This window comes from Marmota monax, unplaced genomic scaffold (genome assembly GCF_021218885.2).
Source record: "Marmota monax isolate L192 unplaced genomic scaffold, Marmota_monax_Labrador192_F-V1.1 WCK01_AAM20220418_F8-fsc00285, whole genome shotgun sequence".
Classification (NCBI taxonomy): Eukaryota; Metazoa; Chordata; class Mammalia; order Rodentia; family Sciuridae; genus Marmota; species Marmota monax.
This window is the reverse complement of record NW_026695045.1, coordinates 427664-674222: the sequence shown is the minus strand read 5'-3', so window position 1 is coordinate 674222 and position 246559 is coordinate 427664. Positions and strand designations below refer to the sequence as shown.

At 40.2% G+C, this 246559-nt stretch overlaps 3 protein-coding genes and 2 non-coding genes across 20 annotated transcripts; 2 read left to right on the top strand and 3 right to left on the bottom strand.

Moving 5' to 3' along the window:
* Positions 1 to 57863: 57863 nt before the first annotated feature.
* On the bottom strand, positions 57864 to 68492 carry Kpna2 (karyopherin subunit alpha 2). 2 transcript variants are annotated; one of them, XM_046427778.2, is made up of 11 exons: positions 68354 to 68492; positions 66961 to 67057; positions 66669 to 66806; positions 63128 to 63216; positions 62149 to 62417; positions 61798 to 61892; positions 61439 to 61702; positions 60838 to 61071; positions 59944 to 60126; positions 58481 to 58630; positions 57864 to 58212 (listed from the first exon to the last, which is right to left on the bottom strand). In XM_046427778.2, the coding sequence occupies exons 2-11, from the start codon at positions 67033 to 67035 to the stop codon at positions 58120 to 58122; spliced, it is 1590 nt and encodes a 529-aa protein (XP_046283734.1). In that variant the 5' UTR covers positions 67036 to 67057; positions 68354 to 68492; the 3' UTR covers positions 57864 to 58119. The 2 variants fall into 2 exon arrangements, with proteins under 2 accessions (XP_046283734.1, XP_046283735.1); XM_046427779.2 differs by lacking the exon at positions 68354 to 68492 and adding an exon at positions 67601 to 68237.
* Positions 68493 to 80611: 12119 nt separating this feature from the next.
* Positions 80612 to 80684, top strand: Trnar-ccg (transfer RNA arginine (anticodon CCG)). The gene has a single exon. It is a non-coding gene; the product is annotated as a tRNA-Arg (tRNA).
* Positions 80685 to 96948: 16264 nt separating this feature from the next.
* Positions 96949 to 101490, top strand: CUNH17orf58 (chromosome unknown C17orf58 homolog). 3 transcript variants are annotated; one of them, XM_046427775.2, is made up of 4 exons: positions 96949 to 97086; positions 99182 to 99697; positions 99860 to 99959; positions 100534 to 101490. In XM_046427775.2, exons 1-4 carry the CDS (start codon positions 97011 to 97013, stop codon positions 100670 to 100672), a joined length of 831 nt encoding a protein of 276 aa, XP_046283731.1. In that variant the 5' UTR covers positions 96949 to 97010; the 3' UTR covers positions 100673 to 101490. The 3 variants fall into 3 exon arrangements, with proteins under 3 accessions (XP_046283731.1, XP_046283729.1, XP_046283730.1); XM_046427773.2 differs by having other exon boundaries at positions 99860 to 100051; XM_046427774.2 differs by having other exon boundaries at positions 99857 to 100051.
* Positions 101491 to 106198: 4708 nt separating this feature from the next.
* Positions 106199 to 235857, bottom strand: Bptf (bromodomain PHD finger transcription factor). 13 transcript variants are annotated; one of them, XM_046427690.2, is made up of 32 exons: positions 235193 to 235857; positions 203288 to 204110; positions 192293 to 192516; positions 186553 to 186759; positions 185834 to 186022; positions 175632 to 175820; positions 170969 to 171156; positions 168929 to 169284; positions 168335 to 168466; positions 156441 to 156570; positions 155915 to 156053; positions 153185 to 153364; positions 149783 to 152093; positions 145066 to 145190; positions 144434 to 144562; positions 141962 to 142112; positions 141547 to 141589; positions 138938 to 139184; positions 138435 to 138596; positions 138066 to 138217; positions 137073 to 137181; positions 130532 to 130737; positions 127566 to 127788; positions 126136 to 127058; positions 124755 to 124837; positions 124258 to 124483; positions 119478 to 119815; positions 116246 to 116419; positions 115320 to 115512; positions 114221 to 114305; positions 111126 to 111312; positions 106199 to 107911 (listed from the first exon to the last, which is right to left on the bottom strand). In XM_046427690.2, the coding sequence occupies exons 1-32, from the start codon at positions 235830 to 235832 to the stop codon at positions 107905 to 107907; spliced, it is 9471 nt and encodes a 3156-aa protein (XP_046283646.1). In that variant the 5' UTR covers positions 235833 to 235857; the 3' UTR covers positions 106199 to 107904. The 13 variants fall into 13 exon arrangements, with proteins under 13 accessions (XP_046283646.1, XP_046283644.1, XP_046283654.1 ...); XM_046427688.2 differs by having other exon boundaries at positions 106199 to 107117; XM_046427698.2 differs by having other exon boundaries at positions 106199 to 107117; positions 126565 to 127058.
* Positions 206065 to 206190, bottom strand: LOC124081555 (small Cajal body-specific RNA 23). The gene has a single exon (XR_006848077.1). It is a non-coding gene; the product is annotated as a small Cajal body-specific RNA 23 (non-coding RNA).
* Positions 235858 to 246559: the final 10702 nt, after the last annotated feature.

Below are 246559 nucleotides of genomic sequence, written 5' to 3'. Positions count from 1 at the left end.
ATATATAAAATGTCAGTTCTTTTCGTTGTTTGCAGTGCTGGGGATGAAATCCAGGGCCTCAAGCATGCTAGGCAAATGCTCTACCACTGATGGCTACACCATAGCTCCCATACTTTTAGACTCCATAATCCCACTTCTCAGAATCTGACTCAAATAAATAAATAACATACAATGTAGGAAAACATTAAGCAGAAAGTTGCTAACCATGGCTGGGCACAGTGACACACACTTGTAATCCCAGCAACCTGGGTGGCTGAGGCCTGGGGATCCAAGTTCCAGGCCAGCCTCAGCAATTTAGTGAGGTCCTAAGCAATTTAGCAAGACTCTGTCTCAAAATAAAATATAGAAAGGGCTAGGGATGTGGTTCAGTGGTTGAGCACTCCTGGGTTTAGTCCCTGGTACAAAGAAAAGAAAAAAAGTTCAAGACCAGCCTCAGCAACTTATGAGATCCTGTCTCAAAATTTTAAAAGGGGCTAGGGATGTGACTAGGTGGTAGAGCACCCCTGGGTTCAATCCCCCGTACTGGAGGTGAGGGGGGGAAATGTTGCTAATTATGATATTATTTAAGTATAACTGATTTTTCTTGTCCCTCCCTCAAAAGGTACACAAATAAGAACCCACCTTCCTAATCACTGGATTTTGTTTGTTTATCCCAAGAGGTTTTTCCAAAGGGGAAATCCTTCAGTCTGTAAAAGGCCCACCTGAGAGACAGTGGCCAGGCAGCTTACCCATGGGTCACTCTGGAAAGAGGCTGTCAGGCCCTTGGCCATAGGCTGGCCATTCCGGCTCATTTCCCCAGGAGGGTAGGTCTGAGGAGTTCCAACCTCAACCCTTCCCAAGCTCACCCCTTAAGTCCCCTCTCCAGGCTCCCGGTCCTTCAGGTGACAGGGAGGATCAGCTCAGTCAGCCAGGAACACTATAAACCATTAAGCCTCATAGAGCAAAATTTTCCACCCCTTCCCCAACAATTATGGTGCTTTACCCTCCAGGGTGTATGGGTGGGGTGGCCTCACTCTCTCCCTAGGGCAGAGGTGCTCCTTCCCTTCTACCTACCTAACAACAAGAAGCCACCGATGGGGACTTCTTAAAGAACAGTCCTGTGGCTGACAGCTTCTACTTTTAAATTTGTTGAATTTGTCTGTTGCCTTCAACACAACAACTTCTATTTACTTATTTATTTATTTGTATGTGGTGCTGAGGATCCAATCAGGGCCTCATGTGTGCTAGGCAAGCGCACTACCACTGAGCTACAGCCCCAGCCCTCTACTTTTAATTTTTAAAATGTAAATAAATCATTTAGGGCTGGGGATGCGGCTCAAGTGGTAGCGCGCTCGCCTGGCATGCGTGCGGCCCGGGTTCGATCCTCAGCACCACATACAAACAAAGATGTTGTGTCCGCCGATAACTAAAAAATAAATATTAAAAAATTCTCTCTCTCTCTCCCTCTCTCATTCTCTCTCTAAAAAAAAATATGTAAATAAATCATTTACTTCTCCAGCAGCGATTTCACTCAAAAATTGAAAAAACACAAAGATGAATACCTCCAAGAGGCATTCTCCAACCTGCCCCAGCCCTCTCCCAGAGAGTAGCTGGTTATCAGATAAGGAAATTGACAATACATATCTTTTCTGAAAGTTGCATTCTTTACTTATCATTCCATATCAGTGCGTAATCAGATATTGTTTGGATATATTTTAACTTACTTAACCACTCCTTTATTAGGTTATTTCTGATCTTTTGCTAACTAATTCACAGTGCAACAAATACACTTAAGAAGTTACTGCATGGGTTGGGGCTGTGGCTCAGAGGTAGAGTGCTGCCCTACCATACATGAGGCACTGGGTTTGTTACCCGGCACCACATACAAATATGTGTACACCTATAACTAAAAAATAAATATTGAAAAAAAAAAAAAGAAGTCACTGCACAAGACAAATTGAATTCAACGTGGTGTAATTTTTTTTGGACCAGGGATTGAACTCAGGGACACTTAACCACTGAGCCACATCCCCACCCCTTTTTATTTTTTATTGAGACAGAGTCTCCCTAAGTTGCTTAAGGCCTTACTAAGTTGTTGAGGCTGATCTTGAATTTGCAATCCTCCTGCCTCAACCTCTCAAGTAACTTGGATGATAGACATGTGTCACCACACCCGGCCACTGTAGAGTACTTTAAATTTGGGTAGATAGCATCAGTTTGGTCTCCACAGAGATTAAGAGACAATTTATAGGAAGTGAAGTTGGAATTCAAACCCAAGTCCTGAAAGTCCAATTTCAGGCCCTTAACCACTAAGCAAACTGCCTTTTTGATGTTATCAATGTAATCTATAAAGACTGGTCCTGACCAGTAGTTTTCACCTGAATTTCTCTTGAGGATGAACATGTTTCTTGTGTTTAAAGATAGCATGTGTAGCCAGGCACAGTGGCGCATGCCTGTGATCCCAGCAGCTAGGGAGGCTGAGGCAGGAAGATCAAGAGTTGAAAGCCAGCCTCAGCAAAAGTGAGGCACATGGCAACTCAGTGAGACCCTGGCTCTAAATAAAATACAAAATAGGGCTGCGGATGTGGCTCAGTGGTTGAGTGTCCCTGAGTTCAATCCCTGGTCCCCCACCCCCCCCAAGTATAGTTATATATGGTATGTTTCCTTCTCTGTGAATGGTCTATACATAGTCTGTGCCCATTTTCCCACTAAGCTGTTGGGTTGTTTTCTTACCAGTTTGTAGAACTCTTTGTATAATAGGGAAATTAGTCCTTTCTGTATGCATAATTAAAAATACATTTCCTCATTTGTCTTTTGACCACTTTTGGTGGTTTCTACCATGAAGAAAATATATTTTGGGGGCTGGGGTTGTGGCTCAGCGGTAGAGCGCTCACCTAGCAAGTGCAAGGCCATGGGTTCAATCCTCAGCACCACATAAAAAATAAATTTAAAAAAAAGGTATTGTGTCCAACTACAACTAAAAAATAATTATTAAAAAAAAGAAAGAAAAAAATATATTTTTATATAATCATATCTATGCTTTTTTTTAATTCTATGAATTCTGGGCCTAGTTTCAGACTTGGATGAAATTTCCTTTTATTAAATAGCAAAATATTCTCCAATGAATTTTTCAAGTATTTTTAGTTTCTCTCTCTCTCTGATTTTTCTACGTCTAAATATTTGGCACATTTGGAATTTATTCCAGTGAAAGATAAGTGTCCAAGTTTATTCTCCTCAGCAGGCTACCCATTTGTCCTCACACTATTTTTTTTAATTATCAATATTTCCTCAATAATTTATACTAGTCTTATCATATATTAAGTTCCACTGGCAACATTCAAATGATACTTTGTATGTGTGTTTGATACTTGGGATTAGATCTAGGGATGCTGAACCACATCCCTAGCCCTTTTTATTTTTTATTTTGAGACAGGGTCTTGCTAAGTTGCTGAGGGTCTTACTAGGTTGAGAGGCTGGCCTTGAACTTGTGATCCTCCTGCCTCTGCCTTTTGGGTTGCTGGATTACAGACCATGTCCTGCCAGTTTCAAATGATACTTCTTTACAAAGAAACAAAATAAAGCAGAATACTTTGGGTGTAACCTTCTTCATTCCCTTTACATACTACATTTATGAACCCATGCCAGGAACACCTTGAATACTTAACAAGAGACCAACAATAGAGTCTGGTTAAAATGTATCCTTGTAAATCTCCTTGATGGAATATTACACAACCTTTTAAGCAATGATGATAAAATAAAATTTGTCAAAACATGAGGAAAATACTTCCAATGAAGATGTCAAGTGAAAAAAGAAGGATATAAGCTTTATGCAAACCAAGAAGATGACCACACTCTGAAAACATTCGCAGAAAAGAATCATATGAGCAATACCCCAGAAGGAGGAGAGTGATTTGGTTGGAATGTGGGATGAGTGATTCCTCCCACTCCTTCCCATCCCCAAACTTTCTATGAAGTGATGATATCAGCATCATTTTCAAATGTTCACTTTTTAATATGGCGTTTGTCCATATATATTTTTCTCCTTTGCCTTAAGACTGCATGAAAATGATAGTTAATAAATAAAAAGATTAGAAACTCACAAGTACCAAAAAAAAGGGGGGGGGGGGGAGAAAAAGATCTCATAGTTGGAAAATTCCAGTGTGTTTTCAGGAGACAGCAAACTGGTAGAGGAGTGGTAACAGACACCACAGAACTGTGAAAGAAGTGACCAGAAGGATTGGGCGGGGTGGTGATTAAAGTCAAGCATGTCACTTGTGGACAGGACTCCAGACTCCTCCTGGGCGACAAGGCTGACTCACTGTGTGTGCCCTTGGGCCAAGATGCATAGAGTGTTCTTGCCTCTTTTCTCCCAACTGAACAAGAGACTCTGTGTTCAACTTCTCTAGCTTCCACTTGGAGCCGCAGGAGAGTTAATTACTGTTTGAGAAGGTATGTGAGCTGGTGGAACAAAAGACCCAACAGGCTAGAGGAGGGTTTTTACCAGCTAAGTAACCCTTTAAGCCCTGGCTCTCCTGAACCCGCAGATCAGCTTTCAGGTGCAGGGCTGGGCAGCTACAGGTGCAGCCTGAGGCAGGCTTTGGCCAGATGCTAGGGTCCCGGTGAGAACCCAAATGGGGGTGAGAAGACCCGCCAAGATACCAGCCCAGGTACTTTCTTGGGCAGCTACTTCTCCGAGAGCTGGTGACCTAGCCTCCTTTGTCCCCTACCCAGGAACCCATTCCTCTGCAGATCTGGAGCTGTCTTTAGCTCTCATCTAGTGTCCCTCGCATACCGGGAGCGGTAGTGCCCTAGAGTTGCTGCTCAGAATACATTGATGGTGTTGGCAGATACATTGACTCAGAAGGGACACACAATCTCTCCCACATGCCACAATCTGGTTTTCAAGAACTTGGTGGTAAGCTTGGATCCAGTGTTTTTTCTATGGATGGGAAACCAAATCGAGTTATAAAACATTCATTCCTTCAATTGATTGTATTCATTCCTTCTTTGAGAGAATGAATTTCTAAGCCTAGAAATAAATGCAGCTTTCCAGATCACAAGAATCATGTATTGAAAATCCACTGTAGGGGCTGGGGCTGGGGCTCAGTGGCAGAGCGCTTGCTTCACATGTGTGAGGCACTAGGTTTGATCCTCAGCACTGCAAAAAAATAAAGTAAATAAAATAAAGATATTGTGTACATCTACAACTAAAAAACTATTTAAAAGAAAAGAAAATCCACTCTCACTCAGTTCCTGTCCAGGACCATAAGAAAATATGAAGAAATATAATCTCTAGGGCTGGGAGTTCAGCTCAGTGGTAGAGCATATTCTCAACATGCACAAAGATCTGGGGTCGATCTCTAACACCAAAGGAAAAAAAACCTCCACCTCAGAGCTAGTAGACTATTTATACTCATTTTGAAGTCTCAAGCATTCTCTTCTCCATGAGAGCAGGGGTCAAATCTATCTTATTTACTGCTATTTATTTCATTCTTTCATCCAGGAACTATTTAGTGAGCACTTATTCTGTGCCAGGCCTGATTCAGGTACTGGGCTACATCAGGGAACAAAAACAGAATAGCTATTCTCATGGACCTTAGATTCTAATAAGAGAGAGACAATAAATAAATGAATGAATAAATTTATAATATGTAAAGAGATGATAAATGCTTAGGAAAAATAAAGAAGGGCCCTTCCACCATGTGGCAAGAAGGTTCCATCTAGGAAGAAGAAAGCTGCCATCCCAAATCAGCTGGCACCCTATTCTTGGGTTTTCCAGCCTCCAGAACCGTGAGCTATAAATTTCTGTTGTGCTATGGTTTGAATATGGTTGGAGTGTGTCCCCCCAAATTTCATGTGTTAGGAGCTTGTTTCCCAGTGTGACAATAATAAGAAGTTGTAGGATCTTCAAGGGGTGGAGCTTAGGCTGGGGATATGGCTCCGCCTAGCAGGCAGGAGGCTCTGGGTTCAATCCCCAGAACCACCACCAAAAAAAAAAAAAATTAAGAAGCAGGACATAGTGGGAGGTGGTTGTTGTTGGTCTAGTTTCCTGCCTCATGCCATGTGATCTCTCCCTCTGGCACATGATCCTGCCATGATGCCATCCACTGTCTGGTCCTTGCCAGAGACTAAACCAATGGGGCTTTATAATCTTGATCTTTCAGATAAAACTGTGAACCAGCACCTCTTTTCTTCATATCCAACTCCAGGTCTTTTATTATAGTAATGGAAAACTGACTAACTGTAAACAATTAGAAGAAAAGAAAGAAAGAATAAGGAGATAATAGTGAAGGAGGATGTCATTTCACATAGGTTAGTTGGGGATACTTCCCTAATACAAGGAATGTCAAGGAGAGACTTGAATAAGGCGAGGGAGTGGACATCTGGAATAAGATAGAACTGTAAGTGCAGAATCCTCAGGGGAGGAACAACCAAGAAGGGAGAAGTTGGAGAACAGCAATGAGAAAAGTGTCACAAGAGCAGAGTGAGAAAAGTTGGGGTGCAACCAGAAATGGGGGTTGGAAAGAGGGGGTGGCATTAATGCAGGGCCTTTCAGATAAGGGCTGTGTGTAAGCCGGTTATACAACACATGTAGAGAAAAGTCCACAAAGTATAAGTGTGGAATTCACAAATTCTCACCAACTGGACCCACCCATTTAAACCACCTTCTACACCACATTATAGAACCTTCCCAGTGACCCTGAAGCCTCTCCCTTCCCTCCTCTCTCATCACCACCTACCCAACCAAGGAGAGCCACCATTACAACTTCTATCACCACAGATGAGCTTTGCCTGCCCTGAACTTTGAACAGACAGAATCACACAGCTTTATCCTTTATGTCTGGCTTTCTTTGCTCAATGATAAGTTCATGAAATTTGTCTCTGTTGCGAATAGCCATGGTTTATTTTTTTCATTGTCATGTAGTACTATATTGTATAAATACAACACAATTTATCCATTCTTCCATTGAACAGCAGTTAGATTCTTTCCAATTTGGGGACTATTTTGAATAATGCCACTGTGAGCAATGTCAATTGGGTCTCCTGTGACACATGAGTGTGAATTGTGGCTGAACAGACATTCAGGAGTGGGATTATGAGATTTATGTTTTGCTTCAGTAGACACTACCAAACTGTCTTCAGACTTTGTTTTTTTTTAACTTGAATGAAAAGAGCAATAATTTAAAGGTTTGAAATGGAGAAATCACATCATTTGACTTACCTCATTAAAAAAATCACATACTGGAAATTTGAAAAGATACATTTTCAAAATGCTTACCATAGGAAATAAGATCCACACTGAAGCTGCAATGGTGCCACATGTCTGTAATTCCAGAGTCTCAGAGGGCTGAGGTAGGAGGATCACAAGTTCAAAGCCGGACTCCACAACTTAGCAAGGCCCTAAACAACTTAGTGATATCCTGTCTCAAAATAAAAAATAAGAAAAAGGCTGGAGGTGTGGCTGGTGGTTAAGCACCCCTGAGTTCAATTCCTGGTACCAATAAATAAATAAATAAATATTTAATCTGAATAGAAAGGATAATTCCAAATTTATATCTCCAGCCAGGACCTCTCTTCTGAACTCAGACCTGTGTCTCCAAAGTCTACTTGATAATCCAGAGGTTACATAATGAACCTCTCTAACTTTCAAAGGCCAAAGCTTCTAACATTCTGCCCTGGTTCAGTTCTTCTTATAGAATTTCTCATCTTGGGAGCCGGGAGGGGGGCAGGAAAGATGGTGGAATGAGATGGACATCATTACCCTAGGTACATGTATGACTGCACATATGGTGCAACTCTACATCTTGTACAACCAGAGAAATGAAAAGTTGTGCTCCATTTGTGTACGATGAATCGAAATGCATTCTGCTGTCATGTATAACTAGTTAGAACAAATAAAATTATATATGTATATTTTTTTAGTTGTTGATGGACCTTTATTTTATTTATTTGTATCAGTGCTGAGAATCGAACCCAGTGCCTCACACATGCTAGGCAAGTGCTGTACCATTGAGCCCCAGCCCCAGCCCTAGAACAAACAAACAAACAAATAAATAAGAGTTTCTCATCTTGACTATTGGCAGCTCCCTTCCTTCATTTACTTGAGCTGCAGACCCAGGTGTTTTCTTTGTCTCCTTGCATTTTCTCACACCCCACACTTGGTCTACCAGCAGATGCTGGGATCCCTGTCTTCAGAATACTCCAGAACCACTGCTCATCAATGCCCCTGCCTCACCTGTCCACGCTTCCATCCTCTCTCCCTTAGACTATGGTGAACCCCTCCTAAGTGGTTTCCCTGCTTGCACAGCCTGCCCTCACGCTCTTGAGACTATCGTTGCTGTAGTTTCCCAGAGATCCTGTTAAAAACATAAGTTGATCTTGTCACTTCTCTGTTAAAACCTAGTAGCCTCCTGTATCATGGCGTGGTGGTCATGGCAGGAAGCGGCTTCTTTGAACCTCTCACTTGAACTCCTCTGACTCTCCTGCCTCACTGCCCTCCAGTTACCTGGCCTCTCATCAGACTGTCCTGGCATCAACCTTCCAAGACCTTGGTACCTGCTCTTCCCTTCGCCTAGAAGCCTCTAGCCCCTAGCTAACTGCCAGCTCCATCCCTCACCTCCTGAAAGCCTTTACTCAAAATCCCTTTCCCGGCCACCTTGTTTAATAATTCACCCTCCCCCAGGACCCAACACTTGTGTTTGCTTTCCCAGCTTTGTTCTCTCTGCTTAGCATTTATCACTCGCTTACATGCTATAATTTTTCACATTTTTATCTTGTTTATCAACTGTCCACCCCAGTGGAACATAGTTGCCATGAGGACATTGATTTCTATGTCTTGTTTACCACTGTAGCTCGGCATCTAGAACAGGGCTTGGCACACAGTAGGCACTCAATAAATATTTATTGAATGAATGGATTCTTGCCCTAGATCTTTTTCTGATTACCTGTGCCTGAGAAGCCGGTGACAAATCAGCGGTGGTTTCTAAGCACCTCTAATAAGTTGGAGTTGCCAATGGAAACAAGCTCCTTCTATACTCTGCTTCCTGGCATGCAGGGACCTGGGAAAAGCAGAGATGCTGATCAGTATCTCTGGCTGGGAAGGAAGATGGGATTAGGTACTAGAAATAAGAGGAAGGATGTCTCCGCCCGTCTGTTCGGAGACTGCGATCTGCCTGGCACGACGCCTGCTCCCAGAAACAGGATGTGTCCAGAGAGGAAGTGACTGCAGACGTGGAGCAGGATAAAATGCCCCATGCCTGAGACAGAACACTTGAGGCTAGTCATTCTGGAGCCTTCCAGGGTCCATTCCTGGGGGATGAGTAAAATCCGCTCCATGGTGCTGCGGTGACTCATTCTCTATGGCAGAGAACCGCAGCCCCAAGTCAGGGAACAGGTGCTTCCTTCTCTGGGACGCCCAGCTGAGCAGACGGGATGCTGAAGGGGAGAAGGTGCCCATGCCAACCCCATGACAGCGAGATGGGTGGTACCCACAGGCTGGCTCCCAGGCCAGCACCTTCCCAGGGACATAAGGGTGAGGAAGCGTAGCCTTGGCAAAGCCACAGTAGGGAGCAATAACTGAGTCCCGCGTGAGAAAGGAACACCTGCATTTAAGGTCCGAGGATACATGGAAGGAAGTAGCTACGAGGCAAGACGTCTTCCCCTATCTAGTCTTCCTCTATTTGAGGTCAGAGGTAGACAGTCTAGAAAGCCATTGTCTGGGAGTCGCTTAGGAAACTGCTTTCTGCACTCTCCCAGGAGTGGAAAAGGAGCTAGCTTGTCCCTACCCAGCCCTGCAACTGGGAGCTCAGGCATCCCCGCAGAGGTCACCGCCCCAACCTTATTGAGATGGACCAGGCTCAAGACCACAGAGGCTGTGGCCTGAAGTCTTGCTTTGCAGCCCAAAGAGAGAAAAATCTATAGACATTTCATAGTAGTTCTGACTTGGCAGGCTCTAAAATTTGGGCTCTGCTTGTTGGCCAAAGGGCACTAATGTCACAAAACCCATACCAGAAAACTTGATGAAAAAACAATTTGACCATTTAAGCGAAGACCCCCAAACACAGTGCTCAGGATGGAAACAGGCAGCGACATCAATTCAAGTTTCCAAAAGAGCAGAAAAACCACTCTGCATAAACCACAGAGATCTACAGACAAGGCTTGGCTGGGCCTTGAGTTTATGGTAAAATGGAGTGGGCAGCTCAAAGTTTGGAATGTTATTATGAGTGTTAAAATTATCCTAATAAAAGCCGCAGTATTTTTTTTCTCCCTCTCTGAAAATCAAAACAAGCATCTTTAAGCTTGTTCTCTGATAAAAGTTTAAAGACAGTAGGAGGTGTCATTCTGGCATGTGGCTTCTAACTTATTTATTTACTGAACAGCTCAGACGTTAATAATTGCAAAGCATTCTACACTCTGCTTGTTTTGCATGAGCAATTGATCGTGAGCATCTTTTCATGTCAGGATACATCTGCACCCTTCTGTGTGTTTCCTGTAAATGAAGAAACTAGGGTAGTTTTCCTCCGTGGAAGAGCTGGAGCGATCCTAGGAGATGGCCCATAGAGATCTCTGGGCCCCAAAGCACACATCCATTCTTTCTCCAGCCTCCGATAAACAATCCCATGAAAAGGAGCTCATCGCTTGAGTCCTTTCTCATCTTCAGCACAAACTGGCCCACCTTCTGTGTGACAGCCAGAGAGTGGGGAGGCTGCCACCCCTCAGCTCTCTTGAGTTCCTTCTCTCCCTACAATTTCATCATGTTGCCCCAACCTCAGGTCTTCCTTTCTAGATCCTGGAGCTGAAAGCAAAGCAGCTACCAGTATGCCTGAGACGCAGGGTTTTCTCAGGGTGTGGTACTTTGAGTTGGAAAACCAGGATAGTTCCAGGAAATGCAGAGCAACTGGTCACTCCAGCCCCCAAATTGGGGTGCATGGTCAATCCTGAAAGAATTGCTGGAGATCCCCTCTTCACAGCTCTACCAAGGTCAGGTTGGAAGTTTCTAGAAAGTACACTTTCTGAGCTTCTCATTGACCGGTCCTACTTAGGTTCCGTACCCACTCCAGAAACAATGGCCAGGACAGGGTATGGATCTGAGGGAGGCAGACAAGAACTATCAAACATGTTAGAGTCAGCTGAGGACATTGACCACTTCCATTCCACAAAGGCTTCACGTTCCCCAAACCAGCCTTCACCTGTCCCTTAAGTTTTTCCAATTTGTCATCACATTAAGGGCTTCCCAGACCTTTCTCCTGTGGGGTCAGGGAGAGGATCACCCTGGGAGGAGACCTGAGGCTTTACTTCCACCTGAGCACCAATATCCTTGAAGAAGTGGATCTGGGAACAAGATGGTCACCCAGAGAGGAGCTGTGAATGACAGACAGTCCTGTGAGGGCAAAAGTCATAGTCCCCGCTCCACTACTGTGGGAGACACTCACTGCCCAGTGAACAGCAAAGACAGACAACCAGGGTCACCTCACGTTGAAATAATACATCAGTAATAGTTTCCAAGAATCAGACCCATTTATTTTAATTCGGCCTTCCAACACACAGTTTTCCTTGTATTCCTGGATGATCTTTGGCACATTTGTTGTACTTGATTTTTCATTTGACACCCATTAATTTCAATGCAAGGTACTTCCCCTGAAAATATAATGAGCATATTATTTGAAAGTGTCAGTAACATATGCTTAAAAAAATACATAATTGAGGGCCTAGGAATGTAGTGCAGTGATAGAGGGTGTACTTAGAATGTGTGAGGCGCTGGTTCAATCTCCAGTACCAAAAAAAAAAAAGGTGAATAAATAAATGAAGGACAAACTCCCCATGCAGAAGAATTCCAGATAATTTCCATAGATGATCCACTCTCAAGGAGGTTGATCTTAACTCTGCACTCCTGAAGTGTGGGTTGTACGTAGTGACTTTCATCCAAAGGGTACAGGTTGGAAAGGGGCAGGAGGAAGTGTCTTCACAGTGGAGAGACCCGATAAACCCTACCTCGGCCAGGTAACTAAAAATGATCTTGTCCTATGGCTCCTGACTTTGCTGATGCTCCCAATCTGGTGCAAGAGAAAGGTCTCTCTTAGCTCTGCAGTTAACCAGCTCTGAGTTCCAGTCCTACCTGGGTACGCTTTTGGGTTGTCACAACCTCCCTGAGCCTCAGTGCCTCCATGTGTAAGCGAGAAGAGGATCAGAATACAGTGCCCTACGTGTGACTCTCAGCAATAGCGAGTGCTTGAGAAATTTCTGATTACGTTTAAAGGTAGCTCTGAGGTGCTGGAACAGGGGGCAGGGGCAGCTTAGCCAGAGAGTCCTGTTGTCACCAACCCCTCACCTGGGCAGCTCCCCTTGTCCTCCCACATCCATCCATTCATTCATTCTTTGCTAAAGACAGCAAGGTCAAGGGTCTTTTGGAGCCTGTAGGTCAGTTTGGTTAGGGGCTATTTTGCACAAAGCTTGGCCTGCTAACTTTAGGGGACCCAAAGGGCACACTTTATAGAACACAGTGTTCCTACCAGCGTCTCTAACCACAAACCCCAAGAGTCTGAATGTTGAGACACTCAGGAAGTCTAAAGGATCATCTCATCTTCAGAAGCCCAGCCCAGCTCACGGGAATGGCATGCATCAAAGGCAGGAAGTCCCTGACAAGTCTGTCACAAAAGCCACCAGACACTGGTTACCTTTATGTGGCTGCACAAGAGGTCGCGCTCTCAGGGAGGGGTGAGGTGGTCTGGGGCCTTCACAGTCAGGGTGGAACCCAAGCCTGAGAAGGGAGGCCTGAGAAGGCAGCCCAAGCTCCCCGCCACAGGAAGCCTGGCTCCCCACTACCCAAAGAGGGACTCCAAGTTGGGGCCTCAGCTCCCTTGTGGGATAAGTGGCATTTGAGACCAGTTTCCTTCCTTCTCTGTTTTTCTTTTCTTTTCTTTTCTTTTCTCTCCCCCCACAGATTCCCTAAGGTAATATTAAGCATGCACTGCAAATCCTAGGGATAAGACCACAGGGAAACATGGAGCCGAGCGGGCAGCCTTCTTCCAAGATCTGACTCATCAGAGGTCTGTGACAGTCCTGACTGGCTTGGTGGCCCAGGGTGCCAGCTCCCTGTCCTGGGCCTCCTGGTGGGAAGGAGGACTGTACAAGAAAGAGGGGATGGCTGCATGGGCGGGCTGGCAGGTCACAGGAGTTTGACTTGGTCACGATTGTCTGTAGGGATGTCCCTTCAGCCAATGGGAGAAAAAAGGTCTCAGGATCTCTTGATTGACTGAAGCAGCATCTTTGGAGAAGGAGGGAGATTAAATAACAGGCTGATCCTGAAACCCTGCTGGCTGCCTAAAGGCCCTTTATGCTTCACCCACCTTGGTTTCAGGAATCCAGAAGCAAACCAGAAAATGCAAGTAAAGGAGAACAGAGAGCAAGAGATGGAAACTGAGGCAGGGAGACAAAAGGCATCCTGGGACAGAGGGCAGCTCCTATTTGCAAAGCCCCACTCTGGGTTGCTAAGCCCTGCTAGGACATTTAACTAGCATCCTCACAGTGTCTTACAGAGAAGGAAATCCACCCTAGGACCACAGCTAAGGATAAGCTAAATCAGGATTTGGACACAGGGCTGCCTGATCCAGTTCCAGGTTTTCAGTACAACTCTGTGCTTCATCAGCCATGGCCTTGGAGCTGCGGGCTGCCTACCTTGGAGCTGCACTTGACCATGGCTGCTTTTCTTTGCTTATAACTTTCAAAATAATCACCATGTAAAATAAAATCTTAAATGATACAGTTAAGATTAGTACTAGTACTAGTACTGCAACATTGATAATAGGACAATAATAAGAATATAACGATAGAGTTAAACCATTAAGTGCTGACATGGTAGAGGAAGTGGGTTTGGCTGCTAGAGAATCAAGATCAAGAAGTCTTAAAGCTCCATGTCTGTCTATGTGATAGCAATTCTTAGCTGCTGGGGATCCAGGTTCTTTTTATCTTATTACCTGTCCTTCAAGAGGGGTCACCCCAGCATGGGCACATTCCAGCCAGCAGAAAGGGGAGCAGAGTCGACCGTCATTCCTTCTCACATGTTACAGAGTAGAACGTGGTCATGGTGACTACATTCAGGGGCCAATGGATTACAGGTGAGCCTGAGAGGGGCTCCCCTCGCCCTCAGAGGCCAGCCTCTTCATGACCCCAGCATGCCCTTCACAAGGATGGCCTGCTTCATATGCACCATGAAGTGCCAAAGTTGGGTTCTACTGACTTGTAACACTATAACCAGGTGACCTACAGGTCTGGAAAAGAAAGGGCAACATCCTCCTGGTGCTGGGGGGGCGGCGGTAATGGCTTTCAAGGACGAGAGTGTTAGGACAGACCCCATCAGCCTTCAGAGAAAGAAGAATCGTTCATGTAAGGACATTTCTCCCCAAACTCATTGTATCTGGGGAAAAAACTTTCTTTCGGTGGCTAGAAAATAATAGAGATTCTTAAATCCTAAACAATATATTATAAACGTAAACAATCCTAACGAGCATATGTAAAGTGAATTCATGAGGCAATAAAAATGATCCAGTAATATTTATCTCAGAAAGCCAAGGATTGTTAAACATTAAAAATTATAATAATAATAGCTTGTCTAGCTGGGCATGGTGGTGCACACCTGTAACCCCAGCAACGTGGGAGGTTGAGGCAGGAGTGTTGCAAGCTCAAGTTTAACTTCAGCAGCTTAGTGAGATCTGGCTCAAAATAAAAATGGGTGGGAAAATGGCTGGGTGGGGGAGCCCTTGCTTAGCATGTACAAGACCCTGGGCTCAATACCCAGACCTGCAAAATAGTGACAATCATAATAATTGCTTCACAAGACAGCTTGGCCAGCAATTTTCAAGTTGAGATGTTAAGAATTCCCTGGAACACTGAGTACTAGAGGAAGGAGTCTAAAGCTCAAAGACACGGGGATATTTAAATGATCAACTATATATCTACCTTGGCCACCCCTACCCATCTCTCCCTTTCTCTACTGTCAAGGCATGAAGGACATTCCCTTTACCAAGACTTTGAGAAACACATTGTGACAAGGACACCAATAACTTTCATCTCTGTGGCAATTGTCACTGTGAACTGGAGATGAAGCTGGGGGGTGCTGCAAAGAAATTGGCATCCTTGGTCTCAGTAAGAATATCCAAATTCCAGAAGGGTAGACACCAGGTGGGTGCTAGTCAGACACCGTGTGGCACAGTTAATAAACGACAGGGAGCATGTGCAGACTTTTTTGTGTCACAGGGATCAGTGGTGATGATCAGTTGATCACAGGGATCCTAGGAAGTGCCTTCTAAGATGCAACTTAAGGGGCTGGGGTGGTGGCTCAGTGGTAGAGCACTTGCTTAGCATATGTGAGGCTCTGGATTCGATTCCCAGCAGCACATATAAATAAATAAAGTTCCATTAATAACTAAAAAAAAAACAGTATAAAAAATGAGAGATGTGACTTAACAATTAAGGAGGAAACACTCCAGGTCTGCTGGGCAGAAATCAAACTTGATGCCACATGGGGATTACGGCCTCCTCTGCAGCTCTCAGACCTACCAGCTCAGAAGCCCAGGACCCACTGACTGAGGGGGAGGCCAAGAGCCTCTGAGGAGGGGTCTGCAATGCTCATAGATATAACTGTAAATCTCACCCAAGCCTCAGTCCTGAATAGCTGTATGCTGGAGAAAAGAAACAGCCAGACTTTCTGGGGGTTCTTAGATATTAACTCTGAACTGACATTTCCTGTGACTCAAAACACCTTTGTAGTCTACTGATAGGAACTTGATTTTATGCAGAAGAGGAGTAAGGAGAATCTTGAGACAAGGCAACACTCCATGGTTGTTTCAAAAAAAGACAGGCACCTAGTATGTAGTGCAGTGGGCAGAAGAATGCCACCCGCAAGACGTCCACCTCTAATCCCAGGACCTGTGAATATGCTGCATTGGTGACGAAGGGGAATTAAGGTTGCAGATGGAATTCAGCTGGCTAATCAGATTATCTTAAAATAGGGAGATTATCTTGAATCATGTGGTCCACTCTGATCACAAGTGTCCTAAAATGTGGAAGAGAGAGACGGGAGCAGTCTCAGGGTGGTACAATGGGAGGGACCCAAACAAACAAGGCTGGCTTTGAAGATGGAGGAAGGATCCATGAGCCAAGAAACATGTGCGGCCCCTGGGAGCTGGAGAGGGCGAGAAGACGCTGCCTCCCCTAGAGCCTCCAAAATCATGATTTTGGCTTAATGAGGACAACTTCAGGCCTCCGACCTCCTTAACTGTAAGATAATGTGTTGTTTGAAGCCACTAAGTCTAGGGACTGAACCTGGGGCCTCGTGCATGCTGGGCAAGTGCTCTCTCACTGAGCTACCTCCCCAGCCCTAGAATATTGACACACTTAGTAAAGGGCGGAATCCCCAGGATGGTGTTCCGAGTGAGGATATGATGGCAGGAATGCTAAATAGAAGGCCTGGATCTCCCTGCATCCCAAATGTCCTGCCATGACAGCAAGCCAAAAATAGCTCCAGACCCGTAGGAAAAGGGACAGCTGTTCCCATCTCTTGCCCATATAACACAATGTAAGCCCCAGGTGGTCACAGAAAGTGATCGCCCCAATCAAGTGTTGGCTATGCCAATAATAGCTGTGACTCTAGGGACTAATGTACAACTACTCACCCAAAAACACGTTTTGGCCTATGTCCATCAGTATAGAAAATCAGAAGTAGGAGCCCATACAGATGGTCTTTGCTGTTTTTTTTTTTTTTTAAAGAGAGAGAGAGAGAGTGAGAGAGAATTTTAACATTTATTTTTTAGTTTTCGGCAGACACAACATCTCTGTTTGTATGTGGTGCTGAGGATCAAACCCGGGCCGCATGCATGCCAGGCGAGCGCGCTACCGCTTGAGCCACATCCCCAGCCCGGTCTTTGCTGTTTTGCCTGAGGGATCTGTCCACTTCCGTTTCCTCCATCACATTCTAGTCCAGAAGGTTTTGATCATCCCAGCAGCCCACAGAACACCATGTTGGTCCATTTCATGGATGAGCTGTAAATAACAATTGCCTCACACACTTCAGTAAGCCACTCATGTGCTAGACGGTGGGTGACAAAGCCTGCCACCTTGTGAAGTTTTATGGTCCAGCAGTCTGGGGCACATCAGAACATTCCTTCTAAGGTAAAAGACAAATTCTTGCCCCTTGTACTGCTAAGTCCACCCTGATGGACCCCTGAATTTTGGAAATGCCTATCACATATGGGCATGCTACTCTAGGGGACCTGCAAGTCTGCCAGTGTTCACAAAGGAAGAGAGTTCTGTCACAGTCCAGATCACTGTCCTGCCATTGGGCCTTATGATCCCCGCACACTCAATGCAACCAGAAGCATCTCTGGCCTACAGAGAGGCTCTATGAAATATTGCCAAGCCCTCCCAGAATGACAGACTGGGGAAAGGCCAGGCCCCCCTCTTTTTTTTTTTTAACCAATAACTACTCTCCATTTGAAAAGCAGCCCCTGACTTGCTACTGAGCCCAGGTATCATGATCAGGTGAGAAGCGTAGCAGAATTCCATCATAAAGTGCCATTGGCATATCACATAAACCGTGAGCAGGTAACGAGGAGCTCCTGTTGCTTCATCACCTCTCCCTCAACCCACATTATGGACTCATGGAAATTTCCTTATGAGCAGTTTGCAGAGGAGGAAGAAGAACTGGCAGGCTTGCCTTCTGGAAAAATCAGTGTTATAGGATGACATCAACTGGAAACAGATGACCACGACACTACATCCCACTCAGGCCTGGCCCTGAACGACACTCGTGAAAGGGAATCTTCCCAGGGGGCAGAACTTGAGACCAAACAGCTGGCTGTCCACTTCCACCCTGACTCATTGGCAGCTAACAGGTTGGCGGACTGATTCGGGGCTTAGGAAGAACAAGACTGGAAACCTGGTAGCAGGGAGAGTCTGGAGGTGGGACATATGGATGGGTCCCTTGGACTGGGCCCAGGGTGTGAAGACGTTTGTGTCCCCCAAAAAAATGCCCAACCAAGAACATCCATGGCAGAGGAGGCTTTCTGTCATCAGGTGGCCAGATGCCCCATCTCTGGATATCAGTTGAGTCCTTTCCCCAGGAACCCCAGTGCTTCCTCAATGGGCCACAATACAAAGTGGCCAAGGCCGCTGGGAGGGAGTCTATGCATGGACCAGACCACATAGACTTCTCCTTGCCTAGGGGCTACAGACACCACTAAAGGGCCTTTCTGCAAGCAGAGGTCAACACTGCGACCTCAGTCTGGCATTATTCCTGGGGCCTGGGGGGGTGGGATGGGACTCTCCAGCCACCTGGTATCAAGTCGTTTGGTCACAGTGATGAAAAAGCTTACTAAAGCAGGTTTGATTTTTTTCTACCAAGAATAGTCACAGTTCAGATGAATTGGAAGCTTGGGATTCCCCTGGGCCATTTGAGGATCCTCATGCCACTAACCAGGAGGCAGAGGAGGGGATTCCTGAACTGGCTGGGGTGGTCAATACTTGTTCTAAGAGAAAATTCTACTACATAATAAAGGGAAAAAAGGACCACGTCTGAAACCCAGGAGATAAACTGAGGTGATTCTCAGTTCTTCCATCCTCAAAAATACTGTCAATGAAAGACAGAACCAAGGACTGCAATTTCCTCAGGCAAAGACCATCCCACCAAGGCAGGAGAAGGTGAGTGTTGAGAGCCACAGCCAAAGCGGCCCCAGCAAACTTCCAGCTGATTGGCTCACAGCGGCCCCAGCAAACTTCCAGCTGATTGGCTCCTCTATGGTGACGCTCATTGGGCTGTTTCCCCACCCTTTCAGACCACAGAGCTGCTCATTGGGGGACTCTTTTGGCTCCGCCCATGCAACCCAGCCAATCGGCCTCAAGGACGGGAAGAGTTGGGGTTGAGAGGCTCCTCGGAAGAGCCAGTGGTGGCAGTTGGGCTCTGAGGGAATTCCTAGAGAGCTCTGGTGCAGCGTGCTTCTAAAAAATAAAGCTCAGTTCCTGCTTGACAAGTGGCTCGTGAATTGTGCCCAGCCAGACTGCGGCAGGTGAGGGGAACATGGAATGAGCGGCAGATGGATGCAACTTTGACAGCAACTCGGGCCTCATGACCTGTTACCAAGTATCCTGGTTTGGGTACGTGGTGTCCCCCAAAAGTTCATGTGTGAGACAATCTAAGAGCACTCAGAGGTGAAATGATTAATTATGAGAGTTGTAACCTAATCAGTGGATTAATCCCTGAACCTAATGTCCTGTCAAGGAGCCCTGTCCACACAGCCTTCTCTGTGTCCAGATTCCAGGAACCACCCCTCTCCTTGCCTCTTCCAGTCTGAAGATACTAGAAACTCCACACCTGGTCTCCTCTATAATAAAACTGCACCTTCATAAACAATCTCTTTATAAACAAAAATCACCCAATTTGAGTGTCATCTGTTTCCTGGTGGGTATCAGAATTTTATATATAGCATCTCATTCCATCATCCCAAGAAGCCCACAAGGTATCTACTGTTATTATCTATAATTTGCTTATGGGGAACAGAAGTACAGAACAGTGAAGTGACTTCCTCAAGATCACACAGCTACTGGGGCTGGGGTTGTGGCTCAGTGGTAGAGCACTTGCCTAGAATGTGTGAGGCACTGGGTTCGATTCTCAGCACCACATATAAGTAAATAAATGAAATAAAGGCCTATCAACAACTAAAAAAATGTATTAAAAATTAGTATCTTAAAAAAAAATCACACAGCTACTGATCCATGAAATAATGAATCCAGAATCTATGCTTGTAACTAATGCACTAAACTGCCTTCCTTCCTGATCACACTACTTGCTGAGTACATAGGTGTTAGTGAGTATTTTCTTTTTCTTTGGGTTGCTCAATGTCTGAATTGTCTTCCTGTGTGTCCAGGGTATAAGCCTAGGACCTGGGTGTGGCCATTAAGAATCAGTCCTAGGGGCTGGGGATGTGGCTCAAGCGGTAGCGCGCCCTCCTGGCATGCGTGCAGGCCGGGTTCAATCCTCAGCACCACATACAAAGAAAGATGTTGTGTCCGCCGAAAACTAAAAATAAATATTAAAAAAATTCTCTCTCTCTCAAAAAAAAAAAAAAAAAAAAAAAGAATCAGTCCTGTGCTGTGTGGGCCACGAGAAACTCCACCTCTGGAAGCTCAGGGAGCAGTATCTTGGGGTAGTGGCCCCTGTATTATGGTGGAGTCTCCAGGGTTGAGTGATGGAGGAATTGGCTGTGGGAGCTGCAGCATTTTGAGGTCAAAGGACCAGTGTTCCCTGCAATTCTGAGAGGTGCCACTCTCCTCCTCAGAAACCAACTGAAGTTGACTCCTGTGGCCTGTAACTTATTGATGTACCTATATTGTTCCTCTCTCTCTCTCTCTCTCTCTCTCTCTCTCTCTCTCTCTGTGTGTGTGTGTGTGTGTGTGTCTGGGGATTGAAACCAGGGCTACACCCTGAGCCCTTTTTATTTTATTTTGAGATAAGGTTTTGCTAAGTTGCTGAGGCTGGCCTTGAATTTGCAATCCTCCTGACTCAGCCTCTGGAGTCACTGGGATTACAGGCATGTAGCACATGATTTCCATTTCTCTATTTTTAAGGTATTTCATAATAAAGAAAATTAAGGGTTAAAGATAAAAGATATATGATCTTCTTTTTAAATTTTTTTTTAGTTGTTGATAGACCTTTAATTTATTTATGTATTTATATGTGGTGCTAAGAATCGAGCCCAGTGCCTCACCCATGCCAGGCAAATGCGCTACCGCTGAGCCCCAGCCCCAGTCCCAATGATCTTCTTGATAAAAACAACAAAAGTATGCAAGAATCATCCACATTTGTAAATAATAGTGATAATAAACTCAGGAAACTAGACTGGGGTCAGCTTCCTTAACCTGGTGAAAAGTTTTATGAAAACATGCAAGAATACAATGAAAATGTGGAAGCCCTCTCTTTAAGATCCGAAAAAAGAAATGAAAACCCCCTGTTGCTATTTCTATTTAATATTGTATTGGACAGCCTAAGCCATGCAATAAAGACAAGAAAAATAAATTAAGTGGTATTAAAAATTAGGGAGGCAAACTCCAAGAAAATCCTTGGACAAAATATTAGGTTTAAAAGAGTTCAGAAGAGTTCTGAATATAATATTGGCATACAAAAACCTGATAGCATTCCTAAAAAAAGTCCCATTTAAGCCAGGCACAGTGGCATGTGCCTGTAATCCCAGCAACTCAGAAGCCTGAGGCAGGAGAATCACAAGTTTGAGGCCAGTCTGGGCAATGTAGTGAGACCCTGTCTCAAAATTAAAAAAGGTCTGGGCATGTAGCTAAGTAGTAGAGCATCCTGGGTTCAATCTCCTGTATCACACACATACACAAAAAATCCCATTACAACAGCAACAAGCATTTTATGATATTTAAGAATAAATCTTAACAAAATACATATAAAACCTCTATGGAAAAAGTTCCAGAATTAGTGAAAGACATAGAACTATATACAGCTAATGGAGAAATAAAACCTGCTCATAGATGGGAGGCTGAATATTGTAAAGATGTCATTTTCCATCCAAATTAACTATATTATAATTTATAATCAATAATGTGTCTTCAATAAAAATCCAAACAGGTTTTCTTGTGGAATTTGATAAAGAAGAACAAAAACTAAGAGAGTTTTGAAGAAGAACATACCCTTCTGAATGCTCTAATAATATATATATATATATATATATATTATATATATATATATATATATTTTTTTTTTAAATGTTTATTTAGTTGTAGGTGAATACACTGTATCTTTATTTATTTTTATGTGGTGCTGAGGATCGAACCCAGAGCCGCACACATGTGAGGTCTGAGCGCCCTACCGCTGAGCCACAACCCCAGCCCTCTAATGATATTATAATTGAGACAGTGTGATATTTTTGCAGGGAGAAATAAATATAGAGACCAGTGGAAGAGAACATAGAGGCCAGAAAATTACCCTCGCCATGTGAAGACAAATCTAACTAAGAGGACACCCCACTCTCTCTGAGAAGATGCTGGGATACTCCAAATAGTGGCACTGGCACAATTAGTAACCCACATGGAAGGAGATAATTGGATCATCTATACCTCAAACACACACAAACATAAATGCAAGGTGGATTGACACTTCAATGTGAAAACAAATCTTTAACACATTTAGAAAGAGCTGGGGGCTTAGCTCAGTGGTAGAGCATTTGCCCAGCAGGCCCAAGGCCCAGAGTTCCATCCCCAGATGGAATAAATAATTTAAAATAACATAATACAATAATTAGGAAGAAAATCATAGGGGATTTCTTCATAACATTGGGTAGAAAAAGATTTCTCAAGTAAAACCTAAGACATAAACTTAATTTTTTTTTTAAAGAAAAACTTGTGTTCCAAAAAGAAAGAAAGACAGACGAAAAGAAGAAAATATACCATAACCAATGCTGAAAATAAAGTGACAGACTTTAGGGTTTATTTTTAGAAAAGATAAATAATTTCTGTAAAATCCAGAAAATAACAAATAGCCCAAGTGGAAAATGGGCAAAGGATATTAAGAGAAAACTCACACAAAGCCAGACACGGTGTTTCTTGCCTGTAATCTCAGCTACTCAGGAGGCTGAGGCAGAAAGATCACAAGTTCAAGGCCAGCCTGGGCAATTTAGTCAAGACCCCATCTCAAAATAAATTCTAAAAAAGGATGTTGCTAGGGCTGGGGTTGTGGCTCAGTGGTAGAGCACTCACCTAACACATGCGAGGCACTGGGTTCCATCCTCAGCACCACATAAAAGTAAGTAAATAAAATAAAAGTATTGGGTCCAACTAGAACTAAAAGGATGTTGCTGACTATTTGGCTGGCCTGGTGAGACCTTGGGGATCTGTCACTAGCACTGAAGGGAAAAAGAAACAGACAAAATGGTCAAGAGAGCCAGGTGCAGTGGCACACGCCTTTAACCCCAGCAGCTCAGAAGGCTGAGGCAGGAAGATCTCATGTTCAAAGTCAGTCTCAGCAAGAGCAAGGCACTAGGCAACTCAGCGAGACACTGTCTCTAAATAAAATACAAAATGGGGCTGGGAAGGTGGCTCAGTGGTTGAGTGCCCCTGAGTTCAATCCCTCATACCTTCCCGCCCCCCCAAAATGGTCAAGAACATGTGAAAAGAGGCCCCTGATTCTTTAACAGGGAAACAAAAACTAAAACAACCAAAAGACCACTTTATATCCTTTAGGACTGACAATGTCAAGTGTTGCTAAGGACATGCAAAAATGGAAACCCCCAGTCAGTACTAATGAGAGTGTGAAACCAGCACAACCACTTTGAAGAACAGTTTGGCCCAAACTGACAAAAATCAGTGGTGAACAAATTCTTCCATTCATCAGTCCTGCTTCTGAGTAGGCACCATATGTAAGCTCTCATACACTTGCCAAAAGGAGATAAACATAAGTGGTGCAATTCTGTCATGCCAAAAAAACTGCAAGCAACTCAGATACCCATTAATGGAAGCCTGAATAAATAAATTGCATGGAGTTGTACAAGGGAATACCACTAGGGAGCTAAGAAATACTCACAAATGAACCAGAGCTATATAGATGGCCATGGATAAATTTCAAAAATGTAAATTTTAAAGCATGTTGAAATATAATATACACATGATATAATTTATAATTAATAATTTATAATTAATAAGTAACCCCCAAAATAATCAATGTATAAATAAACATTTGAAAATTATAATGATTTGCATAGAAGTTCAGGAGAGTAGTTACCGCTGGAGAAGTTTGAGAAGGGTACAAGTTTGGTGAGGAGTAATGATAGGGAACTCTTCTTCGATGTTTGATTTCTTAAAAAGAAATGAAAATTATGAAGTAATCATGGCAAAATATTAAAAGTCATTCAAAAAGATGGTAGGTGGGGCCGGGGCTGTGGCTCAGTGGTATGGCGCTTGCCTAACATGCGTGAGGCACTGGGTTCAGTCCCTGACACCACGTAAAAATAAAATAAAGGTATTATATCCACCTACAACTAAAAAGTATTTTTAAATTTATTATTTATTTATTTTTTATTTATTTTTAATTTTTTATTGTTGGTTGTTCAAAACATTACATAGTTCTTGATATATCATATTTCACACTTTGCTTCAAGTGGGTTATGAACTCCCATTTTTACCCCGTATACAGATTGCAGAATCACATCAGTTACACATCCATTGATTTACATATTGCCATACTAGTGTCTGTTGTATTCTGCTGCCTTTCCTATTCTGCTGGCTGATGATTGGCTCACAGCGGCCCCAGCAACATCTAGCTGATTGGCTCCTCGGCCCCAGCAACATCTAGCTGATTGGCTCCTCTGCGGTGATGCTCATTGGGCTGTTTCCCTGCCCTTTCAGACCACGGAGCTGCTCATTGGGGGACTTTTTTGGCTCCGCCCACATGACCCAGCCAATCGGCCTCAAGAACAGGAGGATTGTGGGAGGTGGAGAGAAGCTTGTGTGGGAGAGAGAGGCTTGTGGAAAGCCGGTGGTGGCAGTTGAGGCTCTGAGGGTTTTTCCTGAGAGGCTGTTTTGTTTGGCGTGTGTGGTTCTAAAAATAAAGTTAGTTTCTTTTGACAAGTGGCTCCTGATTGTGCCCAGCCAGACTGCGGCATTCTACTATCCCCCCTCCCCTCCCCTCCCCTCTTCTCTCTCTACCCCCTCTACTGTCATTCATTTCTCCCCCTTGTATTATTTTCCCCTTTCCCCTCACTTCCTCTTGTATGTAATTTTGTATAACCCTGAGGGTCTCCTTCCATTTCCATGCAATTTCCCTTCTCTCTCCCTTTTCCTCCATAAATTTATTTTTTAAACACTTATTTTTTAGTTGTAGTTGGACACAATACCTTTTCTCTGTTTATTTATTTTTATGTGGTGCTGAGGATTGAACCCAGGGCCTTACACATGTTGGGAAAGTGCTATACCACTGAGCCACAACCCCAGCCCCTAAAAAAGATTTTTAAAAAAAGATGGTAGGTGTAGAGGGTACTATACTAAACTCTGAACTTTCGTTAAAACATTTTAATTTTTAATTTTTGTTTTTGTAACTGGGGATTGAACCCAGGGGCACTTTGCCACTGAAGTATATTCCAAGTTTAAAAAATTTTTTGAACTCTTCTTCATAGAAATTGACAAGCTGATCCTAAGATTCACATAGAAATGCAAGGGGCCAAAATAGGCAAAATAATATTTGGAGAACAAAGTTGGAGAAACTCACACTTCTCAGTTTCAAAAGTTCCAACAAAGTTACAGTGATCAAGACGGTGTGCTGCTGGCATAGGATGTTCATACAGATCAATGGAATCCATTTGGGAGTCAGAAATAAACCCTTGTTTATCCAAAGATGGGATCAAACATAAGTTGGTTTAAACACTACAAATAAGTGTAAGTGGCTTTACATTCAATTGATTCTGATAGGTGGTATCAGAGCAAACAATAGAGGAAGATTAATAAATTCCCAAAGCATTGATGAATTATTAATTAAATAACAATCAGTGTCAATTTATTATTAATAATTAATGTCTCTGTAAATATTGTTGAGACAACTAGATATCTTCATGCAAAAGAATGAGGTGGAACCCCCTGCCTTACATCATACACAAAAATTAACTGAAAAATGGATCACAAACCTAACTAACCAAAATGACTCAATTTGGATTAGACAATGATTTCGTAGGTGTGACACCAAAAGCAAAAGCAACAAAAGACAAAATAGATAAGTTGGACTTCATCATCATTTAAAACTTTTGTGCTCCCATGGACACTATCAAGAAATTGAACCAGGAGCAGTGGTGCATGCCTATAATCCAAGCAACCTGGGAGGCTGAGGCAGGAGAATTGCAAGTTCAAGGTCAGCCTCAGCAACTTAGCAAGACTGTAAACAAATCCTGCCTCAAAATAAAAAATAAGGGCTAGGGTTATGGCTCAGTGGTAGAGTGTTTGCCGAGCATGTGTGAGGCACTGGGTTCAATCCTCAACACCAATACAAATACATGAAATAAAGCTATTGTGCCCATCTACAACTAAAAATATTTTTAAAAAATAAATAAAATAAATAAGTGAATAAATAAAAATAAAAAGGACTGGGGATGTGACTCAGTGGTACAGCACCTCTGGGTTCAATCACCAGTACCAAAAAAAAAAAAAAAGAAGGAAAAAAGCATTTACAAATCACATATCTGATAAGGGCCTACTATCCAGAATATAGAAAGACCTCTTATACCTCAATAAATTATTGTCAACAAAATGACAACTAATCTAAAAATGGGCAAAGGACCTGTGCAGACATTTCTCCAAAAAAGATAGACAAGCAAACAATAAGCACATGAAAAGATGCTCAGCATCAGTAGTCATTAGGGAAATGCAAATCGGATCCATAGCAAGACTCCACAGCACATCCACTAGCATGGCTACAATTAAAAAATATGGATAACAGGAAGGGTTAGTGGGGATTTGGAAAAATTGGAACCTTCACATATTCCCAGTGGGAATATAAAATATCATAGTCACTTTGGAAAGTGGTCAACCCTTTCTCAAAATATTAAACATAGTGTTGCTCTATATTGCTCAAGAACCCAGCAATTCTACTCCTGGCTCTCTACCCAAAGAACCGGAAACATATCCACACAAGAATTTGCACATAAATATTTGCAGCAGCATTATTCATATAATAGCCAAAATGTGGATATAACCAAAATGCCCATCAATAATGAATGGATAAACAAAATGTGTTATTTCCACACCATGTAATATTATTTGAAAATAAGAATGCTTGAGCCGGGCACCGTGGCACAGAGAGGATCACAAGTTCAAAGCCAGTCTCAGCAATGACAAGGTGCTAAGCAACTCAGTAGACCCTGTCTCTAAATAAAATATAAAATAGGGCTGGTGATGTGGCTTAGTGGTTGAATACCCCTGAGTTCAATCCCTAGTACCCCCCCTAAAAAATGAATGAAGTAATGATTTATTCTATAGCATTTATGAACCTTGAAAATATCATGCTAAAAATCAAAGGACCATATATTGTGTGATCCATATACATATATGTAATGTACAGAATAAGAAAATTCATAGAAACAGAAAATAGATGCTTGCTATGACTGGAAGATGGTAAGTGGGAAATGATAAGAGTTTCATCTGGAGGTTATGAAATGTTCTAAAATTAGATGGTGGTAAGGGCTGCCTAACTCAATTTACTAAAAGTATCTAATTGTACATTTTAAAGGAATCAGCTTTTTGGTCCATGAATGATAACTCAGTTTTAAAAAGTGGAAGACACTATATCACTACCTCGCAGTCTGTGGCCTCTTCTGTTCATCCCCACCCACCTCCATCCCTCACCTGCAAGAGGCGGTTCAGGGCAGCTAAAGGGAGAGTGACTTGCCCCCTCCTTTGAAGACCTGAGAAAGTGAACTGGAGCCCAGCGACAGAAAACCAGATTTATAGGCTGCAGTGTGTCACTGAGGGTGATGCTTTATCCAATAGCCAGGCAAAACACACCTTTCATGTTAGGAAAGGAGTGAGCTATGAGGTGAATGAGATGCTTTACAGTGTCACTTCATACCTTAGACCTGCATGATTGCCTAGATGGTACTTATAAGATTGTGACAGTCATGTCACAAAAGCACGGCAGTCCCTTGATGAGCAGTCACTTTCACTCATGCTGCAAGCAGATCTGAATACAGTCATATTTCAGATGTGTAAAACATTTGCAAATAAAAACGTGTGTGCTTTACGAATGTATTAATTCAGGCATCCACCCATCTAACACACAGATGCAGCTAAGGAATGAGCACCTTTTGCTAGCCGCTGTTCTGGGCCTGGGTGAGGGAGACAAGATGAACAAGATAGGGAAAGTCTTACTCCAAAGGAGTCAGGGAGACGGAAAACAAACAGGCAGCAAACAGGACAGGGGATGATAAACGCTGTATTGACAAAGCAAGCAGGGTGAGGGGATTAAGGATCTGGACAGAAATAGGCCATTCCTGGGAGTCTTCTCTGAGAAGACCCCATTGGTCCAGGGATCTGAAAGTGGGAAGGGAGGGCAGGAGGTAGCAGTCACCAGCTCTGCACACACCTGAGAAGCAGGGCCATGCCAAGACTGGCCTGAACTACAGCAGGCAAGCCAGCAGGGCGGCAAAAGAGAAAACGAGGGTTTCCCTGTGATGTGGGAGGATCAGGCAGGAGGGTCACAAGTTCGAGGCCAGTCTGGGCAATTTAGCAGGTCTCCAGAGAAAATGAAAATGACTGGGGATGTAGCTCAGGGGTCAAGTGCCCCGGGTTCAATTCCCAGAACCACAAAAAAAAAAAAAAAAAACAAGAAGAGAGGAAAGTCCGAAGATGCTGCTGAGCAAGGAGCTGGGGGGCGCCGTGTCTATGTCCAGACCTGGCTTTACCTCAAGGAGAGCTGGAGGTGCACGGAAGGTTCCAGGGAAGGTTCCAGGCAGGGCAGTGATGTGTTCTCTTTGTTGATTGTGCAGAGAATGAGGTATGAGCGGCAGAAAGGGAGGCAGAGAGACACAGCAGGCATCGATAAAGATCAGGCGGAGACGCAGCCAACTCAGCGGAGTTACCTCGACGTGACTCCTACCTTGACGTCCATCTGAACAGTTCGGGTTTGTTCTAACAGGTAGGCATTCTCTTTGGACTTAGAACATCGATGTTCCGGGGAGATAACCACTCATCTGGAACACATGTGCACTGCCAGTGGGGATGTAAAGTGGCTTAGCCACCACGGAAAATAATTGGTCAGCTCCTAGAATTGCCATGTGATCCAGCAATTCACCACTAGATACGGACCCCAAAGAACTGAAAGTGAGGAGTCAAAGAGACATCTGTGCACCCGCATTCCTAGCAGCATTATTCCCAATAGCCAAAAGGTGGATCAACCCCAATGTCCTTCCACATGAAGGACAAATGAGTGAATAAACAAAGTGCGGTGTACACATACAGTGGAATATTACTTAACCTTGAAAAGGAATGAAGGGCTGGGGTTGTGGCTCAGTGGTACAGTGTTTGCCCAGCATGTGTGAGGCCCTGGGTTCAATGCCCACCACCACTAAATTAATTATTAATTAATTAATTAAAGGATTGAAATTCTGATACATGGTGCAATATGGAGGAATCCAAAAAGCATTATTCTAAGTGAAATAAATCAGATGCAAAATCCCCTTATATGGGAACCTAGAGTAGGAATGTTCATAGGACAGAAAGTATCACAGAGGCTGGCCAGGGGCAGGGGGATGGGGAGGTACAGAGTTTCTGTTTGGAAATAACAAAAAAAAAGATTCTAGAAATGGATGATGGCGATGATTGCACAAGGCCGTGAAGGTGCCCACTGCCACCGAGTTATACTCTTAAAATGGTTAAAAGACTAAATGTATGTGTATTTTAGCACAATAAAAACAGCCCAGGGGCACAGGTGTAATCCCAGTAGCTCCGGAGGCTGAGGCAGGAGGATAGCAAGTTTCAAAGCCAGCCTCAGCAAAAAGTGAGGCACTAAGCAACCTTGTCCCACGTTTCCTGTCTCTAAATAAAATTCAAAAAAGGGCTGGGGATGTGGCTCAGAGGTCAAGTGCCCCTGAGTTCAATCCTCGGTACCAAAAAAAAAAAAAAAAAAAGAGCCCAGGGGCACTTTACCACTGAGCTACATCCCCAGCCCTTTTTATTGTTTTTATTATGAGACAGGGTCTTGCTAACTTGCTGAGGCTGGACTCGAACTTGGAATACTCCTGCTTCAACCTCCCGAATCACTGGAATTACAGGTGTGGGCCACTACATCCAGCCCATTTTATATTTCTTTGGTCACATTTTAAAATGGACATAGATAAGAGTTACTTTTGATTCTATTTCCATTTTTTTTTTTTTATTTCATAGCAAGTCATCTTCATCCCACCTGAGTTCAGACTAGCCACACCTTATGTGCTCAAGGGCCACCTATGTGGCTCCTGGCTTCCCCAAGGCAAGAGTGAGGGGCAAGGCATGGGACCAGCCCCTGATGCCCTGGTCCAACCCCAGACCCACCACGTACAGCCACAGGCGCTTTGTAAAGTGTCTGAACCACGGAGAGTCTCTAGCTCCTATCATGGGAGTTTCCTAATGAAACGGAGTCAACAGTTCACCTGTGCTGTAAGGTGTATTGGGACTCAGGGGAGATGATATAAACTCATACAGGTCCACACTGTGACATCTGATTGGATCTATTTATCAACACCAGAATGCAATAAAAAAATTATAATAAAAAAATTCTGTCATTAGTTAATAATAACCAAAAGCAAGGTAAGAAATACTGAGGCACAAGTGGGTTGTGGGGAAGGATGCGGGGAAATGGGAAGAGATTCGTGTCATCAGGCATCAGTAGATAAGCCACAGTAGCCTTCTTCAGGAAGAGAAGTCCCCAAGCCACCTGCCACTGACAGGGGTGTGTGAAGCCCCAGGAACCCAGGGCTATAATTCCTCTGCACATCAACTTTGTTCCTGGCTAATACAGTGCTATCTCTAGAGATGAAGCCTGAAGCTTCCTTTTTTGTGAATTTTATTTTTTCAGGAGTGGGGTCATTTTAAGAGGCTGGGCCATTTCCTGATGGTGCACACTGAGCCAGCCTAGAGGCCTCAGGCCCAGCTGGAGTGCCCACAGCCAGAGCTGGAGTAAGCTTCGTCCCACGCTTCCTGTCGGGTCGAGGCAGCCTGAGTTTCCTGGTGACGCTTCCCTGCACCCGGCTGATTCCAAAGCCTGGCAAGACCTTTTGCCAGTCAGAAAATCTGAGGCAGCAGCTTTGTTATTTCAGATTTATAAACCTGCAGACTCTACTTGGCTTATGTATGTGAAAATTAAAACCAGGTCGGGTGTGGTAACCAAGTTGGGTGTCCACCTGTAATCCCAGCGACTCTGGAGGCTGAGGCAGGAGGACTGCAAATCCAAGGCCAACTTGTGCAACATAGTGAGGCCCTGTTTCAACATTTCAAAAAGTGCTTGAGGGAATGTAGTTCAGTGGTAGAGGAATGGGTTCAATCCCCAGTACTGAGAGGAGGCAGGTGGAGGACAAGATATGTGACAGTTGTGACAGCCCTGATTATAATACAAGTGGGCAAACTTCTCCTGAATGAGCAGCCTTCAAAATGTCAACCCATTTCAAAGTAATTTAATTAGCATAATAAAGATGATAAGCTGTGGGAATGTAAAAAAGGTTGCAGCCATTCTTGAAAATGGTTTGGCAATTTCTTATAAAGTTAAATATTAAATATACACCCGCCTTAAGACCTAGCAAAAAGTTCATACAAAATCTTGGCCGGGTGCAGTGACCCACACCCACCGTCCTAGCTATAGGACTGTAGCTACATAGGACGAGCTGGGTTGAGGGGGTGGGATCGCTTGAGCCCACAAGTTTGAGACCAGCCTCTGCAACGAGGGGAGACACTGACTCAAAAATCATAACAAGGGGCTGAACTTGTAGCTCGGCGGTAGAGCACTTGCCTTGTACACTGCATTCGATTCCCAGCACCACATATAAATAAGCAAAATAAAATAAAATAACTAAAAAAATTTTTTTAATTCTATGAAAAATTTTTAAAAATCATAACAAAACAAAATCTTATGCACAAATGTCTATAACAGCTTTATTTGTAATAGCTGTGTATTAGTCAGGGGTCTCCAAAGAAATGGAACCAAATGGATATTTGTAAGGAATTGGCTTGGGCTGAAGGGGTAACCAAGGGGTACAGTGTGTGCCTAGCAGGCACAAGACCCTGGGTTTAATCCCCATCAAGAAACAATAGTGCTGGGGCTGGGGCTCAGTGGAAGAGCACTTGTCTAGCATGTGTGAGACATTGGGTTCGATTCTCAGCACTGCATATAAATAAATAAAATAAAGGTCCATCAACAACTAAAAAAAATAGTAATAAAAAGAATTGGAGGTTGACAACTTCAGGACCTGCCATCAGTAATTTGGAGAAGTAAAGGTGTATTTCTAGCCTGAAACCTGGTAGACTGGATACCCAGGAAGGGCAGATATTTGGGTTTAAGTCCAAAGGCAGGAAAAAAAAATGTATACCCATCTCAAAGGCACTCAGGCAGAAGGAATTCTTTTTGCCCAGAGAAGGGAGATTTTTGGTTTTTTTCAGTTCTTCAAATGATTGTATGATACTCACCTGTTAGGAAGGTTGATCTGCTTTATTTAGTCTATCAATATTAGGTTCATCCAAAAGCACTCTCATAGAAATAGCCAGAATAATGTTTAACTAACAATCAGGGCATCCCATGACCCAGCTAAGTTGACACACAAAATTGACCACTGCAAGTAAAAAAACAGAAACAAGCCAGAAGTTCTTCAACAGGTGAATGGATAAACACATTGTGGTACATCCATGAAATGGAATACTACTCAGCAAGAAAGAGGAAGGAGCCATTGATACATGCAACAACTTGGATGGGTCTCAGGGCTTTCCATGGAGAGAAAAAAGCCAATCTCAAAAAAAGCCAATGTGATTCCACTTGAATACGATTCTAAAGTGACAAAATTATAGTAATGGAGAATAGAACAGGACTTAGGGGTAGGGGAATGCTGTGGCTGGCTATGGGGTAAGATGAAGGAGTTGCCTAGTGGTGATGGAACACTTCTGTGTCCTAACTGTGGTGAAGGTGACTTGAATCTATGCAGGTGATGGAATTTCATAGAACATTTTTCCCTAAAATGATGATGAGTGTCTATCAGCTGAGCCTCTGTTATGTTCCCAACACTGCCATGTGTGTGTGTGTGTGTGTGTGTGTGCATTGCTGGAGATGGAACTCAGGCAATCCAATATGCTAGTCAAGTGCTTTACCACTGAGCACACCCTCAGTCCTTTGTTTCTCTTGAAACTTTACATGCTTTCCACATAATATTGACAGTCACCTTGTGAATGCACCTATGAGTCCCATCTTAAGGGCATGGAAACATGCTCAGAGAGTGTCATAACTACCTGTGGTCCCACAGCCTATGAGGGGTAAAACCAGGACTGAAGCCAAAGCTGGCCGACTCCAAGACCCTTTCTACCCTTTCTCCTGTCATCTCTACCACAGACACAAACTCCAAGGAACGGAGCCTCCGTGATTCCCATGAGAGGTCATCCTAGCCTGATGTCATCTCACACCACAGCTGAGCCACCTCCACATGTCTTTGTGCCACTCCCTGACCACTCACAACTGTGACGGGCCCCAAGATGAACATGACAGTCTTACTCTGGAAGGAAAGAGGGGGTGAGAATCAGCAGAGCGATGGGGCCGTGGAGAGCAAACTACAAGAGATGCCCCCACAGGCAGTTGCCCAGCCCAAGGTCAGGGGGCCCCTTAAAACCTCACTTGAGCCTGGTAAGGTGGCGCAGGCCTGTAATCCCGGTGGCTAAAGAGGCTGAGGCAGGAGGATCACGAGTTCAAAGCCAGCCTCAGCCACAGCAAGGTGCTAAGCAACTCAGTGAGACTTTGTCTCTAAATAAAATACAAAATGGGGCTGGGGATGTGGCTCAGTGGTTGAGTGTCCCTGAGTTCAATCCCTGGTACCAAAAAACTAAACAAAAACCTCACTTGAATTTAGATGGCAACCCATGTTTCCCGGGCATGTGTCTCTGCAGGAAGCCTCCCTCTGTCCCTCCAGGCTGAGCTCGGGGCCCCTCCTCCATGCTCCCCCATTAGCAGGGTTTACCTATACAGTTCTGGAATCACCAACATAGATGTGGTTAATCTGGGAGCCGACTGCAGAACCTGGCCTGGGAGGAGGCTCAGTGTTTGTTGAGTGAATGAATGAGAGACCAGGAAGACAATCCCAAGGGGTGAGGCTAGGACGGTGTCAGTGACAAGGACTGGAGGAGAATGAACAGGAGCGCCACAGCCAAGCGGCAGCTGTTCTTCCGCTCTGGCCACGGGCTGCCATGCGGAACGTGGGCCACTTATTGCCACATCTGATTTTTCAAGAGAAGCCAAAATCCAGGCTTTGATGATGAGCTCCTGATTTTTTTTTTTAATGTTGCAAACTAATTTTAACTTTTTTTTTTTTTCCTAATTAAGTGAAGACCAAATGAAACACACATGCTGGTTGAATCCTTCCTTGGGGACTTGGTTTGGGACGGAGACTTTGAAACTTCAAGATGTTCCAGAGTCTCTAAAGCAGTGGTGGTGATTCTGCTGTTAACTTCTAGGCAGAGAGGCCGGGAGCAGGCAAAGCAGGGACAGCATTCCAGTGGGAGAGGCTCAAAAAGCAGAAGGCACTTGGAAGACGGTAGGGACAGAGCACGGAGGACCTCAGCACTGCAGGCTCTTTGGCGATAGGATTCTCATATAACTTGGACCCTCAAGAAAAATGCACTTCTTTTGTCGTTGTAGATGAACAGTGTGTCTTTATTTTTATTTGCTTCACTTTTATGTAGTGCTAAGGATTGAACCCAGTGCCTCACACATGCTAGACAAGCACTCTGCCGCTGAGCTACAGCCCCAGCCCCCCAAAATGCATTTTTTAAATGATCATATTAGATTATTTTTATCCCCACACTAGAGACACAAGGACCAGACAATCCCACCTAATGGACAAAAGATGGTCCTAACAGATCTATTTAAAGAGAAGCCTGCTTTGCTACTTGCACCAGAGGAATCTTTTTTGGGGGTGGGGGGAGGGGGTACCAAGGATTAACCCAGGGGTGCTTAACCACTGAGCCATAACCCCACCTCTTTTTAATTTTATTTTGAGACAGGGTTTCACTGATTTGCTTAGTGCCTCGTTAAATTGCTAAAGCTGGCTTTGAACTCATGAACCTCCTGCCTCAGCCTCGGAGGAGCCAGGATTACAGGTTTGTGTTACTACACCCCGCCAGCCAGACAGGAAAGAGGTCATGGGAGGGTGACTCAGCCTTGGCTGAAGCCCTCAGCTGTGGGCAAAATCTCTCACCTTCCGCCCTTTGCTTTATTTCTTTGACCAGCTAGCTGACCTTCTCAAACTGAAAAAATGGTACAGCCAGACATAGTGGCACACGCCTGTAATCCCAGCAACTTGGGAGGCTGAGGCAGGAGGATTGCAAAACCCAGGCCAGCCTCAGCAACTTAGTGAGACCCCGTCTCAAAATTTAAAATAATAATAATAATAAACAAGAAGGGCTGGGGACATGGTTCAATGGTAAAGCATCTCTGGGTTCAATCCCCAATAGCAAAATAAGAAAAAGAAATGGATACAAAACTCAGATGATCCAGGCTCAGATCTTCCCTGGACCGTCTCTGGCTATGTGACCTTAGGCAGATGGCAGCTTTGGAGTCCCGCTTTCTCCGTCTTTAAAACACGACTATAATATGTTGCTACAACACGTCCCTTGCTATGACGTGATGAGAAGAGCACTTCACCTCTTCCACCTTCTTCCCCCACATCTACATCCCCATCCTAATCATGAGAAGACATCAGGAAAGAACGAGATGCTGTCACCAGCCAGAGGAGACTAAGGAGACAAGACGATGTGACACAACACAGTGTCCTGGATGAGAAGCTGGAGCCGGAGAAGCCCAGCCACTGGTGAGGTCCAAACGCAGCCGGAAGTCCTGAAAAACCGTGGGACGAGGAGTCCTTCCACCATCTCGCTCCCAAGCCTCTTCCTTTCCTGAACACTCAGCCTGAAGGTTCGGGGACAGGACAAGGCGGGTGCCCAACAGTGCAAGGAGCAGGAGCCCACACCAGCACAGTCTGACTGAGGGTCCCAGCTCAGGCAGGGTGAGAAGGATGAGCAGGACACGGCCAAGAATGGGCAGTTGGAGTCCAGTCAGGGAAGGGAGGCCATTGCTGTCAAGGAGAGTTACCAATAAGGAAAGAGAGAAGTCTAGGATGACCCCTATGGCATTGGGTGACACTTGGATGTATCAGGGTGAATTTATGTTTTTTCCATAGAGATAAAAATAAATATGAAGGCTGGGGATGTAGCTCAATGGTAGAGCCCTTGCCCAGCATGCACGAGGCCCTGGCTTCTGTCCCAGCACCACAAAAAACTAAGTAAATTAGAGTTCACACAGTGGCATACACCTGTGATCCCAGCTACTCAGGAGGCTGAGGCAGGAGGATGGCCAGTTCAAGGCCAGCCTCGGCAACTTAGCAAGACCTTGTCTCAAATGAAAGTTAAAAGGGAAGGAGGGGGGCTGAGGATGGGGCTCAGGGAGAATATCCCTGGTTCAATCCTCATACTTGAAAAAAAAGTAAATTAAACAAATAAATAGGTCAATCAGTCAACCATTGATTAATAGGTAGAGAGCTTTAGTTTTGCATATAAAGTTATGTGAACAGATAGTGATGATAGTCGAACATGTGCATGTATTTAACACCACTGAACTGTACACTTAATCATGGTTAAGATGCTAAATGTTGTTATGTATATAATAAATATATGTAATATAAATATATATCACATGTACATATTTTATACACATAGCCTCAATTTTGGGGGGTGCTAGGGATGGAACCTAGCACACACTCTACCCCTGAGCTAACCACTTCCACACTCCCACAACTTTTGAAAGTAATAAATAAATACAGTTATGAATAATTGTGTGCTTACACCTACACCCCCTCACTGTCACTGAGAGGGACAGGAAATAACCTCACCGGATGACCAACAAGCACACTTAGCATCCAGATCTTGAGTTCTAAATACCATTTCACCAAAAAGAACCAGGGTCCTTGGAGAACCAGCTGACTCCAGGGCTGGGACAGGGAAGGACAGATAAGCCTGGAACAGCCTGTGTAGAAAGCTCAGAGGATGATGGCTTGTAACCAAAGAGGCACAGCAAGTAGCTTGAATGGGCCCCCACTGGCTGCCCTGGGAACAGAGTGATCATTAAAATTAATAGTGACCGTAACAGATTGCAGCCCGGTGAGCCCACTGTCCATGCAGACGTGAATTACTTGCCCCAGATCACCAGGGGTGAGGAAGCACTGAAGGGTGCCCGCCCTCAGCCTCCTTTTGCACTTTTTCTTTCTTTCTTTTTTCCTAAACTCACACTGTGAGTGGGAAGAACATGACCCATGGAGCTAGAGGCCCAGAAAGTTCCTGGAGGACCATCCAGGACTTCTGGACTTCTGAGATCTGTCCAGCCGTACCCTGCTTCACATGGTGCCGGGGAAGAGGGACGATGCAGGGGTGCCAGTGAGGGCTGGGACGAGGGGCAGGGGGAGGAGGCGGCCCACCAGCCGCCGCTTCCCGAGTACCCCCTGGCCAGGCGCTGAGAGCGGGGCCCGGGGCCTCCTGCAGCCCCAGGTGCCCACATCTGGTTCACATCGAAGGGTAGAAACAAATGGGTTTCTGAGCTGGAAGAAGCCCAGCGGACTTGGCCGAGCCATGTGGCTCGGACACCAGGGCACAGCGTCACCTCTTCCATGGGTCACCAGGCCTGGACAGCGCCCAAGGGCTTACAGAGGGGACGCCGTTGGAATGAGGCCATCTTCTCTGCTTAGAACCACATTATCTGGGCCCAGCTCCACCTAATGGACAAAACAGCCTCCTCGTGTGTCCAGGGAGGCTGGTTCCTCGACTTGCAGATGACTCAGGCTGAGGCTGTGCACACCGAGCGCAACCGCATCTGCCCGAGGAGCTTGTTTGTGCCTTGTGGGGAGCCTCCCTTGGCTGGGCAGGGACAACTGCTTGCTGTGCCATCTTCAGCAACCGTCGCACTGTCTCTGAACCACAGTTTCCCCAGGGGTAAAAATGGGAACACTTCCCTCTTCACGGGGCCACAGTTGCCCTGATGAAGTCACTAAGCACAAGACACAGCCCAGCGCCAGAAGACTGTCCATCCTGACCCCCATTCCAGTTGGTCCTGTGGACGCCTGGCTTATCTCTTCTATTATTGAAAGGGAGGGAGGGGGACTGTTGTATGCCCAGCAATCAGCACCACCCCTGGCACATGAGGCAGGGTATAGAGCGAGTAGAGCTCACTTTTCCAATCTTGCCATTTGGTGGGGGGGAAGCTTCCTTAACCTCCCTGACCTTCTGTTTCTTCTTCTGTAAAGGTGGAATCTGTGTCCCTGGCTCCCAAGAGTTCATGGGATTGAGAGGTAAGTGTGTGCCAGGGGTGGCATGTTTGTGGTAAATACGATTTTCCTTCTCAGACTCAGATTGAAGGCTCAAAGAATCGCTCTTGGGACAAAAGGAAGCACTTCGGGGAAAAATCTCTTAAAACCATCTGGCTTTGGCCCTTTTTCTGCCCAGTGTTAGTTCCTCCCTTTTCCATAAATCAGTAGCAGCCAGAAAAGAGCGGGTTCATTCTGGAGAGAAGCCTAAGGCCTGGAGTCCTATCCAATGTTCCTTAGAGGCTTCAGCTTCTCACTCCCATCTTGTCCCCTGTTATCCCCAAACACAGAAGGGACATGGCCTCATGGCCAGGTGAAACCAGTTGGCCCTCCCCTGGGGCCCGCTAGGGTGTTCTTGGGGAACCTGCTCCCCCAAGTGGGCACCCTGGTCCAGGGTCAAAGCCCCAAGGCCAGGAGCCCCTGCAGAGCAAGACACTGCCTCCCTGGTCTCTCGGAGAAGATGGTGAGATCAGAAAAGGATGGGACTCGGTGACAAGCCACTCGACCTCAGGATGCCTCCGAGTCCTCGTCTGCAGAAAGAGCTGAGGCCAGCAGTCCCTCGCAGCACGGTAACAAGGCTCCCCTGAGAGGCCTGGGTGGATGGAGCATGCGGGTGTCGGCGCCTTTAACCTAAGTGCCAGTGAACGCTCCCCGTCCTGTGGGTAGCTGCCATTTGGAATCCCCCAGGCCCTAAACCCTCCCCGCTGAGCATTTCAGAGGTCACCGGGCTTCAAGCTCACCCCCGAGGGGTGCTGCGGGTAGAGACCACCTGCCTCGTGGTTTCTCTCCCTGCTTTGGTAAAGATGAGCAGCCTGATCCTCCACCAACACCAGCCCACCCCGTCAGCCAGCTGCACCTCCTGAAGCACCACAGAATCCAGTGATTAGCTCTAAATTCCTCCCACCTGATCATCAGGGTCCGGATGCAAACATTTAACCCCTTCTCTGAAATGTGTTGCTCCCTTATTCTCTTGTTGTTTAGAGAGCTTACCCGATGAACTCTTAAAACTTCTCTAGGAATTAGGTCCTAGTTTTACATCCATTTTGTCAAGTTGGACACTCAGGCTCAGGGCAGTTAAGCAACTCACTGGTGATCACACAGCTATTCGGCGTCAGAGCCTGGATTGAAACTCCAATCTGTCTGAATCCAGAGCCAGGCTATTAGCCACTGAGCTCTACTGCCTCCCTGTGGCCGTTTTCCCAGCTCACAAACACCTCCAGGCCCAGAACAAACTCAGCCTCCCCCTCATCGCTTTTGATAGCGAACCCCCACGCCCCTGTTCCTGTTTTCAAGATGCATGAAAGATTGACCCACCATGAAAAAAAAAAAACCTCATTGAATTTATTTCATTTTACCAATAGCTTCCATCTTCTGTCCCCAGACCATCACTGTAAGGAAAACGTTGTTTCTCACCTTCTTCTGTAAAACCAAAAGAATCCGCTCACTCACTTTAGGATTTACCAGTAAGCGACCAAATCAGCCTCCACATCACAGAAGCAGCCACAGGAAAGGCAAGGGGGAGACGCGGGAGTGGCCCACGGACAAGATCCTGGGCCCCGAGGTATTAGGGTCAATGGATGTGAACTTGCAAACAATAACATTTTTAATAAAAAGGAGGCTGTGTTTCCTTTCACTTGGTGCAGACAGCTCAGCCTCCAAACTGAGGCTGAAAGTGTTTGCTGAGAACAAGTCCAAGTCCCGAGGCAGGGCCCCCCTGGTGACCACTGTCTGCCGCTTCCTGGCTGCGGGGCACTGTGTTGATCATTTTATCTGGGGAAGCCAGGTAACCCCCACTACAACCCGGGAGGGGAGGGGGAGGGATAGTCCCATGTTCAGAAATGAGGAACTGAGATACAGAAAAGTGAAATAACTTACCTAAGATCTTAGCAAGTAGGTGGCTACGGTGGAGCCCCACATGGACGGACACTCCCAGCCCCTGCCCAGACGCCCCTGAGGGGAATTTCTCCTTTGAAGAGGAAAATTAAAAACCAAGGTCTAGCCAGCGCAGTGGTGCAGGTCTGTGATCTCAGCGGCTCAGGGAGGCTGAGGCAGGAAGATGGCAATTTGGAGGCCAGCCTCAGCAACTTAGTGAGGCCCTGAGCAATTTAGTGAGATCCTGTCTTAAAAAATAAAAGGGGTTGGAGGGGTAGCTCTGTGGTTAGGTGCCTCTGGGTTCAATCCCCAATACCATTAAAAAAGGAAAAAGCCTCTTGGCTTGTTGTGTGGGCTGGAGGAAGAGCAGCGGTAAGACCAGAGCCTCCTGCTATATTGTCCGCGTTTCCTCATCTACGAGACAGAAAGGGGGAAGCCCAGGGAGCAGTCCTCCCTCCCTCCCTCCTCCCTTCCTCCCTTCCGTGGTGTGGACTCGCCCCTGCTAGGCAAGCGCTCTAGCCCTGAGCCCCGTCCCCAGCCCCACTCATGCTTTTTAGAGGCAACCGGGTTTCGTGTTCTTCTTTCTCCCAGACCCATCTCAGGATGACTGCTTCTCCTTTCCACATCCTGGTCCATCTCTGGTCTCCCTCACCCTTGGCCTCAGTCGTATGCCCTAGAGGCATCATTGATCCCGGGGACCAGGACCAGGAGAGATGACCAGGGTGGCCCTGATGGGAGTCTGCAGGGAGGGCTGAGCCTGAGGTGCTGAGTAGGGTTGAGGGCAGGAGGGGAGGGGAGGGGGCTGCCCACACATCCCTGTAGCTTCCAGAGACTTCCCCAGGGCCCTCGGCTCACTCCGCAGCAGCTATCTGGCAAATAAACAACCGTGTGTCCACCCACCAGGAGTGGCCCCTTCTGATGGCCCAGACCCTCTTGACTCGGTTACAGCCAGGCGTGCCAGGCAGCGGCCCCTGGCTGTGACCGACACCTGGGGTAAGTCAACTGAAAGGGAGGAAAGGCTTATTTTGGCTCACAGTCTGGAGGTCTCAGTCACCGTGGGCTGGCTCCGCTGCTCCGGGACCTGTGGTGGCCCAGCGTCATGGTGGGGAGCAGGGACAGAGCAAGCTGCCCCCTGAGGGCAGAGAAGCAGAGGGCAGGGGCACACCCATGACCTAACTTCCTCCAGGGAGGCCACCTCTTAAAGCTTCCACCACCTCCCGATGACGCCACAGGCTGGCCACTAGGCCTTGAGCACATGGGCCTTTAGGGGACATTTAAGATCCACACCACAAGACCAGAACCTTCGTCCCTAGGAAGTTCACCCAAGGAATGACGGTCAGTCTCCACTGCCTATCGCCCTGACAGAGAAGCTTGCTGTGCAGGTCACTGTCACCTGCATGTAGGTTGGGAGGGTCACACTGACCCAGCTATGTCCTGACTGGTCAGGAGCCCAGGCTGTGGGTGGCAACTGTCTTCCCCGAGGAAGACGCCCCGGGCACATCCCTCACCTCCCAGCCAAAGCAGGTGGTGTGAGGGCACCACCTGAGCCCAGGCGGCCTGTGCTGTGTGCACACCTCACGATGGACTAGTAAAACCAAGGCGACATGAGGTCCTCCCCTCCAGAAGCAAAGCTGTGGACAGTCTCTTCCTAAAATCCTCCCTGCAGAGAACAGGGAGTGATCTGGAGAAAAGGTCTAACTTCCATAAAGTCTATCAACTGTGTTAGCTTTTTAAAATTTAATCTTGAAATCATTTTAAACTTCAAAGAATCATACAAAGAACATCTTGCCACACCAGCTCTTCAGCTCTGTCCCTCCTCTATATTTTTATTTTTAATTTTTGCAGTACTGGGCATTGACCCCCAGGGACTGAACTCTACCACTGAGGCACATCCCCAGCCCTTTTTATTTTTTTATTTTGAGACAGGGCCCTGCTAAGTGGCTTAGAGACTCACTAAATTGCTGAGGCTGTCCTCGAACTTGTGATCCTCCTGCCTCAGTCTCCTGAGTTGCTGGGATTACAGGCGTGCACCACCGTGCCTGGCATGCCCTTTACATTTTTAATCTTTGCTGAACTATGAGTGTGAGTTCTATGCCCCTTTATACCTGAATACTTTGTTATTTTTGTTAAAGGATAAGACTTTTCTGTGTAACCATAGTATAATTTTCACATTCAATTCCCATTGAATTCATATTTCATATTGCTATCTTATTATTTATTTATGCATTATTTACAGTGCATACGTGAATATTGCCAATAGCTCAAGTAATCTCTTAATGTAATTTTTTGCCCAAAGATCCAATTCCAGGGCAGGCACTGTGATACATGCCTAGAGTCCCAGCCACTTTGAAAGCCAAGTTAGGAGGATATCTCGAGCCTGGGAGTTTGAGACCAGCTTGGGCAACGTAGCAAGAGCCCACCTCAAAAAAAAAAAAAGATGCAATCTTGGATTATGAATTGAATTTGGTTGTTACAGTTTGCATTGCTTTTCCCCAAAAAAAGATACGTGGTCCTAGTAACCCCTGCTACTTACCATGTGACCTTATCTCAAAACAGGATCTTAACAGAGACAATCAAGTTAAAATGAGGCCATTTGAAGTGGGCACTAGTCCAATATGATTGGCGTCCTTATAGGAAGGGAAATGTGGACAGTGGGAAGTAATGTGAAGAGACACGGGGCAGAGATGGCCATGACAAGCCAAGGACAGAGGCCTGGGAGGGACCTGTCCCTCATGGCCCTCAGACGTCTGGCACCTTGAGTCCAGACCCGTGAGACAGCATGTTCCTGCAGTTTCGTGTGCCCTGCTTGTTGCTGTCAGCCCTTCTGATTTGATTAACAAATAACCCATGGCCACAGCCCAGCCACCCAGGGAAAGAGCTCAGCCTGCTGCCCTGAGAGTGGACTCTAGGCCTCTCTGGCTTTCCAAGTGGCCCAGCTCCAGTTAAATGAGATCTGGTAGACTTTCTCCTTTTTTTCTTTTCTTTTCTTTCCATTCTCTGGTGCCAGGGATGAACCCAGAGCCTCACACACACTAGGTGAGTGCTCCCCACTGAGCCAGCCCAAACCCCTACTTTCTCTTTTTAAACGCCTGCCAGGGGGATGGGGTAGGCCCGTGCCCAGTGCTGGGCCCAGAGTGAACAAGATGTGGATCAAGGGAGGACAGATGGACATCTTCCCCTCAGGGAAGAAGTGGACACAGTGTGGGGACAGCAGCAGCAGGAGGAGGTCAGAGGGAGAGGAGGGAGGGGCTCCATGGGGTGTCCAGGAGGCTTCCTCTGTGAGTTGAAGGAGTCCCAGGTCTTCTCAAGAGAATACCATTTTTAAGTTTGCAAAAGGAAAGGTTGGAATTAAACCTTTCAGCCTCTTTCCATGAGCAGCACGTCCCCCAGGCTGCCTCTGGCTCAAGCCCTGGCAGTTGGGCCTCAAGGAGGCTGGAAATAAAGAGCCTCTCTGAATAAGCGCTGTCAGAGGAGCAGGACTGCCTCCTCGAGGTCACTTCAGGACAATCAGGACCTCCGAGCTCTGGGGCGCTGCAAGTGGTTCCCTCTCTGGAGACGTAGGGGCACCCGACTGCCTGGAGCCCATGATGCAGGGAGAGGTGTGTCTTCATCAGGGGCCTCAGGAGAGTGTCACCAGCCCAGAGGCATCCAAGGGTACTGACCCTGGAACCCCACGAGGCTCAGCCTGCTGCCCTGAGAGTCGGTTCTAGAGCTGAATGGGCCAGACAGTCATGAATAGAAGACCCAAGACTAATCGTGGACACTGGTCAACCCTGAATCCCTTGGGACCTTTAAACCAGGGTTTTCAACCTCCACGCTGTTGACGTTTTGGACCAGATAGGTCTCTCTATGCACTACGAGATGTTTAGCAGCTGTCCCTGACCCACTAGTAGACAGTAATGTCCCCCTTCCTGGATGTGACAACCAAAAATGTCTCCACATTTTATCCAATGTTCCATTGGGAGGCAGGGTGTGAGCAAACTTTGCCTTGCTTTAGATAAAAGATTTTTATTTATTAACGATTACCTGAAATCTAACCAAAGGCCTAAATGACCCAGATAAAAATGCCAGTAGCTGAGGCCCCCCGAAGCAAACCACGGAGGCAATTAATTACGTCTTGCTTAGCCTGCTCCTTCCTTGCAGTTTTGATTGCATTAGGCAGTTCGTTTCCCTTCCTCTCCACTGCTTGAATTGTTGCTGTGCAGGGCAAAAACAGCGGCTGGTCCACCTCAGAGCTGGCTGCATTTCAATAACGGCCCAGAGGATTCTCATGGGGCTTTCCAGGCTTAATGAGCTCCGATTTGTAAAGTTCCTTAGGAAGCGCAGGCCAGGATGCGATGGGAAGCCCAAGTTGCCAGGATTCTCGCCACACTCTTAAAAAAAACATTCCCGCATTTAAAAAAAGGCTGGTGGGGCCAGAAAGGAGCTGAAGGAGTGGGTCTGTGAATGGCAGAGGTTCTTGTGAACTGCATTTGAGACCGTAAAGAAAGAGAGGAATGCTTTCCAACTTTCTGGCCCTCCTCCTATTCTCTAGAGCAGGAAATTATTTAAAGTATTTCCTGAACAGCTGAAGTATGTCAGAAACCTGCTTGCATTTTCTACATTATCTCCAGGAAATGGACACTGAAGAATTTCTTTGCAACAAGAAACTATTTGAGCTCTGTCGCCCATTTTTACCTGAAAGGCACAGTCACCGGCAAACTGTGGGAACTGGAGAGCCATTCTCGGATCATTTTGATGGCAAACTCCGTGTTGTAAATGACACACCATGGAAGAGAAGAGAATTCTTCTTGAATATACGTATATAAAAAATATACTTATACTCTTTTTTAATCTGTAAATGCACACTAGCATATATTTAGAGAGAGGAAGAGACAGAGACAGAGAAACAGAAAATGAAGAACTCTCTTTGCTAGGTCATTTAGCAATGTCAGTAAGAGCTTGCGAGTTATCTAGTTACTCTCACTTAATCTTTGGGTGGGGTAAAAATGAGGTCAACCTCTTCTGTGTTAGGCAGAATTCTAGAACATGCTACAAAAGTAAACTGCTTGGCCACCTCCCACCTCTAGAGATCTGTTTTCTCCACAGCCTGCCCATAAATCTCCCGGTGTGAGAATTGGGAAGCATCATGCCCCAGCGAGCCAAGTTTGAACCTCCCAAGCCAATCTGGGTTGGGGTGTTGGTGAGGTCACAGGACTGAGAACCACCTGGGAGCCAGCTGTGACTTGGGCTGGCAAATTCCTCAGGTCTTCTATGAGAAGAGCAAGTAAGATCACCACTGCAGAAATACCAAAAAAAGACAATCGTTACCTCTGGAGGAAAAGAACCAGGCCCACAGAGGGGCCAGTTCCTGAAGAGAATGACACACCTGACTGTGCTGGTGAAGGCCAGGCCTGCTCCGAGCTGCCTAACCACAGTTATGAACCATTTCTTCTGCAGCAGCAGAGCGTGGATCAGCACTTGGGAAGTGTGTGACTTCCCTCTTTGAGACCTGGCTGTCAGGAGTCAGATGAGCACAGTTGTTACTGCCCACTCGCTAGGGCCCGAGGGAAACCAAACTGGAAGCCAAGAACTCGAGGCCAGTGGAGAAGTGCAAATCCCTGTTGTATGCTCTTCCTGGGGACAAAGGCACCCCAGGGTTTTCCGTGTTTCCTCATGATTTTGGAATGAATGTCTGTGTTGGTCAGCTTTCCACCACCGTAAGAACATACCTGAGATAATTATAAAGAGAAAAGCTTGGTGTGGGATGTGGCTCAGGGGTAGAGCAATTACTCAGCATGTGTGAGGTTCTGGGTTCTATCCCCAGCACTGGGGGGTGGGGGGGCAGCTTTATTTTGGATCACAGTTTTAGAGTTTCCAGTCCATAATCAGGGACTTTTAGGCCTCTTTTAGGCAATGGCAGGGAACGTGTGACAGAGAAAACTGCTCAGCTCATGGGCAGAAAGCAAAAGGTGAAGGAGCCAAAGTTCAACAATTCCCTTTGAGGACATGCTCCCAATGACTTGTTAGGCCCACTTCCTAAGGGTTCCACTATCTCCCAGTGGTACTACCCTGGGGACCAAGAATAGTTCTTTAACTTCAACATGTGGACCTCCAGGGGACATTCAAGGTCCAAACTACAAGAATGTTGACAAAACGCCATCTTTCTTGCGTGCGTGCGTGCGTGTGTGCGTGTGTGTGTGTGTGTGTGTGTGTGTGTATTGTAGGGATTGAACTCAGGCTTCACACATGCTAGGAAAGCACTCTAGCACTGAGCTATACCTCATCCCCACAAATCCCATCACACACACACACACACACACACACACACACACACACATGTAATCCCAGGGGCTTGGAAGGCAGAGGCAGGAGGATCATGAGTTCAAAGCCAGCCTCAGTAAAAGCAAGGCACTAAGCAACTCAGTGAGACCCTGTCTCTAAATAAATTACCAAATAGGGCTGGGGATGTGGCTCAGTGGCTGAGTGGCTCTGAATTCAATCCCTGGTACTCCCACTAAAACCCAAAAGCTACATTGGGCTGGGGATGTGACTTAGTGTGAGGCCCTGGGTACTAAAGAAAAAAAAAAAAAGTTACAAGGAAGAAAAAGGAGGGGGAGGGGAGGCACAGGGGAGAGGTGGAAAAGGGAGAAGGGAAGGGAGGGGAAAACTTCAAGTTTACTAAATTAATGTCTGCTCCAAGTGATCGAGACATAACTTGAGAGGATGGACAGGAAAGGGGGGGTGAATGTCATTGATCCCCTTAAACTTTGGTGTAAGGCAAAGGGTTAAAAAAAGTTCTCTATTTCTACATGTTTTTCTACATTTTTGGGGCTGCCTTCTGTATACACCTTGACTCTTTATTAATTTTAAATTAAATCAAAGTCTTTGTACTCATCCACTCCTTCCTCATAATCCCCCTTTTTATGGACAAACTTCCAATATTTCTGCCTAATCTGTTCAAGTTCCAAACATTAAAACTTCTTCAGACTAGAAAATATGGCTTTGTTGTTGCCACCTCAAAAGTGCAACTCATCCACAAAGCTTCGTAACACTAGAAGAGGCTTCTGATTTATTCTGACAGATCTCAATCATCATCAGTTGGACTTGGGCGGTGCAGGTGACTGTTCTCATGGCCAATGAGGAGTCAGGTGAGGAAGTGCTCCAATTACTCTGCCCAATAGAATTTCAAGAAAGGGAAACAGTGGATTCAGAAAGAACAAGGAGCTGTCACTGGGATATCTGGATCTTTTTTGGTGGGGTGGGTACCAGGGATTGAACTCAGGGGCCCTTAAGCACTGAGCCACATCCCCAGCCCTATTTTGTATTTTATTTAGAGACAGGGTCTTAGCACCTTACTGTTGCTGAGGCTGGCTTTGAATTCACCATCCTCCTGCACCACTGGGATTACAGGCATGTACCACCATTTGACTGTCACTGGGATATCTGTAAAAGATTAAAACTGATTCTTGGATTTGGGGGGCCTTCTTTGGGCTGGTTCTGTTGTTCAGAAAACCATGTCAAGCTTAATGCCTAAAGGCTGAAAAACATTCAACGTTTGGGTAGAGTCCTAGCATTGAGTATACTCAACAGGCCATCATGATGATAGTGTGAGTTTTTTGTTTGTTTGTTTGTTTTGCATTGCTGGAAATCAAACACAGGGCCTCAAGCATGTTAGGGCAAGTGTTTTATATCTGAGCAGAACACTAGCCCCTTGTATTGATTTTAACATGTGATTGACAAACTAGTAATAAACTCAGCCTAGTGGATAAATACATGAAAATAGGGGTCTATGGAAGAACTAAATATTTTCTGATAAAGGACTGGGAATATCGGTAGCACTTATCTGGGATATTTATATCATGTAGTCATTCGTATCTGCTCCGTTTACACCAGGAGTTGTGTCCTTTAACAGCCTAAATGTGACCCATGGACCTACGGAAGAAACAGAATTTTGGGCTGGGGATGTGGCTCAAGCAGTAGCGCGCTTGCCTGGCATGCGTGCGGCTGGGGTTCGATCCTCAGCACCACATACAAAGATGTTGTGTCCGCCGAAAAACTAAAAAATAAATATTAAAATTCTCTCTCTCTTTAAAAAAAAAACAAACAGAATTTGAACTCGGGCAGACATGGCTCCTTCATTTCTTGTTTTTGCTGTTCCAGCGATGGTTGGCAGGCAAACACTCTACCACTAAGATACAGCCTCCTGGCTTCTAAATACTAGTCCATTCCAAGGCACCACACCACCTCCCAGGACTCGGATGGGGAAAGACATTTATGACCGTGTGAAGCCTGGGAGGAATGCATGAACAGATCGGTTTAAGAGGGTTTGGTGTGCACAACTCCTACACAGTGTTATGAAACTCTCCCAAATATTTAGGAGGAACTGGGTGTGGAGAGACACCAGAATTATGCTTTCAAACTATGCCAACAACATGCCATTTAACATACAAATGCTCAAAATTAAATTATACTTCTGCCCTCATTGGATCCTACTTGATAGCTTGGGTGTTTTTTGTCATCTTTATGAGCTGAGGTTATGAAACTAAAATCAGTGATGTTGCTAAAACACTTCACTCACACTGCCCTTTGGTGGGAGGGGGTTGCTGCATGATTTGGCCAGGTTTTGTCCATCACAATTAGGTCAACAGCCCAATTTCAAAAGAAAGCACCATTAATGACATGTTTCAAGGGCTTTCCAAATTCAGTCAGCAGGGTTTTGGCCAACTCCTCCCAGGGTGGACGGAGGTAAGTAGCCAGCTACACTTCCCTTAATGGCCTTCTGAACGTGGTCCTCCATCTCACAAGGTTTCCAACTGCCCATACAAACAAAATTGGAGGTTTTGCTCCTACTGCTAATAGCAGGATGGAAAGGAACACATCCCTTGGTGAATAATATTTTGATTTGAGTTAACTTGGTTCTATTTAGAGAGAGAGAGAGAGAGAGAGAGAGAGAGAGCTGAAGCAAATAGCCTTTTGACAATGAAGATTTACAATTACAAGAAAGTATCCCAAGTTTTCAACTCATTCAAGTAATGATGCAGTTACAGAAATGTTGAGGGTAAAGGGGGAAAATCAACGTTAGGAAAGTTTATTTCACTTTGTCCAAAAACTAGTCATGGAGCTTGATACTAAAACAAAGACGCAAAAGTTCTTTAACAACTTAAAGAACCAATACTTTCTAAAATGTTTAACTCTGATATTCCATTTTTTTCTTTCTCTTTTCTTTTCTTTCTTTTATTTATTTATTTTTATTTATTTATTTATTTGCAGTGTGAATGATTAAACCCAGGGCCTTGGGCATGCTAAGAAAGCATTGAACCACTAGCTACACCCGCAGCCCAATAGCTAATCTTTTTGTAATAGTTACCCTTCAAAGATTATTGCAACACCCAAAGTAAGTGTTAGCAATTTGAACAGTGATAGGCGCTTCATACAATTAGAAGTGTTACTTCTCAAACTTACCTACTATAGTGCAGAAATGAAAGTTATAGGCAAAGATCTATCATTTATTCAAGTACTCAATGAGATTTGAAACTGCTAGGGGAAAAAAAAAAGATTTGGTGCATCAATAAATTAGCCATGAAAAACGGAAAAGTCGGTGGCTATCTAGTACATTGTCACTCTATAAAATGAAGTTGTGCAGATGCCGCAGATGCCACTGCCATGCCCTGTGGTCTCTTATCTGGGCACAGCCTCTGCTATCTCGGTTGCGAATTCCAACGCTACCTCCCTCTGTGGTCACCACCACTGAACTGGAAGTCTCCTGTTAACCAACCTCTGCCTCCAGGGCTACCGCCATTGCTGCTGCCTCTGATTCCACCGCTGCCAGCCTGAGGTTGCCAGGAGGTCTTCTTTCTGGGCGCTGCTGCCACAGAAGAAACCCCTGCCCCAGATGCAACTGAAGCCTCACTGCTGCTGACCTGCCTCCTGCGCCAACAACCACCGCCACTACCGCTGCTATGAAGGCCTATAGGGCTGCTTCAGGGGAGACTCCAGGTTTGGTTGTATGTGGCTGCATCCATTTTGGGACATCAGCCAGGGTCTGGGGCCTGGGTGCCAGCAGGTTTACTACCACGGAGCCTCTGTCTGGGGACTCCAGCTGGGACCTGCAGGTGCAGTGTGGGGGTGCCTGCAGGTTTGGAGGAGCCTGGGGTCTTCCTGCTGAGAGTGCTGGTGACCCTTGTCTTGCTACATCTCAGGGTTATTCCTTTGCATGAGTGGGTCCCTGGTGGTCTCTCTGCAAGTAGGAGCAGCATTGAAACCTTGGGACTGCAGCGTGGCTGACCCTGAGGTAACTGAGGCCCAGATCAGTGGGATAGAGATTGGGTTTGCGAGGGCTGATCTGGGTTTGGTGATCCTGAGAGATGTCAGAGTCAGGGCTAAGAATCTGTTGAAAACTGATAGACAATTCGACTTTGCAGCAAGATTTTTTTTTTAATTTATTTTTAGGTATAGGTGGACACAATATCTTTATTTTATTTTTATGTGGTGCTGAAGATCAAAACCAGGGCCTTACACATGCTAGGTAAGCGCTCTACCTCTGAGCCACAACCCCAGCCCGGCAAGATTTATTCTATTTTTTGATTCACTAATCTCTCTACCATATTTGGAACAGGATGTTTTTCAAGCATCAGTGGGTAGAGGACAATGATATATGAATGGTGCTTTGCATTTTTGTTGTATTCTTATGTCTTTAATTTTTTCTCTTTCTTCATATCCTTCCTCTCTTCTATTTTCTTTCCAACTCTTCTCCAACCAACAGCCAATCTCTGTCGGCTCCTCTTCCACTCTTCCTGTGAATTTTTACATCTAGCTTTTCTCTTCCTCCCTCGCAAATATTGCGTACTATACTACCTCTGTTCTCTCATCCACCATTTGAAATTGTAAATCGTTTTAACAAATTGTTTGTACTATAGATAGTTATTGAACTCATCATTTTGGTTTAATGTGAGAAAGCAGTAGACACCATAGTGGGAGCTATTAGGTTGGAGGCTATATATTGTATACACTGGGTGCTGTTGATATTAGTCTTACCAGTAAAGTAGAAGTGCTGGAAACCTTCAGGGACACTATAGGTCTACAGGGTAGAATTTATCCTGCCTTAGATCCATACTTTTAGATGGGAAAACACACTAACAACATGAAAAAACAAGGGAATAAAGTGCCCCAAACAAACCAAGACGCTTCACCAACAGAAACCACTGATAACACAGTAGAAAATGTCCAAGAGGGGCTTGGGATGTGGCTCAAGTGGTAACGTGCTCGCCTGGCATGTGTGAGGCACTGGGTTCGATCCTCAGCACCACATAAAAATAAAATAAAGATATTGTGTTCACCTAAAAAACTAAACATTAAAAAAAATGTCCAACAAGGAGTTCAGATTGTATATAGCTAAATTGATATGAAAAATAAAGGATAGTATAAGGAGTGAAATCAAAGAAAAAATACAGGAAATGAAAGACCATTTCAGTAGAGTTAGAGATTGTGAAAAAAAAAAAAATCCTTGAAATGAAGGAATCAGTAAACCAAATTATAAATTCAATAGAAAGCATCACCAACAGACTAGACCAATTGGAAGACAGAACCTCAGACAATGAAGACAAAATATATAATCTTGAAAGTAGAGTTGAACATGCAGAGAAGATGGTAACAAACCATGAACAGAACATCCAAGAATTATGGAATAACATGAAAAGATCAAATTTAAGAGTTATCGGAAGAGATAAAGGAGCAGAGATACAAACCAAAGGAATGCACAATCTTTTCAATGATATCATAGCAGAAAAATTCCCAAACCTAGAGAATGGAATGGAAAATCAAATACAAGAGGCTTACAGGACCCCAAATGTACAAAATTATGGCAGACCCACACCAAGACACATTATAATTGAAAGAACGATCAAGGCTTGCCGTCGGAGAAAATGCGCGTTTATTGAGGAACAGCTCTGCATATTTATAGAGCCAGGGGTGGTTTAACAGTTATGACAGTTTAATTGTTGAAGGGTTTGACAGTTGGCATGGGGTGCTTTCTGATTGGTGGGTAAGGATCATGTGAGCCAGCAGGGCTAGTCTGATTGGTGGGTAAGGATCATGTGAGCCAGCAGGACGATTGGACGGCTCTTCTTGGGGGATGGGGAAATTAGTCTTTGGAGCCGGGGCAACTCCCAACAATAATGAGAATGACTAACACAGAGAATAAAGGTAAAATCTTAAAGACTGTGAGAGAAAAAAATCAAATTATGTATAAGGGGTAACCAGTTTGGATCTAAACTGATTTCTCAACAAAGCTAGGATGTTCTGAAATAATATATTTCAAGCTCTGAAAGAAAACAGATGCCAACCAAGAATTTTATATCCAGCAAAATTAAGTTTCATATTTGAGATGAAATTAAAACATTCTTTGAGAAAAAAAAATTAAAAGAATTCACAACTAGAAAACCTACACTACAGAGCATTCTCAATAAAATATTCCATGACGATGAAATGAAAACCAGCAAAGAGAGGATCTACACTAAAGGGACATTCAACCAAATGATAAAACTAAGACAAATTAAAAAAACAGAAATAAATCAAAATGACAGGGAATACAAGTCATATCTCAATAATAACCTTGAATGTTAATGGCCTAAACTCATCAATCAAAAGACAGATTGGAAGATTGGATTAAAAAGCAAGACCCAACAATATGCTGTCTTGAAGAGACTCACCTCATGAGCAAAGACATCCACAGGCTGAAGGTGAAAGGATGGGGAAAAACTTATCACTCATATGGACTACGCAAACAAGCAGGGGTTTCCATCCTCATCTCAGATAAAGTAGACTTCAAACCAAATTTAACCAGAAGAGACAAAGAAGGATATTTCAGACTTCTAAAGTAGATATAAGCAGGACATAACAATTATAAATATTTATGCCCCAAACAATTGAGCATCTATGTACATCAAAAAAATCCTTCTCAATTTCAAGAGTCAGGGCTGGGGATGTGGCTCAAGCAGTAGCGCGCTCGCCTGGCATGCATGCGGCCCGGGTTCGATCCTCAGCACCACATACAAACAAAGATGTTGTCCACCGAAAACTAAAAAAATAAATAAATAAATAAATAAATAAATAAAATTCTCTCTCTCTCTCTCTCTCTTTGAAAAAAAATTTTTTTTCAAGAGTCAAATAGGCCACAATATAATAATACTAGGTGACTTTAACACACCTCTCTCACTATGGACAGATCTTCCAAACAAAAACTAAATAAGGAAACTATAGAACTAAATAATACAATCAATAATTTAGACTTAACAGACATATATAGAATATTTCATCCATCCACAAGCACATATACTTTCTTCTCAGCAGCACATGGATCCTTCTCTAAAATAGACCATATCTTATGCCACAAAGCAACTCTATACAAAAAAACAGAGATAATACCTTGCATTCTATCAGACCTCAATAAAATAAAATTAGGAATCAATGATAAAATAAAAAAGAAGCTATTGTAACAAATAGAGACTAAAAAAATACATGACTGAATGATGAATGGATAGTAGAAAAATTAAGGATGAAATAAAAAAAATTGTTAGAGGTAAATGAGAACACTGATACAACATGTCAAAATCTCTAGGACACTATGAAGGCAGTACCAAGAGGAAAGATTACTGTGTTGAGTGCATTCATTAAAAAAATTAAAAGTCAACAAATAAATGACCTAACACTACATCTCAAAGTCCTAGTAAAAGAAGAACAAATCAACACCAAAAGCAGTAGAAGACAGGAAATAATTAAAATCAGAGCTGAAATCAAAGAAATCGAAACAAAAGAAAAAATGACAAAACAGAAAGTTGGTTTTTGAAAAAATATATAAAATAGGTAAACCCCTGGCATGCTAACGAAGAGAAAAAACTCAAATTACTAAAATACAAGATGAAGAAGGAAATATCACAATGGAAAAAACTGAAATAAAGAAGATAATTAGAAACTATTTTGAAAATTTATTCTCTAATAAAATAGAAAATAACGAAGACATTGATAAATTTCTAGAGACATATGACCTACCCAAACTGAATGAGGAGGTCATACATGATTTAAACAGATCAATTTTAAGTAATGAAATGGAAGACACCATAAAAAGCCTACTAACCAAGAAAAGGCCAGGACCAGATAGATTCTCAGTCAAGTTCTACAAGACTTTCAAAGAAGAATTAACACAAATACTCTTCAAAGTATTCCATGAAATAGAAAAGAAGGGAAACCTTCCAAACTCATTTTCTATGAGGATATTACCCTGATACCAAAACCAGACAAAGACACATCAAGGAAAGAAAACCAATATCCCTGATGAACATAGATGTAAAAATTCTCAATAAAATTCTGGCAAATCACATAAAAAAATTATTAAAAAGATAGTGCACCATGATCAAGTGGGTTCATACCAGGGATGCAGGGTTGGTTCAACATACAGAAATCAACAAATGTTAATTCATCATATTAATAGAATTAAAAACAAGAATCTTATGATCATCTCAATAGATGTAGAAAAGGGGCTGGGGTTGTGGCTTAGCAGTAGAGTGCTCACCTAGCACCGGCGAGGCCCTGGGTTCAATCCACAGCATCACATAAAAATAAATGAATAGATGTAGAAAAAGCATTTGGCAAAATATAGCACCCTTCATGTTCAAAACACTAGAAAACCTAAGGATAGTAGGAACATACCTCAATATTGTAAAAGCTATATATGCTAAATCCAAGGCCAGCATAATTCTAAATGGAGAAAAATTGAAAACATTCCCACTAAAAACTGGAGCAAGACAAGGAAGTCTTCTTTCACCACTTCTATTCAACATCATCCTTGAAAATCTAGCCAGATCAATTAGACAAAAGAAAGAAATTAAAGGGAAACAGATAGATAAAGAAGAACTCATACTATCACTATTTGCTAAGGACATGATTCTGTATCTAGAAGATCCAAAAAATTCCACCAGAAGATACCTATAAATCAAATGCATTCCTATACATCAGCAATGAATCCACTGAAAGAGAAATTAGGAAAACTACTCCATTCACAATAGCCTCAAAAAAAAAAAAAAAAAAAAACCTTAGGAATCAATCTAACAAAATAGATAAAAGACCTCTACAATGAAAACCACAGAAAAAAACCCTCAGAAGATAGAAAGATATCCCATGCTCCTGGATAGGCAGAATTAATATTGTCAATGGGCATACTACCAAAAGCATTATACAGATTTAATGCAATTTCTATTAAAATCCCAATAACATTTTTCATAGAAATAGAAAAAGCAGTTGTGAAGTTTATTTGGAAAAATCAGACCCAGAATAGATAAAGCAATCCTTAGCAAGAAAAATGAAGCAGGAGGCACAACAATACCAGACCTTAAAGTATACTACAGAGCTATAGTAACAAAAATAGCATGGTATTGGCACCAAAATAGACTTGTAGACTAATGGTACAGAATAGACACACAGAGACAAACCCACATAAATACGATTATCTCATACTAGATAAGGGTGCCAAAAACATTCACAAATGGTGCTGGCAAAACTGGAAATCCATATGTAGCAAAAAAGAAATTAAACATCTCTCTCTCACCCTGCACAAAAAAATCAACTCAAAGTGGATCAAAGACACTAGAACAGAGACCCTGCACCTAATAGAAGAAAAAAATAGGCCCAAATCTTCACCACGCTGGCCTAGGATCTGACTTCCTTAACAAGATTCCTAAAGCACAAGAAGTAAAATCAAGAATCAATAAATGGGATGGATTCAAATTAAAAAGCTTCTACCCAGCAAAGGAAACAATCAATAACATGAGGAGAGAGCCTATAGATTGGGAGAAAATCTTTACCACATGCACCTGTGATAAAGCATAAAGAACTCAAAAAACTTAACACCAAAAAAACAAATAACCCAATCAATAAATGGGCTAAGGAACTGAACAGACACTTCTCAAAAGAAGAAATACAATTGATCAACAATTAGAGAAATGCAAATCAAAACTACTCACTTTAGTCAGAATGGCAATCAAGAATACAGGCAATGTTGGGAAGGATGTAGGGAAAATGGTACAAATAGATTGCTGGTGGGACTGCAAATTGGTGCAACCACTATGGGAAACAGTATGGAGATTTCTCAGAAAACTTGGAATGGAACCACCATTTGACCCAGCTACCCCACTCCTTGGTTTATACCCAAAGGACTTAAAATCAATGTTTATAGAAGCTCAATTCACAATAGCTAGACTATGGAACCAACCTAGGTGTCCCTCAATAGATGAATTGATAAAGAAAATGTGGTATATATGCTCAATGGAATATTACTCATAGTGAAATTATGCATTTGCCAGTAAATGGTTGGAGTTGGAGAATATCATGCTAAGTGAAACAAGCCAATCCCACAAAACCAAAGGCCAAATGTCTTCTGTAATGTGGATGCTAATTCACAATAAAGCAGGGGGCACTAGGGAAGGATAGCGTTACCTTAGATTAGGTAGAGGGAAGTGATGGGAGGAGAGGGAAGAGGATGTGGGCATAGGAAAGAGAGTAGAATGAAACAGACATTATTATTGTATGTATCTATGTGACTACATGACCAATATCATTCTGTAACATGTACACTTGGAAAAATGAGAAATTCTATCCCATTTGTATATATCAAAGTGCATAAATGCATTCTGCTGTCATCTATAACTAATTAAAACAAATTATTTTAAATTCCTAAAAAAAAAATTGTTATGTAGTCATTCTCAAAGATACAAAACTTGGCCCACAGATGAGTTAAATGAAAACATCCCTGCTTCTATGGATTTCAAACAACTCCAAGGAAACTAATATGTTAAGAATTTTATCTAAAATATGGAATGTATTTTTGGAAATTAGCTATCTCCTGTCCATGACCTCACCATTAAGTCATGCGTTTAACAAATCCAGACCTTACACTTATCAGTGTGTCTACTAGACTAGTCCTCCTGAAGTTATTAAGCTCCTCTGTCTTAAAGCAGAAACCTGGAGTGTCCTAGTTTACATTACCTTTTCTCAAGTTGAAGATCCAGCTTCTAGGAAAGGACTCAGGTTGGGGAAAGGAAGGAGGGAAGTGAGTAGTAGGTAGGAAGGTAGAGCCAAGGTTTCTCCTCCCTTTGGGAATCTTCGTACAGAAAAACCTGAAAATGACCCAGGGCTCCAAACGTGTAACATGGAGGTTTAGTGTTCCTTGTTGGGAACTTGGCTGTGTAAAGTATTTTAAATACGCATTAGCCAGTGTCCTTTAGCTTTGTACCCTAACAAGATAAGTCTTAAACATTCTGTTCCATTGAAAGACTTTAAAAAACCCTGTTATCTGAAAAAGGCAAAATGATATTTATGTGTGTATCAGTGAACTAGGGGGGGAAATATTCTCGCGTAGTCAAGAGAAGGTATATGGAAATCTGTTGCAGTGTACTAGTAGCAACAAAAATACTATATTCAGTTCTTTACTGACTACAGTAGCCCTACAGGTCATAAATCACTTTTTGTTACACTCACATCCCCACCTCCACCACCATGGGTTCCATGGGAAAAGCAGTTGTCAGTGCTTCACATTTCAGCAGTGGAGACTTGGCTTATCTTGGCCACCAATCTAATGAGCAGAAAACTGATCACAGTACTTAAAAACTGGGAGGCCAAGGAAGGAAGATCACAAGTTCTAGACTAGCCTTAGGAACCATTAAGACCAAAAGGGGAAGAATCCTAGACCAAAGCCAGGAGGCTCAAAATCTGGCAGGAACAATCGGGTATATCTTTGATGACATCACAAACCTGACATCAAGTGATGCCTGCAACCAGGAATCACCTCTGGTTAGTTACATCGGTTAGCTTAGGTTACTCTTCATTTACAATTAAGAGTCTAAACTTATAAAGCACACACAGGCATGGTGAAGTAAAGAAAAGGGTGGAATTTAATCTTTATTTACAGGACACTGTAAGATATGAAATTCCACATAGAAATAAGAAACCCATTTAGAGGACAAGTTTCATACAGTATGTACAGTTTGGAACTGTTCAAGTATAGTTTTGTTGTAAAAAGTGCTACAATAACAAACCACATTTAAAAAGAGCTCTTAGTAGAGAAACAGTAAGACAAACTTATACCGAACATAGTACACAACAAACTATGCCTCAGCTGTACAGCCTAGAAGTTAAAGGTCCCTGGAGTCCCATCCTGAACTTGAAAGGTATAGCCTTCAGAGGTAGTTTCTGGCACAACATTTTGATCTTCTTCTTCCTGAAAATGTTAAAAAAACAACAATACTATAAACAACAAACATGGCACACTTCTAAGCAATAGCTTGTCTAAAAGTCTGCACTTATTCTTTTGTTTGTTTTTGTGGTGCTGGGGATTGAACCCAGGGGTGCTCTGCCACTGAGCTACATCCCCAGCCCTTTTCATTTGTATTTTGAGGCAGGGTTTCACTAAGTTGCCCAGGCTTGCCTTGAACTTGTAATCCTTCTGCCTCAGCCTCCTAAGGATCCTCCTAAGGATCAGTACTTACCTCTACTGAAAAATACTTCTCAATCAAGTTTAAGGAGGCCTTGTACACAGACTCATTTTCATGGTTCTGTAGAGCTTCAATTTTGTCCAAGCCTCCACATTCTTCAATCATTATACTCAATTTCTCAGTTTCACCTAGTTTCTCAGCAGCCTAAAAAAAATTCAAAGTTTACTGGCCTATACTCTTGAATGTTGTTTCAATGCCAAAAACAATATCCATATTTTCATACTAATATGTAGCAGACAGAAATAACCCCTTAACAGTTGCTTCAACAACACTGTGATAGTTTTATGTCCATTTTACGCTTTCTGGAAATTTTCAAGGTGATCAGATCTCTTAGCCTACTAATGATTGTAGCTGTCAGCCACAGAGATCTTAGAGATCTTAGATTGCAACTTTTTCCGTACATCAAAATCACATGGGCAATTACTAAAGCAATACCACATTCGAGTTCAATCAGTCTGCACTGGAAACAGAAATATTCCTCTGTAAAAACACCCTAGATAATCTCAAAGTGTAGTGAAGGTAAAAAATCACTGTCTATGGACAAACATGGCTTATCATGGATGTGCTAAAAACAGATTTCTCTGATAGGAATATTTGTGGTATGGAGTTTAGGGTGGTTACTAGGGATTGAACTCAGGGGTGCTCTACTAGTGAGCTATAATCCTGGCCCCTTTTTAAAATTTGAGTGTCTCATCAAGTTGTCCAAGCTGGCCTCAAACTTGCGATCCTCCTGCCTCAGCCTCCCAAGTAGCTGGGATTATGGGTAGGGCATATCACATCAGGCAAAGTTAAATTTCTTTCAAAAGTCCTCAATTTTAGGAGATAAATAAATATACACATGACATAACTGATTTGCTTCAAAATAATTTTGGAATTTTAGATGAGTGATTAGGAACACTGGCCACATACTGATGAATTGTTTACATGCAGAGACTGGAACACTAGCATTCCTTGTTCCAGACTTCACTCTATATGTAAAAATATCCAGAATCAGAAGTATAGAAGTTAATGAGTAGCACTTAACTACCATCAATTACTATGACAAAGTGCCAGCTGCTGGAATGCTTGGTTGAATTAGAGATGGAATCAAAAGAAAAATATTAGATAAATAAATCATTTAAATTTGATTTCACCAAAATGTGGTATGGATAATCTCCCCCGAAGAACCTGACTTTAAGACAAATACATCATCCTTTTCCCATCTCCTTGTTCTATGGTGGTGCACATGTATAGTATAGTCCCAGCTACTCAAAGGATAAAGCAGGAGAATGGCTTAAGCCTAGGAATTCAAGAGTAGCATTGGCTAGACACCCCATCTCTTCAAAAAAGAGAATGTGGCTCCACATCAGCAGGCTTTCTGTGGCCTACTGAGTATACTTAGCTGCCCCCACCAAGTCTAAAAGTAAAATGATCATGACAAAACAAACTCAAACAAATACCACCTTGTTAGAACTTACCTGAAAGATATTTGAAATGGCATCCAGAATAACCAGAATAATTTTGCTATCTTTCGCAGTTAAGAGGTTCATCAATGGTTCTATTATGCCACAATGAACAAGATATACGATCTGTTCAACTGTCCCACCGCTTGTATAATTGGTCACAGCCCATACAGCTTCCTTCTGTGTCTTAAAATCTGCCTGATAAACATAAAAAAACAGTTTTGCTTCAGAAAAGTCAAAAGAAATAAGATATCACAAAAACAATGCCTAAAACTACCCAACTGGTTCTATCCAACCTTGAGTGAAAAGGGTTAATGGCTATTGCTGTGGGGCTGGGGTTGTAGCTCAGTGGTAGAGCATTTGCCTAGCATGTGTGAGGTGCTGGGTTCAATCCTTACCACTACATAAAAATATATAAGTAAAATTAAAGGTATTACATCCTCATCCACAACTAAAAAATAAATTAAAAAAAAAAAAAAAAAAAAAGAGAGAGAGAGAGAATCTTGCTGGGCCTCGTGGTACAGGCCTGGGATTCCAGTAACTTGAGAGACTGAGGCAGGAGGATCACAAGTTAAAGGCCAGCCTCAGCAACTTAATAGAGCCAGGAAAAAAAAAAAAAGAAACAAAAATAAAGGAGCTGGGGCAAAGCATCTCTGGGTTCAAATCCTAGTACTGGAAAGAAAAAAAATCTTACCAAGCAAGCCTGCCTATAAATACCAACAGTTATCTGATTAAATCCTAAGATTTTGGAGCTTAGGTTGTGGCTCAATGGTAGAGCACTTGCCTAGCATGTGTGAGGCACCGGATGGATTCTCAGCACCACATATAAATAAATGAACAAAATAAAGATCCATCAATATCCAAAAGTATATAAAATAAATAAATAAAGAAATCCTAAGATTTTGCTACCTTAGAGAGAACACCAACAAGGAATGGGACTAATCCATGATTGACGACTTGCTGTATCTGGTCCTGCCGGCCAGCTGTGATGTTTGACATTGTCCACGTAGCTTCCTTCTGAATATTAGTTTTGGGGTTAGTCAGCAGGCTGGGAAAGACAGCAAGTGCACCTGCATCTATCACAACCTGAGTTTGTTCATCTGTTCCAGTCACAATATTCCCTATGGCTCGGAGAGCGGGAGTCTGAAAAGAAAGAAAAAAAAGAAAAAAAAAGAAAAAAAAGAAAGAAAAAAATTCCGATGGTTAACTTTTAGTTTTTCCAATATTGTTCAAAAGTTCTCTATCCTGGGGCTGGGGTTTGGCTCAAAGGTAGAGTGCTCACCTAGCATACACGAGGCACTGGGTTCGATCCTCAGCACCACATAAATGTAAAATAAAGATACTGTGTCCATCTAAAACTTAAGAATAAATATTAAAAAAAAAAAAAGTTCTCTATCCTAAAAGTTTTGACAAGCAAGAGTCCCATCATTGCCTGAAAATAAATAATATTTCAATATTATCAATCAGTTATCCTCCTTACTTATATGCTCTAATCTAATGATTAACTTACCACAATTGGCAATTCAGAAGCTCCCAGAAGCTTCACAAGTTGGGGCACAACTCCTGTTTTCACAACCATTTCAATGCGTTCATTTGGACCATCAGTAAGGTAGGAAATAGCCCAGCAGGTATCTGCTAATACTTCTGGATCATCATGATGCAGAAGGCGAACTAAAGTGGGAAGAATTTGCTCAACAGCATCTAATGGGGGTGCAGGATTCTTGTTGCGACAAAGATTTGAAAGTGTCCAGGTAAGATTACGTAAGTAACCACACTGAGGGAAAAGAAAAAAGTAATAAGGGCCTGTCTTGAAAGGCAGGAGAAATCAGAATAAAATGCAAGTAGCTTTACTTAATGTTAGTAACTTACTGCTAAAGTTGACATATCAGGAACTGCAAGAAGAGCCAACAGTGGGTCCACTGCACCATATTTAATAACCAAGTCTCGGAAAACTGAACCATCACCTGAAACGAAAGCAAGATTAATCACATCTGCAGGTCCAGCACCATCAACACTCAGTGACTGAATACATCCTCAGAAACTCCCTAACTTACTTAGATGCCTCTCTGGTGCCTTTTTTAGATGCCTCTCTCATCCCTAATAAGGGCCAGAAGCAAGATCAAAACTTGACACACAAGTCACTATAACTTGTAACACAGCCCTTCTCCCACCTCATTATGATTAGATATATTCAGTCAAAAAAATTTTAAGTGGAAGTACCTGCAATGTTTCCTAGAGCCCATACAGCTTGTTCACTGATGTGAGCATGGGGAGATGCCAAGAGAGAAATAAACGCTGGGATAGCACCTCCATCCACCACTGCCTTGGTCTGTTCTGATGTCCCAGAAGCAATGTTAGTGAGTGCCCAAGCAGACTCAAACTGAATAGGACTACAATCAGTTCTGCCTAAGAAGGACACAAATTTTGGAATCAAACCAGCCCGAATTATGTTATCTATGGGGGGCTGTTTTTCCCGAGAAAGCAATTTCCTAAGAGAAAAGAAAAAGAGAAACAAAAGTTAAAGGTGATTAACAGAAGACATTTGTGTGAAAAAACAATTTAAAATGGAATTTGAGCATTTAGAACTTTAGACAATCTTTTAAACAAGCACTACCTGCTGAGCACTACATACTGAAGACAACCAGGAACATAACAAGCTGAAGAGATGACATATGGTGCTACATATGTGGTACAGCTAAATACCTTTATTCCAAAAATAAAAATATTTTTGCATCCTTGCAAAAAATTTGACTTGAAATGCTACTTAGACAGAATTTTTATATTTTTAAAGTACACCAAAAAGTTAACAGTAATTAATCACTGAAGGTGGAATTTTAAGGAATATAGAAAATTATAGTTAAAAGTATCACATACAGAAAAAAATAATTTTTCCAGTACTGGGGCTTGAACCCAGAGTGCTGTACCTCTGAGCTATAACTGCCCCCCCACAGTTCTTTTATTATTATTTTTTTTACTTGAGACAGGGTCTCCAAGTTGCTGGGCTGGCCTAGAATTTGTGATTCTCCTGCCTCAGTCTCCTGAGGTGCTGGGATTATAGATGTGTGCCACCATACCTGGTTTTACCTTAGGAAAAATTTGAAAAATTTGAAATAAGCCTAAAGCTGTCCCCTTCCTGCCAAAAAATTCTAACAATTCTTAATATCTTAAGGTTGCCCGTACTAGAGAACATAAGACTTACCTAGCAGCTTGAGTAGCTTGGAGTTGGCTTTCCAAATTGTTGCTATTTATGCCTTTGACAATGTCATCAACAGACCAATTCACAGTGCCCTGAAAGAAAAAGGGAAATTTACAGATTATTTTAAGGCCAAATTTAAAAAATATAATCCATGCTTGCCATTGTTTATAGACACTTAGATTTATAGTAAGTTACTAAAAGTTTGGCCCTACATTTAACCTTACCTGCTAAATATTAATTTTATATGTAAAACAGTTCTGAAATTTGTTGTTTCATTGGAGTCTCAAGTTATTTAAGCATTCTGTCAACAGTGTTGGCTGGGTGCCACTGCTGTCACTGGTAATCCCAGCGGCTCAGGAGGCTGAGGTCCTAAACAATTTAGTAAATCTCAAAATAAAAATTTAAAAAAAGGGTTGGGGATGTGGCTCAGCATCCCTGGATTCAATCCCAGGTACTAAAATCAAAAGTGCCCCTTTCTCTAGGAACTCATAACTTAACAGTAAAAATGTGACAAGAAGACAAATAAAATAAATGTTATAGGCCAGGCACAGTGGCACAGGCTCAGGAAGCTGAGACACGATGATCACAAGTTCAAAGCCAGTCTGAGCAACTTAGCAAGGACCTATGTCTAACTAAAATACAAAAAAAAAAAAAAAAAAAAGGCAGGGGTGGGGTAGGGAGGTGGCTCAGTGGTGAAATGCTCCTGAGTTCAAAATCTGATACCAAAAACTTAAATATTCCTAGACAGCATTCACTCAGTACTTTCTGCCAGTGCCTTAGGTTATTATAAGATGAAGGGATTTGAGTAATAGAATCCTAGAAAAGGCAGGCAGGAGTCAGGCATGGTGTTGCATGCCTATAACTGCAACTACTCAGCAGACTGAGGCAAGAGGATCACAAAGTGGAGACCAGCCTCAGCAACTTAGTGAGACCCTCAAAAATTTAAAAGGAGCAGGGCTGGGGCTGTAGCTCAGCCGCAGAGCACTTGCCTAGCATGCATGAGGCACTGGGTTTGATCCTCAGTACCACATACAAAGAAAACAAAGGCATGCTGTCCACCTAAAACTACAAAAAATAATTTTTTTTTTTTAATTTAAAAGCGGGGCTTGGGTTGTAGCTTAGTGGTAAAGCGCTTGCTTCTCATGAGTGAGGCCCTGGGCTCGATCTTAGTACCACATAAAAATAAATATATTGTGTCCATCTACAACTAGAAAAGAAGAATTAAAAAATAATTTAAAAGGAGCAGGGCGTGGTGGCACACGCCTATAATAATAGCAGCTCAGGAGGCTGATGCAGGAGGATCCAGAGTTCAAAGCCAGCCTTAGCAAAAGTGAGGCACTAAGCAACTCAGTGAGACCCTGTCTCTAATGGGATGTGGGTCAGTGGTCCTGAGTTCAAGTGTAGGACAGTGTCCAGTATTTTTTAAGATGAAAGGGATATATCTGAAGATCTAACTGGATCTAATTTATTGAGGGCCTTTATAGAATATTGATTTTTAGCAGAGAGAGAACATGCCTAAAACAGTAACAGGCATCACTCAATGCTGGGGATAGTCTGAGAAATGTGTTGTTTGGTGATTTTTATCCATATACAAACATCATAGGGTGTACTTACACAAACCTGGAACGTACAGCCTACTATACTCTAGGCTGTATGGTACATAACTACTGCTCCTGGGCTATAAACCCATATAGCATGTTATTGTACTGAATACAACAGGCAATTCTAGCACAATGCCAAATATTTGTGCATCCAGACATATTTAAATGTAAAAAAGGTACAAGAGAAAAGATTTTAAAAAGGTACAAGGCTCTTGACATGATGGAGCTTGCAGGACTAGAAGTTGTACTGGCTGAGCCAATGAGTGAATTCAAAGGTCTGACATTAAACTATATACTTCTGTACACTTAGGCTACTCTAAATTTATAAAAAATGTTTCTTCAATAAATTAATAAATAATTAAACTTAGCTTCCTATAATTTATGAACATTTTGATTTTGTAAAATTTATCTTAAAATACAAAACACATTAGATATGCAATGCTTTTTATTTATCCTCATTTTATTAGCTTTTTTCAATTTTGAACTTTACGTACTTTTTTAAATTAAAAACTAAGATATGAGTATACACATCAGCCTAGGCCTGTACAGGGTCAGCACTACATGTATTACTGTCTTCCACCTCCCCATCTCAGCCCACATAGGTCCACTGGAGCGGTATTGTACATGAAGCTGGCATTTCCTACGGTAACAGTGCCTTCTGGAACACTTCATGAAAGACCTGCCTCAAGTTTTTTTTTTTTTTTTTGTACCAGGGATTGAACTCAGGGGCACTCGACCACTGAGCCACATCCCCAGCCCTATTTTGTATTTTATTTAGAGACAGGATCCCACCAAGTTGCTTAGTGCCTCAATTTTGCTGAGGCTGGCTTTGAACTTGATTCTCCTTCCTTAGCCTTGGGAGTTGCTGGGATCACAAGCGAGCACCACCATGCACAGCTCAAGCTCTTTTTAAGGAGGAGTCATTCTTTTCAGAAATGTGCCCATGTTGTTTTGCTTTTGATGTTTTTCATAAGAGGTTTACTTATAAGGAGAAAATGTACCATGAACATTCTCTAGTCATTTTCAGTAGTGGAGTCCATCTTTTTGATCCCCTCTCATACTGAGGACTGAACCCAGGGGCATTGAACTACATCCCCACACCCTTTTTTTTTGAGATAGGTTCGATAGGTTCTGGATAAGTTGGTTGCTCAAACCATCCCTGAACTTATAATCCTCCTGCTCAGACTCTCAAATAGCTGGGATTATAGGCAGGAACTCCAATGCTCAGCTTAAACATTTTAAGAAGCTTGTTGAGGTCTGCAAAAACTTCTGTTAAATCCTTCACTTCCTTAGAATTCTTTTTCTTTTCCTGCAGTTTTTCTTTTCTCTTATCTCTTCTTTAGCTATGCATTCCTGTTCCAGTTCCACATAATCCTATAGAAATACCATCATATTTGCAGTCTAGTTAAAGGAAACAGTGTGGCACACAACTGTAGTGTTGGAAAAATTTTAAGAAAAGAGTATATGACACAAAATAAAGGGAATAAGATAAATTTGGAAGTTACCATAAATATTTCAGGAAGAAAAAGATTTGAACACTGGTAATAAAGAAAACCAAAAAAAAAAAAAAAAAACAAAAAAGAATAAAAATAGAAAACATAAAAAAATTCTGAATTAAGTTGCAAAGTGGTTAGTTCTGAACACAGTTAACACTAACACACCTAACACAGTTAGGTCAAGGTACCCAGCTAGTAGCCAGAAATGCAGGGAAACTGCAGGAAGGTCAGAATTCAAAAGAATTTGGAATTAGCTTTAGTAGATTATAGAGGATGAGTAGGAAAGAAGATATTCATAAGAATTGCTGATTGGGAGCAGAAAAAAATCTTCACTGATTTGATAGTAAAAACCATAATACTATGGAATATTACTACGTAAATTTCAAAGAAACATCCATATTGATTTTCTGGATTATGGTAATAATTCATGAACTATATTATATTTACCTGATTGTTGCGGTTTTCCTGTAGTGGTGAAGTCGCATCATCAGGAAAGGAGCTTACATTTCTCCTTTTCAGCATCTGGTCATCCTTCTTAGCTTTCCTCAGCTCCACATTAACTTCTATTCGGCGCCGCCTCATTTCCTTGAGAAAAGATAAGAGATCGGTTCACCTATCACATCAATTTTTGTTGCCAAGTGAGGGCATTAAAAAAAAAAAAATCCTTCTAAGTCTTAACCCCTTCTCAAGTATATTCTCATTTGACAAATACTACAGAAAAACAACAGAAGAGACTCACTGTACTGTCTTTTCCCTTGTTCTTGAATCTGTTAAGCCGGGCAGCTGGTGAATTAGCATTCTCATTGGTGGACATGGTATGAGGCAAAGGGAGAAAGCTAAAAAAATGGGAGGAAAAAAAATTCTGTTATTATTTTGCTTTGTCAATAAGAAAATCAAATAAGAATTATCAAGCAAAAATTGAATCCACCTCTACTCTAAGAAGGCACTTCAAGTTTCCAGCACTATGGATGTGGTTTTAATCAAGAGAATTATCCCTGCCTCTCTAAAAGGAAACTATGCATCAGAAATATAATCCACGCCATATAAATTTAAAATTTCCAGTAAGCACATAAAAACAAAAAGAAACAAGCAAAATTAATTTTAATATTTTAACAACATATCCAAAATATTACTTAACATGGAATCAATATTAAAAATTGAGATATTTTACTTTTTTTTACACATTTTGGAAATCCTATATGTATTTCACATAGCACACAGTGTGTCTTACACAGCATACCGCATATTTCAATTCTAACTATCACTTTTTAAGTGCTCAGTAGCCACAAGTTCTGCTCGCCACCTCATTGGACAGTGTAGATATACTCTAAAGTCCATTAGTTAATGGAACACAAAGTAGGGGAACACAGTTGACTTACAGTAAAAACCTATGTCCTTGGAAGGCCTCTGAAGGCGCTCCCTGCCCTACTGTCTTCTAAAATGATCAAAGTAAGCCCAGTGTCCACACTAGTTAAATAAAAATCGCTTCATCTTGCCAACACTGGAAACTTGTGACATTGGGCTGCAGCATCTTCAGCATCTTGCACGCATTTTCATTTCCAAAGATTTCCAGTGAATGTATCCAATCAGGATGACATCAATTGTGCGTCAGACTCAAGACACCTAAAACCATACTCCAAAAGATGACAAGTCAAAGCCCTCCTTACAATCTGCTGTCTTTAATTCCATGGTGCTGTGACACTGTGACACAGCCTACCTAGGGCCTATGTGTTGGAGAGATCTCTCCCCAACTGCCACCTTCATCCTCATCTTTAGCCTCTGAGCCCTGTGTCTTCAACCCCTTCAAGGGGAACCTACAGCGGGGAATGGGTGAGAGGCCAGGGCCACCTTGACACCCCGGGACATTCGCCCTCGGTCCTGTCTCCTGGATTCCCTGGGCCGCGACGCGCTAGGGCTTCCGCTGCGGTTTGCAGCGCCTAGATCCCTAGAGCCCCAACCCCGCATTGCGAAATTAACCCGCCTGATCAACGACCGACGCCCCAAGGCAGCGTCAACCTGGGAGGCCAAGGCCAGGCCCAGATAAAACCCCGGGCCTCCCTTCCGCCATCCGCAAGGCCAGGGTGGCCCGCTGGCAGCCGTTCGCTCGACCCGGCTGTGGCCTGAGTCTGTACCTGCACAGCGGGCTCAGGCTTCCACAAGAGGCGGTGCAGGGCTTACAGGTTGCGGATCAGCTGCCCTCCAAACGTCCACCGCGGCTCAGCCCAGAGACGGTGTGCCTCGTGCAGCCGGCCGGCGCGATTTAAATTTCCCGGTGACTCCGCACTCCGATTGGCTGGTTCGAGCCTAAGCTATGCACCCATTGGTGGATTTGAAAAACACGTTAGGCGGGGAGGTGGGGGGGGGAAACAGACGGCTAAAAAGAAGGGGAGGACAACCTCGCGAGATGAGGGAGTGGCCGGGCGATCCCAGAGCGCTTTGCAGGCTGGAGTGGGCAAACTCCAGGTCCCGGCGTGCAGCGCGAAGGGGCGGTTCCCCGCTGCTGCCGGCCCCAGTTTGGGGGTGTTCCGCGTTTCTGCAGTGTGTGGACCCGTGACTTTTTCCTGTGCTGCTGCCTTAAATGCTACAAAATTATTCTAAAACTCATCATGTTAAAAAAAAAAGTCTTTATATAAAAATATTGATTTGCATTTTTTTCCTCATAGGAAGGGTCTTGGCAAGGGTTTCTGGACATGGTGGAAGGGAGGCATAGAGCAGATTTGTGTTGCATTTTTCAGGTTCGATATTTACATATATTTTTAATTGTGTCATGAGACCATGTAGAAGCCACACATATGTTCACAAAATTTTTATTATGCCGCTTCAACTTCTTTTTTAACTTATCAGTTTTAAATAATTTCAAATACAGAGTGGCAAAACCTGACCTAGATCTGCCAAATATTAATGTTGCCACATTTTCTATGTAGACATGTGTATACATGCATACATATAACTGATTTTTATATATCGTTGAGCCTTTTGATTGTTTCATGTCCCTTTACCCCTTAAATATTTCCAAATGTATCTCAACGGGGCGGGGAGACATTCTCTTACATAATCACACAGCAAATCATCAAACTGTTGCCATGTATTTCATTAAAAAATACTTAAAAGATGGTTATAAGCATCCAAATCGTGGACCATTTTGGGTTTTTTTCCTGCAGTTTTTCTGTGTCTTAAAAAGAGTAATTGTAGGAAAGTTATATTGGTTTATTTATTTATTTATTTATTTTACTACAAGTAAATTCAAACAGTGAACTTTTTCCTCTCTTGCAGGCATTCATGCCAGCCTCATTTGGTGTGTCCCTGCCAAGGAGTTCATGATGGGTTGCTCTTACTAGCAGTCAACATAATCCCATCCCTCTAAGTGCAAGAATGTGGAAGGAAACCAATCACTGCAAGGCATTTTCTTGGCTACTGTGAATGGTTCAGGGGCAGGCACATGACCTAAATTCGTTCACTTGGGAAGCCTATTTCTTTTGTTTAATGCTTGAAGATAGGAAAACAGGCACTCTTCTTCTAAATAGGAATGAGAGTCCATAGAAATTTGAGTAAGAACATTTGTAGAAAAATCTTGCAAGCTCTGATCAACAATCTGCCCTATGTTTGAGGGTTGCGGTGATACTTCGGAAGGTTTGCACACTTATGTGATCCAGTGTTTCCTGTACTGTTAAACTGGTTTCTCTTTTGCTTGAAAATAGTAGATGTTCCCAGAAGTGTTCTGAGCTGGGTGTGGTGGCACATGCCTATAATCCCAGCGGCTCAGGAGCCTGAGGCAGGAGGATTGCAAGTTCAAAGCCAGCCTCAGAAATTTAGTGAGACCCTGTGTCAAAAAAAAAAGAAAAAAAATTTTTAATTAAAAAAAGGAGGTGGGGGTGGGGTTGTGGCTCAGTGGTAGAGTGCTCGCCTCCAATGTGCAAGGCCCTAAGTTCAATCCTCAGCACCACATAAACATAAATAAATAAAATAAAGATGTTGTGGGGGAAAACAAAAAGGAGCTGGGGTTGGAGCTTAGTAATAAAGCACCCCAGTACCAAAAAAGTGTTCTGAGTGTAGTACATTAATTAATATATTTGTCACACCTTTCTGAGGTAGAACTATTATCTCAACAGATGTGAAAACTGAATCTTGAGTGCTTAATTTGTCGAGGTTTACATGGCCAACAAATGACAAAAACAGGATTCAGGAAAAGTGAGATCCTTGCTCTCATTAACTATTCTGTACCAGTGCTTGAAAATGACCTGAAACACAAGTAAAATGTAAATGTTGCAATTGAAAGAAAGATAGTTGTCCTGAGGAACCACACTCTACCAACTCTCAGCCATTGTAGTTTAGATGGGGATGCAGGAAGGACTTCATCTGGCCTAAACCAATGGGAACATTCCATTTCCCAAACACAAAAATTGGTGTGGTGATTGTGATGGTGTGGTTTGACTATGGCTTGAGGGTATCCCCGATGGAAGCTTAATCCCAGTGTGGTGATATTTGAGAAGTGGTGGAATCTTCAAGATATGTGGCCTACTTAGAGGTAGTTAGGTCATTGGAGGCTTGACTCAGAAGGAATTAATGTCATTCACAGGGGACTTTGGTCAGAGGCTGAGGTAGGAGGATTGCAAGTTTGAGGCCAGCCTAGGCCATTTAGCAAGATCCTACCTCAAAAATAAAAAGATATGGGCTAGGGCTATGGCTCAGTGGCAGAGCACTTGCCTAGCATGTGTGAGGCACTGGGTTCTATCCTTAGCACCACATAAAAATAAATTTTTAAAAATAAAGATATTGTGTCCATATATAACTAAAAAAAAAGGTAACTCAGTGGGAAAGGACCCCTGGGTTCAATCCCCCAAACCACTAAATAAATTAATTAAATTAAATAAGCCTGGCCCTGAATGTGTCTTTGCTTCCTATCTCACCTTGTGATCTTTCTATTGTTCCTTCTCAAAAGTACTTCTGCCATGATGCCATGTGCCAAGTTGTGAGGTAGACAAGAAGGCCCTTGCAAAGCTGAACAGATGCTCTCAACCATTGTAGTTTAGATGGGGATGCACTTTGAATCTCCAAATCTATTAGCTAAATAAACCTCTTTTCTTTGTACATTAGCTAATACCTTGTGTTTTGTTATAGCAGCACAAGGCTAAAACAGTGATAAAGATGTAACAAGGAGATCAAATGTCCACTGAAACCTTTGAGAGTAAGATGTTCCCTCTCTTCTACTGGACTGTGTGCTGTGATGATGGGAATCTGAGTACAGAATTCCTCCAGAGAAGCAAATCCAAAATGTAGATCCTTGAAACAAAGCTGAGTCAGCTCAAGCCTGAGGCCGGTTGTATTCATAGACTCTGATTATATTGGAAAGATTTTTAAAAATAGGATTTTGACACCACCACCCCCAATTCCAACTCCACTAGAATGGAAGTTCAATGAGAGTGAGAGTTGGAGATACACACACACACACACACACACACACACACACACACACACTAGTTGTAGATGGGCACAATACCTCTATTTCATTTTTTTTTTTTTAATGTGGTGCTGAGGAGCAAACCTAGTGCCTCACATATTCGGCAAGTGCTGTACCACTGATACACAACCCCAGCCCAAGAGCAAGAGTTTTGATCTATTTTGTCCCCTGCTGAATTGCCAACACCTGGAACAGTGTCTTACATGGGGGTAGATGGGGGTCAGGGTTTCCACTTACAAGCTGGGGTGGGAGAGACAAACATTCAGTCCATAACCATTCAGATTGTCAGAAAGCAGCAGCCCAGAGAGGGAGACAGGGACCACCCGCTGCTGAGGTGGACATCCTTTGGTTTCTGCCTTCCTTCCAGGCCTCCTTGTTAACTCATCTTTCAGTTCTGTGAACTGCGCATCCCTCAAACAACCCCCTTTCTGAGTTATGTGAGCACAGCAGCAATGGCTGATTCTCCACCAAAGCTCTCGTTCCTCTCTCTCCATTTAGAATAATTATTGTGGGAAAGTGGCCACCCAGCCAATGACTCTATTTCTCAGTCTCAGATTTGGTGGAACCATCCATCTCGTTCACATGAACGTGATATGTTTGTCTTCTGAATCCGAGTTGAGGAAATGAGTGTGTGTTTTTTCTGCCTCCTTTTTGTTGGTTTGAAGCAGAGAAGCAGAACCACGTTGGGGCCATATCTGGAAGATGTTGAGACTGGAAGGATTCTGGGTCCCTGTATCACCTGCCACTCAGAAACTCCCATCTTAAGTTTTACGTGAAAGAGGGGGGAAAAGAGTCTTTTGTGAAAAGTCACAGATATTATAGGGTTGATCTTTTACAACAGCTAGAGTGAGTCTAATTAATACAGTTCAAAGTAGACTTCTGTTGCTAGCAGCCCAAATTCCCGAACGGAATGAACAATTGGCACTAGGATTAAGAAGTTGGCAATAGACTCACAGAGAAACAAGAGGCATTTTGAGCTATTTAAATCAGAGACTGAGATAGAATGAAAGGTGGGGATTTCATCAATATTCTGATATGGGAGATGGCAGTCCACAGAATGCATTATTGCAAATGACCTACTTGAGTTATCACCCACTGAAAGGGAATCATTAGGGACAAAACAGCTGTAGCAATAAACACATTTAAAGGAGCTGAGGAAAGTTGAGGTAGGCTCAGTGGACAAGCTCATGTTGAATGGTTTCCAGTGACTTTTAGGGAACCTATGGCAATGTCTAGGGACATTTTTGGTTGTAACTTGGGAGGTAGATGCCGCTGGTATCCAGTGACGAGAAGCCAATGGTTTTTGCTTAACACACTGAACAAACCCTGACAAAAGAATTGTTCAGATTGAGGTTAAGAAAACCTTGGATTAGCCAATATGAACTAAGAAAACGACAAGCTCAAATTCAGAATTTTTGCCTCAAGGAATGGATTAATGAAGCTTGCTGCCTGCTGTGGGTAGGCTGGCAGACTCTTTATGGTTTGCACGAATTGGGAGAGATTTCTGAAACCACACCAGAGATTAACTTTTGTGACTGATGAAATGCATGGCCAGTGGGTTTCCAACCTGCCAGGGTCTGTAGGTGACAGGGTACAGGGAGCTCCTGGCTATTCAACGCATGGTCCATGGCCCTGAAACATCAGCATCAAGTTAAAACACTCGGGCCTCTCCCAAGTACCCTCAGTCAGAATCTGCCCTCAACAGCATCCCTAGGTGTCCTGGTGAACATTAAAATAAACACTTCAGTAAAGGATCTGGAGAACTATGTGCCCCAGTTACCAATCTCCATGTATGAGCTATATCACAAACCCACAGTCCTTAAAGGGTAGGCACTCTTTAGGAAAGAACTGTTATAACACATTTGCATACTAGGTACCTCCATCCTATTTTTCCTAAAGGGATCCACGGTCCGTTCAACAATAACTGTGTTTAGGGGGAAGGGAAATATGACTGATTCTGAGGACTTGGAACAGCACTACAGTCAGGGTAGAACCTGTAGGGTCATACGATAAAAGTGGTTTTTAACCTCAAGTCACTGATTTGGGTCTGGGGCTGTTTGTTCCTGAGTCTGTGGTTGAAATGGACATTCTCAATTGCTGGTGGGACCCTTGCTAGTTTCCTCACCCTACTGTAAGAAGCATGGCCACTGGACGTGGGAAAGCCACTGGTAGAGCTCCCGTGGGTTCAATCTCCAGTTCCAATAAGCAAATAAATAAGAACTAAGTTAAGGGCTGGATCTGGGGCTCAGTGGAGTGCACTTGCCTGTCATGGGTTGATAAAGGTCTATCAACAACTGAAAAAAAAAAAGAACTAAATTAATAAAAAAGGAACTCAGGAGCAAAACTGCATCTGGGGGAACTACAGAGATTAGTGCCCTTTTTTGGGATTCTTCAGCCGGTAACTCCCCTCTTTCCGGCAAACAGCTCTTAAGTAACTGCTGAACACTGAAAAGCCAGGTAGCACAAGCTGCCAAGGGTGAGCTGGGGGTCATTTGATCCCCAGCCATAAAGTTGGGTGGACACAGCAGTGCTCCAGGGTGAGGCAGAAACCAGGAAGGAGGGAGCAGGAGCAAGCAGACCCAGGAGGGAGAAGAAAACTGTATGAGCAAGAGATTGACATTTTCAGCTGCTGATTTCTTGCCTCAGGAGACATTTGTATCATCCAATGACCACTTCAGTGGGCAAAACGAAGACACATCTGCATCACGTGGCATTGGCCAAAGTAGACTGCTCCTAGTTGATGGCTCATGTGGAGGTGGCCTTGAAGGAGAATAAACACTAAAACTCCCACAGGCAGAACTCTGAGCAGCTTGCTTTTCTTTTCTTTTTTTTTGGTACCAGGGATGGAACCCCAGGGGCACTCAACCACTGAGCCACATCCCCAGCCCTATTTTGTATTTTATTTAGAGACCGGGTCTCACTCAGTTGCTTAGCACCTCGCTGTTGCTGAGGCTGGTTTTGAACTCTCAATCTTCCTGCCTCAGCCTCCCAAGCAGCTGGGATTACAGGTGTTCGCCACTGGCGCCCAGCTGAGCAGCACTCTTTCTGATACACCATTTTCCTAAAAGGACAGATAGCTTGAGGTGAGGATCTATACACTAGAACACTAAAAACCAGTTTGGCTAGCTGGTTGGCATGATGGGTGTTAACTATTTACACTGCCCAGCAGATAATCACTCTTCTGCTACAAGAGTAATTCCTGAGTGTCCTGAGGGAACTGGTGCTCACTCAAACCAGATCATGTGATTGGGCAAGGCGGACTCCACCTCCAGGATGGACTCCAGCTGGCATAAACCTGGGAAAGTAATCCTTCCCTAAATCAGGGTGGTTGGTTCATGCAGTGCCCATGACTCAATGTGGATTAACAGAACTGGACGTGGGAAGCCGGGCGTGGTGGCTGGTGCATGCCTGTAATCCCAGTGGTTCACGAGTTCAGAGCCAGCCTCTAAATGCGAGGTGATAAGCAACTCAGTGAGACCCTGTCTCTGGATAAAATGCAGAATAGGACTGGAGATGTGGCTCAGTGGTCAAGTGCCCCTGAGTTCAATCCCCAGTACCCTGCTGCCAAAAAGAAAAAAAGAACTGGGAATTCTCAGACTAATAGGAGACAGGTGCACTCCCTCTACAACTGGGAATTACAGTCATGTATGCAAAATATCCCACGAAGAGGAAAGAACCTGTTTGAGAATGGAACAGTACAACAGCGTAGAATAAGAAGAGAATGACCAGATTCTGGGGACACTTTTAAACCCCCAATCCAGACACACCTAAAGGCAAACCTATCTTTAGATTTAGTTGTATAAGCCAGTGAATTTCTGTTTTAGTCAGGTTTTTCGCTGCTGTGATCAAAAAACTCGACGAGAACAATTTTATTTGGCACCCAAGGTTTCGGAGGTCTTGGTCCATACACAGCCGACTCCATTGCTCTGTGCCCTAGATGAGGCAGAACATCAAGGCAGGGGGCGTGACAGAGGGCAGAAGGGCACTATGGAGGAAAGCAGCTCAGAACATGACCATCAGGAAGTGGAAAGAGTGAGTTCCACTCACCAGGGAAAAATATAAACACCAAAGTCCCGTCCCTAGTGACCTGCTTCCTCCCACCACACCCTACCCGCCTAGTTACCACCCAGGTATTCCGTTCAAGTGGACACATGCACTGAATTAGGTTAAGTGTCTCCTAACCCAGTCATTCCACCTCTAAACTTTCTTGCACTGCCTCATACAGGAGCTTTGGGGGGACACTTCATATTTAAGCCACAACAATGCCTTATTGCTGAAGCCAATTTTGGATTGGCTTTTCTGCCTCTGGCAACTGAAAGATGGTCCCAGATGTACAACAGTTCACTTTATGATTTTGTGGTTTTATGATGGTACCAAAACCAAAACACATTCAGTAGAAACTTTTAAATTTGAATTTTGATCTTTTCCTGGTGTGAGGTCAACTTTCCATTAAGGAACAAATATCTGATAATCAATTTACCAGGGAAAAAGGTTGACTTGACTCAGTTTCAGGCCATGTGTTGGCCCCATCACCTTTAGGCAGGGACAGTTTGTCATGACAGGAGCACATGTTGGAGGAAATCACTTACTTCATGGTGGTTGGGTATCAAAATGAGAGAGGAAGGGGCAGGGTCCCATGACCCCCTTTGGGGGATGCCCCCAGCAACCTAACCTCCTCCCATGAGGCCAAGTCTTTAACACATGGGCCTTTGGGAGACATTTCAGTTCCAAACTGTAGCTTCTGGGGTATCCACAGGATATTCCCCCTCAATGCTGGGCAGTGCAGGAAGCTGTAGCTTCCAGTCAGCCATGCGACCCTGAACAACAGAGGGCCTATAATGTACTGTTGGCAACATGGTGTTGGTTACCGTGTTTTGTGGCTTTGCATCCATCATGGCTTCAAATGCCCATGTGTGTGGGTACCTGAGATATTTAACACTCTCTCATAAAATGGGCTTTGCATTGGATGATTTCACCCAACTTTGTAATGAGCAAGTTTAAGGTATGTTAGGCATATTAAATTCATTTTCCACTTGAAATATCTTCAATTTACAATGGGTTTATCAGGCTATAACCTCATCATAAGTCTGAGGATCATCTACAGCGGTGGATTCAGAAAAGTAAGAGGGGAGGATTGATGACATAGGTGGTTTAGGGAAGAGGCACATGTATGGGTCTCTTGGAATGAATTTAGAAGGCATAGGCATTTGAGTTATATGAAGAGTGACTCAAAAGCCTCCACCGTGGGACAGGATCTTAATATCCAGGTGGCCATGATGATTTCTTTTGGGGATGTCTCTCAGTGTTTTTCTCTAGCCAGAACAGAACTTGATTAATAAGATCATAAAATACCTGGCCAAGGCAGCAGAGACAAAGGCTCAGGAACATGCCCTTCCTGACACTGAGGGTACCTCTCTGCTGGGTGTCCAACCAGTCCTGTTGTTGACTTCACACCCTGAAAGGATGACTCAATTACTTAGTGGTCAGGACACTAAAAATGGATGAGGCAGTAGAGACACTGAAATTGGACTGGATCTTTTTACTTTCTGGTGTGTCATTCTGCTGACAGCACCAACTTTCATTCACTTTCTGCAAGTCCTGTGTGTGTGTGTGTGTGTGTGTAACCGGGGATTGAACTCAAGGGCATTTTACCACATCCTCAGCCCTTCACAATTTTTATTTTGAGAAAGGGTCTCCCTAAGTTGCCCAGGCTGGCTTTGAACTTGCTGTCCTCCTGGGGATTTTAAGTATGTGCCACCAAAACCAGCTTCTGCAAGTGTTGCTGGCATGGATCCTCACATAACATTGCTCCAACAAGACACTGCACAGTGAAATTAGGGAATTTCCAATTAAAATAATGGGATACCAGCCAGACACAGTGGTGCATGTCAGTAATCCCAGCTACTCAGGAGGCTGAGGCAAGAGGATTGTAAATTTGAGGCCAGCCTTGGCAAATTAGCAAGACTGTATCTCAAAACAAACAAGATAAAAGAGTTGGGGATATAGCTCAGTGGTAGAACACCTATCTAGCATGTATGAGGCCCTGGGTGCAATCTCCAGTACCACAAAAAATCATCATCATCATCATCATCAAAATAATGAGATATGATTACATACCATGAGAAACTATTAATATGGATAAAATCCAAAACACTAATAATGCACCAATGATGGTAAGTATGTTGACCAACAGGAACTCTCATTCATTGCTAGTGAGAATGAATCATGATGTTTGTTATTTGGCAAAAATGAGCCGAAAACTTATGTCTACCCCAAAGTTGCATACAAATGTTTATAGCAGCTTAATTGCCAAAATTTGGAAACAATCAAGATGTTCTTCAGTAGATGAATAGATACACTGTAGTATATCCATACAATGGAATATTATTCAATGATAAAAATAAATGAGCTATGAAGCCACAAAAAGACTTGAAGGAAACTTAAATTCATATAGCTGTGTTAAAGAAGCCAATCTGCAGAAGCCATATACTTATGATTACAACTACAGTATGTGACAATCTAGAAAAAGCAAAACTATGGAGACGAACAGGAGGCTGAGGCAGGAGGATCACAAGTTCAAAGCCAATCTCATCATACCTAGGTCCTAAGCAATTTAGTGAGACCCTGTCTCAAAATAAAAAGGATTAGGGATGTGGCTCAGTGGTTGAATGCTCCCGGGGTTCAACCCCTGGTACCAAAGGGGGAAAAAAAACCGACAAAAATCAAACCCTGGACACTGTAAAAAGATTAGTGTGGTTGGAAGGGATTCTTGGGGGGAGGGAGAGAGGGAGGGAGGAATGAATAGATAGAACACAGAGCATCCTTTTTAAAAATTTTTTAGTTATAGATGGATACAATATTTTTTATTTTGTTTATTTATCGTTATGTGGTGCTGAGGATAGAACCCAGTGCCTCACATGCGCTAGGCAAGTGTTCTACCACTGAGCCACAACTGCAGCCCACACAACATTTTTAAGGCAGTGAAACTATTCTATATGGTACTGTACCCCTGCATTATTTAACTCAAGCATTATTTTCTAATATACATTTTGAATATACTGGACTATGAGTTATGCAGATCTTCCAAGTGTTCACAAACCACACTGTACATAAAAAAAAAAAAAATCACACTCATGATCTGGGGCTGTAGTTGAGTGGTAGACTCTTGCCTAGCATGTATGAGGCACTGGATTTGAGCCTCAACACCACATAAAAATAAATACACAAATAAATAAGAAAGAAAGATATTGTGTCCATCTACAACTTTAAAAATTTTTTTTAAATCATACTCATAACACTACCTATGTCATCAGGAAAATGTTTATTTGAAAACTACTAAGTTTATGGTAGTAGACACAAAATATCAATGTTTAAAATGTTTTCTTGAAAGTTTGTTTCATTACCAACAAATAGTGTCCATTATTTTCTTGGAGTGCCATGCTTACTCTGTTCACTTTCTAAAAAATACCTGCAGCATGCCCAAGTCCAAACAATCATAGTTTGTCTGTCACTAAAAGCTTTTTTACTTCCCATTAACAAATCAGCTAGTCCCGCCTACTCTCAAACATCTTTTTTCAAAAGACAACCATCATATTTTGGTATGGGGCAGAAATGCAGACATGACTTATGAATACTTTCTAGACTGTCAAAGTTAAAGATGTATGCTTGAGAATGGAGCCTTAATACAATTATTTATTCTTACAGCTTTACCTGCCACGTTGCTAAGTAAAGCTGTTTTTTTTCCTCCTACCATGTGCAGAAAGTGAAGAGTTTGACTACCAGTACAGCCTCAATTTGCTAAGGTGCCAGTTTTACCCATCATTGCTTCTGCAACACCATCAGTACAAATGTCAATCAATGAATACTTTCTTAGCTTTGATGAAAAGCAATTCCTGGATGTCTCATAGTTCAAAGGCCAGAGGTAACGAAAGTGATATACCATACCCCAAAAATTAAAAATATACACAAAAATGTTAATAGTGGTTAATTCCAAATGATAGAACTAGGGCCACTTTCAATTTCCTTTGCATTTACGTTATTTTTGGAAGTTGCAAAGAACAAATACTACATTTGCAAGAAGAAAACAAGTATTTTTAAATCCTACAAATGCAGCATCTTCATGCAGCGAGCATAGAGATATTGTGCATAGAACCAGGAAGTCTCTAAATTCTTATCCAAGATTTTTAAATGAAGAGAAAAACCTTTAATCCGGAGGCAAAGAGAAGACGTGAGGAAAATGGATCTAGGTGAGTGGTGCTTGGGAGAAAGGGCAGGTTGATTTGAAGTTCTGTTGGGGTGAAAAAGCCTGCTCACCCTGGCATCGGCCAACAGTCCCCAGCACACAGATTAACAAACTCATCTTTGTTGAGTAAAAGCAAGAGAGAAAGGGAGGGAGGGGGCGGCGAGGCTCAGGAAGTTTAGGGCTGGGGTTCCTGTAAAGCGGAGGCCCTGATCTGCGAGTGCTTCCGCGCCCTTCAGTGCACAGTCCCCGGGGCATGCTGGAAAATGCAAACGCCTACTCGGGACGAATGAATGCGAGTACAGGAGAGAAAGGCAGGCACTGGGATTTTGCTTAAAGTTCACTTGTGGCGCCAACTCTACAGCCAGTATTCACAACCTTTCACGAAGAACTCAACGGAAAGGAGACCGCTCAGCTGCGGTCCGCGTGCAGCACACTAAGTTCCCGAGAATCCGGGACTCAAGTGCCGGCGCGCGGGACAGTGAGTGACAGCCACAGGCCGAGAGCGGCCGCTAAGGACCGACTGCGCGCCCAGCGGCAGGCCAGGCGCCGGAGGGCGCAGGCGCCCGTTGCTGCCGCTGGGGGCAGCCTCCAAATCACACGCCACCCTTACGCGAGACGTTGGTGCGCGGGGGCGGTGCCGCGATGATGGCATCACGTAAGGAGAAGGTGTGAGAGCCCCGATCCTGTGGTGACCCAGTGGCCTAATGGATAAGGCATCAGCCTCCGGAGCTGGGGATTGTGGGTTCGAGTCCCATCTGGGTCGCACGGAGATTAGTTTTGGTGGAGAGAAAGGTGATCATAAACAAAAAAGTCGACTTTACAATAGTCATTTCGTTTCTCTGCAGAGATTGAGATCGATTGTAATACAAAGTTAGAGAGCGTTTTAAACCACTGTAACAAATCTTTCAGGTGGACACTAAATCTGCCCCCCAAAAGAGGAATTTTACTCTCATTTTAAAAGCATTTCCCCCAACGTTAAACTTTTTTTTTTCCATTTGTACAGGGGTTACACTGCAATATGTAAGATCTTATCTACGTGAGCTTGATTGTAAACATTAATAAAATTTTCTCTAAATAATAAAAATTACTTCTCCCAGCTTTATTCAGGCATAATTGCGTATATTATATACACAATTATATACTTTTTAATATATGCAATTATTATATACTTTTATAATATACACAATTATATTATATTGTGTATATTTACAGAGAGGAATTTACTCTTGCTTAATTTATACAGATTTATTTGTTTCTTATCCACACGGATTTTTTCTTTCTTTTTTTTTTTCTTTTTTGCGTTGCTGGGGATCAAACCCAGGGTCTGTGACTTTGAAAGAAAAAATTCTTACAAAACTGATAACTGGACAAACGGTATCACCTCTTTTACTGTCTAGCTTTTCTGGCTGAGCTTCACACTGGGCAGCTAGCTACCTTTGCAAAACTTTCTCCTCATCCTAATCCCAAGGATGTGTGAGCGGATCCAACTGGGCTGCCTCCAGATTGCCAGTGCTAAACAGATTTTATAGAAAAGCAGCTCTGCTGTTACAACATTCAAGCATAATAAACATAATTTATGGGTTCTTTTCCTCAAGTATTATGAATGAAAATATTGTAATTAGAACATAAGGGGTTTTGGTGCGTGTTCGAGTGTGTTTTCTACAAATTATTGATATAAAAGAAATACAGAGTTCAAACTGTTAAAGATCAGTTCACTAACATGAAAAGTTTAAACTCTTGCAAATTTGTACAGAAAGAATGTCACCGAGTTAATTTCTACTCCTTGAAAACAACTAAACACTAAAGCCACTGTGGTAAACTGGATTTGAGTCTCAAACAGGAAGAAAAAAGGGGTTTTGGTGGAAAAAAATCAGTAGGATCTATAGTAATATGCAATGTTGATTCCTTTTTTTTTTTTTAATGTTTTTTTAGTTGTTGATGGACTTTGTCTTTATTTTTATGTGGTGCTCAGAATTGAACCCAGTGCCTCATGCATGCTAGGCGAGCACACTACCACTGAGCCACAACCCCAGCCCCGCAATGTTGATTTCTTAGTTTTGTTTTTTTTTTTATGTATTTATTTTTTAGTTGCAGTTGGACACAATACCTTTATTTTATTTATTTATTGTTACATGGCGCTGAGGATCGAACCCAAGGTCTTGCACGTGCTAGGCAAGTGTTGTACTGCTGAGCCACAATCCCAGCCCAGTTTTTTTTTTTTTTTAACATTTTTTTTAGTTGTTGGTGGACCTTTATTTTACTTGTATGTGGTGCTGAGAATCGAACCCACTGCCTCAGGCATGCTAGGTAAGTGTGTTACCACTGAGCCACAACCCCAACCCTCTTAGTTTTGACAAATGATCATGATAAGATAACATGTTAAATCCAGGGAAACTGGATATATGAGAATTCTTTGTACCATCTTGCAACTTTTCCATAAGTCTGAAATTATTCCAAAATAAAAACTGTATTAAAACAACAATAACAACTGAACAACCAAGGGAGAGGTTTAACTGACACCCTGTCCCCCTTTTTAAGTTTAGGAACTTAGCGCTGAGTTTTTAAACCAGAAAGCATCAACAAATGAAAAGACCAGAGGATACATTTCATCCCAGTCCTGGTGTCTCAGGGTTGGGAGTTGGTGACCACATTAGGACTATACATGCAGTAGGCGATTCAAAAAGTCTGAACTGCATGAACTCCTGCCTGTCATCTGTAGACAGCATCTGGGGGGGGGGGGAAATGGTGACAGTGTGACCCTGGTTCCCTAAATGCACGATTGCTCATGGATATGAAATGTGCAGATCCACCAGGCCCTGGGTGGCTCAGTCCTCCTCCATGGTGCCCTCCTGGCCTACCTCAGTCTTCCGTGGCTCCCCTTAGCCCAGCAACTCTCTGGCAGAAGTTTCTCTCTCCCTCTCCATGGCTTGTTCAGCTGAAGTCAACAAACACTGAGGAGTGGCTCCTGAATACCCCAGATTCAGATCACTCAGTGCAAATTCCACGTTTTCCTCTTCCCTCCATCTCTGGTGTGTACCTGAGTCCTTCCCTCTCCTGTCTCTTCCCTCCCACTGCCCCCGCTCTGAACCCTCTCTCTGGGAAACTTAGCTGGCACTTAGTGATCTCTGGAAAGCGCACTGCGTTCACTCCCCCCGCTGTGGGTCTTCAGCTGGCCCCTCTCAGGCTCTTCCTTCTGAGCCCCAAGGCATTCTGCAGCCCTGCAGGCCCTCTCTCCACCCAGCCAGGAGGCCTCCAGGATGCTCTCCACCTGATCAGCGGCCTCTCCACTCTCTGTCCTTACTCCCCTGCCACCTAGCCTGCTCCTGTTGTGACCTGTTAGTTGGAAAACTGAAGAAATACCTTTCAGTCCTCGTCTTGCTTTTATCTTCGATCTTTGCCCCAAAGTTTCAAATTCTTGGCCAATCCTTCCTTCTTGAAGCACTCTTCCCCAGGCTTCCAGGGATCTCTTTTTCTTGTTTCTGCAAACAACTGATCAGTGGCTCCAGTTTCCTCTCGTTGCCAACAGTGGCAGCAAACCAGCCCCAGGCAGAGTACCCACAACTCCCTGGAAAGGCAAGAGGGAGGGGCACCCATCAGGAGAAGGGGAAGTAGAGCCGGAGGGCCAGATTTGGGGACCCCAGCAGGAATCAAGGATACACCAGAGGACCCCAAAGTGCAAGAAGCTGGAAGCGCACTGTTTCTCAGAGCCCGAGGGCCACCACTGATCGTTTTCTCCATCCCAGAGAGATGCCACTCTGTCCAGAATCAAGGTTCCAGGGGAAAGTTACAATTGTTCTAGCCTGGGTCAGCTTGGGTCATAGATGTTTCATCTGTTGATTCATGAGGCCACCAAGGAATTACTCTCCTACCCGCCCTTTGTACAAATAGGAAAAGCTAATTTCTTAAACAGAAATTTAAGTCAAGAGTGGCATCAATGCTTGCCATGTTGAACACCCTTGCTGTTCCTTTGCATACATCTTGTACATTTTCATATTCCATAGTTATTCCATCACCACTGTGGATTTCAGGCGATGTAAACTGTAAAAGATTCACAGGCTCACATTTAATTTTGCAATATAAAGTTTATGCCCTTTGACTAGGAGACAAGAGCGTGCAACATTGAAGTTAACAACTTTTTTTCCCTAATATTTAGTTTTTAGTTGTAGTTGGATACAGTATCTTTATTTTATTTAGATATTTTTATGTGGTTCTGAGGATTGAACCCAGGACCTCGCAGGTGCTAGGACAGCGCTCTACAGCTGAGCCCCAGCCCCAGCCCAAGATAACAACAACTTTTAACTAACAGCAGCTGTGTCACATTTATTATATCAAGACTGAGAAGAAAGATAAAACTAAGATATATTACATAATATTTGTTAAAAGTGGTTTAAAATCAACTTGAAGATTTAAAAATGCTCTGCTATGATAAAGGTCAATCATCTCTTTTATCCAAATAGTTTGGTTAACTTTTTTTTTTTTTTAGTTGTAGATAGTCACAATACCTTTATTTTATTTACTTATTCGTTTTATGCAGTACTGAGGATCGAACCCAGTACTTCCCACGTGTTAGACAAGTGCTCAACCACTGAGCTACAGCACCAGTCCAGTTTGGTTTACTTTATAGACAGCCAGTTTTACTCCCCAGGGGACATTTGGCCATGTCTGGACACATTTATAATTATCACAAGTGGGAGGAGGGGGCTCACCTGGCATTACTGGGTACACGTCATGGATGTTCTTCAACATCTTATAACACACAGAATGGTCCAGCCCAAAATGTCCAAATGCCAAGGTTAAGAAGCTGCCTGAGAGGTGTGGCAAGCAGGAATTGTATGGCTGTATTACTGATGGGCCATGTTAAAATATGTTAGGGCCTCATCAATTGCCCCCGTTTTTGAGATTTCTTCTTGGTTCCCCACACAGGCTCAGGAGTAAATTGAGAGAGGAAGTCAAAGATGGCCTCTAGAGACCCTTAGGTGAGCAAGGTGTAGACCTGCCTCCTTTCTTGAGCCTCAGGCCTAATTCTGAAATCCTAATATTGCAGAGCAAGACAGACTGGCCTGTGAAGAGATACATGGTGGAATATACTGGAATTCATTTGATAACATAGAGAATGGGGTGACTGTGCCCATTAGCATTATATGACTATGGATCCAATTGTTTGGAGAAAATAAATTATTTGAATTTTTCACAAAAAATATTATATTTTATTGAGTCAGATAAATATCAAGTATTTATTAGGGTCATGATTTATTTATTTATTTTTAAAAATATTTATTTATCTCTCTGTTTTTCTATTTATTTATTTATTTACTTATTTATTTGTATGCGGTGCTGAGGATTGAACCCAGTGCCTCACACTTGCAAGGCAAGCGCTATGCCACTGAGTTACAGCCCCAGCCCTTATTTTTTAATTATAGGCTGTTCTACTTATGAATTTTTAAAAAAATAATTGTTGTCAACATGAAAGATACATTCAGAAAAACTCACCCATGTGAGCACTTCAGGGTTCACAAACTAAACAACTGCACTCAGACCATGAAACCACTCCAGGCTGGTAGCAGTGTCCTAAGCCTATAATCCTAGCAACTGGGGAGGCTGAGGCAGGAGGATTCCAAGTTGGAGGCCAGCCTGGGCAATTTAGTGAGACCCTGTCTCAGAATAAAAATTTAAAAATGGAGGGTTGGCGTTGTAGCATAGAGGTAGAGAGCGCATGAGTTCAATCCCCACATCACAGAACAAAAGACCGGAAGGACGTGGCTCACCCGGGAGGCCTCCATTGACTCCCCTTCAGTTACTGCCTCTTCTAACAGCATTTATCAGTTTGGCCTATTTTTAAGACTTGGTTCCGTTGGAATTTTAATGTTTAAACATGTGGATAAATACAAATCTTTATTAGTATCGCATTAGGGCAGCTTTTCAAAACTCATTTAGGAATGCTGGAAAAATAACAGCCGAATCCATATTAAAATACAAGGCAATAACATTAATATTCAAAATTTTGTTTTTAAGTTTTACCAGGTTCCAGCATTAAAAAAAAAAGAGTAATGATGCCAGTTTTTCCTATTCTCCTTGGGAATTCCAACAAAGGGGCTGAGAGTCAGAGCCGCAGGCCCCATCTTCAGGGGAGCGAGGTGGAGAACTCCAACCCTGGGAAGAAAAGGGTTAGCGGAGGCTCCTGGCCGCGCGTCGCAGGAGCGGCCAGCAGAGGGCGCCTCTCCAAGGTGAGGGTCGCACCCTGCGAGGCTGAACAATAATAATCCCCTGTTCGCAGGGACCTGCTGGGGCGTGAGCACAGCGCCTCTTTCTCGGCGTCTGGATTTGCCTCCGTTGCCTGCAAGGCTTCGGCTAACGCCGCGGTCCCTGGATCTAGACAAGGGCAGAATGCGCGGGTCCAGAGCACGGACGCGAGGCGGTGGGCGTGGCCGCTCCCCAGCCACTCGCAGATGGCTGGCCCCCCAGAGAGGGCGGAGTGACAAAGGTTTATTGTTTCAAGCTGCTGAGTGACGGGGTGATTTGTTATGCAGTAATAGATAACCAATACACAGTGGAAGGCCTCTGATCATTAAATAACAAATCGCATGAAGAAACGTTTGCTTCTCTTGCCAGAGATCTGGAAAACAGTGGGTGCTGAGGTCCCAGGGTCCAAGGGGAAAAACACGGTGCGGGTTGCATTCGGGTGAAGCTGAGGCTGCCCAGCCTGGCTCTTCAGGGTTCTTCCCGCTGCTGAATCCACAGGCAAAGTAGGGACCACTGAAGAGGGCCTAAATGTGTGACCCCCTCCAGCTCAGCCTCACCAATTCACCCTCACGGTGATGGTATCAGGAGAACCGGCCTCTGAAGGGTGCTTAAGTTCGGATGAGGGTAGAGTCCCTCAACTATCAGTGTCTTTATAAGAAGAGATGTGTACAAGAAATATTCATTGATTGCAGAATAATAATTGGATATTACAGATAAGCGAAAAGAAAACCTCAACTATAATCCTGTTTAGAAATAACGACTGTAAATATTTTCACATATCAATTTCTAAGCTTTTTCTGTGCATTTATGTACATGTAAATATATTACATGATTTCTGGATATAAGCGTGGGATGATGGAATAGAGATAATTTTTGTTGTTGTTTACAGATAAATTTATGACATGGTTTTTAAAACTTTAATACCTATCAACATCTATATAATTCAATAATTATTAGGATCCCATGATCATTTTAAATGACTGAATTCCTATATACTGTATTGTTGAGTCAAAGGCTATGATCATTTGATCATTTCCATATTTTTGCTACATAGTACTGACTGAACCCCTAGATGTATCATATTAGTTTACACAGAGCAGTTAGTATAGCAATGTTAGAACATTTCCCCACTGTTTTTCCCCACACTGTTCTAAAATGTTTGCTTTTTTTTTTTTTTTTTAATTTTTTTAAAGAGTTCCCTTTGTTTTCTGTGGCTTTTCTTTGATTGCTGATAATATTGCACATTTCCCCCACATGTGTATTGTCTATTTGTATATCTTCTTTTGTTAATTGCCTGTTCATATGATTTTTCTCTATATGTTGTAAATATTTCAACATAACATTTTGTTTAATTTTTAACTTTTTAATTTTTTTTTTTTTTTTTTGCCATAGAACTTTTAAATTTTGTACACTAAAATCCATCCGTCTTTTGTTTAACAGTGTCCCTGGTGTCTTTTGGGATATCCTTAAAAGACTTTCTCCAATTAAAAAAAAAATCACACACACATATACACATATGTGTGTGTATATATGTATGTATGTATATGTATATATATGGAGAGAGAGAGAGAGAGAGAGAGAGAGAGAGAGATGGGGTGGGGGAGTTCCCCCATGTAGCAAGGACTGAAGTCTTTTGAAAGAACCAGCAGGAGCCTACAGCTGCCAGTCAATGAATGAACCTGAAAGCAGGCCCTCCCCCAGTGGAGCCTGCAGATCACACCGCAGCCCCAGCCCACGGCCGGCCTAACTGAATCCTCCTGAGCAGAACACTAGCGAAGCCAGGGCCGTTGCCAGCCTACAGAAAGTATGAAATAACATGTTTGTTGTTTTAATCTGCAAAATGTTGGGATACTTTGTTCCGTAGCAATAAATGACTAATACGGAGCGGGAGGCTCTCAAGTCCTTCCTTCTCCAATTTCCTTTCCTTCCAGAGGACCACCTCGTTATCCTGAACCTGGAGCTGCGACCATTCTCTTGGGCAGTTTTTCCTCTTGTGACTATTCCAACTACTATTTTAACAATATCTTAGAAATGATTTTTGAAGATTTTTTGTTTGTTTTTATTTGTGGTACTGGAGATGGAAACTGGGGGTGCTTTACCACTGAGTTATATCCCCAGTCTTTTTTATTTTTATTTTTTAATTTCAAGATAGGGGTCTCACTAAGTTGCTGAGGCTGGCCTCAGACTTATGATCCTCCTGCTTCAGCCTCCCAAATAACTGGGATTACAGGCATGTGCCACTGTGCTTGGTTTGAAAGTTTTGTTGAAAACTCTAATTCCAAATTTTGGAATATTCAATAAAAATCAGTGTCATTTTCCCTCAACATCATTAGGATTGGTTCCAGGATGCCCTCAGATTCCAAAATCTGTAGACACTCAAGTGCCTCATATAAAGTGGAGTAGTATTTGCAAGCAACCTACACACATTATCTTGTGGACTTTACATCATCTCCATGCCAGGCATGGTGGTGTATGCCTGTCATCCCAGCAGCTTGGGAGGCTGAGGCAGGAGGATGGCAAGTTCAAAGCCAGCCTCAGCAACTTAGCGAGACCCTAAGCAACTCAGTGTCTCAAAATAAAAGATAAAAAGGGCTGGGGATGTGGTTCAGTGGTTAGGTGCCCCTGCGGTAAATTCTCAGTACCAAAAGAAAAAAACAAAAATCACCTCCAGCTTACTTGTAATATGGAACACAATGTAAATCTTATGTAAACAGTTGCTCTACTGTATTGTAGGGAATAATGAATGACAAGAAAAAGTCTGTGTATGTTCAGTACAGACAATTTAAAATATGTATTTTTCTATCAGAGGTTGCTTGAGTCCACAGATGCTGCACCTGTGGATATGGATGGCCAACCCAAATAAAAGGTGTCTCCCAGCAACCTTTAGTTGGCCTCCACCTCCTCTGAACCACTCCTTTCTCTCTAGCAGGTACTATAATGTTGCATTTCACGTAATGTATTAATGTTATTTCCCATAATAGTCTGTGAGCCACTTGGGTGAGGATTTATGTCTTCATAATCCAGGACTTAGCCTAGTGCTTGTGGGAACAAGTTCAGGGGTTGTCTGTGAAAGTCTGAAGAATTTTGGGACACCCTGGCCCCAATCAAGAATGTTCCTGAAAGAGAACTAAAATGAGATTATAATTTACTTAATGGAAATCAAAGCAATGGTATTATATTCTTTTTGAAAAACAGTGTGATTAGTATTTCTGGCTTCTGAAACATGCCTAGAACATTGGATTATATGATACCAACTTGTATATTGTAATTCAGTTCTAGCACTGACACCCAGAGTTAGCACCGACTATTGATTAAGTGGAGTGTGGGCCATAACAAGATTGCCCTTATTTCAGACCAACTGGTTACAAATCTGGGGGATCCTTGTGATCCTGCTCAGGTTTCATAATTCTCTAGATTGACTCGAAGAACCAGGGAAGGTGCTATGCTTGAGATTACAGTTTAATGTAAAGGATGCAAATTAGGACCAGCCAAATTAAGAAGCACATAGGGCAAGATCTGATTGGGTCCCAAATGTGTCCTCTCTCTGTACAACAAGCATATCGGCTTGTAAATCAATCAAGAAGTTTCAAAGTCCAGAGTTTCCAGTTGGAGTTTCATTGGGAAGATGTGATTGATTAAATAATTGACCATGGAATTGAACTCAATCTCTAGAGTCTCTCTTTCCTAAAAATTGTTGGATTGGCTTTAAAGTCTCAACCCTCTGATCATATCATGGACCTACTGGTACCTATCCTCATTCTGAAGCTATCAGGAGACCCTTCAAGAGCCACCTATTAGCATAAACTCAGTTATGATTCAGGAAGCTCATGAATAATAAAAACATTGCTATCACTTGGAAAATTCCAACATATACATAGTAGATGCTCAATAAGTGTTTGCTAAGCAGAAAGATACACTCAAAATACCAGAAATGGTCAAAGAAAGGGATGCCAATTAGGCTCTTGGATTCTTCCACCTGATAGGAATACACACATATTGTGCACATGAACACATGAGGCTACGATAAACCAAGGCCTTAAACATCATAATCACATGACAAATTCCCTGCACTTTGGCTTCTATTAGAAAGCACCCTGATGATAATTTGGTTTCCCATGTGGCTTGTTTGTAGAAGGGTGCTCAGCAGGTTGACATGAGCATGCACATCTGCCTGAGTCAATTTTCCATTGTACATTCATAAGTACACATTCCGGCTACATAGAAAAATCTCTTTGAACGCTTTGTGCTTTCCACCCTAGTTTGGTTTCTGAACCTGCAAGGCAGATGCTGCTGCTCAAGACCTAGTCCTAAATCCTGGAAAGTTCTTCCAACTGCTGCCCTGGGAGCTATGCTGCTCTTTGTTGCTATATTTCAGGGAGTGGCTTCGGGGCATTCAGAACATGCCTGCCACAGAAGAGTTTCAGGAACACCCCAAATTGGATCTGGGTGACTTGAACATCATCTCATAAAAGTATGTGTGAGATGTGGTTGTCATCGAGAAAGTTGAAACCTAATTACTTGTATTCCATTTGGCTTAAAAAGGAAGAAAGAAAGAAAGCATTTGGAAGAATACAATGTGAGAATATTGATAATCTGGGCCCCAAGAGCCCGAAGCTGCCTGTGTATATTTTGTCCTCATGGAGTGTGAACACAGACTCTGGTGTACACAGGACTTGCAGTAATGACATTCTTCTGGAAGAAATAGAAAAAATTTGCTCCTTTGCACTTGAGTGAGAGATTAGTTGATTCCTCCTTCAGGTGTGATCTGATTTAGTGCTTTAGAGGCAAGTTTCTGATTCATAATTATACCTGTGACTCACTTTGACAGCAAACTTTCCATGCCAAATTAATAAATGATAGTCTAGTTTATGCATCTGTTTTTTTTTTTTAAGAGTTTGGGCCCTTGATCAGTCAGTCCATTAACAAAATTGAGTTGAGCTGCAGAAAGCAGCCAGCTCTTCCATTTTTTACTTTATCATTAATTTATTTGTGCTGGAGATTGAACCCAGGGCCTTGTGCATGCCAGGCAAGGGCTCTACCACTGAGCTCCACCCCCAGCACCCGAGCCTCCTTCTAGATGACCATTCTGAACACACTATACCCTCAAACCTCAAACACCCATTAGGAACCTGCTTGCTCTGCATTATCCCTGACATTCTCCTCTTTGGAGTTCCCGAGCAGTGGGTAGTTCATTGCCACAAACCCTTTAAGCCATCTGCTTTGTTGGAGACCTTGATGGTAAGATTTTTTTTTTCTTTTCTTTTGTTGTTGTTGTTGTTGTATGGAGGATTAAATCCAGGCCCTTGCTCAGGCTAAGCAAGTGCCTACCACTGAGCTACATCTCCAGTTCAAGAATATTCTTTCTTAAGCTAAAGTTAAGCCAGTGACTTCATAACTCCTTCATTCTGGTACATTCACAGGACAAAACCAGTGCTTTTGTGTACCCCGGCTGCCTATCCTGAGTCCCTCCACAAGAACTTGAACATGAATGAGATCCTGTCCTCTCACCACCCTCTGGCTCTCCTCTAGCGTCCCAGTGTCTTTTTTGAGAACATGGTCCTCAGAATCTGTTCGGTCCACTAGCACTATTCTTCTGAGACAAAAGCTCTTGGTGCAGCAAGTTTGTTTTCTGTTTTAGCAGCTGCGCCTCTCTGTTGGCTCTTGCACTTCAGATAAAGTTCCTGCATCTCTTTCTATTGCAATTTGAAGCTGTGGACAACCCCAGTGAGGCTGGGGTGCCGCAGTCTGGCTGGGCACAAATGCCGCAGTCTGGCTGGGCACACAATCACGAGCCACCACACAGCTTGTAGATTCAAACAGCAACTCTTTATTCCCGAACTCACACCAGCCGTCTACAATCACGTTCTGGGGAAATCCACGTTCTCTTCCCAAATCCACCTTCTCTCCCAAATTCACCTCCACTGGGCTTCTATCTCCAAAATATACTGTCTGAATCCCGTGAGAACTCAAGGGGAACTCAGGCAGCAGGATACGCCCTATTCCCAGCAGGAATAATCTTAAACCTTAAACCTGGAACCTAAACTGGGAACGCCCTAAACAAGATTATCTTAAAACCGGGAACACCCTAATCTGCCTTGGTCCTTGAGCAAGGTTAAGTACATTCAAATGTCACTGCAACATGTCAGCAACATGGGGTACGCTGGCAAGGAAATTGTCATACCTACTTGGCTAATGGCTCCCAGCATCTCCCCCCTTCTGATTAATTAAACAACAAGCAATGTGGCTTAAGGACCGTGCCTGGTAGGTTGTCCAATTCAACATATGGTTCTTACCCGTCATCGGAAAACTGACCTTTAGGCGTCAGCCTCCTGTCTTAGGTTGATACCACTGCAATTGAATCATACCCGTCACTGACTACCGGTCCAGCATACAGCCATACTTGTGGATAGGTCTATGCACCAGTAGGGGGGTGAGGTTCTTTGCCTCACCTCTGTTGGCCCCCAAATTTGGCCTTGGTGCCAGTGGGGGAGTGAGGTTAATGTGGCTTATGGACCGTGCCTGGTAGGTTGTCCAATTCAACATATGGTTCTTACCCGTCATCGGAAAACTGACCTTTAGGCGTCAGCCTCCTGTCTTAGGTTGATACCACTGCAATTGGATCATACCCGTCACTGACTACCGGTCCAGCATAAGCCATTGGCCCCCAAATTTTAGACCATCACTAGCAGAAGGGAGGAGGATACAGAAATGCCACGACACCAAGCCAATTGACGGCTCCTTGGGAAAAATTGCATCACTGGTGACACCATCAGCAAAGATATGCCACCATTACCACAATTCGCTGCACCAAACGATAGTTACATAGTCCAGGCAAGTTCTGCAAGCAGTTCAAAGCAGAGGAATCTATCAATATGTCCATTTCCTCCCAAAATCCGTTTCCTCCCAAAGTAAGTTGACTCTTTGATTGAGCATTACTTGTTGAGTTCTTCACTGGCACTGGGATGGAGATAGGAATTCTGGCAATGATGCTAAAGAGACATTATCCTGAAAAGAATTATTAAATATAATGAAAAGGAAAGGTGAAAGTAAACAAACAGATCTGTTAACCTACTTTAAAAACAATCCTTAACAGCTTTTTACCTAATTTAAATTAGTAAACAAACATCTGTTAACCACCTTTAAAAACAATCCTTAACAGCTGTTTACATAATTTAAATTAAACGATTTAAATCACGTGAATAAAAAAATAATAATAATTCGGATCCATTTTTTCATGAGCGCTCCTCATATAAGAAATATGGACATACGCACATACAGACATACAACACAAAACACAAGAGTGTACACAAACGTACAACACATAAGAAAATAGTAAAGGCCTTGTAGCTTTACCTAGGTGAAATCTCCATTGCAATGTTTAAAAACTCCACAGTTAAAAAATAAAACTGATCAGAAAAACATTAACCTAGGTTTGTATGAGCTCAAAAAATAAAAATAGAACCTTATGATGTGGAAAAATGCAATAATAAAATAAGAATGGCCAAGCTGGAGTTCTGGATATCAGCTGTTATGGATTTGAGTCAAATCATCTTCTTTTCGATCTGTAGAAACTGTTTTAGTTAATCTCTCTGGAATCCAAATGGGCTGCTGTTCTCCCTGTGGAAAAACACAAACAGACCCCCGACTCCAGACAATCACTGGGTCAGGACCTTTCCATTGTCCTGTTAGAATATCTTTCCAAAGTACTTTAGGCTTATGTACATTTTTTGGATACATATGCCTTTCTGCAGCACTAAGTCCTGATGAATCCAAATTTAAAAAGTTTAGAGTAAAAAGCGTTATTTTAAGTTTATCTTTGGGAGATATATACCCCTTCCCAATTCCCTCTTTTTGCTTTAATAAGTATGTCTGTATCTAATAGTTGTCATAGCTTTTTGCATTTTCTATCTGAAATACCTTACTTGACATTTTCAACCATTTTCTATCTTATTTCTATCTTCTAGTTTTTTTTTTTCTAAGGTTTGTATTTTTACCCTTAGTTGCTTATTTTCCTCCTAGTTTTTTTTTTTCTTCCTATTTTGTGGGTTTAAAATTCTTGTCTTCCTACATTTTTTATCTTCCTATATCTTTTTTTCTTTCTACATCTTCTCTCTTTTTTTAACCTTTCTGTACTTTTGTCTTTAAAGTTTTTCACTTTAAATTTTTAATCTTCTTTATCTAAATATCTTTTATCCTATTATCTTCCCATTTTTTAAGTAATGCCTTTAAGATTAACTAGGCTTCGAATGATGCAATAAAGCAATCTTTTTTCCGCCATGAAGGTATCTTGACCACCTTCAATTTAACCTTTTAAAGCCTTTTAATTATCATCTATACTGTACTTTTAAATGTACTTTTTCACCACCTACAGCTTCACTCTTTTAAACGAGGCTTAGATTTTGTTTAAATCACTTCAATGTTAATTTACATGGCTGCCTTTCAACCAAAGGCCTTTTTTTTTTAACTCCATTGAGAAGCTTTGTCTCAATCTGCCATGTACAAATCTTTTTTTTATTTCTTCTTTTCTCAAGCTTTTAAAGTAAGTCTAGTTTCCTCAAAATTTTTTTAAATGGCATTTTACAACTTTTTACTTTACCACACAGAGATTATCTCATCTAGAAACATTTCTTTTAACCTTCCATATTAAAATATATTTCCACATCTTGAATCTTTTTCTATCTCTTTTTTAACCGTTAACCCTTTTTATAAATTCACATTGTGAAACAACTCTTATAAAATTTCTGATTTAGACAAATTACTCCACTTTAATAAGATGAAAGACTTTCATGTTTTTTATGATACTATAATACTATAATTGAAACCCAACTGAAAATTTTTCTACTCTTTGTATATAAATTACACATGATAGAATCTAAACACTTAGTAACCTTGTTTCAGCAAAGACACAGACACAAAGCAATATTAAACCTTTTTCCATTTACCAATTTATGAAAACACACATAATGTTTAAATATATTACCTTATGGGACTTAATAAGTAAAGAGTGGTTGTTGTTTCAATATTTTAGCTTTGTAAATTAATCAGAACTTTGTAGAAACCAAGATCTTAGACAAGTGTAGTAAACAGAACTAGCCATCTCTTTCTTGTTGAAGAAAAATCCTTCTACAGGATACCATGATGGTCCCATTGATATACTTAATAACTCGTCTTTAAAAAGCCATGAGCTACATTTTTGTATTGTATCAACATATGCCTTAACTGTTCTTGGTCTTACTGGGGTGCCTCTTTCCTCTAACAATTTCTCTTCCTCGGAGGCGAACAACTTCAAACCTTGAGTCAACCGTTTTCCCCAGTTTGCCTGAGAAAGTTCTAGGAACAGGCAACTTGAAATAATAACAAAATAAATCAAAACAAGAACACATTGTTTTTTGAATTGATCACCCATTCTTTCACTCTTCCTCAGGGGCGAGCAATTTCACTTACCTCTAAGCTTCAGAAGTCCCCCGTACGGGCCACCAAATGCCGCAGTCTGGCTGGGCACAAATGCCGCAGTCTGGCTGGGCACACAATCACGAGCCACCACACAGCTTGTAGATTCAAACAGCAACTCTTTATTCCCAAACTCACACCAGCCGTCTACAATCACGTTCTGGGGAAATCCACGTTCTCTTCCCAAATCCACCTTCTCTCCCAAATTCACCTCCACTGGGCTTCTATCTCCAAAATATACTGTCTGAATCCCGTGAGAACTCAAGGGGAACTCAGGCAGCAGGATACGCCCTATTCCCAGCAGGAATAATCTTAAACCTTAAACCTGGAACCTAAACTGGGAACGCCCTAAACAAGATTATCTTAAAACCAGGAACACCCTAATCTGCCTTGGTCCTTGAGCAAGGTTAAGTACATTCAAATGTCACTGCAACATGTCAGCAACATGGGGTACGCTGGCAAGGAAATTGTCATACCTACTTGGCTAATGGCTCCCAGCACTGGGGATTTACTCTGATGACCTTGTTTTCCCTTTGGGTTTCTGTCCAATCCAAGGGAAAGTCCAACTTAGCTCAGGACCAACTTACAGTAGTGCTGTGTCATTTAATCAGACCTAAGCAGTGAATAAGGGTTTTCCTTAGAAAGAATACAAATTTCTACCTTTCTCCAGGGTGCAGGGAAGGTGTTTTTCTCAGCTTTGTCTCCTACTACTGAGCAGGTAAAAGCCACTCAGGAAGCACTTGATAAATCTGAAATACCAATTTCAATCAAGGGAAGAAGGAAGAGAGGGCGGGAGGGGGAGAGAGAGGGGGAACTATTTTGTGGAGGGCTTTCCCCCTCCAGTTCTGAAATAGTGATATTGCATATCAGCAGACCTGGGAGGCAGGGACTTGGTTTCTCTGGGAATCGCCTCACACATTCTGGAATGTATTTTCTGTCCTCTGGCATCTCTTTCCTTCCACAAGCCAGAGCTGTCTCAAGCACTGATTTTCTATTAGTTGTTGACTTAAATCTAGAAAAACGTTCCCATCACTCATTCTCCCCCGCCTTGTCCCTCAGCCCCCTCAGTACCTTTATCCTCTTCCCCTGTCACCCCATCAGCCTGCAACCCACCCGGGTTCAAAGTTCTGGATATGATGTTATCTTTGCCCACAGATCCCAGGACAGACCTTGCCAGGGACAACTTCGAAAGGCCATGTGCTCGTCCCCCTTAGGAAGAGGGAGAGATCCCTGCTGCTCGGTTTTGTTCCAATGGTCTGTTCAGCCGGCGATGCCCGTTTCCCCAAAGGCTGCCCCTCATTAGCATGAACGGGGGTGGGGGTGTGGAGCAGGGGTGGGGGGAGAGAAAGCAAGCCAAAGCCCTGGCTCATGTTAGAGCCTGGGAACCCTGTCTACAAAAATGACAGCTAGAGCCCTCTGGCTTCTCTGTTTGATCGTGGGATCATCCCCCGAAGCCCCGGTGGCGGAGAGAAAAGGTAAGATCGCTGAAATGCAGAGCGCTGGGGATCCGGCGGGGACTGGCGAGAGGACTGGACCAAGGGCGGGACGAGGAAGGGGTCGGAGCCTGCAAGAGGGGGAGACTCCGGATCTGTGTGCGTGTTAGAAAGCGGGTAAAATGGGTCCCCAAGACTGTGTCTCTTGGCGGCCTTTTTGGAGAGAAGCCGGTTCAACTACTGAAACGATCCCGGGCGAGCCAGGCAGGCTGGAGAAAACTTTGCATGTTAAGTAGTTGCTCCGTCCCAGAGGAGGGAAAGTGTCAAAAGGGGTCGTGGCGCGCCTTTTGGGAGCCGTGCCCGGGCCGGGCTTGCAGGGCGCCCAAGAGCGCAGGGTCCGCCTTGCCGGCGCCGGGGTGCCGCGGGTGGGCACCACGCCGGGTGCGCGCAGGAGGGCTGGGGCGAAGGTGAAGGCGAGCGGAGGTCCGACAGCCCCGGGCACTTGTCCCCTCTCCCCGCAGCCCCGGCGAGTAGCCTTGGGACACCTGAGCCAGGGTTTGTTTTTAAGACACAATACGCACATTTCATGCATGACATGAAATTGTTACTGAGGGAAATGAAGAAACCAGGCGTTCTCTGAAGAATCGTGTTTTTGTTTTGCTTTTATCTGGATGCTCTATTCGCTTCTTTATCTCTGGGAAAAAATACCTTCCGTACCTCACAGGGCAATTTACTTTGGGTTATTTTTCCAATGGAGATGAATGACTTCAGTGGCATTTAACCCAAATATCAGATCATCTTTCCCATGACAACAGATGGTGATATCAACGGGGAAGTAGTTGTGAGGTCAACAGTTGACAGTCAGGAACTGGACATCCACCAGAACTTTATTCAGCTGTGCAGGATACACCCTTCCAATATAGTGAGTCAGAATCAACCTCTTTGCAGAAACATGAACTGTAACCAGCCATTATTGTTGGGCAAAACCTGATTTTAAAGGAGATTATCAATTTGGCAAGATAAATCACTTTAAATGAAGTATTGCCAGAGCTCCAAAAAGGCAGATCAAGCTCTTTAATGCAAAGGGAGGGGAAAATTAAGACTGATTCCCAGTTCTTGTGTCTGATTGGAGGGTACTGGGACCTAGGCAAAGGGCGGGGGTGGGGGGTTGATGTTGTGTAACTGGGCATGGAACGTTGCCCAGCTTCCAAGCTGGTTGAGGTTTGCTCACTGACCTGTCTGTAGAGCTGGAGAAAAATCATTAATAATCTAAAAAGTGTATCTTCATATCATACCATTTAGGAGATTTTCTCCACCATCTAATGGGGAGAAAATTGGAAGCAATGTGTGCTTTTACACTTAACTAAGGTCCTCTGCCTCCCAGTCAAGCTTTTAAAACCCTTTCTAAGCTGTGGTTTACCAGTAAGTAGTGTCCAAGAAGCCAGATAAAAATCCACTCACAAATGCTTGATTCTGCAGAGACCCAGAGGATAGTGTAAATACGGGATGGGAAAACCAAATAGTTCTGTTGTCAGGGGCGCTTAAACAATTAGGAGAACCTGTAACATGAGACTTTTCCCCCTGGGGCTTGCTCTTGGTACTTTCTCAACAAACTGTAAATAGAAAAAGCCGGATGTTTTCATACACACATACACACACACACACACACATATGGGTAAAAAATTTGCTATTTAACTAATGCTATAAAAAATGTTGAGTTCTAGAATAGAAAGCTGTAATTTGAAAAACTATAGATTTGAAAAGGTTCCTTAACAGAAGAGAACATTGCAATCAGGCCTCCGATTCCCCAGACGGTGCTTGCAAAATTTTCTTAGTTGGCCCCATTCTTAGACGGCAAGACCCCTCTTTCCTTCCTTTGAGGGTTAGGAAACGTGTCCCTCTTCTTACCACAGGGGCGTCCTCCTGGTTCTCTTTCCATCACTCCAGGTCTCTGGGCCTCCCCACCTCTGCTCTTACAGGTGCTTGTGAACTCTCCCTCGTCCCCAGTCTCCTCCTCTCCCAGAGCCCTTCCTTGGGTTGCCCCCAGGGATCCTCCTTCCGCTCCAGGCCCGTCTTCTCTCCTCCCGGCCCACGGCCCCCGGCTTCCCCTCACTACTTCTCTCCCCGCACCCCGCAGCCTCGCCGCCACACAACAGAAAGCCCGACCCCAGCGGCGGCGCGAGCACGGAGGAGACACCCAGATCCCAGGTGCAGCAGGTCCCGGAGGCCCCGCGACGGCCGCGCGCGGCGGACGACACTCCGCGCGCCTGGCCGGATCCCCGCCGCCGGAAGCCCCCGCCACCCGCCGAGAACCGGGCCGGCTTCCGGGAGGCGGCGCGCGCGCCTGCCGGGCCGCCGGGGCTGCGCCTCGGGCAGGCCGAGAACCGCGCGTCGCCGCGCCGCGCGCCCGCGCCGGAGGACTCCCCGCGCGCCCGCACCCGGACCTTGCGCTTACCGGCCGCGCGGTCGCCCGCGCGCGCCGCCGAGGCCCTCGCCGGCTCCACCCACCCCAACCGGCCGCGCGCCCCCCCGCCCCCGGGGCCCGCGCCCGCGCCGCCGCCGCCGAGGGAAGCGGAGCCCGGCGCCGAGCCCTGCGCGCGCGCCTGCAGGGCGGACCTGGACGAGCGCGAGTCGTACTGCGAGAGCGAATTCGGTGAGCGGGTCCCAGGCCGAGGCGAGCCTTTCCGAGCCCAGAGACACCCACCCGCACGTTCTAGAGGCCCTTTGGGCTATTTCGTGATTTGTTAAAGTCGCGCGGGGCAATGAGAGAGGAAGTCGCTGTAATGCTTTTCTCCAAACTCTGTTTTGAAAGCAGCCGTGAACGGAATCGTGCATGATGTGGACGTGCTCGGCACGGGGATCCGGCTGGTGACTCTGCTGGTGGACCAGGACGGGCTGTACAAGATGAACCGCCTGTACATCACTCCGGACGGGTTTTTCTTCAGGGTCCACGTATTAGCCCTAGATTCCTCCAGTTGCAATAAGCCATGTCCAGAATTTAAACCTGGTATTGAAACTGACCTAAATGACCGCTTCATAGACGTACTCTATTCTGCCATTTGTACCTTCTTTTGGGGATACTGTAACTAATAGAATTTGGATGACAGGTTATAATTTCGACCCCTTGTGATTTAAGACCCCCATGCCCCGCAAAGGGATTAAATTCAAGTAGGGATTGGCACGAAGCAAGCCCTTAAATACATCAACAGGTGGAGTGAATAACACTGTTCCCAGAAGGGATAAGCAGTTCTGTACAGAACTGCTTCTTTTGGCCCATGCATTTGGATTAGGACCTCTGTTCTGAAATGTCCGCTGTTTACAGGTTACCTGGCTATTTGCTAAAGGTCACTAGACTGTCCCCACGTGTGGCCGGTAGGTTACATGAGTTCAACATGTGCAGCAAGATAATAAAATTCAAACTCAGGCATTTCTTGTCTTTCTATGGCACTTAAAGCCACCATTAACTGATGTTCTGATTGTTTTGTTCAGGCAGCAGGTATATTGTGATGGGCCACATCTACCACAAGAGACGGCAGCTCCCTACAGCTCTGCTCCAGGTTCTCAGAGGGCGGCTGCGGCCAGGAGATGGACTGCTCAGGAGCAGCAGCAGCTATGTGAAAAGGTTTAACCGGAAAAGGGATCGGCAAGTTCAAAGTGCAGTTCACACCCAGTGCATTTGAAACCACCCATCCCGGCATTGATGGAGGGCAACGGAGACTTGAAAAAGACATCAAAGGTCTATCTTTATGCAATGGGGCCTTCCTTTACAATTTGGGCCTACGGCTACTTTATGAACTATTTGTACAGTTCCAGCTCTAATCTTCACATTGTCACTTTGTTATTTACAAAATGCCTCTTATGGTATACTCAAGGGCAGTTATTCAAATGTAGTCCCTGACAGTGATTCACCTAGCTCAGATACCTGACCTGTCCAGTTAACAGATGACTGCTTCATGTTAGGTTTTTAAATTATTTTAATTTAATACATTCTTCAGTAGAAATAGTTCACAAAAAAAAACATTTCTTAAATTTAAATATACACTTTCAATAGTTTATATCATGTATCAAACCAAATTTTATACTCAAATCATCACATTTATAACTGTACATAACAGTAAGCACACGAGTCAAAAGACATTTATGTATGAAATGTCATTTAGATCAAACACTAGGTCAGCGCTCAGGACAAGTTTAAAATTTTACATATGCAGAGTACTAAAGGGCTTAATTCAAGCAAAATAGTATTCAAAGCAAGTGTTCCTGATGTACCAAAATGTAAGATATAGTATATTTTCATGCCTCCCTGTTCCCAATAATTTATGTTGTGTGCCAAACTGGCAGTTATTCCACTGCTAAATGTATTCTGGATGTATCTGATGTCATTTTTCTATTAAGACCAAGTATCATGTTTGTGTTTGTAAAGCAGTAAATCTTGCCTTGAAATCAGATCTTGGATGCACCTGGGTTTTTTAGCCTGCATAAGCCAAAAGGTTTGAGAAAAAGATTTGTTTCAAACTTGGTCCCCAAACCCTGAAACCAGTTTTTATCAATGACAGCTCACAAGCAAGTGAATAACATTTTCTGGATGGTTTGAAAAAGGCTAAGTTTAATAATGATATTTATATTTGAGTCCAATAGCAATTTCTTTCAGAAGATTGAGCTGTCCTTCAGTTAACTCAAAGCATTGTGAACACAGACAACAATATGCATGAAGTTTCCTGCCAAAAGAGAGAACTGCACTGCAGAGAAAGGCAGACTGTTTGGTCTCAAGGTGACTTGCTCAGGGAGCTCACAATGTTAATGGCCCGAGAAGCACTATATATCTAAAGGATGTCCAAGATGGGGCACTAGAGAATTGACAAGGAAGCAAGTAGCAATCGCATAAAACAAAATATCTCATACTTGTGCCTCAAACATGGCCTTAGAGGTGAAAACAGAGGTTCTGATATTACTGAGGGACTTTTAGATAATTTCTCCAAAATGAGTCTTGCCCAAATGTATTAAAAAAATTTACTAGAATTTCTTGGGAACAGCTTCCTTATTACATAACTATTGGCATTAGAGTAAACAGCTAACAAATTAAGTTTTAAGATAAAATTAACTCAGTCATAAAATACTGTCAGTCAAGTCAAATTTTTAATTGTCAGAGACTAAGTGGTGATTTAAGGAACATGATAGGAAGATTCCAATATAGCCAGATAGATAAACTATTAGTTATCTAATAGTGAGGCACTTCTAAATACTTAGAATAATATACCGAATGGTCAGACTTAAGACAAAACTTATAAGTGGTCCTAGTTTAAGAGAAAAAAAGCCTAGTATGGCGGCTCACCCTGTAATCCCAGCTGCTCATGTGGCTGAGGTGGAAGGATCACAAATTGGAGGCCTGTCTAAGCAACTTAGACCCTGTCTCAAAACCAAACCAAACACAATAGTAAATAAAAGAGATAAAAATCACTCTTACATAAACCTTAGTTAGGTTTTGACTTAGTTTGATTTGATAACACTATTTATGAAATATTTTGGAAATACAAAAAAAAAAAAAAATGCAAGAGCCCTGATATTTGTGACATTTGGAGGTCACACAGCTAATAATGTACATCCCAGAAAAACATGCAGGCCAGATTTTAAGACTGCCTGGATAAAAACTAAGGCCATCATTCATGGAGTAGTGAGGCACAGCTGAGGTAGAATGGCAGTGGGCTGGGGACATGAACAGGAGACAGTGGAGAACAGACTGGGAATTCCAGGTTGGGCAAAATACAAAGTAGAATCTCTTTTTCAATATTCAGTCAGGACCTTGAATACAATCTTTTAATTTGATGGAAAATTTTAATGAATTCATTGTAGTTTCTAATCCTCTTATCCCATTGATAGATTTTTCTTAGAACATGGCTTTGTGCTCCAAAGACTGAAGAGCCCTTTGTGCCTATGTGCACACATAATAGTCCCTCATCAATAAAATACTCAGTTGCCTTCAAGAGTAATTCAATGGTGACCCTCCTCCAAATTAAACTGTTACTTTAGAATTCAAGGGGGAAAAAGTACTTGTTTTTTCCTTTAGTAGGGAAAGGTCTACAAGACATGAATTTTTTTCTTTTTTGGGTACTAATTTTTAAAAACTGTCCTTTGAAGGTATTATTTGGCACTGTTCATCTTAAACTTTTTTTTTAAATATTGATTTTTTAGTTGTGGTTGGACACAATATTTAAAAAAAATTTTTTTTAGTTGTTGATGAACGTTTATTTTATTTATTTTGTATGTGGTGCTGAGAATCGAACCCAGTGCCTCATGCATGCTAGGCAAGCGCTCTACTACTGAGCCACAACCCCAGCCCCACAATATTTTATTTTTATGTGGTGCTAAGGATAGAACCCAGGGCCTCACACATGCTAGGCAAGTGCTCTACTGCTGAGTCACAATCCCTGTCCCTCATCTTAAACTTTTTTTTTTCCAGGTTTACCAAGGACACATATATGCAAACATTTAAAAACTGATGTGCCACCTACAGTGCAAAACCTCGATTTCAGAACATATTTGAGCAAACAAGAAGTATGTTAGATAAAGCAGGCCTTTATCATTTGAAAAATATGGCATATTTCTTTAGTAGAATTTGGTCCAAACTGGATCAAGTGGTGTGATCTTCTGAGAAATGTCTTTTTCGGTATATTTTTCTAAGTATTTAGAAGTGCCTCACTCTATTTCAAATTATTAAAAATACTTCAGCTGGCCCTTTCCCCCTAAATACTTAGAAGTCATTACTTTGCCCATGATGTATTACCATTCACAATTTAAGGACTAGAGATCTGAGACTTCTGGGGAACAGCTTTGATCAGAGAAGAGTGACTTGTAACAACAGGTAGCTCTGTCAAACTCCATCACGTGTAGACATTTTAAAAGGTCACAGAGTTGGCTTCAATTTTTTTTTCTTGCGGGGGGGGGGGCAGTACGGGGAATTAAACCCAGGGGTGCTCTACTACTGAGCTATACCCACAGCCCTTTTTATTTTGAGATAGGGTCTTGCTGAGTTGCTGAGGCTGCCCTTGATCTTGTGATCTTCCTGCCTTGGTCTCCCAAGTCTCTGGGATCACAGGGGTGTGCCAATGCACCTGGCATCAATGCACTTGGCTCTTTAATATGGGAAACACAACAAAGAAGCCAGGATTTGGCCTGCCAGGAATGAACAGGAATTGGGGAAAGAACTTTTATTTCCAGATTCTAGGAAGGTAGGTTACAAATAATGGCATGTCTCAGGGTCTCTACATAACACTCCAGGCCACTTGAAATACAAAAAAACTGTTCTACTTTAGAAAGTAGCTCCAAAAGTTCACAGTTTTTTTAAACCTACTGTAGGACATTATATACAAATCCCACATAATTTGGATAGGAAAAAAAAGCATTACCAATATTATGAAAATACATTTTGTGAAATGGTTTCCAGGATTGTAAACTTGGCAGATAGAGCATAACATTGAAAATACTTTTAGCCAAAGAAATCTGTTGATGCAAATTAAGTATATTTACAGGCCTAAAGACTGGGATAGAAACATCCTAACAGTATCACAAATATGCATTATACTACTTTGATTACTGAAAGCAAAATAGTTTAATATCTTATTGAGTAGTAGAAGCTTGTCAAAGAATACTCATAGAAAAGCAGCTTTTGAAATAAGAATGTATGTTTTTCAAAAATTACTTTGGAAAGACTAAAGCTCTATAGTTGGTAAAACTATAAAATGTCTTCATGTATTTATATGGTGATAGAAATTGCAAAAGGCTTTATATCATTATACACATATGAAATTAACATCTTCCTGGTCTCAGGATTTTCATAAAATTTACCCTTTTTTGTACAATATGGCAATGCCAACAGCTTTAGAAAATATCTCAACCAACCAATCAACCAACCAACCAAACATTGTTTCATTAGAAACTGCACCAAATCCAATGTCAAAAACATTACTTTATTTTTCTAGGATGAAATGTCCTATTACGTACAAAAAGAATTGCTGTTTAGAATTTGCCACAATTTGTTAAAAACATAGCAATCTATTGCCTACAGGTAGGAAAGTTCTTGCCGTAACAAGTTTTAAATGATTAAGCTCATATCTATTTATATATATATATATGTATATGAATAAATATTACAGAAATACTGTGACATGATGAGATGCAGAATAACTTTATAGTTCATTAAAATGTAGAATTCTTGCATCAGCACAGTACATACATATGTAACATTTTTTAAAAACTAAAAGGACAAAGTAACTTGTATTTAATTACTTCCATCTTAATATTTTAAGCAAAAAACTTTTGTTTTCATGTTTCCATATTGAGCAGTTAGTCTCTTTAGTTTGTAAGGATAGGTTTAAGTGATGTCTTTATGCACAAAAAGGAATGGGCTTCATCAGACAAAATTAACCCAGAACAGCCTGTCCACCTGAGCATGTAATAAGAAAGAACTGGGAACTCTATAGCAATGTCTTTCTTGTAAGAAATTGGTCTGGGAAAGATTTTGCATAGCAGGGCAACATTAAACAGAAGGAAACTTTTAACTAACAATAACTAGGTAAGTTCCAGAACTCGGTAGGACAAAGCTAATATGAATTAGTGCAAAATTAGAAAAATTTTGCAAAGCTGCATAACCCAACTCTGGCAGACATTAGAGAAGCCATTGTTACAATGCAGTAATATCATGTGTAAGGTTAGAACACTGAAAGGAACAACATGCAAAATACACCTAAATTCCAGGGTTCCATTTTCTCCCTACTCCTCACGCTTCTTTTCCTTACAAGGAACAAACAAACTCAACCAACAAACAAAAAATACAGAGGATGGGGTCATCTAAAAATGTCCTTCATATAATATAAGTAGCTATGTGTAAAGGGTCATTTGCCTGGAATCATACCAAGTACAGAGGAAAGGCAACGTGTACTGTCATATCACTCTTATCATTGGTGCAATACAACAGGATTAGCACCCTGGAGATTTTCTGACAGGGCGACAACAAACTGGGAATTATAAAACAAAGGGCCACTGCTGTCCTGGAGAAATCCATCTGATTAGAGCCTTCTGTCTTTCTCAACTGGCAGCCCCCCCACTTCCCACAGAGGATTACAGATAATCATTGCGCACATTCAAAGACACCTTCGTCTGTGGGAGAAAAATTATCTCCATTTATTTTGTTTCATATACATCCATAGTTGAATTTTAATACAAAAAGAAAAAATTAGAATCTGACAAATGTTTACAAACAAGATACCTTCAAATAGATTTTGCTCATTTTAGCCTGGTGCAGAGTAAATGACAAACTGTACTGGTATATCAAGGCAACAGAGTCTGTAGTCCAGGACCACTCAGTCCAACCTTTCTGCAAGCTTAATTTTTGTCTACCATGAATAATAAACTCATTGTTGATTCCCAGTTGTGTGTGTGTGCACATGTGTACATAGCAGCTCCTTTCATAGAAAGAAAAGACATCCAGAGGTCGTCTTGTACTTTTACCTTCAGGAATCATGATAAGATACAGGATGGATTACATGTAACCGGGGCTGGATTTTATAAGAAAAAATAATTAGCTGACAAATGAGGGCAGCAATAAAAAAGCGTCTTTTTTTTTTTTTTTTTTGCAACAATAAATAAATACAGTCAAAAGTTTTCTGTGAGACTCTAAACCAGCTTCTTCACTGAAGAGCAGACGTGGCATTTCCATGGAGTTACACTTGACCCCATAGTATCTTTTTTTTTCTTGCTTTCTTTTTCTTTTTTTTTTTTTCAATAAACAGTTTTCCCGCTTCTGCCACAATAGTAAAACCATTTGATCTTGACAAGATAATGGTGTCGTTGACTTTGCTTTTCCCTTGACCGTTGGACAAAATTGGCCAAGAATATAATTGGACTGTTATGACCAATAAAAATGAAGTTTAGGTCAAGTCTTGTCAGGATAACCTGACTAAAAACATCTGGCTCCTTAATTTAAAATAGTTCAGACAACCAGATTCTTGCTGTGTTTTATGTTAGGTTAACACGCTGAACTTTAAGAAGCTGTAGACTGCAGTTTGTTGTTATGAGACCTACAGAATACAGAGAAAAGGGAACAATTAAGCACCCTTCATTTTTGGAAACAATGATGTTCTATGTGAATGCCAAGGCAGTCAGTCTGGGGGAAGCAGCCATGTTCTTTCACTCATCCTTGGCAAGCAAATAGAAGAGAACAATTAAATTTTTAACCTATAATATTAAAACTTTTCATTGTACACTAAACATGATAGCTCACTGGAAAAAGCCAATATTTTAAAAATATATATATATATATATATATGTATTTGTCTAATAAAGATTACAACATTTTTAGCCAATGGGACAAATATAGAGACATTTACAGAAGCATATCATTGTAGTAAAAGGAGTGTGTGTGTGTGTGTGTGTATGTGTCTATTTACATTGATTTGGGAAATATAAAGGGAAAATTATATTAAAAGAAGAGAAATAGAAATATTAAAATCACATTTTTTTCTATTAAAGTCCAGAAAGTCTTCTTTCTAGTTTCACAGTTTTATTCACAACTTTCATTAGTAAACCAAATTACTGTACAGTTACCAGGACTAATTCAAAGTACTTTATATTGCAATAGCAGATAAATACAGTATTCCAAGAGTTTACAATTTTAAATACATTGTTCAACATGGCTGCTAGAATAAATTTTTTAACCACTATACATCTTTTTTTAACATTAAAAAATTATATTAACTAATCTCAACTTTTGGGGGGACAATTTTGAATTATGTAATCACGTGGTACAATAAAACAGTGACCCCAACATCCAGTTCTGATTCCAGTTAAAAATTCAGACTAAAGATATCACAATCTGTAAGAAAAGAAAGAACATGGATGGTATAAATGATGAATTATATAACAAAGTGCAGTAATGAAAATGATGTGCAAACTATACTGGAGATCATAAATTGAAAATGGGGACATATGACAAAGGAAATATTGGAAATACATGATTGGCAAGTTTACTTATGTTTCATTCAGCTGTAAACCTTGAAATAACACAGACTCCCTAATAAGGCAGTAGTGAGTTGCCTTCACACAGCTCTTGACATGGCAATTTATTTAAGAGGAATTGAGCAAACATCAATTTAGTTTCCATACCTTTTAATGAAAATTATATAAATTTGAGTATATAAAAAGCTACATTAAATAACTAGGTGAGAAGACTTCCCAAGTGGCCCCTTTGGGCTGGGGGTGTAGCCTAATGGTGCTGTAGGTGCTCAGGGCAAAGCCCTGGGTTTGAGCCCCAGCACAACAAAAGAAAGAAAGTACTAAGTGGCCCACTTGTTGCACAGACTCAGCTACTAAGCCTCCTCTCCTTCCTCAGATTTCTGTTTTGCCACTCGCTCTAGGAATACTAGGCACTATCCTCTCCTTCATCAGCAGCTGCAACCCCTCATCCTCAGGGTTCTTCCTTCAAACTTGGCAGTAAGAGTGGGATTCAAACATCCCAGCTTCTGCCTTCCAGTTACTTCCAAAGGCCTTTTCAATTTCAAAACACAATTTTTGAGAAATTTAATCAGAGGAATAACTCACTGCATGAGGTACAAATCAGAAAGCACAAGAGCAGAGGGCTTGTGATGAGAAGTCGCACTCCTCTGCCCTATCTTCATTCAACCTGAAGTCCAGGCTCCCTGAGGCCAAGTCCTTCCATCTTTTAGCTCTTTGTAGTTAGATTTCTTATACTGCTATTTCTTTTTTTTTTTTTTTAATATTTATTTTTTAGTTTTAGGTGGAAACAACATCTTTATTTTATTTTTATGTGGTGCTGAGAATCGAACCCAGTGCCTCATGCATGCTAGGTGAGCACACTACCACTTGAGCCACATCCCCAGCCCCTATACTGCTATTTCTTGATTTTTCAACTTTATATTGTTTAAACCCTACTATGACAAAAGAGAACTGAGCTCTCTTACCCATTTTCTCACCCTACTTTTTGAGATCAAGTTTTTTTTTTTTTTTAAGAGAGAGAGGGAGACAGAGAGAGAGAGAGAAAATTTTTTTTTAATATTTATTTATTTTTTTAGTTTTCGGCGGACACAACATCTTTGTTTGTATGTGGTGCTGAGGATCGAACCTGGGCCGCATGCATGCCAGGCGAGCGCGCTACCGCTTGAGCCACATCCCCAGCCCGAGATCAAGTTTTATTTCCCTGTAATTATTGTATCTTTCTTTCTGTGTTTTGTCTATAGGCTGAATCTAAAAGCTGAAAATCAATGCAACGGTTTTATTATTGTCTGTGAATATCTTTCTCTGTAGCATCTAGTTTTTGCTAAGGAGGCATTCTTCTATAGCTTTTTGTTTTTCATGGAGTTTCTAATAGACTTTCTTTTTATTCCTTACATTTTTTATCTTTTAATTTTTAATTTGATCTAATTAGTACAAAATTTAACATATGAATCATTTCTTTCCCTTGACACCTCTGTCTTGGGAGAGGTCCATTCTCCTTCTCTAATTAGATGCTTGCTATATAGGCCTGCTGTACAACTGTCACCCGAGTTAGAATTCTTATACCTCTGCTTTCTTGATTTGCTCCCTTATTTTTGCTAATGCACATATATTAAAATAACATGTTATGAAAGGGTGCTCTATAATAACATAATCAAAAAAATGTATTTATTCTGCCTCTGAAAAGATTTTTTCCTCAAATTTTTGGATGTATTCCTTCATAACTTTTAAAGTCCCATACTATAGTAGAAATGTCTGATGTCGTTCTAGTTATTATTTTTGTATACTGTCTTCTGTAGAAGACCTTCTTTCATCCTAGGCATTTGGAAATTTTACAGTGAGGATAGATCTTTTTCCATTTGTCCATCTGTTTTATGTTTACAAACTGTTCTCCACTAATTCCAAGAATGTAATTTCCATAGAGGAACTGGGTTACTATCGGGTTCTCAATAATTATTTGCTGAATGGATCTGCTTGGATTTAAAGTACTGTATCTCTCATTAGCTCAGGAAACTTGTATTAAATTTTTTTTTAAAATAAGAAATTTTATATTAATCTTTTTCCTTTTTTTTTTTTTTTTTTTGTGGATACTGGAGATTGAACCTAGGGGTGTGCCATGACTGAACTAAATTCCCAGACCTTTTCATATTTTTGTTTGAGACAGGATCTTACTAAGTTGCCCAGGCTGTCTTTGAGCTTGAGATCCTCTTGCCTTGGCCTCCTAAGTAGCTGGGATTTTAGGCACCCAGGTTCAGAATGTTGATTTTTACGCTTGGTATGGAATCACTCAGGAGTTCCATTAGATAATATATAGATGTCTAGGCCCCAACCCAGCCAATCTGAAATGTCCAGGGATGATCAAGCTGGCAGCTTGGTGAATGCGGTACAAGTAAGTAATGAATCTCAAGGCTACAGAATGGTGGCAGTTATCATAAGAAAGGAAACCAGGCCTCCATGGGAAGGAAGAAGATCATGGGCTGAGAAAGGGGTTGAGGTTCAGAAATAGATGAGCATGAAGGTAAAGTTAAGTGACTTTCATACAAAGTTGCTCAATGATTTTATGTCATCCGAGGTTTGAGGAAAGGCCCATGGATTTAAAGTCTAGTTTTACCTACAGAACACACATCCAGAGAAACAGAACATTTTATGATTTCAAAGACAGAGCACACATAAATCAAGGAGAAAGTGCTTAAATCCCCCCTCTGGTCTTCCCTTAGAAGGGTCAATCCCATATAGGATAAAAACTTAGGGAAAGCAAGAGCTCTGCCTGCCTATGCACATCCCCATGGCTCTTAGGATGGCATCTTGCATTTTGGGAGCATGAAGTAAATACTTTTGAATTTAAAAAGACTCAATTTTTAAGCATATCAAAAACAGACCCAGAAATTTCTCACAGCGGAGCCTGTCCACTTGTCCCTAAGAGTATATCATAATGTGAAGTCTTGCTTTTTTTTTTTTTTTTAATTTTGACTTTCAGGTTCAAATTTCCCATAAACTGTATTAGCCATATTTATTAGATGGGACAGTGTAGAGTTTGAGGAGGTAAATTAATTCAGAAACTGAACATATGTGCTTACCTGCTAGCCTTGAATCCTTTCAATTTCTGTACAAAGAATGATTCAAGAACTTCTGCACACTGGTAAAAAGGGGAGTCACTTGGATTGTAGTAACGACAGTTATCAAAAATTTTGGTCATATCTGCCACAAATTCCGTCAGCTTTTCATAATATCGTCTTTGTACTCTTTCCTCCATGGTGGCAAGGTCTTCAAAACATAAAATGGAAACAAGTTTCAAAGCTTTAAGGTTCTTTCCAATATGAATACATCCTGCAGTTCTGACCAATTAGAATGTATATCTACTGTTCAAACAGTCCTGGAAAAAACTGCTTTATCACTGGAGATTATTTTGTAATTCATGAAAAATGTACCAGCACCTTTTCAAAAATTTTTTTCTTTTATTTATTTAATGTGGTGCTGAGGATCAAATCCAGTGCCTCAGGCATGCGAGGCAAGCACTCAGCCACTGAAGTACAACTCTAGCCCCCTAAAATTTTGTTTTTGATTGAGGTTCTAAAATAGAAATCCTGGTTGTTGTTAAGAAGGTTCCTGTGCTTTTAATTAACTATATAGAACAGCTCTTCATTTAATTGGTTTAAGGTAAAGGAAGCCACACAAACAAGGATCTATGCACATTTAAGTATAATAAAGTCTCACATGCAAACAAGTACAGTGTCTACACAAAGAGAAGTGGGAATCTAGAATTATGAGTAAAATCTCTGTACTAGTGGTTTTATGATTCTGTATTAGACAAATAATATCATTCTTTATGCAATTTCATTGCTGCCTTATAACAAGTGATACTAACTTACCATTCATATCAGTATTAATATAAACGTATCTACTAAAAATAAATGCAAGGGAAAATATTAGCTGATATGAATAATCCTATCAGCTTATAATTAATAGTTCGGGCAGAATGCAGCAATAAGTGTCATCGAAGTGGTAGACAGGTATGACGTTTAGTTTCAGGATGGGAGCTGGTTACCAGACTTTCAGTTGCACCTGCGACCTCCAGGGAGGAGAAAGGAGTTGAAGGTTAAGCTGATCACTGATGGTCAGTGATGCCTATGCAGTGAAGCACTCATAAAAATCCCAAAGGACTAGGTTTCAGGAGAATCCAGATAGCTGAGGATGGGCAGGTTCCTCGAGATGGTGCCCCAGAGGCAACACGGAAATCTGTGTCCCTTCCCTATACTTTGTCCTGTCTAGTGTTCATCTCTATCCTTTAAAACAAACTAGTAGACATAAATGTTTCCTGAGTACTAAGAATCACTGTAGCAAAGTAAGGGAACTGAGGAAGGTGTGGTGGGAACCCCAATTTACAGTCTGAAATGTAACATCCTGAATGACCTCTGGTAATGAGCCAATGTTACAATTTTTAATTTCTGCTATTAGGACAATGAAAGTGTTTCTGTAGCTCTTCATGTCTTTACTACCAGTCTCAATTTTTTTTCTGTGTTTGTTTTGCCTATTTTTTGAGACATTTATATTATTGTCATTATTACTGAAAGAGTTATTTTTTATAGCTGGGCATAGTGGCACACACCTGTAATCTCAGCAACTTTGGAGGCTGAGGCAGGAGCATTGCATGTTCAAGACCAGCCTCAACAACTTGGTAAGATCCTGCCTCAAAATAAATAAAAAATAAATAAAAAGCTGGCTCAGTGGTAAAACACTTCTGGGTTTGATTCCCAGTGCCAACCCATAAACCAAAAGCTACTGCTGATTTTTCCTGTTGGTTCCTGCACACTCCAGAGGAAACTACTACTTTCAATTTAGTTTGTATCAGTCCAGACATTTCTAAACACATTCATGTACTTTTAACACACAATTGTTTACTGCTTAAAACCTAGGTACTGTTTGATAATGTTCTCTTCCTCTAACAACATGTCTTAGAGAGCTATATTGTCTTCATGTACCTACAGAAGAGATGATATTATGAAGCATATATATAACAAAACTGAGAGAGGAAAAGAACAGAAAAACAACCTAGTTCTTCAAGAAAAGAATTCTGATTAAAAAGTTAAGGTATATTTAATTAAATACTAAACTACTGCTCTGAAAATGACTGACTCAGGAATACATTTGCATTTACTCTTGGATTCCCTGTCTCTTTTTCTATTTCCTAAATTTTTTACAATTAGTATGTATTATTTTTATTAGAATTTATTAATGTATTTTAGCAAACAATCCCGGATTTCTTCTCAAAGACTACATGAACCCAAAGTATGTTCAGTGTTTAACCCCTTTAATCTGACATTCAAGAGCATGGAGGTAACCGGCAAAGAATTCCCAGTGGTGTCGGTCCTCTCAGTTTGTGTGATCTGATGTTCACACCGTGGTGAAACTGCCTAATGCATCCTCCTCATCAAGCAACAGGCAACTGTGCTCATCTTATCAGAGACAGTTCTAACCAAGTCCCACTGCTTCTTCTTGACTTTCCCTCTTTTAAGTGGCCACCAAACACAAACCCTTCCCATTTAGAAAATGCTTCAATGGCTTTGGAGCACAATTCTTCCATCAGCTGAAACTAATCCTTTGGCAGCTTTTTATCTATTATAATTTTTGTAATCTCTTTTAGAAATTCATTACTTTTTAATAATCACTTGTAGCTGTTCGTCTTAATACAGTCAGTTATAGCTACTATTTATTGTCATTTTTTATGGGAAATTAATCTATATTCTCTTGCATCTCTATTGCAGGTCTATCAACTTTGCTCTCCTTCAGGAAAATGTGAGGAAGAGGTGACAGCAAAGGAGGAGAAGGTTAGACATTTATTCTTTCATACAGCTGCATAATACTCCACTCACATCATTGAATTTTGTTACTCCTCTGCTGATGGTCATTCATTTCATTTCCAGTGCTTTCACAATTGTAAGCACTGTTGTAATGAATAAGCATTTGTGCATACATAAATCCTAAGAAATGAAATTGCTGGGTTCAAGGGCAAACACGTTTAAGCTTGCCAATTTACCCTTTAGAGTGACCATACCAATTTATACTCCCACCACCCTTGCTCAAGATATCCTCATGATGTACGAACTTTATATGGATATTAAAACTATTTATTGAGATTTCCAGAAAAAACTTCATATCCTACTCAGGTACTTACCCATAGGTTCCTTAATAACACCATAATAATCTGGTGCATCATTAGGGTCTACTGGTTCAAGGAAAGGCCAGGCCATCTTATGAGCCTATAATAAAAAATAGGTTATCATTACTGTCAGGTAGGAATACTAATTTTATTTCAGTTTCTCAGGTGAATTACCATACCAAAAAATCCTTAAATTGTAAAAGTCAGTTTTGAATCTGAGATGAAATTATTGAGATCAGATGATTTCCACTCTAGTCACAAGTTACCTAAGATGAGCACACTCTATAATAATGGCTCTCAAAGCTGGTGGGAGGACCTTGGTGGTGCGTGTGGGGAGACCACTAGCTTGGGAGTCATGACATCTGTGCTCTGGCTTCTGCATGATGACCTGCCAGTGGAGTGATGCTGGCACGCAATCACTTGCGTAAAGCTGGGGTGGATGGGTTCAAAGTGTTGAATGGTTACCACTGCTGGGTAATGAGGTGGTAAAGATGTGACGTTAAACAACATTCAACCACATATCGAGTCTCTGATTCTCCTTTCAGCTCTTCCAATTTCTGTGATTCTGATTACAACAGAAGAAAAGTTTCAATCTGATGCTCTGTATATGCATACTTCTCCAGTACTCCCTAATCTTGTAAACCATGGAGATCTCCCCCTACTTTTTTTTTTTTAAACAAGGGAATGGGGGATAACTAGAATTTAACCAAATTCTTCCCAACCTATGGCCATGACATAAAACTTTGTTGAAGAACTGAATTTAAGGGGCTGAGGTTGTGGCTCAGAGGTAGAGTGCTTGCCTGGCATGTGTGGGGCGCTGGGTTAGATCCTCAGCAGAATATAAAAAGAATAGAATTTAAGTTAAAAACAAGTTAGCTGTTTTAACTAAGAGTGTTAGCTAAACATCAGCTGAGATGGGATGCAGATACGGGAACCGTGGGGAAGCTCATGCCACTGACATGTGGAAGACCGACATCCATCAGGCTCTTCACTCCAAGAGCTGGGAGTCAGCAAACAGTCACAAACCAGAAGATCAAAAGTTCAAACCCTAGAAATTTTCCAAAGTCATGCAGGTTGGTTCCATTTTCCAACGCTGGGCGCAGGGGCTTCTCACCTGTAAGGAACGCAGCACCCTCTTCAAGCCCTCATAATCTTTCTCGGTGAGTGGCGTGAGCACTGTCATGGCATCCTCTGTCGACTGGCACTGTGGACAGACATACTCATCAATGAGCTCTGCCTCACTTTGCAAGATGCCAACACAGCGCCCATGGTACCAATTCTGACACCGATCACAGCCAATATAAAATCTGTAAGATCCGAAATGGAAATGTGAGACCAAAACACATGGGATAACATTGGTTCTAATTTATTTTTAAAAACAATAAAACATGCAAGCGAAAATGTGCTAAACCCTGGGGTATAAAATAATTTTAGTATTATGGTTGTTTTAAAACTCTTGAGATTGACATTCCAATGTGTTAATTTAGTATTTCTGATGTTAAGAACAAGCAGTAAAAGTTTATTAAGAGAACTGTGTAATATTGAAGAACCAATTTGAAGAAAAATATAAAACATTTAATTGATTTTAAATCTCAAAACAAAATAAAACACAAAATCTTTCAACTAGTACCATATCAAATGGGTGTTCAAAATCCTATAAGCTAATAACAGAGTCTCAGAGCTTGTACCCAAATTAGCATTTCTAACCTACAATAAACCACCATATCAAACACTGATAAAGTCCAAACAAATCAGGCTATTTTAATCTCATTAATTTCTATGTTAAATATTGAAGAATCAAATCTGCCATTAAACCACATTTTCCCCAATGCATCTCAAGCATTCACTATGAAGCAACATAAATTTCAAAGGGGAGGTAAAGAGGGAAAAATAGAAAAAAAAATTGGAAAGGAATTTGTATTGTAAGTGTATAATATATGCAGCAAAATATCTTGCTTTTTATTTTAAAATAAATAAATAACCAGTCAGAGCAATTTGGCTTCCTAAGTTATTAAATATGATGGTCTTATCAGAACTCACTGTGACTCATCATAAGGTGTTCTGCAGATACAGTACAATTCCTCACTGCTGCCCTCTTGTGCCCGTTTACAATCATTACAGATGTACACATCCATTTTCTTAGCCTCCTTTTCTGTGATGCCAACACATTCTCCATGATACCAGTTAGTACAAAGATCACAGCCAATATAGAACCTAAAAGTATTCACAATGAAAATGACAATGTAATTGTCATTTTGAGCTGCATGGTACTTAAATCTGTCTTCCCGGCCCTGATTCACTTTTCTTACAGGATAACTTTCTGCAATGAGTCAGCTAAACACCCTAAATCCAACCATGCTAACCCTGGCAAGCTACAGCATCTGACACTGTATCAAGTGTGAAAACATAACACTCACATCAATTTCAACAAGCACACTGTTTAGTGAAATATGGATCTTTAAAAACATACTGGAATTTGAAAAAATAAACAACACACTGATGGTAATGTCTTCCTCTTAATGAATGTGTGTAAAACTAAAACAGGCACAAAAACCAAAGCCAAAGAATCGAAGACTTACATCTGTCAAACCTATTCCACAGAAGCCATTTCAATATCAGGGCTATTTCTTAGATAGGTTTGAAAATGTATCTCACAATTTAAATTTGAAAACAAAGCAAAGCGCAAACACCAAGTAAAAGTTACACTACAAGGAACATGCAAGGTCAGCCAGGTGCAGAAGATAAATGGTCAAAACATGATATGAAGAAGAAAACTAAAAAGGTACATGTAGTAATTCACTTTCTGCCAAGTTTCCTAAATAAATGTTGGCATTAATCTAATTAAAAGTCACCTTTCATAAAAGATGACCTGGGCCAGTTCTGCAGTTAATACAATGTATGTGACTATGTGGAGAGCGCCTGGTTAGTTAACTGGTAAGGAGTGCTGAAGGAACTGCTTGCTTCAACTCAAAACCAGGGACACACAGCAGGGAGAATGATGTAGAACAGTTATGTGGAAGCTGAGGAGGCCCTACGGTATCTGGCAAGCTGAGGCTGTATGGGTATGTAATGGTAGGCAACCTCAAGGTTTTGTAATTACGCACCCTAATGACAAACATCAAAGTGTCTCTAACAAAGTGTTGATAGGCACTCTGCTGCAACGCCATGCCAAAGTCAGTTAATGTGAGTCACAGAGAACCAGACTGGCCGTGCTGACACCACTGACAACCCTTCTTTCTACCAAGACATTTCTTGGTAAATTCACCTAGAAGAGTGGAAATGGGTCTTCAAGTTTCAAACTGACCTGCTTCACAAATACGAGGGAATAACACACAGCTGTGTGGCTTATCCTATTACCAGAAATACCTTCTGAGGCATTTCTCTATGTTGTCTCTTCAATGTGGTAGGCTATCTGTTCTCCAAGTAAGATCAGGACTTGAATTTCAACTTTCTTTTCAGTAATAGGGAATGTACCTAGGGGTACTTTACCACTGAGCTACATCCCCAACCCTTTTAATTTTTTGAGACAAGGTCTGGCTAAATTGCCCAGACTGGTCTCAAACTGCCACACTTGCCTTAGACTCCTGAGTAGCTGGGATTACAGGCTATGCATGAATTTCAATTTTTAGTTACTTTCACTAGATTCTCAAACCAGGGAGGTTTGAGAAATTAGGAAATACTCCTTAAAAAAAAAAAAAAAAAACTTATTCCAACTAGAACAGGGAATGAACAAACCAGGTATACTGAAATGTTAATGATGACAAACTAAAAAATATGAAATATCCACAAAATAATGAGGCAATCTCAGTAGAATGAGCACACGTACATGTGCACCTCATTTTATGCAACTCAGTTATCCCCCAAAAATTGTGTATGAAATTAATTTCTATGATTTGAATATTTTAAACAGGCCAAAGAACCCTTATTATTTAAAGAAATTCCATAAGCAGATCTTTTTATAAAGAAAGTAACTCATGTTCTGTTTTGTTGAGGGAATCATTTAGTAGGTTTTGCTTAAAGTGAGGCACACTTATACCAAACGGAGGGAAAAATCAGTTAATAGTGTTCCACTTTATAGACTACGTATAATTTCTAATGAGGTACGACAATGAAAAGTGAAGATGCCTAAACTGAACTGTATTTAACTCAACACAAAAGTGTTCATCTGGTGTTGGTGGACAGATGACAACGCAGCCCAGCAGCACTGCAGCAGCCACAGTGCTGTCACCCAGTCATCATTAAGAGACCACTGTCTATCCTACATATTGGTCAGACACCCACTTAAGGTAGACATTATTAAACAATTCTAATTCTAAATGATCATTTTTTTTTAAAAGCATAATCAAACTTTTTGGCACTGTAAAAAAAAATACTGTGGTTAATTGTTGCTTTAAAAACTGGCTTATGTTTTAATGTTCAAAATAAAAACTAAATATTTAATGATAGTAATGACAAAAAAAGAAAAACTAAATTTATAGATTTCTGTCTCTAAAGTCTTGCTTATATTATCAAATACAAGTCACCCTACTGTCAAAAACAGCTTCCAGCTGCCATGGTTATCAAATTTTTGAGTCTTATGCTTGAAGAATGGGTAAAAGAAACTTTTTTTTTTTTTTTTTAGACGGGGTCTCTACTGCCCAGGCTGGTCTTGAGCTCCTGGACTCAAGGGATCTTCCCAGCTCAGCCTCCTGAGTCTTGGGTGCAGGCAAGTGCCACCATACTCAGCTTTAAAAGGAACTTTTCTTTTATAAAATTTTCTGACTTTTGTTCTCAATAAGGTGTTTGAAACTTTGACAAAAATTTTATGTTGTAGAATTCCAATATTTAAAAAAAAGGAGAATTGCTTAAAAGAAAAAAATTAAAAAAAGGGAACCACTCAAATTTGAAGCCTCTTGAACCAGTCATATTCAGACTCCAGAAAGGACCTTCTTGGTTCTGGGCATTGATAGTAATACACTTCCTCCAAAAGATTACTGATGGATTTGGAGTTAATTCAGAGCAAACAGGAGGAAGCAAAGGAGCAACAAAAAGCTCGTTTTTGACAGAAAAGAATATAACGAAGGACACAAGACTCATAAACGTGAAATAGCAAATTTTACTTTACTAGTGTCAGAGTTAAAATATCATATGTAAGATCAGAGAGGAAACATTATTATCCTTACAATCGATTATTTTCACTTATAGTGTTACCAATACACACATTGTCTTCAAAACTGTCAATTTAACAGCTAAACTTTAAAGAATAGAAACTAGAGTTCAAAAATCTACTCACTTAGATTCATCATAAGGCGTTTTACAGATACAGTAAAGCTTTGTGTCCTTCTTCGTTTCCTTTGAGGTAGTAGAAATCATTTTCTTCTTCTTGGACTTTGAGCTGGAGTCTCTCTCCTCTTCCCGCTTCCTTTTCTGGGAAGCTGTAGGCAGTGGGGGCGTGGGGAGCAAGGCCGAGTGCTGCTGCTGCGGAGGGGGCGCTGCAGGAGGTGAGGGTGGAGGGGCTGGGGGTGCTGTGGCCACTGATGCTGGCGGAGAGGGTGCTGCCACTGCACTGGTCTGCACAGCCTGCATCATTTCCTTCTCCTTCTTCATTTTCAGATCTCTCCTCAGCTCTTCCTGTTGTCAATTAAAGACAACGTAAGAGGATCGTCAGAATTATGTATAGGCATGACCTAGCCAGGTGGTGATACATGACCCCACTTCCTGCAATAGCTCAAGTTCAGTCTGATGTGACAGTTTCAGTAATTCTAAGAGTCTTCTTGCTATATCTTAAGCCCAGAAATACAAAACAAAGAAAGCTACTAGGAGGGAAATCAGAAAGATAAGCAAATGCCTAGAAAGAATGCCCCCACCAGCCAGCCCTTGTCCTGTCCAGGTACTCAGTGGTTGCTTAAGGTATTGTGTTTTTTATCTGTACGCATTCTTGTCCTTACAGGGAGACAGAATGTGGACAGAACATGAGACTCAAATGCACTCTGATCAGCACAAAGTGAATGAGATTGAATGAGCTCACTTAAGATCCAGGGAAGCTAAAAACAAAAGATGCTGTTTTTGCAGTATGAGTTTTGCCATGAATTAAAATCTTGACTTTTTCACATGAAACATTACTCCCTGCACACAACTCTGCTGTCCAGGATGATGAGTAAAGCAAATTATGTTACCCAGAGAAAAGACTACTGCAATCAGCAACTACAAAAACACAGCGCAAATAACCACAGCCATGAACAAGAAAATCCTTTAAAATCTGAGACATTTATAAATTTCCACAATAATTTAAAATATCAAAAACACTCTGAACACATTTTTGTTGTTTTCCTTTTAAAAACTTTTAGGCTTTCAGGTCAACAACTTAGATAGCTCACATTTCTTTTTTCTTTCTTTCTTTTTTTAAAAATATTTTTTAGTTGTAGATGGACACGATACCTTTATTTTATTTATTTTTATGTGGTGCTGAGGATGGAACCCAGAGCCTCACATGTCCCAGACAAATGCTCTGCCACTGAGTCACACCCCCAGTCCTAAATAACTCATATTTACTTTGAAAATTTTTCTACAGAAGCCTGAATGACTTTTTCCCTCCTTAAAAAAAAAAAAAAAAAACAACTATCCCATTGATCTTAGAGCTATACTGAGATGAATTATTCTTTTAAAAATACTAATAAATGTTTGAGGTTATTCTAGGTATTAAAGGTTTACAGAGTGGGAGACTCTTGAATCTCTTATTCATGATGGAATAGTTGAGAAGCGCAGAAAGCCCAACACTGACTCTCCGTGGCTGTATGTTGTTCATTACTTCTTCTGTTCCCATTTTTTGCTATTATAGTAATTTTGCTTAAATTCTAAAGACACAGACTAGCTTCCCCAGAGCAAAATGAACAAAAGAAGGTGCTCTAACTGGTAATTTAAATGAATTCCTGGACTTACAGAAGTTTTATAGATTTTAAAACAAACACTTTGCCATGTACGGTTGTGCACACCTGCAATCCTAGCTACTCAGGAGGCTGAGGTGGGAGAATTCAAGTTTGAGGCCAGCCTCAGCAACTTAAGAGAGATCATGTCTCAAAAGTAAAAAATAAAAAGGGCTGGGGAGTAATCAGTTGTGTAAGTGTCCCTGGGTTAAACCCCCAGTACTATTCAAATAAAAAACAAATAAGTAAGAAAAAATAAAGCAGAGACATCATGAAAAGAGAGGTCTATAAGAAAGGAAGGAAGGGAGGGAGGGAGTAAGAGAGGGAGGGAGGAAAAGGAAAGAGGGAGGGAGGGAGTTAGTTTCAAGGATTTCCCTGAAGAAAAGGTCCGTGAGTCTGGGAAAAACAACACAGCAATCTACCCTGTACTTTTTACCTCTGCGCACCACCTGCCTCCATGCCCTAAGGTACATTAGTAACAATCATGATGTTAGTACCTTGGGAAGCTAAAATACACAGGAAAACTCCATCAAATAAAACTGCATGGTTTATGTAATGAATCCATTTTCTCTGGAGAGTCTAGAGACAGTCTGGAAGTGAGAACATAAGTGGTGTGGCTAACTCAACAGACCTTCTGTATTTAAAAAGACAGAAAAAATGTACTTGAGATTAATTGTCTAAACTTACATAAACTCGGCAACAAAATATTAAGAAGAGCAAATACTTATGCCTGAATAAAACAGAGACAACTCGCTGGACAGGGACACAAAACTAAGCAGGGATAAAACTGCAGGCCTGTTGGGCTCCAGGTTCAGAACCAGGAAGTGGCACCCAATCCACAGCAGGGAACAGGCCCTAAAAATGCCTTCTGGGACTGGATGCTGTGAGCAGGCTTCCTGCTGGAAGCCAAAGTTGGCAGAGTGAGCCTGGGCTTCAAGGGAGGAAGCAAAAGCCCAACTCCTCTGACTCAGGATGAGTCTGCAACACTCAAATATTTGCCAAAAAATGAAAACAGGTTACCTATGAAAAAAGGCAACCAACAAAATCAATAGCAGAACCTAAATTTACTTTACTGCAAATAAAATTAATTTTATAAAACAAACTGACAAAAATTTACATGTGGCCAGGCGCGGTGGCCACATGCCTGCTATCCCAGGGACTTGGGAGGCTAAGGTAGGAGAATCACGAGTTCAAAGCCAGCCTCAGCAACGTTGAGGCACTAAGCAACTCAGTGAGACCCTGTCTCTAAATAAAGTACAAAATAGGGCTGGGGATGTGGTTCAGTGGTTGAGAGCCCGAGTTGAATCCCTGGTATCAGGAAAAAAAAAAAAAAATTACATGTGTCTACCACATTTGAAGAGCTAAATAAAGATCTGAGTTTTGTCAAAGATAAACAATAAATATTTTATCAAAAACACAAGTAGGGGCTGGGGTTGTAGCTCAGTGGTAGAGCACTTGCCTAGCAGGTGGGAGGCACTGGGGTTCGATCCTCAGCATCACATAAAAATAAATAAATAAAATAAAGGAATTGTTATCCACCTACAGCTAAAGGGAAAAAAATAAAAAAAAAAAAAGAAAGAAAGAAAGAAAAAAGAAAAACACAAGCAGGGGGAAAGGCAGAGGAATAAAAAAGACAAAGCACGGGATTTGTTGGATGGCAAGAACTATTCTCTTTGATACCTATAATGGGGGACATGAAACATGCATTTTTCTAAGCCTTTTTTAAAACTTTGAGACAGGGTCTCCCTAAGTTGTTTAGGACCTTGCTAAGTTGCTGAGGCTGGCTCTGAACTTGCAATCCTCCTGCCTCAGCTACTGAGTTGCTGGGATTATAGGTGTAGTCCACCAACCCAGCTGCACCTTAAATTTTAATACTAGTTGTATGAATCAACATCACACTAATTACACTGTTTTGTAACGTACTTTTTTTTTTTTTTTTGATACTGGGGATTGAACTCAGAGGCACTCAACCATTGAGCCTCATCCCCAGCCCTATTTTGTATTTTATTTAGAGACACGGTCTCACTGAGTGGCTTAGTGCCTCAAAGTTGCTAAGGCTGGCTTTGAACTCACAATCCTCCTGTGTCAGCCTCCAGGGCCACTGGGATTACAGGCGTGTGCCACCGCACCCAGCAGGATCTTAAGTTCAACACTAACCTAGGTAATTCAGTGAGATTCTTCCTCAAAAAAAAAAAGGGGGGGGGATGGGGGCTGTGAGCATGGCTCAGTGGTTGAGAGCCCTGGGTTCAACTGCCAGTATGAAAAAGGAAAAAAAAATTAAGAAACTTGGGGTTTCAATGTAATACTCAAGTCACACATAATAACAAACGTTGTCCACTTTCTTCCAATCTTTGCCTCTTGTTTCTTTCTCTTGACCTAACACATTAGCCAGAACTTCCAGAGATGTTAACTAATAATGCTGGCTGCTGGCACCATTGCCTGGTTTCTGACTTTAGAGGGAAGATGTCTAACATCACAGTTATGTAATGTTGCCCACTGGTCTGGTGGATATTTTCCTTGTATTTCTCACCCAAAACTATACATTTTATGAGATGTTTTAGATCGCCTACTTGTCTTTTAAAAAGCTGTGCATGACTGTTCCCCTGTCATGAGAGTGCAACAAAAAGGAGGAAATAGATGTGTCCGTATGCATAAATATTCAAATGCCCTCTTCCATTTTTCAATAAATTCCCCAAGAAAACAGTAGATCAGCAACACTTTCAGAATTAGTTAACAAGTTAGGGGAAAATTATCTTTTTAATTTAAATGGTCACAGTTTGTTTTTCATACTTATCATTATTTTGCAGTACTGTCAGATCTTTCTTGTGGGACTTGGGTCCCAATAACTTTTGGCAGGATGATGTTATAGATTATAAAAGCTATTCTCAACAGAGATCTAAAATATTTTAATCAGTGAATTAATCTCTCAGAGTGCCTAGTCAGAGAATATGATATAAAAATACACTTAGAAAAGCTCTATTGTTTCAAAAGATACGTATGCCTTTTTTACTTGATGTACTCCAAATACATGAATGTAAATTCAAGAAAGTAAGTGGAAATTTTAGGCTTAATCAGAAATTCAAGGCAAAAAGAATAGCATGAGACACTAAATACTGAACATAAAGGTAAAGGATACATACACCCTCTTACCTGCACTTCAATTTGCAGATCTTTGTCTAGGAGTGCTCTCTTTTTCAGGATTTCGGCTTTGAGTTGCTCTTTGTGTTTGAAGAGCAGAGCAGAGAGCTTGGTAGCATTCTGCTTGCTCCGTTTCTGTTCCACACTCTCCTCACGCTTCCGTTTTTTGGCTGCCTGTTTTTCTTCTTTATCTATCTTATCCAAAATATACTTCATCACCTGGTTACAGACAATCATTCTAGAGAAAAATATACAACCTATGTAATGCTGGGCGTTTTAACCTGCAAGGTTTAAGACATGAGTCTTCTATGTCCCTACAGGTGATACGCAAACTTTCTGTGACTGCAAAGCTTCAAAGAGTGACTCAAACCCATTATGCACAACTATTAGTGCCAAGTGTTCTCAGTTAATGAACTTCAATCAAGACAAATACAAAATAAGAACGCTTGCGTGTATACAGGCTAAAGAGAAGAGACCAACACAGAAGGAGGCCCTGTGTTTCTCCCTACCTTTGATTCTCTTCTCTTTCAGCTGGAGTCATGGTCTTTTTCTGTTTTAAATGTTCTATTACAGCATTATGCTTCATCACCACCTTTAGAACAGAACAAATCCAAAAGTGCACATTTTATAATGACCACAGGTTAGTTAGCACACAGATGACAACAGTAGAAATCAGAGCACATGTGCTTTTCAAAGAAATGGTAAGAATTTTATATCATTAATACAAATAAAATTAGCAGCTACTAGAAGGTCTACACGTTGGGTATCATGTTAAGATAGGCACTTAACAATACTTTATTCTTTACAACAACACTGACCATAGATATAATTTTATAAGTAAATTTATAAATTCTGAAACATAAATTAACCAACTTGCTTGAGATCAAATAATAAATAATAAAGCCAGAATTTTCACCCAACTCTCATGCCCCAAAGGCCATGTTTTTAACATTATGCTTATTTCCCAGGCATATATTTTAAAGAACTGTGTTCCCATCTCCGCTTATATAAAGATTATAAAGAAAGATATTGGAAAAACTTTCAATTCATAGATTATACAGTACTGAAAGCTAGATAAGAATAGGCATATAAACAAATTACATAATTTAATTTTATAGGAATATTACCTTACATGTTAAAATCACAAACATGATCTCATTTAATCATTTTAATAATCCTGTGTGGCTGGAAAGAAAGGAGTTTTAATGAGATAGTTCAGGGTTAAGAGAGTTTCGTGACTTGGTAACACCTGGAATCCACACTCAAATTCCTGCCTCATGCGAAATGGAGTGCACTGTAGACGAAAAGCAAAGCTTTCTCCGGTAATGGGAGAGGATGTAATGTGCGACTGCAGTGTAGTGGAATAATTCTCAATCATCTAAATTGCCTTGCTTTACTAAAATGCTATTGCAAGATGTCCTTACATGGTGCCACTTTTTATTGAAGCTATGGAACAGTATTTAAAACATTTTTACAAGGTGTGGCTAGAAATGCAAATGAGTTAATCTCTCTACAATTTGTGTAGTCTCTATGCATACTAAGGAATGACAACTGCAAATAACTTCAAATGAATTGCTATAATGCCTGAAGTAGCTTTAAGGCTAAAATCTTCAAATTTTGTATTAACGATATTTAAATTCAAAATTCTTCCCCCCCCATCTTAGTTCTGAAATATAGGAAGTTATTCATAAGCACTGACTCTCTAGAGCCAAAAAAAGAGTTCCAAACCATTGCAGTCATTTGCTGCCTTTGGTCCACCCAGTGCTGCTTCTATTTGAACATCAATGATTTTGTCTCATTTAGGAAACCTAACACAACCAAACACTAAGTCTACTGCACAGCACAATATTTCAAGCTACTGAACATGCTGCTTTGACTTAATAACTTTACCTGTTTCTGAATGATTTCACTTTGGTTAGAAGCTTGGAGGGTGTGTTCACGCTTAATTTCTATCTGTTGCTGCTTCTTCTTTTGCTGCTGATCCCTGAGTTGCTGAACCCTTTGCAACTGCTCTTGCACACTGGCTGCCTGCACTGTAACCACATTCTGAATCTGGTGAGTCTGCACAGCACTGCTTTGCTGAATTTGAATAGGTAACTGGAGTTTGATTTGCTGGGGCACACCACCTTGCTGAGCCTGTATCTGAGCCACAACTTGTGACTGGATCTGAGAGAGAACCTGGACTTGTTGTTGCAGCTGAGGCACAGCAATGACTTGGGGCTGTGGCTGCTGTATTTGTAGCTGAGGACGGGATGGGGATGAAACAGTAACTTGATTTAACGTTTGTCCTGACGAAAGAGTTTGAGTTGAAGACTGTACCTGGGGTTGTGATTGTGGCTGGCCTTGGGAAGGAATCTGAAGAGATGTATGTGGCTGAATTGGAATCGGTTGTGAGGTTGTAGTCTGAACCTGGGATTGCTGTCCAGGAGACACTTGGGATGGAGTTGATGGACGTATTCGAGTCTGTGGTGGACTTTGGACACGAACAGGAGACTGTCCTTGGGCATTACTTTGAGGCTGGCACTGTGATGCAACTTGGGGTTTAGATAACTGTGCTTGGGTGGGTTGTGCTTCAGAAGGGACATGGGATGCGACAGTTGTTTGGGTCTGAACTTCAGGCTGAGTCTGAACTTCAGGCTGAGTTGGGGACTGGGGATGGGGCTGGGGCTGGGGCTGGGGCTGCGCTGAAGGCTGAGCAGTCTGTGGCTGGGCTTCTGCAGGACTCACACTGGATGACTGAGCTGGTGGCAGGGTTTTGGCTTGTTGCACCTGTGTCTGGGGTGATGATTTATTCTGTTTTTGTTCACCTGAACCTGTGAAAAAGAAAGACAAAGCATTTCTATTATTCTAGAACATATGGTTGTGGTTAAAGAAGAATGTGAAAGGGATTTCCTAAAGCTGATAATTCTAGATTTTGGGATAAAAGATTACAATCTTTGAAGAGGTCCACTTAGATATGCCTGGGTTAGGACTCTCCTGAACTGGGGAGAGGGAGACCTGCTTCTTGGCTGGCCTCTGTATATTTTTCTAACTCTCCAGAGAACTGGCTTCCAAAGCAAGATGCAGCCTCTGGAAATGAACAAGGTCTTCTGAGCCAGGGTAATATCAAGCCTCTCTTTTCTCTTATGGGTGCTGGCAGTTAATAACAGGACCCTGTAATCACAGAATCTGAGCTGGAGTAGGTACCCTCCCTGAGATTTCGTCTGTGACAACCCTCAGCACCTATGAGGCTCGGCAAGGAGGAAGTGCGACATAGTTCTCATGATGCCCAGCAACAAGTGGTAATAACATGTGGCCCTCTCAGGAAGCCCAGAGTCTACCTGCTGCCGCACTGGACACCGTGGTAGTGGTAGTACTGGCTGCCGTGGCTGTTGTTGCCAATGGGGTAAAGAGGAACCTCTGAACGGTGCCATTTGGCATTGCAGCTTGCATGAGCTGCTGTCCTGGACCTGGGAGTATAGTCACCCCTTGAGGTATTAACTGCAACTGTCCAGTAGTTTGACCTTGTCCTTGAATTACTACTGTCAAACCTTGATTGCCACCCTGTGGAAAAAAACACACAGCAGGTAAACAGTGTTCAAAACACCAGTCTGTAAAGCATTTTACTACATCATTTCTATGTTGTAAAGATCCCTCACCATAATGAAAAAAATATATTTGAATATCTAAGGAATGCTATCAGTAAGAATTTAGATAAGCTACAATAAGGATATGTGGAGTGTTTGGTGGAAAACAACAACAACAATCTGGAGTTCCAGATCAAGCTCTTCAAATGGACAGTCAGATATCTATCTATGAGCAACATCAATCCTCCAGATCCAAGTTTCCTGATCTAAAATAAGACACTGGAGTGAATAAGTATGGGCTCAACAAAATTCTGAATTTAAATAACCTGATATTTTCAAAGTACATTGATATATACTGCCTCATATACTCATAATGGACTTGGGAAAAGTCCGGTTAGAAAGGTCAAGTCCCCTGCCCAAGATAAAGATGAGCTAAAATAAGGAACCCATGAGCATCAAATTTTGTGTGTGTGTGTGTGTGTGTGTGTGACCTGAAGTAAAAAAAGCTTAGGGTTCCAGGTATCAAATGCAAACCCCAATACAGGAGGGTCACAAAGGTCTGAGCAATTATCAAAATGAGGACAAGGGGGCTGGGGATTATAGCTGGGTTGGTACAGTGCTTGCCTTGCATGCACAAGGCCCTGGATTCACTCACCAGCACTACAAAAAAAAAAAATGAGGACAAGAACCTAGCAACCTTAACCTAGTAATCTTTGACTGCCAGGAACATGGCAAAGAATTAGAAAGCAAAAGTGAAACATAATCCCACAAATTCCCAATTGCCAAAACTGATGCCACAAAGTCTATGTACTGAGCTCACTATACTCATGAATCTCTCAAAGCTTATTTACTCTTGCTTTTCAAGAAAAAGAAAAAAGTATATGTTCCTTCTCCCTTGGTGTTGGGGATTGAACATAGAGGTGCTCAACCACTGAGCCACATCCATAGCACTTTTATTTTTTATTTAGAGACAAGGTCTTGCTAAGTTGCTTAGGGCCTTGCTAAGTTGCTGAGGCTGGCCTCAAACTTTTAATCTGCCTGCCTCAGCTTCCCAATCCTAGCCACTGGGATTAGAGGCATGTGCTACTGTGCCCAGCTTGAGATTTACACTTTTTGTGCAAGCTCAAAAATTCACAAAACACCAAGAATAATTTAAAGAACAATTATAAAGTGATTATCTATAAAACCACCACTCTGGTCATTGTTGCCAATACCCATGAAGCCCCCATGTAATGTGCCTTGATCTTGATTCTCTTCCTTTCCCCTAGAAGTAACCACTACCATTATTAAAAAAAAAAAAAACTATATATATATATATATATATATATATATATATAATTTGTAGTTGTACACAATAACTTTATTTTATTTAATTTTATGTGGTGCTGAGGATCGAACCCAGGGCCTTGCACGTGTGAAGCAAGCGCTCTACTGCTGAGCCATAACCCCAGCTCCACTACCCTTATTTTAAAATATATATATATTTTTAGTTATACATGAACACAATACCTCTACTTTGTTTACTTTTATGTGGTGTCACCTGTCATATAACAAGTGTCCACGTAAGTGGAGTTCACATTCTGCATTCTACTGCTCTGTTAGTCTGTCTATTCCTGCCTTAGTAACTCACTTTATGAACTGGTGAAGGGTGATAGTTAATATGTATATAAGGTTATCACACAGGACAAACCCTCCCATTCTTCAACAGTACCTTAGCTATTTTTGATCCTTTGTACTTTCATTTAAGTCTTATTCTTTAAAAAAACAAACAAACAACAACAACAACAACAACAAAAACACGTCTTGGGATTTTGATGGAACTGCATTCAATCTATTAATCAATAATGGATGACAATATTGGAAGACAATATTGCATTTTCGAGGGAACCAGTTTAATGTAGTCAAAATTTGGTTTTCCCATGGAAACTGGCTAACTAATAAACCTTTGGTAGTTGGGACTCCAGAGTGGGATTTACTCTATATCTTGCATTATAAGAAGTACACTTGTTTTTTTTTTCTTGTTACAGAACTGGGGACTAAACCCAATAGTGCTCTAAAACTGAGTTACATGCCCATCCTTTATTTTATTTTATTTTTTTTGTAAATTTAGAGGTAAGTTCTGGCTAAATTGCTAAGGTCTGGCTTTGAACTTGTGATCTTCCTGCCTTACCCTCCCAAGAAGCTGTGATTACAGGTGTGCACCATGGCACCTGGTTAAGTAATCTTCTTGGACTCCAGGAAGCAGCCTTCTTAAAATAAGTACATTTTAAAACCTATCAAAAAATCAGGACGTGGTTTTTTTTTGTTGTTGTTCTTTCACATTCCTGCCCTTTTTTTTTTTTTTAAGAGAGAGAGAGAGAGAATTTTAATATTTATTTTTTAGTTTTTCAGCGGCGGACACAACATCTTTGTTTGTATGTGGTGCTGAGCATAGAACCCGGGCCACACGCATGCCAGGAGAGTGCGCTACCGCTTGAGCCACATCCCCAGCCCCAGGACATGTTTTTAAACTTACAGCAAGAATGAGTAAGACCACCTCTAAAGTTAAAGTTAATGTATGTATATACGTGGCTGTATAACCAATGTGATCCTGCAATCTGTACACGTGGAAAAATGAGAATTCATACCCCATTTGAATCAAATGTATATGTCAAGATCATTGTATTGTCTCGAGCAACTAATAAAAAATAAAAATAAAAAAATAAAGTTGAATTACTTACGTGGCCCTGAGTTAACTGAGTAAGCTGAGCCATGGTAAGCTTCACCTGTCCTTGTTGGGGGCGAGGGGACTGTGGAGTTGGAGACTGTAGACTTGCAGTTGATGCTCCTTTCTGTCCAGGTGTTGAGGAAGCTGGGCTTGGGGCAGAGATGGCAGTGGAAACAGGCTGACCTCTGATGATCTGAGTCACCACTTGCTGGGGAGTGCCTGTACAAACAGCAAAATATCCTAAATACTCATGTGCCCTTAGCCTTATTTTGAATTCTAATAACTCAAGCACTTCAGAGAAATGTACTCTTTTCAATTTTCAAAGACACTGAGATGCCAACAGCCCAAGGATGCATTCACAGACATAGTCCCACACCCAAAGGACCCACTTGGGTGTCAATGAGTCTATTTGGGTGGCAACCATTATATAGTTCCTGCTATCTCTAGTAGAGTGCAAAAAAAATATTTTTTGATAAAAGCCAAAATGACAACAGGGAAGACAAAAGAGAACATGTAAAAATAAGGCACTTATAAGGTTGCCTTTTCTTATATTTCTAAATATAAGCTTCTTACTTTTTTCTTTTCTGCTGATAGTACTGTTGGGGCATTCTATCACTGAGCTACAACAACAGACCTTTTTGTTTCTTTTTATTTGTAGACAGGGTCTTGTTCAGTTGCCTGGGCTAGTGTGACCTTTCTCCTGCCTCTGCTTCCAGAGTAACTGGAATTACAGGTGTGCACTTGGCTCTAACAGGTATTTTTGGAGAACCAAGAGGGCAAGTACCATTATATCCTCAAAACTAGGGCAAAGTACTTAAAGAATGCTTTCATTGTAATTATTCAATAAATGTCCATTGAATGCATTTTAACTGAAATGGCTCTATAGTTTTCTAAAATTTTCTTGTTTAACCTGGTGAGACTAAAAGAAAAGGGCAATTGGAATCCCCGCCCACCCCCCCCCCCCGCTGTTAAAGGTAATTATGTGGTAGCTAATGACATTTATAGATTCATTACTAACTAGTGAATGACATCAGATTTAAAAAATTTTTATATTTACTTCCTATCTTTTTTCCATACACACACACACACACACACACTTTAATAGCTAAATGACATTTTGTGTTACTGGATAAACTATACATGAATCTATTTGGAATTTCAGAATATTTCTCATTTTTCTTTGTTAAAACAGAGTAAAAAGCCAGGGGTGGTGGTGCATGTCTATAATCTTAGCAGCTGGGGAGGCTGAGGCAGGAGGATCATGAATTCAAAGCCAGGCTCAGCAACTTAGCAAGGCCCTAAGTAACTCAGTGAGACTCTGTCTCAAAATAAAAAACAAAAAGGGCTGGGGATGTGGCTCAGTGACTTAAGTGCCCCTGGATTCAATTCCTGGTATAAAAAAAAAGGGAGGGGGGGAGGGGTTTAAAACCCTTCATTACAAATTTTTGTGTGTTTCTGGTGATTTCCTCAGAATAAACTCCAATATATTACTGGGTTCACAGTAGGAATATAACACTGAGTTTTAAGAAAGCATATGCAATTTGATAAAATGTGGTATAAAGGTGTATTAAGAACTGTAATGCAAAAAAATTATGAATGTAATGCACTCCACTATTGTCACATATGTAAGAAATAATTTAAAAAAGAAAGTATATGCAAATTTAAACTCCCACTCCATCTCTGAGTGCTTATCTCTTCAAACCCTAAAATACTTTAGTAATCAGAAGTCTCACAGTGTCTGAATTTCCTCATTACCACAGACATTCAGCATTTTAAACTGTTTCAGGTCATTATGCTTCATTTGTGAACTCTTCTTCTCATTACTCTGTCCATTTCTCTACTTTCCCCACTTATTTAAATATACATTTTAAAATAATATATTTTTCCCACTTTGCCTTCAATTTTATTTATTTCTAAACCTATAAAAAATTTTAATGTAGTCAAGTAGACTAGGCTTTTTAATTTAGGTGTTTTGCTATTTATTTTTTTTCTTTAATTATTACTCTTGAAGTTTTCCTCCATCATGCAGTCTCTCTCACTAGACACATATTCAACGTGTTCTTGGTCACGGTGTTATGTTGTGAGACAGAAGTCTATTTCCCACACCCAAAATATAAGTCAATTATTCTGGCATAATCCACTGACTCAAAAATGACACTTTTGTCATACAGCAAATGTTCATATACAACAACTTTTAAATTATACCTCACTGTGTAGTTTCCTTTAGTATCATGCCACCAATTCTGGTGAACTTATGTTTTAACAACTGGCAATTCAAGTTTTCTTTTATTACTCCTTCTAGACTTTTCTTAGTTGTTCTCATCTATTTATTCCAGAAGAATCAAAAGACACAGTGGTCAAGTGCTTTAAATCTGAGAGCTTTTGGACCTCAACACTATGTCCTTGTGCACTGCTGCTTAAGGAACAATACATGAAAAGTTATCACTTAAGGTAATTACCTGGAACTAATAAATTGTCATCATAAACACAGATAAAAGGATTGGTACTGATGAATTCTATGAAGCTCATTAATAATCCAATATGTATTCAAAATTGAATAATTATAATTAGAACTTGGGAGACTGTGAATCCCATTTTAAGAAAGGCTGGTGTGGTGGTGGGAAGACGGATGGTTAAGTTCCAGTGTAATGGAACTTAATTCCTTCTCAGCCTTGCCCAGCGTCTGTCCTCTCTAGGCCTCATCACTTGCCTTCCCTGAATGAATCAGGCCCACTTCCACTCCAAGGCCTTCACATTTGCTGTTCCTTCTGCATGAAACTCTTTACTGAGACATGTTCTCAGCTCTCTTACTTCTTCAGGTCTTTATTAGAATTTCACCTTCTCAATGAATTCTAATTTTTACCTTTCTCTGGCTGTCTTTTCTAAAATTCAACCCTCCCTAAAAATCACACCCAACCCCAGCTCTTCAAAATTCCTATCATCCCCCTTTTCATTTTCCAAGGTACTGATCATTTTATTGTTTGTAAAACTTTGTTTATTATTATATACAATAATATTTTAAACATATATATAACATTATGTAATATAATTTATCTGGTTATTATCTACTTTATATTTTCAATTTCATGAGGACAGTAATTTTAGCTAATTAGTTCGTCTGGGTCTGGAATGGTGTCTGACACATAAGTAGTACTAAATATTTGTTGAATGAATAAATTAATATATGGACTTAGAAATCAGAAAAATCCAAACTAAGTCCCATCCAGCTTAATAATTTGAGAAATTATTCAACATTCTCCTGAGCTTGTTTCTTTGTGTACAAAATGGGGATAATATCAGTACCTATTTTATATAAAGATTAAATGAGAATTTAAGAATGAAGAAGATATATTCTGGCACAGAAGTAATCAGTACATAAGAGTTGTTATTATTGTCACTACTACTAAGAACCAATTATGGGGCTGGGGTTGTAGCTCAGTGGTAGAGCGATTGCTAGCACGTGTGAGGCACTAGGTTCGATCCTCAGCACCAGATAAAAATAAATAAATAAAATAAAGGTACTGTGTCCATCTACAACTAAAAAAAGAAACAATTATGTCAAGGCAAACTTTGTTAAGGACATTAAATGAGCACTGCACAGCTGGAGAGCAAGGTTGGGCAGTTCATCAAACTCCACCCTCACTGGGCATTTAAGATGTAAAGGAAGAAAAATGGTAAAACCCCAGGTATGGGCTGTTTGGAAGGTCTAGATTCACATGTGTGTGTCAGACAAACATGACTGCATCTACAGACGACATCAAGGAGAAACAGTTCATCTGGAAATTTACCAAAATTTTCAGTTTCCTAAGAATTTTACCCTTTAATATCAATTTTATTTTCTTCTTAATTTTTTTCTTTTAGTTACCTGCCTGATAGCTATGTTTTAAATCAGAATAGCATTGAATTTCATCAACTATCCCTGAAGCATTAACTGAAATAACAAATTATCCTTTCTTTTCTAGGGTAAATGCTGCTTAAGTGTAGAAGATGGTGTTTTGGGGGGCAGAGTCGGGGGATGCTGGGGAAGAGAAGGTGGCCCATGCCAGGCACACCCTCTACTACTAAGCTATATTTTACTTCTTATTTTGAGACAGTGTCTTGCTAAAACTCCCAGGCTGGGCTTTGAAGTAGCTGGGATTACAGGGATACAACATTATGCTTGGCAGAAGATTGCTTTTTATTTAAAAAACAAAAATAAAAAAACTCTGATCTGTTTAACATTAGAATTGCGCTAAATCTGCAAAACAAATATAAAATATTTTGTGAATCTTTTCTTCTATGCCCTGTTATGTTTTATAATAAGAAAATTATTTCCCAACCATTTAAAAGAATTTTTCTCATGAAACCGTGTTGTCTAGAATTCCTTTTTGTAGGTAAAATGTAGCAATTTTCAAAATTTCTTCCTTGGACAAAAGATTTTTATTTAATAAGCACAATATTTAATTATACCATATTATTCAAATAGATATGGTTCCTAAGTTTGGAGACTGAGAATTCCAGAAGTCTTAACATAAAGATGCCTATTCAGAATTCCCTTTTGATTTAAAAAAGTTTACTTTCATTACACCTTCTCAAACTTCCAAATTCTGTGAACTGGCACTTTCCTTCCATTTATCAAGACTTCCAACAGATCTGTCTGATTTAAATTTTTTTTTCCGTTTTTGTTTCTTAATTGTTGGTACTTGTGCTTTTATTTCCTCCCTTTTGTTCTCTTTTAATACTTGCTTAGTACATTTTCTTAACTTCAGGTTAAGACTTAAGGGGGTGGTGTGGGGGTGTGTGGTAGTGGTGGTGCTGGGGTTGAGGCTCAGTGGTAGAGCACTCACCTTGCACGAGTGAGGCACTGGGTTCAATCTTCAGCACCACATAAAAATGAATAAATAAAAAAACATAGATGTGCTGTGTCCATCTACAACTAAAATTTAAAAAAAAAAGACTTAAGATGAATTTCAACTGCCTAGAGTAGGTGCTCAAACACTTAATGAATAAATTAAATATGTCTCTGAGTTCAGCTTTGGCATCAAGGCTTAAAGTTGCTTTTGATAAGTTATAATTACATAATTGTTATTTCTACAACTTGTTCAGAAAATTTGTTTAGAAACACATTGTTTAGAAACAAAAGTTACTTACAGGTTTTGAAAATTTTCTAAACAAATAAAGGTTAGTAGATCTTATTATTAACTTCTAGCTTTATTACCAAGACCATGGTCTATACACATTTTACTTTTGGGGATTTATTTGTAACTTAAAATGATTTTTTTTCTACCAAGTAGCCAATAAATATTTAGGAATGCTTTGTACATTCCTGAAAGCACAAAGGCGGGTGCACATTTGTGGTCTCTTGCTGGTGCCTCCTTGATTTTGAGTCGTTTTGATGTATATCCTTCTTTATTCATAAGGACTCAGGTTACAGTTTGTTGCAATTTTTATCTTTAAGCCAACATAAATTCTTTTGTCTTAATTGGTGTTGTTGTTGTGCTCTTTGTAAACACCGAATATTATGTAGGGCTCTCCTTGTTCATTCCTTCTTTCTTTCCGTGGTCTTTATATGTCTTTGCAAATCTTTTTATTTTGTAGCTTTTCTGGAAATTTGATTTTAGGTAGTATTTCTCATAAATGTTTAGGTGTGTGTTTTAGTTGTTTTTTACTCCATCTTTATAGACTTCAACTTTTTTTTGTTAAAATATTTATTTAATTATAGATTTTTAAAAACTATTTTTTAGTTGTAGTTAGAGACAATACCTTTATTTATGTATTTTTATGTGGTGCTGAGGATTGAACCCACGGCCTCGAATGTGCTAGGTGACCGCTCCATCGCTAAACCCCTGCCCCAGCCCCCTATTTAGTTATAGACTAACACACAGTATCTTTATTTATTTTTATGTGATGCTGAGGATCGAACCCAGTACCTCACACATGCAAGGCAAGCTCTTTACCAGTGAGCTACAGCCCCAGCCTCAGACTTCAACTTTTAATATGGTAGTTTTAAGCCACTGACATTAACTGTGATAAATGAAGGTCTAGCACTACCTTTATAATTTGGATTTATGCTGTTTTATGTTTCTTAGCTATTTTCTAGATTGTCTTTTGCCATACAAACTTTAGTGCGTTTTTTTTTTTTTACTTCAATGATATTTAACCTACACAATTACATTCGTTAAAGTTTCTTTAAGGGCTGGGGATGAGGCTCAAGCGGTAGCGCGCTCGCCTGGCATGCGTGCGGCCCGGGTTTGATCCTCAGTATCACATACAAAGATGCTGTGTCCGCCAAAAACTAAAAAACAAATATTAAAAAATTCTCTCTCTCTCTCTCAAAAAAAGTTTCTGTAACATTTTTATTGCTTGACAAAGCCCACTTTTTCCTTAACGGCAAGGCCAAGACTGAAATAATACCCATGATAAATGTATCCCATAATGGATTTGAAATTTAGTATGCTCTGAAGTATTAATTCAAGTTGGTATTTTCTAATATGCAGAGTGCCCAATGAAGAGTATTACAGACTTCCTGGACTGGCTGCTTAGATGTAAAATGATAATACCAGATGGATGAATACCTGGCTGTACCATCACAGGTGTTCGAATAATTGCCTTTCCTAGTGTTGACTGTTGGAGTGGTGTTCTAATCACCGTCATACCAGGGCGGATCTGAGGCCCTGTGATTACCTATAAATGACACAAAGGGCAATTAATTAAAAATGTTTTTAAGTTACTAAAGCAGGATGGACTTAGAACATAAGATCTTTAAACACTCTATATTGATAAACATGCCTACAGAAATGAACAGAGGCTCTTGGGACACTGCATTTTCATTACATTAAGCAATGGAACAAAGACAAAATTTTAAGGAGAAAATTCAATTTAATCCAAATAAGATAACATGAAATCCCTTGCCACTGATACCAAGAACAATCAGCAGACTGAAAGGAGGAAAAGAACCAGCAAGACTCTGCTCTGTAACTACTTCTCACAGGAAAACGCCGAGTCCTATTTATCTAAGCTCCAATCTATAGCTACAACCCAGACAATATAAGAGTAAGATGAGAAACTAAGGGAGATTAGATTCCAGTTTTACTTATAGACAGAACATTTTCATGTCTGCAAAACTTCAAACCTTTGCTTTACTACTAGAAATAACGTTTCCTATATGTTTTACATAATAGCTGATAACAGAGTACTTAGAGTGCCACGGACTATCTGACTACCTTTCTTCCTAGCTCTTAGCTAGGCTGCACGGCACATTTTTTTGACGAGGGGAGGGGAGGTCCAGTTGCTAACTGCTGATTTATGCAGTTTTCTTTATAAAATCCTAGAAGTAATTCCTATTTTTATCAACTATACTAATGCGCTACTAACAAATACTAAATAGTAACACTTCAAGTATCAGCTTTACTTAAATTCCATACATGGAATTTTTACAAAAAGTACTTTGTGACAGATGAAAGACAAAGAAAAATCAGCTAGACTCATGTGGGAAGAGGCCACTCTACACCCTTTAACCTGAAACACCTGATGCTTCCAAAGAGAACCATCCCAGGAAGAACTCTTACTTGTGACGTGCTGGTGGTTCCTCCAGAGCCTGAGGTATTAGGCCTAATTGTGACTGTTGCTGTCCTGGGCTGGAATGAAGTAAAGGTTTGCTGACTTGTACCTGTACTTGATGGAATGATACCCAGTACTTTCTGCTGTACTTGAACAACACCTTAAAAAAAGATGAAGAAGTTATTAAGGACTTCCCCTTTACAGAAAAGCATTAAGTGCTGGTTGTTTCTGAGGAGAAACTATGTGTGGCAGGGTTTTATAGTGGGCTACATAAAATGTGAGATCTGAGGACTGAAATCAGTGAAAAGGAAATGAAAAAATAATGGCAACAGTATGATCTGGCAAATGTGAATTAAAACTCTTCACATTTCCCTTACCTCCTTGTGTTGCTGGCACATTTACAGCGACAATCTTGCTGTTTGCAGGAAGTGGCAGTTTGGTAATTACTTTTCCTGCCATAGTGACTGGATTGCCTGTAATTTGGAACGTCTGACCTGTGCTGGCAATGGTTGTAGCAGATGTGGCAGCTGTGCTGGTGGCTAATGGGGTATAAGACATTTAATAAGCTTTAGATTTAAAATAACCAGCAACGTAGTGACTTCTAGGAAGGGTACCAATGCATGAAATGTGGCTCATCTTGTATTTTTAATAAAACATTCCTCTCAAGGTGAACAATGTAGATGTTGCAAGTGAAATAATGTAAGAGAGGAATTTTGCTGATGTAATATTATCTGTAACAAACCCACTGTTACAGCTTGTTTTTTTAACCAGCCAAAGAAGAAAACAATTTTCTAAAGAAATGTTTCATTTTAGTAGGCAAAGGACTGAAAATGCTTTTTCCTGAATGAAAGCAAAGTTTCATTTCACTGTAGCTGCGTACCTGAATTTGACTGGCCTTGCTTAACCCATGTAGCAAAGGTTTGATGGAAATTCTTGTTTTGCTGGAATGTAACTGTAGCTGGAGATCCAACTTTAGTAGTTAATACCATTTTGGTTCCAGTGGTAACTGAGCCACTTATGGGGGCCACCATCACTTTCTGAGCAGGAGAGATGGTGCTGGTAGTACTATTTGTTGGGGAAGTAGTAGAAGCTGCAATGACTGTAGGCTTCTGCTGCTCCAATCGTTTCTAAGAGTCAGGAAGAGAAAACATGAACCAAAATCGTTCTAAATAAAAATTCCACTCTGCAAGAAGTTCAGCCACAATGTTTCTTACGCTAAGAAACTGCACTAAATTTCTAAGATATTTTATTTCTGAAAATATGCCCATGTAAATTTAGCCTTGAATTTAATTTCTGGAAGACAGTATTTTCATGTCTCTACATCACATATATTTCAAGTACTAAGGAGTTCGTAACAGAAAATAACACATCTTCCAATTTTTCTGGCCTGCACAAATATCCAAATTTTTAGAATAAAAATAAAGGCGATATGATTAATTTTATTGGAGAAAGGAATACCTTGATACTTAGCAGTGAAATTTGGAGCAAAGAACAAATGATGGGAACTGCAAAAGGTTTCGGTTTTACTATGGTACATTAATTTATCCAATCATACAGAGCATGTTAATATTTAAGATTATTATTCCATTGACAAACCTGTAATTCAGCAAGCTGAACACTATAAAACAATATTTTCTAAACTTCCTGTACTATTCAGTTTAAACAACTTCACATAAAAATATTTTATACTATATACAATATTATATTCTGGTCTTTAAAAAAACAGGATTGAAGATAAACTGTATTACAGATTGCTGACATTTTCCAATAGCGTAAGTGTACATATGTAAAAATAAGGGATGGAATTTACTGCCAATTTATGACAGATGTTTTACCTTCATTAACTTATTTAATGCTCCTATCAACCAATAAGGTTGCTCATATTGTGACTTTAAAGATAAGGAAACTGAGACGCAGAGAGGTTGTGTAATTAGTCCAAGGCCACAGAGCTAGTTCCTGATGGAGCTGGGGTGTCAGGCAAGATCAAATTTCAATGACGCACTATATCCTGCTATTGCAAATTGCTCACCTATGACATCACATCCACTCCCGAATCTATTTTGTACACACTCTATACACCTGAATATAACGTGAGATACTTTGCATAGTTTTTCATTCCTTAGAACAAAAGTTTAATTTTGGATACTGAGGAAGTTTTGTCTGTCTGAACCAGTCGGTATAAGAAAAAAAAGAAGGCAAAGAAAGTGAATATTTAATAGTTATTTACTGGAGGTTATGGCCTTCAAAACTGGAAGTATTGGCTATTTGAAAATATGCACTTTACTAAAATTTACAAATGTAACAAAGTGTTACACTGCAGAGATAACAAAATAAATCCATAAAACAACTAGGCAGTTGCTATGTGAATAGACAACTGATTTTTGGATAAACTTCCTGTGAAAGATAACATCTACAGAAACCAAATGTGCTATTTTTTTTCAAATTTTAGGTGAAGATAAGAATATACAGTAAATTGAAAGATACATAAGAATTTGAAAAAAAAAGTTTTATAGAAAGTGAGAAAACAGGGCTGGGTTATGGCTCAGTGACAGAGCATTTGCCTCGCATGTGTGAGGCACTGGGTTTGATCCTCAGCACCACATAAAAATAAATAAACAAAATAAAAATATTAAAAAAAAAAAAAAAAAGAAAGTGAGAAAACAGGGACTGGGGTTGTGGCTCAGTGATAGAGCAATCACCTAGTACGTGCAAGGCCCTGGGTTTGATTCTCAGCACTATATAAAAATAAATAAATAAAATAAAGGTACTATGTCCATCTATAACTAAAAAAATAAATATTAAAAAAAGTGAGAAAACAGAAATTTGAAACACTGACTTATATAATAACTAATTTTAAATAGTTATGTATATTAGTAATACTATAGATATACACAGATCTACTTTATGTTCCAAAAGTTTATATATTCAATTTGGCTAAAATTTTAAAGTATCTTCTCAATAGAAATACATATTTTCTTAGGGTCTCAAATATTTAGGTGTCTACGTTACATTTACTACAGTATGGAAATGCTAAGAAACTATTAGTATAGCTTTATGATTGATAAACCCTTGTATATATAGTCTTATTACAATTTGCTTTTTCATGGACTATAGAAATTTTCCAGGAAAAATTATTTCTGAAAATATTCATGGAATTATAAAGATAATAAAAGAAATTTATTTCAATGCTCTCCAAATACATACACTATTTGCAAAACAATAGCTTGGTGTTATCACAAAGTTCTTTTTTGCAGTGTTGGGGGCTCAACCTCCTATTGTGCATGTGAGGCAAGCACCCTACTGCTGAGCTATATTCCCAACCCCACAGAGTTATTACCACATAATACATGAGGTCCACACGTATATATGGTTACTGTGCTTTTGGGGTACATGACTTTGTTGCAAAATGTAAATTTCTGTCAGGAGGCAATTTTCCTGGGTAGCCAATCGCTGCTGTCTTAGGGGAGCCTCCACCTTCTGCGTACTAACCTTAGCCTGCTGCTCGACTGCTTGTGCCTTTTCTTTCTCCACTCTGCAGGGGGCGAAAAAAAGGGGAGAAATTTAACAGAATCTATGGTATTAGACATCTGGCATCTAATGTTTATGTAATCTGGTGGACCTTCGTTTTATACAAAAGCATGGAATTTTTCCTATTTTAAAATAAGTGTTTTCCATCCCCACCAAAAATAAATAAATCAATCATTTAAAACAAACAGAAACTAACAATGAATAACACATTAAAAATTAGAAACAGGACCTTAATAAACTATTCACACCACTTGAAATCAAAAGGTAAAATAAAATTAATGAGAATATATTAAATAAGCTATTAAAATCGTGGTTCTTTAATTCTGAAGTAACAAAACCCTCAAATATCTGTGGAAGTGGTAACCATTTCTTTTACCTCTCAGCAAATGCCCTGATTTCCCATAGTTCCAACTCTTCTTCTGCAACCCAGGTTTCAATAATAACAGGGCCAGTTTGTTTGGGTGTTTCTGGTCTCTTTGGTCGCAATGCACTTGATCGAAGGCCTTTCCGCTGAGGGGTAGGTGTTTCTGTGGAAAAGAAATCAGAATATTTTCAGCTTCTAAAATTAGAGTACTTCTGGCATAACCTCTCATATCATGAAAAGCAGTGGTTGGCAAACATTTTTCTTCTTAAAGGGCCAGATGGTATAAATACTTAAGACTATGCAGGGCCAGATGGTTTCTGTTGCAATTACTCGACTTTGCCTTTGTATCATGATAGGAGCCAAAGCCAATGCATAACTAAGTATGGCTGGGCTCCAATCAAATTTCACTTCAAAAGTAGGTGGTACAACAGGCAGGTGGCACATACCTATAATTCCGGTGGCTGAGGAAGCTGAGACAGAAGGATCACAAGTTCAAGGCAAGCCTTAGCAACTTAGCAAGGCCCTAAGCAACTTAAAACTGTCTCAAAATAAAAAGTTAAAGGGGGGAAGGGGTTGGGGCTGGAAGACGTAGCTCAGCGGTAAATTGCCCCTGGATTAAATTCCCTCCCACCACCCCAAAAGTAGGCAATCCAATCTTCTTCTACCAGACCTTTTCCCTATGCTTGGAATTCCATTCTGAGTCCCCTCCCCACATCTCACTAAAACCAAATTATCTTTCAAACACCAATATGAATACAACTTCCTTCAAAAACCTAGTATGTTCCTCTCACACTTGGGGTTGGTTCCCTGGCCATAGACAACATGGCAATATGTATGTCTGTGGGTCTGCATCACAGAACTGAGAAGGGGGATTCACTATATTTACCCAACATAAAGGAGAAATCTGAATCTATTAAGAATAGATAAACCAGGGCTGGGGTTGTGGCTCAGTGGTAGAGCGCTTGCCTAGCATGCGTGAGGCACTGGGTTCAATCTCAGGACCACTGAAAAAATAAATAATAAAAAAAAAGGTATTGTGTCTAGCTACAACTAAAAAAAAAAAAAAAAAAAGATACACCAGGACATGGTGGTGCAGGCCTATAAGCTCAGCGAAGAACACGAATTCAAAGCCAGCCTCAGCAACTTAGGTGAGACACTGCCTCAAAATAAAAAATTAAGACTAGGAATGCAGTTCAGTTGTAAAGCACCCCAGGCTCAACCCCAGTACCAAAATCAAATCAGAGCTTCTAATGATAACATTTTAAACAATAAAACGGAGAAGGGGGCTGAGGTTATGGCTCAGTGGTAGAGTGCTTGTCTCGCGTGTGTGAGAAACTGGGTTTGATCCTCAGAAGCACATAAAGACAAACAAATGAAATAAAGGTGTTGTGCACGTCTACAACTAAAACATACATAAAACAGGAAGGACAACACTGAACCTTTTCACATGTTCAGAGCCAGAGAAGCAGTATAATCAATCACAGGGGAGCAACAGAAAGAAACTGAAACAGCAGGAGGTCCTAGACTATACAAAGTGATATAGGACAAAGAAAAGGGGACTGCACTGGAGGATGGGGTCTAGGCGATGGAGGCCCTGTCAGGAACGTCTCCTCCTATCTGCAGCTCTATCTGTTTCTGTGCTGGGACAATGCTGTTTTAATTATGGTAATATTTCATAATCTACCAGGACAGGTGCCACTTTGTTGGTGTTCTTTCAAAAACAGCATTCTTGTCATTTTGGTGACCAAGCTAAACTCTTCAATTTAATTTAATCAATTTTCAAAAATGTATGCACAAGAGTAGAATTAATTTTTATAAAATAAGTTTCAACCTAAAGATATTTTCTTTTCATAAATTTCTTAACAGATTTTTCCTAAATATATTTCTTGTTCATATAGAATTACTGACTTTTCTCTACTTATACATCTATAATCTGGACCATCCATTAATCTTTCTTATTTGCAGCACATTAGCACATAATGTTGACACATGATTTTTTTCTTTGCTTCCTTGAGAATAGGGGCCAGATCTCCTATTCATTTTCCACACAGTATCTCTTATGGAAGTCTGAATGAATTTCAAGTAAATAGCCTTTTAAATTATTTCTATACTGCACACTGGAATATTTTGCAATAACTAACCTCTGAACCCATAAACCTTTACATCAGACTCTGTTCAAGATGCCAAGACCCAGATGACCCAGACAGAATGGCAGCTCCCTTCCTGGAGCTAATGGTCTGACATAAAGCCACATCCCTTATCTTCATGATTAGAGGTATTATTATGGCGCTTTGAACCTTACCTGTGCCTGCACAATACCTGTAGACATGAATATGTGCCTAATGTAATTCTGATGTGTGTCTTGGGGTGGAGTGGGAGCTTTTTTGAAAGCTGAATAGTTAAGGAAATAATTACTATCAAATTTCATAAAAGATATGGTTAACTGGTCAGTAACAAATGGATGGAAGTTCTTCTATTCCTTACCTTTTGGTGCTTCTGGAACTCCAATGGGGCAAATGATTTTCCTGATACAATACTCAGAACGAATACCATAAGGACCAACATCTCGCCTCTTAATTATTTCTGTTGTTGTGATTTCCGTTTCAGATGTTTCTATGGTGATTTAATTCATACAGTATTAATAACCACCCAGAAAACTCAAGAGACCAAAAAGGTACATATGGTGCTTTTAAAAAGAGACACCTATGGAATAAACTTTCAGAAACATTTGATTAATTACTGACTACAGCATCACTCCTAGACTGCAGTAATACTAAGATTCATCTACATGGAGAATTTCTATATACTTTTGGGTATAGCTTAATGATGGGTGGTAATGCTCTGTCAGCATAATAAAAACACTAGAACCAAACCAACAAGCACAGGGTTCCAGAAGTTTCAGTTTAAATGACTTATACTCTACAATAATAAATATCATTTTGAAATTAGAATGGTTCACCTATGATGACTCACCTTATAATATGACCTTTCCTTCTGGCCCCTGGGATTTTATGACAGGTGCCATAAAATCTGTATTTTTATAAATAACAGAGATGCTTAAAATTCAGTGAATGGTCAAGTGATTTTATCTTTTGAACTTAAGTAAACCCCTTTACCTGTCCGTGTAGTCCCTCCTCCTGGAGGTGCCTTGGCTGCCATGTCATCCCATCTCAAACTGGCCCACAGTAACCGTAACATCAGGCTCACTCCTGCTAAGGACTTAACAGTCTGAAGTCTATACCTGCAAGAACAACCCAAGTAAAACTACATATATACACATACACACACCAACAACACAAACACTCCCCTCTCTCTACAAACTGAAGGATTGTGGGTTTTGTCCTTATTATGACTTTAGTATTTATAATGTGGTTTTATAAGACTGTGGCATGGGCTGGGGTTGTGGCTCAGTGGTAGAGCGCTCGTCTAGCATGCGTGAGGCCCTGGGTTCGATCCTCAACACCACATAAAAATAAATAAATAAACAAAATAAAGGTATTGTGTCTAACCAAAAAATAAATATTTAAAAAAAAAAAAAAAAGACTGTGGCATTACATGTCCCTTAAAAAAAGAACTTTTGTTCCAAGGAATAATATGTATCCAACAATTTTAAATGCCATATAAATATGTAAAGAGGGCATGGCATGTTTCATTGGAAGGTTGACATATCAATGATTTATGAAGATTTCATAAATTAATTCCAAAATGTTAGAAAAAGTATGAAGAGCAAATAGAGAAAAATCAGTAACTGTTACTAAATGTAACAGAGAAGTATTGAAGGATAAAATCATGACTAATTAGATTTTTGTTGAAACAAAAATATTGAATTTATTCACATTTTCTCAAAAAAGCAAAACAAAAGTAAAAACCCATTGAAAAATCTAGTAAGACCTTCCCAAATGGAAAGAAAATTTTGTATCCAAATAGTGATTCTTCAGAACACAAAGTACAGTATGATGAATACTCCAAATGCTAATAATATTTTAACAAAGTTAAGTGTAGTTTGGGGATCCCACACACACACAAAAAATCATTAGAAAAAGAACAAAACATATTAGTTACTAATCAGAAGAAAAAGGAATCTACATCCATACTTTCTCCTAAACATTATGTATGGTATTGTTGAAAATCTTTAACACAAAGGACGTATTTCAAAATGAAATTACAACTGCAATGAATATCATGCCCTAAAATGCAGTTTACCAAAAAATGCTTTAATGCAATCCTGCATTATCAATTCTTCATTCAATTCTCCATTGATCCCTAGATAATTAAATAGTCTTTGAACATTTTCACACTATGTAAATAAATATATTGGTTGACTGCAGTGTATAGGAAGCCTATAAAATGAAAATAATTTCCTCCCACTAACAGAGGTAGACAATAAATCTTCAGACAACTTAGCATTTGAAAAGGCAATATTTTCTACTGTTATCATTAGTTGGAAAACCAAACAATGTAAGAAAGGCAAAGTTCTACAGCTTTCTAATTTCCCATCTCTGCGTGCAGATCCCATTATTTTTTCAACTTCTTACCATTCTGTGAATCTTTTTTTTTGGTGGGGGGGGTACTATGGATTGAATCGGGGGTACTCAACCACTGAGCCACATCCCCAGCATTTTTTGTATTTTTATTTAGAGACAGGGTCTTACTGAGTTACTTAGTGCCTTGCCATTGCTGAGGTTGGCTTTGAACCTACAATCCTCCTGTCTCAGCCTTACCCTGTGAATCTTCTAAGCTGGACAGATCATCCCTTAAATCATGAGGGTAATGTTAGCTAGTGCAGGGATGTCCTGAGAGGGGGAAAGTGTCTGTCACTTTCAGACCATACCCTATAAAAATCTCTGAGGAACTATGTTCTCATGGAAGAAAGCAAATGAACACTTCTATGGGAAGAAAAGTTCACACTTATTCTCTTTCTTTCCCCACTAGCTTTCTATGGCCAAATAATAACTTCAAAGCATCCCTATTTTAAAATGGCTTTAACATCAGGAGAGAAACACACCTCGTGGATCATCAGCCTGCTTGTTCAATCGCTCATTCAAAAAATAGCTGACAGAGCTCAGCTCTGTGGCAGAGCACTTGCCTAACCCATGCCAGGGCCTGGGTTTGATGCCCAGAATGAAAAAATAAATAAAAGTAAAAAGGTTGAGTGCCTTCTAGGTGTTGGACTATGTGAAAGGAACTGGTGACACAGAAGTGAACTCTAATCTGTCCCTGTGTTCTCAGGAGCTATAGAGAGGAAGTACAAGGGAGGGACATCTGACTAGGTTCGGTCAAGTCAGCAATTTGCTGGCTTCTCCCAGGACAAGTTAAGGGTATGGGGCTGACTGAAGGCAACAGGCACACCTAATGCTAAAGAGGAAAGTGCAAGAGCACACACTTCTTCCCAGACACCACATCCAATATATTATGGCTCAGGAGGGGGTGTGGAGATGCAGAAAGAGGTGACGCTGGCATGTAAGAGGAAGGCAGAAACCAGAATGTGCTGAGCCAGACTGAAGGTTTAAGGAAGCGCATTAAAAGACAATGTTCAGGGCTCCACTACTGGACAGGTTGTAAAGGGAAGTACTCCCCACAGGTATGATCTACAGGTGACAGAGGCTTTCCCTCTTCTCCCTGCAATGGTCAGCAAGTCCCTCAGCTCACTCAGAATATTCGTGGGACAGACTGGCATTTTAAGAAGACGTATCTGGCAGCACTGTGGAGGACAACTACCAGCTCAAAAGTTTTAACAAAATACAAAGTCAGGACCTGGGGAAAAGGAAATAAGGGAATAGACAGGGTGAGGGGAAGAGGAGGCTCTATAGCATTTATGAGACAAGTTTTCCTTCTCTCATACTGTTCAGCCTTAACATTAAATAAACACAAATCATACATGCACCGTTGGCATTCTTAGCTCCTACTCTAAGCAACAAACATATTTGATTCAAGTGTTAGTATAAAAATGCATTTCACATGCATGGTTTTAAAAGTGACTTTTTAAAAATTGCATTCTAAAATCAAGAATAACTTACATATATACCCATGCCTCCATTAGACAGTAGGGATTATGTTTGTCCCAACTACAGCGAATTAAGATGTTAGCATATATTTGAAGGCAATTATTTATAAAAAATGTACAGGAAGGTATTTCCTTCTACTAAAGAAAAAGATGAGAAAATAACTACACAGATACAAATTGTGTCACAACGCATATTAAAACCCAGCCGTGCAGAGAAGGGTCCTGAGCGCCACATGATTAGGATTGGTGACTATTTCTTCTCGATAGTTCAGAGAAAAGTGCTTCCCAGTTGAGCCTACTTTCCACTTCAGAATAGAAAAGAGCAGAAAGGCCAGCCTCCACAACTGCCAGGTCATTTTAATTAAACTATTTGTACACAGTAACTTTTCCAGTGGGAAAGAAGTTACCTGCAGGACAGTCAAGGATACATTTTGGGACCGCTCTCAATGAAGAAAGCAGAAAAGTGCAGAGTAATCCTACAAATCCATGAACTGTAATGAAGAGTTCCTTGATTCCCTGCAGGATTCTGCAAATCCTTCATTGCAGGCCCTGCAGAGAAATTGTACTTTTCAGCTGTCTCTATTGAATGTGTAATGGAGTGATGATATTTTATTTCAAATCAAAAGATGAGTTATAAAAAACTTGGTCATACAAACTAAGACTGCTTGTATTAGTAAGTTAATTCCTTTATAGAGAGCACTTATTTACATTCTTTTTTGGTCTTTTCTGATACTAGCTGACTGTAAAATAAAGGACACAAAAAAGTGTAATTTTAAAGAAATTGGAAACATATAAAAAGACACAGAAATAAAATCTTAAAAGAAATGAAATCTGCTTAGTAACTTGCTGAAATAATAATTTCAGGAATCTAGCAAAATCTAATAGCTACTAAGATCAATCCTGATTTCCTCAAGTATATTTCCCACACACTTCTGTTTCCAATGTTTACGTTCCATCCTTCTCAATTATAAGAGTGAAAAGATAAGAAAAAAAAAAGACACGAAAAAGGACAAATATGTGAAGTGTGAGATAACAGGAGATAAAATACTAGAAAGGGATTTAGGAAAACCAGGCACTAATTTCTAATGCTGCCCTTCTGGAGTCAGAGACAAATCATCACATATCTATAAAAGAATTTCTAAGATCTCTTCCCAATATAAAAACTACATGACTTTATAACTGCCAATACTATATACTTATGATTTGTCCCCCATACCTGAAGTGCCCAGAAATTTTTAAATTAGAACTATTTCTGGGTTTCAAACTTTCCTAAGGAATAGCAGGATGTACCTTTTCTCATATAAATAGCAGAACTCCAAACATGTTTATCATGCAAATAAACTACATTAGGAAGATTTCCACATTATGATGAACTTTATACAATTTATAGTCATGTTTCCTTATGTCTTAGGTTTCCATGAATCACCTATACAATACAAACATTCCAGAAAGGTGGTGATTATCCAATTCTGTGGTTATCTTGTTTAAGAGTAAACAATATGGCAATAACTTGCAAAGTTAGACACAAAAACAACCAGGTTCAACGTGTTCTTTTCGTCATGTGAAAGTTAAAACTAAAAGTCGTATTAAAGAATTCCCTTACATTTTAATTTTTTAAACATGTTTTTTCCTTAGTAAAGTTATTACCTACGTAAACTGGCTGAGTTGGAAGTTTCCTATGTTTTACTTCCAGTTACTAACTTTGGTCACTAAACAGATGCTTCCCTATCTTATCTCTATTATCTCATTTTGTTAGAAAATGAGATACTTTTATGAGATAATTTTTTTAAACCTTTGTCCCTCCCCCAAATACATTCTAAAGCACATACCTCCATGTGATACCAAAGGTTGGTCTAGGAGAAGGATACGGCCATATGTCCAAGGCAGGTTTGGCATTATAATTAAAATAAGGGACTTCTCGGATTCCTCCTTTTCTTGCCAACTTTTTTAAGTCATCATTAGGCAAAACAAATATGCTCTTCTTGCTGCTCTTGGTAATAAACTTTCTATAGGATGGTAGAGCTGTACCTGAACGAGTCTTCTTCGGTCTTGAAAATTTCATCAGTTTCACCTTGTCTCTTGTGGAGTACTCTTTGCTCACAGTCATGGATGTTACCAGTGTGCCTCCTGCAGTAGTCAGTGAGTCTGTCACTGTCGTGGTGACCACAGTTTTGCTCTGCTCCTTTACAGAGATGATGTCCACACTGCTGCCAGTGGAGGGGGTGGATAGCTTTGTTACTGTCGTGGTGGTTGTGACAGTGGACTTGGCACAATTTTCTGTGGAAGAGACTACAGTTTGCTTATCACCTTTTGCTACCTTGATTACTGTTTTTGACTCTGTGGCCACTGTGGATGTCATCGTGGTAACTTCTGTGATGACTGTTTTTCTTTTAGATTCTCCATTAACGTTTTCATCTTTGTTGGAGGGCAGACCATTTTCATCAATAAAATCACTACTGAGGTTAGATTCCTCTTCAGATGTGATAGGTGATGGAGTAACCTTCTTAACTTCTGAGGCTTCGATTTCCATATCTTCTACCTGATTAAATGAACTGCTTCCAGGACAAGATGGTAGAGGTGAGGGGGGCTCTGTACTGTCAGACTCTTTGGTTGATGATGGTAGCGCCTCAAGGCTACCTTGGTAATTACCTGCACCAGCTGAAGAACTCAGTACACGTGACTTTGTATCTGAATTATTTTTTTCATTAAAATCTTCCATAATAACATCACCATTAATGAATGGCTTTACACCTGACTGTTTAACAGTTAATGACTTAATATCATTTTCAGGAACTATTTTATTTATATTATTAACCTTTGGTTCAACATTTCCACTTATGATTTTACTTTCGGAGATTTCTTTCAAACATTCACCTTTCAAACATACCTTAGGTTTATTATCTTTTCCATTTATTTGAAATGTGCTTGCTTTCTGGCTTTTCTTTTCAGACTCTCGATTTTCACTATTCCTTTTGTCAGTGATATTTTTTAGATTTATTTGATCAATACATTTATTAACTGGCCTCTCCTCTAACTTGTGCTGTTGACTTGTTTTTTTACCATTTGTTTCAGTTACCTTACCCTGTAGCCTGTCATCACAGTTTCCAGTGGACTTATCAGAAACAAACTCACATTTCAATGGCTCCAAGCTTTCATTACCTTGTTCTGGAGTTATGAACTGTTCAGAAACACCTTCATTGCTATTTTGAACAATCATATCTTCTTCACTGCTATCTTGAATAGACATAGTATCAGAACTATTTTCCAAAGTGCTATTATATTCAGAGTCACATCCTAGTTTTCCATCAAAGTCCGATGCTTTTGACAGAGATGGGGCATCTCGGTCACTAGTACTCTTAGGTACCGATGGAAGTAGAGCACTCTTGGAAGATGAAACGATGGTGTCATTATCCCCCTGTATGAGTGGTTTTTTGTTCTTATAGATCAAAGTATCAATATCATCTGTACTGGCTGGTTTAGAGTCATCAATGAAAACATCACTTCCTTTTGTTTGAATCTTACCAAGTTCCTGGACTTTACTGGCAGGTTCAGAGACATTCTCATCTATGTCATTTTCAATAGAATTTTGTTTGTGATAGTTCCTCCTGGGACTCTGATTGGAGACATCATCTAACGCCTGATCTTTTGGATGACGTTTGTCTCTGTTAAGACTAGGATCACTGATTCCAAGAACCGAGGAATCACTTTGTGAGCACCCCTGAGTCCAGTCCTCTGCTGTATCATGACCTACACCGGGGCTCTGTTCTTGTCTAAGCAACTCACTGTGACACCCTTCTTTTGCTTTTGTTATTACTGGTGACTCAGAAAGACTTTTCAAAGAACTTTGAGAAGACTTTCCTGGGCCCTTCATTCCGCCCTCCAACTTCATTTTTTCATGGCGTTGTTTTTCTTCCAGTGTAAACTGTTTAATTCTCCTTTCAAGAAGTCCATCTAGTTTGGATGATTTTATTTTCTTTTTGTAACTAGTCCTTAGATGGAAACCCTCACTGACATTGACCACATCTACTTGAGAACTTTCCTGACAATTTATTTGGGACTCTGTTTTCACATCATCATCTATTTCCATTGGTTCTTCCTTGAAGGATTTATCAATGTCAGAATATAAAAGTTCTTTAACATCTGTGAAATAAAGATATTTAATAAGTGTAATTTCTACTCTAAAACGAGGAATTTATGAGACTGTTATTTTTAAAAGGACCTGTTTTTCTTCTTTTCACATCGGGGCTTTTAAAAAGTAAATATTTCAAAGCTCTTGATACATGATTAAAATACGAAGAGGGCTAAACTTTATAAAAGGTGAAAAAAACACATAAAATATATATTTCTAAATTCACAAATTTACAATTATCCAAATATTCTGATTCTTAGTATCTAAAAGATGGAATGCTGTAATGGAAAATTACTTAGTATGTGATATGCTATTGCACAAACTAGTGGAAGATTTTGTACTTTATAGTTATGTATCTTTAGATGCATGCACTGTCTAGCTCATATAGTTTTTTAAAAACTACTTTTAACAAAAGACTAGTTTTTCAAAAGGTAAACATGAGTTACCATAGGATTCAGCAATTCCACTCCGAGGTAAACATGAGTTACCATATGATTCAATAATTCCACTCCTAGGTATTTCTACAAAAATACTTGTATATGAATTTCATTAGCAGCATTATTCATAATAGCTAAAAAGTGGAAACAGCCCAAAGTCCATCAGGCAATGACTGGATAAACAAAATGTGGCCAATCAATCCAATGTAATATTTATTTGGAAATAAAGTACTAAAATATACTATAATATGGATGAACCTTGAAAATATTTTAAGTTAAAGCAGCCAGTCATAAAGGAAAGCATATTATCTGATTCCACTTAAGTGAAATGTCCCAAACAGTCAAATCCACAGAGACAGAAATAGATTGGTGAGCTGGGGACATCTGAGAAAGGACTGGGAAGTGACTGCTGGTGATTATGAGACTTCCTTTCCAGACTTCCTTTCCAGGTGATGAAAATGTTCTAAAATTGATATGGTAATGGTTGAACTACTCTGGAAACATACTAAAACCAATGTATTTACACTTCAATAGGGGGAACTGTAAAATGTATAAATTATGTTTCAATAAAGCTGTTACCCTATCACACAGATACACTGTGGTGTGTATCTGATGCCCTGCACTCTCACCACACCGAGGCTGCCCTCTACTTGGCCTCTCTTTACCTTGATCCTTCTTTTCAGTACTCTTTGAGATCTCCATTTCACTTTGGTCTGATCCTTTTGCAGCATCTCCATCTTTTACTTCAGCTTTCTCAGAATCCGGGTCTGCTTTAATTTTTTTTGGACTTCGTGGACTTTTCCTTTTATCTGATTCATCCATATTTTCATCCATACTATTTTTGGCTAAAAAGAACCACATTTATGTCAATTACAATTATTTCCAATATTAGAAATTTACTTTAATGTATACAGTTTAATAGAAATAACCAAGTATTTTCCAGTAAGCTATATTTCACTAAAACAAAAAAGCTGAAGGTACATTATAATTTTTTACATTAAGTTGCTCAAAAAAAATTTTAACAAGCCAGTAGTAGCCCCTTCTACAAGTTGTAAGAACCTTGGTGTTTAAAGTAGACAACTATAAATGTTTGGATTTTTTTCTTGCATTGAAGATCTTCATGGGCTGGTGATGCAGTTTAGTGAGAGAGTCCCTGCCTGGCATGTGTGAGGCCCCGAGTTCCATATCCAAAATCATATTAAAAAAAAAAAAAAAAAGTCTACTTAACATAAATAGTATCTCAAATCTAATCTTTACTAAGATTAAAAAATGTTGTGCAATATAAATGCCCATTTTCAAAGTGACGCCAGAGGTCAGAGAATAACAGCTAACCAAACACATCTAACACTCTGGTCTTGAGGGGCCAAGTCAAAAGTTTCTCAAAGTGCATTTCTCTGTTTTTCAACATAAATGTGCCTCCATCACCCAATCAGACATGGTTAGCTATTACTATAGCAACAGGTAGTTCTGCCATCATTAACTGGTGGTTACTATTGCCTCCACTATAATTTCTATTTCGTAGTTAAGCCCAGAGCCAGGGGCAGTATGCACTGCTGCTTTATTCCCTGCTACCACCTGGGAAGAAAGGCTCAAAAAGACCCAACTTGCTGGGCTAGGGGTGTAGCATGCACAAGGCTCTGGGTTCAACCCCTATATGGCACACACCAAAAAAAAAAAATCAACTTGGTACCAGACTAAATAAAGTCTGGCATCTGAATATGAGAAATCTTATACTAAGTAGATATAAAGTAAATCTGCAAAAGCATAAATAATCTGTACATTGATCATCTGTATTTTACTATATATGTATCAAACCAGTTCAGACACAATTAAAGAGCTCTCTAGATTTTGAGTCCTAAGTAGATAACTAGAACAACAAAAATGGTAATAAAAGAGCCTTGCAATAATCTGCTGGAACTTATTATAATGGATATAATTTGATAATAATAGAACTGAGTATTGACTGTTGCTATTTATCAAACAGAATTTCATTGAGCAATTTCCAAGATACTACTAGACCTGACAAAATAAATTCCAATGATACTTATAAAGTATGTATTTTTCCTATTCAAAGATAAACCAATATTAACTTTTCTATATTAACAATAGCACAAATCTACCAGTCCAGGTTTCATCATAGCCATTCACAAAGAAGCCAAATTGATTAATTAGGTAAGTACATACTATTGTGCACTACATTTAGGTTTCAAAGGGAAGAACCCATCATAACGTAAATCAGCAGATTATAACATGTAGTTAGCACAGTGGTTCTTGAAAATCACTTAGGTAACAAAGGGAAGAGACTGCATGGCAGACAATAAACAGGGCTACAGAAGCCAAGAGCCACAGGATCTGGTCAGGGATTTACTACTTTCTGCCTATGTGAACACTGGTGTGTCATTTAGTCTTTGAAAAGGAAAGTCTATCTCTAATCTGTGATTCTAAATGCTAAAGTTTGTTAGCCAATAGTAAATCAAAAACAAAGCTCATTTATATGACTGTGATAGGAGACTTGATCACTTCCTTTCTAGGTTTGCTATTTACAATAATGCTGAGGTTACCAGATATGTGACTCAGTGGCTGTGGTTTCAAAAAAATAAAAAAAATAAATAATTGGGCTGGGGATGTGGCTCAAGCGGTAGCGCGCTCGCCTGGCATGCGTGCGGCCCGGGTTCGATCCTCAGCACCACATACAAAGATGTTGTGTCCGCCGAAAACTAGAAAATAAATATTAAAAAAATTCTCTCTCTCTCTCTCTTAAAAAAAAAAATAAATAAATAAAATAAACAAAGCTGAAATATACAGGGCTTCCTGACTTTAATAAATAAATAAATAAATAGATAATTGTTTGTATAGCCTTTCATCTTTTTTTTAAAATTTGTTTTAGTTGTAGTTAGCCACAATACCTTTATTTTATTTAATTTTATGTGGTGCTGAGGATCGAACTCAGTGCCTCGCACGTGTTAGGCAAACATTTACCACTGAGCTATAATCCCAGCCCCTTTGTATAGTATTTCTTTAACTGCAATTCTAGATACCAAAATCCTGTGAATATAGATAATTTTTTAAATTTAAGAGTGTATAATTAAACTTGAATCTAATGTATGAAATATGATATGTCAAGAGCTTTATAATGTTTTGAACAACCAATAAAAAAAAATTTAAAAAAAAAAAAGTGTATAATTAGTAAGCGACAACAGTAATTTTGCATATACTATCAAAAGTTTCAGAAAAATGCTTTTATCCAAAATATGGCCAATATACTATCAGTTTATAAGAAAATAATACAAATCAAATGTGGTTATTCAGACAAAAATATAATTTTTATTAGTAAAAAAACTAAGTATTTAAAATTTTCATATTAAACATAAATATTAAAAGACTCAGTTACTTACTTCCTTCTAATGACTTCCTATAATTCACATTAGTATTGCCAGGCAATTTAGGAACAAACCTATAAACATGAGTTTTACTAATCCAGCTCCAGCCACCATATCCTGTTACTCTATACTCCTCTCCTTTTTGTTTCCAAACCTGGTATAAATGAAAACAAGTTAATCAAACAACATAACATGTGTGGCATTACACATTACCAAACAAGAGTAAGATTCAGGCAAACAGAATTTATCAATCAATTTAATTTTCACTGGGAATCAGAGATTTTTATAAAAGAACTTACAATTATTTTTAAAATGCAAACTTTGAACAAAGTTTTAGTTTTTATTTTTTAATAGCAGTTTCAACAAATTGGTCTCAAACACTTTTTAGTAAGAGGAATCTATGCTTATAAAATTATCAGAAAGATGTACTTAATCGCAACTGTATTAATTAAAAGGTTTTGTGAGAAGTGAAAATTATAAGTTATTTGAAGTTGTAAAATAAAGGTCTCAAAAATGGTGGCTAACACTTTTTAAAAATTACCTGATGTTTAACTGGAAATGTATATTTTACCCATGTAGCTTGCTGCATTGTTTCTTCCTCTTCTTGTTTTTTCTCTTTTTTTTTTACTTTCTCCTTTTCTTCTCTTTCAATTGATGTCATTCTATGTAACCTAAAAACACATAGATACAAAAGCAGAAATACACTTAACTTTGAAAAAAATAAAAAAGGTAAAAAACACTATACTGAAAATTAGGCACAAAACCAAAGAGTGGTTAGTTGTAATCCCACAAACCCAATGCCAACTGACAAAAATAAATAGATGTAGAATTTTGTAACAGGAAAAGTCAGAATAGAAAATGGCAAAAATGGCTATATTTTTCATATACCTTCCTGAAAGACTTCTGTTTTATTCTTGAAAGATTTCATGCATATATCATTTATGTATCCCTTTATATAGTCCATAAGGCACACTTAGGTTTCTCTTAAGATCTTATAAATCTTTTACCTTTTACATAGTTTATTGTGCATTTACACACAGGATACTGCTAGAACACACACAACTAGTTTATAATCAGTGAATAATTATACTAGAAGATCTTTCAGAGTAAAAGATCTTTTTAAAAGAACTAAAAAATTATGCTGCTGCAAGGAGAAACTATATCTTACTGAATTAGTTCACTATGAAAGTATATTTTCAGTGTTTTTTTCCTTCCCACAAAGTCCAACAAATCCAACAAGCTTTTGTTTTTAATCAACTAGCACTGGAGATTTTAAAGTCTTCACAGGATCCACTAACAGAGAGTTCTGGTTTACTATATCCACAGAAAAAGGGGCCCATGGGGCGCCCCCTTTTGGATGACAGGAGGAATCAGGAAAGAAGGTCCACAATGAACTCAATCAATCATGAGGCAAACGGCACAGCCACCCCCTTTTATCAGGCAAGAAAACAGGCACCTATGCACCTACCAGTAACGTGCAGGCCTGTGTGGGATTCTACATTTAGGTAATTAGTCTAGATTTTCATGAGTGGGAATACTGCTTGTAAACAGACTTGAACCAAAATCTACAAAGACAGGAGCTTTTGCCTCTAAGAGCTCCAGTGGCAGAACTGCTTTTTGTCCCAATCAAACCACAGAGGAAGCAAATTTCTCATGCACACCTACATGGGAAAGAACAGAGGCCTTTTGTCAACTTGGTGTAGTGGTGCAAGAAAGAGAGGAAAACTGAATTCATTTTATCTTCATTTTACATCAAACATTCCCTATTTCTCTTCCTTTTTCTCCCTGCCCTCCTTCCTTCTCCTTTTTTTAAGAAGTCTTTGTGTTCCTCTGATCATAGGACCTCAGTACATAGTTCCCCCAGGTTGAGAGTTCATGACTATTGACTGCACACAACTACAACAGAGAATATTCTCCATAAGGCCCCTCCAGGTTCTCCTAACTAATGGCTGGAGGGGAAAGGTGGTAGTTTCTCAGTAGCAACTAACTCACCTACTCAAATACCATCTATTCACCAACACTCTCAGAACCAGGAGTGAAACAAGCTCCAGAGGCATAGCATGGTGGATGCCCTGAGTGCCAATGCCAGAACCCAATAGTAGTTTCCAGAGTTTTTGTTACCTTGGCTTCTTCCACCTCTGAAAGGCCAGGTCCACCATAATAACTGAGCCATCTTCTGAGAGAGGCCTGGAATGGAGCACTGTGTGGAAAATGCTAGCACCATGACACTTTGGGGCTCTTGGTTTCTATCCTCAAATTCAAATGATTTACACTTTACTGAGGCAAGCTGTTAAGTGTGATAGCTAAAATAGCTAATAACAAACAGCTTTATTTTATTATAGTTATTACAGCTAATCTGTGATGTTGAGTGTCTCTGAGAAAATTCTGTTCATTTTTTCAGTTAAAAAAAAAAAAAAATCACTGCTATCAAGATGATCCTTAAGGGAAGAGGCAGAAACACAGGGGAGCTTGGCAGGACTTCAGTCCTGTTTGTTAGGAAGAAATCTTTGTCACTACTGGTAGACTGGAGGCCACAGAAAGGACGTTCTATCAGACTGGTAACATGCAGGCTTCAGCAGCCACTCCACTCTGGTGGGCGCACTGGATGGCAGACTGTCCGTCCTCATCCACACAGTCATCCGAGAGCTGGAATGGACTGAGTCCAAGGAATGGACTGAGCATCAACTTCACTCCTGGTATCCATGCAGTGCCCAGGATTCTGTTCTGTTATTATACTAAAACTACTGCATACAACATTTTTTATAGCATATCTTTCATGGTAAACTTGGGGAATATCCCTCTAGGTTCATTACTGATGGGATGGCTGAAACCAAAAGTTCTTGCACTTAACATGCTGAGACAATGCCAAACTGTTCCTCAGAACTGTGCACTCCAGCCTCCCTTTCATTACAAGGACAACCTGTTGTCCCATACATCCATACGAGCTGAGTTAGTATCAACCTTCCAAATTCTTAGCCCAATTGAGTAGTAAAATATGCTATCCCATGGTTCTTTAATTATGAGAGAAGTAATCATTTTTATGTCTACTGGCCTTTCATATTTATTTTTCTGCACAATGCCTGTTCAATTCCTTTGTCTTGTCTGTACTGGACTATTAGTCCTTTTCATTTATAAAAGGTCTTTTGTCAATTAAGGACATTTTCCATTTGTGGTGCAAATATTTTTCCTCAGTTTTTCATCTGTCTTTTGAATATGATTATAATATTTTTCCACACAGAATTTTAAATACATGTATCCACTTTTCTCCTGTATGCCATCTGGGGTTTTTATCTGTTTAAAAAGAAAGTATCACAACAAAAATATAAATTAATTCATGCTTTTGTATTGCAATTTTCTTTGTTTTAGGGTTTTGATTTTTTTCTTTTTTTCTTTTCTTTTTCTTTCTTTTTTTTTTTAATCTTCATCAATCTGAACGTTTTTGCTAAGGCAGGATCTAAGTGACATTTTCCCCAAACATGCCCTCTTTGATTTCTACCACTTGCTAAATTCCCACATGCATTTAAATCTGTTTCTGAATTTCCTAATCTATTCCACTCTCCTCCTTTAGCAGGATTATTTTGATTAGTTTCAAAATATGCTCTAACACCTATTCTTAATATCCATTTCCCTAAGGCTATTCTTACACATTAATTTTTCTAGATGAACTATTAATATCATTTTGGTCAAGCCTCCCACAGTCTCAGGAGGGCAAATCCTCTTCACAAGGCAAAGTATTCTTTAAGACTTTAGTCAAGTTTTAAGGATTGTTTTATGCAAGTCCTGAGTATTTATTCCTAGGAGTTTGGCAGCTTTATTGGTTATTGCTGGCATCTTTTCACTCAAGATTTTTTAAATATATAAAATGCAACAAAGCTAAAAAATTGAACTTTACCAATAAGCAATGTATCAAAAGCTTGTGTTTCCTAACCCTTGGCAATTACTACTTCATCTTTTGTGTTAAATATTCCCTTGTTTATCTCCTCTCGGTTTTACTACCTATGTGTATATCCCAAATAGTGAAAAAGCAAGCATAAAACTAGCTGCATGAGCAAGAGAAATATTGTCACTACAAAGATTTTCCAATAAAATATGACCTTCTTCCTGTGTCACACAGTCTGTCTGTAGCTTTAACAAAAGTTTATAAGAGCCTTTTTGGTGAGTTAGTGGGCAAGGTCATGAGCATGTCCAGGAAGACACAGGGCCCACCACAATCACGGTACCTGGCCAACTACAGTGTAAAACAGGTCCATTGTCACCCCTTTGCCCGCTTTGATGGAAGTCAGCGAGGAACAAAATTAAATGTGTTTATCTAATTTGCTATTTTAACTCAGAAGTAAGGCCCCTGGTGTTTTTTACATGGTTTTTGTTTGTTTACATGAAAGCTTTTTATTTAGTATGCCACAAATCTTATTTAATTTTCATATTGTTTCTGATAGAACTTCAGCCATGGGGGGATTTCCTAAGTACATAATTAGATTATAATAACTGAGTCTATATCTTGGCAATGTTTACATATATCTCTTGGCAACTTGCACTGGCTATGTTTTTAGTTAAAGTCAAAATATAGTAAAGGGGCTGGGGATGTAGCTCAGTCGGTAGAGTGCTTGCCTTGCATGCACAAGGTCCTTGGTTCAATCCCCAGCACCGCAAAAAATAAACAAACAAACAAATAAATAAATAAGAATTGAAAGGGGGGGGGGGCTGGGGCTGTAGCTCAGTGGCAAAGCTCTTGCCTAGCACATGTGAGGCACTGGGGTCAATCCTTAGCACCACATAAAAACAAAAAAAATAAAAAGGCATGCTATCCATCTACATGAATCAAAAAATGAAAATTAAAAAAAACAAATAGTAATAGGCATCTTTGTTTTTTTCCACCATAAGGGGAATGCTTCAAAGGCTACAGAGAGAAGGAAAATGGTTTGGTTTGAAATAAATCTTTACCATTAAAAAAAAAAAAAGATTTCATATTATTATTTAAGCTTTAAAAAACAACAATAATTGATAATGAACTGACAAAACCAAACTTTTCTGGCATCTAATGAACTGATCATAAATTTCTCTTTCTTTGACTTCTCAAATATTAATCTAATATTAGACCACGTTAACCATGCCTAGAAAGAATCTAGGTTTCTTTTAATTTCTTCCTGAGTATATTTGCTAATATTTTATTTAAGATTTCCTATGTATACATCTATTTATTAGTTATTCATCACTGATAAATATTAATAAAGGAAACAGGGCCATAATTTTCTATTTGTCTTTTTTTGAATTTTATTTATTTATTTACTTATGTGGTGTGGTGCTGCAGATTGAACCCAGTGCCTCACATATGCTAAGCAAGTGTTCTACCACTGAGCTATAATCCCAGCCCCTGCCTACTTCTTTTTATCAAGTTTTTTTCCTATCTTTTTTTTGGGAGGTGAGTATTGAGTTTTGAACCTAGGGATACTTTACAACCAAGTTACATCATGAGTCCCCAACTCTTTTTATTTTGAGACAGTGTCTTAATAAATTGCAATCTGCAATTCTTCTGCCTCAGCCTCCCAAGTCACTAGGATTACAGGTATGCACCATAGTTTGTTTGTCATTTTATATGCTAATAGAAATTATGATCTATAAGATTCCCCTCATTTTCTATTTTGGTATAAAACTTTAAATTTTCTGATTCCTGAATTTCAAACAACTTAATTAAACAATCACAGATGCAGTAATATAACCAGAAATCCTTTTTCTAAGTGTGGCCCATAACCTACTGTCTAAAGACAGATCACCATAGCATCTCCTTTCCTACTCCCCCTCCAACCTCAAGTAAACCAAGGTGACTGCTTTCTCTATGAACTTAGGAAGCCTGGCTATTTTGTCAGAGGACCTGTAAGAGCTTTAAAATCCCCAGTGCTAGTACTAGAGAATCAGAAATATTGGTTAGTAAGTTCCATTCTTTATTCTTGATATCAGTCATTTGAGTTTTCTGGCTTTCCTTTTTTATTTTCCTTGATAATCTTATCAGAAGTTTGTGAATTATAATTTTACACATCTAAGGTATGTATGTTTGTTATTTCATTAAATCTGTCCTTCAACATTTCTTTCCTTTACACTGCCTCTTTGAGATGTATTCCTTGCTAACTAATTTGCAGTTTTTCTTCTTTAATACAAACACTGAGGACAACCAATTTCCTCTAGGAACTTTTTAATTGCATCCTACAAATTTCAATATATGTAGCTTTCATTAACATCCAAATCAAAATTGTTTTAGTTTTCATAATGACTTCTTGATCATATTTTACTTAAGTATTATTTCTTAAGCTTCAAGCACACAGCCCTTGAATTTCTTAAAACATTAACCATAAATATCTACATTCCCTCAATAATATTGTAATATATTAGCATACATGCTTTGAACACAAATAATATCAAACTACAATTATTTTTATTAATTTTTTTATTGTTTTAATTAGTTATACATAACATGCATTTATGCACTTTGATATATCATCACAGATAATTTTTCATTTTTCCAAGTACACGTTTTAGAATCATATTGGTCATGCAGTCACATATATACATTAAGTAATAATGTCTGTTTTATTCTACTATCTTTCCTATCCCTACATCCCCTCTCCTTCCCTCCATCTAATCTAAGGTAATGTTATTCTTCTCTAGTGCCCCACCCCAACCCTGCATGTCTTACTGTAAATTAGCATCTGCATATTAAGGAAAACATTTGGCCTTTGGTTTTTAGGGACTGGCTTATTTTCCTTAGTATGATATTCTGCAACTCCATCCATTTACTGGCAAATGCCATAATTTCACTTTTTTAAAGCTGAATAATATTCCACTGAATATTATTCCACTGAATGGATAAAGAAAATATCACATTTTCTTTATCCATTCATCTACTGAAGGACCCTAGGCTGGTTTCATAGTTTGGCTATGGTGAATTGAGTTGCTATAAACATTGAAGTAGCTGCATTACTATAGTATGCTGATTTTAAGTCCTTTGGGTATAAACCAAGGAGTGCAACAGCTGGGTCAAATGGCAGTTCCATTCCCAGTTATCTAAGGAATCTCCATACTGCTTTCCATAGTGGTTGCACAAATTTGCAGTCCCACCAGCAATGTATGAGTGCACCTTTTTCCCCATATCCTCGCCAACATTTATTGTCACCTATATTCTTGATGATTGCCATTCTAACAGGAGTGAGGTGAAATCTCATTAGATGAAATGCATTTCTCTAATTGCTAGAGATGTTGAACACTTTTTCATATATTTGTTGATCAACTGTATTTCTTCTGTGAAGTGTCTGTTCAGTTCCTTGGTCCATTTATTGATTGAGTTATTTGTTTTTTTGGTGTTAAGTATTCTGAGTTCTTTGTATATCCTAGAAATTAATGCTTTATAGGAGGTGCATGTGGTAAAGATTTTCTCCCAATCTGTTGGCTCTCACATTACTGATTATTTCCTTTGCTAAAAAGCTTTCTAATTTGAATCCATCCCATTTATTGATTCTTGATTTTACTTCATGTGCTTTAGGAATCTTGTTAAGGAAGTCAGATCCTAGACCGAAGATTTGCACTTATTTTTTCTTCTATTAGGCACAGGGTCTCTGTTCTAGTGCCTAAGTCTTTGATTTACTTTGAGTTGATTTGTTCAGGGTGAGAGATAGAGGTTTAATTTCATTTTGCTACATATTTTTAGTGAAAGAACTTTTCACTTCCTTCCATATTTACAGATCCAATTTCATTACAATTGTTGCTCTAATTTGACTTTTGCTGGTACATTATAAGACAATGTCAAAATTTAAATTTGCCTGATCATGGCTATTTGGGGATTATTTTCAAATTTTACCATTAAGTATAAAATTCTAAGGAACACTCATCTAACATGTGTCCTTGTATAAACATGTAATATAGTTCCTCCATGATATTAAATACAAGAATTGCATTAACTTTTTCACCAAACTTAAATTGTTACATCACTCATTATACTACTGATCTGTATTAGGGTTATATTAGAGTGTATTAGAGCTGTCTTCCTCTTATGTCACCTCTTTCTTAATATACTCTTTCTTTAAAAGTTTGACAATTTGATGGATGTGGAACAGTATCCTATGGTTTTGATGTGCATTTCCCAACTTACCATGAAAGTTAAGCACCTTTTCAGCCTTCTTGGCTATTTGTGTCTCTTCTTGAGTAAATTATATTTATATTTTTAGTCTTTTTCCCCCTACTAAATGGATTCACGTTTTTCATATTATTGAAGTGTAAGAGTTCTTTAATATATTGTAGATACTACCAATTACAATAAAACAACAAAAATATATTCAACCAGTCCATGACTCAGTCTTTTAGGATAATACATTATTACAAGGCAGCCCAAATTCAACAAAAAACAAGCTACTGCTATAAAGGAATCATATAATAAAACACAAACTTTAAGGTTGTGGTTATCTAGCTGGTGTGGTGGTCCAGCCTATAATCCTGCCTACTTAGGGGACTCATGCAGGAGGATCACAAGTTTGAAACCAGTGAGGGCAAGTTTGAAAAACCCTGTCTCAAAATAAAATACAAAGAACTAGGGATGTAGTTCAACAGTAGAGTGCTTGCCTAGCATATACAAGACCCTAAGTTCAATCACCCCCTCCCCCTGCCCCAAAACAATGGTTTTCTCAGGAGAAATAAGATAATGTGAGTGAAAACCAGATGCAATCATGGTAATGTCCTTATTTTTAAATTCGGTGGTTAATTCACAGATGTTCTTTTTTTTTGGGGGGGGGGGGGCTGGGAACGGCGGACATAATTGGGGATTGAACCCAAGAGCACTTAACCAGTGAGCCACATCTCCAGCCCTTTTTACTTTCTTAATAGTTATTTTTTAATATTTTTATTTTTTTGTTTTCAGCGGATACAACATCTTTGTTTGTATGTGGTGCTGAGGATCAAACCCGGGCCGCACGCATGCCAGGCGAGCGCGCTACCTCTTGAGCCACATCCCCAGCCCCCTTTTTACTTTCTAAGACAGAGTCTTGCTAAGTTGCTTAGGGCCTTACTAAGTTGCTGATGCTGGCCTTGAACTTATGATCCTCCTGCCTCAGCCTCCCAAATTTCTGGGGTTACATGTATGCACCAATGCCTGTGGCTTCACTTTTATTATTATCCATTACACCTTATATTACACAGAATCTTACAGTTGTATCACTTATTAAACATAGGAACCCACTTGTAGTGTATACAGACATACACACCCTTGCACACTCATTCTCATCTGGCAACATGCTTGTAAATTCAAGAAATGTCTGCCTTATATATATCACAGGAGACAATGAATGAGTCAGGAGAGGAAAAAAAAACATGAAAAGGAATAAGTATGGAAGGAAAGAAAGGGTATCAGGAAATAAAAACAAGGAAGGAAGGGAAAAAGAAAGAAGGGGAAAAGAAAGAGGTTGCGGGGAGAAACAAACAGGGAGTTTCTTCCAGGGTTATAACGAAAATGTTCTATAATTTCTCTTTGGAGTTTTGTTAAAGTTTTGCTTTTTCACATTTAAGATTTGCTCATCTGGAATTGACTTCTTTGTGATATGAAACACGGAACCCAATTTTCCACCAACATGGATAACTCGTTGCCCCCTCACCTTTCCCTGAACATTCATCCTCTGTAAATGCTACTTCAATCGTGTGTTACATTTCCATGTATGGGTTGGTCTGATTCTGGACTCTTTTTATGCTGTACCATTGGTCTATGTTTATCTTTGCGTCTATACCACTGCATTATTATAGCTTTAAAAGAAGTCTTGTAGGGGGCTGGAATTGTGGCTCAGTGGTAGAGCACTCAGTGGTAGAGCACTTGCCTACCATGGGTTCAATTCTCCAAACCATATACAAATAAATAAAATAAAGGTCTGTGAACAACTAAAAATATATTTTTTAAATATATTTTTAAAAAATAAAAAAGAAGTCTAGTTACCCTGCAGAACAAGTCCCTCCCACCTGGTCTTTAAAATTTGCCTTTTCACTTATTGGTTTTTTTTGTATCATCAATTCTACAGAAAACCCAACTAAAACTTTTAATGTTATTAAAATCAATTTATATATTAATAGGAGAAAACCTAAAGTTGTCAAGACACTGTACATAAACAAAAGAAAGTTTTCTACTTTTTCTGTATTATTTAATGTTTCTCAACAAAAATTTTCATAATTTTCTTCACAAAGATAATTTATTTTTATTTTTTATTTTTTTGGTGTGGTGTGTGTGTCTGTGTGGTGTTGTGGATTAGAACCCAGGGCCTTGTTGGTAGAACTCTACCAACTGAGCTATTTTCCCAACCCAATAATTTATGAATATTTTAAAAATATTATTACTGTTAGACTGCTTTCAAAGCTTTTTATTAATTATCACAATAAAAAATCTTTTTGAGCTGGGCGTAATGGCACATATCTGTAATCCCAGCGACCTGGGAGGTTGAGGCAGGAGGGCTGCAAGTTCAAAGCCAGCCTCAGCAACTCAGTGAGGCTCTTAGCAACTCAATAAGACCCTGTCTCTAAATAATATAGAAAATATGCTGAGGATGTGGCCCAGTGGTTAAGTGCCCCTGGGTTCAATCCCCAGTACCACACCTCAAAATCATTTTGAATAAAATATTAGTTTGAATTTCTTGAGGATCCAGTTTTATAAATTTGTTACCTATTTAGTTAACCATACCATTGCCAAAAGTAGAAGTCCTATTATTAATTTCTAATTTTCTTAAATCGTGGTCCCTAATTTTTAAAGAAATTTAGAGTATTCTACTTCATCTCCCCTTAACATTATATTAAATGATAATTATTAAAGACCAGTCACCTGTATTGACAAAGCAAGGAGGAAAAAAAAAAAACACCTGGATTAAAAAGTCTGAATTCCATCTTCCACTATAATGTCCAGCACTTGAAAAAAAAAAATAAGTAAAAGGTATGATTTAGTGATTTTAAACTACATCTAATAATGGAAGGTTTACTTAGTAACAATTATCATAGTTTTTGAAGCTTTGATCTGTCACTAGAGATGTGGCTTCAGGGTCCACCAACACAAGTTTCAGGATGGTCACCTTTTCTAGAGAACAGTTTAGGGAAAGGCTGAAGGTAAATGTAAGAAGGAGCAACAGAAACAGAGAGCACTGCCTCCCAGTTACTCTCTTTCCTGGCTCAACCTTGATAAAAGAGGGCTAGAAACAGTACAGCAGAAGCATGTCACCCACTCATCTCTCCTGTCCCATAGTGCACAATTCTGCAGCACCTTAGTTTAACCTTGTTTTTCAGTTGCTAGGCAAAATTGAGTCCATTCATTTGTGGAGGACGCTACAAATAGCAGCAATTATATTCCAAATGGGAAGGAAAAAGGCAGGAGGAAGACAGGAACAGCAATAAGATTATGTGGGGAAATCACTAAAGAAAACTGGAAGCAGCTTTTGACAGATGAAAATGTTCAGTAGGTATAAAATTACTTAAAAACAGATTCATTATAAAATACAACAAATGTAGAAAGTAATGCAAAACATATTTATATTTTAAAATTATAGGGTGCCGGACACAATGGAGCATACTTGTAATCCCAGCAATTTGGGACACTGAGGCAGAAGGATTAAAATTTCAAGGCCAGCCTCAACAATTTAGCAAGACTTTCTCTTAAAGTAAAATTTAAAAGGTAGGCGGGGGACTGGGGTATGGCTCAGTGTTCAATCCCCACTACCACAAAAAATAAAAATTACATGAACTCCATAGAGGAATGGGGAAGGTAGAATGATTTTTATTTTTTGATTATACTCTTGAATAATATTTGCATTTTTAATGCAAAAAATATATATTTTATATTTATATTTATAAAAAGTATATATTAAATTTGTAATAACCTTCTGAAGACTAAAGTTTTGTTCTGTGTAAGTCTATCTGTGCTAAACAGATTCAAGTTTCAGAATTTATCTATCCAAGTCACACAGTTTTGGGTCTACTTGGAAGCTATAAGATTTTCAGTCATTCAAGTCTAAAAAAGGGTGTAAGGCAGAACCTTAGCACAGTAATTGGAACATTCTAGAACAGATACTCAAAAAACATGAATGTTCTTCCTATTAAAAAAAATACTTTTTACTTAAAAAAAAATATTTATAATTTGGGCTGGGATTGTGGCTCAGTGGCACAGTGCTTGCCTTCCATGTGTGAGGCACTGGGTTCAATCTTCAGCACCACATAAAAATAAATGAATGAATGAAAGTATTCAAAAAGAATTTATAATTTCCATATGTGATCTCTTTTGATCTTTATTACAATCCTGTATCACAAATAAGAACTAACGGAGGCCAAGAAGTATGACATCTTTAGTAAGACTCTTAACCACATGAACTTTCATTCTTAATCAATAAGTACTTCCAGAACAATATCCAATATTCATCATTCACAAGGGTCACTCACCTGGTATGTCCTAAGGATTCCCGCCATATTGGTAGCATCACAACTGGTTTAACTGCACACTCCAAAATAGCTAAAGCCAATGCAAATTCTCTGGGTTTGCTACACATCTGAACTGCCTTGATCCAATTTGCCCTATATTTCAGAAGAAAAATTATTTCATTTGGTTGATCTTAAAAGCATAATTTATGGTGACTCCATCTTACAGTACCTATGAGTAAGGTTTCAAGGTGGAGATAAAAACATACTACAACTGAAGTTTCAAGCTCACAGAATCAGATTTTAAACATTAGAAGGAATTTCAGATCATTTAGTCCTCACAATTCTTTGTCCTTCTACAATGTCCTGGACTTGATGGCCTCCACCAGAAATGACTGGACTCCACTTGATTTCTAGGGATAAAGACTGGTTCCTAAAAAATCATCCAAACGCTAGTGCTGATTCAGCAAGTTACAAGTACACCCATGCCTCTAGCTTCCTTACTGTATGACCAAACCGACTTCATTTAATTCTCTGGCAATGACATTTTAAGGCATAACAATCACTTTAAAAGTGTTTTGTAATTTATAGTAAAAAATTAACCTTAGTATCCTTTACCTGTGTGAAGCCCAATTGGGATGAAGAAAAGATGAAGGGATGTTGTTTTCTAATTGGGTGATGGTCAGTCTCAGAGTAGATATGGTAAGAACTTTGGACCCATGGACAGAACCATTCCATTTGAACTCTCCTGCTGGAGTCAGACAGAACTTATGTGCAAGATGCCTTCTCTTATCATGGTCTTCCCTGTGCTGGTGCTTATTCAAAGCAAATGAATTGGTGGAGTACTGATTGTGGTAGACGCGATACTTCCCTTCTTGACCCAATTTGAAATAATTGTTGATATTTCCTTTCATGACCACTTCCTTTTTGGTGCTCAACCGTGAAATTTCTCCTTGAGAGTTAACTACTAGTACCTGACCAAGAAAATTAAAAAAACTTCGTTATTCATAGCAGAGATGCAAATTTTGTCTTGTCAACTGCCTTTTAATAAGTGTAATCAAATATTTTAATGAGTTAAGGTGCCTCTTATGATTGAACTGTTTAAGTTTAAAAGCTAAAAGTGAAACCAATAATTTACGATCAAATAACCAAGATATACCCATGAAAAGAAAACTAACATTTATTAAGTATGTGCTAGACACTAGTGAGTACTTTTGTGATCTCAAATATGCACATGAAACTGTAGGTGAAATCATTCATCTACCATAATATCAAATTTATAACATTACTTTAGAGAGGCATTACATTTATTAACATTTAAAATACATTCTCCAAAAAAATATCTTTTCTTCTGTATTTTTTTTTATCATTCCAGTCTTAATAGAAAAGGTCTATGGATAATTTAAAATAGTGTTTCAAAAAGTTGATTTCACTGCAGTAGCATATGGGAGGCCTGGGGTATGATCCCTAGCACTGAAAAAAGAAAAAAGAAAAAGCAGTTGATCCCCAGGTTGGGGTGTAGCTCAGTCGGCAGAGTGCCTAGAAGACCCAAGTTTAAGACCCAAGTTTGACTCCCAGCACCACAAGGGAAGAGGAAAAAAAAAAAAAAGGTTGATTCCAACCTTTCAGTGTATCATGAACCAAATGGTCAATCTCATTTAAATTTTAATAAAATATAATAAATGCACTAAACTACAAGAAAAAAATATCAGAGTGCTTCTGTAATAGTAAGAAAAATACTACCTCAGAAAGCTTTTAGATGTATTAAGTTGTAGGAAAAAAACATTTATGGGCTGGGGATTTAGCTCAGTTGGTAGAGTTCTTGCCTTGCATGCATGAAGCCCTGGGCTCAATCCCCAGCACCACAAAAAAAAAAAAAAAAAAAAGAGAGAGAGAAAAGAAAAGAAAAAAACATTTATTTTACTAAGGGTCAGGGTCAAAAAGAACTTTGAAACTTACTGCTTGAAAGCAACTGCTATGATGTTAAAAAAGAAAAAAAGAGGAAGAACATTTGTCTATTCTTGCTTATCTACAAATAATTCTCAAATCTAGGAGACACAGTTTGTTCCCTGTTCTGTCACCACAAGTAGGTGGGGGCAGAGATACTGAGTCCCATCTTTGATCCCATTGTTCATAACCAGAGCTGGGATGTTGTCTATCCTATGTACGCTTTTGGTTAGGTATGTCCTGTCCTGTAGCTACAGCTCACCTGAAGTTATTATAAATAATCTAAAGCTCTTCAGTAAAGCCCTCACATATCATGTGCGTAAAAGACTTTAATTTCTTTAGAATTACATACAAAAAAGTGATCATCTGGTATTGTTGAGAGCCACAGCCAAAGGGGCCCCAGCAAACTTCCAGCTGCCAGCAAACTTCCAGCTGCTGGCTGATGATTGGCTCACAGCGGCCCCAGCAAACTTCCAGCTGCCAGCATGGTATCACCCTCTTATAGCATTTTTATGTTTGAAATAAATTTGGGTGTGCAAATATACTTATCGTAATAAAATCCTAATGCTTTTATACTTGTTACCCACTACACTCTTGAAAATGGTGAAAATCTAATTCAAAAGCAGATCTATAAGCCTATATACTTTTAAGGTATAATAACTACAATTATTCATACTCCAGAGATTTTTGTTTTAAATAGAAAGAACATACCTCTTTGCCCTCCTTAAACAATTTATTTGCTTCATGTGCTGCAGCTGCCACCTGCTGGCTCTTCAGCTGACTCAGTTTGCTGTCTGGATTCCGTAATCTGGTGATAATGCGAGTGGAGCCAGATGCTCCTCTTCCAGCTCCAAGAGACTCACTCATCTCCCCATTAGATTTCTCTGATCTAAAGTCACCTGTTATCAATGAAAAAGCCACAAAGTAATTGCTGACGTAAGTATAAGAATAACGCCTCATCCAAAACTCATATGTGGTGTACATCTAAGATCCAGAAAGTAGACAGATAAAGTCCTTGACTAGTCAAAGCAAATGTCACTAATTCTTTAGTGTACTTAAAAGAAAACATGTCAGACCTTTACTGTGAATTATTTATTATTTTAAAGAAAATATAAATGTGCAAGTTTACCTGTTTGGAAACTCATCTATTAGAACACAGAAGGGGCCGCTACAAAATTTACAAGTAACAAACATAATGACACAAAATGCACACTAACAAATGTTGCCTTATATGTTCAATATGGATTCCTGTATTAAAAGGATACAATTAATTTTAGAAAGATTTTCAAGGAAATTTTATTTGAATGCCTAATAGTTTTGAGCTTAGAAATACCAAGTGACTTTTTTCTCACTGCTACATGTGTAAGCTTATTATTATAAAAATCAACTAAATTAGTTTTCTTAATATACAAAGACCTCTCAACATTTTCATAGTAAAAATTTAAAGTGATGAACTAAACTGCCCAGGAGTAATTTCTGCTTTGTGTATCTATGTAATTTCACTTTGGCTGAATATTTCTCTGTGTATTAAAATTCCTGCATCATGGTCCAACTTCCACATTAGCCAGACAACCGAATAAGATACAAATTTTCTAATTTAAAGATTTTTTTTAAATTAGGACAGTGTGGCATTGGCAATTAAAAGGACAAGAATTCACCTCATAATATACACTAAAGATGGCATTTTAAGTAAGAAGAGACAAAGATAGAATCGGAAAAATTGCTGTGCATTTGAGGGGAAAAAAAGGTTAAGACAGTTTAGCAAACTCTTGTTCATTTATTTAGTCTGTTCCACACTGCTTCTTTCCTTTGGGGGAATGCTTTCTTCCCCACTTTAATCATGATTCAGCCAGGGCTATGAATCAAGTGTCTTTCTTCTTTGGGTTGAACAACAGGCCCGGCCTGGCCAGCCAGATCACACCATTACCTGGCCACAGTGACTGTCCCAGGAACTGGCCATGTGGCCCAGTCAATCAGCGTTCTACTCCAGTTCTTTCAATCTGGAGATGGAGAAAGGTTCTCTGCTTTTTTCTTTTTGTGAGCTGGAAGGGTTTAAATTAGAGGCTAGCTAATTTTACTCTTACAACATGGAAAAAAACTGACACTGGTAGGAAACAATAAGCCCACCAGAGAAGAAATAGGAAAATATGAAAAGGGAAAACTGAGAGAAGACCATGATAATCTTATTCAGCTATATAGATCCTAACATACTTGAGGCTGCCAGCAGCCCTGGACCTACTAACTACCAAACTGTGCCAATAAAATTCCCTTCTTGTTTTAAGCAAGTTTGATGGGTTTCTGTCAAAACTAGCAAGTCCTAAATAATACAGAGGAGTATTTTAAGATTTTGGCTCCAAAATTTGGCACTGACTAAATCAAGATGGAGTGAAGAAACTGAGTTATCTTCTGCTGTAAGACTGGAAAGTTGGTAACCCTGAATGTGTGGCAGCCACGTAGCTGGTAAGACCATTAGTCTTCCCTTGGTTCTCAAATCACTACTCTAGCCCTATTGGAGTTCTACACCAAGACGCTGAGCTATGGTGGCTACTTCTGAGGACTATCTATAAAACCCTATAATAAAGGCCTTGTTCACATCATTTAGTCTGCACTGGACTTCCCAGAAAGAGAAAAGGAATGACTGGCACAGCGCTTTTGAAAGGAAGCTCCTCCTAGAGCCAATGATCCAATATTACTCAGCATCAATACTTTGCCGCTTGCTTAGGAGGAGATGACTGACCCCTAGGGGAAGACCTGAAGGAGCAAAGGGAACAAGGCTGACAGGAGAGGTCCTTACCCAACACACTGTGCCCAGGGCCATATTCTTCCTATTATAAAGGAGTGAGGCATTCCAATGAAGCTTGTGGCAAAGGACAGGTCTCCTCTCCCCCAGTCTCCAAGGTTCATTGTTTAATGATGCCAGGAGGCAAAAGCCTAGTCAGACTCTATTCACCTGAGGGCTAGGGCTATTGGCCTACCAACCAGGCAAAATAGGGAAGTGAAGGGGTTCACCTTCAGGGACCTTGACACCTTATTATTAATTATCAATAATAAGGTATCAGCAGAGTACCTATGGATCTGTAACAGAGTGCTATTGCCAGAAAAAAACTCCAAACCTGCCAAATTGAAGTATATGACTGTTGAATCCTAAAGAAATCCATTCCTAGTAAAAAAAAAAAAAAAAAAGCAGGAATTAGGCTGCTACAACAGAACGGCCTCTAGAAGGAGACTCTTCCCATAGACTTCTCACCTCTCATGCACATTCATCCTCCTAGATTTACTGAAGAGCACCCTCCACTATCAGGATAATGAATGCTAGAGGCAGATGAATTTATAATTTGACTTACAGACTGCAAAATCAAGATAAGCCATGAGAAGACCTGTCAAAATTAATGCACAGCACAGAAATCCTAGATTTGGATCAAGATACAATTACAATTGCTGAATGTAACTGCGGGACAGAGGTTTTTGGAAGTTTTCAGTTATGGGTGAGATTTTTGCATTGTGTTAGGCAGAGGTATTTTTGAACTGTATGTCTGGAATAAATGTGAGTAAACATGCATGTGCTAAGCTACCACAGGGTGGAGGTGCAGGTGTTTACTGTGTTCTATCTTTGCAGCACCCCTCTTTCTTTGGAAAACCATTTCCTACCCCACTCCAATCACATACTTTTGCTGGAGCCATCAATCATAATACCTTGCCTGCCCTGGCCACAGGGGTGGGAACAATATGATCCAAGATAGGCCACTCAAATTCCTTCCTCAAGGACTTTTGATTTGGAGCAGGAGTAGGGGCCTTGTCTTTGGGTCACAGACCTTGCTTGGAAAGATAGGAATACAAATTGCTGGTGCCATCTTCCCTGCCACTTGGAAAAAGCCTGTTTGTATTAGGAGAGAATGAAATTAACATACAAACATATGTAGATCCAAAAGGTGAGAAAGAAAGAGAGGAAGACAGAAAGAGTTATTATACCTGGGAGTCCAGTTATGCCTGATGATGGCTCAGGCATCCCAATTACATAAACTAATTAAATTTCTCTTCAAATAAGCTAGTTTAAACTGGTTTGATCATTTGCAATTGAAAATGTCTTAATTGAAACACATTTCTCACCTTCTACAATATACAAAATTATATTCTATAAAGATTAAAAACAAAGTTATAGAAGTGTCATGAGAAATTGGCTGTAAGGTACATGTATATTCTTCCTTGATAAGACATAAAATTCAGAGAAATACCAAAGACTGGTAAATTTAACAACATAAAAATGTAAAAATTCCTGGATGACCATATAGCAGAGCTTAAAATGAGAAACTACTCTATAAATATATGTAAAAATCAAAGATTAATACCCATAATATGTAAAGCATTCCTAAAACTCACTAAGGAAAAATATCAAAATTCAATAGGAAAAAGTGATCAAAAAGACTAGTCACGTCACAGAAAGTTCAACACACATGTGAAATTCAACCATATTAATAGGGAAGGATAAGCAAATTTTAAAATAAAACACATTTTACTGTTGACAAAAATATAGAATTGATGATATCAAATTTAAGGTTTAAGGATGAGGGAAAAAACAGATGTGTGAATTATAGGTATAAATTCCTTTCAATATACAATTAAGCAGTGGCTATCACTATTTTAAAAATATGCCTGCCATTTGACAAACAATTCCATTCACTGTTTCTATATTGCCAGATATACTTGCCCAAGTACACAAAGACAAAGGCTGAGAATGTTTAAAAAAAAAAAAAAAGCACCACAATTTATAATAATCAAACATCATGCAGCAGTTAAAAAGAATGCATCTAAAATGAAAAGATCCCATCATATGTGTTCCTGAGTGAAAAAAACAAGATGCAGAATGATATAAGCAGAATGATCCCATTTGTGTGAAGAAAAAAAAAAAAAAAAAAAAACTTTGTAAACATACAAATATGAATGTAACTGCAGAGAGAAAGACCTAAAATGATACATGTCAAGTTGTTGATGGTGGTTACACTTGGAAAAAGGGTTCAAAAAGGGCTTCTATTTTATCCCTTTGTGTGTTTTTTGTTTTGAGACAGGGTCTCACAACAATGCCAGGCTGGCCTTGAACTCCTGATTCTCCTGCCTCAGCCTCCTGAGTAGCTGGGATTACAGGCGTGCACCACCACACCCAGCTTGATTTCTGTTTTTTTGGTTTTTTTTTTTTTTAATAACAGGGCTATCTGTGTTTAAAATTAAAAAAAAAAAAATTAAAAAGAAAGAAAAGAAAAACAAAAAGGGTAAAGAAAAATTTTAATCTTCCCACCCCCAGTAAACTTTTATTCTAAAAAACTGAAAAATGTTTAAAAAAAAAAAAAAAGTCCCTTTAATGGATGGTGTATATTCTTACCTATCTCTTCCTGAATAGAGACAGGTGTATGGGATTCTCTTTCTCCATTTTCAGGATCATCAGCTGCCTTAGCAGATTCACTCTGGGAAGAATTTAGTTCACTGCTGCTGTTACTGTTTTCCAGATTAGGCTGGATGGAGGTAGTGGTAGCACTAGTGTTACTGCTGTCACATGTCTTGTTAGATTCTTCTAGAAAAATAGAATATCTGATTTTTAAATTGGAAATCACAAAAAATAACTAGTTGTCAGAAAAGGCATTTAACTTTTAGGATTTCATTACAAAGCTTTATATTTTTTTAAGCTGATCATGTATGAATAATTCACTGTATGAAAAGAAATTGGTAAGCACCACCCTATGAGTTATTTTTTTTTAGTCTACCAGTCTATTAACTCATGGACTCTTACCATTTCAGTCTATAGTGCAAGGCAGACAATCTGTCAGATACCCCAGAGCTGAAGGAAAAAAAACAACTGATATAACCACTCTGCATAACTTATGGTACACCAGTTACAGCAAAAGTGGTTTTGCTGAGATATTATCTCAAAATCTGAAATTTATATCCTTCTTTTCAAAAGTATTACAACATACCAGAAAGAGATTTAAACCAGATCATTTGCCTCTAAGGTTTTCTGCCTGAGCTCTACATCCCCAGGTAATGCCTATAGGTGATTCACTTTCCATAACTACTTAATCATTACCACTAAACTAAGAGTTTGATTCCTAAAAGTGCATCAAAATTAACACAACCACGAACTGAAAGCCCAAGTCTTTCCAGAGCAGTTCAGAAATTAAGAGTCTCCCTCTGCATTCACATTTGCCAATAGCTGTTCTTTAAACTAGCTAAAGTAAAAGGTGGTTGACAGGACGTCATAATGACTTTCTTGAATGTATAATGACCTCCTAAAAATTTTTTCAGGGAAAAAAACCCAACAACCTGACAGAAAAGAGAAATATCTAAGAATAATCAAAAAAGAAATGAGAACAGCCTTTAAACTTGAAGAATGCTTACTTAATTCGGGCTAAGAGAAGCGCAAAATAAAAATATATGGAGAGAGGCAGTACCCATAGGCAGGAACAAACAAACAAACTTAAGTAGTTATAAGCCTAGAAAAAAATCAACCTCTCCCGATAAACTCAGGTGAAAAGGAGCTGGGTCCCACTCACTGCCCACGATGCTGCAGGTGTAGAAAATGGGCGACAGCAGAGAAGGGAACCGACAGTATAGAGGGAAACTACACAGACATTCTCATTCTCTCTCTCTCTCACTCTCACTCTCACTCTCCACTCTTCACTCTCACTCTCTCCCCCTTTTTGGTACTGGGGGTTGAACCCAGGGGCATTCAATCACTGAGCCACATCCCCAGCCCTTTTTTGTACTTTTTTTTTTAGAGACAGGGTCTCACCGAGTTGTTCAGGGGCTTGCTAAATTGCTGAGGCTGGTTTTGAACTCACGATCCTCCTGTCTTAGTCTCCCCAGCCACTGGGATTACGGCCGTGCACCACCGTGCCCAGCTACTCTGTTTTAGCTTTGTAAGGGCTGAACCCCAGGTGTGCTGTACTGGCAACTATATCCCAGCCCTTTCTATTTTTTGAGAGAGGGTCTCACTAAGTTGTCAAGGCTAGCATGGAACTTGCTATTCTGTTTAAGCCTCAATTGCTAGGATTACAGTTGTGTGCAACCACTCCCAGCACATTTATTTACTCTTAACCTAACAATCCCATGTGCAGAAAAGTACTGCAAAAATTCTGAATTACTTAGCTGTAGAACTATTTAGTGAATCATTATTTATAATAGCAAAATGCCAAAAGCAAAATGTCCATCAGTGGTTCAATAAAAGAGTACAAAGAACTACCAAGCACCTTAGCAAAGAGCAAGGAAGATCACTATATTCACAAGTGAAATGATCTCCAAGGTTAAATGTGAAAAAGAAAGGTGCGGCATAGTATTTACAGTATGTTAACTTTTGTAAGATGGGGAAACTTTCAATGCTTGGCATAGTGGTATAGACCTGCAGTCCCAGGTATTCAGGAGGCTAAGACAGGAGAAGTACAAATTCAAGGCCGGCCTAAGCAATTTAGCAAGATGCTGTCTCAAAATAAAAAACAACTAGGTGCAGTGAAGAACGCCTGAAATCCCAGCAACTCAGGAGGCTGAGGCAGGTCACAAGTTCAAGGCCAGCCTCAGCAACTTAGCAAGGTCCTAAGCAACTTTGAGACCTTGTCTCAAAAAAGAAAAAAAAATTTAAAAGGCCTTGGGATATAGCTCAGTGGTAAAGTGCCCCTGGGTTTCATCTCTAGTACCAAAAAATTAATAAATAAATTAAAAGCCACTTGGGATATTTCCTGTCAACAGCAATATTGGTTTTATGAAAACACAGCTATATATAAAATCATTTCCCCTTACTATTATTAATGCACATTAGCATATATTCTCTATAAAAATATGTAATTGAGTTAGTAAATTTAGGAATTAAGGCTTTTCATGTAAGAGAAAAGAGCTACATGTGTAAAAACCAACTAAGTAGAAGGGGAATTTGAAATATCAATTTAGACTGATGGTCCTTTTCTTTTCAAAAATATTTTCCACTCTCAGTGCATTTCCTATTAACACTCACCAAACAAGCACAGAGCAAATGACAGCCTAATAGCAAAAAGTACCCCTCGGTCTGAACTGAGGTCATGAATATCGTTCCCCACCAAAGGAACCAAAACTTCTTGGGGCGGGGCGGGGGAGTTCCCTGGTCAAGGATAGGAACCCTGTAAGACAAGTCTCAAACATCTTACTTTACCAAAAAGTCAAGAAACCATCTAAGATGTCATGAATGGTAAAAGTCAATATGAAGAGGCTTTCACGGTTGAACAGATACAAAATGAATGACAACTGCAAGTGAATGAAACAACCTAAATATATTTAAAAAAAAAAAAAAAACTTGTAAGTTTAAACTGATACTTCAAAAAGAGAGAAGACCCTAACTCATGAATGACCATTGAAGACAAAGGAAACATCAACTCCGAATTCTGAAAACAATTTAAGAGAAACAACTAGGCAGGTGCAATGCGCTTGTAATCCCAGCAAGTCTGGAGGTTGAGGCAGGAGGATTATAAATTTGAGGCCAGCCTCAGCAACTTAGCGAGAATTAAACCAGATCATTTGCCTCCTAGGTTTTCTGCCTCAGCTAAAAAAAAAGGGGGGGGGGGGGCTGGAGATGTAGCTCAGTGGTAGAGAGACTCTAAGAACAATCCCCAGTTCCAAAAAAAACAAACAAAAAAACCTAAGCATTTATTCCACTATTCCTGTTCTAGCAATGTTTCAGTGTATTCAAACAGCCTGAATATTCTTTACAGAAAAATTATTTATGTATTCTTTATGTGAGAATTTCAGTTTTAAAAATACAGAATAAATTATAGAATTAAGATCCATATTATAGCCTCCAAATAGATAAATGATTCTGGAAAGATAACCACTGAATTAGAAGTTAACAGAGAACTTCAGAATCTCATTACATCAACTCACTGATCAATTTTACCATTTCTTAAAGCACAACCAGGCATCATGAGCCATTTGATCCGATACAAAATTCCCAACACGTTGCTTGTGAAATATGCATGCCAAGAACAGTTGAAACCAAACTGAATCAAGACTTTAGAAAAAATTAAAAACAAAATTAGAAAAGAAATAAACAAATTCTGAATGTGGAACAATCCATAGGATAGACTGGAATTCATTAACAAGTTCAATAGCATGTGGAAACAAAAAGTCAGGAAAGGAGAAAGTGCTGTACACCAAGAGACGCAGAGGAAAACCAAATGTCATGTCATGTGATGTGTGAACCACCTTATTTGCAAACACATCAAATGTTTGGGGAAAAAAATTAAGTGAAAAAATCTGAACATGGATAGGATATTAGGTGATATAAAGGAACTGTAAGCTTTATTAAAATGATAATGACACAGTAACTATGTAAGAAAATGTCCATATTCTTTAATTCTTTAGTGACATATGTAGGATTGGTATGACATGGTGGCTGGAGTTTTAAAAGCATGCCTCAGTAGAACACAACACAAATTCACAGCAACAGAAAAGAGAATAAACAAGCTGATAGTTACACTGAGGAAAACTAAAATTATAAAGCATGAAATACAAAAGAACTCCAACAATATACAAGTCAGTAATAACATTAAGTGAAAATTTTCAAGTTACATTTAACATAATATTCTTGAACCAAGAACAGAAATATATAGTTATTTGTTTTATTTTGTTTTGGTACCAGGGCTTGAACCCTACAGTGCTTTAACACTAGGCTTCATCACCAGTCCTCTACTTCAATTAAGTTTGTTTTTTTTTTTTTTTTTTTGAGGCAGAGTCTCACTAAATTGCTAAGGGTCTCACAAAGTTGCTGAGGCTGGCTTGAACCTGTGATCCTCCTGCCGTTGCCTCCTAGCTTTCTGGAATTTACAGAAGTGTACCACTGCACCCAGCCAGAAATACAGACTTTTTAGCAAATCATATAGATTAACTCAGTGAAGCAAAAGTAGGTATGTGTTGGGCTTGGATTGTGGCTCAGAGGTAGAGTGTTTGCCTACCATGCGGGAGGCACCGGGTTCGATCCTCAGCATCACATAAAAATAAAATAAAGGTATTGTGTCCACCTAAATATATTAAAAAAAAAAAAAAAGTATGTATGTGGTGGTACACACTATAATCCTGATTACTTGGGAGGCTGAACCAGGAGGATGGCAAAGTGCGAGGCCAGCCTGGGCAATTTAGAGAGACCCTGTCTCAAAATAAAATAAAAAGGACTGGGCATGTAGCCCAGTGGTAAAGCACGCCTGGATCAATCCCTAGTATCAAAAAGAAGAAGAAGAAAAAAAAAAGCCTCATAACCAATGAATTTCCTTTCTAATAAAAATTTTTTAAAAAGTAATCTTTTGAAGGTGTCCTTCTCCCACAAAATTAAGAAATAGGTTTAATCAATGTTTTTGTAGTTCAAGTTGATAGATTTGAGAGTTTCTGAATGTCCAAGAACATATTTTCAAAGCAATTAAAAATAGTTATAGAAATAAAGCCAGTTTTATTTAATATCAATACTTTCCTATTTTCAGTTTCATCTTTAATCTGAGCCACATGAAATATTTCAGATCACTGATTATACCTAAAATAATGGATGGGTATCATGAAACCCATCTGTTTCTATATTTGAGTTCATTTATTACAGTTCTACACTACAAATTTGTCATTTTTCCTTTGTATAAAATCTTCAAACTGCATGAAAATGATAGTGCTCTTTGATGAGACTTTATCTTTAGGTCAATCTTGAAATAAAGTACACATGCTTTTATTAGAACTCTTAAAGTGAACATACTTCTATGCAGATTTTAAATCTCATACTATTAAAAGAAAAAACAAATTCAGCTGTGCATGGAATTCCCATGCCTGTAATTCTACTGACTCAAAAGGCTGAGGTAAGAGGATAGCAAGTTCCAAGCCAACCTGAGCTACTTAGCATGACCCTGTTGGGGAGAAAAACAAAAATACTATTACAGAAAATATATAAAATGTAAATACTAGCTGGAAGGAAGGTGGTCTAGAAATTTTATTAAACAATAAGGACATTTCACAATAGCAAAAAGTTAATTTAATAAGAAAATATAAAAAGATAGGTGTACCTAATAACACAGCCTCAAACTATATAATACAAAAAACAAACAAACAAACAAACTTAAAAAGAGAAGGAACTGGGGGTATAGTTCAGTGGTAAAACACTTTCCTAATATGTACAAGGCCCTGAGTTCAATCCCCAGCACCACAAACAATTAAAAAAGAAAGAAGCAATTTCACAATAAATAATTGAGCAGTACTTAAAATCAATCATTGGGGACTATGGTTGTAGTTCAGTGGTGGAGTTCTTGCCTCACATGAGTGAAGCAGTGGGTTTGATCCTCAATATCACATAAAAAATAAAGAAAGTAAAGGTACTGTGTCCATCTACACACACACATACACACACACACACATATGTATGTATGTATTAAATAATTCAGTGGGGGAGAAAAACACAACAAGAGATATAGATTGGTACAACAAAATTAAAACTTTGACCTAGCTAGGTGTGGTGGTGCACACCTGTAATCTTAGCAATTCAGGAGGCTGAGGCAGGAGGATTTCAAGTTCATATCCAGCTTCAACAACTTAACAAGACCCTGTCTCAAAAAATAAAAAGGGCTGGGGATGTAACTCAGTAGTAAAGTTCCCCTGGGTTCAATTCCTAGTACCACCTCCCCCCCAAAAAAACAAAAAAAAAAAAACAAAAAAACTTTGACCTAATTGTCTTACATTGCATTCTTACTGAAAGTACATGTATGTGTTATTCAAATATACACAGGATGGAGCTGGGGTTGGGGCTCAGCAGTAGAGCGCTTGCCTCCCACGGGTGGGGCACAGGGTTCAATCCTCAGTACCAAATAAAAATAAATAAATAAAATAAAGATATTGTGTCATCTACAATTAAAAATTTAAAAGAATTTTTAAAAAATATATACAGAACATTCATCATCATTAATCAAATGTTGGACCGGAAAACAAGGAAAGGAGGGAGGCAAAGAGAAAGAGCGGATAGAGTGAGTGGAGAAGAGAGTGGGGGAGGCAGAAGGGTCATCGGCAAAGTCCTGACCTCAGAGATAAGTCTGTCTACTATCCACTAGAGTGCAGAGCTGCACATCACTTTAGTCACTGATTTATCCTCACTAGTATATTCTTAGGACAGAGACAACTTCAATGCTTATCCACTTTATAAAAATAACCAAATTCTTCTTTAAATACTGGCATGAGGGTGAGGATGTGACTCAGTGGTAGAGTGTTTGCCGTGCCTAGTGTGCCTGTGTCCCTGAACTTGGTCCCCAGCACTGGGGGAAGAATGGTGTGATATATTCAATACAAGTCTTTAAAAATATTTTTCATGTTCTGGGAACAGGCATGAGAATAGAGATACCAGGGCTGATTTCTGTTTTGTTTTAAAAGAAGTATGAGTTGATAACTGGCCAGGTTTTGAATTTATTATAGATAGCAATAATATTTCTATTACTATATAGATAGCAAAAATATAGAGATAGCAATCTTTAGCCACACTCTCATCCTGATAATGACCCCAAGTCCATTCTAATACTAGCTACTGACAACTACTGTTCATTCTCCTTCCACCTTCCTTAAAAATTCTGGTTTGGGCTTGAACATAACTAATTTTCATGACATATACATGAAAATACTATTTGAACTGCCAAGTTTAACTACAAGCCACATCACAATGAATTATGTTGATTAATAAATACTGAATCAGTAAATGTATAGTACAATTCACTCATTTCATTATTTTCTTGCTAGGATTTCTCACTCATCAAAAGAGTTGATTTGTAATAGCAGGAATAATAATAACAATACTCGACTTTTATTGAGCAGTGTGTGTCAGACACAATCCTAAGTGTTTTTTATATGTTATTCATTTTGCATTCTTCAAAAATACAAGTCAGATACTAGGATAATAGTTTTTCCAAAAAACATTCTAGTAAAAGAACAAAGTATATTACAAAGAAATAAATAAACTGAAAATAAAAAATTTAAAAAACAAATGTAGGGGCTGGGGTTGTGGCTCAGTGGTAGAGCGCTTGCCTAGCATGTGTGAGGCACTGGGTTCGATTCTCAGCACCACATAAAAATAAAAAAATAAAATAAATGTCCATCAACAACTAAAAAAAAAATTTTTTTTAAATGTAGGTGGATGTGACGGTGCATACCCATAATCCCAGGGACTTGGGAGCTACTGTCTTAAGGTAAAAAGGTCTGGGGATAGCTCAGTAGCAAAGTACTTGTCTATCATGTGTGAGGCCCTTGATTCAACACTACAAAAACAAAACAAAAAAACACAACCGCTAAATCATATATGAACTCACTAGTAAGTCTAAGATTTACATTAAGTATTCCTACTAAAAGAGCAAATCATATTTTTTAAAGTTTTTACTAAGAATTTAACTATGATTCCATTAAAAATGCAATATTTTTCCACATCATTTGGGGGGGTAGTACTCCACTATCAAACTTCTAACCCTGAGTACATCAAAGTGAAAATATTGCAATTTTTTTTTTTGAAACTGGATAGTACCTAGAGATCTAACTTAAAAATTACAGAATCAAATTACAGATCTCTCAGTTTCTGCAATCCCTTCATTAAAAGATTCACTGAAATAATCTCTAATAGGAATTTAGTGAATGTCTATATTGAAATGAACTTATTATTTCTATGCTATAAACAGCTTTTTTAAATTTATTTTTTAGTTGTAGCTAATTTTTAGTAGACACAATACCTTTGTTTTATTTATTTATTTTTATGTGGTGCTGAGGATTGAACCCAGGGCCTTGTTCATGTGAGGCAAGTGCTCTACAGCTGAGCCACAACCCCAGCCCTAAACAGCTTTAATTTTAAGAACACTGCAAATATTTAATCAAAATACTCTTCACTATAATTTCTACCCACACAACTTAACAGAACAAGTATAGTCCCTTCCCCATCCCCAGTTTTTGACCCTCAAGTATTTTAGGACAATTACATTACTTTCAATTGTCAAGACTACTGTTTTCTAGGCTAAATGAATTTTGGTTTTTTATTAATTTTACCAGAGGGCAGAATTTCCAACTTTTTTTTTTTTTTTTGTACTGGGGACTGATCCCAGAGGCACTTAATCACTGAGCCACATCCCCAGATCTCTTTTATTTTTATTTAGAGACAGGGTCTCAATGAGTTGTTTAGGGCCTCACTAAGTTGCCAAGGCTAGCTTTGAACTCAGGATTCTCCTGCTTCAGCCTCCTAAACCACTGAGATTACAGGCATGAGCTATCAAGGCCAATCAGACGTTTATCATCTTATGACCACTCTCTAAATCAGTATAATGTCCAGTGGACTTTCTGCTGTTAGCTGTGACTTAGAGTCTGTGTGTACAGCCTGACGCACAGCCTAATCTTTTTTTTCCCCCCCATGCGGGGGTGTGTACCAGGGATTGAACTCAGGGGCACTCAGCCACTAAGGCACATTCCCCAGCCCCCACCCATTTTGTATTTTACTTAAAGACAGAGTTTCACTGAGTTGCTTAGTGCCTTGCCAATGCTGAGGCTGGCTTTGAACTCGCAATCCTCCTGCCTTAGCCTCCTGAACCGCTGGGATTACAGGTGTGGGCCACGGTGCCCAGGGAATAGCCTAATCTATCACTTTCAGCAACAGCTCATTGTTGATAAGTACCCAAGTGAAAGTAGCCTCCAAAACAACTGCTATTTGTTAATATCCTTCATGTAATAAAATAGGAACACAGAAGCCTTAAAAGATTAAATGACATTAACTTAATGGCAGTAGACCCAGAATGCAGGTCTTTCAAATATTAATCTTCCAATACATCAAATTCACAACTCAGCATAAGGTGCAGTAAAATGAAATTACTAAAGTTTGAAAATAGGTGATATTCTTATATACATACAAAAAGATCTTTAAGGATTTCAACTATGATTCTTGGTATTTTTGTCAGGTTATCAGTACTAAATTTTACTCATCTGAACTTCTGAAAAACTTATACGCTACTACAATAAAAATACATTTTCATGTTTTAAAGAAGCAAAAAGAAACACATAATAACATTCTTAGAATAATATAACTTACTTTGAATATAATTTTAAACAGCTTAAAATATGAGTAACTGGTTAACATATATTACATAAAAATACACCTTACAAAAATGTTTTTTGATGATGGATTTTCTGTCATAACATTATGATTTGAAATGAGCACATGCAAACATAAAATTAATTTGTTAGTATGTACAGAGCTGAAGGGTCAAATCATTCAACACCAAGCCATTAATATGTAAGTAATTAAAACCAAAGTATCTGCCACTATGACCTGGTGATAAAATATACAAATAAGTATTAAACAAAAACAACTAATGAAGTTTTAAAAGCATGAGGATTATGATGAGTTTCAAGCACTAACTGCAAGAACATTTATCAAACTTCCAATGTTAGGTGACAATTTAGCAATCAGGGATGGCACTGTAAGCAAGCAGCATGAATGAACACATACTTTAGAGTTCTAGGTGACATTCAGCTTTTACTACAAAGGGAAGGATTCCCCCCATTACAGAGGCATTGATACACTGCCCTCTGTACCTGGCACATCCTGGGGGAGCTCAGATGCCACCTTCTTCTCTGCCATGTTGCTGCTATCATGGGTTTCTGAGAGACACCCCACGGGGCTCCTCCCTTCAGAGGGACTAGTCTCTTCTGAAGAAGCATTTGTTGTGTTGTCGCCAAGATTTGCTGACACAGAGTTACCTTTATCCCCAACTTCTGTTGGCTCTACAGTAAAATGCACAACAAAACTTTAAAGATATTCTTTAAAACTGCTTTTGGACAAATGGCCACATTCAACCAACTACTAAAAATGATCAATCACCAAAAAACCTGCTTCTATTTGATGGCCATTTTAAAGCAATTAGATTCTGGGATATTTTTGCAATGGATAATTCAAAAATTACTTAGGGTTATTTACTATATTAAGAATGTTTAGGTAATTAATATAAAAAAATAAACATTTTGTCACAAAAGTGTGTATTCTGATACAAAAACAGTAATTTTTCATCAAGAAATCTCAGGGAATGGCAACTTCCTAGGAAGTGTAGGTAGAGATATGTGTGTAACATCACGGCAAGTCCATCAACACATAAAACAACTATTATGCATGTTACAAGCGAAGAGGGTACCCTAACCTCTTTAGAAATAAAAAGGAGTTATTTTCAATAAAAAATTTCATTATCATTTTGCAAGTGAACTAGGTTTTATAAATAATACTGATAAAATATTTCTTTTTAACCAAGTAATTCTTTTACCCTCTGATTTTCCTTGCTCAGGATCATCATTTGGTGTTCTGTCGTCGTCATCTTTTTCGAGGGACTGGTCTTCAAACTCTTCTCTGCTTTTCTCAGCATCTTTAGAGCTGTTATTCTCATTCTCATTCTTCTCTTTTTCTATCTCTTCTGGGCTTTTAACATTATCAATTTCTCCCCTTTTGGCCCTTATGCATTCCAAAATTTCTTCTGTAAACAAAATCAAATTTTTAAATTTTTATTTTCATATTTAATCATATATAATTTAGTAATGCCACTTAAAGAGTTTCAATGCTACAGAGAAAATATTTTTAAAGCATGTGAACTATGAAATAAGAATCATATCTCAAACAAAGTTTTGTACACGGCACACAACCAATTCACTCTAGAAAACATATGTTCTCCTCTCTTTAAAAAAAAAAAAGAGAGTGAGAGAAAATTAGTCTACTTTTGAAATTGAGACTTCATGTAGATTACTGTGACATCCTCTGCCACAGAACAGAAACCAGAAGCTGACAAACTCATTTGAGCAGCACAATGCAAGGATCAAAACCTAGAGGCCTGGGACTCAGTACAGCCCTAACTTGAATCTGCCGTGACCCAGGCAAGCTACCTAACCTCTCTGGGCCTCTATTTTCTCTATTTTCTCAAGTGCAAAATAAGCAGCGGTCAAGGGCTGGGGTGTAACTCACTTGCCTAGGATACACAAGTGCTGGGTTCCATTGCCAGCACTGTGAAACACAAAGTAAGAGAGGCCCATCTGCAAACAACTTTCTCGCTGCTCCAGGCTACCAGGTACTTTTCCCTGCCCCAGTCCTAGAATCTGCTCTCTCTCCAAGCAGCCTTAGTTCTTTTTTTTTGGATTGGCGAATGTTTAAAAATAATCATTTGGGTGTACCTGCGCTAATGGAGTGTTGTTGCTTCCAGGTTCTTTTGTTTTCTTCCAATAATAAGTACTAAATGCAGGGGCTCTACCACTGAGTTAAATCTCTAGCCCTTTTTATTTTGAGACAGAGTCTTGCTAAATTGCTGAGGATGGTCTACGGCCATACCACCCTGAACGCTCCCGATCTCGTCTAAATTGCTGAGGATGGCCTTGAACCTGTGATCCTCCTGCCTCAGGCTCCCCAGTGGCTGAGATTACAGGTGTGCACCACTGCACCCTGCTTGTTTCTAGTCCTCTTCACCAACACAGCTAGGAAATGTATGTCTGTGTCCTAAACCATGTACAAATATATTATTTCTTTTTTTCCCCCATGTGTATTATTTTGATATTTATCTGTGTGCATTTGTGTCCACGTATGAATATGTATCTGTGATTCACTCTACACTGTCATCTTGCTTATTTGTAACTTGTCAACAGTGAGAAAACTGGCTCTCATTTTTTATAATATCTAGCTATTTATTTAATCCTGGTACACATGATAAAGTAGGTTCAGAATTGCTAAACTGTACCCCCATGAGAAATAAGCTTACCTATTAGAATATAATGTTTACCAAGAAGAAACATTTGTAATGCCATGTGTACCCATGATACTCCTTTTCAGATTTTTAGACTTCTTTTTTATCTTTCCTTAAATGTTATTTTATCTTCATTTTGGCCAATATTTCTTAAACTGTAGGTGTCTAGCCTGTTTTGCCAGGATTAGAAAAACCTTGTAGAGGAAATGAGGGTTTAGGTCACTGGGGGAGTGCTCGCCTACAATGGTGTAACACCCCAAGTCTGATTACTAGCACCTCCAAAAAAAAAAAAGACCAAGCAATCTTGTAAATAATAGTGACTTTTCCCTGTAATTCTAGTGATGCAGGAGGCTGAGGGAAGAGGGTACAAATTTGAGGCCATCCTGGGCAACCAAGAGAGATCCTGTCTCAAAAAATTAAAAAGGCTGCAGATGTAGCTCAGTGGTAAAGACTCTCGGGTTCAATTCCTAGTACCACCCCTCCCCCCAAAAAAAAGTCTTTTCTAATAAAGTGACTATATTTAAGCTGGCTGGAGTTAATTCCCCATATTCTCATCTTTTCTAATCCTAATTGCTATAAGAATTCTGAGCCAATGATTAAATGAACATCTATAACAGCTACAGGACAATAATTTCAAACTGTAGGAAACACAACTGTGTTATCGTCTTTCTCCAAGCCATCGCAGGATCCCTTTCACATTATCTTTTTGCCTACCTATATAGACTGCCTTTGAGTTCTAATTTACCCAAGTTTCATCTATTCTTGCTAAACTTACCAATCAGTAATCTCAATGATTGTTTTTTTAAAAGAACTTTTTTAAAATATTTATTTTTTTAGTTGCAGGTGGACACAATGTCTTTATTTTTTTATTTTTATGTGGTGCTGAGGATCGAACCCAGGGCCTCTCACGTGCTAAGCAAGCATTCTACCACTGAGCCACAACCCCAGCCCTTTAAAAGAACTTTTTATGTGGAAAAAGAAACTTTAGTTAGCTATAACCTCTTTTTCTTAAAGGCACATAGCTGTTTCTTGATCCTCCACTGTAATCATTTCCAAATCAAACCACTATTTCTCCCTACTTGACAAGGCACCATTTGATAAGAACAGAAAAAGAAAAACATTTTAAACGCTTACTATACTTAGACCATTTAAAATATAAAAAGTATAGGCAGAGGGCTGGGGTTGTGGCTCAGCAGAAGAGTGCTTGCCTTGCACGTGTGAGGCCCTGGGTTCAATTCTCAGCACCACATAAAAATGAGTAAAATAAAGATGATATTGTGTCCAACTAAAAAATAAATATTTAAAAAAGACACAATATCTTTTAAAAAAAAAAGTACAGGCAGACTAGTCATATTTTTCTCTGAGGTTAGGTTCTATGAACATCAAAATTGATTATCTTTTAATGACAAAGTGTTTATTCAGAGGAAGTGAATTTAAGTACCTCTTTACCCAGGCACTGTTTTTATTTAAGTCTCCAAATAGTGTTCTGTCACACGATAATCCTGTATTCAATTCCCCTACATGAGATTTTAGTTTTTTACATGCCCCCAAATCAGACCACTAACCATTTGTGATAATCCATTCTTGTTTTGGAATGGATAATTAACTAATAATGAATAATATTGCATATACCATTTTCTAAACAAATAAGTTCATTCTGAAACATTTATAATTCAACATACTTAATAAAAATACACTTTATACTGCCTGTTGGGATACTGGTTCTTTATTATTTGACTAAAGGCAAAAGACAAAGGAAAACACAAAGAGATTTGTTCATTTAAATGCCCTGATTCCTGAAAATAAATTAAGAGGGGAAGTAACCTGGCCAAAATCAATAAAACTTTCTATGCTCTAATCAATAGCATGGAAAAGGAAAGAGAAAGGAATTAAATTACTGAAGATGAAAACTTTTCTGATAAAAAACTAATAGAAAAAATGCTTCCAACTATCAGATATAAATAAATGTAATTTGTGGTAGCTGTTTCTGAAGACAGTATATTTGTGAGCAAAAGGTATTGATATGTCACAGCCTAACTGCCATTCTCTACCCAACCATGAACTGAAGAGAACACTGATGTGGAGTGGGTAAGGAAAAAACTGAAAACATTTATTAAATCTAAACATTCTATCTGTAAGCAAATGGAGAATGGGAAAAACAGGATTATACATACAGCAGAAGAACAGAATGAGACAGGTAAATGTGTACTTACAGAATCTTACCTCATTTTTATCTAAGTTAAAATTAAAAGGAACTATTAGAAAAGACAGGTGACATCTAGTAAACATACACAGAATATAGCCATCAGGATGCAAAACAGGCAGCTAGCTAGGCAAGTGGTACACACATGTAATCCCAGCAACTCAGAAGGCTGAGGCAGGTCTAAGAGCCCAAGTTCAAGGCCAGCCTGGGCAAGTTAGCAAGATCCTGTGCCAGAATATAATAAAGAAAGGGCTGCGGATGCAGTTCAATAGTAAGCCCCAGGTTCAATGCCCAGTACTGCAGGGAGGAAAAAGAAAAAAAAGGAAAAGAAAAAAGAAATACTGTCTGCCTCTGTAAAAAGAAAGTGAGACTGTGGTTACAAAGGGTATTCACTTTCCACTGCCCACTCTTTCTGTATTATTTAAACTTTTTTTTTTTTTTTTTTTTTGGTGGCAGGGTAGGGAGGGATACTAGGGATTGAACTCAGGGGCACTCCAATACTGAGCCACATCCTTAGACCAATTTTATATTTTATTTAGAGACAGGGTCTCACTGAGTTGCTTAGCCCCTCACTAAATTGTTGAGGCTGGCTTTGAACTCACAAAGTAGATCACTTTGTGAGTTCAAAGTGATAGATCACTTGCCTTGCACGTGTGAGAAACTGGGTTCTAAACTCAGCACCACTAAAGATATTGTGTCCATCTACAACAACAAAATATTAAAAAAAAAAAAAAAATCATCAGTGATAGTAAGTCATCAAGGAGAGAGCTTGGACTCTTGAATTGATGATGACAGTGGTCCTTGATTCTTTTATCTTCCTCTCCAAAATCCATAACCCCACTAACCCAGCAAAACAACATGAGAAAAACCCTCACTGAGGGCATTCTCCAAAATCCCTGATTTATACTCATAAAAAAATGTAGTCTTCAAAAAAAAGTAAAAAGTCTCAGAAACTCCAGTCTAGAAAGAAAAAGGTAACTAAATATGATGTGGTATATCCTGGATAAGGACATGAGACCAAACAAAACAAAGGACATTAAGTAAAAACTAAGGAGATTTGAATAAAAATTTTTAGTTAATAACAATGTATCAACATTGGTTCACAGCTTGAGACAAATGTATTATACTAATGGAAGACAGTAAAGGGTACATGGGAACTGTCTGTACTGTCTTTGCAACTTTCTATTTTTTGGGGGGGTGGGGATGGAAGAAAATGGGGACTGAACCCAGGGCTTTGTATATGCTAGGAAACACTCTACCACTGAGGTTTACCCCCACAAGCTCCTCTTTACAACTTTCTATAAATCTAAAACTATTCTAAAATTAGTTTTATTTTGAAAAACGAAAGCAAACAATTAATTCAAAGAGAACATAATTTATTTATTTATTTATATTTTTGTAATTGTAATTGGACACAATATCTTAATTTTATTTATTTATTTATTTGTTTGTTTGTTGGCTGAAGATCGAATCCAGGCCCCACACGTGCAAGGCGAGCGCTCTACCGCTAAGCCACAATCCCAGCCCCCAAAAATATAATTTCTTATAATTGAAAGTAGAACTGGGGTCAGGTGTGGTAGCACATGCCTGTAACCCCAGCAACAAGAGGCTAAGACACAAGAATCACAATCTCTAGACCAGTCTCAGAAACTTGCAGGACCTTGTTCTCAAAATTAAAAATACAAAGGGCTGGGGATGTGGTTCATTGGTAAAGGGTCTATGGATTCAATCTTCAGTTAAAAAAAAAAAAAATTAGGACTGGGGTATAGCTCAATGGAGATGCACCAGTACATAGGTTTCATCCCCAGAAATGAAGGTGTTTTTGTTGTTGTTGTTGTTGTTTTAAAGTGCCACAAAGTCTTACTAAGACATAAATGACTGTGGAGTATAGATATGACCAAAGCAAGAAACAAAATAGTACAATACATAGCATCTCTAATTTATGTTCGAGAAAATGAGGCAATCCTGGGAAAAGGAACTATAGATACTAAAAGTAAAATATACAGAATGTGGTTTCATAGTGATTTCAACCCAAGAACTTATCTCAAAGTTAACAAAAATGAGGAAAACCTTGCTTACCATTAGCTGCCGCTAGAAAGGATTTGTTACTGCCCCGAGCCTTATTGGTCAGGTCTTCAGTTATGTCCATGTGCCGGTGGATTTCTTCACGCATTTCTTCTAGAATTTTGCAAAGTTCTGCTTCCCAATAATCTTTGTCTAGACAGTCTATTAATTCTGCAAGCTGGATCTTCGTGCTGTAGTACCAAATTTTCTTTTCATTTTCATTTTCTGTATCTTCTTCTCTGTTGTAAAAGGGGGAGAAATATATTAGACACTTGTCACTTATTTCACAACTTAATCTATTCAATGAAAAGTTAAAATATATTAACACATAGATATGTGCTCAATATATGAGTATTATACATTCACATGTCATGAGTTCTCCAAGCACAGTGTGCACACCTGTAATCCCAATTTAGGGAACTGCAAATTCAAGGACAGCCATTGCAAGTTGGCAAGACTCTTTTCTCAAAATAAAATAAAGGATTGGGGAGGTAGTTCAGTTGTAGAACATTACCAGACTCAAATAAATATATATTTTTTAAATGTTATAAACTCATTATTTGAGCTCATGAGAGATTTCCTTGTGTCTTATTCAAATGCAATTTACTTTTATTTCATTTAATCAACCTCTACTAATTTTGATTTCCTAGCCCACAGCATCTTAGGATAAAATAATTTGGGACTAGTGGTGGAAAGAGAGATATCAGCAAAAAAGGACATCTAAGAACATGACACACAGAAAGATGAACTCATAATCTGGAGTCATGTGAGAGCACTGATGGCAGACAGTTCAGTTTTACCTTAATCAACTAAAGAGATCAGTGTAACAAACAGATGAGGCTGAACCACTGAACCCATCAGAAAATTTTAACTAGCTCAGTACATGGGAGACAGAGAACTGGTTCACATTTTAATATAGTTTAGATATATTTCCATTAGGCAGTACAAATGTTTTGCTAAGTTCTGGTCCTTGAAGGAGCCATCTCAATTGAGCAACAATGTCTCATCTCTCTTTTCTTAAGAATAATCAAAAAAGGCAGCAGAACACAACAGTCACTAGTATGGCAATATGTAAATCAATGGATGTGTAACTGATGTGATTCTGCAATCTGTATATGGGGTAAAAATGGGAGCTCATAACCCACTTGAATCAAAGTGTGAAATATGATATATCAAGAACTATGTAATGTTTTGAACAGCCAACAATAAAAAATTAAAAAAAAAAAAAAAAAAGAATAATCAAAGCTTCAGGCTGGGGTTGTGGCTCAGTAGTTCAGCACTTGCCTAGCATGTGTGAGGCACTGGGTTCAATTCTCAGCACCATATATAAATAATTAAAAACCAATCAAAGCTCCAACTGGAGAGAAGCACAACTTCCTTTCCTGACTAATCTCTCCTGAGATTCTTTTCACTTGTAAGGGCGCTGGAGACTTCAAAAAGATAGTCAGCCAGGCATGGTGGTGCATGCCAGTAATCTAGCAACTCGGGAGGATAAGGCAGGAGGATCACAAGTTTGAGGCCAACCACAGCAGCTTAGCATGACCTTGTCTCAAAATAAAAAACAAAAAGGACTGAGGATGCAGGTCAGTAGCTCCGTGATAAAGGGCCCTTGGGTTCAATTCCTAATACCAGAACAAAAAACAACAAACAAAGGCTATGTGACAACATAAAATCTGAAACTGCTTAATGAGCTCTAAGCCAAAGAATTATAAGACAGTTTGATTCTTTATTTTCTAAAATTTCCAATCTTATGAGTTTTCCTTTTTATAAAGATCTTGAATTACTTCTTTACATTTTTTCTTTTCTTTTTCCCCCAATACTGGTGATTGAACTCAGGGGCACTCAAACCACTGAACTACACCCCTACTCCTTTTTATTTTGACAATCTTGCTAAATTGCTTTGGGCCTAAGTTATTGAGAGTGGCTTTGATCTTGTGATCCTCCTGCTTCAATCTCCTGAATTGCTGGGATTACGAGTGTCATTTTTCCTTTATTCATAAATGCATCACTGTATGATGATGTTTTAATCAACAATGGACCACATGGCTGATGGCAGTCCCATACAAGCATATTGCCTAGTGACATCATACTCATTGTTCATAACAATAAGCTCACCTGATGATGCATTTCAGAGAACACATCCCAAACATATGTGGTTCTATGTGTCTACTTCTCTCTTACTTTTTTATTGTTGTTACTTTTTTCTTATACTGAAGATTTAACCCAGAGGCACTTTACCACTGGGACCCATTCCCCAGCCATTTTTATTTTTTATTTTGAGACAGATCTCACTAAATTGCTAAAAGCCTCACTGAGTTGCCCAGGCTGACCTCAAATTTGTGATCCTCCTGCCTCAGCCTCCCAAGTCACTGGAATTACAGGCGTGCGCCACTGAGCCCAGCTTCTGTTTATGTATTTCAATGGAACAAGAAAAACATTCTATATTAAATCTTTTGGGATAGAAAATGTAACTTGTGTTATGATTTCATCATAAAAATGAGATGCTATAGGAACAACCTTCACTGAAGACATTCTGTCAATTTTTTCAAGCAACTCAAGGACTACAAAAAGGGTCCCTAAGAGCTGGTGGAGTTGGTTCCATGCTGGCATCTGCAGAATTTCCTACCCACAACAGAGAACTCACTACTTCATATGGCAGTCCGTTATACACTGGAATTGTTTTTAGTAAGTTTTTTCTTTTAATGAGATGACTCAAATTCCTAGTATTTCCACCAGTTAGTCCTCTTCTGACTGCTAACAGTATATGAAATAAACCAACACCTCCTCCACACTTCATTCAGCTCTCCCAGCATCTATAATTTTACTGCTTTTCCATCTCAGGCTAAACTTGCTCAAATACTTCAATATTTCTTTTTATAGCAAATCTTCCAGACTTCACTAACCTGATATTTTCCCCCAAAAGTATAGTTTGTCAATGTCCCTCTAAAAATGTGATGCTAGTAACTGTTTTGCCTTGTGCTCAAAGATGATATTCACACTGACAAAACTTTTTTTTCTTGAGGCTGAAGGATAAATTCATTACAAGCACAAAGTAGCAAAACAAAGTAAACAATATTGCTAATGCTTTCAAAGATAAGTTGCTTGTTTATCCTTATGTTCTTGGGCGTTTGTTTGTTTATGTTTGTTTGGTGTAGTTGGGCATTATACCTTTATTTTATTTATTTATTTATTTATTTTTATGTGGTACTGAGGATCAAACCCAGGGCCTCGCACTTGCTAGGTGCGTGCTCTACTGCTGAGCCACAACCTCAAGTCCCAACTTGGGCTTATTTATACAGTTTATATAATCAAAATTATCTGTCCTAATTTTAAAGTGACAATATTAATTTTCCTTTTTTGTGTGTGTGTGTCTGTCTGTCTGTCTGGTTCTGGAGTTACAATGCGGTTTCCACGGATGCTCTGCTCCTACAGGTCTACAAAGGCTTTGAACTCACAATTCTCCTATCTCAGCCTCCCAAGCCACTGGGATTATAGGCGTGTACCACAAAATCCGGCTGGAAATAGGGTCTTTGCAGATATAATTACTTACAGGTCTTGAAATGAAATCATCCTTTAACCCAATGACTAGTGTCCTTACTCAAGAAAAACAGAGACACAGAAGCTAGGGTAGTGTGACGATGGAGGCAGAGACTGAAGAGATGCATCTGTCTACAAGCCAAGAAAGACCCAACGATTGCCAGAAGCTAGGAGAGAGGTGTGGAACAGTCTCTCCACAAGCCTCAGAAAGAATCATCCTGTTGACATGTGATTCCAGATTTCTGCCTTCAGCACTGAGGCAGTAAGTTTCCTGTTGTTTTAAACCACGAAGTTGGTGGTGCTTTGTTATAGCAAGGAAACTGCCAAAGTTTTGTACCAAGACACAGAATGCTGCTGTAACACACACCTAAAAATGGGGAATAACTTTGGAAATAGATATTGAAAAGAGGCTGGAAAAACTGACAAACATTTGATAGAAAAGGCCCAGCCTGAGTGAAGAGGTGGAGGTAGGCACGTTGGAATTATGCTGCCAACAAGCCAAGAAATACCTGGGGAACTAGAAGCTGGGAAAGGGGAGAGAGGATCCTTTTCTAGAGCCTACAGAGTGGGTGGGGCCTGGCTAGCACCTGGAGTTTTAGACTTCTAGCCTCCATAAGTATTTAACCATAAATTTCTGTTTTAAGCCACCTTGTTTGTGGAACTTTGTTACAGCAAACTAAGAAACTAATACAGCTAACTAGCAGTTCAGCAATCGAAGAAAAACCAAGTCAAGTGGCCAAGGTAGTACTAGGAGTACGTATTCTGGAATCAGACTGTCTGGGTTCAAATTCTAACTCCATCACTTACAAGTTGTGTGATCTTGTAAATAAATTACTTAAACCTTCTATTCCTTCTCCATCTGCTAAACAAAGTGACAGTTCTAGTGTCAATATGCTGGTTGTTAGGATTAAATAAGTTCAGCTATGTAAAGTGCTCAGAATAGTGTCAATACCTCATGAATAAAATATCAGTTACCATTATTTCCCTATCATTAAAACAACTACAGGTGGGTTGGGTGTTCAAAGTACTTCATGATGCAAGGAGAAGGGTTCAGGAAAAGCAAACTCTAAGAAACAGATAATCCCAGAGGCTTTTAGGTGTTTTAGTTGACTTTTATTTATTGTTTTGGATATGGAAGAGATTTAAGTGTACAAAGTTAGGGACCTGTGCTAAGAGTTTAAATCTGCTAATGGCAAATGAAAGTAACTGAAAAGTTTTTAAACTTATGAGGAAAAGGAGTCTTTACCAAACTGCTGTTTTAAAAAGCATCCAGCTGAGCATAGTGGCCCACACCTGTAATCCCAGCAACTTGGGGGGGCTGATGCAGGAGAATCTCAAGTTTGAGAGCATCATCAATTTAGTGAGATCCTGTCTCAAAAATTCAAAACTTAAAAAGAATAGGGGTGCTCAGTGTGGAGCACCCCTCAATTCAATCCTAAGTACCACGAAAAATAAATCAATAAGGATGGGGCTAGAGTTGTAGTTCAGTGGTAGAATGCTTGCCTTGTACACATGAGGCACTGCATTTGATTCCCAGCACCACATATAAATACACAAATAAAATAAAGGACCATCAACTAAAAAAATTTTTTAATAAATAAATGGATAAATAAAGAAGGACAACAATAATAATTAAAGGTATAACAAATATATCACAAAAGATTATTCCCAGGTTTCTTGCTTCTCTTGATGAGAAGACTGAATGACGAGCAGGTAATGGAGAAACTGAGAAGTTTTTATTTAGATGTGTCATCTTTGAGGTGCCTGTGATGTGGACATATCCAGAAGGTTGCTAGATATACAGAACTGGATATGGCCAGAAGGGATTCAGGCACAGGTCTGATGGCAACCAAAACTATTAAGAAAGTAGCTAGAATGGGAAGTTGTGGGTAGAAAACTGTATGATATTTTTAAATGTAATTCAGTTCATTTGGAAAATTAAAAAACAGAGTTTTAAAAGCTGTGTTCAAGATAATATCATTCAGAATGGAGAGCGAAAGAAGGTAGTAATCTAATCTGGTTCCAATAGCAGAGCAAGGGGCTGTCAGGATGAAAGCAACATTTAAGAAAGATGGGTCATCTTACACAATAAATTAAAACCAGCCTTAAAGTCATTTGCTGAAAACCTCAGCAAATAAGAATTTTTCTTTTATTATATGCAAATAACATTTTAAGGTTTATTAAATAAAAGCAATAAAAAATGGAAATTTTTCTATGACCTGTTAATATTACAATTAAAACATTGTTCACTGACAGAGACTTGTTTTGGGCAGTCACCGCTTACTTTGGTCAACAGGGCCACTGAGATTTATCATTTTAAGTTCCTGGGCTTCCAAGAAAAGCATATACTAAACCTCCACATACTGTAAACTGCCTAGCAATGTATATGGCTTTAAAACTTTCACAGGAGTTCACATATAATCTACTACAAGAGGACAAATAACTTGAAATAGTTTTAATCTGATTTTCATTAAAGATGTATAATCCGGGCTGGAGTAATGACTCGGTGGCAGAGCACTTGCCTAGCATGTGTGAGGCACTAGGTACCATCCTGAACACCAAAACTAATAAATAAAACAAAGGCATTGTGTGCATCTACAACTAAAAAAAAAAAAATTTTAATTAAAAAAAAGATGTATAATCTTCCAGGTTTACTGAAATTATTGACAGAGAACACTTAATTATCCTAACTATGTTAAAGTTTCCTATTTGACTTTACACAGAAAATATTCACTACATCACTGCATGAAAAGAGATATCCTTACTTGTCTGAAATCATCATTCAATTCTGTGCACTTCACTAGGCACCAAGAAAGGCCATTTGACTGGGGGCTCTGTGGCACACGTCTGTGACCCCAGAGACTCAGGGGGCTGAAGCAGGAGGGTCACAAGTTTGAGGCCAGCGTGGGCAACTGAAACCTTATCTCAAGAGAGGATGGGATAGGGGCACAGCTCAGCATACCTCAGGGTTCAAGCTCCAGTACTGAAAAAAGAGAAAGAAAGGCAGGCAGGTGATTTTAAGGACTAATTTTGAGTTTTTAAAACAATTTTATAATGAATAGTTTTATTAGGAAACAAATGAATAATTTTACTGTTCAATTTAGAAGAGTAGAATATTTAACTTCATTAATAATTTACCAAAAATTCATAGACAAGTGCTTAAAAATGTAACAATTTTTATTTTTAATACTAGGGATTGATAAAAAATGTGGAAAAAAGATACTGGGGATTGAACCAAAGGCATTTTACAACCAAGCTACATTCCTAGTCTTTTTATTTTTTGAGACAGGGTCTCACTAAGTTGCTTAAGGCCTTACTAAATTGCCAAGGCTGGCCTCAAACTTGCAATCCTTCTGCCTTACCCTCCTGAGACTCTGGGATTACAGGCATGGCCACCACACCCAGCAAAAGGTGACTTCTTAAGTCCTTTGTGTCACAGTATTTCAAAAGCTCACATTTACTTAACTACCTTCAAAGTAGTACATAGTTTTCTTTCCTACATACTGTTTAATACACTGACAGTGATATATCAAGAAGCAGAATTTTTCTGGAATACTTCACTTACTTTATATTTTCTAAAAGTGCCTTTATTTCTAAATTAAAAGCTCTCAGAAATACTCAGTGGACATATAACAAAAACCACTACAGTAGTCTCCCCCAAGTATAAGCTGTGATTTAAACAGTTAAAACAATGTAAGTTGCAGACTTTTCAAAGTGACCATTTGAAAACTAAATGCAGTATGAAATTAGATATTAAAAATATTCTTGGGGCTGGAGCTGTGGCTCAGTGGTAGAACATTTGCCTGGCATGTGGGAGGCATTGGGTTTGATTCTCAGCACCACATATAAATAAATAAAATAAAGGTCCACTGACAATTAAACAATATTAAAATATCAGCCCCCTCCCCTGCTTATGAACAGGCTCTGAAAAAAACGTCCCGTCCCATCTCCTAATTGCTATAGGATCTTGGACAAGTCCAAGGGCAAGTTATTTAACTCCATCTTTAAAATGCAGAATAACATAGCATCTACATTATTGGACTATGTAAAGATTAATGAAAAAAGTACATAAAATGTTTGGGTCACTGTAAGGCACACATTTACTGCCCAATAAATATTGCTTTGGGCTATTATTATTACTAAATCACCACCCACTAATTCTACTTACAGGTCTTTAAAACTAAGGAAGGCCTCACCACTGCTTACTGTGTAAAAAGCCTTAAAGATGTCAAAGCCTACAAGGACAAAGCACCTTTGGTCACTATATGGCCAAAAGGGGCACCTGTGGAAAAGAAAGAGGCAGGGCTGGGGATGTGGCTCAAGTGGTAGCGTGCTCGCCTAGCATGCGTGAGGCACTGGGTTCGATTCTCAGCACCACATACAAACAAAATGAAGATATTGTGTCCTCCTAAAAATAAATAAATAAATATTAAAAAAAAAAAAAAAGAAAGAAAGAAAGAGGCAGTAAAAATGAACATCCGCAAGGTTGAGGAAGCAGGACAAGACAGAAGAGCACGGGAGCGGAGAAACGCAGCGCAGACTCAGTGAGCACGGCTGGAGGGCTGCAGAGAGGCTGACAAGCACCAGGCTCCCTGATACACAATGTGACTGAATTTTCACTTGTAATGACAATACTGCATTAAACTTCAACCCAAAATGTGGCTCCAGTTATCTCTCCATTGGTAATCACTGTTAACAAAGATTTGTTTCTTTGCTACCATCTCTACAACAAGACACCCCCTCCTCAAAACTAGAAGAAAAACACAAAAGAAAAGGCACAATAAACATAAAACCAAAAACTTGGGCAACAAGAAGGAAAAAAAAATTACACATATTAAAAAGAAACACTAATCCAAACTGAAAGAGACAAAAATATTCATTTAAAAATTGATACATGTAATCCCAACACCTGGGGAGGCTGAGGCAGGAGGATCATCGCCAGTTCAAAGTAAGCCTCAGCAATTTATCGAGGCGCTAGGCAACTCAGTGTCACCTTGTCTCTAGTAAAATACAAAATAAGGCTAGGGATGTGGCTCAGTGAGTGAGTGCCCTTGAGTTCAATCCCTCATACCAAAATAAGAAAAAAGAAATGTTTTCAAACACATAAACTCTCTGGGTGCAATGGCACAGGACCACTATCCCAGCTACTCAGGGGCCAAGGCAGAAGTATTCTATGTTCAATGCCAGCCTGCACATATTAGCAAGAACTATCTCAAAATAAAAAAATTAAAAAGGAGCTGAGGATATAGCTGTGTGGTAGAGTGTCCCTGAGTTCAATCCCCCGGACTATGGGGGTCAGGGGAGACAAACTCCTAAGGACAGGAAAAAGAAGACAGACAACAACAACAAAAAAAAAATTGAAACAGATGGACAAGTGATTACTGCCAAAGTGAAAAGCCAAGAACGCCCAATCCCAAACTAGCCCAATTCACATTCCCAGTCCCTCAAACGGCACTGCACATGCAAAGAAAACTAGGTGAAAGTGGTTAAAGGAGCAGATCCCTAGACCATCTCTCCTTTTTAATCCACTAAAGGTCTTGTCTCCATGGGAGGTAAACATGAGGTTCTCTGGATCAGGAGACACCATACTCAGGTGAACAAAGGTACTGGTTAGAAAATTAGGCTTTAAGGGCAACAGAAAATGCTACATGCACCATAAATGCAGACTGCTTTCTTTCACCACTCAGCTACCAGAATGCCATCAGTCACACCTGCCTGCACCAACTAGCACACTGGAAGAGGCTCTCTGGGCCACCAACCAGAGAAAGCTAAGGATATAGACACCAATAAAAGGAACTGAGAAAGTCACCACATGGTTAAACCCAAAATTGTTAAGTCCCAACCACTTGTTCAGCGCTTCCCCAATTAGCTATGTAGTTCTACCATGTTAATCAGAAGGAGAAATCATCTATTTTTTATCCTTAGATATCTGAGGATGGAAGAGATACACCAAATCAACAATAGAAAGAAGCGATTTAGAAGAAATGGATTAAACAAAGGCATGCAAAGTGGTGCATGCCTGTAATCCCAGCGGCTCAGGTGGCTGTGACAGGAGGACTACAAGTTCTAAGCCAGCCTCAGCAATGGTGAGGCACTTAGCAACTCAGTGAGACCCTGTCTACATAAAATATACAATAGGGCTGGGGATGTGGCTCAGTGCCATTCATCCTCTGGCACCTCCTCAAGAGGTGGCTTCACACATTCCAAATGGTATACGGCTGAACATGTCTCGCAGCAAAGCAAATCCCCAACTCAGGTTGAGTGCCCTGAGTTCAGTCCCCAGGACAAACAGAAAAGAAAAACAGGACTGATATATTTCCAAATAGGAAGATTCTAAGAACAAAAGCGCTCTTAAAATAAAAACATGGAAAAACATGGTAGCAGAAAAGAGAAACCAAATAGTAGGACTGGGAGAACAATGTAAGAAAATCTTCTAGAAATACTGATCAACACACAAACCCCAAGGAGGGGACAGGAAAAAAAAAAAGAGAGAAACTGAAAAGAAAAAAAAATCAGAAAAGCAGTCCAACGTTCAATGCAATAATAAATCAAGGCAAACACAACAGGGAAAAGGAGAGGAAGTCATCAGGAGACCTCTCAGAACCAAGGACATCAATGTGGGTGGAAAATGCCCACAAAGCATCCACTGGATGAACACAGACCCACACAAGGGCACATCACTGCACGCCTGCAGAACTCGGGCAGAGAAGATTCCATAGCCTCCAGCTAAGTCCAAACCAGTCACCCACTAAAAGATCAAGAATCAAAATGGGTTCAGATTTTTCCACAGCAAAACTGATGGAGTTTAGGTTCTCCCCTCCATGTCCTGCTCTGACATTCATTTCATTCCATCACAGATTTTCAGATCTCACCTATTCCTGAGAACTGGAAGGCTTTGTAGACTTCACAAGCCCCAAACTCAACCACACCCAATGCCCTGAGAAAACCCACCAGTGTTTTCCTGACCTTGCCTATCAAAACCCAAAAGAGCTCTTGAACTCACAGAGACCTGAAGCCAGTTTATGACCCCGGTCTGCTGGGGTATCTCCTCCTGGGAGACTGCAACAGCAATGGCAAAGCTGACCTTTCCCTAGACAGTGAGGCTTGCTCATGCTGTTCCATTTTACACAAATATGGTAAAAATAAGAGAGAGAGAGCCAGAAAAGAATCCTACCAACAAAATTAGGGTACAAATTACTTCCAGAGGCCCCAAGGAAGGCCTACAGTGGCATTCCACCCAGGAACATTCTATTTCCAAGCCTGGGCTTCTAAAACAATGGTAAGCATTTTGTAACTTTATATACTCCTCTTTATAATTTTCAATTGTGTTAATGCACTTCAACTACAAATGAACTACAACTCACTGTTTACAAAAGTTTAGACCACATCAGCAGTATAACCCTGCTACATCAATGATGAAAGAAAATGGTTTAATTTTGAATACATATAAAAGTTACAACCAGATTTACTTACATTATGAGTCTTCGGTTTAAGAACCAGTATTTCCTCCGGCTTCTGTCATATCCAATAGGTTCGTGTCGAATATATGGTTTATTTTTTTGGATTTCAGCAACACAGTCAGTCACACCAGGCACCTTGTGTGCTACACACACTTCACACTGCCATTCATCCTCTGGCACCTCCTCAAGAGGTGGCTTCACACATTCCAAATGGTATACGGCTGAACACGTCTCGCAGCAAAGCAAATCCCCAAGTTTGTGACAAACCCTACAATGGTCATCATACTGGATCACCCCTTCAGACATCAACTCCTCACGAGCAATATTTGTCGTAAGAAACTGATCGACTAGAAACTGCAGAACTTTGATTTTATTCTCTACTGGTCCGTAAGGATAGTCCTCGGCTTCTTGGTAAGGAAGAACATGATGGTACTCCTTATCACTCTCACAGTACACACGCAGCACCTCCGGCCACGTCATCCCGTCTATGAAATACAGCGTGGAATTGACGCTATCTTTCAGATCAGCAGGTCCAAAGGTAGTATTGGAAGTGTCTTCTTCACGCAGAACGGCTTTCAAAAGCACAACGTGCATCTCTGCCATGAGTGTACACTGCTCTTGGCTCACCAGAGCAGCACAAAAGTCCTCAAAGCGAAAAGGAGATAATCTTAAAACAGTGCCAAAGTTCCGCAGTACCTCATAAATGGCAATAACATTCATTATATGCTCATTAGGCACCATTAAATCCTCAGAGGACTTGGGAAATTCAAGGGGTGGGATGTCTTTTTCTTCTAATATTGGAGAACGAGGCCGATGTACTCTTGGTTTTCGCCTACCTGTAAATAAAGAAACAGTATCATTATAAATTAGTACATCACTTCTACAAATTTTGGGTTCTCCAATTTTTCCTCTTTGAACACATACCTCAAAAAATAGATAAGTATGCTTCTATTACATCACCAATTCTCAATATACCAAGAATAGGGTTTGGGGGTGGAGCTCAGTGTCATAGAACTTGCCTAGCATCCACGAGGCCCTGGGTTCAATCCCAGCATCAACAATAATAAGAATACCAGGAAGCTCTAATTTTAGCTCTCATTCTTAAGTCTATAGAAAATCTAAATTAACTTTCTCACTACATTCCAAATCATACACAAAAAAAATATTTAATTATAGCTGGGAATCATGGCTCATGCCTATAATCCCAGAGGCTCAGGAGGCCAAGGCAGGAGAATCAAAGTTCAAAGCCAGCCTCAGAATCGGCAAGGCGCTAAGCAACTCAGCGAGACCCTGTCTCTAAAACAAATACAAAATAGGGCTGGGGATGTGGCTCAGTGGTCGAAGTGTCCCTGAGTTCAATCCCCAGTACCAAAAAATAAATAAATAAATTCAATTATAATCAGTTCTCAATTACCTAGAGGGATTAACTGGTTTATAGTAAAAATAAATGTTACTTGTGAAAGATACTTTTTACTCTTTATATGAGAGCATAAAGAAAAAACATCTACAGATAAGATGACAAGCATATGGGGCCAGGGTTGTGGCTCAGTGGTGGAGTGCTTGCCTAGCATGTGTGAGACACTGGGTTCAATTCTCAGCTCTGCATATAAATAAATGAATAAAATAAAGGTCCATCACATCTAAAAAAAAAAAAAAGATGACAAGAGTAGGGGACAATAGAGCTCACATAGCATCAGATGCAAAACAGAAACCCCCCTCAACCTGAAGCAAGTTCACTATGTAGACTGCCAGAAGTCCTTCCTGACAGGAGTCCCAAAGTGAAGCACAGCCTCAGGGCAGAGGCAGAAAGGAAAGTAGAAAGGAAGAAGCCAGAAGAGGACTTCCAATATTGGGAGGAAAAAATATCTTGTCTAGGGACAGGCAGTTAAGGAATCAGTTAACTTTTAGTCACCCAGTCCCCAATTTATGAGATGTGAGGCCCAGCCATATATAGGTATATCAATGTATCACTATATACAATGGAGAGATTAGTCTGTGACATATATATATGTATTTTATGTAAGCCTCTGAACATGTCTGTGAAATATTACAATCAGCCCTGCTTTATAAATGTGAAAACTCATTAAAAGTAACAAGTTATTCCTAAATTACTGCCTGTATTATTACAATTGTTTTATTGTTTACTTATTTATCTTAGAGTACTGGTTATTGAACCCAACACTAGTTACTGAACCCAGTGCTCCAACACTGAAATATATCCCCGTCTTTTTTTCTTTTTAAGACAAGGGTCACACTAAGTTGCTAAGGTTGGCCTCAAACTTGGGATCCTCCTGCCTCAGACTCCCAAGTCACTGGGATTACACGTGTGAGCCACCACAACTAGCTACTTCTTCTTGTTACTATACTTTCTGAGGAATGGTAAACATATTCCTAATTTTCAGGAGTAATTTTAAAGACATCAATTAACATTAAATTCATTCTTGTACAATTAAGTTTTATGGTTTATAAAACCTAAACTTTTGTGGAGTTTTTCTTTTTAACCTAAGTATGCATCAGTAAATGAATTATGATGACCTACACAAGGAAATCAAATCTAGCAGCTGAAAAACATAAGGTAAATTTCCCACATGCCAAAACAAAACGATCTTCTATTTTTTATTTTTTGGAACTGAGGATTGAAGGCAGGGCAGCTCTACAAATGAGCAACATCCTCTACCCTTTTTATTTTGAGACAGGGTCTCCCTAAATTGCCAAGACTGGCCTCAAACTCTCAAAGCCAAGTAGCTGGGATTACAGATGTGTTCCACTGCACCCAGCACTAGTTTAACTTGTTGTACTGGAAACCGTGGTGTCCTGTGCCCACTTAGACAGGATACCCCCAAACCAGTCCCATTTCTCTTGCTCAGAGGGTAGGTCAGGACCACCATATGGAGAGGACCCAGCCCTGGTGAGCAGCTGTGAATGAGTGTGAATATCTGTGAATAAATGGAAGAAACAAACAGTTACAAAAAAAATTAGTAGAACGATGTCATCTGAGTAAACAGGGACAGGGAAGAAAAGAAGATAGGAACAATGATAGAATATTTGTCTATGGAGGTCACATAAGAATCTTTTTTTTTTGGGGGGGGGGGCAATGCTGGGGATTAAACCCAGAGGCACTTTATCACTGAGCCATATCCCCAGTCCTTTTTATTTTTTATTTGGAGACAGGGTCTCACTAAGTTGCTTAGGGCCTCAAACTTGTGATCTTCCTGCCTCAGCCTCCCAAGTCACTGGGATTATGGGTATGTGCCATCATGCCCAGCAGACTCATTTAAAAGTATTTGTTTATAGGAAGAAATGTGGGACAGGAAAAGAACAAAGATTAATTTTTTAACCTTTTTATATGTTTTTAAATATCTCATGGATGTATTTTATAATAGTTTAAAAGAAAATACTGGGCAATATTTATGTAAATGACTAAGAATATTAATTTAATGTTCAGGTGCTAGAGATGTAGAGCTCATTGGTACAGTGCATGCCAACCATCCACAAGCCCTGGGTTTGATCTCCAGAACCATAAAAAAGGGAAAGGAAAAAAAAAGGAGCATTAATGTTTAAATCAATAAAATGTTCCTAATAATGACTACTGATAATCCTGTATGAATATAAATATAAGGTGGATTACATCAAATCAAAGATTCAGGCTTATAGAACTGAGCATGGATCACAGGGAATAAAAGACAGAACATAAAATTAAACCACTTAAGGCTCTCCACTCCTGATAATCAGCAAGTGAAGTCATTTTGACTACTCACAGAAGTATATTTTTTCCCCGTAGCAACACACAGAAATATATTTTTAAATATCAGTTGGGGTTGTGGCTCAGCAGTAGAGAACTCGCCCAGCATGTGCGAGGCCCTGGGTTCGATCCTCAGCACCACATAAAAATAAATAAAGGTACTGTGTCCAACTACAACTAAAATAAATAAATAAATAAATATTTTTTAAAAAAATGGGACTGGGATTGTGGCTCAGTGGCAGAGTACTTGCGTCGCATGTAAGAGGCACTGGGTTCAATCCTCAGCACCATATAAAAATAAAGAAATAAATAAATAATATTGTGTCCATCTACAACCAATATTTTTTAATTAATTAATTAACTAATACCAGTAAGTGTTAATCTAATTATATTTTTCTCTTAATTTAAAAAAAAATTGAATTCAGAGCCAGGTTCAGCAACTTAGTGAGGCCCTAAGCAACTTACTGAGACCAGACTCAAAATAAAAAATAAGTAAGGCTGGGGATGTGGTTCAGTGGTTAAAGGCACCTGGGTTCAATCCCTGGTATTTAAAAAAAAAAAAAAAAAATTACCTCCACCTCACTAGTTAACAGGAAAAGGCAAGTAAAACGCAATAAACACGAGATACGGCTTCATACTCGCCAAGGAACAAAAATTTTAAAGTAACAACCAAATAAACTATTGGGAAGGACACAGAACACCAGAAACATCAGTAAACTACCAGTTTATATTATCAAGTGGTATCACAATTCTAGCTAATCAGGTGTAAGCCTTATATATAACCCGGAGAAAACAGCCTGCAAACTTGTTTGCTCATGATCACAGTAGGAAACACATTTCACATCTTAATCCAGTGTAAATACCACTGAAAACCAAAGTTCTACAAAACACTACTTATTTATTTTTGCATTACTTGAAACCAAACCCAGGACTTCACACTTGCTAGACAAGCTTTCTACAACAGAGCTACATCCTGAGGTACTTTTTTTTTTGGCGGGGAGACAGTCTTGCAAAATTGCCCAGGCTGGCTTCCAACATGCAATCTTCCTGCCTCAGCTTCCCAAATAGTTGGTATTAGAGAGTGTGCCAGCCAGAATTACAGGCATGACACCACCCCCGGCTTCCTATATGCCTTACAATAATCTCTTCTCTCCTAGCCTACTCCTCCATTACTTTTTTTAATGTATTTTTAGTTGCAGTTGGACACAATACCTTTATTTTATTTATTTTTTATGTGGTGCTGAGAATCAAACCCAGGGTTTCGCACGTGCTAGGTGAGAGCTCTACAACTAAGCCACAGCCCTAGCCCCTCCATTACTTTTTATTTATTTATTTATTTGTTTGTTTGTTTGTTTGTTTTTCAGTTTTCGGAGGACACAACATCTTTATTTTTTATTTTATGTGTTGCTGAGGCTCGAACCCACAGCCCCGCGCATACCCGACGAGCGCGTTACCGCTTGAGCCACATCCCCAGCCCCCCTCCATTACTTTTTATTTTATTTTTTTTTTCTGTAGTTGTAGATGGGCAGCATGCCTTTATTTTACTCATTTATCTCTGTGTGATGCTAAGGATTGAACCCAGGGCCTCACACCTGCTAAGCAAGCCCTCTGCCACTGGGCTACAGCCCCAGCCCTACTTTTTTAAAAAGCTGGTTGCAGCCCACTGTTTGAAAAATACCTTTGTAGAAAGTATCCTTCCGCACGCACACGCAGAAAGTTTTGATATTTATAAACCAAAGAAACAACCAAGCTGAAAACAATCAAAATGTCCACCAGCAAGAAAATGGTTAAAATGTGGCACATTCATTTGCTAGAATACTATTGAGCAGTCCTGAGGGCTTTAGTGCTACATATATCAACATGGATCAATCTTAAAGACATTGAAACAAAAGGCGCAACAATTTAAAACCATGTAAATAGTTTTTCTACTGCTTGTGGATGAATACATAGATGACCTGGTAGCTAACAACACCACTAGAATATAATCTCCTCAAAGGTTGAGAGTTTTATGTTGTTTATATTAAAAAGTGTTGTGCCTGGCGTGACGCCACACGCCTGTAATCCCAGCTCCTCGGAGGCTGAGTCGGGAGGATCAAAGCCAGTCTCAGCAATGGCGAGGCCCTAAGCAACTCTGGGAGACCCTGTCTCTAACTAAAATACAACAAGAACAAAAAAGTGCTGGGGTATGGCTCAGTGGCTGAATGCCCCTGGGTTCAATCCCAAGTACATTAAAAAAATAAATAAAAAAAAGTGTCACATAATTTATATTACTTAATAAACATTGAAAGAATCAGTAGTTTTGAAGTGTTAGTCCATAATTATACAAAAATGGTGCCTTTACATTGCTTGCAAATGTTAGAAATGTGTTTTGACTTCTCTGTAAGGAAATAAAGGACTATGTAAGAAACCCTAGAACATGGGGACCACTGGAGGGCTGACTGATTAAAATAGATAAAAGATGGAGTCTGAGAATCTGAATCTGACAATTTTCAGGATATTAAGTGTGCTGTTCTGGGGACTACGCTTTTTTTTTTTTTAAGTGCCGAGGATGGAATCCCAGGGCCTTGGCCATGCCAGGCAAGCTATGTGCTCTACCACTGAGCCACACCCCCAGCCCAGGGGACCCCACTTTGAAAATCAACTATGACATAGAAAGTTTATTCTCCCTTGAGATCCAGATGTGTAAAAATCAATAAACATTAGCTGAAATTCCAGGAGTTCCCTTCAAGCCTTGCTACTCAAAATGATGTTGAGACAGATTCAGAATTTCAGGCCCCACACAAGTCTACTAATTGGATCTGGTTTCTCAAAATTTTCAGGTGATTCATGCACTCATTAAAGTTTGAGAAGTTGCCTTAAAACAATCCTTCCTAAGACTGCAGTAGAGATGCTGCGAAGTCATCCTTTAAGCATTCTCCGAATACAACCCAAATTTATACAACCCAGGAGCAGCTTAGCAAACTGTATTTCCATCTTTCTCCCCAGATAATTCTGATGTGCAGCCAAATTTGAAAACTGCAGCTTTAAAGAAATTGGATATTCCTCATACCAAGAAAATGTAGGGCTTTCGTGGAAACTCAAGCAAGGGAAGGAAAAAGTTGCCCCAGGAGGCAAGATTAGGAAAAGACAGATGTAAAAGGAAGTTGAAGTTTAATCAAAGACCTTAATAAGCCTACCCCAAAAAAGGAAGGAATGGGGTCTGCCTGAAAGAGAACCAAAGAGTAACAACTTATCAATGAATTTCCAGCACAGTCTTGGTTGAGGGAGTGAACCTCAGCCTGAATGGCAAGACTCTGAACCACCTACCAAGTTATTATTTTGTTGTTGTTGTTGTTGTTGTTGATGGACCTTTACTTCATTAATATATATGTGGTACTGAGAATCGAACCCAGCGCTACACACATGCTAGGCGAGTGCTTTACCACTGAGCCACAGCCCCAACCTCAGGTTATTATTTTAATAGAGGAATTCTGTTGCTATGCACAGATGCTTTAATTTAAAGGACCTAGCCGTTCTTGGGGCAAAACTGTCTGCAGTTTTGAATTCTGTAACAGAAAAGTCTCTCACTGGGATGCCCTCTTAGAACTCTAGATGAACTTGCTGTAAGTGCTCATCATGTGTTAACTGCCGCAGGGAATGTTCTACATACCTGAGTTTTTAAAATATGCACTGTTGTCACAATCTGTATTTGTTTAATTAATTTCTCAATTTTTAAAATCAAAACACCCTATGAGGTGTGTGTGTGTGTGTGTTTTGTTTTGTTTCTGGTACCAGGAATTGAACCAGGGGTGTTTAACCACCGAGCCACATTACCCCAGCCCTTTTATTTATTTTAAGACAGGGTCTCACTAAATTGCTTAGAACCTTGCTAAGCTGCTAAGGGTAGCCTCCAATTTGTGATCCGCCCACCTCAGCCTCCCAAGCTGCTGAGATTACAGTGTGACCCACCACACTCAATCTGTCTATACAGTTTAAATAGATACTGCCTTACTTTGCTAAAGTTTTGAGAAACCTAAGGCATTTTCCAAAGCCCCACTCAAATGTTACTTCCACTGAAGAAAGAGCATCATCAGTTGGAGGCCAGCCTTAGCAACTGGTGAAACCTATCTAAAAAGAAAAAACAGCTGGGTATGTGGTTCAGTGGTAGAGCTCTTCTGAGTTCAATCCCCAGTACCAAAAACAAAAGTGCGTCACCTCCATGGTCTGTGCTACCGTACACCTGCTGGCACTGTGCTTCTTTGACCAGAAGGGACAGCCCTCCATCGTGGCATCAACACATTTTATTACAATTGTTCATGTGCCCTGAGTTCATTTGTTAACTTCTTTAGAACAAAGATTGTGACTTCAGTATTGCAGAAGTAAACAATATGTGTTGAACTAGTGACACCCATGAACAAAATGCTTGCAGAGGGTGGAGATCTAGGAATGAAGTCATGCCAGGGTTAACTGCCAGAAGTTACTGATGATTCTTCAGAGTCAACACCTAAATTTTTATTTTTAATTCTGAAAGGAATAATTTTACTTCAAAACTTCATAAGAATTCTAAATGTAATGTGTGTTTCTAAAGGGGAAATAATATAATATGCTCCCCTATTTCTAACTGGTATTTACAGGTAGAGGGACAACTCAGCATTGCTAAATAGGGACGAGGAAATTGCACATTCAGCATAAATTAATGCATTACATGTAATAAAATCTAATTCTCTAGTCTACACTTATACATACATAAGCCATGATTGGCATAGCAAAATTAAATAATCTGCAAGAATTTAATAGTCATCTTTAAAATATTATGAAACCAGCCAAGCACCATGATGCATGTTTGTTGTAATCTGAGAGACTCAGGAAGCTAAGACACAAGGATCTAAAATTCAAGGCCAAACCCAGAAATTTAGCAAGATCCAGTCTCAAAATAAAAAAATAAAAAGGACTGGGGATGTAGCTCAGGGGTAAAGTGCCCCTTAATTCAATCCCTAGTACCAAAAAGTTAAAATAAAATTAAATACACACACACACACACACACAGCCAGTCCCTTGTTTCATACGCACGCATGCACACGTGTACAAGGGACTGGCAGTATAGCTCAGTGGTAAAGAGCCTTAGCATGCATGAAGCCCTGGGTTCGATCTCCAGAAGAAAGGAAAGAAGACAATGAATTGCCAAACATACCAAGACTTTACCCTTTGATCTGCAATACTGTCCCAATCCAGCATAAGGCTACTTACTCACAAGGCACATTCCATCTGCCCCCATGCCCTATCCTTTCATGCCAGTAATAACACAAAAGCTGCTAGCTTTCAGAGTGCCTTCTATATGCTAGGAATTATGCTGGGCACTTTTAAATACATTATCTCACTTTATCCTCAGATAAACTCCGTGAAGTAGGTAATATTATTACTTCCTTTCAAAGATGCTTATAGAGGCTAAATGCCTTGTCTAAGGTAAGAGCCCATACCAGAGTTATAACTAAAACACAAACCCACCTGTCTCCTATGTTTATGCTCTTTACTACATTGTCCTTTCTCTCCTAGTGTTTAAAAAAAACACTTAGCCAAGTGTGGTAGCACACATCTGCAATCCCAAATCCCAGCAACTTGGGAGGTTAAGGCAGGAGGATCACAAATTCGAGGATAGCCTTAACAACTGAGTGATACCCTATCTCAAAATTTTAAAAAGGGCTGGGGATGTAGATCAGTGGTAAAGCACCCCTGGGTTTCATCCCTAGTACCAAAAAAGGTGGGGGTAGGGGGGCTTCAAAGGAAGAAATTTGGCTGATACTATCTTTATCAAGTGACCAAACCGATCACCATCAATAACAGGACAAATTAATGGTGTGCCTCCTTATGAGGTGTGCTGGGAACACAGCACCTACAGAGTTTTCCTGCCAAAGGTATATAAACTGAATCCATGCATGTAGAAAACAACCAGACAAATCCCAATGGTCAGACATTTAATAAGACATTGGATGGACAACTAGAAAATGTCACTGTCACAAAGAAACTTGCCTGCAGAAGGTGAAAGAACTGCTTTAAATTAAAAGGCACTAAAGAGATGTCAACTATATGCAAAACATGATCCTTGAGTGAATTCTGAATGGAGGAGGGAGGTAAAATGGCAGTAAGGGCACCTAGGGAAATTTGAAATGAAATATATCATTATATAAAGTTTGAGAACATGAATTATTTGGAGGTGAAGAGTCATGATATCTGCAATTTACTATCAAATTGTTGAACAAAAAGAACATTTAAAAATTCAAGACAGCACACACACAAAGGTGACAAAAATGCTTAAAAATTGGTGAACCCAAGTGAAGGATGCACGGGGCATTTGTCGTGCTACCCTCAGTTTTTCTTCATGTTTGAAACTGTGTGTGTTATAAATAAAAATTTCAGGCCAGGCATTGTGGTGCACGCCTGTAATCCCAGCAGCTCAAGAGGCTGAGGCGGGAGGATCGTGAGATCAAAGCCACATTCAGCAAAAGTGAGGTGCTAAGCAACTCAGTGAGACCCTGTATCTAAATAAAATACAAAATAAGGCTGAGGAGGTGGCTCAGTGGTCTAGTGCCCCTGAGTTCAATTCCCAGTACAAAAAAAAAAAAAGAAAGAAAGAAAGAAAGAAATGGTGAGTAGCTGAGCTGGGGTAAATTAAAAAGCAAAACAGTAGCTGGATGCAGTGGTGCACATCTCTAATCCCAGTGACTTGGGAGGCTGAGGCAAGAGGATCACAAGTTCAAGGCCAGCCTCAGCCATTTAGCAAGCCCCTATGCAACTTAGCACGATCCCTTCTCAAAATAAAAATGGCTGAGGATAAGGCTCAATGCCCCTAGGTTCAACCTCCAGAACCAAAAAAAAAAAAAAAAAAAAAGCAAAAGACTATTTTTCCTCTTAAGCTTTTTAAAGTATGTATCATGGTTGAAAGCAAAAACTATAACACTGATTACAGGGCTTTCAATGTATAGATAGATATACAACTACTATACCATGGGGGTAGATAAAGGGGCCCTATATGGCTGTGATGTTTTTACATTTTATTTAAAGTGTTAAAATGCTAACTCTAAGTAATTAGGTATGTTCTGAAATTCCTAGAGCAATTACTAAAAAAAGCAGATATTAAGTCCAATACTAAAATCAAACATGAAAAAAATATTCAGTTAATCCAAAAATAGACATAAAAGGGAAAAAGGGGTAAGGGAAGATATATATATAAATAAATAAATAAATATATATATATATATATATATATATATATATATATATAATAACAAAATAGCAAACCTCTATCCAACCATATCATATCCATTATATTAAATGTAAATGGTCCAAACATACCAACTCAAAGAGAAATGAGAGAATGAATGAATAGTTTGGGTTTTTTTTTTTTTTTTGGGGGGGGAAGGGGGTAAGTACTGAAGACTGAACCCAGGGGCACTTTGCCACTGAGCTATATCCAAAGCCTTTTCATATTTTGAGACATGGCCTAAAATTTGGAATCCTTCTGCCTGTGCCTCCCCAGTCACTGAGATTACGGGAAGAGTGGCTTTTAAAGCAAGAAATATTGCCAGGCCTATTTCATAATGATAAAGGGATTAAATAACCATGAGGACAAAACAACTATAAATGTTCATACACCTAGAACAGAGCATCAAAATACATGTACAATAAACCTATGAAACTACAAGGAGAAAGAGAATAAAACCTAACAGTAGTTGCAGACTTCAACACCTCTCTCAGCAATCAACAGAACAAGTAGACTACAAATCAGCCCAGATTCAGAAACCTTAACACCATTATCAACCAACTTGGTATCAATGACATTTATGGAACACCCTTTCCAACAGCAACAGAATACACCTTTTTTTCCAATTGCAAATAGAACATTCACCCAAAAAGATTTCAGGACATAAAGCAAATTTCAGTTTCTTTTTTTAATTAAGCATACTAAGTTCTCTGACCATAATGGAATTAAATTATTCTGTTAAACCATTAACAAAAGGACATCTGGGAAATCCAAATGTTTGAAAGTTATTACACTTCAAAAATCCATGGCTCAGCAGTGGGGCTGGGGCAAAGTGGCAGAGCACTTGCCTAATACATGTGAGGTTCTGGGTTTGATCCACAGCACCACATAAAAATAAACAAATAACAATGTGATTCTGCAACCTGTACACTCAGAAAAATGAGAAATTATACCCCATTTGATTCAAATGTATGTCAAGATCATTGTATTGTCATGTGTAACTAATAAAAAAATAAATAAATAAACAAATAAAAATAAAGGCATGCTGTCCATCTACAACTACCAAAAAAGAAAAAAAAAATTTTCCCCCAAAAAATCCATGATTCAAGCCTGATATAGTGGAGCATGCCTGTAATCCTAGCAATTCAGATGGCTGAGGCAGGAAGATCACATATCTGAGGACAGCCTCAGCATTTAGCGAGACATATCAGAAATTGCAAAATACAACTAAAAAATTGTTTGAGGGATGTTTACAGCAATTAATGCTTATAATAGAAAATAAAGGTCTTAAATCAATAATCTTAAACTTCTTTTTCAGAAACTAGAAATAAGAAATGTTAATTAAACCCAAAGCAAGCGGGAGGAAAACAATAAAAAGCAGAAATCAACAAAAGAGAAAAACTATAGACAGTCAGGCGTGGTAGTGAATGCCTATAATCCCAGTGACTCAGGAGGCTGAGGCAGAGGACTGCAAGTTCAAGGCTAGCCTCAGCAATTTAGGGAGGCCCTAAACAACTTAGCAAGATCCTGCCTCAAAAATTTAAAAGAGCTGGGGATGTGGCTCAGCAGTTAAGCTCCCCTGAGTTCAATCCCTGGTACCAAAAAAATATATAAAAAATTTAAAAAATAAATCAATGAACTCCAAAATTGCATCTTTTGAGATCAACTAAATTGATAATTTCTGACAATTTGGCCAAAAAAGAGAGAACACAAATTTCAATGAGTACATTACTATAAATTATAGAGATATTAAAAGAATAATAAGGGATTATTATAAACTTTATGTTCACAAATAGGACCTCTCAAATAAAAGGAACCAATTGCGTGAGAGAAAAACAAAGCCCATTCAAAAGGAATTTATAACTGCAATAAACTATCAGAGGAACTGAATTCATAGTGAGAAAATTTTCTTTCCAGCAAAGAAAACTCCAAGCCCAGATGGCTTCACTAGCATATCCTACCAAACCATTAACAAATGAATCATTCCAATTCTACACAATCACCTGTAGTTACAGAAAAAGCAGCAAACTTTCCAATTCATCATGATGCCAGCAGATACCAAAATCAGAGGAAGACATTACAAGGAAACTACAGACATCTTTCATAAACACAAACATAAAAAACTAAAAATACCACTTGTGGGGCTGGGTTTGTGGCTCAGTGGTAGAACACTTGCTTCACATGTGTGAGGCACTAGGTTTGATTCTTACCGCATACAAATAAAAGAATAAAATAAAGGCCTATCAACAACTTAAAAAGAAAATGTGTGGCCAGGTGCGGTGGCGCACACCTGTAATCCTAGCAACGTAGGAGGATCATGAGTTCAAAATCAGCCTCAGCAATGGCAAGGCACTAAGCAACTTAGAGAAGACCCTGTCTCTAAATAAAATACAGAAAAGGGCTGCAGAAGAGTACTTGCCTCTCACGTGTGAGGCACTAGGTTCAATCCTCAGCACCACATAAAAATAAATGAATATTGTGTCCATCTCCAATAATAGAAAAAATTTTAAAAATAGTACCATGTGTGAGAATTCAGCAATATAAAAAGGATAATAGATCACAACCAAGTGGGATTTAACTTGTGGAATACAAACCTGGTTCAATATTTAAAAACAATCTATGTAATTTGCTACGTCAACAGATTAACAACAACAACAAAAAAAAAAAAAAAAAAAACATGAACATTTGAACAGCTCCCCAAAAAAGAATTTAACAAAATTCAGCACCTATTACTAATAAAACTCTCAGTAAAATAGAAAACGACTAAACAGGAACTATCTTCAATCTGAAAAACAGCAGCTAAATAATATGTAATGTGAAAGACTGAATGCTTTAAGCCAAATACCAGAAACAAAACAAAGACATTCACTCTCATCACTCAACATCATATTAAATGTCCTAGCCAGTACAATACAGGGAGGTGATCCATATTAGACAGGAGGAAATAAAACAATCTCTGTCATACAAGATGATTTACCTATGCAGAAAAATCCCAAGAAATCTACAAAAACACAAAGCTACAAACTTGTGAGTTTAGCAAGTTGACAAATTCAACATTTGAAAAACCAATTGCATTTTTTATTATTAATAACAAATAACTGGAAATTCAAATTTTAAAAAGTAGTACAGTGGTAGGGGGGTGTACACTCTGTGGTGGGAATGCTTGCCTGCCATGTGCAGAACCTGGACTTGATCCCCAGAACTATGTGCAAAAAAAAAGAGTACCAATGATAATGGCACCCAAAAAAATCACGAAATATTTAAGTATCAAAGTAACAACACATGAAGGACCAGTATGCTGGAAAACTAAAAAACTGATGAAAAAAGACCTGAATTAAGAGATGGCAAGATTCGGTATTATTAATATATCATTTTTCCCAAAACTGATCTAGAAAGTCAACATAATCCCAATGAAAAACATCCCAATAGGAAACTGGGAATAGTGGCTAACACAGTAATTTGGGAGGCCGAGACAAGAGGATTTGTAGATATGAATAAACTAATTAAAACACAGAGGCTAGGGCTATAGCTCAGTGGCAGAGCACTTGCCTAGCACATGTGAGGCACTGGGTTCGAGCCTTAGTACCACATAAAAATCAATAAAACAAAGGCATTCTGTCCATCTACAACTACCAAATAATAAAAAACATAAATGGAGGGGTTGGGGCTGTAGCTCAGTTGTAGAGCGCTTGCCTCACATGCGTGAGGCACTGGGTTCAATCCTCAGCACCACATAAAAATAAAGATACTGTGTCCATCTACAACTGAAAAAAAAAAAAAAAAATTTTTTAATGGAAAGTCACAAGAAGTGAAATAGCCAAAATAATTCTTTGTGAGTGTGTGTGTGGGTGGGTACCAGGGATTGAACTCAGGGGCACTCAGCCACTGAGTCACATCCCAGCCCTATTTTGTATTTTATTTAGAGATGACAAAAGATCTTAATGAGTTGCTTAGCACCTCACTAAATTACTAAGGCTGGCTTTGAACTCACAATCTTCCTGTCTCAGCCTCCCCAGCTGCTAGGATTACAGGTGTACACCACTGCATCCAGCCCAAAACGATTTTGAATAATAATAAAGTTGGATATACCTACCTTATTTCAAAATTTAACTATTAAACAAGATTACTGCTGGGCTGGAGTTGTAGCTTAGTGGCAGAGCACTTGCCTAGCATGCATGACGCACTGGGTTCAATCCTCAGCACCACATAAAAATAAATAAAATAAAATAAAGACATTCTGTCTACAACTTCAAAAAATAAAAAAAGATTATTGCAACAAAAGGACGGATAGGAGCCAGGCATGGTGGTACACACCTCCAACAGCTCAAGAGGCTAAGACAGGAGGATGGCGAGTTCAAAGCCAGCCTCAAGCAAAAGTGAGGCACTAAGCAATTCAGTGAGACCTTTTGTAGTCTCTAAATAAAATACAAAATAGAGCTGGGGATGTGGCTCAGTGGCTGAGTGTCCCTGAGTTCAATCCCCGGTACCCGAAAAAAAAAAAAAAAAAAAGGATGGAGAGGGACTGGGCCTGGTAGTGCACGATTCTGATCCCAGCTACCCAGGAGACTGAGGCAGAAGGACTGCAAGGGCAAGGGCAGCCTCAGCAACATAGGGAGACCACATCTCAAAAAAAAAAAAAAAAAGAACAGATCACTGGAACATGCTAGTTATATTTTGACACAGATGCAGTAGAAAAGGAAATGCAATGGAGGATCCATTTCAATAAATGGGCTGGGGTAGAGCACTTGTGTAGCATGCACAAGGCCCTGGGTTCAATCCTCAGTGCCACAAAAAAATAAATAAATAAACAAATATAGAATATCAGAACAACCAGGCATCTATATGTAAAAGAAAGAATCTCAAGCTTTATCTCATCTTATAGAAAAAGTAACTCCCCTAGCTCACATCTTATAAAAAACTACAAATGAATCATACATTTTTAAATATAAAACCTAAAACTATAAAACATTTGAAAGAAATCAAAGAAGAAAATCTTTGGAACTTAGGTGAGGAAGCTGCAGATAAGCAATTAGGGTCAGCCCATCACCTGTTATTCTTGGGCCCAGGAGAGCTAAATAAGTGGGAAAATAATCAACCAAATTACAGTATTTGGTAATTTGAAAATTAAGTAAAATTCAAATTGTAGTGTCCATAAAATATGATTAGAACACCACTCATTCATTTACATATTGTCTATGGCTGCTTCTGTACTACAACTGCAGAGTTGTAACAGGGACTGCAAGCCTAAAAGATTTCCTATCAGGCCCTTTACCGAAAAAAGGTTACAGAAAAGTGAAGGGAGTATAAACTGGTTTAGACTTTCAAAGGGCACACACTCCTCACAGTCTAGGAAAACACCCTACAGAAAGAAACACCAACATAAGTGACTAAAGATACATGTCTAGGGCTGGGGTTGTGGCTCAGTGGTAAAGCACTTGCCTCACTTATGTGAGCACTGGGTTTGATTCTCAGCACAACATATAAATAAATGAATAAAATAAAGGTCCATCAACAACTAAAAAATATATTTTTTTAAAAAAAAAGTTACATGTCTAACACAATTAGGACAGCAATGTCTCTAAAAGCAAAAAGGGACTGAAATTTTTCTGTTTGTTTGTTTTGAGGGAGGCGGGTGCTGGGGATGGAACCCAGGGCCTCATTTATGTGAAACAAGCACACTAGAAATGAGTTCTATCCCCAGCCCCTCAATACAACTAAATTTTTAAGCAAATTAATACAAATAACATATGTAGTTATGTGTTAATAAAGTTAAAAAAAAGGACAGTTCACATCTTGACATGCTAGGACTCTGTGAGTGTGCAAGTTTATGACCTCTACCATCAACAATCTCCTCTTCTGAGACAGAGGAACTCAACAACTCAAACTACCCAGAAGTCAGGCTTCCAAGTTTACTGAGGATCAGCAATCGAAGGCCTCTCACCTGGAAAATTCAAACTCAAAAATTTGAGTACGTATCTAAAATTACAGAAAAATCATATTAAAATGTGCACTATTTATACAATACTTTGAAAAATGAGTATGGTCATGGTTAAGGAAAAAACAAAGGTACTGGGCTGGTTGTGGCTCAGCAGTAGGGCATTTGCCTAAGATATATGAGGCACAGGGTTCAATTCTCAGCACCACATATAAATAAATAAAGATCTACTAACAGTTAAAAATTTTTTTAAATGCTCAAATTGTATGATATTACAGTGGATCAAATTAAACATAAAAAATAACAAAAGTAGGGCTGGGGTTGTGGCTCAGTGGTAGAGAGCTTGACTTGCATGTGTGAGGCACTAAGTTCAATTCTCAGCACCACATGTAAAAACAAATGAAATAAAGGTCCAGCAACAACTTAAAAAAAGGACTAAGACTTTAAGAAGTGTGTGAAATAATTTGATTTCTAGAACAGGGAAAACTGAACTGATGGGAGGGGCTAAAATTGTATTAGCTATTTTTAATGTTGAATTATCTCCTCAGACAAGTCTCAATATAGTTGTGCACACATTAGAAAGGAAAAAGGACAAGAAAAAATCCACACTGATTAATATGTGCATTTCTGAAATACTTTTTAAGTTTCATAAATAGAATATACTATAAACAGACCTCAAAGGAGGTAATGTGAACATATTGAAATTAAGCAGGAAGCCATGTTTCTAGTAAAATATAGAAACTGCACCTACTGAACAGTGCCATTCAGTATGAGTCACTTGGCCAGGCTGTCTCCAGTGTGTGAATTACAGAACATATCCATGAGGAGAGAGGAGGCTAAACACTTAACTTTCTTAGAAAACTTCAGGAGGTTCCATGGCTGCAACTTAACCTTTAAGTCAAAAAAGCATTCCAGTCAAAAAAAAAAAGGGGGATATCTTTTCCTTGAAAACCGTTAGCTAAATAATTCGGTTGTCACCATTTATTTATTTTTGTGTGGTACCAGGAACTGAACCCAAGGGCCCTTTCTTTATCACTGAGCTACATCCCAGTCCTTTTATTTTTTATTTTGAGACAGAATTTCACTAAATTGCCAAGGCTGGCCTCAAACTCATGATCCTCCTACCTCAGACTCCCAAGTGGCTTAGATTACAGGATTACATGTACCACCACACCCAATTTGGCAGTAACTCTTGAGAAAGAGGTTTTACATATTAAATAGCCCAGACATACAGACGTACCGGGAAACACTAGTATTTTACAATTCAGTACACATACTATAACTTTTAATTTTACAACATAGGAAGGATTGAATTCTCTCCCCCCTTTTTTTTCTTTTTTCGGTGCTGGGGATTGAACATAGTGGCACTGTATTACTGAGCTACATCCCCTGTCCTTTTTATTTTGAGACAGGGTCTCATTAAGTTGCTAAGGGTCTTGCTAACTTGCCAAGGCTGGCGCGAAACTTATAATCCTCTTGCTTCAGCCTCCTGGAGTCACTGGGATTAAAGACATCTACCACCATGCTGGTTTGACTTATCACATTAAATTCCTCAACCAAGTCTGAATCCTAATCCTTCCTGTTTTATCTATATATAAAATCTTAAGAAAATCTTAACACTGCCAAATTTGCCTTGATTTTGTCAGAACTGTGGCAGGCTCTGGAACATTATCAACTGCCTCTTCCCCCCCTCACCCCCACCACCAAGAACATCAAATAATGTACAGGCATCTCAAAGAAGACCCCACCACTTACCATAGAAATGCAATACTATCATATACACAAAACTGGGCCAACAATCTTGACAGAGGACCAGAGCCAGACTATTGAGGCTACCCAGGCAGCACAGGATTTGAGGCAAAGAAAGGTCCAGAGGAAAAGAGATGTCAGGTAAATTCTTATTGGACCAATAGAGGCCCAGTGACTACCACAGCACAATTATCCAAGCAAACTTTCTGCAATGATATGAAATGACTCAAATGCACTCTGTGTGTGGTGCAATACAGAAGCCACTAGCCACATGTGGCTGCTGAGCACTTGCAATGTCCATAATGCCTCTGAGGAACTAGAGGCTTAATTCATTTTAATTAACTTAAATAGTGTGGCTACCACTGCACAGCCCAGAACTAGAGGGTGAAAAGAACCCAGAAGCTTTCTTTGACCCAGTCAACAGTTACCTTGTGCTGCCTTCTGCACACTAGAGACTGAGCCAGGAACTAAAGGGGGAGCTTGGGTGAGACCCTCCAGCCCTAAAGAAGGTGCCAAGGAAGGAGGTGCCAGATAATTAACAGCTACTTCACAGTCTAATGTCTTAACAAAGAAAACAATAAAGGGGTCAAATAATCAAGAGGATGAAACAATCCTTTTTAAAGGTTTATGACCTTGATAACAGTTTCAAAATACCTGCACACTGATAGAACTCTAAGGAGAAAGAAATTCTTGACACTAGCTGTAGACCTTAACACTACTCTCTCCAGTAATCGATAAAACAAGTAGTCAGAAAATCTGCCAGACACAGAAAATCTTAACACTACCAAAGAACCTGACCTAACTAACATTAATGGACTATCCCAGCCCACAACAGAATACACTTTATTTTCAAGTGCAAATGGAGCATTCCCCTGGACAGACAATATTTCAGGGTGCAAAACAAAGCTCTAAAACTGTCAAACAAAATAAGGGCAATGAAGTATGCTATTTGAACATAATGAAATCAAACTGGAAAGCAGTCCCAGAAAGATACCTAGAAAACCCCCATATAACTGGAAACTAAACAACAGAGAGACGCACGCATGGTGCTGGGAAATGGCATAGGGGGCTGGAGAGCAACTTAGCCCCACGATGAGACAAGGGGAACCATAGAGAAGGCCCACAGAAGGTGAGGGCGTGACGGGTGACAAGGAGGCAGTCAGCACAGCAGAGAGTAACTACAGTTTGTGAGAACTACAAAGAATTCAGTCTTACTTGAAGAACAAATTCAAAGTAATAAGAAATAAAAATAAGGAAACCAACAATAAGGGAGATTTAGAAGTCCAGTCATCCTTGATCCCTTTTTCTTCTCACCACCACAACCCAGCCAAATACATCACTAGGAAGCCATTCTAACTCCTGAAATATTACCCTCCATTCCCACCAATGCCAACCCAGGATGTGTCTACTTCAACAGCCTAGCTCCCTTACTCCCTTCTTATCTGAACCACTCCAATTCAATCTCTTTCCATAGACAGACAGACTTGGGTGCCACTATCCTCCTACCCCAGTACTGAGGATTGAACCCAGGGGCACTTTTACCACTGAGCTATATCCTCACAGTCCCTTTTCAGTTCTTTTTATTTTGAGATAGGGTCTCACTCAATTGCTCAGTCTGGCCTCAACTTGCGATCCTCCTGTCTCAGCCTCCCAACTTGCTGGGAGATACGCACTACCACACCTGGCTCAGAGACACTTTTTAAAGAACACAAATCTAATCACATGATGCCTTACTTAAAAGTACTCACGCTTTTCCCTCCCATCTACTGCATGTGGTATAGAACCCTTTTTTCTCCTCCTTTTACCTGGTTACTCTAACTTTGAGCTTAACTATCACTTCTTCAGGAAAGCCTTCTCTCTGTGCCCTGCTGACGCAATTATATTTACTTGTCCCCTTTTGAAATATTTTTCTTGCTGATACACAGAATGCCTGTCCTGCTTCTGGAGAAACCTCATTAGAGCTGGGGCCATATTTGATATAATTAATCACTATTGTATCCAAGATAGCAACTGGAACACAGCATGCACTCAATAGGTATTTTTTGAATAAATGAATAAAACAAAAAAAGAAAAAGAAATGAATAAATCAATGAAGTAGTCAAAGAAATTCAGATTCTAATAGAACTTTTAACCTATGAAATGCAGAGATGGTTTTTGTTGTTCTTGTTGTTTTGGTTTTTGGTTTGGGGGGGGTTAAATATTTTTTTAGTTGTAGATGGACCCGATATCTTTCTTTTTATGTGGTGCTAAGGATTGAACCAATGCCCCACACATGCGAGGCAGGCGCTCCGCCACTCAGCTGCGGCCCCAGCCCCAGCCCTTTTTTGTTTCTAGCATACTGGGGATTGAACCCTGGAGGATTCTGAGCTACATCCCCAGCCTCACCCCCTTTTTTTCTTTTTTAATTTTCAGACAGGATTTCACTAAATAACCCAGATGGCCCTGAACTTGCAATCCTGCTGCCTCACCACCTCCTCCCTGGAGCAAGATTTACAGGCATGTGCCAACACGCTTGGCCAGAGACAGTTTTTTTTGTTTTTTTTTTTTAATTTTTAATATTTATTTTATTTTTTTTAGTATTTGGCGGACACAACATCTTCGTTTGTATGTGGTGCTGAGGATCGAACCCGGGCCGCACGCATGCCAGGCAAGCGCGCTACTGCTTGAGCCACATCCCCAGCCCCCAGAGACAGTTTTTTAACAGTCAATGCTGGGTGACATGGGCTTTGTATATTACTGGCATAAACAAAATTATTACAATGTAAAATATATAAAAATGATATTGGAAAACCATAATGAAACATAACAAGCACTACATAGCTATTAGAATGACTGGAACTCTCATGTATTGCTGTTGGGAAAATAATATGGCAACACCATTTTGGAAAACAGTTTGGCAACTGCTTTTGGGGGGATGGGATTGTAGCCCAGGGTGCTTTACTACAGAGTTACTTCCCCAACCCTTTTAATTTTGAGACAGGGTGCTTCAAGTTACCTAGAGTCTCAGAAAATTGTTGAGGTTGGCCTCCAACTTATGATCCTCCTGCCTCAGCCTCCAGGGTTGCTTAGGTTACAGTCATGCTCACCACACCCAGGAACAATTGCTTATAAAACAACTGAAATACACTCAACATATAACCCCAGTGATTCCACTCCTAGTTATTTAATGATGAGTAAGAAAAATTTATGTTCACACCAAACTATTGTTGAGCAGCTTTATTCATAATCTTCAAAACCGTGGAAACACCCAAATGTCTTAGTGGATGGATAAACCAACTGTGGTATACACACATAATGGGCTATACTACGCTGTGACAAAAACTGATGACCTATTGATATAAGCAATATCTTGACCAAATTTCTAAAGCATTATTAGGTAACAAAAAAAAATTGGACTCAAAAGCCTACAAGGTATATAATTTCATTTATAACATTCAGTAAAAGGCAAAATTAAAGAACAGAAAATAAATTAGTGGTGGCCAGAGGGCAGAAGTAGGAGTTGATCAGAAAAGCACAAGGGCAGGAATGGTAGGACATGCATGGAATTTGAGTTATCTGGAAAGTTGAGGAAGAAGGATCACAAATTTGAGGACAGCCTCAGCAACTTAGTGAGACTCTAGTGTCAAAATTTTTAAAAAGCTGGATATGATGGCACACACCTGTGATCCCAGAGGCTGGGGAGGCTGAGGCAGGAGGATCACAAGTTCAAAGCCAGCCTCGGCAAAAACAAGTTGTTAAGCAACTCAGTGAGACCCTGTCTCTAAATAAAATACAGAATAGGCTGGAATGTGGCTCAGTAGATGAGTGCCCGTGAATTCAATCTCAGGTACCAAAAAAAAGGGGGTGTGGGGGTGGCGATGTGGCTCAGTGGCTGAGTGCCCTGAGTTCAATCCCCGATATCAAAAAAATAATGATAATAAAAATAATTTTAAAAGGGTGGGGGATAGAGCTCAGTACTTGCCTAGCTTGTGTGAGGCTCTACTACAATTAAAAAAAAAAAAGAAGCACGGGGGCATTTGGGAGGAGTAGTGATGGGACCTTCTATAAAGTAGTGATTACATGGCTGTTCGGCAAAACTTAAAAATTATACACTAATAAGGATGAATTTTAATGTATATGTAAATTGAAAATCAATACTTTTTAAAAATTATTAGTATTCCCAGAGAAATATAAAATGAACAGGATGCTATAAAAAAGGAACAAAGAGGGCTGGGGATGTGGCTCAAGCGGTAGCGCGCTCGCCTGGCATGCGTGCGGCCCGGGTTCGATCCTCAGCACCACATACAAACAAAGATGTTGTGTCCGCCGAGAACTGAAAAATAAATATTAAAAAATAAAAAAATTCTCTCTCTCTCTAAAAAAAAAAAGGAACAAAGAAAATGGCTTTTGAAAATTAATATCTAGAAGCTGAAATAAAAACTGATTCCAAGCCAGGCATGGTGGCACATGCCTGTAATCCCAGCGGATCGGGAGGTGGGGGCAGGAGAACTGCAGGTTCAAACCCAGCCTCAGCAAGTTAGCAAGGCACTAAGCAACTCAGTGAGACCCTGTCTCTAATAAAATACAAAAATAGGGCTGGAATGTGGCTCAGTGGTCAAGTGCCTCTGAGTTCAATCCCTAGCACATACATACATACATACATACATAAAATTCATTTAAAACAAAAAAGAATACAGACAACAATTAAGTGTTGGCGAGGATGTGGGGAGAAAGGCACACTCATACATTGCTGGTAGGACTGCAAATTGGTGCAGCCAATACAGAAAGCAGTATGGAGATTCCTTGGAAAACTGGGAAGGGAACCACCATTTGACCCAGCTATCCCACTCCTCAGTTTATACCCAAAGGACTTAAAAACAGTGTATTAAGGGACACAGCCACATCAATGTTTGTAGCAGCACAATTCACAATAGGTAAACTGTAGAACCAACCCAGATGCCTTTCAGTAGATGAATGGATAGGGAAACTTTGGTTTCCCTATGGAAAATTACTCAGCATTAAAAGAGAATAAAAGCACGGCATTTGCAGGTAGATGGATGAAGTTGGAGAATATAGTGCTAAGTGAAGCAAGCCAATCCCAAAAAATCAAAGGCCAAATGTTTTCTTTGATATGAGGATACAGATGCATAATGGCGACGGTGGGGTGGGGCTCGGAGCATGGGAGAAATGGAGGAACTTTAGATAGGGCGAAGGGAAGGGAAGGGAGGGGACTAGGGGGTGGGAATGATGGTAGAGTGAGTTAGACATCTTCACCCTAGGTACGTGTATAAGACATGAATCACGTGAAATCATTCTGTGTACAATCAGTGTCTTGAAAAATTGTGCTCTATATGTATAATATGAAATGAATTTCATTCTGCCATCATGTATAACAAATCAGAATAAATAAATAAATAAATATTTTTTAAAAATAAAATACTTAGTAAATACTGAGGCAGGAGGACTGACTGCAAGCTCAAAACCAGCTTCAGCAATTTAACAAGGTCCTTTAAGCAATTTACCAAGACCCTATCTCAAAATAAAAACTCAAAAGAGTTGGGGATGTGGCTCAGTGGTTAAGGATCCCTGGGTTCAATCCCCAATACCAAAAAAAAAAAAAACCAAAAAACAGATTCCCCAGATTTAAACCCATGAAATGTGGTTCCAGATTCTACCCTAAATCATTATACTACAACAAATAACATGGGAGGGGGTGTGGCTCAATGGTATAACACTTGCCTTGCATATGTGTGGCACTGGGTTTGATTCTCAGCACCGCATATAAATAAATGAATAAAATAAAGGTCTGTCAACAACTAAAAAAAATTTTTTTTGAAAGAGAGAGAGAGAGAGACTTTTTAATATTTACTTTTTAGTTTTCGGTGGACACAATATCTTTATTTTATTTTATGCTGAGGATCGAACCCAGCGCCCCACGCATGCCAGGTGAGCGCGCTACCGCTTGAGCCACATCCCTAGCCCTAAAAAATTTTTTTTTTTTTAAAGAGAGAGAGCGCTCGCGAGAGAGAGAGAGAGAGAGAGAGAGAGAGAGAGAGAGAATTTTATTATTTATTCTTTAGTTTTCAGCGGACACAGCATCTTTATTTGTATGTGGTGCTGAGGATCGAACCCAGGCCGCACGCATGCCAGGCGAGCACGCTACCGCTTGAGCCACATCCCCAGCCCCCCTAAAAATTTTTTTAATGTTATTTTTCATTGTAGATGGACACGTATCTTTATTTTTATTTATTTATTTTTATGTGGTGCTGAGGATCCAACCCAGGGCCTCACGCGTACAAACAAGGCAAGCGCTCAACCACTGAGCTACAACCCCAGCCCTAAATTTTTTTTTTTTAAATCACATCTCTAGATCCGACAATCAAAGAAGACTCATCTAGAATCACCAAATTCTCACAAATTATGACAGACTAAAATTCTGTGGTATGCTTATATATTAGGTGCCCCTGACACCTGCCACAAGTCTTCACACTGCCAGTGTGGAAATCAGCAGTATGAGCCCCACTTACACTCGTCCTTATCAGGCAAATGCTTCTAGAATAAACTCCCCAAGCTGACTGAAGGCAATACAATAATCACAGACCTTTAGGAAGACTCAAAATCCAGCTGACTTTTGTCTTAAGAGAATTCTGTTTAAAAATTATTATAGGACTGGGATTGTGGCTCAACAGTAGAGCCCTCACCTAGCACGGGCTGGACTCGGGTTCGATCCTCAGCAACACATAAAAATAAAGGCATTGTGTTGTGTCCATCTACACCTAAAAAATAAAATTAAAAAAAAATATATTATAACAGAGTTGGGATTGTAGCACAGTGGTAGTGCACTTGCCTAGCAGGAATGAGGCCCTGGGTTCCATTCCCAGCACAGGAAGGAAGGAAGGAAGGAAGGAAGGAAGGAAGGAAGGAAGGAAGGAAGGAAGGAAGGAATAAACTAACTACTGTTAACCAATGAAACAAGGCTGGGTGAATTTGCAGCCAGGCATGGTGGCACAAATCTGTAATTCCAGCAACTAGGAAGGCTGAGGCAGGAGGACTTCAATTCAAAGCCAGCCTCAACAATTTACCAAGATCCTGTCTCAATAAAATGAGATGGTAAATGTAGTTCAGTGGTAGAGCACCCCTGAGTTCAATCCCCAGTACAGGGGGAAAAAAAATAATTAAAAAAAAAATTTTGTAGTTACAGATGAACAGAATGCCTTTATTTTATTTATTCATCTTTATATGGTACTAAGGATTGAACCCAGTAAGTGCCTTACACATGCTAGGCAAGCACTCTGCCACTGAGCTATAGCCCCAACCCCAATTTTTTTTTTAATTGCAATGATCCAACAATTCCACACCTAGGTATGTTTATATAAACATATACGTATACACACGCTTATGTATATGTATAGAGAAATAAAAACCTATGTCTAGAAAAAAAACTGTACATGAATGTTCACAGTGGCGTTTTTCATAATAGTCAAAATCTGAAAACAAATGACCATGAATTGATGAAATGGATAAGCAAAACATCATGTAGTCATATAAAATGAAAATACTATTTAAATATAGTACTGATACATGCTACAACATTTATCAGTTTCAACTCACAGCTTCAAAAAAAATTAAAAAATCAGTCAGCAATTTAGAAGATGGCCAATAAATGTTAGCTATTACTGTTACTGTGTTTATAATTTTTCAGCAAACTATGGGCAATCAAAAATGTTATTTAAATAATATAACAATAATAATGTAACAAAAAGACAGCCGGGTGTGGTGGAGCACACCTTTCCCAGCAGCTAGGGAGACTGAGGCAGAAGGATAGAGAGTTCAAAGTCAGCCTCAGCAACAGCGAGGTGCTTAGCAACTCAATGAGACCCTGTCACTAATAAAATACAAAACAGGGGGCTGGGGATGTGGCTCAAGCGGTAGCGCGCTCGCCTGGCATGCGTGCGGCCCGGGTTCGATACTCAGCACCACATACCAACAAAGATGTTGTGTCCGCCGAGAACTAAAAAAAAATAAATAAATTTAACAAAAAAAAAAAAAAAGGATTATATCATGCATTTAAAAAAAAAAAAAAATACAAAACAGGGTTGGGGATGTAGCTCAGTGGTTCCAGTGCCCCTGGGTTCAATCCCCAATACATTAAAGAAAAAAAAAAAGACTATATAAAAATAATCTTAGATATGTACCAGCAAACCATTGAACCATAACTCTATATAATAATGTGCATTTTAATTCTTTCTCTATAGTTTACTTTCAGTCTTTGAAGTGCATTTTGCATGTATAAGTATTTTGCTTTTTTTTTTAATTGAAAAATATTCTGCCTTCCACTGGACACAGCAGCACAGGCCTATAATTCCAGCAATTTGGGAGGCCGTGGCAGGAGGATCACAAGTGCAAGTTTGAGACCAGTCTGGGCAATTTAGTGAGACTTATCTCAAAATCAAAAAAAAAAAAAAAAAAAATGAAAAAGAATTGGGGACGTAGTTCAGTGGCAAAGCACCCCTGGGTTCAATCTCCAGTATTTAAAAAAAAAAAAAAAGCTTCCAAAAACATGACAAAAGTTAGAATGAGAGTCTCTGCTAAGATACAACTAAAGTATAAAGCTGAGATTATAATCACTTCAATAAACGGACATTCAAAGAGAAGAGACCAAGGTGAGCAAGAAGAATCCTGGATGACTTCTCATGGCAAGGGGGGTTTGAGCCTAAGCAACAGAGGGAAAAAGGACAGCAGCTAAGATTTGCTCCTGCTGTCACCTAGCTGTCACTGGCCATCACTACCCACCAACCTCTCACTCCCATACACTCACCTGGAAGGACATATAGTGACTCAGAGGACAACAGGGTCTTGAGAGGTAAGGAAAGAAAGACCTAACAGAAGAGACCAGATCTCCTGGCCTTACCTCCCCCAATCCTGCTGCACACACATTTCAATACACGGACCCATTTCCAAATATGCCTGTGGGCAAGTACCAGAAGAGCAGGCAAGCAAGCCTATTTATTATCACAAACCTAGGACACGCCTCTGTACTACTCATAGATCATGTTGCCCAACTTTTTAAAATCTCTTCTGGCTCTCATTTACTTTCTTTTAATTCTCATGTTTAACCTCTTCAGGTGCTCATACCTGAAAAGACATCGCACTCGTTTCCCTTATAATCTTTACCTACCTGTTGGTGAACACACTGTCTTCTTTCAGATGCTTCCACTCTCGCTCTACACTTCTGACAGATCAAGGCCCAAAGAATTCTGAAGTGCTTCTGGATAGATCTTCCACCCAAGGCTAAAAACCCATCCAGATCCCACCATCACATCCTCTTCCAATCCATCCTGTTGTGCAAGAAGCCATGCTATACTTTCTAGCAGACCACTGACATCCTATCCCACTGCTGCCAGATCTTCTGACTGATTCTCAGTACCCAAATTAAACATCTGAAACGGATGGGGGCGGGGGGTTGAGACCACCTCACAAGTCACTCTCTCAGTCTGGGGGAAAGGGCTACAGCAGGGGCTTAACCATATCTTTGTGAGGTGACGTCGGTGTGATGCACACTTGTGCATGACGCTGATGGGAATACAGCCCATCCCTTGGGTGTCCCAGGAGTGAAAAAAGTCTGAGGTCACCAGTCTGGCCCAAGCCTTATTCGACAAATGAGGGAGGAAATAAATGGCTCTGGCTTGTTTCTCTAGGAACTGCCCAACACAACATACAATGGAACTTTACAGTTTATTTCCTATTCACATTCTCAGGCTCTTCCAACTGCCCACTTGTTACTATCAGTGCCTGAGCTCATTTTGCTCACTCCCTCCCTCAGTCCGTCCTTACCATCCACAAACCCATCCAGGAAGCATCTGCCCACACCAACCTCCCTGAACTGGGTATGATCCTGCCTTCCTTTAAATCTCCACTGTACTTTGTACCTCACTTGTAGCAATCAGGAATTACATGTATACTGAAAAGATATTTGGCTGACACTGCTGGGAATAAATACTGCCAAACCAGTAGCAAATTCTGTTTCAGATGAATCTATAGTTTATTCATGGCATGTCTGCCACTGATCTCCACTGTGGACATAAATCTTTTAAGTCTCCCAGGATAATGCCAGGGTTTTTGCTTTCTGAAGTGATCAGAGGTTCCAAATTTCAAAATTGCAGGTAAGTATTCTTAGAAATTTCACACAAGTTAAATGCAAGAACCACTGTTTCAAGTATAATTTTTTTCAAATATAATTTTCAAATATAATTTTTTTAAATTAGTAAGTGCTTCATTTCAGAGGGCTTAGAAAACTTTACCAAATGCCTATTCAAAACAGATTTTCTATATAATCTTTCTCAATGCATTAGCAAAGTAGCCTATTAACCAAAATAATTCTAAATTTTATAAATAAAAATAATAAAGGTTTTATTCATTTAAATGTCTCTAGTGTAAGCCGAACAAGATGATTTCAAAGTTGACATTCCTACGTAACATTTGTCATGGGAATATCTTAGGTATCCACTTAAATTTTTCCTTCTTTAAGGAAAACATTTCATCTCCAATGAATAAACTTCTTTAAATCTATGGCTTTAGCAATATAAGCCAATGTCTTTGTATCAACAATTATACAAAGTACTCCATACATAGTACTACAAAGTACCCAATAGATAAATAGATGAATGAGCTATTTTTAATACTAGCAATTTAATTAGTGCTTATGCCAACATTCTAAAATACAAAAACTAACCCACTTATTGTAAATTATCAATAAAGTAAACTCCTCTTTTAGCCTTGACACTACATAGAATTCATATCCACCAACTCTATTTTTTTATTGCTCTTGGGATATCTTCCACACATATACACAAATACCTGACAGCCTTCCTTTCAGGAAGTACAGATAATGAAACTAATCTGTAGCCTGAACAACCCACTGCCATGCTTTGTTACTCATTTTAGGCCAGTGCACATATACTAAAAGTTCAGAACACAAAATGTAACATTCAAAAGGCAAAACATTCAAATTAACACCACATCCAATAAAAGGAGAATGCCTGGCAAGCCTATGAAACAGCAGCTCAAAACAGTTAACTCTGCTATTAGAAACATTCACTAGTCAAACTGTCTATCAAAATCTAATGAGACCAACTGTTAAGTTTCCTAAACCCAAAGTATTTAAGTTATGGTATCCACTACAGAATTATCAAAACTTCACTTATTACAAATTCTCAGCTACTAACAATGATTTGTCCAACCAATCTTTGATGAGTACCGGCTATGTGTAAAACACACTGTTAGGAGACGCTGAGTGTATACAAACACTTACCCCTAAGGAGTTAATAATTTCATATAAACATACGGCAAGTATATACAAGATAGGTTACAAGTGTCACTAAGAACAAAAAATCACAGAAGTATCAGAAATATACAAGTTTTGTTTTGTTTTTTTAAGGACAACTACCCACAATAATGGAACTCAGCATATACACAGCCATCAATCCTAAATATTATTGGCTGGGCCTTCAGGTAGGAATTAAAGTTAGCTGAACTGCTCTGCCAAAATGCCTCAATCCTATCTTTAAAAAAACTTCTTCCCTAGTGTCTGTAATTCAGTCTCCATGTTTGAATTCCAGGTTCTTGGTACAATGAGGATCAACATGTGATTTCTTAAAGTAAAACCTATTACTATAAAAGATACACTAAAACTAACTTGGCAAGAAATGAAAAGTTGCAAACAGTCCCTTCTACACACAAGACATAAACCCTTGACACTCATTCATTCCCTTCCTTCTCCCTGCCAGCATCTCCCCACCACAAGACAGGTAACTATTCTTTTCAGAAAAAAATTACCTTGTCTCATTTGATGTTATGACTACCTAAATGGGTTTAATCTGGCCTAATACCCGCACTTAACCCAGTAAGAATTTAAACATTCATAAAAATATTTCAAAGTAACCATTCCTACTACTCTATATAGTCTCTCAGAAAGTGACAGGACACACATTAATTGCCTCCCATTTCCTCAAAAACTTTACTTTTGTAAACTAAATGAATTACAACTGGATTCTAATTTAGTTAATCCAGGTAAACAAAAATATAAAGGAAAAGCCTGTTAAGCTGTTGCTATAGGTTGTTTTGTTCACAATGTAGTAAACCACAACTATGCATTCACTACAAATCAGTAATTGTGCGTGGCTTTTTTTTTTTTTAACAAAATACATCTCAGCACCAGCCTGGAGAAACTTTTCTGTGAGAAAACAGGTGAGACTTCACCATGGAGAAATTCATTACAGTTCCAGGGAGGACTTTTTCCTCAAAAATAAAATGAAAAGAAAAAGTCATTTTGTAATCAATCTGACACTGCTGCTGTGACTTCAAAAGTTCATCTCCAGCAATTATGTCTGGATGATCAACCGCACATCCTCTGCAACAGGTGCCACAGAACTTGCATTTCGCAAACAAAGCAAAGGGATCACAAGAGGATCCACGTTCCTGAGGCTTTGCATTTTACTTCAGATTTAACCAAAACGATTCTGAATCGGATGGATTACTAAATTAGGCTTGGTTTGGTTTGGTTTCTGACTTTGTTTTTTAACCAGCCATTGACTAACAACTGTTGCACGCGCCCATTAGCACTTGAATACAAACACACACACACACACACACACACACACACACGACCAGATAAGGTTCCCCTACCATCTCAACTGATCATTTCCTTAACATAATTTTTAAACCGCATAGCTAGGGGTGAGAAGGGAAGCATGTATTGTGTGTATTTGGATCCCACAAACCGTCTCAATCCTTAATACCCTTTTAAGGAACAGACAGACAATAAAAATCTACAAGAAACCACATTAGAAATGCAAAGAGGTTTGCAAAACAAGAGGCTTCCTTCATTCTAAAAAGCCCACACCAAAACAAGGGGAGAAAAATGAACGCAATGGGTGTGTGTGTGCCAAAGTTTCAATCCTGCCGGTGGAGACACTGCACTGGCACAAATTTTGAAGAGGAAAAGGGGGGGGCTGGGGGGTGAGGAAGAAAGCGAGCGAGTGTGTGGCCTGCAAACTGCAACAATGCAATCTCCATTTTGAACAATGCGCCTCTTTCCTCTTGTAAATCTAGTTTTTTGCCACTTGATGTGTCGTCGCATTTCCCCTCCGTTTGGGGGGCGGGCGGGGATGGGGGGAGACCGGAGCAGGATGCACTCACTGCACACGAGAGGGAGTGAGCGAGGGGGGAGGGGGAGGAGGTGGGGAAGGAGGCTGCAGCGACCGGCCTGGGTGGGTACCTGGAGTGCTGCTGTAGGTGCTGTGGCTCCTGAAGCTGCTTTCCGTGCAGTAACTGGCGTCGTCGTCATCATCTTCCATCTCCTCCGGATAATCCGAGTCATCCTCGTCTTCCTCCATCTCATCTTCCTCTTCCTCCTCGGAATCCTGGGTCTCCTCGGCGTCGCCGTCCTCCTCCTCCTCTTCCTCCTCCTCCTCGGAGACCATGTCCTCCTCCTCCTCCTCCTCCTCGCTCTCGTGGTCATCGTACACCACTTTGTTGACGGCCCTGCGGGCCGGGGTGGTCCGGGCCAGGTGGCCGCCGCCGCCCCCGCCCCCCGTCCTGCCGCCCCCGCCTCCTCGCCCCCCCCGGCCCGGGGCGCTGGTGCTGGGGGGGGCCGGCGGCGGCGGCGGCGGCGGCGGCGGCGGCGGCTTCCTCCGGCTACTGCTGCCCCCCCTGGGCGAGCTCAGCCGCGTCTTGGGCGCCACCTCAGCCTGGGCGGCGGCCCACCTGCCCCGGCTGCTGCCGCGGTGCCGCGAGCGGAGCCCCCCGATGGGTCCGGACGTGGGCGGCGGCGGCGGTGGCGGTGGCGGGGCTGGGGCGCAGCGCTCCGCAGCGGGAGCCGCGGGCTGCTTGGGCGGCCTGCCCCGCCGGCCCCTCATGTCGGAGCCGCGGCGGGGGGAGAAGGGAAAGCGGAGGGGGGAGGGGCGGGCGCAGGGGGCGGTGGGGGGCGCCGGGGCCGGGTGGGGAGGCCTGCGGGGCCGGGCGGGAGGGGCCCGGCCGGCGGAAGCGGGTGGAGGGAGAAGGCTCAGTCCGAATTGCTGGGGCCCCACTCCGGATCGCCTTCAGCCGCCATCTTGTTTCTTCCCTCTCGCTCGGTGACTGGGGGAACCGACAGCGGCCGCAGGCCCGGAGAGCGGTCACGTGAGCTGCGCCGCCGACGAGCCTGGGACGGAGCGAGGGCGCGCGGCGGCCGCTAGGGGGAGCGCGGGAGCGACGCGTCGGGGGCGGGGAGCCCTGGAGCCCGGGCTCGGCTCGGAACGGAGAGAGGGGCGCGCCGCTCGCGAAATGCCCCAGCCGGAAGCCTCGGGGGGGCGGGGGGGATCAAAGTCCCCGCCCGGTCCCGGCTGGAGCCCGAAAGCGGCACAGCCACCTCCGCGACTCGTACACGAGGTTAGGAGAGGCCCCAGGTAGTCGTGCCCCTCGCGCCCCCGTGGGGAAACCGAGGCGCTTTCGGAGCCCTAGAGGGTGTCGAGGGGGAAGACCCCAGCGACCTAGGGTGCCAGGCAGCTCCAGCGACGGAGGGAAATTGGGGGCCGGGGAGGAGAGCCCCCAGAATGTGAAACTGCGAAGGCTTGGTTGTAGAGTCCTGAAATTGATCCCAATGACCACTGCTGGGGAACTGCCAGGAACCACACCCGGGGCTGCGGGACCCGGAGGGAGGGTCACTCTGGATCGTGGCATAGGGTCCCCATCCGGAAAGCCTCTGATGACCTTCAGAACGCAGCCACTTTCCGGCATCTCCTCCCCTTTCCCGAAGACCCAGCTAGGAACTCTGCCACCTCTGCCAGAACTTGCCTCGCTCCCCTTTGCGGTGGAAGGTGGCATCTCGCCTGAAGTCTACTTCAAGATGTTATGTTTGTATTAATTGGGAAACAGCTTTAGTTTCTTTACTTGACAAGCTACTAGGTCTTAGCTCGGCCCCTAGAACGAACCATGATGACGAAATTTCAGGCACACACCCCAAATCAGGAGGACTCCTGGGGCCAAGGTTAGCTCTGGGGATGAGAGAGGTTTTACAAACCTATATTAATATCTATTGAAATATGAGACAACCAAAGAGCAAATTAAAGAAAAATAGTTAATAGGGTTCTGCCCACTAATTGCCTTACTACAGTCTGGTTAGGAAAATAAAACACATATATGAAGTGAAAGTTAAGCCGGGTGTGGTAGCGCCTGCCCATAATCCGAGCTGCTAGGGAGGCTGAGGCAGGAGGATCCCGAGTTCAAAGGCAGTCTCAGCAATTAATCGAGGCTCTAAGCCACTCTGACTGTGTCTTTAAATAAAATACAAAAAGGACTGAGGTTGTGACTCAGGGGTTTAAACGCCCCTGGGTTTAATCCCTGGTAACAAAATACAAGCAGTAGCCAAACCGTGGTCCATACCTATAATTCTAGAGACTCAGCGATTGGAAAGGATTAGACAGGAGGATTGCAAATTGTTCAGACCAGCCTCAGCCACTTGGATCCTGGATTCTGTCTCAAAAAGGACTGAGTATGTAGCTTAGTGGTAAAGCATCCTAGATTCAATTCCCACTACCAATAAATAAATAAACTACAAGGACTGATTGCCAAATGTATTCACTATAATTCAGTTGCACATCAAGGATAACAAACATACCTACAGGGACCAGATAAGTAATGAAAAGTGGGCAAGGTGATGGATTTGGCAAACAGAAGTGCTCATGTTTTGTTTAATGAAAGCAGCTATGGGAATGCAGCCCTAAAATGGCTAGAGAATTTTCAAGAGAATATGAAAATGTGGTTTTCACATGAACTCTTGATTTTTAAATGTTGGCAAAAGTCAACGTCTTTAAAACCCTTCAGATTCGTTAAAATATATGTGGTACAGGCTGGGTGCAGTGGCACATGCTGGTAATCCCAGAAGTTTGGGAGCCTGAGGCAGGAGGATCACAAGTTAAAAGCCTCAGCAACTTAGTGAGGCCCTAAGTTAACTTAGCAAGACCCTGTCTCAAAATAAAATATGAAAAGGGCTGGGGATGTGACTCAGTAGCATCCCTGGGTTCAACTCCTGGTATCAAAAGGAAAAAGAAAAAAAAAGATATATATATATGGGGGGGGGGGATAGATACAGCCCAAAGTCCACAGAGTCTATAAGTTTACTTATAGACTTATAAATGGAATTTAAGCTCTCAAGCTGTTACCTTCTACCTGGCTGAAATTCCTGATGATTCGTAGGCTGTTCCACTGTTCTAAGAAGCTACCTACTTCTGGTTGTTGGTGTGTACAATAAGGTTAGTGAATCTCATAGGACAGTCTTCTTTCACTGTGAAGTTGATTCATTAAGCAATGAATGCAACTCATGTTATTGAGTTAGCTATTCAGTAAACCCACATCGGGTGATGCTGGTAAAAGCGCAGCTAGCAGGAAAAGCAGATCCAAATTCAGTGTAAACACTTTCCCATGATACTGACTCACCATCCCTCCATGATAGAGTCCATTATAATGATTCCTTTTTAAATGGGCACTCCACAGTGGCAACAGCCAGGTTAGCCTGGGGGAGAAACCTATGATGAGCCTGTCATAACCTCTGTACCAGACTCATTGCCATTTTGTTCAGGTCCTCAGTAGGCAGGCACTGGCTTGACTAGGGGAGGAGCTTGATTTATGTCCACAGGTGGCTCTGTCCATCCACTTGCTCCTTATAGTTTTTTTAGCAATGAGAATATTTTGATAAGCATTCAATATGAGACACAAATACTCTCTAAGTCTAATCCGAGATGTTCTACATCCTCACCCCCAAACCTCCTTGTCACCAATCTGGGTTCATTACCACCTGGTCCCTGGGTTGAATAGTCTTTCTTATGGCAAAGAGAATCATAAGAGTACAACTCAAGTTGCCGAGTGATGGCGCACACCTGTAATCCCAGCTGCTTGGGGGGAAGAGACAGGAGTATCGCAAGTTCAAAGCCAGCCTTAGCAAAAGCAGGATGCTAAGCAATTCAGTGAGACCCTGTCTCTAAATAAAATATATAATAGGGCTGGGGATGTGGCTCAGTGGTTGAATGCCCCTGAGTTCAATCCCAGATACCAAAAAAAAAAAAAAAATTGTACAACTCAAACCTCCATCCACTAGGAAGGTTTCTTCTTGCCCCTGTCTTTCAAGAACACAAAGTGTAGTTCTGCCATTTCCAGCTATGTCATCCATAGGTCCCCTGGTCATGGGGAGTTCTCCAGAAGGGCATGGTTGTGAATTGAGGGAGTGGTGGCAATGAGATAATGAGATGAGAACAAATACGCTTGGCGTTGCACTACATCTGTGCTTCACCGGAACTTGTTCAGACCTGCTCATATATACCATGCTTCCTGGGGAAAGGAGTACTGCTGGGCACTTTATGGCTAAGTGGAACAGACACTCAGTTCACAGTAAGCTACACAGGTATGTGGTCATCTGGCTTTTCATCTTTGTCAGGACCCAGGGGCAAACTAAAAGCAATTTCCAAAGAGAAGAATAGTTATTAGCCAAAGAGAGCAAGACTTGGTTTCAAACTCTAAGCAGATCCATAGTGATGTTCCTTTGGGGGTTTGTCATAAGCTCTGTACAGCATCCCAGAGTGTGACTGTGAATGGAGGATCACTGAATACCCTGGATCAGGAGGCCCAATTGCACTGCAGTCTGGATCTGCTGAAGAACCTCCTGCTCTGCCTTGTAGCTCAACATTAGCAAGCTTCAGGTCACTTTGAAAAATGGCATAAAGGAGCACATGCAGATGTGGTATATATAAATCCAAAGACAGCTGCCCAGCACCCAGTACTGTCAAAAGAAACCACACCGCCCACAGTCCTTGAATTCTTCACATCCATTACATGGCTACAAGCACTCCTCTAGACACTTGCCTTTAATTCCAAGTGACATGGGTGATTTTGTTGAATTGTGTTTCCACTGTTTGCCAACAGTGGGGTGTGAATGGCACTCATTAGAATCACATACCTAAATAATAGATGCATTATCTTTACCTCAGCCCCAAAGACGAGACTAAGGATCACAGACCACCCCAGCCATTTCTCTGAGAACTATGCTCTACAGCCACTCTGATACCCATTTGTCAGTAAGGTCCTTGATGGCAAGCAACAGATACCAGCCCTGCCTACTTCCATGCATAGAATCACTGCATTGTGAGCGTCCAAGAACTAGGCTCTGAGGCTTTGAAGCCAGGAAGGGTTCAAAATCAGGCTACAGATTTTTTTTTTTTTTTTTTTTTTTTTAAAGAGAGAGTGAGAGAGATAGAGGTAGAGAGAGAGAGAATTTTTTAATATTTATTTTTTAGTATTTGGCGGACACAACATCTTTGTTTGTATGTGGTGCTGAGGATCGAACCCGGGCCGCACGCATGCCAGGCGAGCGCGCTACCGCTTGAGCCACATCCCAGCCCCCAGGCTACAGATTTGAACCAAGAAGACAGCAAGACTGCTGCCACCTGGCACAAGGCCCAGCTTCCCTGGTAATAGTGCCAAGGCTCCACGCTGGCCACTGATTCTTAGCCGTGCTCACCTCCAGTTAAAAGGTTGAGGTAGAGGGCTAGGAGAGCTCAGTGGTAGAACGTGTGCTTAGCATGTATGGGGCCTGGGTTCAATGCCCAGCACCACAAAAATACAAAAATAAAAATAGAAAAAGGCTGAGGCATGTGTGCTTGAGTCCAGGGTCTAGCCACGGAGAGTCCAAACCCAGCATCTCTGCTCCCTTAACTGGCTGCAGGCTACACCTCCTAATGGAGGGATGCCTTAAACCTGGGAGGAGGTTCAGACTGGATGGAAAATTAGAAGATGATTAGTACTGTGACCTTAAGTCATTCAATGCTGAGCCCTGAGATCCTCACAAATCAAGAGCCTGGGTTAGAATGGTACCCTTAGCCTCAATACTTTTTTCCAAAGTTTCCAATACTTTTCACGTTAAAGCACACAGTGAAAATTAGAGGAGCATATGGAACGTGGTTTTTAAAATTCTTTACAGGATGTAATTATAATAAAAAATTTTAAATAGCATTAGAGAAGATATTAAGTGTTAAAAAAGGTAGCCCTGCCAGGCATGGTGGCACACATAATCCCAGTGGCCAAGGAGGCTGAGGCAGGAGGATCAGGAGTTCAAAGCCAGCCTCAGCAACAGTGAGGCCCTAAGCAACTCAGTGAGATTATGTCTCTAAATAAAATACAAAATAGGGCTGGGGATGTGGCTCAGTGGTCACAATCCCACAATCCCCAGTACCAAAAAAAAAACAAAGCTCTCCCGTCCCCCATAGTGGGGATTAACTCTAGGGCACTCTACCACCGACCTACATCCCCAATCTTTTTTATGTTTTTGTTTTTGTTTGAGACAGGGTGTTGCTAAGTTGCCTCCTACTTGTGGTTGTCCTGCTTCAGCCTCCTAATAATTGGGTTCACAGGCGTGTGCCGGCATGCCCAGCCTCATCAAGATTCTTCAACTGTGATTTCTTTAAATAACAAGTGACTATTTACAATGATAGATGATTAAGAAAAAAAAAATAAAAAAAACAACAAACTAACTTTTTTATAACTATTCAAACATTTACAACAGTAGAAATTATATTTAAGTTATACTCAGGCTAGGGAAGTGGCTCAGTAGTAGGGCACTTTCCTGGCATGCAGGAAACTATGGGTTTGATTCCCAAAACTGAGAAAGAAAGAGAGAGGGAGAAAGAGAAATAAATAAAGGAGAAGGAGAGGGAGGAGGGGAGAAAGAGAGAGAGAGAAGGAGAAGGAAGGAAGAAAATGAGAGAGGTACAGAGAGAGAGAAAGAAAAACAGCTAGATTTTCCATATTTAATGGCATAAGCATGTAATCCCAGTGATTTGGGAGGCTGGTGTAGGAAGATCACAAATTTGAGGCCAGCCTCAGCAATTTAGTGAGACCCTGTCGCTAAATAAAAATAAAATTTAAAAACTGACCCAGGTGTGGTGGTGCACACCTGTAATTCTAGTGGCTCAGGAGACTGAAGCAGGAGGATCACAATTTAGCGAAACCCTAAGCAACTTAGTGAGAACCTGTCTCAAAATAAAATATAAAAAGGGCTGGGGATGTGGCTCAGTGGCTAAGCATCCTTGGATTCCATCCCTGGTACCAATTAATAATAATTGTATTATTATTATTATTATTTAAAAACTGGGGATGTAACTCAGTGGTAAAGTACCCTTGGGTCTAATTCCCATTGCCCAAAAAAACATTATATTTAATCCTCTTTCCTTTCATTGACAAACATACTGAGAAAATTTTTTGAGGATTTTAGATCTAATCACATGTTTTCCTAGCTAATATTTCAATATAATGATGAGCTGGGCATAGTGGCACACACCTATAATCCCAGCAACTGGGGAGGCTGAGACAGGAGGATCGAAAGTTTAAAGTCATCCTCAGCAAAAGCAAGGCAAAAGCAACTGAGTGAGACCTTGTCTCTAAATCAAATACAAAATAGGGCTGGTGGCTCAGTGGTCTAGTGCCCCTGAGTTTAATCTCTGGTACCAAAAAAAAAAAAAAAAAAATCAATAACATGATGAAACTCTTATAGAACACATATACATTATCAGAACAACCACCTCCCAGCTTAGACATGCTTACTGAGAGCTTCATCACCACAAATACACAAATTATCCAATATAAAAGTGTGCAAATAGAGTCTCTGAGTTGCCTGCACCAGAACCCCCATCACACACACCACTCACACACCCATGCACACTATCCCTTCCTGCACACTAACTTGTTCTTCATACTCTTTGGGCACCTAGGTCAAAAACTCTTCCAGTATCTCTATGAGCCCCTTATTTATGCAGGCATTGATGTCCTGTGCACCTGGCTCCTGATGGTGGCCTCCTGCTCACCAGCGACCCTACTCTGTGGTTGATCAGAGAATGAGGTTGTAATCAATAGAAGTGACTGATCTAGAGGCTCCAGGTGCTCTGAGGGCTCTATCTATCCATGTCCCATCCACTGCACACTGTGGGTGCTACGGCTCCCTAGTTGGCAAGGTCTGGATGAGATCATCGCCAAGCTTTCTTCCAATGCGAACATCTGTGATTAGGATCCTGTGTGTCCTACTGAGATGTGCTGAATTTGGCTTATTGATAGGAGATAATGAGGAGGAAACGTCCTGGAGATGGTTTGAAGTGTGGACTGGAGCTCTAGCAGGATTGAGACTGGAAGTACAATTTGGGAGTCAACCTTATTGAAATGAAAACGGCCGCCAGGCTGGATGGGGTGGTGCACTCCTGTAATTCCAGTGATTTAGAAGGCTAAAACCGAAGGATTTTTATGTTCAGGGCCAGCCTCTGCAGTTTAGCAAGATTCTGTATCAAAATAAAAAATACAAGAGGGGTTGGGGATGTAGCTCAATGGTAAAGCACCCCTGGGTTAAATCCCCATACCAAAAAAGAAAATGAAAATGAAAATGGTGGCCAGGTGGATTAATGGAAGTATTATAGAAGGCAGTGCAGAGAGAGAGATAAGAGTACCTCATGGTGGAATCACCCGCATTTGGGAGCTTGAAGAAGGGAAGAGGTCAGGCATGGTGGTTCATGCCCATAATCCTGGGGGCTCAGGAGACTGAGGCAGGAGGATCACAAGTTCAAAGCCAGCCTTGGCAAAAGTGAGGTGCTAAGCAACTCAGTGAGATCCTATCTCTAAATAAAATACAAAATACGGCTGGGGATGTGGCTCAGTGGTCAAGTGCCCCTGAATAAAATCCCCAATAGCCCCCATTCTCCACCCCCACCAAAAAAAAAGAAGAAGCGGAGGAAGAGTAGTCCATTTGATGAGATAGGAAATGATCATCCAGTATTAATACTGGCTTTGGGGTAAGTCACTGCCAAATTGAAAACCAAGGACAGATTGTAAAAACCACACCCCAAATTTGTGAACCTCAAATCCTAGTTTCCTGGGTCTTATGTCTTTGGCCACTCCCCTCAGGTTTTTTGTTTGTTTGCTTGTTTTTGTTTGTGGGTGTGTGTCGGGCTTCCACCCTACTTACAGTTCCCCCAGACTATCTCTCCCCTCTGACAGCCACTGCAGTTGCCAACCAATGCACTCAGGGGTCCTGGACCAGCACCTCTTGTCTAGACCTGTGCTCGGGTCATTTGTTTCTCAAGCTATTTTTTCCCTGGTTTTCTCACTTCCCCGGTGCCAGGGATAAAAGTCCCACCATTCTGCTCACACTGTCCCCTCCATAGTCCGCCACTACCTGTTTGGGGAGAGATACAGCTTAACTCCAGCTGAGAAAACAAATCTGATGTACCTAAAAATCATGCAACTATGGAAGTACCCTGCACAGGGAAACTGGGTGACCAACCGATCCCACCGTACCAAGGCCATCCCCAGTTTTAGCACTAAAATTCTTGCATCCCAGACAAACTGGGTGGTTGGTCACCCCACTTGAAGGTGTCCTTTGTGAAAGGTGACTGTCCCCATCAAACACACACATTTCATGAATGCTTGGGAGTCCCCAGGGCCTTTGCAAGGATCTATAAGAACAGGTGGGTGCAATGAGGCAGAGAAATTTGAGTATAAGGTTAACTTGAGTTCATTTAAGCCCACAGGCTGGAGAGTCCAGGGTCTTTTTTGGATCTATTTACATAGCCAAGAACACATCACATACACAATTTTCTCTAGTTCTTTTTCTACCTGTCACTCTATCAAACTTTTTTTTATTATTATTATTATTTATTTTTGGCACTGGGGATTGAACCCGATGACCCACTGAGCTATACCCTCAGCCTTTTTTTTTTTTTTTTGGTATTTTATTTAGAGACAGGGTCTAGCTGAGTTGCTTAGGGCCTTACTAAGTTGCTGAGGCTGGGTTTCAACTCTTGGTCCTCCTGCCTCAGCCTAGTGAGTTGCTGGGATTACAGGCATGCATCACCACACCCGGCACCACCAAGGTCCTTAATATGTTTCAGAAATTTTCACATGATAAACACATCTTTGTGCTGTTAAAAAAAAAAAAATTACCTCTAAGTGTGGTGTTGCACGTTTGTAATCCCAGCAGCTCGGGAGACAGAGGCAGGAGGATCTCAGGTTCAAAGCCAGCCTCAGCAATTTAGTGAGGCACTAAGCAACTCAGTGAGACCTTGTCTCTAAATAAAATACAAAATAGGCTGGGGATGTGGCTCAGTGGTTGAGTGCCCCTGAGTTCAATTCCCAGTATCAAAAAAAAAAAAAAAATTACCAGGCTGGGGTTGTGGCTTAGTGGTAGAGCACTTGCCTAGCATGTGTGAGGCACTGGGTCCAATTCTTGGCACCACATATAAACAAGTAAATAAATAAAGGTCCATCAATAACTAATAAAGATATATATACATTTTTTAAATTACCAAAATGGGGCTGGGGTTGTGGCTCAGTGGTAGAGCTCACCTAGCATGTGCAAGGAGGCCCTGAGTTTAATCCTCAGCACCACATAAAAATAAATAAAATAAAGGTATATATCCAACTACAACTGAAAAAAAATTACCAAAAACATAAATGAATAAATAAAAACACCCAAGAATTTATTATAACCATTTTAATTGGCTTTATTTATTTATTTACTATATTGGGGATTTAATCCAGAGGCACTCTACTGCTGAGCTACATCCCCAGTGCTTTTTAAGTTTTGTAGAGATAAGGCCTTGCTAAATTGCTGAGGCTGGCCTCTAATCTGTAAACCTTCTGCCTCAGCCTCCAGAGTTGCAGGGATTAGAGGCATGCAGCACTGTGCCTGGCTTGAAATCAGCATCACTGTACAGCTTTTAAAATATGTTGATGGTTAATTTTGGTTAGTTCGTCACCACATCTTTTGCCTGGCTTTGGTCTACTGAGTTTCTTCTCAGAGAAATACCTATGTATGCCTTTTATTTTTGGTTATGTGTGCTGTTCAAGTGGCCACCTGTGTCTCTCATCTGCACCTCTCTGACTGTGTTAGATTTGCTTGTTTACACATCCAGTGCATCTACAGGTGGAGGTCAGACTTCATCTGGTCCATGCCGTTCCAGCCAGCCCGTGTGTTATGGGAAAGGTGCAAGAGAAACTTGTTGAATGTACAAAAGAGAACACAGCTCGGTGAGAGTGAAGGGAAGGATTATTTCTGGATTGAGGAGACTAGGACCACCTGACAGGTGAGGACAGACAGTATGGAAGGTGGTATCCTCAGGAGTTGGGGAGGACTTGAGCCAAGAAAGCATGCTGTTCTGGGCTTTGCAAATAAAGGACCCATGAGATCATTTTTTTATACCTGCTGCATGCTGGTAGGCATACAATGCTACTGTGGATGAGACAGAGAAGGTAGACTTCTATGTGGTGACATTTGAGCCACAACCTGAACGTTCAAGAGACAGACCACGTGAAGAACTAGGGAAGAACATTGTAGACAGAATGGACCCAGCGTGCTTGAGAAACAATAAAAACACTAAATGTGTTGGGGGAAATTATGTGATCCTGGGCAGTTTTCTTAACCTCAGTCTTCTGATTAGTAAAATAGGAATGACTCTCGAATCTACCTTATAGGGCTGTTACAAGGAGTCAAAGAAATAATGCACATAAAGAGCCTACAATGGGGCCAAGGATGCAGCTGAGTGAAGAGCATTTCTTAGCATGCATGAGGCTCTGGGTT

Coding starts and splice junctions, on each gene's coding strand:
- Kpna2 (XM_046427778.2), bottom strand. CDS start 67,035: ATGTCCACCAATGAGAATGCTAATTCACCAGCTGCCCGGCTTAACAGA. Junction 66,807..66,960: donor ACAAGGGAAAAGACAGTACA/GTGAGTCTCTTC, acceptor TCTTTTCTCAAG/GAAATGAGGCGGCGCCGAAT. Junction 58,631..59,943: donor CCATTTCAAATATCTTTCAG/GTAAGTTCTAAC, acceptor AATTTTTTTTAG/GCTGCTGAGAAACTAGGTGA.
- CUNH17orf58 (XM_046427774.2), top strand. CDS start 97,011: ATGACAGCTAGAGCCCTCTGGCTTCTCTGTTTGATCGTGGGATCATCC. Junction 97,087..99,181: donor CCCGGTGGCGGAGAGAAAAG/GTAAGATCGCTG, acceptor CGCACCCCGCAG/CCTCGCCGCCACACAACAGA. Junction 100,052..100,533: donor ATGTCCAGAATTTAAACCTG/GTATTGAAACTG, acceptor TGTTTTGTTCAG/GCAGCAGGTATATTGTGATG.
- Bptf (XM_046427688.2), bottom strand. CDS start 235,832: ATGAGGGGCCGGCGGGGCAGGCCGCCCAAGCAGCCCGCGGCTCCCGCT. Junction 142,113..144,433: donor AGTTCCAGAAGCACCAAAAG/GTAAGGAATAGA, acceptor TCTTTTCCACAG/AAACACCTACCCCTCAGCGG. Junction 127,789..130,531: donor CTCAGTTAACTCAGGGCCAC/GTAAGTAATTCA, acceptor TTTTTTCCACAG/GGTGGCAATCAAGGTTTGAC.